General features: G+C 43.1%; 10 protein-coding genes across 15 annotated transcripts in view; 7 read left to right on the top strand and 3 right to left on the bottom strand.

Moving 5' to 3' along the window:
• LOC306938357 (sodium bicarbonate cotransporter 3-like) overlaps window positions 1–74,779 on the top strand; it is an 84,524-nt gene extending 9,745 nt beyond the window's left edge. Inside the window, exons 2-26 of one of the 2 annotated variants that reach the window (XM_079522489.1) lie at window positions 18,323–18,404; window positions 29,032–29,181; window positions 32,353–32,491; window positions 34,861–35,021; window positions 36,912–37,100; window positions 38,415–38,798; window positions 43,899–44,017; window positions 45,342–45,499; window positions 46,036–46,123; window positions 46,784–46,930; window positions 47,849–47,955; window positions 51,455–51,629; window positions 56,179–56,312; window positions 57,279–57,524; window positions 58,010–58,115; window positions 58,989–59,150; window positions 60,924–61,037; window positions 61,620–61,781; window positions 62,220–62,471; window positions 63,381–63,449; window positions 65,842–66,015; window positions 66,743–66,886; window positions 68,678–68,781; window positions 69,837–69,894; window positions 71,063–74,779. In XM_079522489.1, the coding sequence (XP_079378615.1) occupies window positions 18,323–18,404; window positions 29,032–29,181; window positions 32,353–32,491; window positions 34,861–35,021; window positions 36,912–37,100; window positions 38,415–38,798; window positions 43,899–44,017; window positions 45,342–45,499; window positions 46,036–46,123; window positions 46,784–46,930; window positions 47,849–47,955; window positions 51,455–51,629; window positions 56,179–56,312; window positions 57,279–57,524; window positions 58,010–58,115; window positions 58,989–59,150; window positions 60,924–61,037; window positions 61,620–61,781; window positions 62,220–62,471; window positions 63,381–63,449; window positions 65,842–66,015; window positions 66,743–66,886; window positions 68,678–68,781; window positions 69,837–69,894; window positions 71,063–71,086 (3,648 nt within the window). In that variant the 3' untranslated portion in view covers window positions 71,087–74,779. The remainder of the gene's footprint in view (window positions 1–18,322; window positions 18,405–29,031; window positions 29,182–32,352; window positions 32,492–34,860; window positions 35,022–36,911; window positions 37,101–38,414; window positions 38,799–43,898; window positions 44,018–45,341; window positions 45,500–46,035; window positions 46,124–46,783; window positions 46,931–47,848; window positions 47,956–51,454; window positions 51,630–56,178; window positions 56,313–57,278; window positions 57,525–58,009; window positions 58,116–58,988; window positions 59,151–60,923; window positions 61,038–61,619; window positions 61,782–62,219; window positions 62,472–63,380; window positions 63,450–65,841; window positions 66,016–66,742; window positions 66,887–68,677; window positions 68,782–69,836; window positions 69,895–71,062) is intronic. The other variant, XM_079522488.1, reaches the window with a different exon arrangement.
• A 2,773-nt stretch (window positions 74,780–77,552) lies between these two features.
• On the bottom strand, window positions 77,553–78,248 carry LOC306938031 (bone morphogenetic protein 1 homolog; the record flags this gene model as incomplete). Its single annotated transcript, XM_079522054.1, has 1 exon — window positions 77,553–78,248. One exon carries the CDS (start codon window positions 78,246–78,248, stop codon window positions 77,553–77,555), a length of 696 nt encoding a protein of 231 aa, XP_079378180.1.
• A 3,445-nt stretch (window positions 78,249–81,693) lies between these two features.
• Window positions 81,694–91,277, bottom strand: LOC306939007 (homocysteine-responsive endoplasmic reticulum-resident ubiquitin-like domain member 2 protein). Of its 2 annotated transcripts, XM_079523443.1 has the most exons (9): window positions 91,142–91,277; window positions 89,598–89,962; window positions 86,807–86,884; window positions 86,108–86,224; window positions 85,809–85,942; window positions 85,199–85,324; window positions 84,716–85,009; window positions 83,931–84,018; window positions 81,694–83,380 (listed from the first exon to the last, which is right to left on the bottom strand). In XM_079523443.1, exons 2-9 carry the CDS (start codon window positions 89,742–89,744, stop codon window positions 83,213–83,215), a joined length of 1,152 nt encoding a protein of 383 aa, XP_079379569.1. In that variant the 5' UTR covers window positions 89,745–89,962; window positions 91,142–91,277; the 3' UTR covers window positions 81,694–83,212. The 2 variants fall into 2 exon arrangements, with proteins under 2 accessions (XP_079379569.1, XP_079379570.1); XM_079523444.1 differs by lacking the exons at window positions 89,598–89,962; window positions 91,142–91,277 and adding an exon at window positions 86,639–86,690.
• A 47,647-nt stretch (window positions 91,278–138,924) lies between these two features.
• On the top strand, window positions 138,925–221,919 carry LOC306938285 (adhesion G protein-coupled receptor B1-like). The gene is made up of 31 exons (XM_079522388.1): window positions 138,925–139,041; window positions 199,776–200,562; window positions 201,636–201,785; window positions 202,320–202,412; window positions 202,517–202,681; window positions 203,089–203,253; window positions 204,199–204,363; window positions 204,501–204,665; window positions 204,816–204,917; window positions 205,127–205,233; window positions 205,372–205,566; window positions 205,778–205,846; window positions 207,290–207,398; window positions 207,781–207,927; window positions 208,075–208,135; window positions 208,657–208,759; window positions 209,060–209,103; window positions 212,026–212,152; window positions 215,987–216,090; window positions 216,209–216,311; window positions 216,469–216,689; window positions 216,832–216,898; window positions 217,016–217,101; window positions 217,544–217,715; window positions 217,891–217,986; window positions 218,124–218,163; window positions 218,323–218,945; window positions 219,074–219,109; window positions 219,216–219,320; window positions 219,556–219,606; window positions 219,833–221,919. Exons 2-31 carry the CDS (start codon window positions 199,848–199,850, stop codon window positions 220,028–220,030), a joined length of 4,584 nt encoding a protein of 1,527 aa, XP_079378514.1. The 5' UTR covers window positions 138,925–139,041; window positions 199,776–199,847; the 3' UTR covers window positions 220,031–221,919.
• Window positions 221,920–231,783: 9,864 nt separating this feature from the next.
• atp5if1a (ATP synthase inhibitory factor subunit 1a) lies at window positions 231,784–234,758 on the top strand. The gene is made up of 3 exons (XM_079522493.1): window positions 231,784–231,917; window positions 232,251–232,363; window positions 234,408–234,758. Exons 1-3 carry the CDS (start codon window positions 231,846–231,848, stop codon window positions 234,547–234,549), a joined length of 327 nt encoding a protein of 108 aa, XP_079378619.1. The 5' UTR covers window positions 231,784–231,845; the 3' UTR covers window positions 234,550–234,758.
• A 699-nt stretch (window positions 234,759–235,457) lies between these two features.
• LOC306938358 (heterogeneous nuclear ribonucleoprotein R-like) lies at window positions 235,458–246,211 on the top strand. 3 transcript variants are annotated; one of them, XM_079522491.1, is made up of 15 exons: window positions 235,458–236,076; window positions 237,685–237,845; window positions 238,134–238,252; window positions 238,344–238,451; window positions 238,734–238,847; window positions 239,595–239,771; window positions 240,177–240,312; window positions 240,658–240,863; window positions 241,373–241,522; window positions 241,802–241,923; window positions 242,018–242,565; window positions 244,196–244,251; window positions 245,355–245,425; window positions 245,614–245,828; window positions 246,039–246,211. In XM_079522491.1, exons 2-12 carry the CDS (start codon window positions 237,689–237,691, stop codon window positions 244,222–244,224), a joined length of 1,866 nt encoding a protein of 621 aa, XP_079378617.1. In that variant the 5' UTR covers window positions 235,458–236,076; window positions 237,685–237,688; the 3' UTR covers window positions 244,225–244,251; window positions 245,355–245,425; window positions 245,614–245,828; window positions 246,039–246,211. The 3 variants fall into 3 exon arrangements, with proteins under 3 accessions (XP_079378617.1, XP_079378618.1, XP_079378616.1); XM_079522492.1 differs by having other exon boundaries at window positions 245,352–245,425; XM_079522490.1 differs by lacking the exons at window positions 244,196–244,251; window positions 245,355–245,425; window positions 245,614–245,828; window positions 246,039–246,211 and having other exon boundaries at window positions 235,463–236,076; window positions 242,018–243,474.
• A 1,445-nt stretch (window positions 246,212–247,656) lies between these two features.
• On the top strand, window positions 247,657–254,984 carry dnajc8 (DnaJ (Hsp40) homolog, subfamily C, member 8). Its single transcript, XM_079522437.1, has 9 exons — window positions 247,657–247,812; window positions 248,882–248,983; window positions 249,160–249,216; window positions 249,474–249,540; window positions 250,209–250,303; window positions 251,399–251,470; window positions 253,636–253,727; window positions 254,357–254,432; window positions 254,522–254,984. The coding sequence occupies exons 1-9, from the start codon at window positions 247,744–247,746 to the stop codon at window positions 254,639–254,641; spliced, it is 750 nt and encodes a 249-aa protein (XP_079378563.1). The 5' UTR covers window positions 247,657–247,743; the 3' UTR covers window positions 254,642–254,984.
• A 7,017-nt stretch (window positions 254,985–262,001) lies between these two features.
• crabp2b (cellular retinoic acid binding protein 2, b) lies at window positions 262,002–266,398 on the bottom strand. The gene is made up of 5 exons (XM_079522415.1): window positions 266,364–266,398; window positions 266,184–266,271; window positions 264,528–264,706; window positions 263,082–263,198; window positions 262,002–262,761 (listed from the first exon to the last, which is right to left on the bottom strand). The coding sequence occupies exons 2-5, from the start codon at window positions 266,263–266,265 to the stop codon at window positions 262,711–262,713; spliced, it is 429 nt and encodes a 142-aa protein (XP_079378541.1). The 5' UTR covers window positions 266,266–266,271; window positions 266,364–266,398; the 3' UTR covers window positions 262,002–262,710.
• A 1,934-nt stretch (window positions 266,399–268,332) lies between these two features.
• LOC306938816 (small ribosomal subunit protein bS21m-like) lies at window positions 268,333–271,362 on the top strand. The gene is made up of 2 exons (XM_079523134.1): window positions 268,333–268,454; window positions 270,757–271,362. The coding sequence occupies exons 1-2, from the start codon at window positions 268,372–268,374 to the stop codon at window positions 270,935–270,937; spliced, it is 264 nt and encodes an 87-aa protein (XP_079379260.1). The 5' UTR covers window positions 268,333–268,371; the 3' UTR covers window positions 270,938–271,362.
• Window positions 271,363–281,330: 9,968 nt separating this feature from the next.
• Window positions 281,331–286,781, top strand: ciarta (circadian associated repressor of transcription a). Of its 2 annotated transcripts, none has more exons than XM_079522585.1 (5): window positions 281,331–281,517; window positions 283,213–283,517; window positions 283,648–283,802; window positions 283,982–284,132; window positions 284,282–286,781. In XM_079522585.1, the coding sequence occupies exons 2-5, from the start codon at window positions 283,215–283,217 to the stop codon at window positions 284,654–284,656; spliced, it is 984 nt and encodes a 327-aa protein (XP_079378711.1). In that variant the 5' UTR covers window positions 281,331–281,517; window positions 283,213–283,214; the 3' UTR covers window positions 284,657–286,781. The 2 variants fall into 2 exon arrangements, with proteins under 2 accessions (XP_079378711.1, XP_079378712.1); XM_079522586.1 differs by having other exon boundaries at window positions 283,201–283,517.
• Window positions 286,782–288,358: the final 1,577 nt, after the last annotated feature.

Here is a 288,358-nt window from a genome sequence, read left to right as displayed (position 1 = left end):
GCTGCAATCCATTTACAGTATAAACGACCAGTATGCTCCAATCGAGTCCCGCGACATATAGGCTACATGTGCCCCGAATATATAAAGACAAGCATTACACAACAAATCGTTCTTTGACTGTAAAGAAAGCCCATCAAATCCCTAAATCAATGGTGTGAACATGGATTAGGACTATAGCCTACTTTACATGAGCCTCACTTTACTGGCTAAACAGTGCCAACTACTGCATATTTAATGAACTTATGTCATATGCGCATTTTATCAGTTTAATGGAAACACGGACAATTCGCTTTTCTTTTTTCGACTTAATGAACATACGCTTCCTTTTTTCGCAAAGGCTTAATGGAACCGCACCTACTGTCGGGTCAAAAGAATGTTTATCAAAGTTGGTTTGGTTGTCTACTCTACATCATCATCAGACAAATAGTAGGGGTTGGTAGTGACAGGAATTGGGGAGGGAAAAGGTTGATTAAAATAGTTGATAATAAAATAGTCTTTCCCATTTTCCAATAGTGTTTCTTTAGCGGCCGTAGAGTAAAAAACAAACATCGTCTTAAAACCTTCACCAGCGTTATGACATTTTCTTTGAATGGTTCATTAAATCGATTGAGCCCCTTTTGTAGAACTAATGGCATAGCATTCAACCTTTCACAATGGAGGCTTCATCGCTACAGCAGCCTATATGCTAATGACTGCACAAAGGAGAGCTTGTTTGTTAACGTACGATACAATCCAGCCTCTGTAGGGCAGAGGTTTTCCTACAAAATTAACTTAATATTATGCAGTGTGACGTGAAGTTTCAGACCATAAGCTTTTAAGTGGCCACTATTGAGAGTATGATAAATGTTAGCCATTGTGTACCACCCTGCCCTGGAGTTCCTTTGTCGGTCCTTCACAGAAACATGTATGAAAGTAGGTCTATTTTCTATTGGTAACACTGCCATCTTCGTATTATGAGAAAAGAGAACTAGTAGTCCGGCAGTCAACAGGCTCAGACTTTTGTTAAAGCCGCGGGTTCGACTCCCGAGCCCGACTGCCTTTGCCTCTCTCTCTCTCCCCCTTTCCGTGGGCAGCGGTGGCTCAGGGGTAGAGTGGCTGGATGGTAACCGCAAGGTTTCCTGTTCGAACCCGGGCTCCCCCAGAGTGTCAAAGTGTCCTTGAGCAAGACACTGAACCCCAAATTGCTCCTGATGTGCTGGTTGGTGCCTTGCATGGTTTCTCCAACGTTGAAGCACTCGGCCCTAGTGTTAAGAGGAGGGACTGCAGACGGACCCGTGGAGTTATGATGAGGAAACCCTGTGCAGCTGGGCTTTAATGTTGAGCGCGTTTGCACTTCCGCATTTTGGGCACCAAACCAAATGTTGGTGCCCAAATCGAAATAGTGCGGACGTAGACTGTTCTTCCGGGTGCTTCAAAACGCCACTGAAATTAATAGCGGGGGGGGGGTCTACTGTCACAGCGTACTGTGACAGTAGACATAAATTGTGCCATGCCATCTTATAATGAGCATCATTCGTGAGGACCTGCTATATGAAGATAAGGTTGAAAATGGAGGAAGTATCCATGGAAGTGGTATTGTTAGGGGAAGGATGTGGAGAGAGTGTACCATGCACTTATCTGACATCAGTTCAACAAAAACAAACCAAAATGTCCTTGTGAGTTATTTTTATTGACATACTGTATATAGAAGGACCAGCACAGCATTCCGCTGTGTTTCTATCATATAGTCAGTGTTTGCTCATATAGCTGTAAGCTATCTCTCACTGCTAAACTGGTTCTGGAAGAAGCTTATAGGCTGTGTCGTGCATTCTCGTTGGCTACCTGGCTAGAATTACTTTAGAAACACAAGCAAGTATTTATTGAACCTATACAGTAAGAACATGGATTCTCTTGAACTTCTTCTCAGTTTTTTGCTCCTTTGTTTGGCCAAATAAGGCTTTTTTCCCATCAACTTCCATCTCGTTTTTGGCTTGAGGCCTTGAGCTAGAGATGCATGATTATAATATGGCAGAAATTATCATCATAATGAGATTATCAAACTAACTAGGGGTGTAAACAACTCGCATCACGCATGCACACATAGTATACATGCACGTGTCCACACACACGCACACATGCGTGTGTGCACGACGTCGACACACCACACGCGTGCACGTGCACAACTGCGCACGACGATACTCACACTCACACATGAACAAATACACGCAAGACAGGTCTCCCTGTTCCTTCAGAAATAAACCTCTTCGCTACTTAAAAAATCAAATCAAATACATTGATGTATTACCATGTGTTGTTCTTGCTTAGGCCTCATTCACACGTATCAAACGCAATCAAACAAATGTTTGGTCATATTTTTGTTTTTTTTAGGCCACCACGATGCTTTTCCAATGGGAGTCACATGGTTTGACGACCAAACATTTGTGTTTGATTGCTGATTGCTGGTGGTGTTCTGCCCCTCCCCACCATCAAACAAAAATGTTTGGTCAAACCATGTGACTCCCATTGGAAAAGCATTGTGGTGGCCCATAAAAACAAAAAAACGACCAAACATTTGCTTGATTGGTGTTTGATACGTGTGAATGAGGCCTTACTGTCAGTCACTCCGGATTAAGAGTGTCTGCTAAATGCCTAAATTGTAATTGTACATTCTCGTGAGCAAGAAAAACTCACTTCAATCAGGCCACCCTGATTTCTGCCCTGACGTCGTTCACCCCTCAGATATTTATTAGTTTGCTGTGTTCTGACCCCAATCAACTTCAAACAATAGTTATGTTACCAGAGGAATTGATTAGATTTTTTGTATCAAGTGGTTCAACCACGCACTGTGATTACTGAAGGAACAGGGGGGTGTGTGTGTGTGTGTGTGTGTGTGTGTGTGTGTGTGTGTGTGTGTGTGTGTGTGTGTGTGTGTGTGTGTGTGTGTGTGTGTGTGTGTGTGTGTGTGTGTGTGTGTGTGTGTGTGTGTGTGTGTGTGTGTGTGTGTGTGTGTGTGTGTGTGTGTGTGTGTGTGTGTGTGTGTGTGTGTGTGTGTGTGTGTGTGTGTGTGTCAAACCTCTTATTCTTTGTGTTTGTGTCCGTAAGTGTTTCTTTCTTTGTACCGAGATTACTCGATGAAGACGGTACAGGAAATGCCAGGAATACACACAATTGTGTTCCATTTGACATCATTGTCCTGTCACAGCAGCTCACGAATCTTGCTGCTGTGTTGTTACATTGTTGTTGTACAGCAGATAGTTTTTTGTTGGTCATGTTTTCAAATGCTGTTTGGGTGATTGCAATCTGTCAGAAGTATGTGTCTCTGATGTCTTGGTACAGTTAGTGAGCAGGCGCTTAGGAAATGTAGCTCAGTTTCCATTTAATCTCTCTCTCTCTCTTTCTCTTTCTCTTTCTCTTTCTCTCTCTCTCTCTCTCTCTCTCTCTCTCTCTCTATTGAATAAATGTTGATTAGTCCCGTTTTAAGCCAACATAATCAGTGTTCTCATCCTGAGGCCTTTACTATGAAAGGGTCACACAAATGTGGTTATCAACTCTGTAAGGATTTCCCAATTTAGAAAGGGGTGGTGTTTGCAGCATAATAACAACAACTTATCTGTCTTTATAGGTCAGGTCCCTCCCTGTCCCTGGTCACACAAGTCAGATTTCAGAGTTTTAATGAATGTAGAATTATGTGCAGGATCAGGATGTAATTTACATACAAATGTGAGGGACTTCTCACATTTTTTTAAATAGTTTATTTTTAACCAAACATCATCCTTCTCACACTTACACCAGTGTGCCAGTGATTGTTGCCTGCTCCTAGTCTAGAGATGAGAAGAACAATCCTGTCTGTTCACCTCTTAACCCTAGCCTGGAAGCCAGACCAATCAACCCATGCAATGATCTGCAATGATCTGGAGGAGTGCTTATCTGCTAGATAAAGAAATCACACCCTGTGTGAAGTGAGGGGCGCTCTTATCATCATACATCATCATACGTCACATTCCGTGCTCTGCCAATCAGCTGAGCACATTCCGTGCCCATACACACACAAACACACATTCCGTGCTCATATACTTGAGCGCGTGTACACAAGTTGACACAATTAAATAATTCACAGTCAAATTGATGATAACCATTGCAAAAAGACGCCCTGCACGGAGGCTGACGTGTCCAGTGTGGTCGGCCCCTAAGTTTACACGACTAACCCCAAATCCTGCTTCAATAGCCCTGGGACTCGGATCTATGGTATGGTTACTTTGCCAGGTGTTTGTGCTAAATATAGCTTCATCCATTAGATGGCACCCTTCTCATTTGATTTCATCCACATAATATATCCCAGATGAGTTGTTGAGGCAATGTTTTATGGCTCAGCTTTATTACAGCAATAACAGTTTCAGTGGTGGTTAATGTAACGATGTGCGGTGGTAGGATAGTTGTTGAGATGCTGTTGACGTACATAGAGTCATAGACATAGACGGAGCGTCCTGTGCATGGTGGGTATCCAAGGCATGGATTCCACACTGCCACAGCGTGTCCTTGAGTAAACAAATGACCATCTTCTTTGGTTTCGCTGACCACTTTATTAGAATATGTTGCTCTATATTGTCTTTGTCTTTTATGTTGACTTGATGCTGAAATTTTGCCCACACCACGCCCCCACAATTGAGGAGGACACTTTGTCGTGGAGCACCTGGAAAAATACAGGTTCAAGAAAAAAAGTCATGGAGAGGAGGGGGTGATGAGTCATCACTAAGTGAGGGATTACTGGACGCCGAAAGACGTGGCTGACCTTGAGGCTGTGATACGGATCATGACATGTCAAGAGAATGAAAGACGGACATGCAGGCTCCTAATGAATACGACTTGCCGTCTGTCCTTCACAGTGCACTGCACCCGCCTGTGTAGAATGACTATCTACAAGACACGTGTTTCTATTTATCTGTATGCGTGTATTGGGGGGCCGAGCCCTTGTTGTATGTATGACCTGAATACCTCAGTGGGTGAGTATTTGTGCGTCCTCCAAGTGTGGACGTCCTCTGAGAGAGAGAGAGAGAGAGGGGAGAGAGAGAGAGAGCTCTTCACTGGTTGAATAAAATATTCATGGTAGCAGGGATTGGCTGTTGAGTAAAGAGCGGACTGGCAGGGTAGAGCTAAGCTGGTCTGTTTTAAAGCAGCTCTCTCTCTCCCCCTCTCTGTTCCCCCTTTTTATCTCTGTGCTGTCTCAGTCTTTCTCCCTCTCTCTGTATGAACAGAGGCGAGGCGACGGACAGACAGACGACCACTAGTATCTCTCTGTATGAACAGATGAGCTGAGGCAGAGGCGACGGACAGACAGACAGACAGACAGACAGACAGACAGACAGACGACCACTCTAGTATCTCTTGCTAGAACCCAGCTCAGACGCAGACGCACATTGTCTCTCACTCACACACACACACACACAGTCACACACACACACACACACACACACACACACACACACACACACACACACAGTCTCTCTCACACATACGCACACGCTCAGACACAGGCTCACATGTACCTAGGGAAGACAGCTGGTCAGTGGAAGGAACTGGCTAACGTCTGCTGCTGAGGTTCCAGTCCCAAATGGAGGGAAAGGCTGAAGGAGAACACGTGCTTACGGTATGTGCGTGTGTGGATGCATATGCACACACGTGAGATATTGTAAATGTGTCTGTAACTGTGTCTGACTCTTATCCAGTCGTAAAGAATGAGTTGTGTGTGTGTGCATTTGTGTGTCAATGTGCGTCCTTTCTTAGGCTCTTCCGCTGCTCAGCAGAGCGCTGGGTGTACTATATGGAGGAGCGCAGGTGGTTGGCAGATCTGAAGGGGTGCCTGGGGTGGTATGGAGAGAAAGAGAGAGGGTGCCTGGGGTGGTATGGAAAGAGAGAGGGATGGAAGCATAGAGGGAGAGATTTGAAAGAGTGGTAAGAAGAAGCCCCCTTGCCTTGACTACTTTGTCGCTTGAAATGGAAAACATCCTTTCTGTTTTTTGAGACGACATGGATGCTGAGAGAGAGTGTGAGTAGGAGGAGGAGGAGGAGGGAGGAGGGAAGAAAATGGGGACTGCCGTGATGATCATTTAATAACAAAACAAGCATCCTGAAGCTTCAGGGAGATGTTTTGTTGTTTTAAGGGAGAATGGATTTAGAACACTCAGGCACTCATTTTGGGCAGCAGCCCAGATTAGTCAGGGGGCAGAAACGTGAATGAATGCTTACCAGTCCTGTGAAAGTCAGCAAGAGGGAGGAAGACATCCGTGGAGCCGAGGGGTGGGTGGGTGTGTGTGTGTGTGTGTGTTCAAGGAGTGTGACTGTATCCTATAGGCTCATAAACCTCATATTCTTTGTGTTTGTGTCCGTAAATAAATCCTCATTAATTAATGGAGTCATGAAACAAGCGGAATGATAAAAACAGTTGTAAATGTCCCCTGACTACCTCATTTCTTTGTCCTACTGAATTGGAAAACAATTTTGTCCGTATAAATTGTATCTTACCACCTCTCTGTAAGTGATTTGATTGTAGATTTCATTTGTTGTCCACGGAAATCTGAAATTAACTGTTTATAACTCCCTAATTCTTGGCAAATAAAGTCAATTGATTGATAGGTATTGTTTGGATTACAGGCAGCATTGTTGTTTTTTGTCCTAGCGTGTTTGGTATTAAGTTGTTCCACTGATTAGGTATAGTATGCAGGGGCTCAAGAACTCATTATTGAATTCATCAGGTGCAATTTGGGATTGGAACAAAAACTTGCACAGCTGGGCCTGTCTGGAGGGACCTCAAGTAAACTGAGATGTGAAATAATGTGGTGCATATATTTTGCTTGTTGAAGTGAGTAATATTGCTCCGTCGGGGCACCTGAATATAAGTTCAATCATAGCATTTTGTTTACCGTTTAAAGCTTTGAACTTATCTTAACACAAACCACAGTGTTCCATTAGAACCACAGAAAACACAAGCATACATCGTTGTACTTTGAACTGATTTCCATTGACTGTACTCTATAACCCGTCTGCACCTCTAGTTTCCTAACCTTAACCATTGCCCTAACCATATCTTAGCGACAATTCAAGCCTTAACCTATCATAACCTGATAGGCCATTGAAAAGTGAGAGCCGGCAAAATACGCAAAACATACACACATACAACACTGTAGAATAAGGCCCTGTTTAGATATCAATGTTCTCTAGAGAAAACGGCAAAATATAATATCAGATATGCCTTCAGTTTAGGAAACGCTGTAACTGAGCTGGACCTGGGATTTAGGACAGCAGGGCTGCGTTCGAATTCATAGGGTTGTTCCCTACTCCCTACTCCCCATATGGGGAATCATTGGGGATCCAGACTTAGTGGACTGTAATCGTGATGATTTCGGACAGTACTCCCTATATAGAGCGTCGCAGTCCCGCCCCCTACCATGGACCAGGAAATGAAACCCAATGCATTTTTCCCATAGACATTTCTTAAAGTATTTATTTAAAGACGGTTACGCCGCGGACAAAGCCAACTCGAGTCGTGACAACTCATGACAACACAAACAATATTTTGGACCAAACAAATAATTACAAAGAAGAAAAACAACAAAAAAAGTGTTGTAACCTGCCGTTTTTTTCTTCTTTCTAATTATTTGTTCGGCCCAAAAAATTGTGTTTGTTGTCATGATTTGTCACGACTCGAGTTGGCTTTGTCCGCGGCGTAAACGTCTTTAAATAAATACTTTCTGAAATGTCTATGAGGAAAATGAACGGAGAATAATTTCCTGGTCCAGGGTAGGAGGCGGGACTGCGACGCTCTATTGGGAGCACAGAGTCTGACGTCAATATCGGTAGAGGGTGCTATAGGTCCGCGGGTTCATGTACTTTTTATTTGCATTGTAATCCCCATAGGGTTTTTTCAGATCGCCTCATATGGATATGAAGAATCAACTGACTAGAAGAAACATATTCTACAGCAACTGATTCCTCTCCTAACGTCATGCGATGGCCGAGCCAGTACTTGGTTTAAAACAATTGCAAATAAATGCACAGATCATTTGTCTCGAGATCTGTAGCTTCGAGATCCGCCAGGGAAGAAAATGGGGCATAGGGAATGAATTTGGACGCAGCCCAGGAGAATATGTAGAGGGGGAGAACACAGAAAGCAGTACATGCTCTCTTTTCTTTTAATCACTGTTGTGCCTCCGTTTTGTCTACAGACCATCGCCGTGTAAACGTGGCCTATTAAAGTCAAAGCTACTCCACTATTTTCCTTGTCAAGGCAGTTATTAGACTAATTGCTATCAATCCCCCCAGACAGTTTGTCAAGCTCCAAACACAATGCTGTTGCGGATGTATTCTTAGATGTAGTCATTAGTTATTTCTGCCAACTTGTGACTTTCCATCACCTCTTACTTCATATGCCTTGTCAGTCAATTATGAATAATTTAGTCAGGACTTCTCAGTGTTATGAATGCTCATACAATAGGGCACTTAAGCACTGTCGTCTGTCGACCCATAACGATGCCTGGTGTGCATCACTGTGCCAGACAGCCCTCTGTCACAACTGCAGCAGTGTGGTTGTTGTGGTCCTGATGAATACAGTACAGCAGCAGAGGCCCTGGGGCTGTTGAGAGGTGCTTGGAGTTTCCAATTTACCATCACAGGATTATGTGCTGTACATCAATGGTTCTCAAACTTTTCAGGCCGCAATCCCTCAAAACTGGGGACCCCCATGTTGAGGCGTCCTTCCCCAAATTATCATATTTTAACTGGGGAGCCCCCCAAAATAATCATTTGAGTTGATCAGCTATTTTCACTTGTTTTTCTTTTCTTCATATTTTCTTTCGGTTTCATTTATTTTCTTTCCTTTCTTTTAGGTAGGCTATTAAAAAATATTTGGGGACCCTGATCCACAGGTTGAGAAAATATATAAAAATATATTCTGCAGCGGCTCACACAACTCAAACACTGGCTAGCATCCCCCCCCCCTCACCCCCTGGGTAAGCCATCTGAAAAGGGACTGTCCTGCTGCATCCCTTTCCTCATAATTCTATTAAAATAGAGGCGAGTTGGGTTAAGGGTGTGTGCTTCATGTGGTTGATAACTGTTCTTTTTCACATTCACGTCTAGCAGATTCGGTTTTTATATACAATCGTTTTCTCTAATCAGCACTAGAGAAAACGTGTCATTACGCGTGAGTCACGGCTCGCATGTCGATTTATGTACGCATATATGAATATTTATAGCTCCCATTGCTCTGAATGAAGACTTGTAAGTAAATGATTATTCTCACTTCCGGCCGTGAGTTGTGGTACAGATGCTTGGTTTAAAAAAGTCCACAGTCCACACACTAGGATTAATCCCTTCAGACTGATTTATGGACAGAATACAGACAGAGAAATCGATGCCTGGCATCTATGACTCATCCCGTGTCACTCATGCTTTGTGGCAGTGAATTCGATGGAGTTTTCCCCTTCAAAAGTGCAGCCACCAATGCTTGGAATGGCTTGTCCTGAATGTAGAATCAATCCATTCCGTTGTTCTCTCACTCCAGGTGATATTCTGTTCCCTGACTTGACGGGAGAGTTTCTGTTTATAGCATTCCCATCTCCTGACCTGAGTGTTGAGCTTCTGTTTAGAATTCCCTTCATCTCTGGCTGGCTGGGAACTTCAGCCCAGGACACGTCCTCTGACCAATGTTTCCACTTGTTTGTTTCTATTTGTCTTTTTCCATGGACTGTCCTCTGCAGTGGTCTGCATGAGGGAATAATCTCTCCCAGTTCAGTCCAAGATAATGAACAACATGAAAAGTCCTGGGTGAGGAAGGGTCTGATCCTTCGAATGTTATAGTGTCTAAACCTACAGGATCGAGTGACCGCTGAGTTTATTACTGTTTTTGTCGGTTTGTGTGTTAAGACTTCTTCAGCGATCCTAGGCTGGTTTCACGCGTGCCGTTCACTTCCTTGTTTACGGGCAGACAAAAGTTGCTCATGACTCTAAATCTACGGCGCTCCATGTTTTGATCATAACAACGATGTTCTGTGGCCGTTTCTGACTTCAGCAAGCACCTCTATTCACCTCTATTAACGCTTCCAAAGAGACATAAGACGAGGTAGCGTGTGGTACTAAGCAGTGTTGTTTTTATCAGCAAATTTCTATTTTAGTTTTAGTCATAGTCTCTTGAATAGTTTGTCACCTGGAATGTTTTAGTATTAGTCTAGTTTTAGTCGACTAAATCAGCTGGTTTAGTCGACTAAAATGTATTTTGGCGGGCCTTGATGCCGTCGTAATGGCTGATTTTGCACTTCCTGAAAATAGCAGATCTACAAGCTCACAATGCGTTGCGTTGTGAGCTTGTAGATCGGCTATTTTCAGCATGCAACCAAGTCTATAATGAAGTATACTGGATCTCTTGTCCACTACTCCCTTCCTAACATTTTAGTCTAGTTTTTATTTGTTGACGAAATTGTTAGTATATTTAGTCTTAGTTTTAGTCATCATAGCTTAGTTTTCATTCAGTTTCCATTTAGTTTTCGTCAGTGAAAAAAGGTAGTCCACGAACATTTTTCGTCTTAGTTTTAGTCGACGAAATCAACACTGGTAGTCTGGTACTATGGGAAAATGATGCCTCCCGGACGGTTTTTGGGGGTAACGGAAGGCAGGGCTTTTCAGAGTAAAATCTGCCTCATCTGCGTGGCACTCTAGCGCCTTTTACTATGCAAAATTCCCCGGCAAATAAAGTGTTGAGTGATTCCCATCACAGTTGATCGCTCATTCTGGTTCATTCAACGACGTCCTGTCCTGTGTATGTGCAAAAACAAATGCATGGCTTTTTAAATAACTAGACCACAATCTAGACACCTGACCATTGAGTTGCTAGGCGAGCGAGTGTCTGTGCAAGTTGCCACTTCAATGTCTGAGTTATGAAGCTCATCGGTAGCCGTAGGGCTGTCACCATTACACATTTTAGTTGAGTAGAATTGTCAGACAAGTAATTGCGATTAACGATTTAATTGTGTTTTTTACATTGAATATTGGAACGTTACAATGTATTTCTGGTTGCCTTTTGGGCTTCGTAATCACAAATTGCACAGTGCAGAAATGACAAATAACTGACGCATTTAATATTTTTGAGTGGTGTAAACCACTCCTACAACTGGCTTTTGTGTGCAGAAAAAAATGAGCATGGTTGCTATGTTCAAAATAATTTCTGACGTAATTAAATCACACCCGGGTGAACTGGATGACCGTAGCAACCATGCTCATTTTTTCTGCACAAAAAAGGCCAGTTGTGAAATCACATCCGGGTGTGATTTCATTACGTCAGATCAGAGCTGATCAGGCTATATAATACCTTACCTTATATAATAATAATGATTTCATTACGTCAGACATTACGTCAGACCACAGCTGATCATGCTATATAAAACCTTACACCACTCAGTTCACACGGTGTGATTTTTTTAAAATAATTTGGAAATTTACAAAATAGTGGACATAGTTGATGCTTGTAGATTTGCTATTTCTGCTATTTTTGAAAATTGTTTGACAATGTATGGACATTTTTCAACATTGAAGCGATTGACGATTCCCCCTGGATAGTATATGGTGGAGTAGACCAGTCCCCCTGGATAGTATATGGTGGAGTAGACCATTCCCCTGGATAGTATATGGTGGAGTAGACCATTCCCCCTGGATAGTATATGGTGGAGTAGACCATTCCCCTGGATAGTATATGGTGGAGTAGACCATTCCCCTGGATAGTATATGGTGGAGTAGACCATTCCCCCTGGATAGTATATGGTGGAGTAGACCATTCCCCCTGGATAGTATATGGTGGAGTAGACCATTCCCCCTGGATAGTATATGGTGGAGTAGACCATTCCCCTGGATAGTATATGGTGGAGTAGACCATTCCCCCTGGATAGTATATGGTGGAGTAGACCATTCCCCCTGGATAGTATATGGTGGAGTAGACCATTCCCCCTGGATAGTATATGGTGGAGTAGACCATTCCCCTGGATAGTATATGGTGGAGTAGACCATTCCCCTGGATAGTATATGGTGGAGTAGACCAGTCCCCCTGGATAGTATATGGTGGAGTAGACCATTCCCCTGGATAGTATATGGTGGAGTAGACCATTCCCCCTGGACTGTATATGGTGGAGTAGACCATTCCCCTGGATAGTATATGGTGGAGTAGACCATTCCCCCTGGATAGTATATGGTGGAGTAGACCATTCCCCTGGATATTATATGGTGGAGTAGACCATTCCCCTGGATAGTATATGGTGGAGTAGACCATTCCCCTGGATAGTATATTGGAGTAGACCATTCCCCTGGATAGTATATGGTGGAGTAGACCATTCCCCTGGATATTATATGGTGGAGTAGACTGTGGCAGGGGGCGGGATCAAGGTGTCTGTGAGTGGGGTGACAGGGCTGGCTTTTCCAGCTCACAGGCGCACCTGCAGCAGATTGTGTCAATTAAATGAAGGACAGCTGCTGTGTATATAAGGAAGCTAATGTGCTTGTGTTCTCTGTTGCAGTGAGAGGCTGGGTCCAAACAGAGCCACACAATACTCCACATTCCTGCATGCTAGAATTGGATGTTTAATGTCACACGGTGACTGTTTAGTTGAGGTTATAGGATTCACATTGAGGACACTGTGACTTGATACATTTTAGTTTTGGGTCCTGTTAAAACACATTCTGTACATAGGACGTCTGGAAACGTCTTAGGGACTCGAACCGAGGGGTGCGTAGGACGTCTGTGGACGTCCTCGCGCATCCTCAATGATACGGGGCGAGATAAGAATATTCTGAATTATTTCCTTTTTTTATTTGTCAGTTCGCCTTTCGGCTACCGTATGCTCCCCTCTGTCCCCATGTTAGCTTACCATTGACTTAGCCGTTAGCGCGGCGGAAAGAATGACTCGTCTCTCCTAATCCAGGGCGCTCTCCGTGGTGTTGAATGGATCGATATACTGGCGCTTCATTTCTGCTCCTCATCCGTCTCTCCCGCAAAATATGAACGCTTTTTGGATCATATATCGTATAAACTAAAACGATCGCAATGTAAGCTAGCTATGTAAAGTAAACCTTTTTTAGTGGATTGTTTCCGGGTCATGGGTTTCCGAGTAAAAGCGGCCATGTTGTTCCGGCCCCCCAGAGCTCCTATTTTGAAGGACTTCCGGCACTGATTGTGTTAATGACGGAGACAGTGTTTGATGACCAATTCCCTGGCTTAAGAGGAATCTTGAGAACAACTGCCTGTGTCGTGTCCTTCCGTGCCCTGGGTTGTGACCCGCTTGGTCACATAGACCCATGGATTCCCCCGGGATATTATATGGTGGAGTAGACCATTCCCCCTGGATAGTATATGGTGGAGTAGACCATTCCCCTGGATAGTATATGGTGGAGTAGACCATTCCCCTGGATAGTATATGGTGGAGTAGACCATTCCCCTGGATAGTATATGGTGGAGTAGACCATTCCCCCTGGATAGTATATGGTGGAGTAGACCATTCCCCCTGGATAGTATATGGTGGAGTAGACCATTCCCCTGGATAGTATATGGTGGAGTAGACCATTCCCCTGGATAGTATATGGTGGAGTAGACCATTCCCCTGGATAGTATATGGTGGAGTAGACCATTCCCCTGGATAGTATATGGTGGAGTAGACCATTCCCCCTGGATAGTATATGGTGGAGTAGACCATTCCCCCTGGATAGTATATGGTGGAGTAGACCATTCCCCTGGATAGTATATGGTGGAGTAGACCATTCCCCCTGGATAGTATATGGTGGAGTAAGTGCATGGCAGACTCAGAGGTCGTTCAGAGGTGGAATAACTGAACGGTGCATCGTACATATTCTCTATTGAGGAGGAGCTTAGCCAAGCCACATTTTCCACTACTGTGACGCTATAGCTGGTAATGTTACTAACCTGTAAACCAGACGCTAGTCGCAACCACAGAAGGGTCCCCGATATAAATACACAGCGGCAGCCAATGGGTTTGTGTAATAAGACTGTGTCCGTCAGGGACGTGACGTGCACACACAGACGTCAAAGGGGGCAGTTGTTTTTATAAAACAACTGCCATCTCCAGACCACGGATGCAGCATTTACTACATGGTGAAAGAAATGCAAATGCCACTCCTTTCCATGCCATACCGGAAGGCAGCATTCAGTAGAATTGCTTTTTTCCCCCGAAGTCTCCTGAACTTGAACGCAGCATTTTGCGTTGAACTATTTTTTTTTTGGAAATCTATGTCGTACACACCACGGGCAGTATTATGCGTGTCTTAAGTACCAGGTCTTATTACTTAACATAAGACCTGGAGGCGTGGTCAATGCTGTTTGGCCACTCAGAATAGCCAAATGGCATTGATCACGCCTCCAGGTCTTAAGTTAAGTAATAAGACCTGGTACTTAAGAAACGCATAATACTGCCACTAGCTAAAGTGTGCTGGGTTGCACCCTGAAAATGGCAGCAAATTTCATCCCCTGCCCCTCTAACACTTTCTGCACGTGCCTGGTGTCCGTTTACAATGGCACGACGTCATCAAAACAAGTTGCACATGTGCACTGGCTGACGGCGCCTCCCTCACCCTCAAAAGTGCAGGCTATTTTGAGTTTATGTCACAAAGATACGTTTTCCGAGTAGTGATGCAGAGAATTTGCATTCATAATGATCGTCTTACTTTATTTACTGTGTCATCCAAGCTAGACAGATAAATAATGACCTTTTGTTCCCTGCTCCCCCACCTCCCCCACACATCTCAGTTGGCTTTGTCTGGTGCTACACTCCTTCCCATGAGCCCCCATCCTTCCACCCCTACTGGCATGGCCTCTCCAGCCCCCCGGCACAGCTGTGCTCTCTGGGTACAATGGGCAACCTGCTCCCTTGGCCCGGGGGATTAGCAGTGATTTGCAGGGTTTATTTTGGACCGAGGCTGTGTGATAGGTTGCATCATGTGTGTTGAAGTTGTTCGTGGCAGTGGGGAGGTGGGGAATGTAAACAACACCTGATGCATTGCACTTGTAAGTAGTAAGTAAGTAAGTATAAGCCTTGTCAAGCCATTCTCCTGTACACCCCCTGGACATGATGCTAGTATGTCACAGGGACTTACCCCAAACCCTTGATGCTGAGTGCTAGGCAGGGAGGCACTGGGTCCCATTTTTAGAGTCTTTGGTATGACCCGGCCGGGGACCAAACCCGGACCTCCCAGTCTCAGGGCGGACACTCTAACCACAAGGCCACTGAGCTGTGCACATGCACAGTTGCAAACACACCTCATATCATAATTTGTGAAATGGTACACACTCACTGTAATACAACAAACAGATTTATGTGTATAACTTTGTATATATATTCACTATTATAGCCTTATTCTGGGCATGATGTCATAATAAAATAGTGAAACATTTGATCAAAATAGCAAATCTACCATCAGTTGAGGAAACATACTACCTGCTGTCATGCTGCAAGAACCCTGATTATTTCTTTGTCTCAAAACCATTTCTCCTCGACCTCAACACTATTATAATGCAAATCCAACACGCGCACACACACACACACACACACACACACACACACACACACACACACACACACACACACACACACACACACACACACACACACACACACACACACACACACACACACACACACACACACACAGTCTTCATTCTTCCAAGGTGCGGAGAGCAGTTCATTATGGTAATATATGGATGGAAATCTGAATGTCATTGAAGTCAGTCACATGAATTCAGCGCTCTATACTGTGTTCTCTCCCCCCCTAGTTGGTAGGATGTGCTGTGTGTTTGTGCCTTAATGTCTCTTGTTGTCTCCACCAGGCCGAAGGCATGGGGAGAGAGTATGTTTTGCACTCCGTCCGTGTGTGTGTCCTTCCTTCCTTCCTTCCGTCCTTCCGTCCGTCTGTTATCAGCTAATCTCCGGTACCGTTGGCCCGATCCATGCCAAACTTTGCACACACACTCCATGGATGCCAACGACGAACCTCTGCCCCAAATATTCCTCAACGGCCTGTTATAGCGCCACCATGAGGCCGATTTAGGCAAAACACATTTCTGTAGATTACTCGTACACATTTTATCCATACATCACACAATTCGGTATACACTATCTCCATAGTCATGTGATCAACACAGATCTGCACAATTTCCCATCTTCCATCCTGATTGGCTAATATTGGCTTCCAAAGCTCACACGATTGGTCCGTTTCGAACAAAATGCCACAAATCACAAACAGTGTGCAATTTCCGTGAAATGATACACGCACATTTCCACTAGGCCAAGGACGACATGCCACTCATTCTTTTCCAAATCAGCCTCATGGTGGCGCTATAACAGGCCAATTCCTGTTTTTAGCTATAACTTCATCAATCTGTATACAACTTATGTATGCGCACTCCCTAGAGGCCATGGAAAAACATTGTCCCTGCATCCATCCACATCTGCCGGTTATAGCGCCACCATGAGGCCGATGTCTGCTAAACACATTGCTTATGTTAGTCGCACAGATTTCATCCAAATCTCACGCAAATCGGTACACATGATCTCTGTAGTCATGTGATCAAGACGAGTCTGTATTTATCAGATTCTACACTGATTGGCTAACATTGCCTTCTAAAGTTTTCAGGAGTGGCCCGTTTCGTTCAAAATGCTGCACATGTCCTGCTCATCCAGAATTCTATCCTCAGAGATTGTGATTGTGATCTGAGATGAGTGATCTGGCTCTGCATTTCCTCAACAAAATGAAGAAAATTGTTGCAAAAAACAAACAAACAAAAAAACATGTTTATATTACTCCTAAACATTTTGCCAAACATCTCACACACTCCTATCCACCTGTGCCCAGAAGGGCACTTTTTCTAGTTTGGATATTTTCTGTACTGGAGGGAGGCGAGCGAGTGTGTGTGTGTGTGTGTGTGCGTGCGTGCGTGTGTGTGCGTGCGTGCGTGCGGTATGTTTGTTTGTCGGTGGGTGCACCGTAATAGATTTTGTAGCCTATATGATGTGTGTGTGTGTGGCTGAGAGTGCATGTGCATGTATGACTGGTGTGTCTGTATGTGTAATGTATACTGTGTGTGTGTGTGTGTGTGTGTGTGTGTGTGTGTGTGTGTGTGTGTGTGTGTGTGTGTGTGTGTGTGTGTGTGTGTGTGTGTGTGTGTGTGTGTGTGTGTGTGTGTGTGTGTGTGTGTGTGTGTGTGTGTGTGTGTGTGTGTGTGTGAGTAATATTGTTCTGTGCATTGATGCAGAAAGGCCAGTGCAGGCGGCTACAATACGTGCTCGTCACCGGAATGAAAGGTCCAGTAGCTCAGTAGAAAGAGGTGGCCATGCATGCTTCACTGAACCAGAGACGGCTCTAATGAAAGCTCCATGTCAGCCTCACAGATCACATATCCCTCCATGTTACAGTGGACATGCTGACCTGTCATGACCATGAGCATCACCCTTGAGCCAAAATCTTTAGTCGGGCCCCCAAAAATGTCTCCAGAACCATGTCAACTGTTTGTTAGCCATAGAAATCTCAAGATCTAATGGGCAGATTGTCATTAAACAACCTGCGCGCATTCATGCTATCCCAGAGGATGATCCCTATACTCATTGTGGTGACCCTATGTCCTTTACTATGTGCCACCCTATGTGCCACCCTTGGTTTAGGGGGGGTTACATCTCGGCTCTTCCGAAGCATCACACGCACACATAAACTGTATTTAATTATATTTGTTCGGTATCTGTAGTGTTTGTTCATTTTGTGGAATAATATGTGCATGGATGTGCTCTCATGACTTTTATTCGGTCATTTAACAGAGGTCAGGCTTTATCTTTTTATATTATGAGTAACGTAGGGTGACTCTTGGCGTTGCTATGAAACCCTACCTTGCACAGATCTTTTTTTCCAGCACAGCCTAATTAGTTTGTAAGAGATGCACATATGCCAGGCTTGCCAGCTCATTAATAAAAATGAGTAGCGGATTATCTGCTAGATAAGCTCCGTCGTGATTATTACACCACTCGTCAGGTGGAGTGATTTGTAATAAAGACATTGCTGCCTGTTGTGGGTGTATTAACAAGGCCATAGGTTCACTTCATTATGTTAGGTCTGTGTTGATGCTTACTTACTTTGATCTGATGTTCATTTGCTTTCACATAATATGCTAATTATTATGCACATAATGCAGTTATTATGCACCTGCAAATTTCCAATTGTTGTGCAAATGCCAATTATTATGCACATGCTAAAACCTTTGGTTGAATGTTTATTTTTTATTTTTTTATAAAAAATATTATCTCTCTCTTCTCAGAGCCTTGACGAGGAAGCCATCTTGGATCTTGGAAAAACCAGCTCCACAACCCATACAAACTATGAGACGGAAGAACTAGAGAGTGAGTGAACCATTGTTTTAGGGTTGAGTGTTGTATACCCTGCTGTTTCTTTAGGGTTGAGTGTTGTATACCCTGCTGTTTCTTTAGGGTTGAGTGTTGTATACCCTGCTGTTTCTTTTAGGGTTGAGTGTTGTATACCCTGCTGTTTCTTTAGGGTTGAGTGTTGTATACCCTGCTGTTTCTTTAGGGTTGAGTGTTGTATACCCTGCTGTTTCTTTCAGGGTTGAGTGTTGTATACCCTGCTGTTTCTTTTACTTTGTTACTGTGTTTGTTTTTCTGGGTAAGCAAAGTGATTTCCTACAGAGACACAGAGGAGAGAGTGAGACCTCAAAACAGACGGCAATCTCAACCCATTCATCTGATTGCAATTAGTGCAGCAAGGCTTTCCACTGATCAGCTGCCCACATAGCTAGAGATTTTCAGGTTAATCGCCTGCTTAGCATTCAAGATATGTAAACAAACACACTAGCCATACCAGTGTTCAACATTCATGATACGTGACTGATTAGAACCCCAAGTTCCCTTCCCTGATCTATCCACACAACACAGATGAAGAAGAAAGACATAGAATGTAGTAGAGACCTTCTAAGGATTTCATTTCAGTTCCCTTGACGTCATTGAGGGTATTGTTTATTGGCCATTTCTATTTTAGCTCTGGCATTCATTACAAAAGCTTAAGTTGTAATATTGCCAAGAGTAGGCCTGGCGGGGTTGGAGAAGGGGGCTTTCTGTGTGCATTTTGCATGTTCTCCCTGTGTCCCCTAGGTTAGGTACCCTCACAAAAAACATGCAGTAATCCTGGTCTCTAAACTACCTCCCCCTGGCCAGCCGGGGCGCCTGATGGAGGGGAAAGGAACTGGTCGGAATAACGTGTTCCTTCCACGCCAGGGGAATTCCCCCTTCAGGTGAAAAGAAGCAGCTTGGACTCCTCATGCATAGAAGGAAGCATGAGGTCAGTCCGCTGCCCCCCCCCCCCCCCCCCCCCCGGTTGGCAGAGGAAGTGTAGCGCCCAGGATTACATTAGATAATTGTCACTGGGTGAAAAAAATGGGTTGCAAAATCGTGGGATAACAGGAGGATGATGTCATCTGTGATATGGTTTTGCGGAGTTCGTCTTCATCAATTGCAGAATGACAATAGGCTCCCCCTGGAGAGATCTACCCTGGCACCATTAGCTGCTGTTTGAGGGTTTGTGCTAGCAGCACCATTCATAATATCAGCTCTAATGTTACACATTTTGTTATCAAAAAAGCATGCAAACTCATTACACTTAGCTTTAGAAGCACGGAACGACTGCTTGTAGGACTGGGGGGGGGGGGGGGGTAAAAGTCGTTCAATGGTAGAGAATAGGACTTTTTCTTGTTTTTTAATAATGCCAGAGAAATATGCCTGCCTTGCCAGGCTTTGTTATAGGCGACTGTTGACTTTTTAAGAATCTCTAGGTGGATAATGAGTTTGGTTTTTCTCCAAACTCGCTCAGCTCTACGACATTCTTTCTTCAGTGAACGTGTATGCTCATTTATCCAGGGTGTTACTCTGGTGTTCTGTTTCTTTTTAATTTTCATAGGAGCCACTATGTCAAGAACTGACTCTAGAGCTGACTCTGTAGTAGTTATGAATGCCTGTAGTTATATGTACATATAGCCTACTTTATCAGCGGGATTCAACGTTTTAGCCAAAGCGATAATTTAAGCATAATAACAATATAATTTGAAAATGTAGCCTATAGATCTCTCTTCAACAAATGGGAGCCAGCGGCAGGCTTTTTCCAATTGCGGTCCTTTTCATAATTCAGTGTTTTAGGCAAAGCGATGCAGGCCTAATTATTATAATATGTTCATTCCATACCAAAACTGTGTCACGTGCGCACGAGTGTGTGTGTGTGATTCTGATCTGTCATCTCTGTGAATCTCTGCGTGTGTTGACACTACACACACACGCAGAAGAACTGGGAGGCGGAGGCGCGAGGGGTGCGCTGCCCGGAGCAGTGTGGTAACCAGGTCTCCGCTGTACCGTGGCGTGTCGGCGCTGCGCATGCACGTCCGGAGAAGACGTCAGCAGCAACAACAACGTTACAAACGGCAACGTCTCTCAGTCAAATCTCTCTAACTGTTCCCTCTGCCAGCAACCCCCCTCCACCCCCACCGTGCATCCTGTCTGTCTCTATGTGGGGCCATCCTGCTCTCTCATCTCTGCCTTTGAATTGCCTCTTATCTTTCTCTCCTTTCATAATCCTCAATTTCCCATTGGATCTCTCTCCCCTCCTCTCTCCCCTCTCTCCCCCCAGCCAGTTATCTCTTTGTCCTGCCTTCACCTGATTCTCCAACTCTGTCTCAACACCACCTCCACTTTCTTCCTGTTTACTCCTCCATTAGTCAGGGAATATTATCAGAATAATTCAAATCTGGGAATACATTTCTTACCAAGAATGTGTTTGTAAAGGTGTCTACTAACATATCCCACATTGGTTTCTATTCAACCACACTAGGGGAATTATTTTTGACAGCTGCTGAAAGTTGGGGTACCATCAAGGCAAAATGTTCTAAATTTCATTATGCTTTAAATAGCATGTGACGTGTCAAACTAGGGGGTTTTCATTATTCTGAATCCATTCCAAGCATTAGTTTTGCACGAAAAACACTCCTTGTGCTAAAAAACTGTGGCTATGGACAAATTTAGCCCAAGGAGTGTTTTCCGTGCAAAACTAATGCTGGAATGGGTTCAGAATGATGAAAAACCCCTAGTTTCACACGTCACATACTACTTAAAGTATTTAAATTTAAATTTAGAACATTTTGTTATATATTGGTTGTTGATGCTACCCCAACTTTCAGTAGTTGTTCCCCTAGGGTCGTTGACTAGAAACCATTGTGGGATATGTTAGCAGACACCAACACATTGGTGAAGAAGATTCTTGGTAAGAAATGTATTCAGAGATTGTATTAATATCCCCTGACCTGATGTTCGTTCTCTCTCCCCATCTCTCTCTTTCTCTAACTCTACCTCCCCGTGTGTGTGTGTGTGTGTGTGTGTGTGTGTGTGTGTGTGTGTGTGTGTGTGTGTGTGTGTGTGTGTGTGTGTGTGTGTGTGTGTGTGTGTGTGTGTGTGTGTGTGTGTGTGTGTGTGTGTGTGTGTGTGTGTGTGTGTGTGTGTGTGTGTGTGTGTGTGTGTGTGTGTGTTCTCTCTAATCCTCAGAGCGATGTTTCTTGTTTTCTTTGCTCATATGTAGAGCTAATCAATTTGAAGAATGTAGACAGACATGATTATCTATTTGAGATTTAACTTATATACAAAAATATGCCTGTTCACAGTTCAGTACGTGTTACAGTATGAGTGTATATATAATAACATTGTAGATCGAACATTTTTATTTCCTTGAAAACCTTTTAAAATGGTCTCCTATAATGTTATGCCCCAAATATCGATGCTCGTTTGCCAGATGGGGACGACGACTTACGTTAGTCTGACATACTGCCAGAAGAAGGGGGGGGGGGGGGGACATACGTTAGTCCGACATACTGCCAGAAAAAGGGGGGGGGGGGACATACGTTAGTCCGACATACTGCCAGAAAAAGGGGGGGGGGGGACATACGTTAGTCCGACATACTGCCAGAAAAAGGGGGGGGGGGGGGACATACGTTAGTCCGACATACTGCCAGACAAAAGGGGGGGGGGCATACGTTAGTCCGACATACTGCCAGACAAAAGGGGGGGGGGCATACGTTAGTCCGACATACTGCCAGACAAAAGGGGGGGGGGCATACGTTAGTCCGACATACTGCCAGAAAAAAGGGGGGGGGGCATACGTTAGTCCGACATACTGCCAGAAGAAAGGGGGGGGGGGACATACGTTAGTCCGACATACTGCCAGAAAAAAGGGGGGGGGGGACATACGTTAGTCCGACATACTGCCAGACAAAAGGGGGGGGGGGGGCATACGTTAGTCCGACATACTGCCAGAAAAAAGGGGGGGGGGGGCATACGTTAGTCCGACATACTGCCAGAAAAAAAAGGGGGGGGGGGACATACGTTAGTCCGACATACTGCCAGAAAAAAAGGGGGGGGGACATACGTTAGTCCGACATACTGCCAGACAAAAGGGGGGGGGGCATACGTTAGTCCGACATACTGCCAGAAAAAAAAGGGGGGGGGGACATACGTTAGTCCGACATACTGCCAGAAAAAAGGGGGGGGGGGGGACATACGTTAGTCCGACATACTGCCAGAAGAAAGGGGGGGGGGGGGCATACGTTAGTCCGACATACTGCCAGAAGAAAGGGGGGGGGGACATACGTTAGTCCGACATACTGCCAGAAAAAAAGGGGGGGGGGGGCATACGTTAGTCCGACATACTGCCAGAAGAAAGGGGGGGGGGGGTGGCATACGTTAGTCCGACATACTGCCAGAAAAAAAGGGGGGGGGGGCATACGTTAGTCCGACATACTGCCAGAAGAAAGGGGGGGGGGGCATACGTTAGTCCGACATACTGCCAGAAAAAAGGGGGGGGGGGGCATACGTTAGTCCGACATACTGCCAGAAGAAAGGGGGGGGGGGCATACGTTAGTCCGACATACTGCCAAAAAAAAAGGGGGGGGGGGGACATACGTTAGTCCGACATACTGCCAGAAAAAAAGGGGGGGGACATACGTTAGTCCGACATACTGCCAGACAAAAGGGGGGGGGGCATACGTTAGTCCGACATACTGCCAGAAAAAAAAGGGGGGGGGGGACATACGTTAGTCCGACATACTGCCAGAAAAAAAGGGGGGGGGGGGACATACGTTAGTCCGACATACTGCCAGAAGAAAGGGGGGGGGGGCATACGTTAGTCCGACATACTGCCAGAAGAAAGGGGGGGGGGGACATACGTTAGTCCGACATACTGCCAGAAAAAAAGGGGGGGGGGGCATACGTTAGTCCGACATACTGCCAGAAGAAAGGGGGGGGGGTGGCATACGTTAGTCCGACATACTGCCAGAAAAAAAGGGGGGGGGGGGCATACGTTAGTCCGACATACTGCCAGAAGAAAGGGGGGGGGGGGGCATACGTTAGTCCGACATACTGCCAGAAAAAAGGGGGGGGGGGGGGCATACGTTAGTCCGACATACTGCCAGAAGAAAGGGGGGGGGGGGCATACGTTAGTCCGACATACTGCCAGAAAAAAGGGGGGGGGGGGGCATACGTTAGTCCGACATACTGCCAGAAAAAAGGGGGGGGGGGACATACGTTAGTCCGACACACTGCCAGAAAAAAAGGGGGGGGGGGCATACGTTAGTCCGACATACTGCCAGAAAAAAAGGGGGGGGACATACGTTAGTCCGACATACTGCCAGACAAAAGGGGGGGGGGCATACGTTAGTCCGACATACTGCCAGAAAAAAAAGGGGGGGGGGACATACGTTAGTCCGACATACTGCCAGAAAAAAAGGGGGGGGGGGACATACGTTAGTCCGACATACTGCCAGAAGAAAGGGGGGGGGGGGGCATACGTTAGTCCGACATACTGCCAGAAGAAAGGGGGGGGGGACATACGTTAGTCCGACATACTGCCAGAAAAAAAGGGGGGGGGGGCATACGTTAGTCCGACATACTGCCAGAAGAAAGGGGGGGGGGTGGCATACGTTAGTCCGACATACTGCCAGAAAAAAAGGGGGGGGGGGCATACGTTAGTCCGACATACTGCCAGAAGAAAGGGGGGGGGGGCATACGTTAGTCCGACATACTGCCAGAAAAAAGGGGGGGGGGGCATACGTTAGTCCGACATACTGCCAGAAGAAAGGGGGGGGGGGCATACGTTAGTCCGACATACTGCCAGAAAAAAGGGGGGGGGGGCATACGTTAGTCCGACATACTGCCAGAAAAAAGGGGGGGGGGACATACGTTAGTCCGACACACTGCCAGAAAAAAAGGGGGGGGGGGGCATACGTTAGTCCGACATACTGCCAGAAAAAAGGGGGGGGGGACATACGTTAGTCCGACATACTGCCAGAAAAAAAGGGGGGGGGGGCATACGTTAGTCCGACATACTGCCAGAAGAAAGGGGGGGGGGGGACATACGTTAGTCCGACATACTGCCAGACAAAAGGGGGGGGGGGGGGGGCATACGTTAGTCCGACATACTGCCAGAAAAAAGGGGGGGGGGCATACGTTAGTCCGACATACTGCCAGACAAAAGGGGGGGGGGCATACGTTAGTCCGACATACTGCCAGAAAAAAGGGGGGGGGGACATACGTTAGTCCGACACACTGCCAGAAAAAAAGGGGGGGGGGGCATACGTTAGTCCGACATACTGCCAGAAAAAAGGGGGGGGGGACATACGTTAGTCCGACATACTGCCAGAAAAAAAGGGGGGGGGGGCATACGTTAGTCCGACATACTGCCAGAAGAAAGGGGGGGGGGACATACGTTAGTCCGACATACTGCCAGACAAAAGGGGGGGGGGGGGCATACGTTAGTCCGACATACTGCCAGAAAAAAGGGGGGGGGGGCATACGTTAGTCCGACATACTGCCAGACAAAAGGGGGGGGGGCATACGTTAGTCCGACATACTGCCAGAAAAAAAGGGGGGGGGGACATACGTTAGTCTGACATACTGCCAGAAAAAAAGGGGGGGGGACATACGTTAGTCCGACATACTGCCAGAAAAAAAGGGGGGGACGACATACGTTAGTCCGACATACGTTAGTCCGACATACTGCCAGAAAAAAGGGGGGGGGGACATACGTTAGTCTGACATACTGCCAGAAAAAAAAGGGGGGGGGGACATACGTTAGTCCGACATACTGCCAGAAAAAAAAGGGGGGGGGGACATACGTTAGTCCGACATACTGCCAGAAAACAAAAGGGGGGGGGGGGACATACGTTAGGACTCACCTGTGGCTCTGCCATGCGTTGCCGGTTAAAGGAAATTGAGACCCTATTCATTACAATGGAGGGGGTGGAACGGCGCGGAGCGCTTCCTGCTCCGTTCTGTTGTGGTCGGCACTTTGGAATACTTTTCAACACTACAACAAGCGATTACACCGTTTTTTTTAAGTGTATTTTCATGACGAGCAACTCAGCGGTCGGTGCAGTGGCTGTCCAAAGATAATTTTCAACTTAGGCAGCTTAGCCTAAAAGACGGCCGTAAATGGTCCGCAGTTAACCTATTAAGAAACATACGTGGCGGGTTAAGAGTAAGACTCACCCATGGCTTTCGCGTGCGGTTTGGGGTAGGGTGTCAGACTATTGCCTGTCGGACTGTTGGTACGTCGGACCAAAGATGTGCAGTTGTGCACCCAAAAAAAGTTAATAGAGTGCCGAAGTCCTGACGTCACTTACTCATCCCCTGGTTCTGCCTGGTTCACGGAAGTAATTTCTCTATGGAGAATAACATGGGGTCATCTTAAAATCGTTTCATATAAGCATTGTGGTCCAAAAATAAACCAGCTGTCAGGGAGGTGTCTGTATCTATATGAGTGAAATGGCCTGGATTACATGTTTATTTTTCAAACACAGTTCTTATATGAGGCGATCTAAAATCCCCCTATGGGGATTACAATGCAAATAAAAAGTACATGAACCCGTGGATTTGCGCCCTCTACCGATATTGACGTCAGACTTCGGTGCTCTATAGCCGATATATCGGTTATAGTGTGTGTGTGTGCGTGTGCGCCAGATCCTTTTATCCTTGGAGCGATGTGTGTTGTTTTCTGTGCTCATCATGAGGTCCCTTCTGAATGACTCATCTATGGAAAAGAAAAGAGAAAGTGGGCGGTCTACATCTTAGAGCTTCAATCCTGTTCAGTATGACGAGTATGCAACGAGTTGGACAAAATGCATATTGGAAGGAAATTCAGACGGTGAAAAAGTTAACCCATTCTGGGCAGGAACCCCTTGGTGTTTTAAGCATTATGTTATAAAATGGTAAATGGTGCATTTATATAGCGCCTTTATCCAAGGCGCCTTTATACTTTAGTTATTGGAAAATAGCAGATCTACAAGCTCATAGCACGGCACTGAGTGCCGCGCTACGAGCTTGTAGGTCTGGCATTTTTTTTTAATCGTGAAAATGTGGTGTTTATCTTTGAAAAAAATAGCAGATCTACAAGCTCATAGCACGGCACAGAGTGCCGCGCTACGAGCTTGTAGGTCTGGCATTTTTGAAAAATCGTGAAAAAGTGGTGGATATCTTTTGAATATATTCTTTCAGAGCGAATGTTTTGATCTCAAATCTTTGCTTCTGGGGGGGTCCCTGGAACAACACATTTTCAGATGGGGGTCGGCGGCCAAATACAGATAATTCTGGGGCTCCTTGACATATATAGTTTGAGAACCACTGACATAGAAACATGTTTTTCAGAAAACTGTCAGGATTTAGAAGGCATTTGAAATCGTCCTCAGGTCTAAATGGGTTTTAACAGTCCTCTTTCACGGTGCTTCAAATGGGTCACAGAGGTTACATCCATCCAGGAAATGGAAATGAATCCGCTTCCTGTGCTATATTCAAGCTCTTCTCTGGATTGGCTCGTGTTGTACTTCAGCTTTCCAAAGATAATGTGTTCATTGTTATGGAGGTGATTGTAGCCGTCACACGCTTAACCTCTCTGATTGTTGGTAATAGATCACATGTATGAATGCTGTACTGTACGTGTATTGTAAACGGCAGGACCCTCAAACGGCCATAAACATCTCACTGGTTGTTGGTTGAAGACATAATGAAGACAAAGTGGGGAGAATAATTGAGCGGTGCACACCGCTCCAATGACTGGCCGTGTGTGTCCCTATGTAGCCTATGTTTGGAGTATGAACAGCTGCCAAACCACTGGGTGACCTAAAGTGGCACTGTTGAGCAGCCTAAACACACACACACACACACACACACACACACACACACAGTCACACACACACACACACACACACACACACACTGCACTGCTCAGTTCACACGGGTGCATTTTATTTTCTCCTGAAAGCACCATTGTCCTTGAATGACTTCATGTCTTAGCGATACACAATGAGTAATGGAACATGCAGTTTCTCCTGTTCTCTTTCCCATTTTCTATTTTAGGTGGGAGTTTTGTGCTCTTGTCGAGTAGTTGCTCTTTGGAAACACTGAACAAGCATATTCATATATCATGTGTTTATTGTGTATGACCTCACCATACCTCTTTCTCATAATTAAATCTTCTTTTCTCAGTCTTTCCCTTGACAAAAAGCATACTCTTGTGCAACGTGTATTTGTATAATCTTAAAACCAGACAGATTTCACCCATCACTGTACACTGTATACCCAACACTGTAGGTTGTGTTATTTTATGTGACATGAAGCTTGTTCTACTTTTTTTTTTAAATCTCTGATAATAATCTGTAAATATAATGCATCCAGTGCTGGATGTTGTGGCCCTAGGCTGGGAACCTTCTGAGGGCCCCCTAGGTGGAAAATAAAATAGGCCTTTATGAAGCTGTTAATTAATTCTGACACAACAGGTAAGTGTACAAATGATATATAAATCCATATCCTATGAATTATGACTGAGTATGTAGAGTTAGTCACAGCCTGTGCCATACTTCCTACACAAGTATGGAAAAGTATGGAATTGGATTTTAGTCATTTCCAGATCTGGATACATATGGAAATAAGAAAAACAATTCTGTAGAAAAAGTATTATGTATAACTATTGACATAATAACTCCCACCAAATCAGTTCAAAGAAAATGCAACACTATCCATGAATTGCATATATACATAGCATCACAAATAACCTAATGACAAATACCTTTCTTTCTTTTCAAAATCTTTTTATTTTCGTTTTATAACAGTATGGGTGTCAAGTCACAGGTTCATAGAAAAAATAAAATCAGATTTTAGTATCAGTGACTGAGGTAAACAAACGTACTGTATGAATCACAGAGATCGTGGGCAGACATAATGAAAAGACTATGTTGTTGTGCAAAACATGCCCCTTCAAGACCCAATTTAGTAAAGCCAATTCCCAATTCCCCAGCCTCTCTACAAGTACTCCATCTCTGCTAACCCCCACAATCAGTCATTGGGAGGGTGAAGAAAGCCTCGGGTCTCCTCCGATACCCGGGCCATCAAGCCAACATCTTCTTTCCACCCGACAGTGGAAAGGTCTCACTAGGGGGGCATAACGCATGTGGAGGTACACGCTATCCCCCCCACCTCCTCACTCCCCTGAACAGGCGCCCTGACCGCTTGTGGGGATCATCTGACAAATACCTTTCTGAACAATTTCATTAGTTACGCACAGAGGTCACCAACATGTCGATCGGTGGCCGATTTAAATCGGCCGATTCTAGCTCCTAATGACTCGATCGGCCGTCGCCAAATCCACTAATATGCAAATCCGATCTTTTATTTAAAAAAAAAGCTGTGACGTTTACATCCACAATAATGTGGCACTCTAGCCTCGGCTGCACCTCCCCCGCCCCCAACAGAGTAATATGAGCTGCATAGCATGCGTTCTCCTCGGTCTTTCACACAGACAGAGAACTATGCTTCTATTCATATATCTATGCTCAACTATGCTCAATAAATATTCTAAATTAACTCTGAGTTGTCTGACTGAAATGGTTTTCAAAGTACAAATGAGAGTTTCTTTATCTCTTCCCTTCCCTCCCAGGTCACAGGGCTGTGTACGTCGGGGTCCATGTACCTCTCGGACGGGAAGGAAAACGTCGGCATCGCCACCGAGGCCACAGACATCACCGTAAGAAGAGGGAGCGAGACTCTGAGGAGGGCAAGGACGATGGCAGGGACTCTCCCACTTATGGTCAGTAACTCGTAAACAATTGTCCCCAATAGGATCCACCACCTGTTTTGACCTGCCTCAGACACGGTACTAAACGTACGTGCAGAAGTCCTATCTTCCTTCCTCAATGACATTAGCCTCATTAGTCGTTCATAAACTACATGGCCGCCCGCCCGCACCGCAGTGAAGATTGATGGAGAAGTGTGAGGGGGCTGTCACAATGTAATATGTTGGGTGAAAGGCATCGCTCCGTTCAAACTCCTCCCTCTGCCTTTGAGAAAATATGAGGTCTGAAATCCATCAGCCAGCTCTGAAAGGCCAAGCACGACACATGGGAGACAGCTCCAAATACAGATTAAACCTTTGATATTTCAGTGTTCCAACGTCCCACTGTTGGCTTAACAACACAAAGCAGAGAGACTGCAGGCAGTCGGTTAAAAAGCTTTTCCTGCAGTGAGGATGTTTACTGAACATTGGAGAGACCCATAGTCTAGCCTCTAGGGCTAGGCTGAACATATAAGAACAGACATTTAGAGGGGCAGGGGCTCAAATGAAGAAAAGTGCACCTTGTGCGGCACGTGGAACCGCCGGTTGCCTTAATTGTATGTGAGATTTATAGATTTTGGGTCATAAATAATATATTAGAAGTTTTTAATCCAGAATTGATCGATGTCACCATGGGCCACATACTGTACACTGTACAAAACAAAAATAAAATGAACAAACTGTACAAAAAAAACCCAACATCAAAACGGCATTTTGCTGTCCAGAGGGGGGGGGGGGGGGGGGGGGGGGGGTGTGTGTGTGTGTGTGTGTGTGTGTGTGTCATAAAGAGAACATTGTGTGCAGTCCCGATGCAGGAAGAACAATGAGTACAACAGCTCTTACCACTATACCTGTAAACCTGCAAATAAACCAAATATAGGTTAGTCATTATCCACCTGCACACAGGTATGTAACCACGTTATTTTACAATGTGTCATACCATGGTGTTGTGCTACAAAAATAGCGGATTCAAAACCCTGGATTGCGTTGCGATGCTCTGTGAGCTTGTAGATCTGCTACTTGTAGATCTGCTACTTGTAGATCTGCTATTTTTCACTACTTGCCCATTGCGTGTTGAAAGTGGTTCGTTCAAAAGACCAATGTCTTGAATCACAGAATAAAAAGAGGATATTTGCCTCATGAAGACCTGAGAGATCGAAACGTTTCTGGAGCTTAAAAACAAGTGTGCCGATGTTTTTTTCTTCTCCTTGAATCACATGATAGAAACCTCTCAACCATGAGAAGATTTGGTACAAAGCAATACAAACTACATAATGCAGAGGCTGGATGTGTTATTGGTTGTGTCAATTCCGTGCTTGTTGCTGTTACACAAAGATACATCGACAATAGAGCGCCGAAGTCCTGACCTCACTCGCTCATCCCCTGGTTCACGGAAGTAATTTCTCTATGGAGAATAACATGGGGTCATCTTATAATATAATATCTTATAATATAATATAAATATAAGTTTATTTTTGGACCACAATGCTTATATATTATATAAGCATTGTGGTCCAAAAATAAACAAGCTGTCTCTGCGATATTGTCAGGGAGGTGCCTCTGTATCGTTCGCGACAGTCAGTCACTTATATTTGATACAGTCAGTTTCTTGCGAAAATGTAACTAATTCAGCAGCAGTAACATTAGCGTTTTCTCTCAGTCAGTTGATTCTTCATATCCATATGAGTGAAACAGCCGGGATGACATGTTCATTTTTCAAACAGTTCTTATATGAGGCGATTTAAAATCCTCCTATGGGGATTACAATGCAAATAAAAAGTACATGAACCCGTGGATTTGCGCCCTCTACCGATATTGACGTCAGAATTGGGTGCCATAATGCTGTCCTCCTTTCCGTCTGTGACTGAGTGACCAGGATCTACAGCCCACAGCTTGCACTGGGGGGAAGAATCAGTATGCACCATCATGCCCTGATACTCCAGTTCTGGCCATCTGTTGCATGCAACAAAAGTGTGCTCTAATGGAAAAGCACCATGTTCTTGTAACAGGGAGATATGATGTGGCTAGGAGAAAATGTCTCTCTGTCTTTAGTAATACATCTCATTCGCCATTCCTAGTCTTCTAGTGGTTGTTCTGTTAGGAATCAGATGTCCTGATAACACATCTCCCTCCTAATTCAATCAGACATGAAAAGTAGATGTTTCTGTTGTTTTTCCTCAGACCTCAGAAGACCTTGCTGGGGGTTGCTTAGGGGGTTGTCCAAGTAATACAGTAGAAACAAAGGTGTTATAATGATGATTAGGGCTAGTACTATTAACAATTATTTTCAACATCTGTAATTCCTTGTGACAATAAAAATGAATTTTGTGGCTGTTGTGGTTCCTGCTGGTAAAATGCACTTTCCTCCTCCAGACACACACGCATGCACACACTTTAATTAATGGGGAGAGAAGTACACAAAAGCATACATTACATGCAATCACCCATTCTCGTGTGTACATATTGTCCTTGTGTCCAATATTGGACTATAATTTGTAATTAACACCCCGATTGGCAAGGACGTAGTTCTCCGTTCTTTCAATTAGTAACGCCCAGCGCTCAGGACGGAGATTAATAAAAGGACAGATTTATTGATATCAAAACCAATAGCATCGATCCACAGGCTGGGAGCAACATTCAATGTCATTTCCGGTTGGAACGGCATCGAAAATGTTCCCACCCCATTTTAGCCGATGAGACCGAAAATCTTAAAACGTGAATAACTCTTTATCTAAATCATTCCGTCCAATTCTAAGCAAAGATGATCTGTTAGTTGGCCCATCGCAGTCCCGTCGCTAGTCGTGTTAGAATTAATCATACCTCCCATCAAAAAATAGGAATTTAAAAAATTCCAAAAAGGTAGCACATCCAAAAATTAAACAAACGGCGGACAAAGTACTCACATTTCCATGTCTTTATTGGCACACACCAAAAAGGAACACTTACGCGTTTCGGCTATGCAGCCTTCATCAGAGCATCATACTCCCGTTGTTGTCGATCGCCTCAGGAGTGTTTTGGCTACATCAAGCTACTTCAGCTACATCCGGGATAGCGCCTGGTGTGTCTAGGTGTTAACTGGTGTAGTTAACTGGTGTAGTAAACTGGTGTAGTTTGCTCTTATGATGACCCTTTGTCCCCCTCCCCCAGACACGCCATCTCAGCGGGTTCAGTTCATCCTGGGTACGGAGGACGATGACCTTGAGCACGTGCCCCATGACCTCTTCACCGAACTGGACGAGCTGTCCTTCAGAGACGGCAGCGCCACCGAGTGGAAGGAGACTGCCAGGTCAGACGGTAGCACCACACATGTCTCGCATAGCCAGACAACTATCCCACAATCTCCGAATGCTATATAGAGTCTGGAACTACACCTCCCGAAATCAGAATTATCATTATTTTTGAGTGGCGCAACCACTCCTATAGATCGATTCAGAAACGGGTCTCATGGTCGCAGGCAACGTATTTCCTGTAGACGGAGACGACATATCTGCAGTGTAAACAGTCTGCTCTTCTACTACATTGAATGGAAAAGTGACTGATGTTAGTCTGCTCAAACGTTACTCTTTTACCTGCTTTTTACTAACACTAACTTTACAAAGATGCCCAGAACATCGGGATGAACCTGTGTAGTTCATGGCTGCTCCAACAGTGTGGTAACATTCAACTTTGGAGAGAAACGGAATGTCAAAAAATACACCGCGGTGGCTGAGACCAGAGCCATAGGGCTCAATTTTTGTCGCCGCCGTTACCCGCGTCGCGGCCCGCAAGTCAGCCGCTGCCCGAAAATTACGTGTTTGGTTATTTATGGGTGTGCGAGATTTGTACTCATAATGAGAAATTATATATTGGGTCAGATTGATTGGAGATATAAGCAGCTCCTCTAGAGTGGGAGAGCTCAGGTCCCCACATTCTATTCTACAAACAGACCGGTGGTTTTCGGGGGTTTTACGGCCTTCTCCTGTTGTAAGACAGGCCATTATTGACTCCTTTTCACAGAGGAAGTCAACTCAGCTAGAACATACAATATTGAAATAACCAATCTTTAATTCCTTTTCAATTGTGTAAATGTGTTCTAATAACCTATTATATATTGGGTTGGTAAAAAGGCTAAATGATAAATACCTGTAATAATCTAAACAGTTTAATCTAGGCAGAAGTAGTGGGCATTACAGGGATTGTAATAGGAGCCGGCTGCTGTAGCCAGAGGTGCAGGCAGGATGGTCAGTGGCATATGATTGGCTGAAAGTGTTAGCATGAAGGTGTGACTTCAGTCAGGGCCCACTGTGACTATATTCTGTATGGCACAAAGTGTAATTAGATTCACCAATACCATCGAACGTGATACATGTCTGTCTAGGCAGAGACCAGCGGTATGTATTTGCTATATATTATATGCTATAAATATATAATTGAGCAGTATTCATAATTGATGTAATATGATGTTTAGATTGTAACCAAGTGTTCTCTCTGTGTTCTTGTCTCCCGATCATTGATTAATTACCATCTGATTAATGATAAGGTAGATTTAAAACCACTTAATGTGCCACTTAATGTGTCACTGAACTAAGTCTGAAAGTCATCCATGACAAGCTAAGCTGTACCATGATCTGGGAGTTTAGAGTGTTCAAATGATAGCTAGAATTCCTACCGACAGAGCAGATAGAACCACAGACCAATAGGACCTGTAATCCAGGCCGGGATACTGTATTCATCTTGTGTTGGGGGGAAGTGTGAACAGAACGTGTGAATGTATGATTGTAAGTGTTTATGATTAACATGAATTAATAAAAACCCTATAAAATGCACGTTTGAGTTCATCAAATATAAGCTATCATTGGAGCATTTAGTTCACTGTGCGTGTTAGTCACTTTACTCTGCCTAGTGCAAGGGCTGGTCGGAGCCTCGGCACAACATCGCCAAATAACCGAACATTACGAGTATAGGAGCTTTGTCCCTTAATGGTATTTTGGTACAGCGTCACCCGCTATCTATTTTGCAGACACTATTTTGCCTGGTATTTGTGCCTAGATGTGTGGTCATGGGCGTGTTGGCACGCTTTCCCCTAAATTGCTATTTTGGTCACACACATTTGGGAAGGTGATAGTTATTATAATCAGCAGATATTTCCTATAATCAGCAGAAGTGAGTGCCTGCCACTTCCTCGTGTCCATTGTGTTTATATAGTCAAATAAGTTATTTGGCTATTTACGGTAAATATGAGCGAGATGATTATTAATTAATACTGGCACCATTTCATGAAAAACACATTGATTAAGTCTGTGGCGTTCAATGAGTTAAAGGGGGAGGGGTTAGGGGAGGGGATGATATTGTGATGTCACTAATGTGCTGGTATTTCGTTTGGGCCTTTTGACTCAAAGGCTTTCAGCTTTCACAAATACACAGGGAAGACATATTTGAATATTATAACCACCACTGGGGGTTTATTATAGTAATGTAAACTCCATAGACACATACAAAACAGAAAGACTACAATAGGCACGGTACTCTATCTTTACACATCCCGTCGGTCATTTCTTGTTTATCCACCGTATGGCTGAAGTTCGAGGAGGAGGTAGCGGGTGGAGGAGAACGCTGGAGCAAACGTTTATCGTTTATAGGTGTATTATTAACCGTTTCTTTTTGTCTCCAACCCAGGTGGTTGAAGTTCGAGGAGGACGTGGAGGACGGAGGAGAGCGCTGGAGCAAACCGTACGTGGCCACGCTGTCACTGCACAGCCTGTTTGAGCTGCGGAGCTGCATCCTCAACGGCACCGTCATGCTGGACATGAGGGCCAACTGCATTGAGGACATCGCAGGTAAACACTGGAGTTACACTGGAGTTACACTGGAGTTACACGGCTGCCATTACAGTCACCGCTGCCATTACAGTCACAGCTGCCATTACAGTCACCGCCGCCATTACAGTCACCGCTGCCATTACAGTCACAGCTGCCATTACAGTCACCGCCGCCATTACAGTCACCGCTGCCATTACAGTCACCGCTGCCATTACAGTCACCGCCGCCATTACAGTCACCGCCGCCATTACAGTCACCGCTGCCTAACAGTCACCGCTGCCTAACAGTCACCGCTGCCTAACAGTCACCGCTGCCTAACAGTCACCGCTGCCTAACAGTCACCGCCGCCATTACAGTCACCGCTGCCATTACAGTCACCGCTGCCATTACAGTCACCGCTGCCATTACAGTCACCGCTGCCATTACAGTCACCACCGCCATTACAGTCACCGCTGCCATTACAGTCACCGCCGCCATTACAGTCACCGCCGCCATTACAGTCACCGCTGCCATTACAGCCACCGCTGCCTAACAGTCACCGCCGCCATTACAGTCACCGCCGCCATTACAGTCACCGCTGCCTAACAGTCACCGCTGCCATTACAGTCACCGCTGCCATTACAGTCACCGCCGCCATTACAGTCACCGCTGCCATTACAGTCACCGCTGCCATTACAGTCACCGCCGCCATTACAGTCACCGCCGCCATTACAGTCACCGCCGCCATTACAGTCACCGCTGCCATTACAGTCACCGCCGCCATTACAGTCACCGCCGCCATTACAGTCACCGCTGCCATTACAGTCACCGCCGCCATTACAGTCACCGCTGCCTAACAGTCACCGCCTCCATTACAGTCACCGCTGTCATTACAGTCACCGCTGCCATTACAGTCACCGCTGCCATTACAGTCAGTCGTGGAAAAAGTACTTAAGTAAAAGTATCAATACTGCAATATAAAAAATGCTCTGTTACAAGTAAAAGTCACAATGTAGAAAAGTAGAAAGTACTCATTGTGTAGATTGTCTTCAAGTTTTCAGTATAAAAAAATATTTTGAAAATAACAGATCTACAAGCCGATGCAACGCATTGTGAGCTTGTATGTAGATCGGCTATTTTCAAATGACCAAAATGTATATAGGGCTGAAGTGGTTAATGTATGTTTTGTAATAATAATCAAAATCTACAAATTAACTAGTAACTAAAATAAATAAATAATTGTAGTGGAGTAAATGTACAAAATTTGCCTCTGAGATGTAGTGGAGTAGAAGTATTGGAAATTGGAAATACTCAAGTAAAGTACAAATACCTCAAAATTGTACTTAAGTAAATGTACTTAGTTACTTTCCACCACAGGAAGCGACATAGGTTTGGCTTGGGGATGGGGGACCGAATCCAAGGTGTTGAGCATATAGAAAACAAATAGTTTTCTACTTCTTTAGTGTTCTATTATACTTTTTTTGTGTTATTTCATTTGTCACCACTTTTGTCCCAAGATATCTCGCAAAACGAACTGGCTGGATTGCCATGGAATGTGCAGTGGAAATTCATGAACCCTATTCATTTATTGTTATACCCTGCCTTGCTCTAGTGTCCAGTTGCAAGTGTCCACACAAGCTATTCCAAAATCTTAACAGGCAGAATGCCAAAGACACTTGAGGATGAACCCTGACCATTTGAGTGACGCCATGACCTTTCCTCTACCATGACACTCAGGCCAAAATGACAACACACAACCTTTTGTGATCTGACAGGCAGGATGAACCTGCCTTACATATTTTATTATTGCACTGTGATAGACTACGGTCTACCTATTTTGGAAAGCACTTTGGGTCAACTGCTGTTGTTTTTAAATGTGCTATATAAATAAACTTGACTTGACTTGACTTGTGTGTGTGCGACTCTCAGACATGCTGATCGACAGCATGGTGGCGTCGGGCCAGCTGCTGGAGGAGCTGAGGAACAAGGTGCGGGAGGCCATGCTGAAACGACACCACCACCAGAACGAGAGGAAGCTCAGCAACCGCATCCCGCTGGTGCGCTCCCTCGCTGACATAGGCAAGAAACACTCTGACCCCCTGTTGCTTGACAGAAACGGTGAGACCCCCAACGCGATGCACTCGCATTTCTTTTTCTTCAACCGGCCCCCCTCTCTCCCCCCTCCTTTGACCCCTGGGGAGGGAGACCGGTGGTCATCAAAGTCCCACTGCTTGAATCTCCCACCAATGCCAGCGTAGAAGTTTTAAGGTAAAAAATAACCAAGAAGCAGAAGCAGAAGAAATCCGGGTGCTCGTTAATTGCACGAGCATGGAATATAATTATAGTGTACAGTATAGAGGGTATGCGGCATGCGCATGCATAAGTCGAGTGGCAAAGTGAGTTTAACATCGTTTCTGTTTGGATGTATGGGAAGTCAAGACCAGAAAGATTTTTTTTGCCACTCAGTAGGCGTTCCCGCAAAACTTCCGGGTATGATGATGATGCCACGCGCATACCCTCTATATCTGGCCTGGCTGACAGCTTACTGTATACTTCCAACCTTTAGAGTGGGCGAGTGTGGTGCGTAATGATTTTGCATTCTGGAAATTGTGTTTGAACACAATTTATACCAGTAGTAGCAAATCGACAAGCTCACAATGTGTTGCATGTCAAAGTGTTGTGAGCATGTAGATGTCCTGTGTGTGCGTGTGTATCTCTTCCATCGGGGGGCATGGCTACATTCTTGTCTTGTCGATATACTGTACAGTACGCTTTTTGAATTCTCTGCGTGCCCATGCCTGGGATTATGTGAATGAATGGACATGGCTTTTTGACCATTGCTGTGTCCGTGGTCTTTCTCTGTGCAGGTGCAGGGTTTGAATGTGTTGCACCGTTTTAACCGTGAAATGTAAATGTGGAAAGGTAAATCATCCAGTTTATCCATGTTGTCTTGGCTCAATGAATGATAGTACTTTTTTTTAGGCTTGACTGTGTGTCCACAGTATTACTTCTGACTCATTTGTTTGTTTGCATTCAATGAACTGAGTCTATTCTAACCCTGCATGCAAGGCTCTCTCAATTCCCAGTCACAGTGTGCGATTGGCTGGTGTGCTGGTTGAACCGGACAAGATGATTGGCCCCCGTGGGCCTTCTCAACCCCCCCACACACATCTCTCTCCCCACTGAATCGCACTAGTCTCTCGTCCTGTCAGTTTTGCACACAACCCATCACCCCCTCACTTCTCTCTCTCTCTCTCTCTCTAACTGCACTCTTCTCGTCCGCTGTCCTCTGCCCCTTCTGCTCTCTCCACCTGAAACCATCTCCCAGATATGCTTCTACCTCATTATGTTGTTCCCTTCTTCTCCATCCATTCCCCCTCTCCCCCCTCGCTCCTCCCTCTCTCTCGTCTTTGCCATTGTCTCCTCTATTAGGAGAGGGCCTGTCCTCTTCTCGTCTGTCTCTCCACAAGCCGGGGCCGGTGTCCTCCGCCTCCTCCAACCCGTCCGAGAGGCGAGAGTCCCGGGTCTCTGTCCTCCTCGGCCACCTCCTGCCCTCCTCCGCAGCGGCGGGGGCTGGCCACGGCCCTTCCCCCCTCACCACTCCCCAAAATACTCCCCCTTCCTTCCGGCGCTCTTCGAAGACCCCGCCGCGCCAGGCCATTCCGCAGGTGGTGGTGTCTCCGCCCGATGACGACGGCGATGCCGGTACGGTGGGCGAGGAGGCGGCGGCCGCTGCCGGCACATTTCGGCTGGATAGACAAGCGTCCACGGATTCCCACGGCCACCAGCTGCTGCCGTTAGAAGGCAAATATCTGTGTAGCCCGGCAGTGTGAGTCACGGCTTGACCGGAGAACACTAGCACTGTAGCATGCTGGCTGTGCCCCGCCCCCACCCTCCTCCCGCTGCTGCGCCAAGCACCACGGCCCACCCACAACCCCCACCCAGCGACCATCCAGTCATTAAAGGGTGACGTCACCTCCTGAACCCTAGTGTTCCACTGTGAGAATAGTCTCTCGGGACAGACTGTTGACCCCGTCAAATTCAAAGGAAAAGAGGGCGCTGTTTTTCCTTTATTTTTTGACGATGGGTTCTCTTAATTGCTGTGAGAAGGAAATCTAACTCATACACTTTATGATACTTCCCAACACGGTCTGCGTAAAAATCTGTCTTTTGGGGAAGTGTTTGTGTATTTGCCACAGAATCATAGGATTCAATTTGTAAATCAGCAAAGTTGCCCTTTAATGACACCGTATAGAGTCAGGTTCACTCACTGACTCTATACCAGCTCTCCTCGATCAGAGATCTCAGCCTGCCGATGAGTCTGGAGAAATCTAAATTCAATGTCGGGGCTAGAGACTCAAGTCTTCTCATTTATTCTGCATTGCACTTGATGTGTAAATGTCCAAAATGGTTTCCACCCATGCACGTTTAGCCCCCACATTGAAAGATGCCACCAGAGGAGAGACTTCTCTCTCTCTCTCTCTCTCTCTCTCTGTCTCTCTCTCTCTCTCTCTCTCTGTATCTCTCTCTCTCTGTCTCTCTCTCTCTCTCTCTGTCTCTCTCTCTCTCACACCTCATTCTTCACCTCACCTCTCTCTCTGTCTCTCTGTCCTAAATGTCCTTGTGTGGTGCCATAACTTTAATTGCCTCTGTCTGTCCTTACCTTTTTTTCTCTCTCTCTCTCTCTCTCTCTCTGTCTCTCTCTCTCTGTCACACCTCATTCTTCACCTCACCTCTCTCTCTGTCTCTCCGTCCAATCTGTCCTAAATGTCCTTGTGTGGTGCCATAACTTTAATTGCCTCTGTCTGTCCTTACCCTTTTTCTCTCTCTCTCTCTCTCTCTCTCTCTCTCTCTCTCTCTCTCTCTGTCTCTCTCTCTCTCTCTCTCTCTCTCTCTCTCTCTCTCTCTCTTGCACTCAACGTCTCTTGGGTTATCATAATCTTTCATCTTCCTGTGTCTCGCTATCCTCGGTTCTCTGCTCAACCCCTAAATGCCTTGCTTGGTTCTGTCTCTCCATATTGAGCTGTCTGTGTGGATGCATCCATCTCTCGTTCCCTCATTCTAGCATATATGTCCAACAATGTCCTGTGATTGTCCCGTACTCTCACCCGCTCCTCGTTGTGCGGAGAAGGTGTTCTCCTGTACGTTGTACCATCTAATTGTCCCTCCTCCAGTATATATGTGTAATGTGCTTCCTTTTTGTTTTTGGTTCAGCCAATTATAGAAAACAGCCGCTGTGCCAATAGCTGGAGGTCCTGTATTCTATAAAAGACTTGGCTCTGTGCACCGTGTTGAATGCATGCTGACGTAGAACACTACGCCATCCTTTTTGTTCATTTACTCTCTACTACCTTTTTGGGGTATTTTATTTTTTTGTGTCCATATTCCTTCCTCCTTCTCAATTCCTAAGTATAGTCACACACATACACAACACACACACGCACGCACGCACGCACACATACACAGTCACACACACAGTCTCTCTCTCACACACACACACACACACACACACACACACAACGGACTCCTCCTCGTTCCGTTAAGGGTCTAGCGAGGGGTAACGTGTGTGCCAGGCAGGCAGCCTGGCTAAATATAAGTCCTGTAGGACGGGATGTTGTGTTGGCATGTACTATCACCATCACATAGAGGCACTGTGTTCCTTTCCAACGCCAGGCCCCTGTTTGTTATTTATAGATATAGAGGTGTGTGTGTGTGTGTGTGTGTGTGTGTGTGTGTGTGTGTGTGTGTGTGTGTGTGTGTGTGTGTGTGTGTGTGTGTGTGTGTGTGTGTGTGTGTGTGTGTGTGCGTGTGCGTGTGCGCGCACAATTGAATGTTGGGTCATGAGAACCAGAGACTGTTGAGTTGGAGGAGAACGCTAAAGGTTGGGGTGGTCTTATAATAGATGGGAGCCTCTGTTATTCTAGAAGCATGCACGCACGCACACACACACACACACACACACACGCACACAAACAATATCCCATGACATAGTGCCTTGGCGTTAACGTGCAGCAGAGCTGGAGGGTAACTTCTTTTTTATCTGTTAGGTAATTATCAAAACATGACTGATAGAGAGTACATACTATAGGGCATAGCAGTGGGCGTGTTTTTCTGGTTCCACTGAAAAATCGGCCATTCATTTTTCCCATAGAGATTTACAAACATATTTATATTTTAAGCCTAGAATCCAAGCCATCCAGGATGCTGGTGAATCATGACCATAACACTTTTGATTCTGTGGGGAAAAAAATAAAAATAAAACCGCTAAACAAGTATTTATTAAATGTAGTCATATATAATAATATAATTAAATATTCAATAATGGTTTTTTTTCCACATAATCAAAGGTTTTATGACCATGATTCACCAGGATCCTGCTTGATTCTAGGCTTAAAATAATTGATCTCGATCGGAAAAAAAATGGCCGATTTCTCAGTGGAACCAGAAAGCCACGCCCACTGCTATGCCCTATAGTTACAAGCATTTGTCCATCTCAGAGTATCAATGTTCCACTTTAGGTTGGAGCTTTAATTAACTCCCACTGCAGGTGGCATCTACACTAACGGATCATTGCAGTTACTGTAGGCTTAATGGGTTCAGTGAACATCACTTAATTCAACCGCTACGCTGAACTGTGACTTATCCCAAACTTTATATTCATCCATTAAATGGATGCATTTAATGGATGAATATAAAGTTTAAACCTGACAGTCCCTAGTTACTCCACACACACTGGAACAGTACAACAACTGTACAATGGTGAGGGACTTTAAAGGGCAATAGATCTTAGTATAGCCTCCTTCTGCTGTCTGTCCATGACAGGAGTCGGTGGCCTTTTTCCCACATGATCCGATCATGTGGAGGACAATGGAAAAATAGGGAGTATGTTTGCGTGCATGTGTCAATTTGCACTAGAAATGTGGTGCTGACCAGTTAAGCCTAGACACCTACTAATTATCTTTTCTTTTTTTTTCACGATGACATTGAGTAAAGGGGATATTAGAATACCGAAGGTCTAAGGACACACTCCACTCCACCACCTCTCGACGCCACCTCTTTTAATAAGGCCGCTGTGGGCCAACATTCCACGGTTTAATCTCGCTGAATGATGTTCGGTGGCAGGATGCAACCTGCGATAATCCCTCCCTTATTCTCGCAGGCTTAGGGAGGAATGTGAGCAATGCTGTTGGTGATCAGCGGTCACCGCTTCCCTGCTGTCCTCAGTGGCGGTGTGGAAGGGGTTACACCAGGGCACCATGCAGTGAGCACGCTTAGATCACCAAGTGTCGGCTCTACATGTCAACTGACGACCACGACATTTTCATTGTCGTACAAATTATTGCGATTAACGATTTTATTGTGGTTTAGGCGTTGAACATCAGACCATTTTTCTTTTAGGCCATAGGACATAAGTAATGTGCTATGGCTAAAACATGCCATGCAAATTTTGTTTTAGCAAAGAAATTTCAACAGATGAATTTATTCAAATGAAGTAATAGTATTGCGATTCTGTAATAATAATTACAATTCATATTGTGACTGACCTACTGACACGCTGGTGGAGACTGGGGAAGATGGCCTGTTAGGTCTTGGAATGAGGGGAAAGGAAATGGAAGTATGAAGCTGTATTGATTGGGTTTCTGACTTTATCTAGTATTACACATGTGATGTTGATCTGTGTTAACGGCCTACTAACACGGCAGGCGGCCAGCGGTATTTGCCAGTCAGTAGTCTCGCGTATCCAGACAACTATTCCACAATCTCCAAATGCTATATAGAGTCTGGAACTACACCTCCCGAAATCCGAGTAAGGAAGCTGCCATTTCCGTTCATGAAAATACATTTCAAATTATCTTTAGAGCTTCCTTTTTAATTTCCTTTTCTGCTAAGCAATAATGAGCGCAATTGTAAAGACAAAACGGAAGTGGGGATGAGGCTTCACTTCTGCTTTATATTTTACTCATGATAGAACTTCTGTTGCTCCAGACTGTAATATGTATGATAGAAGCATTTGGAAATTGCGAGAGGCAACAGCCTGGCAAAGCGAGACTAGCCAGTCCCGTCGAACTGCAGAGTTCAGGGTTAATTGTGCTAAGGGAACGCACATGCTAGTGATGTACGCAAATGTGAACAAGGTTGACATACAGTAGGAAAGTCTCTAAAAAAAAGCTGTTTTAATAGCACTGTAGTGTCTGCAGAATGTTGTTGATGTGTTTGTCTTGAGGAGTCTGTCACACACACAGGAAGGTACATGTACGGTTACGCTGAATTAGGAAGACAACAGTTTCATTATTATTATTTCGTCATTTTTATTGCTACAAAGTTATTTGGGAAAAATAACCGTTGGAAGGAACATACTTTAGAATTGCAGAGCGGAGAAAGAGGTTGCCTCAAACATCATCTCATTTCATCTCCTTTTCCTCTGTACCTGAAGTGCTAGCGTTTCCTCTGTGTGGCCGTGTTGAAGTGGGACATCGGTAAAGCCGCTTCAATGCTCGTCTCCGCTGGAGGCTTGTATTGAAGGTGTTTGGTCGTATTTTCAACACCTTCCTTCACCTTCATCTCTGGGATGATGATGATGATACAAGCCAAGCTGCTTTGACATCAGCAGTGGAACGTTTTAATAGTATTCCCAGTTTTAAGAGATTTAGAAAACTGGAACTGATTGTTTTTCTGCATTTCTCCAAATCTAATCTCTAATCAAAGAGATATAGTTATGTTACTGCCCTATTACAACAAAATCACGTTGTAAAATCTCCTGTTGAACCTCAAAGCCATCTTCAGCAGGTGCTTGTGTCTCCATTTTCCAGAAGAAACGCGACTGACTATTTTTTTCTCTCCTCTTACTCTATCCTCCTCACAACCCCCCCCCCCCCCCCCCCCCCCCCCCCCCCCTCTCGGTCACATCAATATCAGGGCCTTTGGTGTCCCCTAACTCTCTCCCCAACAACCTGGACGGTAACAAGTCGTCGGAGAGGAGGCCTTCTGAAGCAGGCGTCCGTAGAGAAAGCAGCAGCCATGTCCACTTGAGCAAGGTAACCTAACCCTGGTACTGAGCCGTGGGCCATTAATCTGCCCCACTACCTGGACTGATGGCTAGTTATCTGTGTGTACAGATGGAATGGATCCAACGGTCAGTGGTCCAAGTTGGTAAACCAGTACCAATTACCAAAACCTCAGGACCCCAGGTGTCCTGGTCTTCACCCACTGTTTTTGTTTGTTTTAGTAATTATAATACCTTTTAATTGCTATGGTTCAGTGTGGAACCATTTAAACTAAACCATTTTAACCCTGAAGTCCCTATTCTGGCTGTGTCATAACAGACACTATTCACACAGCGGCCATTTTGCTCTTGCGTCATATTTGCAGGGTTCATTAACTTAATAGCAAAATGGCCACCATGTGATTATGGTGAATAGGCGAACAGTTTGGAGAACATTTAGCAGAAGCAAGCTCACAGAGCTTCAAAGCACGCCATGAATTTGTAGATCGTAGATCGATTGTTATACAACAAAGTATAGTGTAAGTGTAGTAAGTATAGTGTTCAAGTGATTACGTGATCACAGCATTAGTAATTGCTGCAGATGGTGGGAAGGGATTCTGTAACGCCTCCACATGGCAGAGAACCGTCCTCATCATTTCACAAACCTCCTCCCTGACATAAAAGTGCCTGTAGGCATAATGCAGCCGGTTATCAGCCTAAAAGCAGCTTCCACACGTGCCAAGAAACTCTCTGAAACGCTCCGAAATGTATGATGAGCTGGAGGATAAAAGAGAAGGATATAAGGCTGAGGGGGGTAGAGATTAGTCTCTGTCTACGGCTCTGCATTTAGCGTCACATATAGTACATTTAGTGGACCGGCTCAAACATAGATGCATATGAACAGTTGTATTTTCTTTTTGGGTTCAGTGGACCTGACAGGAAGATGTCTATTCTTTGGTCAGTACTTGGTATAGTTGTGTATGTAGCTACTAACTAACTTCCCTAGTGTTGGTTGGCCTCTCCTCCCCCAGCATCGCCCCTAGCTCTCATACATCACTCTGCAGTAGCACCGTCATTCCCTCTTTCCATGCACTCTGTCTCGCTTTCATGCTCTCTTATTGTTCCCCTCTGTAGAATTCAGTCTCAGCCCTTTATATTGTTTATCTCAGAAGTCCCTTTGCCTGTGGAATTCTCTCTCTCTCTCTCTCTCTCTCTCTCTCTCTCTCTCTCTCTCTCTCTCTCTCTCTCTCTCTCTCTCTCTCTCTCTCTCTGTCTGTTCTTTGGAATTCCCGGCCCAGTCGGAGGCTGGCGGTGGGCAGCTACGTTACCACTGCTTTATGCATTGTTTAAGTCCATCTTCTGGGCGGTGTTTTCAGGTGGATATGAACTTCATGAAGAAAATCCCGCCGGGTGCCGAGGCGTCCAACGTCCTGGTGGGTGAGGTGGACTTCCTGGAGAAGCCCATCATCGCGTTCGTACGTCTGTCCCCAGCTGTGCTCATCACCGGGCTTACCGAGGTCCCTGTACCCACCAGGTACGACACACACACACACACACACACACACACACACACCCAGGGCTCATTCAGCTCCTTACTGAGGTCCCTGTACCCACCTGGTACGACACACACACACACACACACACACACACACACACACACACACACACACACACACACACACACACACACACACACACACACACACACACACACATATATATATATATATATATATATATATATATATATATATATATATATATATATATATATCACAAGCCGTGAAAGACTGATGGCCATACATGGTGGCGTGACGTGTCACAAGGTGCGTGAGGGATGGACGGCCATATATGGTGGCATGACTGACGGAATGATGGCAGTTTTCATAGTAATCTGTGACCTACAGTCGCATTTATTTATTTATATTTTTGGGAAGGCTAGATTCAAAATTATTTGAAGCCTAGCATCTAGTCTAGTGGATGTTTTGAGTTGTCCAAACCCTCCATGTCCTGCAGTGAAAGCTCAGAGATCTTGGCCTAATGAATTCCCGTGTCCTTTGTCATGTGCAGGTTTCTATTCTTGCTGCTGGGGCCTCATGGTAAAGGCCCCCAGTACCATGAAATTGGCAGGTCTATGGCTACGCTCATGACTGATGAGGTGAGTAGAGATTTCATTCAGATAGGAGCTCCACCAACACACAAACAAACCAGTAGCCAGCGTCTTTTTGTTATTTCTAATTTGGGTGTGAAATGATCCTCACTCAGCGCATCGGTTGCTTGCTAGTGGTGGAAAGTACATTTACTTAAAGGACAACTTTAAGTAAATGTAGTTTTTTCAACCAAGGTTCATGTTTTAGGTTGTTGTTAGAGAAAGTCAAAGATGAGTGTTATTTCTTTTTCATTTGCTGCTTTCTTTCGTTTTACAGGGGGCGGGGGCATTCAAACATGGGGCTAAATAAATATGTATTGTTTTACAAATAGCGATTTATTTTTTATTATTTACTATAGTCCTACTAGACCCCACAAAATTACATCTGGCCACAAAAGATCACAGGATCGATCTACTGAATGTGAAGGGAGGTAATATAGGGGGCTGCCATACTGATACCGATACTTTTGTAGGCCTACTTTTACTCAAGTACATTTTGAATTCCAGACTTTTACTTGTAACAGAGTAGTTCTATATTCATACTTTTACTTGTAACAGAGTAGTTCTATATTCATACTTTTACTTGTAACAGAGTAGTTCTATATTCATACTTTTACTTAAGTAAAACATTCAGTACTTTTTCCACCACTTATGTTTCCTCATGTGTAGATTTTCCATGACGTGGCGTACAAGGCCAAAGACAGACAAGATCTACTGTCTGGTATAGACGAGTTTCTTGACCAGGTGACTGTGCTGCCCCCTGGAGAGTGGGACCCCACAATACGCATCGAACCCCCCAAGAATGTCCCGTCTCAGGTCAGGATCTCTCTCTCTCTCTGTCACAGATAATGTAATTATACACGCCATTTAATGTTCGTATCCCGACCTGAAAATGCATTCTCTGTTTAATAAAAGAGCTGGAGAGAAATGGAGACTCCTCTTACTGAACACTCCTCCTCTTACTGAACACAAATAGCTCTACACCGGAATGTAGAGCTATTTAACACTTGCTTCAACCAGAGAAAATCACTTACCACCGATACCACCCTTACTCGGAACCGGCCCCGATACTAGGCTGAACGAATGCAACGGGAGCAAGTCTGACCCAACACTGCAGCAAATTGCCAAAAACAAAACAAAAAAAACTACAAGACATTAAAGACAATTGACAATTAGATCGGAGATCAATTTGCATCTATGAGAAAAAGGGGGTAAAATAAGTGGTTACTCAACAAAAATAAAAAGTACTCATATCGGTACTTGGTATCGGCGAGTACTAAAAATGAAGTACTCGTACTCGGTCTGAAAAAAATGGTATCAGGACAACTCTAGTCTTAACCGGCCACAAATGTCGGACTAACGTCCGCGTTAGGGCTTTAAGCAACTAGTCGACTATTCAACTAGTAGACTAGTAAATCCACTAGTCGACCTTGTTGGTACTAGTTGAGTAGTTGATAAGAAAAAAAAGGCGGGTTTTTTTGTAGGCCTCAAGATCAGCTAGAATGCTTAAGTTTAAGAAAAAAACATAGGTAGTTAAACAACTAGTCGACTAGTAAACTAGGCAACTAGTCAACTAGTAAAAATCACTAGAAGTGAAAGCCCTAGTCCGTGTGCCCCCCCAGTTTCCTTCACACATTGCTGCTGCACAATGCTGGCCTATACAGTATACAATAGAGCAAGGCACCAAAATGGTTGATTCGCACAGTTTGAAATCCCTCCTGCTGTGTTCTTCAGATGAAGAGGAAAAGGCCGGCTCAGCCCAACGGCTCACTGTCTCCTACTGGGGACATGGACAAAGAGGAAGACCCCCATTCAGGACCTGAACTGCAGAGGACAGGAAGGTGAGGAACACTTGGACACCACAGAACATACAATGATGTGCTACTGTATGCTCACACACATATATGTAAAGACCCTACGGTTGCACCATTTGTGAAACTAGCTATAAATATCTGAAAATCCCTTATTTGGTTGTAAATAAGTTAAGAGAGACCCTTTTCAAAAACATTTTTGAGAGTAATGTTTAGCTGTAAATGCCATTGTGTGTGTGTTTACTGCACATGGCTGTCATGTTGGATACAGCAGTAAATCAAGCTCTTAGCCTTTGATTAGGCAGCAGTCTGTTATAGAGCGGAGCGGTCAGTTATCAAGAAATAACACACCACTGAACCAATCAGAATCAAGCATTCAACCAAGTCGTGTAATAACATAAAATAACATAACATGAGGTTGAGATGACAAGATACATACACGTTCCAATCCCGTGAACTAGAGTGACAGGAGCATTGGAATTGGCTAGCCTGCTTATCACATAACCTGGAAGGACGATTGTTCTACGATTAGAAATTCACAACAGTACGTTGTTGACAGAGTTGCATTGTTGACAGTTTACTAATGGCCCCTACACACTGTAAGAGTCATCAGATCGTTATGTATTTCACACTACAGGAGTCTCTTTTTTTTTTAAATCGACTTTCACACTAAACGATTGGTCGCCGACTAGGCATCACACACTGCAAGAGTTCACCAAGATGTGATCCAGACCCGATACATATATGCTACATAATTTCTTTTTTTATTCCAATTAATTTTGACATCTCACGTACCATACAAGCTTGAGAGACCCGAGACCGACACAGGACGCCTCTCTCTCTCTCTCTCTCTCTCTCTCTCAGCACACACACACAGGGCGAAATGTTTGTGATTGTGTAGCCTACATGCGCTATAGCGAGGCAGGACGTTAAATCTTGATTTTCATTAAATAATTCTGTCTCTCCGTATGTGTGTGTGTGTGCGTGCGTGCGCGTGCGCGCGCGCACACACACACACACACACACACACACACACACACATACAGAGCGCACAAGGTCCAACAGTTTGCAGCGTTGAATGATGCGGTTTATCAACATATTCAAGTGTGTAACAGCAATGTTGGGCTATATAGGCTAGCTAGTACCAATATGTATTATGTACGACACAGGGATTTACCCAAGGAATTCAGGTTATAGTATCATCTGATCATCATCGATACAGTCGACAGACAGTCAGACAGACAGACAGACAGAGGCAGTGAGCACATGCAGCTGTCTTGTTAAGTTGTGCTCTCATTGGCTGTAATATAGGATTTCTCGGGACGCGGTCGCAACCCCGTTCATACTGTATGATGTCCAGTCGGCGACAGAGTCAAATACCAAGCCTGCTAGATATTCAGGAACGGTCGGGAAGGCGTCTGCGAGCGCTTTTTTTGGCGCTATATCTTCTCGCAGAGCCTTTCACACACAGCGAGCAAAACCTCGGCGATCAAAGTCCGATCCTGCGTCAGATCGGGAGTTTTGTCGGCGAGCGCAAAAAATGCTCCCCGACAGCATAATCTGAGCAAATATCGTGTGTACGAGCCATTAGGATTTGAGAATTGAGGACCTTGGCCTGCTGTCAGCGTGCACAAGAAATGTGACGAGTAGTAGGCGGGATTAGCAGCAGGCACTGATGCGTGCGTGCGTGCGTGCGTGCGTGCGTGCGTGCGTGCGTGCGTGCGTGCGTGCGTGCGTGCGTGCGTGCGTGCGCACATGCGCACACACGCGCATACACGCACACGCACACATGGGTGGATACATGATCTCCAGGCAGAGATCATAAATATGATGAGGTGAGCTGACATAAGTTAATATGATGATGACAAGATGAGGTGAAATAAGATCATTATGATGGCAAGAACAGATGACATACTGTAATATATGGTGACAAGATTAGATGAACTAAGATAAACATGATGACAAGATTAGCAGTGTTGAAAGTGGACCGAGACGGTCCGTAGAATCCCCCCCCGGAGCAGAGGGGCGCTGTCATGGCCATTACACCTTTGAAACCACGCCCACTGCTATGCCCTATAGGCATGCCTGTTTAACAACGTACATTTCTGTTTATAATGACATTGCTATCTCCTTCCATGCTTACTGTAGCAGACTTTAGATGACTTGGTTCGTGTCGTGGGGTCTAGGGACCCCCAAGGAGTCCTTGAGACTGGATTCCAGGGGTTCCCTAGTTAGGGCACAAATTGACCCTGTTAATCCTGTTAATTGTACAATATATTGTACACTCTCAGAGTTAAACTGGCACTCAGGAGATGTCTCAAATGGGGGTCGGTCTGTGGCCTATCAAATTGGGGGTCCTTGAAATGAGCAAGGTTGGGAATCACTGCTTTAGGTAATTGTTTCTACATAATACAGAATGGTGACGTTTATTGGAAGGAATGCCTCCGGAGAGCCCTGGCCACCCTGCTGGTAGAGTTTATTAAGAGACCCCCCCCACACACACACACACACACACACACACACACACACACACACACACACACACACACACACACACACACACACACTGCATTATTTAAAGAAGCTCTCTCCCCTCCGCGGCTATAAAAAGCCACATGCTTGCAGGGAGCTGGTGGGGAACAGAGATATTGAAGGAAAGAAAGGAAGGAAGGGCAAGGAGGGAGGGAGGGAGGGAGGGAGGGAGGGAGGGAGGTGAAAGGAGTGAAAGTTTAATAGAGCCTCACTGTAGGGAAGACATCATGAGGCGAGAAGTGGATTTAGAGGGAAAAAAATAGAAACACACACTCCTTTGTGTGAGATAGGGTGATGCTGCATGCAGGGTGTGAATTGAGTTATCTGTATCATGTGTCAGTGCCAGTGGTGACTGTACAGTAATGTGAAGTACATGTAGTTGAGTACTGCACTTAAAGGGGCATTCCACTCATTTTCAACATTTTACTATGTCATTAATATACCATAGAGCTGGAAATAATAAAAAAACGTGTCCCCCCCCCATTCTGTGTTTCCTAGAACTGGAGGTCTGAAAAAAAATTCTAGTCCTGAAAAGTTGCAATGCGAAAATGGAAGCCATCGTTCTCACGATAATACAAATCTAAATAATTTTGTAAAAACATCTTGTTCAAAAAAATTTGAAAGTCTAACGATGATGTCACTGGTGGATGGGTTTCTGAACCGCCGACAGCCCTCCTTTGAGACACAGACTGAGTAGGAAAAGAAATTGTGTCATTTTATGTCATGATTATTAGAGAGGACCTATTATATTAAGATAGGTTGAAAAGTGGTGAAGTGGTCCTTTAATTTATTAGTATCATTGGTAACAGCTGTGAAGGAACTAGGGAAGCGGCCCGGAAGTTATTCTGTGTGCATAGAGCCCATTTGGTACATTTCACTTGGGATCCCTCAACATAACCAGCTGTGCTGCTCGTCCCACAAATGTATCAAGAACCCAGAGGGGTTTATTTGTCACTGACTCATGGAAGTGCAACGATGATGTTTGTGGTGTCCTCAGGATATTCGGAGGCTTGGTCCTGGACGTGAAGAGGAAGCTTCCGTTCTACTGGAGTGACATCAGAGACTCGTTCAGCCTGCAGTGTCTGGCATCCGTCCTGTTCCTCTACTGTGCCTGCATGTCACCTGTCATCACCTTCGGAGGCCTGCTGGGGGAGGCCACCAAGGGGAACATTGTGAGTCAGGACTGTGTGTGTGTGTGTGTGTGTGTGTGTGTGTGTGTGTGTGTGTGTGTGTGTGTGTGTGTGTGTGTGTGTGTGTGTGTGTGTGTGTGTGTGTGTGTGTGTGTGTGTGTGTGTGTGTGTGTGTGTGTGTGTGTGTGTGTGTGTGTGTGTGTGTGTGTGTGTGTGTGTGTGTGTGTGTGTGTGTGTGTGTGTGTGTGTGTGCGTGCATAAAGTCATGAATTATCAAAAAGTACCTGTTTGTATTTGAATCTCAGAATTTTTAGTGTTTTTGTGTGACAATGTATAGCACTTTTTATCACCGTTTTTAAAATGTATGACATTTTGTTATTATTTTATTGCCTATAATGACATGCCTAAAATAGGGAGGCTGTTAAAAGTGATGAATTAGGTATCCTGCGCAGCTGAGCTACAGTAAACCAAGCGCTACCTAACAAAAGACATGATGTCTCCTAAAATATGTGTTTATCTTATGATCATTTGCCAATAGCAGGCCAGTGTGCGCTCTCTGCAATGTTAACTGTTACGGTTACATTCTCAGACACAGCAATATCTACCTTGCTTTACTATCCGAGACTGAATTTATCCAACAGTACTACAATGTTGGAGGGGACATTTGAGGCCTTTTTGAGCGGTGCTAGCCGTGTGTGTGTGTGTGTGTGTGTGTGTGTGTGTGTGTGTGTGTGTGTGTGTGTGTGTGTGTGTGTGTGTGTGTGTGTGTGTGTGTGTGTGTGTGTGTGTGTGTGTGTGTGTGTGTGTGTGTGTGTGTGTGTGTGTGTGTGTGTGTGTGTGTGTGTGTGTGTGTGTGTGTGTGTGTGTGTGTGTGTGTGTGTGTGTGACCTAGTATTGGCCCCTAGTGAGTAGTAAGGAGGGGTCTTTACAACCCTCCTGCTTAAGTCAACAACTGTGCTCCACATTGACACACACACACACAGGCCAGGGAGGAGAGCCAATACAGTACAGTACAGCACCAGTACAGTACAGCACCACTCGGTTCAGAGTCAGACTGGTCTGATTTTTTTGTGTGACCTGACAGACGCGTTTCTATAATCCACTTTAATTTAAGTGAATTGGTTTTATTCTTCTTCTTAAGCGTTTCTATAATCCACTTTAATTTAAGTGAAATGGTTTTATTCTTCTGCTTAAGTCTATTAGACTAAATTTCAGCACCTTGTGTTATAGGAGATATTATATCTGGTGCGTCATTTTGAGGAGCTTGTAATTAAATATAACATTTGCAGAAAGATGTCTTCACATGATGAGTGGGAAGGTGCTCGCAAGGGCTCAAATACAAATGGCAAACACTGTCTTAGGGGCGATTCACACTATGGTCCCGGGTGCGCACTTGGCAGATGTTGTGGTAGTGTGAATAATGCGTATCCGTTCCCGGGAGCGGATCGCCCAACCGTCCCCGGGACCGCATGGGGGTCTCTGGACCGTTGAAGTGTATTCGGATACGGATCGTTCCAATGTGAATGCATGCGTACCTATGCGTACGGAAGTGGACTGGTTTTTTTTTAGAACGTGACATAATCTCTAGTCGACGAGCCGAGCGTCAACAAAAGAAAAACACAGAGGCGCTGCACGACGTGTAACACTAGCGCATTTCTCAACGCCTCCTGTCTCCGGTTGAATCTGCGTATACGTGCAGTACGCGCTGATCTTATTCTTCGGACTACATGTGGCTCTTGGGCTTTGCTTGGTATAGTCTCCAAAGTAAAACAAAATAATAATAATGCTAAAGTAGAATCCATAGCAAACTAATCAAACACGACACTGGAGCACAGAACTGACTGACACAGTGAATAGCAGGCAGGCTGACAGTGAAGTAGTATAACGGCAAAGAGGCAATGCAATGCAGTGTGTCTGGATTTATTGGAGACAATGTTGCAGAGTTGATGGTCAGTGTCCGTGCGCGCCAGCCATCAAGCACACCGCCACCTGGAGGATCAAAGTGTGTTATGCAAGTGTACCCGGGTGCGCTGTTGAATCTCGGACCAGGCAACCGTATTCGGAAACGGTTCGAATGAAACAGACTCAGTCCATCTCAGTGTGAATCCCCTATTAAACACATGAAGCCTTGCATCCCGAAAAATCGCCCATCTACAAGCAACGTGTTGTGAGCTTAGCTAGTGACAGTCTAGGCCAAACATACATTTAGTTTAATGGAGAGAGCTTGTGGATGGGCTAGGCCAAACATATTTAGTGTTGAGTGCAAACTGGAATGGACCTGGTTAAAAATAATATGACATACTTGCAGTGCAAACAAGGCGCAATGCCGTGCTGAAGTCTGTTTCCGCACTGCAGTTTTTACACACAACTAGCTGAACATCACTGCAAAAACCAAAGCACACGTTGTGTGTGATTTGTCATCAACTCATTCTGCCAGTAACATACTATGGACCGTTTGGAAGACGGCTAAGGCTGTCCTCTCTGGGGGACTGCAAACACAACCAGATGGCAATGACTTAATGGAGAGAAATGGCACACACTTTGTCTACTGTGTCTGTGGCCAGAAATGGAAAAATCCAATTATGTCAAAGCACATCTGTTTGTAAACAAACAGTGGTGATCCGTGGTAAAAATCACTGTTCCAGCACAGTATGCACGGTAGCCGGTAGGGATGGGAATTAATCGATTAACCGGTTAGTTGATAAGCAGTGTTTAAAAAAGTAATACTCTGAGAATCTTAATTTCCCTCAATGTCTAAAGCCTATTAAAATGTAGTCCAGGCGCTTTTAAAGCACCTAGCATAAAATAACAGTAACACACACACACACTTCACACTTCACACACACACTTCACACAAATGCACATTAAAACAAAAGCATTTCCATACTCACTCACTCACTAATTCTGATACTCACAAACTATCTATGCACACTGGCGCAAAGGCATTTTCTCTCTCTCACACACACACACATACACACACACACACACACATACATACACGCACACGCGAGCGCGCACACACACACACACACTGTACCCGAGATGTCTTTATTAGGCCCGGGGCTGTTTGTACAGCCAGCGTCGGGGCGTTGGGGTGTATGATGCGTCTGAGTAAACTCACTGATGAGCTGACGGGCAGAAAATGTCCTATACCTCACATAGAATAAACATCTTGTGATTTAAAATATATGGGGAGAAAATAGAGTTTTGAGAGAGCGTCAATATCTAACCATAATAATCTGGAAATAATATTTCCACCGTCTATAATAACTAAAATGTTTTTTACTACTACTATTTGTATGATTTGAAACATGTCTGTTCTTTTATGCTAGGTGCTTTAAAAGCACCTGGACTACATTTTCTACTGATTGATTGATTGAAATTTTTATTCACAGTCTTATTGTAGAATGGGTACATTTCAAACGAAAGCACTGCCTCTAGTAGTGACCATAGTTGACACTTTTTCATGACCGGCTGCCTCGTCTCTAGGCTGCCTCTAAGACAATGGGAGACTTACCCCTCAAACCCATAGGGCTCCATCTTCCTAAACCTATTTGCCATTTTTTACTATTTTGTGAAACATTTTGAAATAGTTCAACTAGCCGATCTATATCGAGACGTTGTGAGCTTGTAGATCGGCTATTTGAACTATTTTAAAATGTTTTTTAATATAGTAAAAATATAGCCCATAGTCTGAACGGCATAAAAGCCATACTCTGAACTCCGCAACATGAGGCAGAGGCTGTGGCACACACACCTCTGAACTCCACAACGTGAGGCAGAGGCTGTGGCACACACACCTCTGAACTCCGCAACGTGAGGCAGAGGCTGTGGCACACACACCTCTGAACTCCGCAACGTGAGGCAGAGGCTGTGGCACACACACCTCTGAACTCCGCAACGTGAGGCAGAGGCTGTGGCACACACACCTCTGAACTCCGCAACGTGAGGCAGAGGCTGTGGCACACACACCTCTGAACTCCGCAACGTGAGGCAGAGGCTGTGGCACACACACCTCTGAACTCCGCAACGTGAGGCAGAGGCTGTGGCACACACACCTCTGAACTCCGCAACGTGAGGCAGAGGCTGTGGCACACACACCTCTGAACTCCGCAACGTGAGGCAGAGGCTGTGGCACACACACTGATTTATACTGTAGGTACGAGAGCTTTCTGCACCTGGCACTTATGACTGAGTCATTCTTTCAGTTGGTTTAACCCATTTAGGCCTGACGTCGAAATTTATAAAAAGTCTTCTAAATCCTGACAGTTTTCTGTCAGGATTTGCGCCGCATTTTCACGATTTTTTCAAAAATAGCAGACCTACAAGCTCGTAGCGCGCCACTCGGTGGCGCGCTATGAGCTTGTAGATCTGCTATTTTTCAATAGCTAAATTATAACATAATGTTTAAAACACCAAAAGGGGTTCCCGCCCAAAATGGGTTAAACCCTGAATGAGCATTCTTCCTCTCCTTTCTCCCTCAGCCTCTCCTGATCTCTATTCCTCTGTTTGGGTTCTTCTCCTCCTCCTCCTCCCTCTCTCACTCCGCTGTCTCTCCCTCTCTCCCCCTCCCTCCCTCCCTGGTCTGCAGAGTGCTATAGAGTCTCTGTTCGGAGCGTCCCTGACAGGAGTGGCCTACTCGCTGTTCGCAGGTCAGCCTCTCACCATCCTGGGGAGCACAGGGCCGGTCCTGGTCTTTGAGAAGATCCTCTTCAAGTTCTGCGTGTGAGTAGTCAACTCCCCTGCCTTAACTCTGTGGCCCCCTGGTGGCAGACTTCTGCAATGACACAGTAGTACTTATACTGAATCAGAATTATTTTGGACATGTATGCTTGTACAGGAATTTGTCTTAGGTTAGGTTGGTACAACAATATAGTAGAAACATTTACATTATTAATAACTATTTACAATAAAACAATGGAATGAGGATATCATATGAATATAATGTTGGGCAGAATGATTGGAGAAAGAAAAATGAAAGAGACATGGGACAGATTAACCTTAAATGAACAAACGAACATTTGACCTTGACAGAACGAGGGTCTTAATTTGTTCTGAACCTCAGACAAATTATGAGGATTTATGTATAATCAATATTTGGTCTTTTACTGGGATTCCTAAGCTGTGCTTTTACCTTTATTTTATTTTGCAGACTGTGCTGCATTGTACTAGTAGTTATATTTTGTTGTACCAAAATAAATACCTGTAAACATTTGAATTACAATAGATAATATGCATATTCTTCTTCAGCTATTTCCCATGCATAATGAGTTTCACTGTGCAATGTGAGTACTTTTGCTACTTGAAATACATTATTTTATGCTTTTATTTTGAGTGCAGGAAGAGTCGGGGAACCCGGTTAAAATAATTTATGGGCACTTGGATAGGATAGCATAGCATAGCACTTTTATTGATCCCATGAGGAGAATTCAGCCGCCATGGAAATTACTGCCATAATTACAGTCATAAAAACACAAATTAACACACAGCAGATAAAGCCAGCCAGATAGCAAGGTGAGGTAAAGGAGAGCCTAAAATGCCAAGAATATAGGTTATGTCCATGGCCTGGTAGTGGAGCGTCCGTTAGCCGTCGCATGTAATCATGCGGATGAAGTACATTTTGAATGACATTTTGAATATTATTTTAATGACTCAATCCCCCCCTGACTCAATCCCCCCCTCCCCCTCCAGTGACTACGAGCTGTCCTACCTTTCCCTGCGGACCAGCATTGGACTGTGGACGGCCTTCATGTGTCTGGTCCTGGTGGCCACGGACGCCAGCTCTCTGGTGTGCTACATCACACGCTTCACGGAGGAGGCCTTCGCCGCCCTCATCTGCATCATCTTCATCTACGAGGCCCTGGAGAAGCTGTTCCACCTGGGCGAACACTACCCCGTCAACACGCACAACAGTCTGGACAACCTCACCTTTTACTCGTACGTCCGTAAAACATTTTCACCGTCTCAGTGGCCTTGTGGTTAGAGTGTCCGCCCTGGGACTGGGAGGTCGGGGTACGATCCCCGGTCAGGTCATACAAAAGACCAGTGCCTCTCTGCTTGGCACTCAGCATCAAGGGTTGGATTGGGGATAAATCCCTGCGACATACTAGCATGTCCAGGGGGTGTACTTGTGCATTAAGCTGCCTTATGCAACAGAAACAGGAGATATGGCTCGGCAAGGCTTACTTACTACTCATTTTCAACATTAATATATGTCTATATATTAATATATTTATAAACCTTAGAGGTGATAAAATAAGATAAGGAAAATAACAAAATGTCCCCCATCTTTTTTGGGGAGGGGGGGGGGGGGGGGGGTCATGTGATCAGCGAAGTATGGCTAGATTGTCTTTGGCAAGCAAGAGTGAATGGTTCAGTTGGTGTTGTATACTAATGTTCTTTCTGTGACCTGTGAACCTCAGGTGTCAGTGTTCGCCGCCAGCCAACATCTCAGACAAGTTAATCCAGACCTGGAACCATTCGGGTTACACGCCAGACTCCATACCCTGGGACAGCCTCAGTGTGTCGGTGAGTACAAGGGTCTTTACGGTCTTTACAAGCCAGGCAACTATTCCATCAATCTCTGAATGCTACATAGCAAGCTGCCAATTGAAGCTGTCATCGGTTTGTCATTTTTAGTTCACGATTATGTATTTCAAAATATATCTTTAAAGTATATAAGTATGTATAATTTATTTTCATTTCTAGCAGAGGTTGGGGGAGAAAGGCTCGAGAGACTTGCCAGCGTGCAACCAATTTCCTGTACGACGGGAAACACAAACATGTTCTGTCATATTGTATTTTAACCCAATCCAAGCCATCCACGAGATATCTCGAGGAAAGCTATTATTACCATCTGGGCCATCCACGAGATACACAAGAAAAATATTTCAAAATATTATTGGTACCTTTTTTTCACTTCCGTTAGCTTCTCGTTTCTAGCCTCCTCAGGCCTTCCATTGTAGAAACGGCCTACATGATAATCCGCGGTGCACGTGCACGGGGTTATTAGTGTTTTTTCTGCTCAAAATGGGACAAAGTACCATGTTTGGGACATTATAAAACATTAATCCATGCTTGTGCTGAGAAAATGTATCCACCGCGAGTTGGTACACAGCCTAGAGTGAGGCTAGACTACAGATATGGAAGCTATCACTTACGGGTCGGGCGGATGTGGCGCTTCTTCTTTGCTTATGTCGCGCATTTCACTGGCCTTAGCCTCACGATCCCGCCTCTATGGTAACCATAGACATATAAAGGTAGACGCCTCTTCCGGCTCTGAGGCGTCTCTATCTCAAGGGAAGGCATTTCCTACCACTAACTGACTCACTTCCATCACATCACAGCACCTCCTACTCGCCGTTCAGTGACTGTTCTCTCGTGTTCCCTTATCGTTGGCAGGCGTGTACGGATCTCCATGGGGAGTTTGTGGGTTCGGCTTGTGGGAACCACGGCCCTTACATTCCCGATGTTCTCTTCTGGTCCATCATCCTCTTCTTCACCACCTTCTTCTTGTCCTCCTTCCTCAAGCAGTTCAAGACAGATAGGTACTTCCCCACCAAGGTGAGAATACTGTGTGTGTGTGTGTGTGTGTGTGTGTGTGTGTGTGTGTGTGTGTGTGTGTGTGTGTGTGTGTGTGTGTGTGTGTGTGTGTGTGTGTGTGTGTGTGTGTGTGTGTGTGTGTGTGTGTGTGTGTGTGTGTGTGTGTGTGTGTGTGTGTGTGTGTGTGTGAAACCATGCATGGCACCAACCTGCACATCGGGAGCAATTAGGGGTTCAGAGTCTTGCTCAAGGACACTTCAACACTAACTCTGGGGGAGCCCGGAGTCAAACTGGAAAACTCAAAATGTCACACTGTTTAAGAACCACTGCTCCAGATGGTCTGTAATTCCACCCAGCATACATTTAGAAGTGTAATATTTCATCTTTTGGTGGAAGATGACAGCTTTCTTTCTGTAATTTGCAGACTTCAGAAAGAGTTATTTACATGACTGCGCAGACAAAATAAAAGTTGGGAAATGACTGGATGTTCAGTCTTATTTTATTACTCCAAATCTGTACTACCTTCCCTCTTTTTTGCAAACTGTTTAACCCCTTTTGGTGTTTTATTTAAAGAATTATGTTGTACTTTAGCTATTGACAAATAGCAGATCTACAAGCTCATAGCGAAGAATCGTAAAAATGTGGCACAAATCTTTGAATATATATTCTTTCAGAGTTAACGTTTTAACTCATATCTTTGCTTCTGGGGGGGCCCGGGTCCCTGGAACAACATATTTTCAGATGGGGGTCGGCGACCAAATACATATAATTCTGGGGGTCCTTGACATGAAAAAGGTTGAGCACCACTGACATAGATAGATACATTTTCTTCTAAATCATGAAAACTGTCATGATTTAGAAGACATTTTGTAGAATCGAGCTCAGGTCTAAATGGGTTAAAGTATTCAATCAATCAATCAACTTGCAAATTACAGGCGGGATGGTGGAAGCATTGTGGGAACATCCACCCTTTCGTCTCTGTTCTGGCCATGTCACTCATAATAGGCAAATAGGCGAGAATACGTCAAAACTAGCAGATCCACAAGATAACAAAACATAATATTATATCTCACTCTCCTCCTTGTCATATAAATGCATCCATCATTAGTATGCATGAGCAATCGGCTGTAAATAAATGTTCTTCACACGTAATTCCACACAATTTCAGTCTTCCTGTGTCATCAAGGCCTGCTGCCTGCAGGTGTTGTCTCATATAATGTGAGCACTGTTGGAACAAATGCACTAAAATGACTGTCTGAATCTGCTGAGAGCAGTGTCGGATTTATTATAGTTGATGCCCCTGGGATAGACTTTTAGAGGCCCCGGGGCCCTTTCAGCCCTTTGCCACACGGGCGTTTTGGGGGGAGCGTCAAAATCACCCTAATAAAATGGAATATACAATAACTAAAAACAAATCTCACTTGAATTGGATTGCAATACTTTACCAAAAAAAGCCCACCCCTAGCCCAGTGGTAAATCCGTCCCTGGCTGGGAGGCCAACACCAGCGGCTTCATTTATAAAACTGTTTGTTGAGTCCATTGTAAAGTTTTATGTGTGCACAAAGAATCTGAATCAACTTCAAGGCCCATTTTATTTATTAATATGTTTATTTGGGAGGGTCAGGGTCAGCGCATATTAATGAACACCACACATACAATGCTGTGTAAATACATGTACACCGGATTTAGCAAGAATGCTAGTTTCCATCCGTAATCCCCCAATGTTAGTTATAAGGTCCCTGACTGCAAAAAATAATAAAATAATAATATTGTTTCTTTTGCTGTGTTGTGTAGGTGCGATCTACCATCAGTGACTTTGCTGTGTTCATCACAATAATGGTCATGGTGCTGATCGACTACCTGATGGGAATACCTAGTCCAAAACTCAACGTCCCAGACCGTTTTGAGGTACGAGGACCGTTTTGCCATATGTCATGCATTAAAGAATATATGTCTGTCTCTGTATACAGTATATACCATATATAGCAACAACTAAAATGACACTGAGGCGTCAAAATGGGATAATGTGTTATGACTCGGTGTGGTGTGACCCAAATGCACAACAAGGAGAGGCAAAGCAGAGTAAAGCCCACGCGGGCGGATGTTTATTCACAAACACGGGGGGGAAAAGGAGGTGCAGGGGTCCGTAGGCTGCTCCACAGAGCTCGGGTCCCGGAAACACTGGAGAGGAGAAGAGAAGGTGAGTCAAAGGCAGGTCCACAGAGCCTAAATACTGAGGGCCTAAATGTCTGGCTGTCTAACTTTACCAACCGTAGACTGGGGAAGAACTGGCGCCGAGCTGCAGACAGGCCTGGCTTTTGTAGGCTCATCAGGTGATTGCAGACGACATCCAGGTGGGGAGATTGTAACAGGGAGAGAGGTGCTGTGGAGTGCTCTGGTGGCGCTGCAGTGCCCAGAATACCCACAGCACATGGATGTAGAGGTGATGGAGAGCGAACCGTAACATAATGTTTATATCTTTCCTTCCAGCCTACTTCTAAGAACCGAGGTTGGTTGATGGACCCACTAGGAGGAAACCCCTGGTGGACTCTGCTGGTGGCGGCGCTTCCTGCTCTGCTCTGCACTATCCTCATCTTCATGGACCAACAGATCACTGCTGTCATCATCAACCGAAAGGAGCACAAACTCAAGGTCAGGACACACTCTGCCTGGCTACCCTCACAAAAAACGTGCAGTAATCCTGGTCTCTAAACTGCCTCCCTGTGGCCTGATGGAGGGGAAAGGAACTTGTTGGAATAACGTGTTCCTTCCACGCGCTATGTCCAACCGCCGGGGAAACTACCCCCCTGTAAGTTGAAAAGTCCTGTCCTGTCAGTCTTCACTTGATACTATCAATAAAAGCAGAAAAGCCAAAAACAAAGCAAAGATTAGAAGGATGAAGAAGGATGAAACTGATGTTTAGATAGTAGAGAAACAGGAAAACGAGAGCAAAGAGAGGGAACAGGCCCCAGACAGAATCAAACTGGGGAGGACGTCAATTATCTGGTCAGCTAGCAGCACGTACGTACCACACACACACACTCTGAATTCACTGCCTTCCATTGTGTCTGTTGTCCCTTAATGTCACAGAAAGGCTGCGGTTACCACCTGGACCTGCTCATAGTGGCTGTCATGTTGGGCGTGTGCTCCATCATGGGCCTGCCCTGGTTCGTGGCCGCCACAGTCCTCTCCATCTCCCACGTCAACAGCCTGAAGGTGGAGTCGGGCTGTGCAGCCCCCGGAGAGCAGCCCAAGTTCCTGGGAATCCGGGAGCAGAGGGTGACCGGCTTCATGATCTTTGTCCTCATGGGCTGCTCTGTTTTCATGACCTCAGCGCTCAAGGTGAGACGTGTGAAAAAGGATGAGATGAGAGATGAGATTATTTATTCTGCTGTTGAAGTGCAACGACCATGGGTTGTATAGTTACGTGATAGAACGTTGGGTTGTAAGTTACCCAGTGCAACCTTGTGTTGTATTATAGAGCGTCGCAGTCCCTTTCGTGATGACGACAGGCCCGGGAAAAAAATATTTTTATTTTGTATTATTATTATTTTTCCTACATTTTTATCCCACAATTGGTGGCCCGTAGCACTTGCCCTAGCCTAGCCCCTTAGGGCCGATTCATACTCCTATTTTACCGCTGTTTCGGCGCTGTAGTGCCGAAATGATTTCGGCTCGTCAGAAATTTTCAGTAGCACCGAAGCGCCGACTTTAGGACGGTACCCGCCCCCCCGAACCTCAAATGACGTCACATTGTAGGCTCTACAGAGCCGAACCGACTTTTATTCGGCTCTAAAATAGGAGTATGAATCGCGCCTTAGATAGCACATTATGTAGACTTAGATAGTATTTTAAACAGACTTATAGCTTGTTATGTAGACAGCTCTAGAATTGCACTTTATGTAGTCATAGCACTTTATAGTACACATGTATAATATATTATATAGTATAGTATGTATAGTTTACATAGATACTCCACTGTTACGTTCTTAGTTTACGCATGATTCATGATAACTACTTTTTATACATGTGATGTATGCCATGCTTTTTGTTATTGCTTAATGTAAGTCGCTCTGGATTAAGAGCGTCTGCTAAATGCCTAAATTGTAAATTGTAAATTGTGTAACCCATCTTTTCAAATGGGGGTCCGCAGGGCTAATAAGTGTCAATTTGGGGGTCGTTGACATGAAAAAGTTTGAGAAGAAAGTACACGATGTGGTCATTGGTTCTTTCCTCTTTTTTTCTCTCCAGTTCATTCCTATGCCAGTTTTGTATGGAGTGTTTCTCTACATGGGCGTCTCATCACTCAAAGGCATTCAAGTAAGATTGTATTCTGTGGACCTTTTGAAGCTAACATCATTTACTTGGTAAGAGATAAGAGTCTATGGTTGAAAAGCACTGTTGTGTATTGGTAGTAACGATAAGCTTTCCCCTCGTAATTCAAAATCTCCTGAGGGTTTCCAACTAAGAACTATACGGGCCGTTTCCTAAAAGTGTTTCCTGACTTGAATGTGTCATTAATGTCTCTCTTCCTCCCATTCTGTAACCCTTTCCTTTCACTTCAATATTGATTCTCTTGATTGAGTTGCAGTGGGTTTATTCAGTGGTCACACAATGCACCTGTTGCCTTACACCATCTTGACATACAGCCCCTTTGACCGCCAACTACAATATACTGAGTAACTCGTTCATTTTCTCTGCACTTTTGCAGTTTGTTTGATCTTTCTGATATTCTTTTTTTGGCTAAAATTTAAGCTGAATATAGAACAAACTGGAATGCCAAAGTCATGTAGTCTAATCTGATTCGTGCAGACTTGAAAAGACTCGTCAGAAATGTAGCTTCTTTAATCCATTGAGACCTGGAACGCATCCATGTCACGTTAGCGTTTAACCACATTAACCATTAACCCATTTTGGGGCGGGAACCCCTTTTGGTGTTTTAAACATTGTTATAATTTAGCTATTGAAAAATAGCAGATCTACAAGCTCATAGCGCGCCACCGAGTGGCGCGCTATGAACTTGTAGGTCTGCTATTTTTGAAAATTCGTTAAAATGTGCCTCAAATCTTTCCGAAAATTGTCATGATTTAGAAAACTTTTTTTTTTAAATTTCGACGTCAGGCCTGAATGGGTTAATGATTATTATAAGTGCCCAGCAGTAGTCAAGAAGCCTAAAGCCATACTTGCTGATGAAGGCTAAATGTGCTTGTCCTTTCTGCTATTAGCAGTATTGCTTTGCACCAGTAATAAATCATAACAAAAGGCTGCTGAGCCTTATTCCTTCCATGTCTCAGACGGTAACACCCTGCTGCGTACTCCAAACTTTTCTTGGCCTTGGCAGGTCTTGCCGAAATGAACAAGGTGCTCTGAGGACAAAGCTGTATTTTATATTCACTGAATTGAGTTTGAGCATTAGACCCCGCCAAATTCTAGAAAGGCGGGGTTTAACACGTACTGTATCTCCGCTATTGACATCAACCTCCGACATGCTTTGACATAATTATTGTACAGGATTTAGCCATTTCTGGCAACAACACAAAATGTGTGCCATATCTCTCTCTGTTAATTTACTGCCATCAGGTTGTGTAACACCTCAGACATTTCTTCTTTCTCAGTAGTGATATTCAGCTAGTTAGAAGATTTTGGAGGTGCAAGAACTGCCAAAATGAACTTCGGCAAGGCAATGCTTTAGTTTCACCGTAATTTACGTCAATTTGTTATTATTGACCTGCTAAAGCCAAACAAAATTCAACTTCACTTGGAGTATGCTGCAGACTAACTGAGATTGGCATCAGATTTCTGATTAGCAAGAAAAGTTAGAAAACACGTTTAAAAATATCTTTGCAAGTTAGATTTGAAGTACATTCCTAGGTGGCTTGAATTGCAATTCAAATCTAAAGATGTGTCTCAGTCTGGACACTCAGTCTGACTCATACTGGTCTGAATAAAGATGTGTCTCAGTCTGGACACTCAGACGCCGCCGGTGTGGGATAGGTTCATTGAAAATAACGGAGGCGGCTGTTTTGACGCGCAGCGTTCACAGACGGTGTGTGTTGAGCTTTAGTCTGACTCATACTGGTCTGAATAAAGATGTGTCTCAGTCTGGACACTCAGTCTGACTCATACTGGTCTGAATAAAGATGTGTCTCAGTCTGGACACTCAGTCTGACTCATACTGGTCTGAATAAAGATGTGTCTCAGTCTGGACACTCAGTCTAACTCATACTGGTCTGAATAAAGATGTGTCTCAGTCTGGACACTCAGTCTGACTCATACTGGTCTGAATAAAGATGTGTCTCAGTCTGGACACTCAGTCTGACTCATACTGGTAAAGATGTGTCTCAGTCTGGACACTCAGTCTGACTCATACTGGTCTGAATAAAGATGTGTCTCAGTCTGGACACTCAGTCTGACTCATACTGATCTGAATAAAGATGTGTCTCAGTCTGGACACTCAGTCTGACTCATACTGGTCTGAATAAAGAGGTGTCTCAGTCTGGACACTCAGTCTGACTCATACTGGTCTGAATAAAGATGTGTCTCAGTCTGGACACTCAGTCTGACTCATACTGGTCTGAATAAAATAATCCAATCTGATCACTTGCACATAACACTGTGGGCAGTCAGTCAGTCATCCTATAATTCGGAATTCCTAAAGATAATATTTGAGAAACAAGAAATTAAGACTAAATCCACCTCTGTTTTTTGACAGTTCTTTGACCGTATCAAGCTGTTTGGAATGCCTGCGAAGCACCAGTCAGATCTGATCTACCTGCGCTACGTTCCTCTGTGGAAGGTCCATGTCTTCACGTTGGTCCAGCTGACCTGTCTGATTCTGCTGTGGGTCATCAAGGCCTCCGCCGGAGCCGTGGTGTTCCCTATAATGGTAAGTGAACACACAGAATAAATGCAGTGGTGTAAAGTAACATTGACTTAAGTACTGTACTTACGTACAATTTTGAGGTTTTTGTACTTTACTTGAGTATTTTCAATTTCCAGTACTTTTACTTCTATGCGGACGGTTTGGCAATACTTTCTCCCAGTAGTGCTGGCTTTCAACAGCTGTTACCTGAATATGGTGTAGCATTTGACATAAAATATAATGTAAACAAGAGCGTAGTTATGATCTTCAGGACGAGAGGGGATAAAGACCTCTCCTTTCCTTCTTTTTACTTGTCAGATCAAGTCTTATCTATTTGCAGTAAAGTATCTGGGACATGTGATAACTGACCAACTGACTGATTATCTGTATAGGCAGTGTCATATACTATATGCTCAAGCGAACATGCTGGGAAGGACATTTCACTCATCTTCACTTGATCATGTGAAGGTAAATCTCTTCAGAGCATACTGCACTCCCCTGTATACCGCCCCCTTGTGGGTGAAGTTCAGGAAAGCAAGCATGTATAAACTGCAGGTTGCTTATATTGTTGAAAAAGCCAAGGTGGAGCAATGCAAGTGATTCTGTAGTGTGGGAGTATACACTTGGCATGCATTACTGAGAAACTTGATGTATGTGTTAAGTTAAGTAAAACATTTGAGTACGTTTTCCAATCACTGAGTTTGAAAATATAATTTTGGAATCTTGTTAACAGCCGTCTCGTGTACTGTAGGTTCTAGCGTTGGTGTTCATACGGAAACTTCTGGACTTCTTCTTCACCAAGAGAGAGCTGAGCTGGCTGGACGACCTGATGCCTGAGAGCAAGAAGAAGAAGCTGGAGGACAAGAAAAAGAAGGAGCGAGAGAAGCTGGTAACTGTGAAAGACAAACATGGATTGATTGATCGAATACTTTATTATACAACAGGTCGTTTCGAGGAAGCAATCTGATTGGTTGAAACAGCCTTCTAGCCGTGCTTCAAACGAGAATGACGGAACGCCTAATCAAAACATAAAGATCAGCTGCTCTGTTCTCCCAGAGCGCAGCCAACTGGGTTGCTAGGCTAGCGATTTTCTTGGGACATTTGTGGTCGTATCTGTCATTAATTTTTTTTAGCGAATCTATTAATGAAATTCAGTGAACATATTTTTTTTAAAGCATACCCTCTCATGTAATATTGCTTAATTAACAGTTAGCAAAAGGTACAGTGGTATGATTATACAGTGGTGCTAAAAGGATAACACAATAAGCCCTGAAGGCTTTGTTTCCATTGTGGGTCCTTTGTATTCAATTCCTAGAGAAATGGCAACCTCCTTTCTGGAATTAACTTCATGTTTTCAACTTATGTCTCTGAGAGCCTGTACAGACGAGGACGATTTCTGTGTTACTCGGGCAAGTAATTAGCCGATCTGCCCTTTTTGTCACACGGAGACGGTGTTTTGGGGGACTTAAACGGCTAATTTTGAAACTACCTTCCAGAGTGGGAAAGTTTGGAGACGCGACTTTCTCGTCTCCGTGTGTATAGCAAATGCCGCCTAATTTGCTGAAACGGTGATGTCATAGTCCCCTCGCCCCCTCCAAACTAACCAGTGTTAATGGTTTATTTCACCATAACCACTTACATATAAGTATCACAGCTATTTTATATTTGCACATAATGTCTATAAATCTCTTCTCCAAAAATAGCCGATCTGCAGCCCGCATGCATGAGCTTGTAGATATTTTTGGAGAACAGAAACAACACCCCCGATCGGGAAAAATGTATACATATTTACGCAAACAGTTGCTGAGATTGAGCAGGCGTGCATGCACGAGAGAGGAGTTATGTGTGTGAGGAGCTGATCACAGATAGAGGGAAAGTGTTATATTTGGCCTATTATTTATGCTATATATTATTGACCGCGTCTGTGTCAGTCTCACAGTCACAGCAGCAGTGCGCACGAGAGAGGGGGGGGGGGGGAGAGAGAGAGAGAGAGAGAGAGAGAGAGAGAGAGAGAGAGAGAGAGAGAGAGATGCGTGTTAAAAAATAAATAGGCTACTCGTTCGCGCGTTGCATCCATTTCCAATAATGCCCGCCTGTGTGAATCACTTACTTTGTGCTTGCTGCTCGTTTTCAGAAGAATTAATCCAAGGTTTGTCATATTATGGTTTAAAGTAGGCATAAACTTTAGCTGGTCAGTCAGTGTGTGCAGACTCAGAGAGAGAAGCAGCACTGCTCTGCTGATTAAATTGATATGACCTAGATATGTCATATGCGCATCTGACTGGCAAGATAATTAGTTATTTGGCAACACCTGTGTGAAATACCAGAATAAGCTTTTTCTTTGTTTTGGTGGCCATCTACAGGCCGGCCATGTGTACTACAGCGTTTTCTTGAAAGTGGAGCAGTTTACCGGTCTCGTGTATACAGCATACATAATTAACATAACCGCAATGTAGACGCAGGAAAGTTTTATATCGTTCACAAACTTGCGCGGGGAACAGCCCGAGACGTCCTCGTGTAGAAGGCACCTGAGACTAAATTGAATGGATGGGGGTTTCATGTGACAAACTCAGGCCCTGTCATAACGTTTGCTTCATTGTTTACCTCAAGTAAATAGGCCGGTTTTAGTTTCTTTACCAACTGAGCTCATTGTGTTACTATCCCTCCTGTTGTGTCGCTGTCCCAGGAGGCAGACTGCAGACTGCTGGAGGAGGACCATTCTGCTGGGGTGAACGTTTGCTACGCTGACACAAACAAACTCAGCATCCCAGTTAAATCACTGTCGGGAAGGTGAGTGCTTGTCCTCACTGGTGTACACACAAACTCACATGGTAACACTTCCACCTGAAGTGCATTGACACATGGTAACACTTCCACCTGAAGTGCATTGACACATGGTAACACTTCCACCTGAAGTGCATTGACAATTACCAGTGATTTATTACACATTATTATTAATGAATAACACTGTATTCTGGGTTGGTCAATCACAGCATTCTGCTGTTTCTGGCCGGTAACCTTGCGTCACCAGGCTAGGATAACATGTAACCTGTTGCCCTGCTCTGTTTATGTTGTTGGAAGCATAAAGTACTGTTGTGTAATCCATATTTAGTGTAAAATCCATTTAGCGTCTAAGAAGCTGTGTAATAAGTGGGATAATATGCAGTAATATACATGTGTGTGAATCGTATTATTGGAAAATAAATCCTTACAGTGTGACAGGATGCCTGACTGTATTATATCCCTTACAGATATGTAGCCTAATCATTAGGCTACATATCTGTAAGGAATATATACCCTAATGCACCGTTTAGACTGCGTCATTGTTCTTATCATTATAATACACATATGAATCTTATATGATTAGCTCTGCAGTTGTCACAGAACGTTTTAGTGTTGTACTCTACGAGCTCAAAATGTTTGGCTCTTTCTTATTATTATTTAACAATTTGGCCGATGTTTGACCAGTTTTTATTGTATAGTTGATTACTCTTGATGCAACGGCCTTTTTCTTTTCTTTCTTAAAATGTTTCTTTGTTAAGAAACAAATACATATTTGAGACTCTTGCCGTACTGTTTGAAATTGAAACACAACATGCGTACACATCATACTTTAATAGCTATAATAAGAGTTGTTATCTGTTAGCATTACATCAGTGGACAGCTGATTGATTGATTGATTGAGTGAGTGAGTGATTGAAAATTGCACAGTTCAAGGAAAGCACACTTCAATACAAGGTCTGCTAAGAGGATTGATATACCCAGAAAAGCATGGAGACTTGTGTACATTGGGGTCCTCCATTTTCAATTCATCAGCTGTGTGTCATTATGTTTATCCTGAACAGATCATACAGCATAGGACTAGTGACTCACAACGGGCCCATGGAAGAGGAGGCGGTAGGGGTGGGTGTGTCCCACGCGTTTGAACTTTAACCCCCAATTAGTGACCTTGAACTGAGGTAGCGGTGAACGCATGGCCCAAACCCTCACCTCTCGCCTTATTAAGAACGGACCGTTTGGCTCAAAGAACCACAAGCGCTCTGTGTGTTGTGTTTGGTGCTAATTATTGTGGTATAATGGTGGCAACGCTCATTATAATGTCTGAGCCTGTTTATTGACGTGTGGTGTGTATGTGTACACAATAATGCTGTGGAAGCAGTAATCCCTTGCATACTTAGAAATACACAGAGAGAATGTTGAACTGGAATATGTCTACTGTAAAGTATTTCCATAATGGTCAGTGCAAAGCGTGAAAGCAATTTCATTTATTTTTCTTCTTAACAACCGTCTTCAAATCAAACTACCGGTACAGTAATCGTACAGTAACTAACTAACTGAGGAACAAATATACTTTGACAGAAATGGCCAATGTGAAACCCTACTTCGCTTGAGAAGTTACACTAGCAGCACTATGTGCTTGGTTCAGAATTAAATGATGAAAATCAGTGCCTCATGAGCGATAAATCTGTTGTATTATATATGTTTAGTTTCCTTAACTGTAAGCATGTCTGTGCATGCCAGTGTTCTGAACTGATCCTGTGTGTGTGTGTGTGTGTGTGTGTGTGTGTGTGTGTGTGTGTGTGTGCGTGTGCGCGCAAAGCCGTGCGCGTGTGCGCGCAAAGCCGTGCACTCGGGTCCTTTGGCTGTTGGCTCATGTAGCGTAGCTACAGTGTGTTCATGCTTGCCAGTCTTGATTGATTGATTAATTCACAGTGAATGAGTGAATACAGTCACTGTTTGCATTGTGACTACTGTATGCATGATACAGTGGACTATTAGGCAACATACATTAGACTCGTATGTATACTGCATCAGACGTACTCGTACAGTGTGAATTTTACAGTGAATTGACAGTGGACTGTGTGTGTGTGTGTGTGTGTGTGTGTGTGTGTGTGTGTGTCGTTCAGTGGTACTTAATATGTTTGTAAAGATGCACAACTAACAGAATTTCACATCTGTAAATGCCATCCAGTAATCAGTAATCCAAACACCATCTTTATTTTATTTGTCTTCTCTGTTCCCCCCTCTCTCACTCTCTCTGTGTCTCTCTGTCCTCTCTCATCTGCAACAGCCAGGAGAAGGTGGCCTGTGTTAGAGTCAACGTCAACCCAGAGTCCACCGGGGAGAGCTCCACTGCCGAGACATTCTTGTGATGAGGAAGAGGAGGTGGCCTTCGTTTCTGAAACAATGTTCCACCATACACTGATAGACCCCTCCCAATGAGAGGGGCTGTCCTGGCAGTGGGAATGGAGGGGCATGTTGTTGAGGCAGCGCAGCCTGCCTGGACTAGTTCTTTCTAGAGGCCAACGGATGAGGTTTTGTTTTATCCACTCCTGGAACTCAAGCCGTTTGTCTCCGGTACACTCCGGTATGACTGCACGCCACGTCACGCAGGAGTGGAGGGCGAATGGGTGAATGGATGCTGCCCTCTGGTGCAGAAAGAAGACCTTATGTAGTGAGTTCTCACAATCTCAACACATCCACAGATGCCAAAGGAAGGGGGGGGGGGGGGGCCTTACAGGCACAGAGCTCTGATCTCTGCCATGCTGTTGCTTGTATGCTTGAGCTGAGTTTTAATTTCCAAACCAGGGGTACTGTAGGTTTTCACTTCTGTTGTATTTCTGTTATGGTTTTTAGCTGATTCCTAGTATTGTACATCTTGGTTTTAGCTTGTTGTTTTTATGTTATGCTCAGATTGTGTGAGCTTTCTTTCACTTCTAGTGCAATGCTTCTCAAAGTGGGGCCAGGGCAAAATTGGTTAATATGCCATCAAAATCCGTTTTAAACTACTTTAACTGTATTTTATACTTCAGATATTCGAGAATAGCTGCTCTAAAAGTTCACAACGTTTCACATTGTGAGCTTCTAGATCAGCTATTTTTGATCATCTTAAAAAAAATGGGAAAGATTTGGAATAATCTGGAATATTTTTAACAACATAAATCTTTTCTCCCGGCACAAAATCCTTTCAGATGGGAGATGTGGTGGGTGTGTCCACGGCCAAATACATATCAGGTTGGGGGTCCTTGACATTACAATGTTTGAGAGCCACTGTACTAGTGCACAATATACCATCAACTAAACTACACCAGCTTCACACACTTTACACTTCAGCCATTCAGGTTGTTTTGTAATCCGTCTGCCAACTGATTTACTTAATTAGTAATGTACAACTCACAGAACTTTAAAAAAAGAAACAACAAAGAAGAATGTAAGTAAAAGCCGGTAGAACTTTGTTGTTTTCACTTGCTTTTATTTTCCTCGTTTTTTCCATTACAGTGGCCTTATGCAGTGTATTAACCTGTGGATGGCAGGTTTACTGAATTACAGTACATGGTAACACTGTACATAATTTATTAAATGTGATATAATGAAATGATACTGATTCTGTAAAAGTTGTATTAATGGATTGGTAACTACTGTAATAGTACTAATACAGTATTACAGTGTACTTTGTATTTTCCATAGATTCATAGAAAATAATTCACTCAAATAATTCCACTGTAAAATGTAAGTGTTAATGCAGATAGCACTACTCGACTATTACTCCATAGTATCACTGGCACTACAGCTGGGGGTAATATTGGTGCTCACAGGGTGGTCAGATTATTTCTAGGTTAAAGACCCAATCATGACAGCAACATAACCACATCAGTAGCCACAACAAATAATGAACATGAAACAGGATTGGAAACAGATTTTAGGATTTTGGATTGGGCTGGCTATTCAAATGTGCTGTTATATGGTAGAAATAGTTAATCCTTAAAAATATTTGTTATCAGGAAACCCCTTTCAGAGGCCATATGACGTTGTTGTACTGTACAGTAAGCACTTTATATTAATTCTGACTGTGGTTGTCTTTGTCACAAGATGGCAGTGTTAAACGGTTCCGTGTTATTTCAGTCATTGCTGGCATCACAACTCTTTTAATAGAAAATAAATTATGATAATCTTAAATGATAGGGTGCAAAAAAAAAGAAAGGAAAAAAAACGGTTCTTACACTCAGTCCGCTGCACCTGTTTTTATACTGTCTGTATCTTTGTCTGTAATACTGTATAATGGCGTAAAGATTAATGTGGAAAGTTTCAGTATTACAGATGCCATTTTATGCAAACTATTTCTACTGTTCTTGTAAAATATGTAGATGTATTCTATTGGTTTGGCTCTTGTAAGTGCGGTCCTGTCTTAGCAATAAATGAAGTACCATGCAATGTATGGATTGGCAAATGTAGGTAACGATCATCCGAGGGAGATGTCTGTCTATCTGTGTGTCTGCTTCAATGGGTGTATTCGTGTGTACAGTAGCTAACTATACAGACAATAGCTTATGTGCCTTGTGAAAGCTCCTTGTGTGTGAGTCTTGTATTGTTAATGTGTTCATTGTATGTGTGTGTATTGTATCTAAAGATGTACAGATCCACATGTGGCACACTTAAAGGCCAAAAACTGACTGCCACCCTATGAGAGTTTTAAATATGGAAACCCATTTCCACCACTGAATACAATCCCAATTTGAATTGAATCCCCCCCCCCCCCCCCCCCCCCCCACACACACACACACACATCTATCTAAAAATATATTTTTTCCCCCCACAACTGCACTTTTGTTAACTTTTTTGACTTTATACTGTCTGTTGAATACAGTGATGATTTTTAGTACAAATACTAGGCAATTGCAAGGACATTAACAAAGCATTTCATTAACAATTCCAAGACAAAGCACAGTTTATCACAATCCATTTTATTTTATCCAGTGGCAGATGGACTTCCATACTTAAATCATACAGTATGTTGCTCTAACGTGAAATGATGCATGTCCAAGTTTGGTTCCCCCTGTTTATAGAACATACTGTATAAATAATTATGTTTTTGTGTTTTTGCTGTAGCATTCGTACACTATTGGAAAACTGTAATCCATATTGAGGTTCTCATTTTTTAACTGTTTAGTAGTGTGAATCAAAATGATCTTATACCACCGATATCAATAGAAAATTCTGCTCTGAAACAATCATTTATTACGAAAGCATTTTTCATAAAAGCATTTTCAGATGGCATAATAGCTGACAATATTATGTGTTATTTCAGTGGTAATTTTCACTTGCATTGTGCATAATGTCATCTGTATTTATCATCTACACAGAGACCAGTGACGTAGTACTAGATTAAAGAGACAGAGTGATGTATTTATCTATCGGGTGATCCTCAGAAAAAAAGCCAACCCTATCGACAAAAGAAAGGCAATTCTATTTTTCAGAATAGTATTAATTTGTTTATTTTCTTGAAAATACTATTTTTGTGTATCTCCTGTCAGTCTAATGCTATTGACTGTAATGTTTACTATGAATTTATAGATGTCTATCAGTTTAGAAACGGTGGGTGAATTCTGTTTCACTGTCTGATGTGTTTACAAATACATCCCTAGTAACCTACATGACATTGTCATTGACATGTTGCTTACATCACTGGTTCTGAATGTGGGGTCCAGGGACCCACAGGAGGTCCCCAGCTAAATGATTGACAGTTAGGAACCAAATGGACATGTGCATGAGGTTAATTATACAGTGCAGATTTGAGTCTGAGATAAATATTGTATCAAATGAGGGTCCATTGCCTAATGCATATAAACCTGGGGTCCTTAAAATGACAAAGATTGTCAATGGACATTTACATTGTGATGTTTCACAGACCTGACATCAGTAACGCACAGAACATCCTCCTGCTGTTGAACTCCTGCGAAAGGATGAAAGCTATTTTTTGTAATGGATGACAAAGCAATAAAAGCATAGAATTACATAAAGGTTTGTCGTTCCTTTATTCATTCAAGCCACTCAGCATTATTTTCCACTATCAAACATGCCAAAACTACAGGTGCTTCTAAAAAAAATCGAATATCATGGAAAAGTTCATTTTCTTCCATAATTGCGAATAAAGTAATATTTAAGACATATTTAAAACCTTTTAAACAAAATCTTTGAGTATGGCATACAGCTCATGAAAATCAAACTATCCGATCTCAAAATATGAGAATATTTTATGAGACCACTAAAAAAACATTTATACTACAGAAATGTCATCCATCTGAAAAGTATGTTACTTTATGCACTCAATACGTGGTCTGGGCTACTTTTAAACAAATTATTTCATCAATGGGGCGTGGCATGGAGGTGATAAGCCTGTGGTCCTGGAAGCCCAAATTTACTTTGATAGCAGCTTTAAGCTAGCTCATTTGTATTGTTGAATCTAGTGCCTTCCTCTTGGCAATACAACCTAGATTCTCTGTGGGATTCAGGCCAGTTGGCTTGTCAGTTAAGCACAGTAATACCATGGTCAGTGCACCAATTACCAACTACTAGTAGTTTTGTTATTGTGGGCAGGTGCCAAATCGAGCTGGAAAGGAAAATCAGCATCTCCATAAAGCCTGTCAACATACAGAAGCACAAAGTGCTCTAAAGTATCCTGGCAGATGGCTGTGTTGACTCCAGTGTGAAGTGGATCAACACCATGCAGATAACATGGCCCCAAAAGAATCAGTGTTTTATCAATTTCAGATAAAACACAACCATCTACCGTATTAGGATATTTTACAGCACTGTGCTTCCGTATGGTGACAAGCTTTATGGATATACTGATTTACTTTTCCAGCAGCACTTGGCACCTGCCCAGAGCCAAAACTACTAATTGGTGTACTGACCCCTGTGCTTAAATGACCAGTCAACTGGCCTGACCTGAACCCCACAGATATTCTAGGTTGTATTGTCAAGGTGTGAGACACTATTCAACAATACAAATTAGTTTAAAGCTACAGTATCAAACTAAATCTGGGCTTCCATAACACCTCAACAGTGCCACAGGCTTATCACCTCCATTGATGTATTATAAACAAGTTTAGTGTTCTCAAAAAATATTCTAATATTTTGAGATATAATTTTCATGAACTGTATGCCATAATCAAGATTAAGAAACGTTTAAAAATGTTCACTTTATGCACAATGAATCTAGAATATATGAAAGTTTCACTTTTTGAATTATATTACTGAAAAACATGAACTTTTCCACGATATTCTAATTTCTTGAGAAGTACCTGTAGTGTAGATGAACAGCAAGAATGTTATGCTTGCCCCATAAACGAGCAGGTAAAGGTAAAAGCTGGTAAAGGCTACAAGTATATGGATTTTGCATCACTGGCCTCAGTTACATGCACAAAATGTATTCAGAATGAATGAATTCATTCCGAACAGAGATTCATACCCAACTGTTTACATGGAACCTGAAGACAAGTATTCCTATTCCTCAATTGTTTACATGACCAAACCATTCATTCGGAATATAACTTTGGACTATAGAGATGGCCAACCCATAACCGTTATCCCTTAAGAAATGAATAACCGACAAACACTAATTTACAATTACAATTTACAATTACAATTAAGGCATTTAGCAGACGCTCTTAATCCAGAGCGATTTACATTAAGCAATAACAAAAAGCATGGCATACATCACATATATAAAAAGTACACGAACAGCTGATCAAATAAAATAAAAATATATTTTGAAGGGCAGTCCCTGCAACCACTCCACCCAAAACAACCCAGAACTAAAATACACAGCATCCATACACCCATACACTGCAATTGGCAATGGCACTGTAATTCGCAGATGGGTTTGTAAATAGCGCATTTTATTATGGGTAAAATAGCCATCCCTGCTTGGACATGGGCATAAAGCACTATAAGGGCAGACATGTGTAAAATAATACATGTATTCCAAACTCCCAGTAGCATTCGGAATAAAGTGTTTATATGGTGATCTATACTGATTCAAACGGTATATACCACCCCTCCAGACCGGAATGAAAATTCATTCGGAATGGGATATTCTATTCCAATTGAGGTGTTTACATGAGCCTTTGTATTCTGATGACTGGAATTAATCCATTCATTCCGAATGAATTTCTGCATGTAAATGGGGCCACTGTGTTTTGTTGTGGAGCACTTGGTGAACTTGCTTTTGAGAAGTGCTATAGGCCTACAAATAGTTAATTTATCTCAAGCATCATTCCTGAAATAGACAAATACCAGCTATGGAAATATTAAGAGGCCACAGCCCACTATGTACATAGGCAATTTTGAGTAAAACAAAGTTATATTCTATAAAGTATTGAATTAACCTTACAAATATAGAGAAGGGAAATATTAGAGAATGTATTTGCAGAAAATTAGAAAAGTTCCATTATTCATTTTAAACCCAATACAATTAACTTCAGAGTCCCCACTCTGAGCAGCCATCAGCTGCCATAACTGTCAGCAGGCATCTCTCCGTTCTCTCGTATTCATATCTCTGCTCTAAACAGTTTGATTGTTAACCACCTCACGGTCACTGAATATAAGGAAGCATTTTGTAAAAAAAATTAATAACCGGTAATATGAATCATCATTGTAAGCCAGTATGGTAAAGTAAAGACACTATAACCATGACATTTTCAACAGAGCTTTATTGTTGTAGAAGATCAACTGAACTGGCAAACGTGCGTTGACAATGAGGAGGAAACCAGAGTCACAGATCACCCCAGATTTGTGTTCAGTCCAGTGTAGTTTCCATCACAATTATACAACCTGCGGATCTTTTCAATGTCAAGTTTCGTCAAGCTAGTTCTCTGTCCCATTTTAAACCCACAATCACCAGAAGTATGGTCTACGATGGTGGGTAAGCCATTCGCAGAGAAATAGTTACTTCCGTAGTGCATGATGGAACAAGTGTCATATTCACAATTTAACATGTCGCCGTGTATCTGGCGAAAGTTTCTCTTCATCTTCGGGATGATGTTGGCATAAACAATCTCGATGTATTTCCTGTGGTCCGGCCGTGTGTGTTCGTGGTTGAGACCCAGAGCATGCATGATCTCGTGACAAATGTTACCTGTGATGCAGTAAGGCCCGACGTACAGCGCCTGACCTCCACCGATGCAACCGACGTAGGAAGCACAGCCACGCTTGTGATATTGGAACATCAGGTAGTTGTCGTCGTCTTCGTCTCCCTCTTTCCTCTCATGGAAGGTGATACAGGTGACGTCGGATAGCATCTTCATCGCTTCAGCAATGGCAGTTCTGTGGGTCTTTTCCGTCTTTAACTTGCCCGTGATTTCATATGCTATTGGTACCGAGATGCTGATGCTTCCGCCCACTCCTCTTTCCACTCGTTGCCTCCATAGGTTGTCCACTGCGTTCCTGTATTCCTTCATCAATATATCCCCTTCCATGATGGCTGGAGAATAATTATAATAATCTTCGCTGCCCTGATGAAGCCCGAGCTCTGTCTCTGGGTTTATCGTTGGTGTTGTATCATTTTCCCACTGATGTGCGGTATCATTTTCCGGCAATGGACTGCTGTTAACGTTTCTAACAAATTCAGAGAAAGCAAGGATTTTTAAAAGCATCTGAAACATGACTGCAGGTGAATGCGGGTGTGACTCGAACCCTCAATACAATAACTGAGCAAAGTGAAGTGTTCCAAAGATTATTTTTTACAATGAGTGGCTGCTTGCTTGGATGTGTTACCAGGTGCAGACAGTGAGTCTAATTAAAACTCGCTACCAATTGGGTCACGGGGGGCGGGGCCCTGGACTGGAACACTCGTCTCGGCCTTAGCCTAGCCTCGGTCCCAGGCTCACTTAACTGCGAAAAAGAAGAGGCCTGTCTCGGCCTGTCGGCCTACAGGTGTGTTCAGTTATTCAGGCCAATTAGCCTACGTCCTGTGTGGGCGACTGGGCGTGCATGTCGATTATAAGTAGCCTAACTCTGTGACAACTCTCACACTCCTGTTAGTTTTGTTACACATTTCCTCAGGTCATTATTTTTGCCCCATAGGTGTTTGTGACATGCAGGCCGGGTATTTGTTAAAATCATTATCAAACACATGACATTTCCCAAAAGATAATGCATGCAGATCTAAAACTGGAGATTAAAAATGAATGATAGAGGGGAGATATAGCCTAGCCTTTAAGGGATAAACCCCACCCATACTCAACCTACTGAAAACATCTGGCTTACTTGGCTATGTTATTCTATAAATGTTATGGCTATATTTTAGTTATCTAGTAGGCCTAATTCAAATATAAACACACATCCTACAGCTAGGCCTACACCAAAGAGAGAAACTCCAACTCGTTTATGCTCAAGACAAGAAGTTAAACGACATTTCGACCCTTAACCCTGCAAGTCGAAAGTTCTAATCCATTCTGGAGCAGTATTCATTGTAGGCCTACAGAAGCCTTCTTTCTATTTTAATACACCTGTGCCGGTGTGTCGCTACAATGATCCGTTCGTTGGCCCTACTGTATATAAAGCAGGACATGTAGTTTGTAGTCTATGGTAAAAGATGATCCAGTACATTTCAACCAAAATGCAATCTCCTGTCAGCTGCAACAGGTGCGAGTGTGACTGATAATGTGAAGTGATCAAGACAACAATGGGCTGCAAACTCCTGGAACAATGGCTCAACATTTGGAAGCAGAAGAGCCCATAAACCCGAGAATAACGCACAGACTACTTTTGCTATTACGTTTTTTAATTTCGGAAAACCTATGGACTTATCTAGCCACGTCACGTGCCAAAAGACTGGTGAGGTTTTGAGACAAGTCATAGAATACTGTAGGCCTGGCCTACACAGCTTGTAGTCTTCAACTTGTAGGCCTACTGTAGTAGTTGAAGTTCCACCCGTGACCTCCCAATGCATGGCCTACCTGCTGACTTCATCCACCCATCATAATGTTGATTTACCTTATAAAAGTGACATCAGAGAGGCTCTGGCTGCTTTGCAGAACATGAATGATGGCAAACTATTGGGGTAAGATGGAAATCAATCACAAAAAAAAAGAAATGCCGCAATATGAATATGCATGCAGATCTGTTTGGTTTGTGCTGCAGCTGATGTACCTTTATGGATAGCTCTGGTCCATAGCTCTATCTAAATGCAACGCATTAGAGCTATGGACCAGGATATGAATAAGATGAGCAACTGGTATAAAGAAAAAAAGAGACGATCCGGGCACTGCCAACATGTTTCGACCTAACCGGTCTTGAATTCTTGCCCTGATGAAGACCGGTTAGGTCGAAACATGTTGGCAGTTGCCTTTTTAATTTAATAAAGGCTTTCCTCCTTTTTAACTGAGTGCCCGGATCATCTCTTTTTTATCTTCATGCCGTGATCCTGTTTGATCCGTGTGAGCACCTTTTTATCATCACCTGTTTATATCTCTGTCAAGCAACTGGTTAGTTTTTGTTTTTATTTCTAAGATGAGCAACTGGGTTTAACTTTCCACTAAGTTGAGCATATTGATATGATTGTTGTACCACATAGGCTTTATTTGGGAAATGGGCTGCTACAGAGAAACTAAAGGTTTGTTCTAATAGAATGGGTTTAACTTTCCACTAAGTTGAGCATATTGATATGATTGTTGTACCACATATGGCTTTATTTGGGAAATGGGCTGCTACAGAGAAACTAAAGGTTTGTTCTAATAGAATGGGAACATGAGCTTTTTTGCATGACCAACTTATACTGGTTAAGTTAATTGTGCCAAAGGAACACCTCTTTCAGTAATCAATTTGTGAACTACATTATCTTGGCAAAATGTTTTTGTTTCTAGGCCGGGTAAATGTAAAGTGTGAAACCCCCCTTCTCCCTCAGGTTAATATCTGGTGTTGGTGCTGAAAGCTGAAATGAAAAAGATATACCATCTTAAAGGTAGGCCATGCCAATACTTTTTGCACAGGCAGTTACAGTATACGTGTCTTGCAGTGTGCTCTGCTGTATGTGCGCTAAACTGGCTGTTGGATAGTTAACTTCTTTATTGTACATTGTTCAGTATGCATTTTAAAGGCTGATTTAGGCTAGTTTTGAACCCTTCCGACCTCTACTGGTTTTGTTTCAATGTATTTACTTGAATTTTGAGTACTTCCATCCAGGGTGTGCAGTGTTAGAGACTCTAGAGAGGCAGGGGCTGAAAGCTCGTAAGAGGGCACTTTTGGACAAAACTAGCATATCTACAAGCTCTCAACACGCTGCGACGTGTTGAGAGCTTGTAGATCGATTAGTTCAAAGCAAAATGCTGTGTTGAAGTTCAGGAGACTTCGGGGAGACTTCCGGTATGTACTGTATGGCATGGAAAGGAAAGGAGTGGCATTTGCATTTCTTTCACCGTGTAGTAAATGTTGCATTAGTGGTCTGGAAACGGCAGTTGTTTTACAGACGGGTAAAAGGGCAGGGGCTGAAGCCCCCGTTGATGTCTATGTGTGCATGTCCCTGCTTCCATCACTGGACGTAGGCAGCTGGTTTGTTCTTCAGATGGTTCTTTGTTGCACTGCATTGGAAATATGAAGATGCAGAGTTTGGCCTTCAGTGTTCAGTATTGGTAATTTGGTCGTTTGTTTTAGTACAATGGAAAACATTTCTCTTGTTGCGTTAAGTCCTCTAAAACGCCACTCTTGTGGTATACAATATAACATTTGATATATGGGTAGCAATCCCAAGGTCAATCCAAAAGTATGCATGTCGGCCTTCCAAACCCTTAATTACTCAAGTACAGGATACCTAAAACATATCTATATGTGTGTGTATTTCTTTCTTCCTTTCTTTCCAAACTCAAGTCGAGGGTGAATTGGTGCTGGTTTGTGCAAACCATATTGATTTGGAGACTGTTGGCTATTGAGACAAGTGTTACAGACTTTCCATTCTTGATATTGGTGGCATACTGTATGCGGCAGCAGCCACTCATTGTCTTCTGTATGATTCGTGGTGGGGTACCCTAACCGTAAGCACGACGCAAGTTCATGCAAGGCATGTCAGACCAACGCCTGTCGGGAGCATCGGGTGATTTCCCCATGTCGGACCTTTGGTGTGTCGGATAAGCGTGCGCACCCCGATTGGTGTTGGTTGGTGGTGAACGTCCAATGATGCATACTCATTGACCTAGAGTAGTATAGAGGGTATATGGACATGCATAAAGTGAGTGGGGCAAAGTGACTTTGACGTTGTTTAACGTCATTTAATGCAATGTGTAAACTGACAACCCATTTAGGACAGTGTTTAATGTGTACTTTTGGGACCAATAGCATTCAATTACGTTCTAAGAAAACTGTCAGGACATACACTTAAAACTGGTCGTATTCGATTAAACTAAAGTAGCCCTTTTAAACAGTCTTGCATACAGCCACTACAAGCTGGTGAACAATATAATATATCCAAGTTCGACAAATATTGCAACTACAGTATAAAGACAACACTTGTTCAGGTTGTGAAACAGAAGTAGTGTTTTCCTGGTACAACATTACAAAGATGCTCACCATCTACAAGTATATAACAAATTATAGTAACCAATACTACTGTATACTTGTAATATTTCTACCATAATAAAGCAGTTTATTTCACTAATCCAGGTTTCCAAGGATTCAGATGGCTGTTTGCACAGTGCACACTTGCATCCATTGTCTTTGCTTCAGAGAAAAACTGTCCTCTGATGAGCAGTGGTTCCATATTGATTCGCAACATGGTAGGGATGTGACTTTCCAGTGTAGTTTGAGTTAAAGTCAATGACACCCGCCGGTCGCATGTGGACTCCAAGAGAGAGTCGCCTTGCAATTGAAACGGTTCCTCTGGGTAGCAGGTCAGCAAAGTGACTCCTCTTACTGAGGAATGTGTTAGTATGGGTAACTGTCATTGCCCTGGACCCTGTGTGTGTTCAGTTTACACTACTGAGTGAGGGTGCCTTTTGATGTCGACTTGGAGGCTGATCAGCCTGCATGATCACCTGTTCAATTCCAGGGGGAGGGGAAAGGTGTCTTTCTGTATTAGTGACCCATACAGGCTAGAGAGTCAAATAGGAGTAGGATGGAGGTTCCATCTGGCAGGTGAGCCAGTAGGGTAAAATAGCAGTGGCAACACAGAAATGTATGGGGAGAATCAATTGGTATAACGACTAAATCGGGAGGGGGAAAAATAAAACAAAAAGAAAATCTAAAAAAAAGAAAAAAAGACAGGCCTGTAAAAAGTCATGCAATTGTGGTAGAACCACCGTATTTGAATATATAAATTAAAAACAACTCACAAGGAGCATTATCTTAGTGCACTGACTGATTGTACTCAAGGGCAGTGCTTGCACAGACTGTCAGGTTGACCCGCCTCAAACTTCCAAGTCACTCCCTAAAGGCAACTTCACCCTACAACTCAGTTTGCAGCATTAGGCGGCCCCTCTGGAATGAGAGACATGAAGAAAGTTATGATGAACGACCAGGTGGAGGACAGGAAGCCCGCCTGTGGGACACCGTTAGGATCTTCTGCCCCTTCCTCTCCGCTCTCTCCGTCATCATCCAGGCCTTCATCCATCACCCGTTCCTGAATGAGAGGACTGATTGTATCAAACAGGCCAATGTAGTACCGTCCGCAATATGTTGAGCTCTAGTATAGACTCTAGAAATATAGAGCTAAAGAGTAGAGCTGGGATGTGATTTTATTTTTCAAAAATAGCAAAAACCTAGCTGATAGATTTGTGCTATTTACCATACTATTGTCACAATATTGATCAAGGTACAGTATATATTTAAAAAATATTGATTTTGTCCATATCGACCAGATCTCGTATAGAGATATACGTTACTTAGTGCTCTAGGTCTAGACCTAGAAATAATAATAATAATGCTACAGTAACTAGTGATATGCTGTAAATATACTGTATAAAAGTTGAAATAAAACTCTAGTCTAGATATATATTGCTGTCAGTTTCAAATACTGATCCTAGGTCTATGTCTATGCAAATGTATGTGTTGTAGACTGGAATCTCTGAAAGAGACTACATCAATTCTGGGTAATCATGGTTTACTCAAATGCCTCTCAGCCTGGGGAAGTATTCTTGATAAAAGGTTACAAGGATGAATGAGATTACTACCATCTCTTGCAAATCAGGGTTATGGAGCTCTCCCTCCACGTCGTCTCCGGGAAGCCGGACTTCATTCTGAAACCAGCCTGCTTGTCCCCTAGGGAACACACACAAGACACAAGAGGATGAAGGGGAGGCGAGGGGAGGAAGGAAGGAAGGCAATTACACTTTTGTTGCCAAGTAACATGAGTACTCAAAACTTAGTTTGCTTGGTTGATGCCTGGCATCATGAGAGCTATAAAACATTTAATCAAGATCATGTTGATAATTCCTTGGGTGTGTGGGCGTCAGACTCATGACTAAAATGAAACGGTTCTGGACCCAGGAGATTCGACACTGAGGCAAACCTGCTTCAGACTAGCTGGCGGCTGGCGCTGAAACTAACAATTTCATAATCGATGAATCAGTTGATATTTTTCATTATCGGATTAATCTATCTATGCCATTAATTTAGACCATAGAATTACAGTAAAATAAAGTACAAAACCATAGTAGATACATGCTCATCATACATTTTTGGAACCCAAACAGCTTGCTGTTTACCAAGCAGCCAAAAACACAACTTCTCATTTTGTAAGATTGAACAAAGGCGAGTATTCAACATTTTGTAAAATAAAGATTATAGACCACTAAACCAATTATTTGTTTAGTCAAATGTAATTGCATTAATTTGGCTAGTTTATTCGAATAATCGCTTCACTCCAATATCAAACATGCTTCCCTGATGTGATTATTTGTAGTTGACAAGACACAAGATTGAACAAGATTTAAGAACAGAAAGGGAGGGAACTCACAGGTAGAAACCCAACAGGGCGACAAAGACCAAGAGGAACCGGCTGAAGGTGGAGTAAAAGTAGACGATGCTGAGCAGGATGGCGGCGCGCGCCACGGTGTACGCCCAGTCCAGCCAATCACCGTTTTGCTCGTCCTCGTTCAGGACCTCCCCTCCCTGGGCATTCATCTGGACCTGCTGCGCGTTGCCACGGCGTTCTTCCGCCAGAGGCTGGTTGGGCAGACTGGACGACCGATGAGACTGAGCCGAGGCCTGCTCTGGCCTGAGATGCTGAGTAGAGGCAGCCCATGCTTGACTGAGGAGAGATGGGGGGGGGGATTGTGATTTTTATAGCTTGTAGATCGGCTATTTTGCTATTCGTTGATGATCAAGTATTATTTAGGACTGCGATACAGAGGCAATCTGAAATTTAAACTTTTTCGTATTTGATTTCAGTTTGACAACTATTTCACAGTGATGTGAAATAGGACACGAGGAGACGTACTAATGCATGTAGTACTGCTGAGCATATAGCTGCTGCCACCACATTAGTGTCATGGGGGGGTACGTGGCTGCAGTGGTCACATTCGTGAGCGGGGCTGGCTGTGGGGCATGTTGGTTCCACGAGTATCTGGAAGAGAGAAAAGATCGAGTTAGTGGAAAACTGTAAACTATTGTGAGCTGTGTGAAAATGTTCAACGATTTCTTTGTGCACACTCCTTCACACACTGCAGTAGTAGGATGGCGTACACTATTCTGAAATCAGTCTTAGAATGTCTTGATACACTGCCGTCAGATTTGCTCAATATAAGTTTGGATAATTGTATTTAAACATTCACGGGTGAAGCCCGTCATATTCGGGTTGCGTCATTCCTGTCATTTTACGGCTCACGGGCAATGGCCATCGTTTGCGTAATTTCATTAACTACCATTCATCATTGACTTTGCATGCAAGCATGCCAAAGACTCTGTAGAATGGCTGGTTCAACCACCCTTGGGACATCAGCAATACAAATGTGTGGGCGATTGCTTGGATGGAGAGAGAGATGCAAATGACAGACGTATGCAGGATTTGTAGAATTTATAGATAGATGCATACAACGGTACACTCTTACCCATGCATGAAAGCATGATGCATGGGGTAGTAAGGATATGGACCCGCTCGATGTCTCAGCCCATCACCACTCTCCCCAGGAGAAGACAAATGGCTGTTCTGACTAGCTGAGGCGCTGCCAGGATTCTGACTGGTCTGAAACATGAAAAACAAAAGAGCTAGATATTGGTACTGTATGTAGTATGGTCATATTGGAACATCTATTCAGCAGGAGCTATAGATATCTACTGTAGGTGTAACTGATGATGAAACATGATGAAATTAACAGGTATAATAGGTGTGATGGTGTGGTTATGGTACCGCAGGGCCAACGGAGGGGCCTTCGGGGGACTTGTTAACGCTGCTGCCGTGGGGCTTTGGGGACCCAGGAGGTGTCCGCGACGCGCACACCAGATGAAGCATGTGGTATTCATCGTGCTGTAAGAAAGCACCATAGATCATTAGCAAACTATTGCACAGCCAACGGCGTGAAATGAAATGTCCATTAGTGAGCGCTAATTAAAGGAGAATTCCGGACCAGCACTTTTCTTACCGTAAATCTGATCTTTTGGTAGAGGCGAAAAAATAAATAAAAACAACATTCAAAGCGGACCGCAGCTCAGAGCATGCATGCTGGGTCATATGCTCGTTCACCTTTTTACAGAAGCCCCTTTGGGACAAAACGCTGTCTTTGGTCATTATGAAAGACAGATGTGTAGAAAATAATGATCAAGCGATCGAAATATGCGATTTAGCCTAAGACCCAGCGTGCACGGTCAAAGTTGCGCTGCGCTTATGTATTATGGACCATCAAGCTTTATATTTCAAAGAACCTTATAATGCCAACCTCACCATCAATTCCTTCAACCTGGCATCTCTATTTTTGGAATATCATAGGCAAAAGCTTTAAAAAAAAAAGTTTAGGGTTATATCTGCTATTTTCATATTTGTTGTATCATAATGTGTTAGAGAGAGAGAGACAACTCTCATCCTTATCCGATACAAGGCAGCAACCTTTACCTTTCTTAGCACGTCTTTCAGGGTGAAGTGGTCCAAAAGCAGCTTCCCAGAATACACCAACCTCTGGTCTTTGGAACTCTAAAAATACAACAGTGAGAAATGGGTTAGCAGAGAAGATGTGTGGATGGTCTCAAGTCTGGAATATTGTTCGCCATAAAGCTACAGTCAGAGTGTGTGTGTGTGTGTGTGTGTGTGTGTGTGTGTGTGTGTGTGTGTGTGTGTGTGTGTGTGTGTGTGTGTGTGTGTGTGTGTGTGTGTGTGTGTGTGTGTGTGTGTGTGTGTGTGTGTGTGTGTGTGTGTGTGTGTGTGTGTGTGTGTGTGTGTGTGTGTGTGTGTGTGTGTGTGTGTGTGTGTGTGTGTGTGTGTGTGTGTGTGTGTGTGTCAAAACCCAGACATGCTGACTTGTGCATTTAGACCCTCCGTCGCAGGAATTGATGACGCAAGATGGTGGGTTTGACCGCGTGAGAATAGAGCAGTGGGGTTTACAGGATAGATGAGTCTTAAGTGGATTAGACACAATGTAGGCCTACAGCAAGGTCACCGTGTTCTCCTCAGGCTATATGCTGCTGTATTCAAAAGGGACCGTGTTAGGGTCAGAAGTTCAACTTTCTCTAATTCGCCCATGTTAAAATAAAATGCATAGAAAAAGATTATGGTAAACCTGACTGGTGCCCTTTCACAGTACAATTTCCCCAACACTGGGATTAGGGGGACACAATCCCAACTGTGTTTACAATAACTGCTGACAGAGCAGAAATGTTTTAAAATCACATTGGCAGCATAAAGGAATTTCACCTGACTATTACCCTCCATTCAGCTCAAACACAAAGAGATTCGAATTTCTAAGAATATTACAAATATTCTTTTACAGTGGTCTATCACGCTTAGCCAAATGGCTACCTTTACTTAACTCAACTACAAGAATTATGTTAAGGTTACTAGTCTGAAACACATACAAGTTATTCATGAACCGATAGTGTTTTTTCAAGAAATAAGGGCAATAAGCCCTTGTTCATCTCAGCACAGTGTGAGCCGAGCACACACACACAATCATTCTATTTAGAGACATGTTAGCTGGTTTTCCCTACTTCCTTCACAGATGTTACCGCTGATACTAATGAGGTCAAACAGAGTCAGGATGCTGTTTGGGCCGATCAAATAATTAGTAAGAAGCAAAACAAAAAGGTTTTGTACCCTGCCTTTTCTTTTCTTCTTTCTAATTATTTGATCTGCCCAAAACATTGTGTTTATAGACCGTCGCAGTCCCGCCTCCTACCCTGGACCAGGAAATGATTCTCCGTTCATTTTCCTCATAGACATTTCAGAAAGTATTTATTTAAAGACGTTTACGCCGGACAAAGCCAACTCGAGTCGTGACAAATCATGACAACAAACACAATCTTTTGGGCCGAACAAATAATTAGAAAGAAGAAAAAAACGGCAGGTTACAACACTTTTTTTGTTGTTTTTCTTCTTTGTAATTATTAGTTTGGTCCAAAATATTGTTTGTGTTGTCATGAGTTGTCACGACTCGAGTTGGCTTTGTCCGCGGCGTAACCGTCTTTAAATAAATACTTTAAGAAATGTCTATGGGAAAAATGCATTGGGTTTCATTTCCTGGTCCATGGTAGGGGGCGGGACTGCGACGCTCTATTGTCATGATTTGTCACGATCCGAGTTGGCTTTGTCCACGGTGTAAACGTCTTTAAATAAATACTTGTTGAAAAGCCTATGGGGAAAATTAATGGGGAATTATTTCCAGGGCCACTGGTCGTTCTGAAAGGGGGCGGGACTGCAACGCTCTACAGTGCATGTTGGCTCACTCAGGAAACACTCTGCTACACCAGTGGGTCTCAAAGTGTCCTTGAGTGGGTTCCAAATGGCCCTGTACGGGTGTGTAACTCTGAGTGTGTACACATTTGTACACTCAAGAGTTATGGGGGTCTTTGAAATTAAAATGTTTGAGGACCACTGCACACTAAGTGGAACAGAGCCTTAATTAGTATCGGTATCACCTGTGAAGGAAGTAGGGAAGCGGCCTGGAAGTAGGAAGAGTTATTCTATAACTAAGCGCACTGTTGTGTCCTTGATCAAAGGACCCGTCTGTAAAACAACTGCCCTTTCCAGACCACGAATGCAGCATTTACTATTTTTCGAGTAGGTCTGCTATTTTTGAAAATCAGAGCAAACATTTTTAACTCAAATCTTTGAATATATATTCTTTCACAGCGAACGTTTTTTTTTTTTTTGGCTTTCGCCTTTAGGGACAGACAGTAGGCTGACAGGAAATGGGGAGAGAGCTGGGGGGAAGACATGCAGTAAAGGCCGTCGGGATCGGGAGTTGAACCCGCGGCACACTGCCAGCCTGGACCACTGAGCCATGGCCCAGGCAGGCTACAGCGAACGTTTTTAACTAAAATCTTTGCTTCTGGGGGGGCCATGGAACAACATATTTTCAAATGGGGGTCGGTGGCAAAATACATATGATTTGGGGTCCTTGACATGAAATATTGAGCACCACTGATACAGAAACAGGTATTTCAGAAAACTGTCAGGATTTAGAATGTCGATGTCAGGCCTAAATGGGTTAAATAAGGATGCCAGGTTGAAAGTGGATAAGAGCATGGACAAGGTGGAATTAATGATGGAAATATAATTAATATAATTATATTTAAAAGTTAATTTCATCCAGCAGTTTTTTTTATACAGATGAATGGTAATGATTCAAACTAATGTGAAGAAAGAAGTGATTAAAAGCCTAACGATCATACATTATGAACTGTATACTCACTGGTTTACTGGGGTACACGTCTGACAAATGGGCCTTAAGTTTCTCCACTGTCCAGTTCTGGAAGCAGTTGATGGTTTGGTCCTTGTACCTCTGGTTGGGAGCTTTGATGACCAGGATTACAGGGCTGTCCACAACACCTTGTTCCATGTTTCAAAACCATCTGTCTTCAACCCTAAAGTCAGAATCGCTCGATACTAGCGCTAAGTTGTTAGTGATGCTCTTCTATACACCGTCCGGTCCACATAATTCCTTGGAAGAACAATGTTTTCAGACCCTCAGGCTCGTCAGAGAAGAGCTGGAATGTACTGTTGGAAAACTGATTCAAGCCTCAGCTGCAAGCTGGATCAGATGGAACACACATGGCCCTGTGGGACAAATAAAGATGGAGATAATGATATAGTTGATCTTCCAAGCATGAAAATTCAATGGGGATGGATGGACAATATTGATTAAATCAAATCTCTCTCTCTCACACACACACACACACACACACACACACACACACACACACACACACACACACACACACACACACACACACACACACACACACACACACACACACACACACACACACACACACACACTTAATTTATTGGTATTTGTTTGAGAAACCATTAGTAATGTGAATTTTGATTGAAGTATTTAACAGTTTGCAGAATTACAGTACATTTCAAGCACAACTCAATACAAAAAACTTAACTGAGTGGACGACCCAATAAAGCACTACACTTGTTTACCTTGTTCAATTCATCATAATGTTAAACCCAAACATGGAAAACGTCATTTCACTCAGCTTGTCTAATCAATTTATAGAATTACACCACTTTACTGCAGCTTAAACTCATTTATCCAATGTTATAGCAAAATACGCTATATTGCTATAGCTGGTAGTTTGTTTATATGATACATTTATTTCATTGTCAATGTGGAATCAGCAAATATTTGGCACTGAAATCAATAGTGTTGACTGAAGGGAAATATTTTGTATGAGAATCAGTTTAGATTTAGCTCACATGTACATTGCATGACCGATTTGTGACAAAGATGGTGATAATGATACAAGAAGCAAATGAGTATAAATAGGCAGTGGAGAGAGGTTTTATTCTAGTGATAGACTGGAGGTGTTGATAGAAGGAAATTATACCACTAATATAGTAATGTTATAAACATTGGGGTAAAACTACAATACATACAGGAAAAGTCCATGTACAACAAATCTGTGAGAATGTATAGGCTGACATTTAACAGGGTCGCCTGGGTCGGATTGGGCCTTTGACGACAACAAAGGTCCACTAGACTAGACTAGACACGACACATTTTAGGGTAGATCAGATAAGAAGCACGGTCCAGACTCCATGTTGACAACATTAAAACAACCATGGGCTTCCAATCCAAACAGGACCACTATAGCTTCCCAGGTTAGCAGGCAGGCAGACGGCTATAAATGCAGAAGTTGTAAAGGCGAACTTATCTGGCCGAAAACACTTATTAGGGCATTTCGTCTCGAAACACACACACGACAGGGAGGGGAGTTTACATACCTTAGCAATAGCAATGAATCCCCAAATCTCTTGATATGTACAAAACAAGCTTTATCGTGGTTTACTATCGTGTTATTCGCAACAGAAGAAGATGGAGCAATCCATTGCGGACGTGACGTCACAAGGGAGACGAACAGCTGATCAGATCAGTCCATTCATGTTCATGATGCTGTGTACTGTAATTAAAGATTGTAATGTATAATGTGCAATACTTCTAGAGATTGTATAATTATTATGAATTAGATACAGTACATGGAATCCGTTTCACACCTGACATTCTTTATAACAATGCTGTGAAGCCTGTGATTTTAAAGAATACAATTTTAAACAGCTCAAATGCAACTATCTAATGATATTTGGCTCCATCTAGTGTTGGTGGTTGACGCCAACACTTCCCTTAGAATCTAAGCCAAGGGAAGTGTTGGCGTCAACCACCAACACGTCTAGATGGACATATAGGGCTCGTTCGGAAATACCGCACCGGAGCACACTGGCCTATTAGTTTGCATTGCACAGTGCTCAGTGCGCTATTTCCGAACGTGCCCCTAATATCATACATCTAAGGCTTAGATGTATGATTTTAGTTGCTTTGCTGTTGTTGGTGGATTTCGTTATTTATTTTTAGTAAATTAGTATTTTTTGTTTTAGTTTTTATAAACATAAATTGACACATCTACATGTTTTCAGGGCTACATCATGTGTAGCCTATATGGAAGATTTAACAGACTACACATAATTATACGAAAACAGGAGGGAGCGTCCTCAAGTTCCCTATATGTTCCCTCAACTCAGACTATGTTCCCTCAGCCCTATGTTCCCTCATCCCAAAATAGTCTCAGCCCTATGTTCCCTCATCCCAAAATAGACTCAGCCCTATGTTACCCTCATCCCAAAATAGACTCAGCCCTATGTTCCCTCATCCCAAAATAGACTCAGCCCTATGTTCCCTCATCCCAAAATAGACTCAGCCCTATGTTCCCTCATCCCAAAATAGACTCAGCCCTATGTTCCCTCATCCCAAAATAGACTCAGCCCTATGTTCCCTCATCCCAAAATAGACCTATGTTCCCTCAACCTCAACCCTATATGCTCCCTCTCAGGCTTATGTGGAGTCGGATCAATTCTCTCCCTCTCTCCCTCTCTCTCTCTCTCTCTCTCTCTCTCTCTCTCTCTCTCTGATGTTGAATGCATGTATAGGTTGTGCATCTGAATTTATTTGACACTATTAGCACTTGAAAGGTAGTTACTATAGTTATCTATACGTCCATAGGAGGTAATCCTAAAAGCTCAAAATACATCTGATTTCTCCCCCAATATAATAGCTACTGCAAGAATAGCTATAATTTGAATAAAATCAATATTTTACAATTAAAGCATGTGTGCTCATTATAGAGTAGGCCATTGCCTCACAATATAATCTATTGCCAACACTCCTGATTTTAGCAGGAGACCCCTGAGGTTTTGCCCTGTCTACTTCTTGTCTCCTGAATTGAGAAATATCCTCAATTTAAATGTGCGTGTGTGTTGACAGGCTGAGTGTACCAGGACAAAAACTGTCCCCCTTGTAGGTTCAAGCTTGGTCGGTCACTCCCTCTGTCAGTTGAAATTGCCTTGTCGGGTTCCCCTCTACCGTTACAGCGGAAAATTCAGGAATATGTTGTGGTGCAGTCAAATCCCAGGGCAATACCGCGGCTCGCCGATAAGGCCCAGGAAATGTACTGTTCAGTTGAGTGAGAGAGCACCACTCTCTCCCTGCTACACGGCTCGCATAGAGAGAGGAGCAGCCCCTTCTCACAGGAAAAACGGCAAGAGTTCCCAGCGACTCGCCTGAGGAGACTACTTGCTGCTACTTCCCGGGGTAGCCTGCTGATCCACTGTCCACTGATCACTTGTCCAGCATACACGTGGTGAAATAGGGTTTGCAATATGGCAGGGGAAAAAAGGGGTTATCATGTTTATACATTACATTATATACATTTACTCACCGGAATAGATGAACAGAAAGCAGAAGTTGTTGTAAATCCAAAAAAGAGTTTATTTCTCCAGAAGATCAGCAAATATACGGTTTACAGGAAAAATTATTAAAAGACAAAAAACAAAATGATAGAAAAATACAGCGGGGAAAAAAATGACTAAGATCAAGTCTAAAAAAGGGAAAAAAGGTACAATGTGATTGGGATCCTAATTCAGAGAACTGCAAGAGGACACTGTTAGAATGAAAAAAAAGATCCTCTCTGTCTCTAGCCTACCTCCTCAAATACCCCCCTATCCTCCCCTTATCTTGATTGATCATCTTTTTTGGGTCTGCCCTCAAACTTTGTTATTATAAACACTTCAACAGGTTAAACCTTCTCCAAAACTTATTACCCGCCTATTCACCCTTCAACAACAATGAGTCAGAAACCCCTAGTACACACATTGTAACATACTCCTAACGTACTGATTTAGCATTTTATACAAAAAGCACTGATTAATTACTTAAAACCACTCACTACTCTACTTTTTTTTTGGCTGGGAGGCGAAAATATCTTCCCCTTTCTTTTTTTGAAATTAAACTTTTAAGCCATTAAAATACAAACAATTAGTAAGCACCACATCCCATTCAGAGGAGATCCGTACATGAGTAACTGTTTGTGCACCTATACATCACATTGTAACACAAACTAACAAAACAACATCTTAACATGCAACACAAATAACTGAAACTAAAAAAAAAACGATCAACCAGAACGCTCTCTGCTTTGAGACATGGGAGGGGCTGGGGTGCCACCTTTCCTTAAACTTTTGACCGTCAGGGGAGGGGGTAGGGAGGGCGATCGTTAACACCTAGGTCAGTCATACACACACAACCTGTAACTTTACTATCTATCCCCTTTCTCTCCAGACTGAAACACAGTAAAACAAAAACAAAACCAAACTTAACACAAACTTCTGAACAAAAACAAAACCAAACTTCTGTTTCTCTTATTACGCTTATACAAGTTATCATAGTTAAATCCCACCCAACACTTTAATGAACAACAAAAATGATCTCATCCACTTTAATAGTTGATCACCACTAAACCGTCAATCACTCTGCTATATCAGTGGGCCTGTTTGTGGATCTTCAATAGTCCATGTTCCTGCAGTATGGTCTCACCAAGGGTCCGCCCTGGCTCCTCCCGTTACCTCCCCCAAATCTCCCTTCAGATATGGCACCTTCGACCCTTCTCCTGAGCTGTGGTTCTGGCCTTCTCTGGTCGGCCCTCAGATCTCTATCTCTCCCCCCAACTCCAGCACTGTAATCCCCCGTAGATGGAGGAGAAGATTTACGAGCCCTGTCACCCTGGCCAGATCGACCCTCCTGCCCATAATCCTTTTGAGGTGACTCACGAACCCTGGTGTACACATTGTAAGCCCCGCGACCCCAATGTTGTTGTGCACGTTCACGCCCGGTATACAATCTGGGGAAATTCCCCTCGAAGGGGGAGGGCTGTACCGTCTGCTGGTTAGGCGGCCCCTTCTTCAGCTGAGAGTTGCCCTGAGAGGTCACTGGCCCCTGACCTGTGACCAGCGGTTGCCTCTCGCTACTTCCTCCAACCCTGGCGTCTCGCTTTCCACCCCTTTTGACTTGAGCCCAGGTAACTTCACCGAGGCCTACTGCCGGCCTGTTCACAGTGTGCAAATGCTTTTAACAGGTGTGATAGGCCCGGTAACACTTTAAAATAACTATTTGTTATAAGATCAGATCATTCATAAACTGTCAACGAGTTATTAATGACTTGTTATGCGTTAAAACCAGTATCTTGTAACTTAAATCATGGTAAGTAGTGCATTCAATATAGTATAGAACCCTCAGGTTTCAAGAGCCAGCTTTTTAATTATGGCACCTTATTTTATTCTTCTAATTCTGTTTACAATATGAGTTCAGTGAATATACTGTACAACATAATACTGCCACATCCCTGACACCACGTATGGCACTAATGTCCTTTTCTCTAACGCTAGCAGGCCTTTTAGAATCTGATGTTCGCACGGGCAGATATGTAAAAGCTACAATGAAAAAAAGACGCAATGATGTACGTAGCTGCTGCAAATCAACTCACAACGTGTCTTTGCATTGTTTAATCTGCCCGTGTGAACACACCATTAATGCCATGACGCTCTGAAAGCGTCATTGATGCAAGTGCTGACACAAGTCTGCCTGTTCACATCATCTGTAAAGGAGCCAATAATAGGTTGACTGACATCGACTATAATAAACAGGTGAATCACTCACTCAGTCAATACCCATTTCAATAGTCTGACGGCAGTAACATACATTTTTCACAGAATGGGTCACAAATTTGTTTTAGTAAATTGTTGGGTGATGACGAGTGGCTATGAAAGTCTATGGAACCCCAGCGTTCTTGTGATTAATTGTTCTAATTTGTCTTTGTAATGAAGATTTTATGCACTGCAATCTTTCTATAACATCCCTCTCTACAGTATGTAGTTGTTGACCTTTCTGACAATCTGATCTCAGTCATCCTGCATTCAGTGCATTGACATTCTTAGTCACCGGAAATGGATGATGTTCTCCTTTAATGTAAAAACAATCTGGAATGGTCAACCAAGTTAACAGACATACAGTACTGCAATAAAGTGGATGGTCTGTGCTGCATGTTGACACTCCAAAATAGAACCGAGCTACAGTATGAAAGACACGCCAACAATTTTTTACTCGCCCACTTGACGCCTCCAGTGTGGGTAGGGGTACAGCCATTGTAAACGAGTGAAGAGAAGAGACACACACGCACACACTTCGTGGTCGTTGACGCATCGCTAACACAAAGCGAAAATAAAAAATGATGCTTTATTATATGCTTAATTATAAATAATGCATATGTGTAGTTTGATAGTAGTCTCCTATTCTATGTTTGTATATTATTTTATAGCTCAGTCCTATTTTTGAGTGGTGCAACCACTCCAAGGAACAGCAATGTCCGTGTTCACCTATGTGTTCACCTAACTAACTATGTCACTATGAGCACGAGTACCAATGACTCATTGGTACTCGTGCTCAGGCAATGAGTACCAAAAGTGGCGCTGTTGTGCCAGAAACAGAGAGAGAGAGATAGTGCTGCACTGCTGCCTGCTAATGAGAGACAGAGAGAGAGAGAGAGAGAGAGAGAAGGGGGGGGGGGGGAGTTGCACCACTCAGTTCACACGGGTGTGATTTTTGATTGTTTGTGGATCCTCTCCACTGAACAGGCAGTCGCAAAATGAGATTACTGAAAAGGGGAGGGGCTTGTAGAAACAACAGATCTTCAAGCTACACGCGCTGTACATGGTGCTCTTTTTTCACTTGGGAGCACCTGCCCTAAATGTCTATGCACACCACAGCTGTTACTGTAAGTAAGTAGCCTTGCCGAGCCATGAGGTCCATAGGTCAGGAGCCTATCTCCTGTTTCTGTAGCGTGAGGCAGCTTGATGTTCAAGTACACCCCCTGGACATGACGCTAGTATGTCGCAGGGATCTACCCCCAATCCAACCCTTGATGCTGAGTGCCAAGCAGGGAGGCACTGGGTCCCATTTTTTAGAGTCTTTGGTATGACCCGACTGGGGATTGAACCCCAGCCTCTCAGTCCCAGGGCGGACACTCAACCACAAGGCCACTGATCTGTTACTGTATATAATGCTTATTAAGTTCAGTTTCACTTTTTACTTATTTATACAGTACACATCAGGCCCAGTTGATCTTGATTTTAGATCAGATGGCAAAAAAATAATGATCGAAGTTCATTATTAGAGAAGGAACTCCAGTCACTAAGAATACTTGAACAGCCGCTAGTGTTTCAATAGGAACAGTGACTAAAGCTGGGGGGTGAGGATCAGTAAATACTAAATAGTGTTGGAAATCGTAGTCAAAGGTGCAAAGATGATGGTGGTGCTCATGAATTACAAGGAATAGTCTTCATCCGGTGACTGAGAATGTCAATACAGGATGACTGAGATCAGATTGTCGGCAACAATGGTCAACAAATAGAGAGGGATGTTATAGAAAGGTTGCAGTGCATACAATCTTCATACAAAGACAAATGCCCATTTACCCTAATGTCCACATTGCAGCTTGTAGATCCACAATTTTTCTGTGATTATTTGGTATACATAGAGGGGGAAAGGTATAGGGCCCGGCACATAGTAATCTCTCAAGAACAGATTCAAGCTGCGGCAAACAGCAGAGGGCACAGTTTTTTCCTTTAGTTTTATCCTGGGGGACACCGGTCAAACCAGTGAAAAAAACATAGGCACTGACACAGATGTAGAAAAAAACGGATATGGTCAGATGATATAAAGTATATAATCATTTATCAAGTGTTTTTTGTTAGAATGATGTTCCAACCCTCCAGTAGCATTACATAGTAGACATAGCCACCTTACTAATTACATTTGTCACTCGTTCAGTAAAAATGTCTGTAATGCTGCATTCACATGGAATTAGGCAAGCAGTAGACGGCAAACGGCAAAACCTGCTGGACGGCACGGAACGGTAAAAAGATTAAATATTTTAACATTGATGCCGTCTGCCGTTACCGTCGCCGGTTCTGGCTGCCGTGCCATCCTGTTCAGTTTACCGCCCTGCTCCCTTCCGGTTTGCCATCTATCACTTGCCCGATTCCATGTGAATGCAGCATTATTCTTGTCAGACTATTGAAAAATGCTTATGGCTATGCAACAATTTAAGGGCTTCAAGCCACATATCAAAACTCAAAGGTGTATGACAATTTGACAAATGAGTGAGTCACCGACCGGTTTGACCGGTCGAGAGGACAGATATGCAATTAAACCCTCCTCCTTTATAGCCTGACACTCTATTCTATGAACCAGTGAGTTTTCTTTTCACACCGTAGTTAGTCATCATGTAGGTACGTATTACTGTATGAATCACAGAATAGAAAGCTGTGACTCTACTGTGACTCTCAGCTACAAGGCCAATCATAGGCTATTGATTTCCATCTGTGTGGCAGATCTCAGAGAATATAACAAGATGTAATACACATTGATGGATTTGGAATGACACAAACAATCACAATTTGTAGAGCCGTCAGAAAACAAGAATGATTATCAGTCAACTGCCAGACCACAAAATGATCTCTATAACAATGACAGATTGTTGAAATTCTGCCATGACATCTGTCAAAATGTAGCATACAAATATACAATGCATATGCTTTTATTTGGTCTAAGATTAGAAATTGATTATTCAAAATATGCTCCTCATTGACTTACATTGTACGTTGAAACAGCTCTCAAAGTCACTCTTTTAGTACGTAAATAAACACAAACAAAGTAACCAAAACCTCGTACTTTTTATTTTTATATACCTATAAATGTTAACTTCCTGTTGATTTTACAATTTGAAGATCTGGATCAACAGATCCAGTCCGGGTTTTCTTCCTAATAAAAATGGCTTAACCACTTAACCAACTCTATTATGGTTGAGCGGCAACAGAGCATTTTGCTAAGTCACTATTTAGGCCTCAGACAGTTTTCTGTTATTGTGGGGAAAACCTTCACTAAAAATTGCAGATTATCGATCTGCTATTTTCTGTAAAAGCTTCGCCACAATGTGAATGCTGGGGTTTAAGTGGTTAAAGGGGAGGGCATTTGTAACAGAAGGAAAAAACATTGTATGTTCAGAGGCTTAAGATTAGGTTCTAAATAAAACACGATGGTTTTATTTGGTTTACCGCTTTCAAACTGTTGTACCTATTTTGTGCATCATTATAGGTATATATGTCTATTCAAAAGACATTAATTATTATTTTCCTTTTTTGTCTACTTCAAAAGAATTCAGAAAGTTTTCACATTTTGCGACAAACTCATGCAATGCATTGTCAGCTACTGGCTATTTTTTTAATTAGGGCTTTTTAAGGGCCCCCCTGAATTAGAGCACAGAGAATAATCAATTGGCAAGTGAATGATTAGAAACTAAATATGTATCTGTTGTGCTCACATTTTATATGCAGAGAAGGAGAAGTCTGCACCAACAGTGTTTATTTTGTTAAAACACCATTTAATTCAGGACACAACGTTTTGGCCGTGAGTGGCCTCACCTGATGAAGGCCGCTCTATGTGCGGACTTCTCCTTCTCTGTATGTATCTATCTTTTGTCCAGCACCAGCAAGGAACTGGATGTGCGCAAGCCACCTGCTTTTTAAACACATTTTATATGCCCACAGTATGTGGTATCTTCCTTGAATCCGTTCTCAAAGTATGCTCATCCTGCCCAGTGGTCAGGCAGTTAATTAAGCATGCTACAATGTAACTTATTAGATCACTATAGTGACAATAAGACCAACCCAATACCTGTAAATACACTGGGTGGTATACACTGGCAAATCACTGTTATGGAGTGAATCAAATGACTATCTCATTATCTCTCTTTTCTCATTTCAACCTCTGCATGGGACTGCCGGAAATATCAATAAATAATAATCATCACAGACAATGTTTTTCAGGCAGTGAGAGAAATGGTTCTCTGTGACAGAGGATAAAGGATTTGGAGGCAGGACATCTTTGGACATTGGACATCTTTGATGTCTAATGATTGATCTGGCTGTATCATCAGTGGAGCCCATTGTAGGGATGTGGGTGGGTCAATTCCCCAGGTATTTCACCAACAATAACAATATACGGATTTGATGAGTTTAGATTGGATTTCTGCAAAAATGAGGCCTCATGACTTGTCTCCTGTTTGGGAACATACTGTAGGGTCTATTTGGGATGAGGGAACATTGGAACATAAGCCTGAGGTGACTTGTGCATCCACTGGGTGGCAGTGTGACTTAATTCTTCTGGTAAAATAATGTTGAAGAGACCATGTTGTCTCCACTCACACTTCTAATAAAACATGGCATCAATCAAACAACCATCAATCATCAGGCAAGGCTAAAAGTCGACACTTTTGTTATTGAAAAAAGGTAATTTCTGTGGTTTGTCAGCAGGCACTTGACGTCTAAAGTGTAGGGCTCAAGTGTTTAATAAAACAGACTTATTTATACAGCCCACATTATACAGCTTGTCCGTTTTATGTGTACATGCACGCACGAGAGTCTGACCAGACGACTTCATCAACTGCTTTGAGTTGCATTCTCTACTAGTACTGCTAGTAGTAATCAACAATGCATGTTTTTCTGTTAGTACTAAGGATTATGTCTGACTGTTGCAGTCATTGCACGTCACCGCAGGTCAGAGCATCAGGCGCATGTTGTCTAATGTCCATGTCATGTAAAATGGTTAAAATGTAAGAAATGTCTTGTGTGCACCTCGATCCTATGGTGCAGAACCCTGCCTGAAGGCACTGTGAATTGAGATATAATACCTATAATCTCACCATCCCTGTGGACGCAGGCCGCATGCTTCCAATATTTGGCCTGCGTCACTGGTCTTAGTGGTCTATATCAAAGTAATATTCTTTCTTGAGTTAGATGACCATCTACGCAGTACGCACACACGTCGAGCCCGCCTTGGAAGATCCCCATGGCAACAGGTTTCCGATCTGCAGGAGTTCCATAAACGGATTTCCTTAGGGTGGAGTGTAGTAATGAGATGGCAGGAGATTTCTGCGAGATTGTAAGAAGAGTTTTTCTGTTTAAAACATTCATGAGTTCGGCAACCCTGACATTTGTGTCGGCTGACCCGGCTCTCCTTCTGAATGTCAACCATTTATTTATTTTTATTTTTTATAATGCCTTACCAGATGAAAAGAGTTAGGATGAACGAAGGAGGCCTTGATAGAAAGTTTGACTCATCACTTCCTCTCTCAAGCTGTGCCCATATCTGGCTCGGGGGAGTCAGGGATATCACCTATATTGTCATTTCAAGCAATGTGCTTTTCTGGCGTTTGCCTGGGTGGAATCACTGCATGACTCCATGGTTGTGGCATTGAGATGTGTGCCATCTGTGTTACACTGCAGCTGGTCTCTATTACGGGTATTTTAGCTAACATTAGCCTAAATAGTGACTTAGCAAAATGCTCTGTTGCCACATCTTGGTGGGTGTGATACTGTGATTAATTAGAGACTGGCTCCCAGTGTTAAATTAGAAACTAAATATAACACAGGGAAAAGATAATCATTAGCATAAAATAAGAAGTAGAGTAGTAGGCTACCTTATTTTTAAGAGATATTTATAGCACATCTAACGTGATAGCTTTTTTAATAGCACATAGCCTTTTGAGAATTGATTGATTGAAGAATTTATAAAGTTTTGGAGAATTACAGTACATTTCAAGCACAACTCAATACAAGACTGTTAACTGTGGACGACACCATAAAAGCATTACACTTGTTTACAATAGGGTCGGCTACCTTGCGTTGCCAGTAGTGGGCATTTTGCACCCATGGGCAGGGAGCAAAATACCACATACATGGTAATAGGAGTTGGTTGGGCTTGGCGCGCTGGGGTAGCTTGTACACAACCCACAACCTGTCTGGTCTCATGTGGTGTGAGTCTGTAATCCATTGCCTGGAGGACTATAGGTTTTGGGGAGAGGACTAACAAACCAACTCCACCCACCTCCCAAAGGCCAGCAATGGCACAAGGGTTGTACGCAGGACCAGCGATCCTGCCACGTAAAAAGATCTTGCTACAGAAATCCAATATAGCCAAAAAATAGGAAATCATCATAGAGGAGGTAAAAAGGGGAAAAAACATATACAGTGAGGGGGAAAAGGGGTGGGTGGGGGATTCAGGTTTTACAGGGGCCAGTTTTGAATTACAGCCGTCCGTAGGAAGGAAACACATTTCACTAAGCAGTACTAAATTATAGGCCTACAGTAATTTGAAAAATAACTAATCAGTAGTTTTCTTGCATCCACGAGGAAATAAAACCAAGGAGCTTTCCATTTCAGACTTAATTAAAGATTACTTAAAGTTAGACAGACAATATTTTCAGGTAGACAAATCACAAATGTACACAGTATTGTGTCCCCAGTGCCCCCCAGTGCCTCCCCAGTGTCCCCCTAGTGCCTCCCCAGTGTCCCCCCAGTGCCTCCCCAGTGCCCCCTCCAGTGCCCTCCCAGTGCCCCCCCACGTTATGTTACCCAACCAATATTGAAACATATCTTACGTAATTAAGATATGTTTAAATTTTGGTGGGTAAAAGGTAACTTATGTATACATGTATGTAACTTGAAAGTAGTATACTGTGGTCGGCTGGACCGAAAGTGGTATGTATGTATGGTAGGTGTGGTTCTATAACTTATAATTGGCTGTTGATGGTGACGTTATTAAGATATGTTTCAATGTCGGGTGGGTAAAAGGTTATGTATGTATGTATACATGTACAGTATATGTAATCTGAAATCTGAAATCTTAATTACGTCACCATCAACAGCCGATTATAACCACGCCTACCATACATACATACCACTTTGGTCCAGCCGACCACAATACTTCATACGCGCTCTGCTTGCGCAAGTAACTAGGCCCCCTCAAGTAACTAGGCCCCTCCTTTCTTCCAATACATCAAATCTGTCTTGAGTAAATTAGGCAATCTGCAAACGTGTTGTAATGTGACGTGTTATGAGTTTGTAGATCTGCTATTTTTGAGGGGAGCTAGCCCCTCCAACGTCTGGCTTTCAGAAACTATGCTGTAGCAGCCAAGTCTATGGACTTTTAATGTTTGAAAAACCACACCCATGTACGTGAAGTGAGGGGCGCTAAGTAATGTTTGTGTTTGCATAAACACTCAAAAATGGCATTTCATTTTCAATGGCATTAAATGTTTGTGTTGGACATAGGAGGGGCTCAAAAATCACACTTGTGTGAAGTGATGAGCGCCTCACTTCTTTAAACAAACATCGATGTACAAATATGTTTAAAGTTACATGACGTCACATGGGGTGCTGTTTTATACGTCATTAAAAGTCCATAGACTTGGCTGCCATAACGTAATTTCTGAAAGCCAGACTTTGGAGCACCTAAAAAAACAGCACTCTTGTGACGTCATGGCAGCCAAGTCTATGGACTTTTAATGTTTTATAGGTCTTGTATTCACTTTAAATGTACCAGTTGTGGATGAAACAGTGGCAGAACAACAGCTGTTCATGTGAACACTGAATGTGAGTGTTTGAAAACGATTTTTGAATAATCAATGGCTCCCTATTCCTCTGTAAAGATGTCCTGGATTTCAGTGTTGGCATATCATGCACGTGCCGTGCACACACCACCTACAAAGAAACTGTAATGACACGTTCTGTCATCCAACAAAAAGAGACAAGTGCTGATTGCTTGTATTCTTCGTTCACATTGGCAGTTGGATGATGCGGCTTTGAAGTCCCTGGCATAAAACAGCTGCTGTGAGGTGCTCATAGTGTATTGTATTGAACAATGTATAGCAGTCAGGAAAGTGCTTCCACAGCTACAGAACGGATTCATCAGAATGCAGGACACATACTGAGTCAGATCTGCTCTGCACAGTCACACATGGCATAATCAAGCCCAATTTATAATGAATTGCATTTGTATAGTGCTTTTCCAAGTGCTCAACAATTTCAGTGCTCATTTATTCATACATTGGGAGGTGAAGCGGTGAACAGTCGACGCCAGCATCCTCACTTCCCACAGCCAACCCAGGGATCATTGGACGACCTGCTCTACCTCCTGAGCCTACAGCCACCTATACATTAGCAAGCATTCCACTGCATCGAGCAAATGCAGTATGATTCATAAATCATAATGTATGCAGTTTTCACAGAAAATAGTGGCGGTGAGAGAATTAGTCTTTAAACACCGGCCCTATAGCTGTGACATGCCCATTTTGAGCATTGACAAACTGTCATTCGTCGCAACCTTTCAAAAATAACCAATATAGAAGCTCACAGCGTTTTAAATTGGGCTCAAGTGGTTGGTACCATGTGCACTCAGTCTGTGCTCATTGCACTAAGTCCGTCCCCTACACTGTGCAGTGTACAGTCATTACTTTGTGCACTCAGTCTGAGCACTCATTCTGTGCACTGATGTGCACTCAATTATGTGAACTTTGCATGCAAGATTGTATTCACTGGAGAAGAATTATAGACTTTACAGTTGCACTTATTATTCGATTGAATGTACACGTGTGTTAACTTAGTCTATCGTCGTTATGTATGCTAGTATGCCTGTTGGTTAACCCATGTCAGTTGTCAGATTGTATGTATCCCTGTAGTGTTCTCACTTCTCACACCTTCACACACAAATGTGAAGGTGCATAAAAGTGCAAGGTGTGAGTTTTCTGGCAGAACACCACAAGGGGGCAAGCTTTCCATGGTCATGCTGAATAAATTACTATAATTGACACTTTTCATGCTGTGAAGGTAAAATGTCCTGTCGGAATGAAGTTCTAAGCCTTTCCTGTTTGGATGGTGGCTGTCTCCTCTGAAAACAGATTGATGTTTTCAAATGTGATATCCTTTTAAGTTGCAGGTTGTGGAGAGCTGTGTGTTCAGTCCAAGTAGCCTGCTAAATGTATATTTACTTATTTGTGAAAGGCTCTTCAAGGTCTGATCCATTGTATGAGCCACCAGACAGCATCCACTACAACTCGGCTCTCTGGCAATGATGAATTCAGCTCCGTCCTCCAGTCTCCCCTCGGAGGCAGCAAACTGTTGTCCTGTTGCTGGGTAACCCTTAATTGCAGCATTGGTATTCTGTAGAGAATAAACGCCGGAAGCTTGGGTTAGATCAGACATTTGATGACCCGTGCAAGTCATCAAAATCATAATGCTACAGACTGCAGAGACTCGATGTCTCCCTTAACCTGCCTTTTATTTTTTTCACACGTCTGTGAGGCTTCTGTTTAGAGAGGCTCTCTCTTGGCTTGCCGGCGCAACTATTGTGCTGACCTTTCAGATCAGGTACCATCAGCCTGTATTTCCTCTTTTCCTTTAGAAAACATGCATATAGCTGATGTCTCTTTATTATTTGGGCCTCCTGTTTATTCAGAAGTTCAATAACTGTGGTTTAACTGAATACAAACAAAATTCCACTGGAACAAATACATCTAATCAACAAAGCTGTTAAATTTGCATATTGTGCCAGGGACAAGGGGGGCAGAGCTGAAATCTAATGGATTGCACTCCAAAGTGAGATGATGTTAGAGGAGCGCTGTGCACACAGTACACTCTGCATCACATATTAATTCCCTGGAAACAGCTTTATTAGGTGACTCGGGTGAGTTCCTATGCATTTTAGTTATGCAATTTGTTGGACATTCTGATTGCCTGTACTGCTTACTAATTATTGACACATTAATAACTAATAAGTCATTACCATGGACTATGGTCCTATCTAATTATCTATACAAGAACTGAGAGTGCATTGAACAAATCAACAATTGGACGTGTCGGAGGCTTTTCCAGTTAATGGCCTTTCCAGTTATCATCCGATCTAGACCGGATCACACAGGTGATTTTGGAACACAGACCAGGCTTTCCTCCGAGGTGGAAAGTCTGGTGACGTGAGGTTATACTGTAGGTGAAAACCTTCTAAGAATGTCACAAAATGTAAAAAAAAGAAAAAGAAAAAAATACTATATAACTCAACTGAAGTTTAAGATAATGTTTTGTCTGCATTGACACATACTGAGTCAGATCTACTCTGCACAGTCACACATGGCATAATCAAGCCCAATTTATAATGAATTGCATTTTTATAGTGCTTTTCCAAGTGCTCAACAATGGTTAATTTATTCATACATTGGGAGGTGAAGCGGTGAACAGTCGACGCCAGCATCCTCACTTCCCACAGCTGACCCAGGGATCATTGGACGACCTGCTCTACCTCCTGAGCCTACAGCCACCTATACATTAGCAAGCATTCCACTGCATCGAGCAAATGCAGTATGATTCATAAATCATAATGTATGCATTTTCCACAGAAAATAGTGGTGGTGAGAGAATTAGTCTTTAAACACCGGCCCTATAGCTGTGACATGCCCATTTTGAGAAAAAAAAAAGAAAAAGAAAAAAATACTATATAACTCAACTGAAGTTTAAGAGAATGTTTTGTCTGCATTGATGCTACCAGTTGGATTGTGTGTGCAGTGCACGAGGCAATAAACGTGGCAAAGGCCGACGGGATCGGGAGTCGAACCCGCGGCACACCGGCAGGCCGGCCCAGCAGCCTTGGTGCCCAGACGGTTGAGCTAACGGTCTGGGCCAGGCCAGCAGTATTGTTCCTGGCTGCCAACCATTCAACGCACAGCCTCTCAAAAGAGAATAATGATTCACCATCCTCCCTTTTAATTGACTCTGCAACTTCCTACTTTCTCTCCACAAATGTATCTGTCGTTGACCGTCACTGACCTCTCTCTTTCAATCCGTCACAGCTGTCTAGCTCCTTTAGTTATCGGAAATATTCAGAGCAGTTTCAAAGCAGCTGAACGGAAGTTGCATAAAACTCCAATTAAAATTAGATTACCTCCAACACTTTCATTCATTCCGCTCTGCCTTATCCTCACATTTTCTACTGCTAAAGGGCTGATCACGCCGATAACTACCTATATTGTTCACCTTTTGTCTGTGTTAAAGTTGTGGTGTGGACTATGCCATTCACTTGAGTTAGAATGTTTTTTTTTTAAACTATACCTTAATAATTATCACGTTTGGTGTGATGATTGAACGACCCTCTCTTCCTACTGCACTATAATTCAGTTCTCTGCATTGAACCCAGCCCTACTTCACTTTCTCGTCCCTCCTCAACCTTTTATAAGAAGGTTGATGATATCAAAAGCTCTTTCTCCAAACCTTCTATAATCAATGAATCCACTCATCTTGTTCAACCCAGATTTGGCACAAACACGTGGTTACATTTGTTCTACTGCTATGCCACAAAATGTGGAATGCCCTACCAACAGCCATCAAAAAGTGTGACTCATTACCCTCCTTCAAAAACGCCTGTCTCATTATTTGTACCTGGTCCTAGAAAAGTCTTATATAAGCTTAACACCAGAAAATGCTTATACGTTTATTGCTAATTTTAGCATCATAGTACCCCAGGCGGAGAAAAAAATACACTTATTATACTTTTTGAAAGTATAATAAATGTACTTAATTGTACTGAATTTAAATTGTGTTATTTTGAAACCACTTAAGTTGTACTTATTATACTTAAGTTGCACTTAAGATCTGCTAAAACATATATTAAATATATTTTTCCTATACTTTTGAACCCTTTCACAACAAAAACAATAGTGTTTAATTGAAAATATACTTCCAGTATCCCAAGTATACTTTTTCCGATGAGTGAAAAGCATACTTATATATACTTATATTATATTTATAGTGTATTTTCCAATATATGCTGGGAAATGGACTTCCTCTAGCCACTCCCATTTCACCTCGTTGTATTTATAACACATTAGTACTTAATATACTTAAACTTAATATACTGAAAGCAGTTTATACTTTTATTGTATTCATAATGTATTAAATCTACAAATATATTTACTTAAGATATGCTAAGAATGCATTTTTAAAAATACAATGTAGAAATATATTTACTTAAAATATGCTAAGAATGCATTTTTAAAAATACAATGTAGAAATATATTTACTTAAAATATGCTAAGAATGCATTTGTAAAAATACAATCTACAAATATATTTTTAATTATTATAATTAAAGTACATCTTACAATAAATGCATGTTCAGGAGAACTAGCTATGAATAGATTGATAAAGTATTTAAAATCTAACAATTAAAAATATATTTGAAATTATATGTATTTAAGTTAGACAACTAAAAACATAAAATGAATGCAATTATGAAAAGCATATTTTCATACTATTAGAAATATATTTCTCATTTAGTACACAAATGTGCTAAATTACAAATTAATTTATGTTCACTTATATTATATTTAGCAAAAATATAATTACAATGCATTCTCAATGTAATAATTACTATTGTACTAAATATGAATTGGAATTTTTTTACTATTAATATGATTCGAGGCAGTACAAGTATACTTTTAGCATACTTTCTGTGCAAAAAGTGTACTTAAGTATGGAAAAAATATATTTATTTTTGGCCTGGGACCACTGACTGTACTATTTGCAATTTGTTTGTGCTGCGTTATTGTTGGCCCTACATAGCAGAGAATGACTTAGTCTTACAATAAATGCACGGTATGCACCGACTCTCTGTACGTGTATACGTCTGTAATCCACATAACTCGAGAACCGTTCGCCCCACCGACTTTAAATTTGACACACGTGTTCCACACCAGCACAGGGAGCGCAGTGCCGTTGGATACACGAACTGACAGAACTGACAGAAAAGGCTCTGGTCAGGCTCTCCCCAAGTCCCCACATCTGTCCAATTTCCAGGATACGCATGAGCCAATTAATTGCCATGGCAACCCCTACACCTGCTGAATTCAGTACACTTTTCACAGTCAGTTTGCACTCTTCTAGACATTCTCCACACATTGTCCACAGACATTTATCACTGCACAAGGACTTTCCACAACCACCGACTCACAATTGAAATAAGCTCTATACCTATTTATTAACCCACGCTATACTGTATATCAGTTATTTTTTTCCATTTACTTTAGTGTCATAATTATGCATTTACCTTGCAAACATCACCTCTGTAATTTAATTTCATGTATCCATCAACCACTGTTAACCAACTCTTTATAGAGTAGACTACTTCAAACAGAATAGGCTGTTCTGACACAGGTAGTAGTAGGCCAGGGGTGGTGGGCAACTTTGACAATGAGGGCCACTATATTTCCACACTCACTCCAGAGGGCCACATTGCATATTATTGTCATAGCAAAAATAGCCGATCTACAAGCTCAAAACGCACACTGCGACCTGTCCCCGACAGGCACAAGTCTAGTTCTAACAAAGGGCAGGTGTCCTGCTATTCGCCATGATTCATGACTCACTTCACTGGCCAACATTTTTCATCCTTCACAGAACCCTTATGTATTCTTACACCAATGTGCGTCAGCACTCGGCAGGAAATGCAACTCATACCCCCTTTGTAATAACAATCATCACGGCCCCTTAAGTTGTCTTTAATTCTTGCTCACAGTTACACACATAATTTTAATTCTTCAGCAGCTGGAAGCCATTGTCAGACCAGCAAGAGGTTGTTGGCTATTAACGTCTACACAATGGACACTGCAAAGTGCTATAATACTTCTGTCTGTAATCATATACATTTAGGGCACAGCATAACGTCTACATTGGGGAGAAAAAAAGCAGTACAAATATTTTTTCCTTGATGACATCAGGTCTGTCCATCTTCACTTCAACGATCAATAAAGGCAGAAAAGCCATTTTTTTAAAAGATATTTTTTGCCTTCATTGATATATCACAGTAGGTAGACAGGAAATGGGGAGAGAGATGGGGAGAAGAGTAAGACACACAGCAAAGTTTGTCGGGATTCAGACTCGAACCCGTGACACACTGTCATGCTGGATTACCAGCCAAGGTGCTGGACCGCTAAGCCGGCCCAGGCCAAAACAAATCTTTAAAAAATATATACATTTCAAATCAATGTTGTTTTGGTGGCACTGCTGGTCTAGTGGGACCACTCTTTCCGGGGTCTCTCTGTCTGCTGCCTGTGCTGTTTGTACCCTGCGATCCAAGTGATCGGATTTGACGCTCTCAGTGTAAGGCACCATAGAGTATAAAGAAGGATAGACCCCCCCCCCCGCTATTCATATCAGTGGAAGTTGCTCAGTGGCGTTTTGAAGCACCCGGAAGGACCGTCTCAGAACGTCTACTTCCGCATTTGACCACCAAATTTTGGTGGTCAAATGCGGAAGTGCAACCGAGCGCTCAATGTTAAAGCCCAGCTGCACGGGGTTTCCTCGTCATGAATCCACGGGTCCGCCTGCAGTCCTTCCTCTTACCACTAGGGCCCAGTGCTTCAATGTTGGAGCGCCTCACTGGCCCCTTGTAAGGCACAGGAAAGGGGGGTCCCTTCCCTCTGTTCAACCAATCAGATGCAGGTAGCGCGGGTGCACTGCTTTGCTGATTTCCTAGAATTCTAGAACCGTGCGTGAGAAATGGAAGGTGTGGCGTGATGAGTCTGTGTGAAATACGTCAAATGTGTGACTCTCACGCTCAAGGCGTGAGAGTTGGCAGCTCCAATTATAAAATATTTAGAAATTTGTAACTTACAGTTGTCAGTTCTCTGCCATTAGCTGCTGCCGTACATCAGTTGTAACCTTGCAATTTGCGGTAAGAAGGCCACATTTGAAGGAGCCTTCGAAAATTGAAATGGCACAGCCCTGGTCGTGCCGCTGTGGTGTAATAGGCCTATCTCACAGCCCGCTTTCCACGCCCACTTCCGGTAAATAGTGGTGTCTTTAACATTAGCATTTACACGTTTTTTTCTCTGGAGAATCTAAGTACATTTTCTAATGTAAAAATGTGACAGACCAATATTATTATGAAGCAAACAAGATGGTAAATCAGCTCGAACAGATAGAACAAACCTTACCTTGAGAAAACAAAAGTTGTTGACTTCTTAAATTACCTCTGTTAACATGTAGCGTCTATGGAGTGACGTCACGCTATCACCACTAACCCCGAAAGGGGGCGTATTAAGGGGGGGGGGGGAAATTCTGTGAGATAGGCTTATTGGAACAGCATTTGAAGGACACGTGCAGTACAACTATACAGGCTACCTGAATTGGGTGACACAGCTACTGGCTTTCTTTTCTTCAGGTGTAGACAATGTAGACTACTTCTACTGCATAAATGACTTCTTGAGCAAGTGTCTTTCATGAACCCAATCATCAAGTTTGTCGGTTTCGTCCACCTGTGTCTCCCTGTCTATTCAGCCTGTCAATGTGCTGTCTTTCATACTAGTGGCAACTAGTATGGGGGGGGGAGACAGTGAGAGAGAGAGGGGGGGGGGGAGAGGCGGTGAGAAAGAAAGACTGCATATGTGACTGTGCAGGGTTATAGGGTTTGTGGGAAATCATCACTTTCTCCCGCCAATGACGTCAATGAAAAAGGCGGAATTAGGTGCATTGATTAAAAGCTGCAATTATACCTTAGCTTAAGTGTGCATTTAGAATGAAGTGTTGAACCTCTTTGAACCTCTGATAATTCACAAATTTAATTCTGATCTCAACACCTTTTGGTTTATTGTGGGCTCCCTGCAGCAGCATGAGATATTTAACTTTAAGCACCAAATGCATTTCCAATGGGGTTTACTACTGGGGAGAGAGGACACAGGAGGAATGACCCATGTTTTCGTAAAGTCACTGCGGTCGCAATTTTTAAACTACGGATATCTTTTTTACATCACCAAGGTCTTCGCACAGGTCTGCTCCGATTTAATCCAAAGACCTAAGCTGTGTGATGTATACATTTTGAGTTAAGACCATTAATATCAACCTGTGTTCCTCTGCCCTCTAGCAATTATTACACATGTTGAAGTCAGTCATTGGCTGTTCAGTGGTGCTGCAAATAGTATATTTACTCAAGTAGGCCATATACAAGTTCTTACAATGCACAATACAATTTTGAGGTACTTTTAATTAACTTCACTTTTGTTACTTCTACTCCACTTCAATTACAACATTTGACAGCGTTACTTGTCATCTCAGTACATATAATACGGACGGGGGTGTGAATCATGTAGGATTGTGCTTATGATTCCATGATGATGAAAACTGTGTATAATGGATAAGCATGAACACTAGATGGTCTGTTAGGAATGAGGAGTAAAATGCATGTAATGGAATCTAATGTGTGATTAACAACCGGTGGGCTGGCGTCTGGATACACAGGATCACTGTAATGACATATAGTGGTGTGTTCCTCCACAGGATCACTGTAATGACATATAGTGGTGTGTTCCTCCACAGGATCACTGTAATGACATATAGTGGTGTGTTCCTCTTGTGGACTCAGTGCCGATAAAATGCTTCCGATTTCAATTTCCTCTCTCTATTTGGCTAGATATCATTCACATCCCCTGGATTCAAGGGAGCAGCAGGTGTCCCTCCGTAATACTGTATGTCATCATTTCATTTCATTTCTTTCTTTCTTTCTTTCTTTCTTTCTTTCTTTCTTTCTTTCTTTCTTTCTTTCTTTCTTTCTTTCTTTCTTTCTGTCTGTCTGTCTGTCTGTCTGTCTGTCTGTCTGTCTGTCTGTCTGTCTGTCTGTCTGTCTGTCTGTCTGTCTGTCTGTCTGTCTGTCTGTCTGTCTGTCTGTCTGTCTGTCTGTCTGTCTGTCTGTCTGTCTGTCTGTCTGTCTGTCTGTCTGTCTGTCTGTCTGTCTGTCTGTCTGTCTGTCTGTCTGTCTGTCTGTCTGTTAATTAAATCGGTGTCGGCAATGATGCAACCACTATCTCTTGAATTTGAACCCCTTTCAACCTGGTGTCCCTATTTTGTTATATAATTCTAGGAGAAAATTAAATTTTTAATCCTAAAGTAGCTAACTCTGTATCCATGTGCAATCTGTGCATGTCTGTGTCAAGATGACTCTGCACACTTCACACAGGCGGACTGATTAGTGATTTGCATTTCATATCCTATTTCCCTCGCTGAAAGAGGTGCTGGATTATGGTGGTAATCACCTCTAAAGCATCTAGTTGTTTGTAAGGCAGCAACAGTGAAATGTCTGCAGCAATGTGAAATTCAAGTTTTACTACTGTATAGTTACATGGTTAATCATGGACATGGTTAACAACTTGAACCCTAGCGTAAAGACATCTGGTGTAGAATAAAAAAAGGACTGGGTGGGTCAATCTAAGCTAAAAAGGGGCGTGACCCAAAATAAATTGCAATAGTAATCGTTCAAAGTTTGTAATGATCCTAAGGGTCATCCAAATGAATACTGGACAACTCACCCCGGTGAGTTGTCTTCACTTTCTGACATGGCGGGGTGAGTTGTCTGTACTTTCCGTGGCACCGATTACAGTAGGCCTAATTCAATTTCGGATCTAACTATTGGTTCCTACAGACGTGCGCAGTCATGCACTAATTATTTATTTAACAGTAAAGGCAGAGTCTCATTAGCCTGGTTAATAAACCAGACCGAATCAGCCGTTGGCAAAAAAAAGTTGCCTACCAGCGGATTACGGTCTGGCGAGGCTCAGTAGCACGCCTCTTTCCTACAGCAGAGAACAGGTCGGACCAATCGGGACACGGTATGCAATATAGGCGGGCTTTGGTACAGTGACGTTCAATGCTTGAGACCTTTGACTGACAGTAGCTCTGACCAATTGCGTCAAAGAGAAAATGTTCCCCGGGAAATGAAATCCAAGTGGAGCCAGCCCAGACTGATATACCGCGACAGTGTTGTGTGATATTAGTCTGGCTTATTAGCCAGGCTAGAGTCTCATGGCTGTACAAAGTTGCTAATTAAGACTGCACTCCCAACGCACGCATGATCAATCAATCACAGTTCTAATAGGCCTACTTATACTGACTGAATTACATCTGAATAGCAAAGCAACGATGATGATGGCTACTGCTGGTTATACATTAGCATGTGAGAAATTACACGTGACCTTATATAACCATTCAGCCATCTGGCGTAAACAAATTAGGAGGGGTTCAGGTAATAACATATTTATGGCCAATTTGCCAACACAGTTTTACACATTTCTTCAGGAGTTTAACACACACACACACACACACACACGCACACGCACACGCACACACACACACACAAACTGCTGTTTTTCGACTTCTGTTAAACTTTGTTTACAATGTTTCTATATATAAATAAGAGTCAAATTACATTTGACTCTTGTGTTATATTCTTGTGAAATATTCAGTAAAGTATTATTGTGCAATATTCAGTAAAGTATATAAAAGAGCTCAAAGGCTACATATTCAGTCAGACAACTCATCCCGAAAGTGAAGACAACTCACCCCGAAAGTGGCCGAAAGTGAAGACATCTCACCCCCGAAAGTGAAGACATCTCACCCCTGGTGAGTTGTCCGGACGTTCGGGGTGAGATGTCCGGACAACTCACTTGGAGGGGCAAAAAGGGTGAGTTGTCTTGTTACCAACCAGAATAACATATTGATTATATCAATTTTGGATCATGGTAAATTCAGGCCATAACCACCAAACTAATGCTTGGAATGGGTTCAGAATCATGAATAACCCCTAGTTTGACATGTCACATGCTACTTAAAGCATAATTAAAATGTGAAACTTTTGCCTTATAGGTTTTCAATGGTACCTCAACGTTCAACCCCCTGAATTTACCATGATCCAAAATGTATATAATCAATTTTTAATATGTTATTTGGATGACGCTAAGGATCATAAAAAACCTTGAACGATTACTATTGCAATTTATTTTGGGTCAAATCTTAGATTGACAGGAAGGAGGTGGAACTTTACTTTCACACAACCTCTTCCTAAATGTGGACAAAACCAAAGAGATGGTGCTCGATTTCAGGAGGAGAGCCAACAACTGCCATCACACACCACTGACCATCGTTGGTGCCCCTGTGGAAAGGGTTAGTAACGAATGAACCCCGAGTTCCTGGGGGTTCATTTGGCAGACGACCTGACCTCCACCATCAACACCACGGCCATCAAGAACGCTCAGCAGAGAGACTATACCCTCTCCGGAGGCTCAAAAAGGCGGGCCTTCCCACTCCTCTCCTCACCACCTTCTACAGGGGCACCATCAAGTCCATCCTCACTTACAGCTTCACCTCCTGGTCCGGCAGCCTCAAGGCACAAGAACAACATCAGTTGAATCGGGTGGTGAAGACAGCTCTGTGCCCTCCTTGTTGGTGCTCTATACAGAGCGCTGTGCCACCAGCATTATTAGGGACCTCCATCATCCCTCCCATGGCCTGTTTGCCCTCCTACCCCATGGGAAGAGGTATACAGGAGCATTAAGTTCAGGACAAGTACAATGATAAACAGCTTTTTCCTGAGTGCAGTAAGGCTCCCCCCCTCCCCCGCAAACTGACTAAAGCGATTGTACATGTAATTGCACTTTTGTAATTTCACTTTTGAAATGCACAACAGCACTTTATAAAACTGTGCTGGTAACTTTGTTTTAAGGATTGCACCATGGCACTTTATCGGCTATGTGTTGTTGGTAACCTTTTAACTTTTTATATGAACTGCACGTCATCATACATGCATATTGGAGCTCTTTTTAAAAGTTTATCTGTGCTATGTCTTTAGTTTTTAGCTTTTATGTTTATTAAATAGGCTTTATGTTTTATGTTGCACTGCAAGTGACTGAGTGGAAACGGTATTTCATGTTCTTTATGTATAGTACATGGGAAAATGACAAAGTGATTCTGATTCTGGTCACAGTTCTTATCATCTTCCCCTCAGCGATATGTTGCCATGGTGACAGTTCTTTCTTGAAATCTTACTTCTGGTGCAAGCTTCAAGTTTAATTTATTCAAAGTGCCAAATGACAATCATACAAATGTCTCCATACACTTACATACATAGGCTACAACATATTACAACAAAATATACAACTGCAAAACAATAATAAAATCAATATTTAAAAACAAGCCGAGATTGGTCATATAGTAAACTGAAAAGATGGTTTTTTTGGTCTATTTTTAAAAACATTAATGATCATTAATAATCATCTGGCATCTCTTACAGAGGTGGGCAGTTGGTTCCAAAGGCAAGGGGAGAAGTCCCCACTGCCAGTTCATTTTCTTTTATTATGGGGACAGGAAGGTATAGCTGTCATTTATTTTATTTTTTTATCCTTTATTTACCCAGGGTAGTAGCTGAGCACAAGTGCTCATTTTCAGCAACGCCCTGCACATAGAAACACACACACACAAACACACATTAAAACCTGGGAGCTGACCAGTACAACCACAGTCTTATACTGTTGGCCACTAAGCAGCTCCAGGGGGAGCAGTTGGGGGTTCAGTGCCTTGCTCAAGGGCACTTCAGCGGTGTTGGGTGAGTGATGACAATCACTTCCCCACCCAGATTTTTCCTGCCCGTCCGGGGAATCGAACCGGCAACCTTTCGGCAACAAGGGCGCTCCTCTAACCCTTAGGCCACCGCTGCCCTATCTAGTGCAGTGGTTCCCAAAAGGGGGGTCCGAGGTTGAGGGAGCTCCAGGGGACCCCAGCTAAATGATAGTTTGGAACCAAATGGACCCTTATGCGTCTGTAACTGCAGGAACCAAAAGGACCCGTTCCATTTGTACACTCTCAGAGTTAAATTAACATTGATTTTAAAATATAAATTGGGGGTCCCAGAGAGAAATGCCATTAAATAGGGGACCGTCGCCTAATTCAGTTCAAACCGGGGGAAATGAAAATGGTTGAAAATCACTAAAAATCTTCATGGGGGCATATATTGGCATATATTTCAAATGGGGGTCCTTGACATGAAATAGTTTTGGAACCACTGATCTAGTGAACAGGGGGAACGGGAGGTGATGTAACGGGTAATTAAGGGTCCAAGGAATTTGAAATCAGAGAAAGCCTGATTAGGGGAGCCAGTGGAGGGATTTGAGGACTGGAGTGACACTCAAGTCAACTGCTTTATAAAACTTGGCAGAACATGATGATCAGAGACTGCATACTTGCAGTGCTGTAACAATGCATTGCGTTTGTCATCCTCGTACGTCAGTGACCAGCACAGAACAGACAAGTACTTCAATTTAATTCTCTTTCTCCTCGCTGACTAATCTCATTTGTACAAATGAGAGAGAGAGGGAGAGAGGGAGCTTTGTAGCAACCCACGCCAGGCAGCGACTTTGTATGTGTTGCTATCGCCTATACCTGGATTCCCTGTCGCTGCAGCCAGCTTGTAGCTGTTGCTACATGTATTTTTGAGGAAGTGGAATTCTAAAGAACGATTTTCGTCGCTTGTCTGGAAGTGATTTATATTTCACTCACAATATTAACACGAGGCCTGCCGGGAACATAGGAATTTTAAAACGTAGAATCTTGTGGCCTGCCACAAACGGAAAAGCCGTTTTAACAGCGATGTATTAATTAATGCATGTTTTAATACGATCGTATCGAAATCTACCGTCCGTTAGCTTTGTTATGCTTCTGACACAATGGGCGCGGCCATTTTGAAAATGCGCGCGCATCCACTTACATTGCCGGCTCTGGTTTCAGACGGCTTTATCTCACAGAAGCGACATTGCAGAGGACGCTTTGTCCCAGACAAGCGTTTTCAACGGCCTGTAGCAGGCGCTGTGATACTCGCGGTCAGCTTTTTCCACCGCCGAGCGAGACAACAACAACCGGTCATGATACCACACACATAGATATATATAAACTCTAGATAGCTCACCCGCGCTGTTGGCCAATGGAGAGCGACGTCGTTACGTGGCGGCCATCTTACCTCGGGACACATAACATTGTGTCTATGGGGCATGTACTCTTAAATGACCATAACTTGCTCAATTTTCAACCGATTTTCAAACGGTTTGGTTTGTTATAAACGTCAGAGACGTGCGCATACGTATATGATTTTATACGACGTTCATATAAAAAACATAAATTAAGCAGATAAGCGTCCTGAATCATAGCCACGTTGACAACGTTTGTAATAAACCAACCCGTTTGTAAATCCGTCAAGATTTGAGCGAGTTATGACTGTTTCTGTTTGAGCTGCCATTGAACATACTGTACTGTAGCCCCGAAGTAAGATGGCTGCCGGGTGAACGACGTCAGAAACTCCGCCTTGAGCCATCTAGTGTTTATATATATCTATGACCACACACAGCAGCTTTTCACAGGGACAATGCGATTACGGATATTTGGATCTTCAAAGTAAGTGTTACGCGCGATAAAACCTTGGCAATACGCTATCGAGGGATTAATGAATGCTGGCGGTAAATGTATTAACTATTATTTTAGGTGGAAAAATAGCCTGTGCAATTTCGCAACATTGTTTCTTTTCACATTCACTTAGGCATCTCGCCACTGCATGTCCCTCAGTCTAACCCATTAGAAAGGAATTCCTGGTTGATTCACACTTGTCACTGCCGGTGTGAGCACATTGTGAGAGTCTGCACATAGCTCATGTACAATGCACTGATTTTGTATTTCTCTGACTGACACCTTAGGCATATCATGCATAGTATATCTGCTTCATGTCTTACCTCAGCTACTTTCTGCACTTTGGGCCTTATCTTGCTTTGTAGGCATTTGTTTTTATATATATCATTTGAAAAAACATTTTATAATAGTTCAAATAGCCAATCTACATTGACACGTTGTGAGCTTGTAGATCGGCAATTTTAACAATGTATAAATGTTTTTCAAAAGGTTTCGGCCTTTATATCTTAGGTGCCTCAGGTACCACACAGGATATAAATATGTAGTATTGTACTGTAGATACATTGACATTTATACCAATACCAATACTCTCTGTTCTCCTAGCCCCCCTTCTTCTTCTTCCCTTTTCCTTTTTGGAAATAACAAAAACGATTACACCGTGATGTGACAGCAAAGTTGATTCTGAGCTCATGCACACTGGAGGTTTCTGGGAGATGTACAAGGAGATGTATTCAATAACTTAAAATATTCTCTGGCTAGAGTAAGACTTTATATTAAGCTTGCCTCTATAATGTATTATAAGCTCATTTATAATGCATAATAATGCTCTTATAAGGCATTATAATGTGACCTTAATATAAAGTCTTACCGAGAGGAATATACATAAAACATTTGTTTGTTAAAACATTTCCCATCTGCATGTTCATGCTTGATTTATACAATAAAGGTAACGCCTCTGAGAGAGATACGTACAGTAGTAATCCTGCTATTACCTTATTAAATGTGTGGAATCTATCATTGTACCGTTTCAGCTCTTGAATGAGCAGATATTATTCACCACAGTCCTTCCTTTTGTGCAAGAGTGCATGGATCCAGCAAATACTCTCATTTTGTCTTCTGGCTTTGACATGCAATGATAGCAAACGTATCACTGGAACTGCTGCTGCTCTCCATGTTGGAATATATATATATATATATATAATTTATTTGGTGTGCATTGCGCAATGCACACCAAATCTGTTGTGTTTTAATCATGTGGCAAATGAAAAACACAACGATTAAAATTGCACCCTGCCTGCAACAGCTAGGGCCTATACACACCCGCTGCCTGGTACAAACATGAAAGCACCCGTTGCACCGCTGACATCTTTCATCACCTATGTACATTCGGTGAGAACCATGTACATCTCGCCTTTAAAAGAGAGGGACGGGTGAATGAATTCCAGACACCAATAGCTTTAGTAATAGTATCTGTTAAGGGACTCACCGGAAATGTGGGCCACTGGGATCACTCTGCAAAGCCCTGGATCTGTTTGTGCGGAAATGACTATCTAAAAAGCTCCAGGGGGATATTGACTGAGTCTGTGAGTCACTTCAGTCGTTGCGTGAAGGTGGAAGGAGCAAATCATTCAATTCTAATTAAATGGCAGCATAGTGATACAAAACCATGGGTGAAAGTGCATCCTGGACGGCTGCAAGAGATTCAAGTGAAACACCTGGTGGGCTGGAGGTTACTGATCCTTAAGCATGAATGGAGCCGCATGAGTTGCTCCGAGCAATTTCACACCCACAGAGGGGCATCCTTCAGATAACCATGTGCAAAGAATGCTTCTTTGCAGGAAATGTCATGTCTGCTAGTGACTTCCCTTCACTGAATAGTTGAAAGCATATGAGGATTGTTTTTGCTTTTTTGTAATATTCTCAATAATTTCCTGATTAAGTTTATCTTAGGACAGAATGGTATAGGCCTACAGTGCCAAGGCACTTCAAAATTGATGGAGTAGCAATTATATAAATAATGTCTGAGATAAATAATGTCTGAGAGTGGCCTCAATCAATAATTGTTTTTCTACTGGATGCAGGAAAGCATGATTTTCACAGGTCAATATTCAGTCAAGAAGTATTTTTAAACATGCAAAAACAAGACCTAGTGAACACTCCTGTCTTTATTATTAAGTATGGCTGTGGAAATTGTCTGAAAAGTCTAATGGCTTGGTAAGGGAACCACTCTATGACTCTCATGACTACTTGTGAAATCAATCTTCTTAAAAAAAATATATATATATATATATATATATATATAAGTTTCTGTTCTTTGCAAGGTGGCTTTAATAAGAAATCCAATTGCTGGTTTGGAAAATGGTCAGTATGCAATGTCTAGTAGTTATAGAGTCAATGAGCTAAACATGCCAGAGCACTGATGTGGTCTTTTAACATAGGGGAGAAAGGATGTGTGGCTATGAATATTGTTATGGGCAGCTCATAGCACAGAGCACTCTTCTGAGTGCTAATCAGAGACAGTAATTAATTAGAATGGAAGGGTTGATCAGAACATGCAGGCTCTGGAAAGTGTCTGGGAGTGTCTGAATCTTTAATACCCATCTTGCCTTGCTACACTAATTGAAAGGGGGGGGGGGGGGGGGGGGGGGGGCATTTATAAATTCCCCTTGGTTCCTTCTCCTACCAAACTGCACAAATCTCTCCATGCACAACACCTACTGCATGTCTGTCCATGTGACATAACGCACTATGTTGCATCCATGCAACTGTCATAATTACCGTACAGTTTGCATTTGCATGAAATACTATGCTATTGCGCAACATTTCACTGACGCAATTACATCACATTTTAGGCCACTCCCCTTTTGACCGCACGCACGCACGCACGCACGCACGCACGCACGCACGCGCACACACACACACACACACACAATGGTACAGTACATCATGCTACAGTACAGTACACTACAGTATGGTACGGTACAGTAATGCTACAGTATGCTACAGTACAGTACACTGGCCACCTGGATGGCGTGGCGTGGAGCTAGAGTGAGACCGGCCAAAGGCCGGTCGAATTCTAGTCCCCATAATGAACGTCGGTGCCAGTGCCAATGCAAATTATACTGAAGTGAGTGAGAGCAAAACACAGTCAATAGACCAGAAGAGGAAATTGGCATCTTGCCACAGTAAGCTCTGAAAATGTCTCCCTGGCTAATGAAGATTTCTCCCTGACTAATGAAGATATCGCCCTGAATGAATTCATGTCTCCCTAATGAATGAATATATCCCTCTGACTGAAGATGTTTCCCAACTGCAGAAATGAACGATGCAAGTCGGGAAGACTGTCCTGTTCTATGACCAAAGAAGACAAGGGAACAAATGCTCAGTGAATAACAAATGCAGGCAGTCAGGCACCTGTTACCTTTCAGTTACATGAGACTTGAGTGGAGATTGGGGGTGTCTAGTCAGAGACTATTCCTGCTAATTGTGCAAAAACAACCATGTGTACACAATTATTCAACAAAAACTATCTAGTTTTTTTCTTTTTTTTCTTTTTTTCTTAAAAAATAATGTAAAACCCTGGGTTACTATTTTGAAAGTGTTGCGTGGGCACACAATGTGTTGTATTCCTCTGAGAGGGTCTGCAAGGACATGATAATATTCTGCTTGAGCAGCATAGACAAAATGCTAATTCACATCTCTCCATGCATAGCACTGAATCATGAAGAATGATAAATAATCTCGGAGAGGGTGTCCTGGGATGACCCTGAATTATTATCTCACTGAATGTGTATCGGGGCATAACCACAGTGCTTGTAAAGCCACCTGTTCCACACCACCAGTGTTGTTTTTGGCAGCAAATTTAGATTTTAGTTTTTGTCAGTCTCTCTCTATAGTTTTCATTAGTTTTAGTCACATTTTAGTCACCTGGAATGTCTTCAGTTAAATCTACAGTTGATTTAGTCGAACAAAATGCATTTTGTTGGGCTTTGATGCCGCCGTAATGACTTTTTTTCACTTGCTGAAAATAGCCGATCTACAAGCCCACAACGCGCCGCAGCACGACACGTTGTGAGCTTGTAGATCGGCTATTTTCAGCATGCAACTAATTATAAAATGACATACTGGATCTCTTGTCCACTAGTCCCTTCCTAACATTTTAGCCTATAGTTTTCATTTGTTGACGAAATTGTCAGTATAGTCATCATAGCTAATAGTTTTCATTTAGTTTCCATTTCGTTTTTGTCAGTGGAAAAAGGTAGTCGTCGAACATTTTTCGTCTTAATTTTAGTCGACGAAATCAACACTGCACACCACATCGGTCACAGGGACACTTTCACATACACATACAGTATTCTGTTCATATGCCTCTCCATAATCGCATGCCAAAGCCAGTGGCGTGATTATTGTTTTCACAGTAATGTGAAAACAATAATCCCTTATCTTATACATTAGATCAGTCCTCTGCAGCATTTATGCAAGAACAAAATCCATGTTTTTAAAATAAACTAGGAGTACATTTATTTTTCATATGACTCATAAGTCATATGGCTCATATATTTTATATTATATTTATATATATTTTTGGAGTGCTAGCCCCTCCTATGTCCAGCTTTTAGTGTGCGTCCACAAACTTTGTCCTACACAAACTTTGTCCTACACAAACATTAAATTCCCGTTGACAATGAATGGACAATTTTACGTCATAGTGTAAACACAAACATTGATGACGAAGGTGACCACGCAAATTGTGATTGGCCAGAATGAGATGATGTATGATGATGTACAGTACGATGGTAAGAGCGCCCCTCACTTCACACAGGTGTGATGTTTGAGGGGCGCTAGCCCCTCCTATATTCAGCTATTAGTGTAGATTTTCGTCCTACACAAACATTAAATTCCCATTGACAATGAAAGGAGAATTGTATGTCATAGTGTCTGAGCAAATCGGCTTAGAGTCTATTTTTGTTTTACACAAACATTATATTCCCATTGACATACAGCTATAGAGATTTTTGTCTTAACACAAACATAAAATGCCATCGACAATGAATGGAGAATTTACGTTATCTGTGTCTGAGCAGATCGACATGTTACATCATGATGATGTACGATGATAAGAGCGAGCAAATCGGCTATTCTCGTCCTACACAAAGTTCCCATTGACAATGAATGGAGAGATTACGTAATATGTGTTGTACGATGATAAGAGCCCCACACGGGTGTGATTTTTGTGGGGTGCTAGCCCCTCCTATATACACGTTTAATGTTTGTTTTTAGTTCAATGTTTGTTTTAAAAATGCCATTGACAATGAAGGGAAAATGTATGTCATCTTGTCCCTAACACAAACATTAACAATAAAGAGAATTTCATGTTTCATGTTTTGACACCATTTGTTTTACATCACCATTACATCACCTAATCATAGCAACATGAGTTAGACTTTAATATATTAGCGGCCCTCACTTCACACGGGTGTGATTTTTACTAATCAAGAAACTTAGCCAAAGTCACAAGCTAAATTCTATGAAAAACATTCACTTTTCCAACTTTCACCAGTTCAGATCAGATCAAACAGGCTGGATACCAGTCTGTTTGGATGTAATTAATTGGCCTCATGAGGTGCTGTAACACTAAAAGCCTGCTAAATGCACTTACCTTCTTGTTTGAGCTTGGACTTTCATTTTAAATTATGTTTTAAGAGGCGTGAATAAAGATGAAGTCAAATGGGTACTGCAAATATGCATGGCAATGTTGAGTGCCATTGCTAAATTAACCTCACCACACCTGTCTATCTGCATTTCTTTTCCTATATCTGTCCATCTGTCTCTCTCTCCCCTACAGACACATCTGTCTATCTATTTTTAATGTCTCTGAAGTTGACTTTTCTGAGGAATATTCACATGTAATACGATCCATACCTGCTGGTTGTTTTTACATCATACTTGCACAGCTGGTCTAAGCAGAGCGCGCAAGTACTAGCTGCTACTAACTAATGTCTACTGTATTACAACTGCTGTTCTAAATCCTTTAGACCCGCTATTGACCTTATACCAATCTTCAAACGCACCTTAGTTGTATTATATAGAAATTTCACGAAATACCTTTCGTTTATGGGTAGGTTTCCTTCAAAACCTAGCTGCAGAACATTATTTTATGTACTCCCAGGACAGAAAATTCTAGAATTTTCGCTGTCCTGGGCTCTAAGGGTGACGTAGGAAGCCACGCCTATCCCGTATAGATACCTGCGTGGCTACGTCAGCCCTCATTCAACTTTTCTTCTGCTAAGCTGCGAGAACGAACTTTAACATTCCAGTGTGTGCAGGGTAATATATCTCGCAAACTCGGCCGAGAGATTAATTCTTTAGGACCGTGAGATCTCTGGCACACTCTCGAAGCAAACAGAAGGATACTTCTCGAGAAAAAAAAGCCGAACTTCGACACAAGTGAGTTCTAGGCAACTTGTTGCTACGCTAGCTTGTCGAAAAAACAGCTCGCGCCTCTTTTTCTCTCTCGCTAAAGCTAGCGTTTGTTAGCTTAAAGCTATCCATAGTTAGCTTAGCGCTACTAGGCAGATACGCCTGTGGTCTACTATTACACGCCACGAGGAAGATAAACCTGTGGCTGTTAAGCACTCGGACTCCTCTCTCTACAAGCAACCATGTCGCTGACGAGGGAGACCCAGCCCGGGGAAAGACGCCATCGAGGACAGCCGGTGCCCGCCGACTGTCAAGAAGGCCCCAAACAAAAGACGTGCTCCACCTGGGGATGCGGGAACACGATGTCGGGCAAAGACGGGCATGACGAGTGCATGTATTGTCTCGGCCTCACCCACACCCGTGAGTCCATGGAGGAAATCGGTCCCGTTTGCCTCCATTGTGAGAAAATGGACGACGACGTCCTAAACAACAGGCTCGGACGTGTCCAAAGGTATTATGACAACTTTGCCGCCCACGGACTCCGAGAGAGGAGCCCCACTCCTCCCCCGCGACGAGCTCGCATACAAGTCCCGCCAAAGGGGCTTTGGCCCCGCGTCACCGGAGAGGGACAACGAGCTACCCCGAGACAGAGGCTCGACTACTCGGGCAACAGAGCCCTAACCGGAGCCTCTTCTTCAAGAGCAGCACCTGCCGGCGCTAGCCGAGACAGGTACGCTACTTCAGCCTCTGCAACCAGGGCTCACGAGGCCACTGATTACGAGGCTCATGGCGCGAGGCCAAGGGATACCTTCGCACCGCGCCGCTCTTCCCCAGCTCCACGTGCTCGACAACACGTCGTGCAGGCCACCATTGAGTGCCCGCCCAGACATACAGCTAGACGCAGACAGCCTGCCGTTGCACCCAGCTATATGGTGGACCGCCTGGACCCTTCCCCAGACCGCGCAATGTCTCCCGGTGGGGAGCATTGGACTACCAGGGAGGAAGGGGAGCTTCGTGATGACGAGCTCCCTTCCTTCCAGGAGCAACTCCAGGACTACCACGTCCTGGACGAGGCCTACGCGGACGAGCGAGATGGCCATGATGACCTCTCCCCCGGGGACTACGTCAGCACCACTCGTCGCCCCTTCGACGACCTGGATGCCATGGACATACAGGAGCACCAGCAAGCCAGGGCTCCTGTCCCCCCGCCTCCTGTACCCCCCATGGATGACTCCAATATTTACGAGATATACAGGAAGGCTAGTGCACGTTGTAACCACACATGGCCTAAGTCAACTGTCAAGGTACTACCATGGGAAGGCAGGACTGATGAGTCCGCCCCCCCCCCTGCACCTAGAAGACAGAAGCTCCCTATGGCACAGGGCTTCGAGGAGGCCATGATGCACGCCTGGGACGAACCCCTCCTGAAGGTGGATTTTCCCAAGGCCAGCGCCAAGGGGCCCAACGACATACCAGATAAACAAACCCTCGCCATAGACTTCATGCCAGCTATGGACAAGGCTATAGCGGCCTACCTGGCCAACCCTGCAGCTCCTAGAGTGGATCACCACGTAAAGGAACCGCAGCTCCTGTCCAGCAGCGTGAGGGAAGCCTCAAAACTGAACAAGTGGCAGTATGCACACATGTCATTCGTGGCGAAGGCCCTCAATGCAGGAGCACTTCTCCAGGGTTCCATGAAGAGCCTCCTCATTGAGATGGGACAGAAGTCCATTAAAGTCCAGCTAGCGGAACTGCCAGAAGACCTGGCCGAGTTACGCCGCCTGAATCACGAGATGGCCACCCTCCAGAGGGACTCCACTCTCCACAACGCCAAGGCAATGGCATGTTCCATCCTCCAGGAGAGATGGCGTTGGGTCGATCAGACCAGCGCCATCTCCCTGGAGACAAAGAAAGAGTTTGTGGCTGGAAATATCCACCCAGACAGTATGTTTAAGGACGCTCTGGCCAAGATGTCAGAGACCATCCAACAGCTCGAGTCCTCCACCAAGACGATGAAGGCGCTCGAACCGCTGGCCAACCAGGCCGCCCCGGTAGGCCGCCCCAAGGCTAAGAAGGCACCCTGGAAGGCCAAGACCGATGACAAACCCAGGTCCCAGGACCGGAGCGGAGATAGACAGCGACAGCCTGCAGGCCGAGGCAGAGCAGACCGCCGCACCTCTCCGCCGCCCTACAAGGCCAGGAGCGCTCCCAGAGGCCGAGGCCAGGGGAAGCGCAAATGACCTGCCCGGGCCGGGTCATCTTCCCCACCACACTCAGAGTTCAAGGCCAGAGGTGGGGATCACAGATCTCACCTCAGAGCCTGCGCTGAAGCGCTTAAGGGGGCCTGTACACAGTGCTGTGAGCACCGTTGTACAGACCCCGAAAATTGTTATGTGCAATTCACATGTGTATGTTTTTCCACGTTGTTCAATAAAGAAAACAAAAAAACAAAAAACACAAAAAACAATAAAACCAACTCTGAAGGGCATAGGCCCAGTGGGAAAGATAACCCACACTGTGACAGCTTTAGCTGTCACAGGCCAAGAACTCCACGCCAATTTTTTCCAAACTCAATACCGAAAAAATTCACTAGAGGGAGACATTTCACACAAAGTAAGTCTTCCCCTAGGCAGGCCATGCACCACGCTGACAAGCACAGGGAACCCTTTGTCACGTCATCTGTCACAATGGCGGATATCCGGGGCTTCCCCGTGGATAATCCGTACAATTCAGACAGGATACAGGCTACAGTTCGCCTCCAAACCGCCCACTTCCAGGAAAATTATTTTCTCAGAAGCGAGCGGGCAAAAGGCCGCCATTCTGCAAGAGGAAATCAATTCATTAATGCAGAAAGGCGCCATCACAGAGGTGGCCCTCGACCAATCAATGAACGGTTTTTACTCCCGCTATTTCTTGGTAAAGAAAAAGGGGGGCGGACTCCGTCCCATTCTAGACCTGAGGGCATTGAATCGTCACTTAAAAAAGCTGCGATTCAAAATGCTTACTCCACCAGTCCTCCTACGCCTAATTCGCGAAGGGGACTGGTTTACGTCGATAGACCTGCAAGACGCATATTTCCACATTCCGATTTACCCGCCGCACAGAAAATTTCTGCGCTTCGGGTTCAGAGGAAAAGTGTACGAGTACACAGTCCTTCCCTTCGGAATGTCACTGAGTCCCAGAGTCTTCATAAAGTGCACCGCGGCAGCTATCGCTCCGCTCCGACAGCAAGGGATCCGTCTCGCTACATACGTAGACGACTGGATCCTACTTGCAGACTCTCCACGAGAAGCACTGTCGCACACACATCGTGTGCTCAGCCACCTCGACTCGCTTGGGTTTATAATAAACCACGAGAAGAGCATGCTTATGCCAACACAGTCAATAGACTTTATAGGCATAACACTGAACTCAATCTCTTACACGGCCCGCCTGAGCCAAGAGAGAATAGACGCAACACTGCAGTGCGTGGCGTCATTCAAAAGGGGACGCTCGATTCCTTTTCATGCATGCCTCCGGATGGCGGGGTTAATGGCCTCTGCGGTCTATTTAATCCGCCTAGCAAGGCTACATATGAGACCTTTCCAACGATGGATAGGCTCTCTACATGTACCAATGCACCGTCGGCACCAGAAGGTAACAGTAACATCACAATGCATACTAGCCCTTCAATGGTGGTCAGACAGGAAAACCCTCTCAGAGGGCGTCCCCATGGGAAAGCCTCTGATCAGGAAAGTCATCACTACAGACGCCAGCATGACAGGCTGGGGAGCCACGATGGAAGGACTCACAGCCAGAGGTTTATGGTTGGGGCCACTACGTGCCCTTCACATAAATTACTTAGAGCTCATGGCAGTCTTCCTCGCCCTGAAATACTTCGAGCAGCGCATCCTGGGTTGCCATGTCCTAGTCAGGACAGACAACACCACGGCCATGTGCTACATCAACAGACAAGGTGGACTCAGGTCCCCTCGTCTTCATCAACTGGCTCAGAAACTGATCCTGTGGTGCAACACACGCGTCCTCTCAATAGTAGCGTGTCACGTCCCAGGTCTTCTGAACACAGGGGCAGACCTGCTGTCCAGAGGACCTCTCCGCTACTCAGACTGGTCACTACACCCTCATGCAGTGGCCCAGGTCTGGAGCAGGTTTGGGAAATCCAAGGTGGATCTCTTTGCCACAGAGGAGAACACGAAGTGTCCCCTCTTCTTCGCAATCAGGGGACCATCAACGTTGGGGCTAGACGCTCTGTCACACCAATGGCCCAAAACCCTTCTCTACGCCTTTCCCCCGCTATCCCTCATCAGCCCCACTCTGGACAGAGTGAGGACTCAGGGTCTGAAGGTGCTCCTAATAGCCCCGTCGTGGGGGGTCTGGAGGTCGGAAATAACCCCTCTCCTCTACGACCAGCCGTGGAGAATTCCCCTTCGAGCGGATCTCCTCTCTCAAGCGAGGGGGGAGATCTTCCACCCTCACCCCCAGGACCTAGACCTATGGGTCTGGCCCGTCAAAGGGTGATGTTGACTGCCGTGGGTCTACCTCCGAACGTAATCGAAACGATTCAGAAAGGCAGAGCCCAGTCAACAAGGGACCGTTACGACACAGCCTGGCGCGTCTTCGAGCATTGGTGCTCACGAAGACCAGACCAAACAGTCCCCTACCAGGCCTCAGTGATCGACGTCCTGTCATTCCTGCAGGAGCTCCTAGACAACGGTCTAGGCCTCTCCTCAGTCAAGGTCCATTTGGCGGCAATCTCTGCCTGCCACCCAGGCTTTGATAACCAGACGGTGTGGAAGCACCCGCTGGTAAAACAATTCATGAAGGGTGTACGCAGGGAACATAGGACATGCAGATCCCTCGTTCCCTCGTGGGATTTGTCCCTGGTTCTAAAGGCGCTGGCTACAGCACCCTTTGAACCACTACAAACCGTGAGCCTCAAGCTCCTAACCCTGAAGGTGGCTCTCCTGATCGCACTCACGACAGCAAAAAGGGTCAGCGACCTACATGCGCTCTCGATCTCTCCAGACTGCATGAGGTTCGATGAGGGGTCGACCAAGGTCACCCTAAAGGCAAACCCCGCCTTCATTCCCAAAAATGCTCTCTCAGTGTGTGTGCCAGTGAACCTACAGGCTTTCCATCCCCCGCCGTTCTCCTCTGACGAAGACAGCAGGCTTAATTGCCTCTGCCCAGTCAGAGCTTTACGCATATACGCGGATAGACTGGCTCCCTTCAGACAAGGAAGCCAACTCTTTGTGTCCTGGGGTGCCAGGACCAAAGGAAAGCCCGTCACGAAGGTCACTATCTCTAACTGGATAGTGGAAGCCATCCGTCTGGCCTACACTAGCCAAGGCGTGGATTCCCCTCAAGCCCTGAGGGCCCACTCCACAAGAGGTGTGGCAGCTTCCTGGGCACTCTACAAGGGTGTCTCCATTCAGGAAGTCTGCACAGCAGCAAGCTGGTCTACACCCTCGACTTTCGCCACATACTATAACCTAGATGTGGCAGCGCCTTCGCTAGCGCACGCGGTCTTGGGGGCCGCTGCTCAGTAAGGCATCAGGGCAGCATAGCGCTGCCTCCTGCCCTCCACAAGGACTAGGTTCTGGACCCAAAAGGGTCCGAGCCCCTCCCAAAAGGTTTACCTGGGACCCACTGGAAGTTCAGGTCACGGGAGTTCATAAAGTCCCATAAACGAAAGGTATTTCGTGAAATTTCTATATAATACAACGTTAAAGGTTACTTTAGTAACCACGGTTGTATATATAAATTGAACGAAATACCTTTCGTGGAACGCCCTTCTGTTCTCTAAAGCAGAAGAAAAGTTCCGAATGAGGGCTGACGTAGCCACGCAGGTATCTATACGGGATAGGCGTGGCTTCCTACGTCACCCTTAGAGCCCAGGACAGCGAAAATTCTAGAATTTTCTGTCCTGGGAGTACATAAAATAATGTTCTGCAGCTAGGTTTTGAAGGAAACCTACCCATAAACGAAAGGTATTTCGTTCAATTTATATATACAACCGTGGTTACTAAAGTAACCTTTAACGTTACGTCACCATCAACAGCCATTCTTGTTACCCGACATACTGTACATTCATACATACATACATACATACATACATACCCAGCTGATCACCAAAGGTACCTTAGTTATTTCATCAAGAATGGTGGTCCCTAATTGGCTGGTGGGCAATTAGGGACCATTATCTCTGTAATCACATTACACATCAATGTTTAATGTTTAATGTGGCTGAGTCATACCCACTAGAAGCATCCTTTACCAAAGATTGGAGTGGTGGCTAATTCATTTTACAGCTGTGCCTGTGTGAACCACAAAATACAAAATTCTCCAATTTAGTTATTAGTGAGGATATTTACTGGGAGTGCATGACGTGTACAGTTCTTGTTCGTACTATCTCCTCCAGACACCTCCCCAGTACCCATCCCACACACACACACGCACAAACACAATGACTAGGTGTCCCTAGCAATCAGTAGGAGTGCAGTGACACATGGCTTCGAACCCTCGAACATTGACAATTTCATCATACCCAGGCCTCTGCTGTGTTTGACAGGTTTTTTACCCTCTATGCCACCCAGCTGCACCAAGACAATTAAGCAGAATCCCCAAAGCGACCAGTGTTCAATCAGAGAGTTTATAAGCTAATAGCCTTTCTGTCCCCCTAATTAAAACACAACACTTGATCATAACAAAACCTCACGTTAATGCAGGCAGGCTTTTACGGGAGCATTTTGGCATTAACAAACTCTGCAATAATTGCGGGAGAGCTTTTAACATGCCAACCTTCAGGTTGACAGTAGCAGAGAGGTACAATCTGCACACCGAGTTATACTGTAGCTCCCAACAAAATGTGGGCAACATGACATTATGGGTCTTCATCAGGCAAGTTTATGCCAAAGTCTCAAGTAGACCAACAGTCTAGAAGACAATACAAACAAAATAGTATCATTAGAAAAACATTGAACATGACACTATAGCCATATGATACGCTTTTTTGTTGAATATCTCTGGTAAAATTCAAACTAGCAATCAAGGTAACATATAGACAGCTGCTAAACCCCTAAGGTATAGAGGGTATGCACATGCATAAAGTAAATGGCAAACCGAGTGGCAAATTGAGTGGAAAAGTGAGTTTAACGTTGTTTAATGCAATCAGATAGGACTTTTCTGTGTGGATGTATGGGCTGTCAAGGCCATAAAGTAGTTTTTTGCCACTCAGTAGGCGTTCCTGCATAACTTCCAGGTATGATGATGATGTCACACGCATACCCTAGGGTATAGGGTATGCGCGTGACATCATCATACCTGTGCAACGCGCAGGCTAGTAGTTCTAGTTTGTAACTGGCGTCAGTAAGTTGACAGGTGATGTTCATGCTGCGTGCACAGGTGCACTATTGCGTGTGATTGTCAGTGGGTGGCACATAAGTAGAGTGTATTGTATGACACTACTAGGCAGTGATCTCATTCCGACAGCTGGTAATGTCAGACTTCAAAAGGCTTTCCTTGTGACTCACAAGGAAAGCAGTAAGCACAAGTTGATTGCAAGTTGTAAGTCATGTTTTAACAAGGCTTATTCATTTTATAGAGCTATTTGGACCATGAGATCATCCCAGGATTATCATGATTGTTGCTTATTTGAATATACTGTAAGGTTTATAAATGTTTTTGTACATAATAAATACATTACATGATATTACACTGATTCATCAAGCCTGAACAGCCAGTCAGCAAAGACACGGTCACTCTTTAGCCTCAACTCAGGGGTTAATAGGAGGGGGGGAATAATAATTAGACGCTAGGCCATGAAGTGCCTTGTTAAAAAACATTATATATTTTTTTAAATCATCAGTGGATGGAATTTAATACACTGGTGGTTGTGTTGTTACGCTTTCCCTAATTTCTATCTTGCCCATACACGTTTGGGAAAGGGAATTGCGGTTCCTTTTTTTAAATATATTTTTGGGGGCTTTTTTGCCTTTATTGACAGATATACAATACAGTAGCTTGACAGGAAACGAGGAGAGAGTTGGGGGGGAAGACACACAGTAAAGTTTGTCTGGATCGGGACTCGAACCCGCGACACACTGTCATGCTGGATTACCAGCCAAGGTGCCTGGATCGCTAAACCGGCCCAGGCCAGGAATCGCGTTATTCTAAAAGTTCGGTGACCATACAGGCAAAAAGGAATCGTTCAGAAGCTGTGTTCACATTCACTCTCCCATTGGAATTAAAGGGACACTTCACCCTTTTTGAAAAAAATATATTGTTGTCACGGAAACAGTCGACAGCGTGACGTCAGGCCATGACGTCACGTCACCCTATAAAGTATGCGAGCAGAGCACTAGAGCAGACTCAGCAGAGTTATTAGAAGTTCAAGAATATAATAATATTATGCCTAATATATATCCTAAATATATCATACAGTGGGTATCCTATATTTAGGATATATAGGATATATATTATGTCTACACACACAGACCCCAAGATGGACGGAGCCCTCGACAATGTAGAGGCCGTCCTTCTAGAGAACGCGACTTGAAAGAAGTTTGGATGTTATAGGTGATCACCTCAGTTTCCTTGGCATTCAGCCGAAGGCCAACCTTGGCACACTCTGACTCCACTCTGCTCAAGAGCTCCTGTGCTTGCTCCATGTGGTTGGAGAGCAGGCTGATGTCATCCGCGTAGTCTAGGTCTGTCAGGACTACTGCAGGGTGTCTTCTTGACCTCCTTGGTGTAAGAGCGAGGCCAAGATCCTGCTCTCGTCCACTGATGGCCTTCCTGAGCGCGTAGTCCAGGACGAGGACAAAGAGGAAGGGGGCTAGGGTGTCTCCTTGCATTACCCCAGTGTAATATGTGGTTTTAGATATTTTAGATTTTAGCAGTGTCCATGATGTTATGGACACTGGGCTCACTTCCTTCCTGGAATACAATTCCCATAATGCTTCGGTGCACTGCTCATCCTTGTGGATAGGGGGAGGGCTGTCTTACTGAGACAACATGAACCACATAAAGACCCCAGGAAAGTGTTCTAAATCTTCTAAACGTCATTAACATATATATTTTATTTTTTTCAAAAAGGGTGAAGTGTCCCTTTAATAGACCCCACCCCTGCTTCCATTCTCCTAAAAAGGCCTACTTCATAATGCAGATACGGGAAGTATCTTGCTAATTTTGTCAACAAAAAAGGATGGCACTTCATTGCTAAAAAAAAACTGACGGCTAATTCAGTAAAGACATTCCCTGTCATATCACTGTATTATTTATAGTGTTGGTGTCACAATGAATATCAGAAGTGAATCACAATGACGACAATGAAGTGGGTAACATACAATTCATGGACATTCTGTGAATGAAGTGTCTGTTCTTTATTGAAATCTTAAGCATCACCATCAAACTAAACTGGCTGAGAACAAACTGTTATTGTCAGCGTGGGTTTCCAATTCTCACTCTGTCATTTCAGATTAAACAAGGGAACAAAGGATTCTTGAAAAATGTGAATTTATTCAATAAACAGACTTTATTAGGTCATTTAACTTTTCTTTTTTATATATGTTTATTTATTTGGGCACATCAATTTACAGTATACACACACATGTGCTTGTATGATTACATTGTAGCGTCCCTGTGTTTAATTTTTAATTTTTAAGACGGACAAATTATAAACCACCTACAATACATCAACGATAAAGCAAGTACGAAAAAGTAATACTTGATACTGGCTTCCCACTGTCCGTTAACAGAACATTTAACCTTTCTAGTACAATAAAGTGATATTTCAGCTGCAGTAAGCATACAAGGACGGGAAATAATATATTAGTTTTTATTCTAAAATTAAATATCTATCTATAATGTTCAGTTTGGTCTTAAGCAGTACTGTAGCAGTTAGCTAATAGCTATCATAACTTCAGCCTTCAAGAAGTAGTAGGCTGGACAACATATAGCTCTGTACTTCCCACTGTTGACTTCCGATTAGACCTTTTGACAGGCTTTATGTGAAGTTGAAAGTTATGTCACTTCAAACCCTTACTGTTTGCTCTGGGGAGAGTGTAGAAAACCCCGATTGCCTCTGTTAAGTGTTGACCTGATGCCATATGTAGTCCTGAAGAAAACAAGGATGTTACAGAGACACTGGAGATGGAGTCACTTGGAGGGGGGAGGGAGGGAAGAGGGGTGAAAAAAAAATCCTTGGGAACTGCACTTGTGTCCTATGTATGCATAGAAATGCTGTTATTGTACTGCTTTTTCCAAATAAAATAAATATTATATAAAAAAAAAAAAAGAAAAAACCCCGATTGTCTCCTCTGATACTGTACATCTGACAGTGAGGATTTCCACCGGGAGGGAATCATGTGCGTAGAAACACGCTTTCCTGAACAGAAAGGACTTGCGGTGTGTGGTGTAACCTGTGTGAAATCACGGGTGTTTCTTGCAAGCATGAGCCATGCATGTGTTGCATGTCAAGCTCATGCTTGCAACAAAGCAGAGAGTTGAGCGTTCCAAGTTGTGAATAGATTTTTATTAAACTAAGTAGTCACAGAATTACGGAAAAGGTGACACTATAGCGACACAGAATGCCCTTCCCTGACTGCTTCAAAGCATACTTAATAACCCATTTTCATCAAATTCTAATAAATGAGATCCGATTCTAATAAAATGTCTTCTACATCCCGACAGTTTTCTGAAAAAGCTATGTTTCTATGTCAGTCGTTCTTCGATTTTACAAAAATAGCAGACCTACAAGCTCGTAGCGCGCCACTCGGTGGCGCGCTATGAGCTTGTAGATCTGCTATTTTTCAATAGCTAAAGCATAACATAATGCTAACACCAAAAGGGGTTCCCGCCCAGAATGGGTTAAATATGTGCAAATCAACAATCATGGGTGCTGGGCCAAAACCACTAACGTTCAAACGAACAATTAACAAAAGACGTCACAGTGCAATTATTCAGCCCTCAGATTCAGAACATTAAGGTGAAGTGTGCACTGTGCAGATACCTGCAGGCGGTGAAACAATACAGGATGTATGATTCACTCCTTCATTATTCTCCAGCTTGCTATCAGCTGATATGTTTCCCTGTTTACCATACTGTATAAACATTTGTTGTGATTGATTGAATTGGGCACAGTCGTCTGATATTGAAAAATGTACTTACTTTGTAAGCTGTTGAAATGTCTCTGCGCGACGGGAAGTCGGGAACCACTTTTGGGGATTTTACCCTTAAAGACCGGAACTCATTTTTAGATTGTTATGTACAGTATATATCAACATATATTTTTTTCCAGAAAAGTCAGGATTTCACCCTAAATGGGTTAACGCTTAAACACCCTCCCCTTATTCCTTTAAGGGTTGTTTCACTGTTCAAACAAACATCAATAGAGGGAGAATTGTACATTTTCAAATCAAATGAATGACGTCCATAGGCCACTTCAGGAATGTGAGGTGCTTGTCAAGGTATTAAAGTGGGTTCTGATTCCTCATCTATGACGTAAACGGATGCCTGGGCTCCACTGAGTGCGTTGCATCACGTTGCATGTAGACGGCGGCAAAATATTAATGCGAATGGGTGACGCCATCCAGACGCCGTCCAAACGCAACCGTTGGCAGTGGAGAACCCTTCTTTGATTGAACATTGGATCATTGGATCTCTGAGAGGACAATCGGCCTGCAGTATCTGTGGCAGATGAGGCAGCCCCTTGTCCTTGTTGAAGAGGGTCAGGCTTTGATTCAGTCTGATTTAAGTGTCATCATGTTCACACCAGTGGACATGCACGCAGGAATCCCTGCAGGTCATTTGTTTAGCCCAGAGCCATAGAGTAAGACAGAGTTACGCAAACTCCGTTCACTTCATGGGGCCAGCCAGTCCAATGGTGGCTCTCCTACATAGACTTCTATGGAATGGGGACAACCGGAAGTATTGAATGGGGACAACCGGATGTTTACGGAATGCATTGGAGTCTATGGGCTCGTGCGAGTAATATGAACCACGTGACCGTGCTGTTTTGAGTGTTTTCTGCCCCCTCAAGTCAATAGAGGGTATGCGCGTGACATCATCATCAAACCCGGATGTTATGCAGGAATGCCTACTGAGTGGCAAAAAACTACTTTCTGGCCTTGACAACCCATGCATCCAAACAGAAAAGTCCTATCTGATTGCATTAAACAACGTTAAACAACTTTGCATGTTGCTTTGCCACTCGATTTGCCACTCGATGTGCCATTCACTTTAAGCATGCGCATACCCTCTATATCGCCACTCTTCTATTAGATGGCTCTGGTTTAACTACTCCCGTTTTAACCACTCGCCCTTGAAAAGCAAAAATGTAGTTCAGCAGGCCTTGATGTAGTCGTAATAAATGCCGGATTTTTTACCTCGCTAACATTTTAGTCTAGTTTTTATTTGTTGATGGAATTGTCAATATATTTACTCTTAGTATTAGTCATCATAGCTTAGTTTTTATTTAGTTCTCATCAGTGAAAAAGGGTAGTCAACGAACATTTTTCATCATAGTTTTAGGGGGAGTTAAATAATTAGTTAGAACCTTATTTTTGGGTTTAATAATCTTGTTTTTCAGCACCATGGATAGCGCTCATTGCAAGCACAAAGAATCCTCAAACATGATTTGCAGTTTATCATTGAAATCATGAATGGAAAAGCCACGTGTATAATAACATGGCTACACTGTAAACTCCTTGGGAGCACTTCGGAGTTAAATTAACACTAGGATATGACTGTGTGTCATGATGTAAAAGCTTTAATGAGATGGTTGGCTGTTTAATGAGATGTTGGAACTTAACATCATTCTGTTATATTAGGCTTCCCTGAAATGCCACTTCACAATCGCAGTGGGAGCTTCCTTTCCTATGCTGGGAATGTATGAAATGACTTCTGCCTAATTGACACACTTCCCCTGACCTGTTATAACAGGAAAGGCGGGTTAAATCCCCAGAACCATAGTCATGGCAGGATGGCGGGTTAAATCCCTGGAGGCAGGTTAAACGCAGCTATAGTCACAGCAGGACAGCGGAACACTCGCATGACTGAAATAAAATGTGACAGAAGTGACAGAACCTTCTGAAAGCTTCATGGGCAAAGATAGGTTTTGCACTACAGTCACAAAAATCAACATTATTGTTTGTTCAAGTCATTAAACTCATTGAACGTTTTGGCAAATAAAGAGTTTAGTTGAGATGCACTTATTTAACTTTTGGTAGTCAAGGATATGATTAAACTTTAATTTAAACTTTAATTTTCAGTTATATATAACACTAATTTATGTGCTTAATTTTAACTCAACCAGCTGAATAACATATTTTTATTCTTTATATTATTTTATTTATTTATTTCATTTTGACAGCGTACAGCACATTACATCTTAATCTGGGCATCGGCTGTCCCAACGTTGGGTCAGCTTGTAATGAATAAACATGTTCAGGTATGAACGCAACCCTGTAATTGATAATGCAGTATAATGTCTCATCAACACTAGGTAGGATATTAAAGTGGCTACAAATGCTGAAAAACAAATAGTTTTTAGTAGTAGGTTGGATTACTGCAGTGCATTTTTTTTACAGCTCTTCCTGAAAAGTGAACTGAAAGCTTTCAGCTTATTAATTATACTATATTATAGTCATATAGTCATATACAGTAGTCAAAATCAGTAACATGTCTTCATTTTCTTAAGTTCCTAGTAGTGTAATGTGAGTGTGTATGTGTAATTGTCTTCCATTGTGAGTACAGTGCTGAAATTCTGTGAGTCAGCCTCTCACATCATACGCCCTTTTTTTTGTTGTGTTTATGTCCACACACAGTGCACCATCCCTGTCCTACTCTTTGTGTGATTTTGTGTAATGGTGCAGGAAAAAAGCATGGTTAGGTTAGTAGCAAGGATGGGAGGGGGAGCAAAAAAATACCTCATGACGACAGAGATGTATAAGGACCAACGGAAGTGCTGCTGTTCCCTACTTAACCCGAGGGGGGCAGGAGAGAGCTTGTTTGCCTCTTAACTATGTAACTGTGTATATCTAAACAGAACACATCTGAGGTTATGGAGTGCAGTCTGTTCACTGATCACTCACTGATAGAGTTTAGCAAATGTTCAGGGACTCGGGTGGGGATCGAGTGCATGCATTATATAAACACATACTGTACACACAGTGATATCCTGTTGTTTAGCATTTGAGAGGGACTGTAACTAATGTACATTACATTACAGATAATATGTATAGGCTAGCTGGCATAATGAATTATGTAATGTAAACATGCTGTAAATGATGGTGTCTGCACATTGTGTGCTTATCTGGAGGCGGGTGAGAAGAATCCCCAGACTTCCTTTTTTTCTGTCCACATCAGCCAGCTCTGACTGGGCAATCCTGAGGCATTCCCAGGCCAGCACAGAGATACAATTCAATAATTAAGGCTAAAAGGATAACACTAAAAGGTCCTGGGTGGGGTGACCACCCCGGCTGTTAAGAAGATTCCCCAATTCCTGCTATGTTTGATTGTTGTCTCTGATTTTCTAGTATAGTTGAGTGTTTGATTGCTTGTTTAGTTGCACCTGGTGCAGGGCTTTAAGTTGATTACTCAGTCCCTGCACCTTGTAGTAGGAAAGTTTGCCAGAGAGGCATGTTGTAGTTTGCCTGTGCAGAGGGAACAGCAGCTTTAAGTTGCAGCAACAGGATCACCGCTTTGCCAACGTGTACATCCATAAGAGTGAGTCATGTTGTTGTTTGTCATATATGTCTATGCTAAGTTCCATTATGTGTAGAGATATTATGTTTAATAAGAAGAATACGTTTATTGTAAGTGAATTTATCTTTGACATTGCTGTTTTGTGTTACATGCGATTAACATAATGTTTTATATTTTCTGTCCTGTATGCTTATAGAAGACCACACACACACACACAACAAAACTGTAACTCTGTACCCTGCACAGTGTGTGAAGTGAACAATATACATACAGAATAATTGCATTTTTATTGATGCACCACAGTGATCACACCACACTGAACCTTTTACCAGTTACAATATTACACCGGCCATAGCGATGATTTGATTGGCTGAGCAAAGTACATATTGAAGATAAAAGTGAAGGCAGAAAAGTGAAGACGCAACACAAAAGTGTTGCCGGAATGACTTTTGAGCACGGCATGAGAAGTATGATGATGTATTATGATAAGAGCGCCCCTCACTTCACACAAGTGTGATTTTTTTTAACTTATGTAAAGGTATCAATACCATCATGTAGAGATACTTTTTTACTTAGTCCACTATTAAAAATGTACTTGAATACAAGTATTGGCATTATAATATACAAGTTTACTTTACTCATTATGCATCAGTTTTGTAAATGTATGAAATTCTTTTGATAGCAGAAATACAAGTTCACAACGTGACTCATCGCAAGGCATTGTAGATAGTAGCCAAAGTATATAGGGCTGAACTGAAGTGGTTTTTGTATGTTTTGTAATAATAATCAAAATCGTCAAGGTAACTAGTATAAGTTTGCGGATCTACAAGCTCACAATGCGTCACATTGCGATGCATTGTGAGCTCCATAATTCCTTCTCTTTAAGTCACCTCGTAAATAGTCTATTAGGAGGCCTCAATATGTGCCTGTCTGTCAGTGTGCAGGCTTTCTTCTGTGAGACTGGATTATTACACCTCTCGCGTAATAATCCATTATTGGCCTCTCGCACCTGACCCACTTCTGGGAAAACCTCAAGATCTATGTTATTATAAAATAGGTCAATGTCGAAAGTGTATACACACACACACACACACACACACACACAAACACACACAAACACAAACTCACAAACAAACAAACAAATATAGTTTGTGTACCCACATGTACTGTATAAACAATTGGAAAAGGAAAAGAAAGAAAATGGGAAACATTAAACATTGATGTTTCATGCTAGTAGCTCTACTACCTGACACTTACACGACCAGGGTACATGTGGACAGGGACTTTAAAACATCTTCCCAAAGCATGACCCGTCAAATAATTAATATAATAGTGTAGTCACTACTCACTAGTCACCTTTACTGAATTTAAACGAAGCTCTTCTTTTCATTAGGGGTCAAGAACGAAGGTGTTTTCGTACGGGTTCCGCCAATTTTAGCAATTATTTCAAGCCTAGAATCCAGCCATCCAGGATCCTGGTGAATCATGACCATGAAACCATGACGATCTGTGAAAAAAAAGAAAAAGAATAAACAAAGGGTATTTATTAAATGTAGTATATCATATAATTAAATATTCAATAATTATTTTTTTATATAATTTTAGACCACACAGGCGCCATCCGTCTCTAGCGAACTTGAGCCGCGAGAGACGCCACTGAGTGCTCTAAAGAGTGCAAGTTGCCGTGTCGAACATTGCAAAGTTTGCTAGAGCCGACTCAGCCCTGTCTTGAGTTGCAACCCGATAAGCACAGAATAGTAAATTATTATTATCCCCCCCTTTTCACTGACGAAAACTAAATGGAAACTAAATGAAAACTAAGCTATGATGACTAAACTAAGACTAAATATACTGACAATTTCATCAACAAATAAAAACTAGACTAAAATGTTAGGAAGGGACAAGAGATCCAGTATAAGTCATTTTACAATAGTTGCATGCTGCATAGTTGCATGCTGCAGGCTACAGAGGTAGCCTACAGAGTCGCCAAATGTTTGTGATTTTGGGGAGGAAAAGAAATGTCGCATTTTGGACAACTTGAACATGATCCAGGGGCGTTTTGCGTATTGAAAAGGGCGTTACTAGTCAGTAGTACAGTACAGTACAGTATAAAATCATGAATTAACATTTCCATTTCTTCTTAATGGGCCTGAGCTTTGCAATGTTAATCAGCTGAGAATTTTCTTTTTTTTTTATAAATAAAAGCAAGAGTGTATCAGACTCAGAGCCTGGTCCATAGTCTGATTAAAAACGTTTAACCCCATGTCCCTATTTTGGGCATGTTATTATATTCTAGGTGAAAATTTTCAAAAGCAGATACAAGATCACAATACATTTGATTGGCTATTTTCCCACTGTGACGCCATCATAGGACAAAGTATACTATGAAATTGGGTTTAAGTGGTTTTAACCAACGAGGTAAGAGACCCAAGACCAAAATATATTTGGGACATGTCTAGGAGGGGCAAAAATAAGGATTTCTGTCTTGTCTGCATTTAGCTATAGTACATTAGCTACCATCTAATTTGATATAGCATGTCGTAATCTGCAAAGAAAAACATGACATGCGGCTTAAGACTTATTTTCTCAAATCAAATTGCCACAAATCTACACACATTATCTTTCTAGATGCGTTTTAAAATAGCGTGTCATTTATGGGCTTTAAATTGAAAGTTTCAGAATAGAATCAATTATCCTGGCAGTAGTTATATTGGATTGGATGTTATTGTTAAACGACAACAAAATACAGACCAGTGCTTCTATTACTGACTCCATCTGAGAAACCAATTTGCTTTCCATTTCTCAAAGTTGGATCTGGGACATATATCCAGCCAATTTAAGGATGGTTTATCTCTCTCTCTCACATGAAGGTTGAACAAATGAACAAAATATTTGCTCTTTTTTTGGCTGTTGAACTAAAACAGTTCTTAGTTCATGTTATTATCATTTATTATCATCGTTATTACGATGATACAATGAAAGATTAGGGATCCAATTATGAACTTTATGCTTTTGTCTGTTAGTGTTTTTTTTGTTTTTGTTTTGTTTGTTTGTTTTTTCTTGTGGTTGTTGTCTTTGTTTTTTATGTTTCGTCCAAATGTTCATTGTTTTTGTAGACCCTGTACATGTTCTACGTTCTTATGTAATAAGGATAGGCATAAATAAGCTATAAACTTCTGCCTATTCCTTTTCGATCATGTTTAAAAACGTTTTTTTTAATTGTCTAACTGAATAGATTGAAATAAACCATTCATTCATTCTTATTATTAAAAAGGCTATTATAGTTTAGTTTTTATTCAATTATAAGTTAGTAATAGAATCCCTCATCTAGTAGGATCATAAATTGACCCCAGTCACGGCCAGCCAAGGACTGTTTCAGATGCTACCGCATGGAAAGCTCGTCTGCATCTATAAGACAATGCATGGGCAATAGGCTACCAAAAATCTACTTACCCCAAGCAAACAGATTTATGAACGACTGACATTATAGGCCTGTTATGTCTTTATGCACACACACACGTACGCACGTACGCACGCACGCACACATGCACGCACGCACGCACGCACGCACGCATGCACGCACACACACACACACACAGTTCTTTATTAGAATCCAGTTGACAGTTCATCATCATGGCCATGACAGATGACAATTTGAACAAGACAGACATCTCCACTTCCATCTACAACTTCAGGATGTGGAATTGCGGAGAGGAAGTGTCTGTGAAGTGCCAATTTTTGTGTCCATAACCATGTCAATTTCCTCCTTTGCCATCAGGAGTGAGAGAGAGGGCGATTTTCTCTGAGATGTTCCATTTACAATTTACATAAATGTCTGCCAGACAGAATGTTCAGATGGAAGCTTTTAAGCACATTGCAGCCAGCATGTCCACACATGACATTAAATTAAGCATTAACAGCTTCCTTTAATGTCAATAATGATTGCATTAGGGGTGCATACGTTGGTTAGACATACTAACAGTCCGACAGGCATTAGTCTGACAACATTGTCGCTCTTGACATGTGTGGCCAGTTACAACTCACCCGTGGCTCCTGACATGCGTAGCAGGTAAAAACTAACCCGTGGGCGTGGCAGGTTAAAACTAACCCGTAACTGGCAACACCAGCAGAATGTGCAAATGCACAATTGGAAATGCAACAGTAATTGCATGCATTTGTACAGAAGGTATATGCACATGCATGCAATTGTTGCTGTTCCAAATGTGCAATATATGCATTGCTGTATGTAATGTAAATGATACACGTGTGTGTGTGTGTGTGTGTGTGTGTGTGTGTGTGTGTGTGTGTGTGTGTGTGTGTGTGTGTGTGTGTGTGTGTGTGTGTGTGTGTGTGTGTGTGTGTGTGTGTGTGTGTGTGTGTGTGTGTGTGTGTGTGTGTGTGTGTGTGTGTGTGTGTGTGTGTGTGTGTGTGTGCATACAAAACACAACAACGCGCACACACTATAGCACAAGTTGAATCGTTCAGTGCTGTGGAAACTCCACAGCCAGCGCAGGGTCATCATAGCGGTCTCGCTGTGTCACTGTGTGCAGTGATTCACCTGTTGCCTTGGAAACCTGATGGGAGTGAAAGTGACTGAAAGCATGCTGTGTTCAGAAGCATGCTGTGTTCAGATGTAGAGGGGAACAGACAGACAGACCGACCGACAGACAGACAGACAGACGGTGTGTTTGATTGTCGTCTGTTTTCCTTGCACACAAGCACAAATGCAAGAAATGCTCTGAGTCTGCAGCATGTTGACCTTCCTCTGTCTCGCCCACAACTTCCGCTTGCTCCCTCCACCCCTCTCTCCGATCTCGGCTGTAAGGTTCTTCTTCTTCTCCAGAGAAATCACAGGGCCCCACAAGCAAACATATGCCATTTGGACATATTTGTCTGGGTATCTGTTAACTCCTCCATGTGCCTCCCTCATCTGGTCTGGGTTTCTCTTGCAGCAACAGATGGAGGTGTTTGCCTGCAGCAGCAGACACAATGTGACTCAGAGTATCTAAGCTGGACTTGTGCAGAGAGTGTTAGAGAGGCAGGTGCTGAAATCCCGTAAGATTGAACAAAATATCGAAAATGGCAGATCTACAAGCTCAGCTCACAAGTTGTGACCTTGTAGATGTGATCAATGTGATGTGATCAATGTGTATCTATTTTTTTCACATTTTCATTCAGGTTGGCTAAAAGGCTTCCAAAGTTTGCTGGAGGGGCATATTTTATAAGGTTCCTGAATGTCAAACTAAGCATTTTCACACAAAAAAAGTACATTAAACTAGAAACCCTGCTTTTAAAACTAATGATAAACTATAATCACAGATTCTTCACGTCATGCATCAAAAACTAGTTCTGAGTTGTATAATGCTCCGCTGACCACAGTCGGCTTTTAAGAACTTATTTTCGGATGCCGAGGTCAGTGCTGTGTCCTTCCTGCAGCTTATTCAACAACAGCAATGGGAGATAAAAACCCAGATTGACGTGTTGGTTTTGTTACTGATGTTCTTTTTAGAGGGTCTACTCGTGACATGGGCACGAATCCAGACCCCTGTGTCATGGAACCCTGATGATCACAGCACAGCAGCATATTCAGAGACAAAGCACTCCCAGACATAACAAAGTAGACCTCCGGTGGGATACTGTGCAGAATACATTATGTTTTACTTATAAGAGCCTTCATGTGTTTGTTGCTTTGTGTCTATACAAATTTGTCAATAAAGGCAGCTGTGCTCAGAAGTGACACGGTTTTGCGGCAGTATCTGATCTCAACCTCTAATGGACCATTAGATACTGCAAAACATTCATGCAATCCATTTTCCAAGGCCTGTGTGTGTGTGTGTGTGGGGGAGAATAAGATGAGAATGAATGGGTGTAATGGAATTCATTATTTTACTCAGAGAGAGAGAGAGTCCATTTTATGAATGGACGTCGTCCGTCAGTGAATGAATGGATGATGTCATACATGATTTATTTGATCCTCTTATCCTTTTATCCTTTATGCATAGTGTAGCCGGGTTGAGAACCCCTGGTCTACTGCATGGGACTCGCCCCTGGGACCACTTCGACAGGTAGCAGTACGCCGTTTCTCTCAGGAGGAAGTCTGCATGGAGGAAAGGTCAGGTCACTTATATTCCCTGCTATTTCTGGTCACGCTGACCGGGCGGGCGTATTAATTCAACAAAGTAACAATGCTGTGAGACATCAAAATACATACTAATCGGTAATTGGTGAGAAAATGGCTACTGATAAGAACCACAATGCACAATCTCCTGCTGTGTAATTTTGTTCCCGGTCACGACAGAGTCACACTTCTACTGCTCCCCCTCTGCTGTTCACACAGGTCGCTGTGCCTCCAGGTTAATTATTATTGTTTAGAACCTTTCAGTAGCTGTTACTTTTTTGTTTTGACATTTCATGAGTAACTTTAGTTTTTGTTGCGACCGCAGGGCACATTTACTATATGAAATCGTGCATTTCCCTTCAGTCAGTCAGTCACGCCCCTATATGGTCATGCCTCGTGACTTCATGTGATGTCATCAATATTAAGCCCATATATGGAGATCCCTGATGTCATCAATATTGGCTAGCAACTCTACATCTCACCTCAAACCCATAGATCTCCATATATGGAACTGACCTGTTCTGACATTCCATATGTTGATACTTCCCCATCCATCCTTCCTCTTATTATTATTATTATTATTATGTATGCTCTATACCAAATGAACTACCCGGACACTAGAGGTTGTTAGTGTCCGGGTAGCTCATTATTATTATTGGTTTATTATAATAATTGCTTCTTAATATTATTAATAACTTATTACTTGCACGAGCGGAGCGCAAGTACTGTTTTCGGTGACTACCTCGGCCAATTTAATTTTTGGTGGTCCCCTCGGCCAATCAGGGATTGTGTATTTTTAGTGGCGTCGCTGATCGGCCAATCCAATCAGGGATTGTGTATTTTTAGTGGTGTTGCTCGGCCAATCAGAGCGCAAGTTGGCAGCATGCTGCGTATGTCAGTGGCCCCGTCGGCCAATTGGATTGGCTCCGTATGTTGGTGGTGTCCCTCCCAATCAGGGATTGGCTGATGTAACTATTTTATTTTAAACGTTTGTTTATGGGTTTCGTCTTTATTTGTTATATTTTAAATAGGGAGGGACGGTAAGTTGACAAGAGTCAGGGGTAAGTTGCGCGCTCTCCTTGCGTACATGTAGCCCATTCTTGGCCAACTTGTGTGCAAAGCGCGAGTTGGCAGCTCGACAGTGCATTTCTAGTTCATAGCAGCATTTTGGGCAGTTTTCAGTTTGAAAGGCAGACCTATATCTTTGTGTGTCCCTCAGGTTCATCTTTAAGACGTGACAGCTACAGCTTTCCTCTTCAGAAGAATGTCGTCGTCATTCAACCTCTTCCTTGGGCAGAACTGTTTCTTTGTTAGGCTGGAATCAATCAGAATATGCCATTTTCAGCTGTGGGTGAGGTTAAAGAGGCAAGGCAAGTCATTTGTGATGTGTGCAAGAAGACGTTCGAGTTTAAACAACCTTGAGACAAACGGTGGTGTTTCCTGAATGAAATATCAAACACAAGTGGATTCTTTCTTTCTTTTTTCTTTTTGCTGTCAGACTCCCACATATTAGAGCGCACGTAGAATACGCACATCGACTGGGCTAAAGAAACTTCAGCAGATAATGGATGAACAGCACTCCAGATCATCTGCCACAGAACGTCCTCCAGGATGCTCTTATTGGTCTCATATTGATGTTGAACATTAGCAATGTTAGCATGTTGTTCTCCAGAGCCAAAATAATCTCCTATAATGACATTCGCATATCTTCTATGAATGGAGCTGATATCAAAGAATCACAGAGTATAAATATCTTGGTATTTGGATTGATGAGAGACTTTTAAACACCATGTAGAGGTCCTTACTCGTAAATTGCGACAGAAAATTGGCTTTGTATAGAAATAAAGCCAGCTTTCCTGTCATTAGCAGAAAGAGGGTAGTTGAGGCAGTGTCTGTCTTGGATTATGGAGACATAATCTACAGACATGCAGCAGCATCCACTCTTAAATACTCTGTTTATCACTCATCGATTTGATTTATTACGGGTGATAGCTATGGTACTCACCATTGTATAACAAGGTTGGATGGTCCTCCCTGACAGAGAGACGAGAACTGCATTGGCACCTGTTCTTGTATAATGCCATGCTTGGAGATTGTCCTGAATACATCTCATGTTTTCTGAAATGGGACTCTACCACACCCGGTCAACCTAAGTAATTTCCCCAAATTCAAGGTACCAAAAGTTAACTCTGAACTTGGTAGATCTGCTTTTAGCTTCTGTGGCCCTAATACATGGAATGACTTGCAAACGACATTAAAATTGACCACATTGGTACCCTTGAGTCGTTTTAAAACCTTTGGTGAGCATACAGACCCCCAGAATATGTAACTGTTTTTAGATCGTTTTTAGATTTGTCTTAGTTTTTTTATTTGTAAACCTATGTAATTCACATGTATACCTTTTGTTTTTCTTTTCCGGATCTTCTGATGTATTATGATGTTTTTCTATATGATATTGTATTACTCGACTCGATGAAAATGAGTTTAACTACTAGTGTAATTTCGAGAATAAATAAAACTTGAATGAATGAATGAACAAAACTTTGACAAGACACATCTGATGCTGTCAGTGACTAATACAGTCCCAGAAATGCATTGACCTTTGCAAACAAATGTTAATAGTTTGCCCGCCAGGAACATAGGAATATTAACACGTAGAATCTTGTAGCCTGCCACAAACGGAAAAGCCGTTTTAACAGCGATGTATTCATTAATGCATGTTTTAATACGATCGTATCTAAATCTACCGTCCGTTAGCTTTGTTATGCTTCTGACCCAATGGGCGCGGCCATTTTGAAAATGCGCGCGCATCCACTTACATTGCCGGCTCTGGTTTCAGACGGCTTTATCTCACAGAAGCGACATTGCAGAGGACGCTTTGTCCCAGACAAGCGTTTTCAACGGCCTGTAGCAGGCGCTGTGATACTCGCGGTCCACTTTTTCCACCACCGACCGAGAGAACAAGCACCAGCTTCGTCAACACACACGGAATGGTTTCATAGTAAAATGAGATTACGGATATTTGGCTCTTCAAAGTAAATGTCACGCGCGATAAAACCCTGGCAGGACGCGACGGAGGGATTAAACAATGGTAGCGGTAAATTAAGGAGGAGGGGGAAGGGAGGAGCTACGGGAGGCAGTGTAGGTAAAACTCATCTTGTCCATACCTGGAATCTGCTTTGTTCCCGAGATGTTGTCAGGGTTGGACATGTCTGAGGAATCTTCTCTATTACTTCAATCATTGATATCTTTTGTTACTACTCGCTGGTCATGTTCCATCCGAGATCAGCAGAGGCAATGCCAGTGAGGAGGCGCGTTGTTTATGTTGGTGGGCTTCAAGGATCAAGCAGAAATAGCACAGGGGCAAAGCGGTAGATCTTGATGTGTGTAAAGTGGCTCCCCATTTGGAGTCAGTTTCTGGAGGTTGTTCGTGTCATGATCTGACTTTCAGTTTATGTGTTCCTAAAATGTAAAGATATACAGGTATATGGCCACGCCGGTGGCCGGGCCTTAAATATATTGTAAAATATATTTTAGTGAACTGAAATGATGAACAGATGACAGCTTCCGCTCTCTGCTTTCGGGTGTAGTTCCAGACTCTATATAGCAGAGGTTCCCAACCACTGGTACGTGTACCGGTGCTGGTACACGGGACATGTCCCACTGGTATGTGTACCGGTGCTGGTACACATGGGACATATCCCACTGGTACGTGTACCGGTGCTGGTACACGGGACATGTCCCACTGGTATGTGTACCGGTGCTGGTACACATGGGACATATCCCACTGGTACGTGTACCGGTGCTGGTACACGGGACATGTCCCACTGGTATGTGTACCGGTGCTGGTACACGGGACATGTCCCACTGGTACGTGTACCGGTGCTGGTACACGGGACATGTCCCACTGGTACGTGTACCGGTGCTGGTACACGGGACATGTCCCACTGGTATGTGTACCGGTGCTGGTACACGGGACATGTCCCACTGGTATGTGTACCGGTGCTGGTACGCGGGACATGTCCCACTGGTATGTGTACCGGTGCTGGTACGCGGGACATGTCCCACTGGTATGTGTACCGGTGCTGGTACACGGGACATGTCCCACTGGTATGTGTACCGGTGCTGGTACGCGGGACATGTCCCACTGGTATGTGTACCGGTGCTGGTACACGGGACATGTCCCACTGGTATGTGTACCGGTGCTGGTACACGGGACATGTCCCACTGGTATGTGTACCGGTGCTGGTACACACGGGACATATCCCACTGGTACGTGTACCGGTGCTGGTACACATGGGACATGTCCCACTGGTACGTGTACCGGTGCTGGTACACACGGGACATGTCCCACTGGTATGTGTACCGGTGCGGTACTGGTACACGGGACATGTCCCACTGGTACGTGTACCGGTGCTGGTACACATGGGACATGTCCCACTGGTACGTGTACCGGTGCTGGTACACATGGGACATGTCCCACTGGTACGTGTACCGGTGCTGGTACACACGGGACACATCCCACTGGTACGTGTACCGGTGCGGTACTGGTACACGGGACATGTCCCACTGGTACGTGTACCGGTGCTGGTACACACGGGACATGTCCCACTGGTACGTGAGAAGGGAATCCCAAGTTCCGTCACCAGGATCTTCAGTGGTGAATAGTTGTGGTTTATAAACAGCTTTGAGTCTATCTTGTGAATGTGATATAATAATAATATAGCAGCGGGTAGGCTACTTGAGGCCAGTCAACAGTCTTCTGTGTTTTGGTACGATGATGCACGACTGCGACGCACCCCCGCTTCCCCACCCTCCAACCATGCCGGTACATATGTGGTAATAGAAAGGTTGGGAACCACTGCTATATAGCATTCAGAGATTTAACTGCATGTAGTGAGCATTTGAGACAAAGAATCATCTAAATCCATAATTTATTCTGACCCCTCCCCGAAAAAGGCCAATCTGTCCTGACCCTTTATCCATAATTTATACATTGTGGATAATTACTATGGATTTAGATGGTTCTTTGTCTTGTCTGGCTATACATGATGAGACTTTTCCAAGGTAGACAGGGTTAGTGCACAAGTGGTATTTTCATCAGTGACTCAGTATGCAGTATATGTGAAGATGTATACCTCACTGTGTTTCTGTGTTTCTCATTATGAGCTGTTATGATTCAGCTTCAGACGACGTTCAATACTGTCTGGCACAGATGGTTGTAATCTCACCCACTAACCCCTACAAGTACTGGCATCAATACTGAGTGACCCCATTGTCTGTTGTTGACACAATTTGCAGGAATGGTGCCTTAATGAAATACATTTTATTAGGAATTAAGTCTAACCATTTCTGTGGAAGTCATACAAAGTATACATGAGCTTAAGAAGGAACAGATGATGGACACAGAAAACAAACACACCATCTGGATCTGGATCTGGAACTTGGATTTCATCCAAGTTCTTCCCAAGAAAGAACGGCTAATATTCCTTTCTCAAGTGCCCAGAGGCTTGCTGATCAATCTAGTCAAATTGCAGGAGCTTCTCAGCTAGTCGATAGAATTCACAATGGATTCAAGAATGTTGGCCATCAGCACCACCAAAAAAAGGTGGCTCAATTCAATTGTTGGCATGAGAAAACAAACGTTTACATTGCCAAAGCAAGTACAATACATTAAAAACAGTTGAAAATGGAGAACGTATATACAGTTGGAGGGGGTACAGCATTTTGTAAACGGCTATGTCACATTGCATCGTCATATACATGTTATAACAGGGTATAAAGCTTTTTTGAAACAAATAGCAATTCTTTGCAGTCACTTTGGGACAAATGGTAGCATTTTTTTCTCAGGATTATTTAAATAAGTATACAGGAAAAACTCAGATTTAAGATCTGTTTAAAGGTATATTCAGTGATTTGACTTAATCTAAATATCACTTATTTTTTCTTTTTTTCTGGATAATCCTCCCTACTATAGAGTGTGCTGACCATATAAGGAGTTCATCCCTGTCCCCAGTGAGCCCCTGGGGTCAAAAAACCCTAGTTTCAGTTTTGGTGGCGGGTGGCAAAGCCTTCATCCAATCAGGATGAGAGGGGCCTTCCTCCAATCATGATCGAGTGGGGGCGGGCCTTGGTGCGCATGCTGTTGGCCTGTTGCACTTCCCCCCACTGTAGAGCGTGCATGTGCACATTTTGTTACCAGGGTGGACTGGGTGGTTTTCCAAATCACTCAAATCACTGAATGCTCCTTTAAAGGTAGCAGCTCTGTTTACATGTACAAGGTCCAGTGGTCTACTTGGTACAGATAGTAGTCCTTAGGGTGGTTGTATTCCATTGGCTATCCTTCTTTTGTCACAACAGTTCACAAATCTTGCTGCCGTGTTTGCACATTGTTGTATTTCTCCCAATAGGTATGTTTTTGTTTGTCATTGGTCATAGTTTCAAACTTGTGTGTGTGTGTGTGTGTGTGTGTGTGTGTGTGTGTGTGTGTGTGTGTGTGTGTGTGTGTGTGTGTGTGTGTGTGTGTGTGTGTGTGTGTGTGTGTGTGTGTGTGTGTGTGTGTGTGTGTGTGTGTGTGTGTGTGTGTAATATGTGTCTCTGATGTCTTGGTATAGTGGGCAGGTGGTTAGAAAGTGTAGCTTGTTTCCACCACATTTTGTGTGCAGTGGGTGCACAGTCTGTCTTCCCTTGGGAGCGGGGTCTGTCTGTGGCAGTGTGGCGGCCTTTCTCTATTGCATGGCTGTGTTCACTGAGTCTGTACATTTTGCGTCTTTTACCGTGTTCAGGTATTCAGCCAATGTATATTCTCTTTTTAGTGATGGATAGCATTCCATTTTGCTTTGTAAAAATGGCAAAATATGACTCCTAACTTTGTTGAAGTGGGACTCATAAAATGTTGCTGGGACTCAACTAAAAGACCATCCCTGCACCCCGGGGTGCAGGGATTGAAAACCTATTTTTTTTTTAAAAGATATATTTTTTGTGGCTTTCGCCTTTATTTTCTTTTTCATAGAGGGATAGGTAAACATCTTGTGGCTGAATGCACTGAAAGGCAAGCTACAGGCTATGTAACAACATTCAAGGATGCTATAGGACACACTCATTGAATTCAATTGAACAGTTTTGTTGACAATATCTCATACACTGCAAGAACACTGCAAGGCTTTGCAAAGGAAAGGTGTGCGGGGTTACTTCATGCGGGGTTCTACGACGGAGTCTAATATCTTTAACCAGATTTGTATTGGGATGTCTAGCTTAACATTCCTTTTGATGGCATAGAAAGCCCTTCTTGCCTTTTCTCTCAGGTCGTTCGCAGCTTTGTTGAAGATTCATGTGGTACTGTGGCAATTCCATGAATTGACTGTCATCAAGCTCCTTGGATCTGTGGCTATGTGTAGCATCATATACTCTTATCTGTGTTGCCTAATTCTATTATAATTGTTTTGTGATTTATTTGATGCCTTGGAAAACACTCTTTAAGGAAATGTGTAATGGTAGTTAGTCTAACTCATGGGTCATGGTTTACCTTGTTTGAGTAGATTGTCCAATTACTAATCATTGTGGGTGGGTTTCACCTATAAGGGAGGCTGGAAATGTTGAGCATGTTGAGCAAGTCTCCCACTTGCTCAGCTGGCTTGAGACAGCAAAGAGACAACACCAAGGTAGAGCTGCCAGGGTCTTCAGGGGAGGCATAGCCTGTTTTCAGTTTCTTTAGTTCTTGGTTTGTTGTTTTTGTCTTTGTCATCAAGTGTTTATTTCTTACTTTCGGTTTTTGAAAGTGTATTTTGGCCGGTGTTATTTTTGCAGTATTATGTTTTGCCTCAGACCCGGACTGTGCAATCCAATATATGGGCTGTTCTGGAGCTACATTCTTGGACTTTGTCTATTCTTGGAGCCTTGACTGCTAACTTGACTGTTACAAGCTTCTCTTAATATACCCCACAAGTGTAATGTAGAATAATAATAACACCCCAAAGAAAAAGGACAACAAAACAAAACAAACAAACAAACCTTAAATACAGGATCAATAAGAGTTGAAAAATAAAAGGCAGACAAACAGACACAAAACAATAGTACAAGACATCCGACAAACAATTACAAGTACATGATACATCCGGCACTGTTAAACAGTTTTGCGGCATGCTTTCCATGCAGTCTGGTAGATGTCAGTGAGTTGGAAGTAACCCCGCACACCTTTCCTTTGCAAAGCCTTGCAGTGTTCTTGCAGTGTATGAGATATTGTCAACAAAACTGTTCAATTGAATTCAATGAGTGTGTCCTATAGCATCCTTGAATGTTGTTACATAGCCTGTAGCTTGCCTTTCAGTACATTCAGCCACACGATTTGTTTACTTTTCCAACAACATCACCATCTGCCTTCTCTAAGGTTTAGGAATTGCTGTCTATTCACTATCAAGGACCACACCACCAATGAGAACATTTAACAGGATAATTGATGAAAGGACGAAGGACATGATCATGAACACAACCACGATGGTGGCGGGGATTTGAGCCGAGGTGGGGAGGTTTCGGGGATCCGGCATGCTCCCGGGCACGTCGGACCCCCCATCAGGAACCTGTGTAGAGGGAGGGTGAGAGAGAGGGAGGGTGAGAGAGAGGGAGAGTAGGATGAGAAATAGGGTGGGGGGAGGGGTGACGAGAAATGAGAACAGGGGAGAGCCAAGGTTAGATGGGCTAAGGTTAGATGGCACCACCTGTGCGCTACCTAACACACACGCACATATTAACTGTATATATAATGATTTCGGGTGTGCCAGTACAGTACAGTGACAGTACAGTAGAGGGTACAGTAGAGGGACCCCCACACGGTAACTGTCATTTCTCAACCGTTTCGGACGCGGGGCGGCACGCCGGAACCGGCCCGGCCCCCTGGGCGCGTGCCTAGGGGTCTGGATGTTCCGGGGACCCCCTAGGGACCCCCAGGGACCCCCACATGGTAACTCTGTCATTTCTCTACCGTTTCGGATGCGGGGCGGCTCGCCGGAACCGGACCGGCACCCTGGGTGTGTTCCTGTGGGTCTGCACCACTCACTTCACACGGGTGTGATTTTTGATTACCTTCTCATACACCAGACTGTCTTCAATAGAGATAATTAAAAGTATCCCGAGACTTGCGTGTCAGCCGCCTTGCACCAGGTGACTTAGACATTAGACATTTTTATACTTTTAGAAGACTGAATCTAAAGATAATGTGTCCGATTTTTAGCACTGGTCCTATGAGAAGCGTTTCTGAGCCAAATTATCTACACAGAGTTTAATGCTGTGCGGACCTCCTACGGAATTTGTTTCACTTTGGTTGCACGTAGACAGTAATTTGTTGTAAGCCCAGCATTACAATGCTACACAATGAGCACAATATTTCCAACACAAAGGAGCAGAATTGCACTTAAATACACTTTAGTATGACTCAACCGCAGTTGCAATTTACACATGTCAAATGCAACTGCGGAATCCGATGATGTACCATAATCGGCCTCAATCTTATGTAACTGCAGGCTGGCAGATTTCAATAGCTGTGTCTGCCATTAACTTCTTTGAAGTTGAATTGACATGTTCCCCTGCAAATCAGCAATTTGTTTAGTCTAAAGCTAAAGACAAGCTAAACGCTGTGGATCTGAGATCCAGGAGATGACTATACAAAGAGTGGATCAACCATGGCAATGTGAACGACTTTCCATCCTCCTCACTACTCATTGCATCAGAGTGGCAGTCCACACCAAAGATTTGCAACGCAATATAGTTGCAAATTGTAATCAGTTGCAGCTGTCCGAATTGACCCATTGCAGCTTTGGGATTTTGTTGCAAATGTCCCAAATCTAGTCAGCTCACAGCTCGCGCTGGTGTTTAAAAAAACAATAATGCAATAATAATAAGATCAAATAACTTACTCGATAGAGTGTAGTGTCACTGAGATCTTGCAGTTCTCGCCTCGTGGTCCAAGTAGTCGGTAGTATGTGCATGCTCTCCTTAAAATAGGTATACTGTAAGCCTATGTGGAAAGATGACCACATTTCAATTAAGTGACAGACAGTAAGGGTGTCTCTTCGACAGTGCCATACTTGATTCAGATCTATAATCTACATATCTCCATTTGACAGAAAGGGGTTGCAGACAAAAAAAACAAAAACAGACCGAAGTTAACACGATTTGACATTCAAGCATGACATCTGGTTCATGTCTCATTGTCACTGGACTGGCAACACACCCTACATACTGTACTGTACTGAATGTGTGCCTACGCTGTTATGACACATGTATGTATAATAGACCAGCCGGGCCTCTCAGCAGGGTGCCAGGCTGTTCTTAGTGTCACATGCATAGTTATCCATTCCACTATTTCCAGGCAGACCATTCCGTCATTGTGCGTATGTGTGAAGATTTCAGTGGGATGCCGTGAAAATGTTTTGTGATAATAAGAGTGTAATATGTAATAATGAAATATGCTAAATCAGAAATCCTCCGGACTGATGGACGGACAGATTTCCACGAAGAAATGTCCTGGGAGAATAACCTCTCAGACCTTTTCAATAAATGTTTTTTATTGCATTGCATAATCTTTGTAAAAAACAGAATGCTGTCTTCTGCAGAACGGTCTGGCCCCAACCGCTGGGTGGGCGTTCTACAGAAACCATAGAGTTATATTATACTATTATATACCTGTTCATTTCCAGGAAGTTAATCACCCAGCGCATGAAACACCCGGAAGTACCCTATTCTAGACTTGACCACCGAGCAGTTTCAGACGATAGAAGCATGCGCAGTAGTGTTTTTAAATGCAGAACCTTTTTCACTGTTCGCTTCACTGTTCAACCGCGGTTATGGGGGTGTGGCAGAAACCAAAAAGTGGAAGAGCCAATCAGTGTCTCTCAATCACAGCTAGATATCGACAACCACAATATTTGACTTTTAGTCACAGGATGACGTTGAAATGTATGCTCTAATGCAGTGGTTTTTATACTTTTTCATGTCAAGGGCCCCAAATTAGACAGGGTACACAGCTGTTGCTTATACACATCCGTGGAGGATGCCAACCCCCTCCAGAAACTGTCACGGTTTGCATAAAGTTTGCGTAAAGACCAGGGCAAGGGACTAGGCACGCACGCTGTCTGGAAACATGGACCCCAGACAGATGGCCTGGATGCCGAGACGAGGCAGAAGTGGAGTCATCGGGTGGACGACCCGGGGGCCGAGACGAGGCGGAACTGGAGTCATCAGGTGGTCGGCCTGGAGGCCGAGACGAGGCAGAAGTGGAGTCACAGGGTGGACGACCGGGGGCCGAGACGAGGCAGAAGTGGAGTCATCGGGTGGACGACCCGGGGGCTGAGACGAGGCAGAACTGGAGTCATCAGGTGGTCGGCCTGGAGGCCGAGACGAGGCAGAAGTGGAGTCACCGGGTGGTCGGCCTGGAGGCCGAGACGAGGCAGAAGTGGAGTCATCGGGTGGACGACCCGGGGGCCGAGACGAGGCAGAACTGGAGTCATCAGGTGGTCGGCCTGGAGGCCGAGACGAGGCAGAAGTGGAGTCATCAGGTGGTCGGCCTGGAGGCCGAGACGAGGCAGAAGTGGAGTCACCGGGTGGTCAGCCTGGAGGCCGAGACGAGGCAGAAGTGGAGTCATCGGGTGGACGACCCGGGGGCCGAGACGAGGCAGAACTGGAGTCATCAGGTGGTCGGCCTGGAGGCCGAGACGAGGCAGAAGTGGAGTCATCAGGTGGTCGGCCTGGAGGCCGAGACGAGGCAGAAGTGGAGTCACCGGGTGGTTGGCCTGGATGCCGAGACGAGGCAGAACTGGAGTCATCAGGTGGTCGGCCCGGAGGCCGAGACGCGGCAGAGGACACCGGAGGCGAGGCTGCAGGCGGAACTGCAGGCACAGGAGGCAGGGCTGTGCTTCCCCACACCTCTGACTTCTCTTTTTGGTATGATGCAGCATACTGACAGAATCACAATTAGACAGTATATATATATATATAATAATTTAATAATAATAATAATTTAATTAATAGAATTACAGTGTGAGATAGGGCTAGCCAACTGCCCCGCATGGACAGTCGCAGTGGACACACACATGCACACGAGCATCACACAGGCACTACTCTCAAGCAGACAAAGGTGTTTTTGTAGTCCATGCAGAGTGAGTGTAGACTACATAGAACAAGAGACTGGCCTTTTGCATCCACTTGTTGCTGAAGTACTGATGGATGCACAACACAAACTTTTATTTTTCTCTAAAGAGAGAGAGACCCAGATTAACCAGACAGTGAGTGGCCTTGTGGTTCGAGTGTCCGCCCTGAAACTGGGAGGTCGGGGGTTCGATCCCCGGCCGGGTCATAGCAAAGCCTGTAAAAATGGGACCCAATGCCTCCCTGCTTGGCACATCAATGGGTTCGATTGGGAGTCAAATCAACTAATGATTCCTGAGTGCGGCGCACGCTGCGGCTCACCGCTCCAACAGATGGGTCAAATGCGGAGAACAAATTTCACTGCGGTAATGTGTGTGACTAATCGTACGACTTTGACTTTGAGGTGGTAGCTGGGGTGGTGGCGGGTGAGCAGCAGTGTTTGAGCAAGACAACAGAGGTGAGAGCAGCAGCAGCAGCATGCAGCAAAGCAAGCAGGAATGATCAGTGCAAACTTCCAGATGAAATAGAGCAGTCTGAGAATGGAATGAGTGTGTGATTGGATGAGTGGATGTGGTCGTGGCGTTGTGGCAGCCCAATGGACAGCCGGCAGCAACTGCACTGAGTTTCCTGACAGAACTTACTCTGCGCATGTCTGTGACATTACTTACAGACATTACTTTATCAGGAAACACGATGTTGGGTTGATCGGACGATTGGATTATTTGTGGTACACAAGTGCAACTGACAAAGCATTGCAGAAAAGACATGGAACATTTTATGCAAGGTAGAGCAGAGATCTAGGCTAATGGTAATCAACAAATCTTATTTGAAATAAAGTACACCCATTTTCCGCAGTGCACTGATTTGATTGCTATTATATTTCCACACTGCACTCCTTTTTAAATGATTACGTTAATGAGTAATACTGTGGTCAATCAGCTTTTCCCAGTGTTCTGACATGGCTATTTAGATGGCATAGGCCTACTGTGACAGTTTTTTCAATTTTCCCTTGTCTTTCTGTCATTAGAACCATATATATATATATATATATATATATATATATATATACACACACACACACACACCATGGTGATAAATGGTCAATTTCAGCTTCAATTTCAGCTTCAGTTCAGGATATGGCGATGTTCGGTATAGCTGGTGCTGGTCTGCGTTTCTATAGTGCCTTTATAAACTGCAATTAGTGAGTGGGATTGCATTCACCCATTCACACTTAATTCACAGTGTAGGCATCGATAAATGCAGTTATGGGTTCAGTATTTACTGAAGGACATTCCCATACCATGCCAGAAAGCTTCCGGCTAAAACAGCCATTCTCTTGCCATGTTTACAGTTAAGAGAAAACGCAGCTCAGAGTTTAACTGCTTTTATTTACATAATTGCGACCGAAGGTCGCAATTATGTAAATGAACTATGGAATCGTGCGTTTTTTTGTCCGTCAATGTATCACTCAAAATCTCCATACATGGGGAAAGCCCCCATATATTGTGGTAAATGGTAAATGCTAAATGGTGCATTTATATAGCGCCTTTATCCAAGGCGCTTTACATTCATTCAGATTGTCCATTACATTCACCCATTCACACACATTCATACACTGATGGCGGATGCAAGGCACCAACCAGCACTTCAAGAACTTCAAGAACTTTCTGAAGGCAGTCAGTCGAGTCACAGTCGAGTCACAGTCGAGTCACAGTCATGTAGACTAGACATCCCAGTCTCAAAGAAATCATTTACCGATGCTTGGTCGTTGGTGAAAGCAGTCCATTTATGGTTGTCTCCAGACAGACAGATACAGATACAGACATGTCCATATACAATATGACAGACAGACAGACAGACAGACAGACATTTCCATATACAATATGGGCATAAAAGGGACACAGAGCAGACGGGTATAACATGGGTGCTCTAACAAGGGGTACAACGTATATTGCATAACTGGGAGGGGACGGTACCCTTCTAGTAAAAGTAAACACACAGTAGAACATTCTATTGTTTTCGTATCTGTTTTGGCACTTTGTCTCCATTATAACCATGGGATATGCTCTAAAAAAACATAATATTCCTTTCAGCTGGTCCTTAAGTCGATACTGAGCTGTTACTTGAGTTTACGTCAATGTATAATAGCCAGGGTATGTGTTTTGCAATGGCATGAAACAACATGTATTTTTGAGTGGTGCAAACCACTCCAACAACTGGCTTTGTACCCGTGTTTGTTCGTACCAAAAAAACGAGCATGGTTGCTATGGTTAGCAACCAAAAAAACAAGCATGGTTGCTATGGTTAGTATGTGACGTCACTGACATAGCTGATCAGACTATATAAGACCTTGCACCACTCAGTTCACACGGGTGTGATTTTCTTTTCACTTTTGACACTTGACTTTCTCATTGATTTGTATTGATATTTTACACTCCTTTCATTTAGTTCCGGTATAGGATTAGCATGGCTTGCAAAGTGCAAATAACATAAGACCTTAAGTGTGAGTGGGCCTTCAGGGAACAAAATGAATAAGGCGTCCACTTCAGTGCCTGGGCTGCTGAGCCACTCGGAGGCATCAAAGTGTCTCTCATCCAGGCACGTAGAGCACATCTGATGACCCATTGTCACTGAACTGTACCTCATTAGAATGGGGAAAAACGCCCCCCCCTGAATGAGATGAGAGTTAGAGTGGTTGAATGGCAACTTCAAGTGCAATTTATACCCAGGTACTGCATTATACAAACAGTGTACTGTAAACCTTAATACAGATGTCACATTGGCATTGATATTAAAAATCACACCCGTGTGAAGTGAGGGGCGCAGAAGTGAGTCTAACTCATGTTGATTGGGTGATGTAATGGTGATGTAAAACAAACGGTGCCAACACAAATATTAAACGCCATTAATTAACAATAAAGAGACAATATGACGTAAACGACACATTATGACGTACTGTACATCCATTTATTGTCAATGCGTTTACTAAACAAACTTTGAACTAAAGACAACCATTAAACCTGTGTATAGGAGGGGCTAGCGCATCTCAAACTGAAAGTGGAGATGAAAAACTAGTGCTAACAGGAATTGTCTTAACATATCTATAGACATGGGGACTTTCTTGACGTCATTCCGAAGAAGTTGCAAGATGTTACCATGGCGATTAGGGGATATCCTGTCGTTCTGGAGTTGCAGCAACCCACGGTACACGTTCCACACCCACACAGGTGATCCCTGATGTGCAACTTCTTCGGAATTTCTTGACGTCATTCCGAAGAAGTTGCAAGATGTTACCATGGCGATTAGGGGATATCCTGTCGTTCTGGAGATGCAGCAACCCACGGTACACGTTCCACACCCACACAGGTGATCCCTGATGAACTGGAGCGCACACTCATCATGTGCACAATGCACAATGCTGACAGAGAGAACACACACATGGTTGCTTTGATGGAGGTGGCGTTGCTACGCGGTGAGAAAGCATTACCAAACCTCCTCCTACCTTAGAGCTCTGACTGAGTCTTTTTCAAGGAAGGACTCCCAGTTTGGTAGGCATTAGACCGGATTTTCAATCCCTGGGATTTATACTGTAACTCAGAGTTTATTTAACTCTGAGGCTCATAAGGGTCTATTTGGACCCCATGCATGTGATGATTGTGATCCCGGACTCGATGTTGAGAAACAGTGGCTTAGAGCAGGGCCGGGTCTTCAATGTTTTTCAGGCCATGACAACCTTAGCTTAGAGAGAAATGAAGCAGGGACCCCCACTATATGTTGTATAAATGATGTTGCGGATTCAACTTTTTAAAAACATTTTCATAGCGTCAGACTTTTGTAGCATTGTATTGGGTACGTGTTAATGTACAGTTGGGTGCCACCGATATTGTCCCTTATCATTTGACCCATTTAGGCCTGACCTCAACATTTAAAAAAATCCTTCTAAATCCCTTTCACGATTTTTCTAAAATAGCAGACCTACAAGCTCGTAGCGCGCCACTCGGTGGCGCGCTATGAGCTTGTAGATCTGCTATTTTTCAATAGCTAAATTATAACATAATGTTTAAAACACAAAGGGGTTCCCGCCCAAAATGGGTTAACTGTCCTTTTGCGCAGATCACGCAAACCTCAGCAAAAAGAAAAGGACAATATCGATGGCCTCCAACTGTACGTGTATTTTCAGACAGTTAAACCCTCTACAAGCTCACAACGCCTTGCAGTACGAGGTGCTGTCCAATCCAATCCACGTTATTCATAAAGCACATTTAAAACGGCGTTGAACCAAAGTGCTGTACACTCAGTAACACAAAATATATACTAATAGCAAAACAATACACAATATCCAACTAGTAAAATGACTTGAAGTCTGGCCACAAGACCGCTACAACAGAAATGAGCAAAATGTTCATGGGTAACCGTTTCAAATTTGTTGTGTGCTTTGTTGGGTCCGAAGACGAAGACTGTACGTCCAATATGGTAACTTATTAGGGCCTGTTTCATACTGCATGCATGCATTTTGATGTTTGATAGGGTAATTTCCTTTATAGTGCACAGGCTTAAATTAACAAAAGAGGAAGTATACAGTATTTCAGTGCTGTATGTTCTGTGCACCGGCGGTCATTAGCATGGAAGCGTCTTTGCGGTAAGAGTATTAGAGGCAGCTGGCATGTTTGTATGAATACAACTGGCTGATAGGAGCGTGTTTGAAGTGGTTACAAATGGATGGATGAATTGCACTCAGAACCCATCTGTTGTGCTCTTGTAAAAAGAAATTGCTGCCATACTTGAAAGCAGTGAGAAGTAGAGAAGTAGTAGAAGTAGTACATTTCTGACAGTTTCGTTTTCTTGTACTATGTCTCTTTCTTGTACTATACTTTCATTTTTCATTCTTGTACTTTTACGTTTGATGCATGAATACAATACCAGATACTTTACTTACTGAGCTGTATTTTTTTTTACGGGTGATTTACACACATTTGGGTTCTTGTAGCAGTCTTTAATCCGGGACCACATTTCTCCATTCTAAATGGTAGCCTACATTGTATTCTTATTAATGGTTTGTTTACCAGGTGCTGTTTTTATTTATATATGCTAGTTTAAAGTGGTTAAACCGATTTTTATGCTATAGTAACACATTTTGCTGGGGACACCCTGTAACCGCAAGGATCCCTGGGTGTCTCCGGACCTCACTTTGAGAACCACTGTCTTAGAGATAAGCATAGATTCATGTGTCTGTATGCATTCACCTTTGTGTCGGACAGTTGGTGAAAATCAACAAACAGATATAAACAGAGTTATCACATAAGAACAGAAAACACCTTATCTGGTGTGCCTGTCGCTCTGAAGGCAGATGCCTTGTTTTTAAATTAATTTTATTGACCTTTAATGCTAGAGATTTCTTGTTATCTCTGTCTCTCCTCTCAGTCTAGCCTCATCGAGCATATAGAACCAATGTGAATGCCCTCTCAATGGGCAGTAACTTTAATGTACTCTCAATGGGCAGTAACTTTTCGTTGTGGGTAAAGTGTAGCCTGTTGCTTTATAAATTCAAGAGTTTTATAATTTTTGAGTGGTGTAAACCACTCCTACAACTGGCTTTGTTAGTTTACGTGTCTGTCTGTCTGTCTGTTCGTACCAAAAAATGAGCATGGTTGCTATGGTCACCCAGTTCACACGGGTGTGATTTCATTACGTCAGACATTACGTCAGACCACAGCTGATCAGTCTACTGTATATAAGACCTTACACCACTCAGTTCACACGGGTGTGATTTTTTTTATTGTTGATTAGTCACCTTTACAACGACGTATAACTTGTAAGGATCGGGCATCGGATACGAAGTTCATAATTAGTACCTATTAGTACCTTTTATGAAAACCTTACTCACTCTTCCACCTCCCTCTCTTCATTCAATGAGTCGGGCAGTCCTCGTGCACAGTGGAAAATCCAAGAAATACACCCACACATAAGCACAGATATAGTTAGAACAAATCTATGACACAAACCCGGAGATGCCTCACAGAGAGAGAAAAAAAACATGAATGGAGGAGGGTGGAATAGAATCACCCTTTGTGTAAGCCGGATGTTGTTTGAATGGTTATCTCTCCTCCACTCGTTCTGCTTGTAAAAGCCCCTGTATGTTTTTTCCTAAGCATCCTTCTGAATGTGTTAATTTGATATATTTGAGACTCCTCTTGTGTTCAGACACAAGAGGAGTCTCAAGTCCTAGTAATCTCGAGAATGTCTCTCGTGAGTGACCTTGAGCAAATCAGTTGACCTTCAACTGCCCTAGTGGAACCACTGCCTGGACTGATCATAATAACGAAAAAACATCGTATGGATATACCTGGGACGTATCCTCAGTGATATATCCCAAGGTCATCAGGGTTTCGGGTCTCGCAACATCATACCCCTCACTCAGGTGACTCAGCCGGGGTGATCAAGTCCCGACTTGCGTCCCAGTAGCTACCCACGATCAGTCCCATTAGGGAAAGACCAGGGCCACACAAACCACCGCACCCGAACTACTCTGCCCGGACTGGGAGATCTGACGCGTGGAAGGACTGGCATGGAAACGTTGGTGCTGCAAGCTCCACTTGCGGCTTGAATGGCCCTTCTAAAGGCCTTACCGTGGGCTGTTGGGTCTTCTCCTCACGGAAGACACAGTCTGGGGCGCCAACCCATACTGCTCCCGGGTGCCGTCTACATTCCGGCTGTCACCCGTCTCTCCGGTGGTCACCAGATTATACCCGTTTGTCACATAGTCTATTCCTATGAGTCACTATAAATAGAACAACTAAGAACGAAAAAACATTGGTTTGGTATACTGGGCTGGGTCGAAAAATAGAATATAAGCTCAGCAAACTGTAGGGTACAGTGGAAGAGTTAATAAATATATTATCGTATGCATATTTACTCACTGTATGCCTATTTTTCAGCGGTACAGTATTTAAATTTTAAGTTCTACAGTGCACATGTACCGCACCTATAGCCTAAGATTTAGACTCTAGTAGATGTGTTTTATCGATTCTGACATTTTCAATCTAGAGTCTAAGGGTACTCGCCCCGCATGCTAGTGAGAGTGGCACCCCCTGCCTCAGAATAGCTCTGAACATGTACATTGTACAGGAGATATGAATATTAAATTGGACAGGAGTGGAGGGTTTGAGCATATGACAGTGACGAACGGAACACTGCCGCAGTGTGTGACAATATTATCACACGAAAAGATGAAATTACCTACCTAGGTTCCATCCTGGAGGCTTATCTTTCCGGTGATAAAATGGCCACCAACGTAATCAAAAAAGTCAACCAAAGAACAAGATTCCTTTACGGGATCTCCTCACTGGTCATCAAACACCTTGAAGACCTTAACAGGAGCCCTCGTACAAGGTGTCTTCGACTATGCATGCACCTCTTGGTACCAGAGCCCTTAAAACAAGGCTCCAGACTTCCCAAAACAAACTGGTCAGGCTCCTACTTGGCCTCACCCCCCGAACCCACCTCGACGACCCTAAGCCATCTTGCAGTGGGTCTGGTCCACAAGATTCGATACACCACCAAGATACCCATGTACCTGTCTAAATACTTCCTTAATGTTAACAAAGTCGACACCCACAACACCAGAGGGAGTGCAACAAACCATGTGCAACCCAGATTTGGCACAAACAAGGGACTAAATTATTTTCACTCCTATGCCACCAAAATGTGGAACGCCCTACCAACAGTCATTAAGACATGCAAATCCCTTGACTCCTTCAAAACTGCTCTCAAAGGGCACCTACGGACGGCTGCAATTCGAAACCGGCCCCCGTAAAATCGGGGGCCGATGTCAGTGTGTGAATGTGTGAAGTAAACGGGTGCTTGATCAGTCTGATGAACATTAAAGCTACAATCCGTATGTTTTATGTCTGTAGTGCCTATCCCGTAGCAAAAGAGGAAGAGAAAACTACAATAAACGGCAGCACATATGTCTGTCCAAGTGTACAGTTTGCTTCATAGAACTTTACTCACATTGTCAACCAGATATCACACACAATTGGCGACGCCTCCTTCTGTGCATCTAGTCATGTGTCACATTGCAGGACAGCCCTGCCCGGCTTTGCTCCGTGTCTGTGGTGGGAAATATTGCTCGGAGTTGGCATTGACTTGGGGGGGTAATCATTTACTATTCTGTCCATCGGGGTGCAACTCGAACGGGACTGAGTCAGCTCTAGCAACATTTGCAACGTTCGACACGGCAACTCATGTGCATTAGTGCGCTTGTCTCTCCCGGCTCAAGTTCGCTAGACGGCGCCCCTCCGTCATGGTCTAAAACTGTACTTTATCGGACAAAAAACAAAAACAGTAGGCGGTTGTTGGAAAAATTGTGGCAGCAACAGGATTTGAACCTGGAATGTGTAGACTGAGGGCTATATCTTGCGCCACCCCTTAACCCTTATCCCTAAACTAATTTGCCATTTTTACTACTTTAAAAAACCTTTAAAAATTGTTCAAATAGACGATCTACAAGCTCACAATGTCTTGATCCGCGTTTTCAGATTTTTATCTGTGTTTTTTTCCGTCGGATTTCCGAAAAACGTGTCCAGTGTGCAACCACCTTTAAAATGTGTTTATTTATTTTTCAGGCACAGGTTGGGTGTGTGGCTTCGCAGTTTGCACCATTTAGGAAGTCCTTGATTCAGAAGTCATCCATTAACCACCGACCCCTGCTACCTGAGGGGTGTGTGTGTGTGTGTGTGTGTGTGTGTGTGTGTGTGTGTGTGTGTGTGTGTGTGTGTGTGTGTGTGTGTGTGTGTGTGTGTGTGTGTGTGTGTGTGTGTGTGTGTGTGTGTGTGTGTGTGTGTGTGTGTGTGTGTGTGTGTGTGTGTGTGTGTGTGTGAGTGAGAGTCCCCTTGGTTTCTATGGAAACAGCCTTCATGTGAATCAGAGGAGATCTTGGGGTTACTATGGTAACAACACAGAGTCAATAAGCTGTTGGAAGGTGAGCCCTTCTCTGCCTGGAACCACTTCTGACATATTACAGTAAAACAGGAAATAGAAAAAAGAAGTTCCACTGTGCTTGTTAATACTTTTTTTAGCTAAATATTTATTAAACCAATTCAGACAGCCTTTAACACTTTCACTTTCAGTAAAAAAAATAAGTTAACATTTTAACAATTTCTTGCTACTTTATTGCTACCAACGTACCAACAATGTAACATTGTTATATTCTTTATTTCCATTTTTAAATTATTGCACTATAAATAAAATGTGGGCTTGCCCCCAAAAATCCACCATAAAAAAGTTTGAGAACCCTCTAGCTGTCGAGCGGATATGCCCAACAGTCAACACACATTATCTCTCTAGACTGGATTATTGTCTCATCAGGCTGCACCAACAAGTCTCTAAAACAGGGGTTCCCAAACTTTTTAATGTCATGGACCCCCAAATTGACACTAATTATCCCGCGGACCCCCATAAGAGAAGCATGCATTAGTCTACAGACCCCCATTTAATGGCATTTCTATCTCTGGGACCCCAATTTATATTGTAAAATCAATGTTAATGTAACTCTGAGAGTGTACAAATGGAACTAAATTTGTACACTCTCAGAGTTACAGACCCATAAGGGTCCATTTGGTTCTAAACTATCATTTAGCTGGGTACCCCCTGGAACTCCCTCAAGGACCCCTGGGGGTCCCCAGACCCCACTTTGGGAACCACTGCTCTAAAAGACTCTATTGAATCCAGAACGCTGCTGTGTGTGTACTGACAAATCTTTCCCATATTCACTTATATGCATTGGCCCCTTGTAAAATCCAGAATAACATTTTAAATTGGGTCTCTCTGTAAGATTAACCACTTAATACTTGATAAACTGGACTTGAAATGGGTCTGAACTTTTCCATCTACACCAGGGGTGGGCAACTTTGACGATGGAGAGGGCCACTATATTTCCACACTCACTCCAAAGGGCCACTATAGTTCCACACTCACTCCAGAGGGCCACTATGTTTCCACACTCACTCCAGAGGGCCACGTAGCAAAAATAGCCGATCTACATGCTCAAAACGTGTCGCATCGTGACGCGTTTTGAGCATGTAGATCGGCTATTTTTGCTATATTTGAAATGAAATCATGAAAAAAATGTGGCCATTTTTTTTATCGGAATCCTGAAAAAGAACCTTTTTATTTTATTTCAAATGAATTTAGTTATAGTTATGTTAACGTTATGAACTAAATCCAAACACATTGGACATAGAAAAGCGGGTCATGTTTGCATGTTTGGAATTATCACTATTCTGATATTAACCTGAGGGCCACATAAAGTGATGATGGGGGCCGCATGTGGCCCCCGGGCCGCCAGTTGCCCATGTATGATCTACACCAAACAAAAAATGCCGATCTACAATCATTGGGTGCGTTCAGGTATATGCACACCGGGAGCGCACTCACATATTGGTTTGTATTCTCACCAGTGCCCTCAGTGCCTATATCCGAACGCACCCATAGTGAGCTTGTAGATCTTTTCCTATACACAGGTTTAATGTTTGTCTTTAGTTCAAAGTTTGTGTAGTAAACGCATTGACAATGAAGGGAAAATGTACGTCATAATGTGTCGTTTACGTCATATTGTCTCTTTATTGTTAATTGTGTTTAATGTTTGTGGTGGCACCGTTTGTTTTACATCACCATTACATCACCTAATCAACATGAGTTAGACTTTAATATATTAGCGCCCCTCACTTCACACAGGTGTGATTTTTGGCTAATGTTCCCCCCAGTATATGGATGCTGGAGTTAAAGTGGTATTCAGAATCTTTATGTAAAGTGTCAAGAGACATTTGTTGTCAGTTGGTGCTTCCTGGAAATAAAAACGTCTGGGTTTCCGAGGCTAGTTGGTGCTATACTACATGAAAATAAACAGACTTGATTTGCCACCTGTGCTGCTGTACCCTGTCCCAGCTTGAGAGCTGATCTGAGAGACTGCTCGATGAGCACATCAACATGTTTCCTATTGTTGCATTTGTATCCTTCATTAGCTCCTGTTAGAATGGACTTGTTGTTCTACTTGCATGCTTGTCATCACAGACTTTTTTCATTGAAGGACATCACACATTAGATGGTGATTGGTTCGCAAATATAGCTTTTTAACAAATCAGTGAGGTCTAGGTGGCTCTGACTGTTCAAGTAATGACAAATAATTGAAATAAACCCGCTTAATTCATGTTTCTTGACCATTTTCAGTGCTCTACACCGTTGTACAACGGAGCATAATGGTATTAGAAGACATGAGTGTTGAGTCTGCAAATGCTTTATTGAGTACGGAAATCGAGGGTCAGTGATTTATTTATAAATTTACTATTTGATATTTGAGTCATACAATATTGACAGTACTTAGTTCTACGTGATGTCTTGACTCACAACAAAGAATTTCAAAATGAAGAAGCTTGCATGTTTGAGCTATTGATGAGTTATTGATAATTACTTGATATGTAGGCTACTGGGGGCGAGGTCGCACTGAAACAACAGAGCTTCTTAATACGGCACAGTTACGAAGCAACTATTAATCTGGTGTCAGTGAGGTCAGATGTAGAGTTGCTGGCCATATATGCCATATATATGCCATATATGCAGATGTAGAGTTGCGGCTCCATATATGCAGGTCTAGGTGATGATCCAGTCTTCTCCATGTATGCCTATCCAGGGTTTGATGAGGTCAGTGTCGTGATCTTCATATATGGAGATCCAGGTGATGATAGTCAGTTCCACATATGGAGATCCATGCGTTGTACCAACTTGGTTCATTGGAGATCTAAAGGTTTGATGAGGTCAGATCAACATATGGAATGAATTCTGTATTGGCCATATATGGAGCGTGCCACGACTCGGCGTGACGGACGCCTCGTGCAGGTTTAAATAGTAAACTGCGACCTACGGTCTCAATTAATTATTCAAATACTGCATAGGCCTACAGTATGCATACTGTACTGTATATAACTGCATTAGATCAATGTCTAAATTCATCGTATTATAAGGCACAGTGATGCTGCAATGAGATCCAAGGACGTTCTCTCTAAGATCAATGTATCAGCCAACTTAACTATTAAAAGTTACTTTTTAACTAGACGGAAATGTAACTTCCGCTCAAAGATTGGATTGTGATTGCAGTTTTGAAATCCACAACAATTTCTAGCACAAAATGACTGAGTGGACGAGTCGGACAGGAAGCAGGCTCCTGGATCTTGTGTCATTACGTCTTTATATCTTAACAACCTGTAATTCAGATTTAACAATGACAGTCTTATTATGTCCTATGTACTCTACTCTCAGAGCAAAGTCCGTGCAGTTAGATTATTGTTTTGTAGTCTGAGGTTTTCAGGTTTTCGCTCAGGAGACCCAGTAGAATGGAAAACTAAATAAAGTCCACTAGGTTTTAGTTGACGGTATGTAATTCAGTGAATGGAGTTTTCAAAATACACCCCCGTCCGTCCGTCCGTCTGTCTGTCTGTCTGTCCGTCCGTCCGTCCGGCCGTCCGTCCGGCCGTCCCGTCTGATTAATTACCTTGAGATTGCAGACCAGTTGGTGAAACTGACTTCATCCCTACACAAGCAGAGAGTGAAAGAGAGAGAGGCAGAACAAAGGCTCTATGGATTAAGGGGATTAGGTTTAGTTTAGCTGTCACCAACTGTTCTAAACAAAACAATGTTTTGAAAGTCTGCTTCAGTGTTCATGCTTATATAATGTTTGGATCTTTGCCTGGACCAGAAATGAATCAGCAATCATTTGGTTGTTTAGGTTCTATTGTTTATGTTTCTCTTCCCCTGGCAACTAGTCTATGTATGTTTGACAAAAATTGACATGCATACTTCAAATCCCCTTCAGGTCCACAAAAGACAGCAGCACCATATCCTTATTTTATTCCCAGTTTTTCTGAGCCGCTTGGCCGCTTGCTTCCATGATTTATTCAGCAGGTGGTTATACATGCATGTGACTATGTCCATACTAGTCATGTAACCGTATACCGTATTACGGTACCGTGGAAAAAAACACCACAGTGTTGATACTGTGAGATTTCCAAGCTCACGGTAATTATTTATTTATTTATTATGCGACGCATAAGTTTGCCTAGTTGGCCCTAGTTTCGCTTGCAGAGCTTTGTTAGCGGATTATTTCACAGCTGTTCAAGCCCCAGTATTGAATTTGTATTTCCCCAGACGATTTGGTAGACGGGAGATCTCAATCGTCTGGCTACATGAGACTACTGAGGTGGCAGAACCATGATGAAATTCTTGTGGCAAGGCAGGTTTATTTGTACTACAGCACTAGAGGTTCCGGGCACTACGTGGCCCAAACACCAATACGTCGCAATGCTGTTCCGACTGATGCCCATAGGAGATCTCTGTATCTGTTAGGCCATGTCCCTTTTATATCCATATATAGAGATCTCTGTATCTGTTAGGCCTTGTCCCTTTTATGCCCCTATATGGCCCTATATGGAGATCCCTGATATCAGTATGCCCATTTATGGGCATGCCTTTTGTGCCCATATATGGAGCTTATTGATTTGTTTGCGCCTGATACCATGACGACATTGAGTTTAGACATCACACTCTATATTTGGGCGTACCTGAATTGAGAACTCCTTATATGGTTATGGCTGAGTCATGCATTGGTGACCGTGACATGAGCGTCTTGCGGGCAGACCATCAGAGGTCCCTCAATCCCTCCCAAACCTTTTGGGCCATGCACCCCCTGTTACCGACCCCCCACATGGAAATATAAATTGCATACGCTATATAGAGACATATATTTCCTATTTGTCCACATACATATGCACATATATGAACCTGAATATGGCATATGCAGCATAGGCTATATTCTGCATATACCATATATTGGCACAATATGTTAATATATTTTAAATAAAACCATAGCAACACCATTAGCCTTTTCATGTCACTTTTTATCCTCAAGTCCTTTTATCCTCAAGTCCTCAAGGCTAATCTTCAAGGCTAATCACTTGTGGCATCCTCAATTTTCTGTCTTTTTATCCTCAATAGTACTTTGCTCAGCCAATCGAATCATCGCTATGGGGTGCTCAGTCAATCAAATCATCGCTATAGGGTACACACAAACAGACAAAGCTGGGCATAGGAGGGCCTAGCGCCTCTCAAAAATAACTTAAAACTAATAATACAATTACGGTGCATGGTAGAGGGAGGAGGAGGAGAAGGAAGCTAGTGCTTGGACCCACTGGGTGGTCAATCCTTGTGTCTTGCCAGGTCTGGGCATCATAGTCAGATGCCAAAGAAATGTGGGCGCCACATGATACGTCAAAGATGTACGATTCTCCACTGCTCTATAGAAGCGCTAGCCTGCGTAGGAAGAGGTGTTCCTGTTGATTTTCTGACACTCCACTGAGTCATCTTCGTTTTGTCGTAGTTGTCGCCTTCTTTAGTCCCACATGTCCGTCAATGGCCATCCAAACAACTCCCAGCATAGTCCTGCGTGTTATTTATGTCATTGATTGAAGGATGCTAACAAAGATGCTTTATTAGTTTTAGCTAAGAATGTGAGTTCCATAGAGGTGGGAGTAAAGCTTTGTTTAGTTGGCATACCCCGACAGCAACAACAAAAATCACTGCAATGTGTTATATCATGTCACTTCATTCCCCACACACACACACACACACACACACACACTCACACACTCACACACACTCCGCATTAATCATAGGAGAATGTACAGTAGAGAGGCAGGAAACCAAGTAGTGCCGACTATCGGATTCAAACTCGGGTCTATACGCCCATGATGCAAAGAGCATGTTAGATCTAGGACACTTCCGTTGCATAAGGCTGATATCTTGCTCAGTGTACAAGCAGGCCACCACTCTTATTTTTAGAAAGAGAATTACCAGATATATATATAATGGAAGGCTGGCCGAGCACACACTGTGACAAACGCAAAAACACCTTTTTTTTTCCCTCCACATCTCCTGTGTTCTGCAATTAGACACCTCGACAGACCCTCCTGCCACTCCTGGGCTTTCAAATCAGAGGCCAGGAGCACCTGTCTCCGATGATGGTATGAAGAAAAGAAATACTGATTACTTCCATTGTGTGCTGTGTTTTAGCAGGAGTTGTATTGCCATATAAAATGTTATAAAAAGAGTATCAATGTGTTGATTGTAGGCCTACATGTATTTATTTGGTTATTTGTTATTGTGTGTTGTTCTGTGTCTGCCCTTCGGGCTGTTGTATTGTACAAACAAGTGTACAAAATCTAATCAAATACTAATCACAAAAACAACATGGCATTGTGTGTGTGTGTGTGTGTGTGTGTGTGTGTGTGTGTGCGTGTGCGTGTGCGTGTGCGCGTGCGTGCGTGCGTGTGCGTGCGCTGTTAAGTAACAGTAATATTATTACTCAAAGCTGTGCTTTGCTTGGCACAGGCTTGATCTGAAGTTTTTATTCTGATAAACAAAACAAAAAAGAGAGGGGGGGAAAGAAATGCATAACCACCCTTTGGAGTATGACTAATAGTGAAAATAGCCGATCTACAAGCTCATAACTTAAAATTGTAGATCTGCTATCTTGGCCACTCAAGCAAACATTACTGTCCACCACTGGTCATCCAAGATCAACGCATACTCACACACTCACTCACTCACTCACTCACGCACGCTCGCGCACACACAGTACAGTACAGACTACACAGTACACACATGCACGCACTCATGCGCGGACACACACACACAGACACACACACACACACACACACACACACACACACACTCACATACTTCTTCTGTCGTGTCACGTGTGACCTTAATTCAGCTCCATTGCAGCTATCCAGTCCAGTACAGCCACTACATACTGTATACTGTACACGCACATGCTTGAAAGCATTGAAGATCCACATGTCTTTGGTAATAATAATCACAGCAGGGTGGCAACAAATCATATTCACAATGAAAGCAAAGAGCTACTGACACAAACAGGGGGGAGGCTATTGTGTTTGAACAAATAGAGCACGATCCGTTCAGTCTGTCTTAAATTGCTTTAATAGCCACAACAGAAATGCCCTTCAAAAAGTCTCTCACCATCCGTGACATGTGCTGGTTTTCATGTTTTCTAGTAATGGTTGGTGTTTTTCTTTTCTGTTGTGTTCCTCTGATTTTTGAAGTGTTCTTGGTTTCCTAGTTCCAGTTTGAGTTTTGCTTTACCTTTGTTTGCTTTTGTTTGCTTTTATTTTTGTAGTATTGTTCCTAGTGTTTCCTGCAGCCTGCCTTGTTACTGTTTGCCTGGCATGCCTGCCTTGTCTAACCTGTACTGTGATTAGCCTAGTGTTTCCACCTTGTCCTGTTAGTTCCCCAGCCTATCCCAGTGTTGATTTTCAGTTGTGTTCACCTGTGTCCTTGTGTATTTATACCCCCCTGATCCCAGTGTTTCCTTGCTAGTTCATTGTGGTATGTTATGTGTCTCTTGTCTTGACACCTTGTGTGCTTCCAGTCTTTTTGTTTGTATTTCTAGTTTTTGATTTATTAAACATTTTGAACCGACCAGCTCTGCCTCAGTGCCTCTGCCTCCTCCTGCATTTGGGTCCTACAAGCTCTCCTGACTTGAACTGTGACAATGCCTTATGTTTATTAATTTTGATCTACCGTTTAATTTGGAGGCAATCTGCGAGTGAATCAGATCAAATGGAAAACTGAAACAATACATCACTTTCAAGTAAACATACTATTATGTGAGTACACACTTAAAAACACATACTCGCCCTGGTGGATGTTTCTCTTAGATTTTGGCATTGGATAACTTGCAGATGGTGACCTGTTGACTTCAGTGGTTGGCTCAACAGCACATGGCTGCACTAGGACGCCTTGGTTACTGCAGGGTTAAACTTCAGACATTTCAGTTACCGGGTAGTTAGTTACCTTACAGCTATTACACCATAACCTGTTCAATATTGTAAAAAGAAAAGAGAAACAATGGTCGAAAAACCTGATCGTCAAATCCATTTTCATGAACTGAAATGGAAACTTACAGTAACCAAGGAAATTAACGCTGTAGCTGGTCCCTTACATCACCAGCTACTGTGTTGATTTACCAGCTCTTATAGTTTTTGCCATGTTTACCATGTTTGTTTTTTCCAGGTAATAAAACCTTAAACATATGTAACAATCCCTGACCAGTTTGTTTTCAAATCAAGTACTTGCCCAGGCTCTGAGAAACAAGTGTAGAATTAGATTGAATTGCCATCAATTTGAGCTATTACAGCAAGATGGGTTTTTGTTTTGCTTCTGAAAATAGTACACTCAGATGAGGGTGGCACATTAAGGAGAATGGTCAGCACCAGGAAAAAGAGTAGTGTTGCTATATTGATGTTCAGTAGCCATTTAGAGCGCACATCAACTGAATTGAAATAAGATTTTAGATTAATACGAACTTACTGAAGGACAAACACTGACAAATGAGGGGTGTGTGTGTGTGTGTGTGTGTGTGTGTGTGTGTGTGTGTGTGTGTGTGTGTGTGTGTGTGTGTGTGTGTGTGTGTGTGTGTGTGCGTGTGCGTGTGCGTGTGCGCGCGCGCGCGTGTGCGTGCACGCACAAGATGGTCTACTCAAAATCTAGTCTTGTGTATGTATGTATATATACTAGAATTTCGCCGCCCTTCGGGCGGCTCATCCTAGTTCCGTTGCAGCGCAATGGGAAGAAGGAAATTGCGAGATTTGACAGACTCCACTTCATGTTTAAGCTGTGTTTTTAAACCCAGTATTGTGCCCTTCACATGTATTAACGGATGGGTATTATTATTATTTGTTGTATTTTATTTTCACATCAAAGCAAATTAAATTAAATTAAAATAAGCACACATGAAACTGCTTTTTACTGTTTTGGTTTACTTACAATAAGTTAGTGTTTTTGGAAACCAAAAGATGTTGAGAATGGAGCAGAACATACTGTAGTATATTTTTGTGGGGACCTTGACTGCATTATAGTAGGCCTACAATCTTTTGGATTGCAGTGACCCCACATTGTTTCTTCGGGAACAATATTTGTAGTTACAATGAGGGCTACATGAGCCGAAGGGAGAGAAACACGTCGCCTCTCTCCAGTCCGTGCGTGGCTGAATAACAACGGATCGCATCGCTGACTGACATAAACGCACAGTTACAATTCAGAGGCACTTCAATAAGAAAACTCAACTAATAACGCTTGTGTGTGTTAATCTGCCCGATGCTGACGTTAGTATATAATGTTTAGATTGTTTTCCTCTTGTACATGCGTTTGTGGGCACAGTGGCAGGGGGTGAAAAGGCGATTTGTCCCATGGTGTGCACTGCGCAACTGTGCAGTGTAAAACATGCTGAAATCAAACCCCACACACACACACACACACACACACACACACACACAGTCACTCAGTCACAAATCCTCCACAGTGTGATTACGTGTCTGCAGTGACACTGATGCGAGGTTACAATGAGTCCGTGGTGTGGTGAGACTGGGAAAGGAATAATGCGCGGAAGACCTTGGCATCCGACTGCGCGCGTTGTGTCGATGAGATGGGCGCGTTGGGAAATATCGCACCGAAGCACACTCGCCTATTAGTTTGCATTGCATTTGCACAGTGCGCTCAGTGCGATAATTCCGAACGTGGCCGTTGTGTGTGTGTGTGTGTGGCTGGTCTGTGTTTGGCTGCGTGGGGATCGCCATGTGAGGGGGCTAGCCAATAAGGGCCCTGTGTTGCATGTGGAGAATTGTGTAGGTTAGTGTGTGTGGTGTAGCCGAACGGGGTGGTGAGAACATGAGGGGGATGTAGCACAGCAATCGGTGACCCCTACATTAAGCTGTGTTGCTCCCAAGATGCAGTGCAAATGCGTGTTGTAGCAACCGTAGCCAATGGGAAAACAGGATGCAGTGTTGCCAGGTCCGCGAATTGTAAGCGAGTTGTAAGTAGCGTGTTGAATGGCATTTTTTCTGGGGTTGTTTTCATAGACCTGGCAACAAATTAGGCGGGGGTGTCGGTGCTTGTGGTGTGTTTGTGTTTATTATTGATATTGATGTTGTTTGTGAGTGTGGACGGGAGGCGGCTCTAGTGGCAGTGCAATGACAGTTTTTACGCGGGTGTTGTTGAGTGTGGCCGTGCGGCGCGACATGAGGAGATAGCCGTGGATCGACGCGGAGGGTAAGGCTGTGTCGTGTTAGTGTGTTGTTGCAGTGTGTGTTGCAGCGTGTTGCAGCGTGTCAGTGACGTAGTAGCTGGTGACTTTATTTTCCTGGTGTGGGCATTGGGCACACCTTTTCAAATGTATAATAGATAGCCAAACGAACAGCCACCTACTGATTCGTGTAGCACATTGGTTCAAAAAGGTGTCCTTATTTAAAAACAACAGCCAATGCTGCCTGGCAGCCCCTCCCGTGACCTGGCCTTCTAGCGGTGTGTCTGTCTGCTGGCGGCCCCTCCCGTGAGCCGTGACCTGGCCTTCTAGCGGTGTCTGTCTGCTGGCGGCCCCTCCCGTGAGCCGTGACCTGGCCTTCTAGCGGTGTGTCTGTCCGCTGTCGGAACAACAGCCAATGCTGCCTGGCAGCCCCTCCCGTGACCTGGCCTTCTAGCGGTGTGTCTGTCTGCTGGCGGCCCCTCCCGTGAGCCGTGACCTGGCCTTCTAGCAGTGTGTCTGTCCGCTGGCGGCCCCTCCTGTGACCTGGCCTTCTAGCAGTGTGTCTGTCCGCTGGCGGCCCCTCCTGTGACCTGGCCTTCTAGCGGTGTGTCTGTCCGCTGGCGGCCCCTCCCGTGACCTGGCCTTCTAGCGGTGTGTCTGTCCGCTGTCGGAACAACAGTGGGTGGATTTCGGGCCGATGGGATCAGCTACACTACGGAGAGCGCTTTGACACTGGGAGACAATGCCGGAGTAGACTGGGACATGCCTGCAGCGCGGCCTGGTTGTTGGAGGGGGTTTCGCAGCTCCTTGTGCCCATGAATTGCTGGGTGACATGACATGCTTGTTGTCTCATGACTGAGGACATATGCCTTGATTTTGTGGATGTAGGTTTGGTGCACCTGAAATATGTATGGAAGTGTATACGTTGGTTAGACATACTAACAGGCATTAGTCAGACAACACTATTGCTCCCGACATGCATGGCCGGTTACAACTAACCTGTGGCAGGTTAAAACTAACCCGTGGTGGCTTCCTGTGAGGTTAGGGTTTGGGGCTGTCAGACTAATGCCTGTCGGACTGTTAGTACGTCGGACCAAACGCATGCACCCAAGCCCGCCCGTCCGCCCATGCACACGCGCACACACACACACACACACACACACACACAGTCACACACACCCCTTGTTGCAATTTCGTGTGTGTGCGTGCGTGCGTGTGTGCGTGCGTTAGGGTGCATCAAAATTTGCAAGTTTAACCTCCTGATCTGTTCCTTTGATAAAATGTGCCACTTCATGTTTTAAGAACGTGCAAAATATTTTTTCAATATATGGTGATTTACAGGTCCAACGCAGCATGTCAAATTTGGGTAAAAGTGCAATTTTCACGTCCTTTTATAACTCCCATTTTTTATTAACATAGCATGTCAATTCATCAAGTTTACAACAAATAGTTTTTGAGAAGATGTTTTTGGAAAGAGCTAAATGTGTTTACTTAAGAACAAACATTACATTTTCATTTAAATCATCACTGAAAAATGTTTGAAAATGGAGTCTTAGTCACTGTGTTCATGTTCAACTGGCGCTTGCAGCAGCGAAGATTGGGCTGCTCACAGCGATAATGCTCAACTGCTTGCAGGACCTCTGCATGTTGCTCACTCTTCACTGCTGCCACAAACTGTTGTGAGTTTGACCCCATGCTCGGCGCAGTCATTGACAACGTTGATAGCACACACATTCACCAGTCACCACACCTGCCTGGAATGATAGCCCAATCCTCTACATTGAGTGAGATAAATGCTGGATCGATCTGCAGCCGGTGTATACCGAACCAGCAGTCTGGGTTGGCAATGTCGGACAGCCTGGTGGTCGGCGAGAGGACTGGAAACTTTGGCTTGCACCATCCGGCTTGTTATCCAAGATGGCATCCGCAAGAACACGTCACTCTTCAGCTGGTACGTTGGTGTTGAAGAGTGCCAGGGGCAGCATCTCAGCAGTCAGGTACCAGAGGTGCCTCTCCAGTGCTTTTATGGCTGATATTGCAATGCCCTCGTCAACAGACTTGTAAGCAAGTGTGCAGGTTGTGGTAGAGTGTGAGGTCATTCCATGCAGCATCTACGGCCGAGTCTTATGTCACTGGCTATACGGTTGAAGATCACACCAATGCAGCAGCAGGCTGCCTTCATGTGCGCCCTGATCACAGAGTCGGGCAGTAATTGTGAAATGATTTCAGCATCATACACAACAGTAGATCGATCACAGCGCAAAGTGCTGGAGGCTGTCAATAAAGAACACCACAAGCAGTGGACACCACCTCCTATGTGCACCCTGCACTGGGACGGCAAGTTGACACCAACGCTAAGCAATGTGCGCCAGTTGGAGGAGCGTTTGACAGTGGTGGTTGGATATGCAGAGCAGCTGAAATTGCTTGGCGTGCCACAAAGGGATCTCTACACATGAGGCGTGTGTAGAGATCATTGCCAGGCTGACATGTAAACTACTGCAGGAGTGGTGCTGTGCCGACCAGGTTGTGAACATGGCATTTGACAACACTGCATTTGACAACACTGCATCAAACACAGGCCATCTCACAGCAGCCTGCATTGCCATCCAGCTCTCACTTGGTAGACCACTGCTCTGGCCCAGTGCCAGCATCACATTGGTGAGGTGATCCTCAGCCACATTTTCACTGGCCTCAAGGTGGAGTCCCCACGCTCACCAGAGGTTACCTTGTTTAGGCATCTGCAGGATTGCCGCACAAATACAGTGACCCATTGTACCGCTGCATTACTGCCAACGCCGAACAACCGTTCCTGGGCAGGTTACGTGCTGAACTCACTGCATGTGCTGCGGCAATGATAGACTACAAGTGAGGCGACTACCACAAGTTTGTGCAGCTGTGTCTTGTCTATCTGGGTGCAGATGATGCAGCACAGACTCCAGTAAACTTCCAAAGACCGGGAGCGCCGTACAAGGCATGCTGGATGGCCAAGTTACTCTACACTCTCAAGTTGGCTATGCTGGAGCCGCGGCATATCACCTTGTGTGCGGAATCTTCTGCAGCAGGTGCAGAAGATTCGGACGTTTGACAACTTCATTACGCACATCTACGCAACATGGTGGCTGACCTGTGACACGGCCGTAGATGCTGCATGGAATGACCTCACACTCTACCACAACCTGCACACTTACAAGTCTGTTGATGAGGGCATTGCAACATCAGCCATGAAAGCACTGCAGAGGCACCTCTGGTACCTGACTCCTGACATGCTGCCCCTGGCACTCTTCAGCACCAAGGTGCCAGCTGATGTGCGTGCTATCAACGTCGTCAATGACTGCGCCGAGCATGGGGTCAAACTCACAACAGACTTTGTGGCAGCAGTGAAGAGTGAGCAACATCTGCAGAATGTGCTGCAAGCAGTTGAGCATTACCGCTGTGAGCAGCCCAATCTTAGCTGCTGCAAGCGCCGGCTGAACATGAACACAGTGGAGGACTAAGACTCCATTTTCAAACATTTTTCAGTGATTATTTAAATGACAATGTAATGTTTATTGTTAAATAAACACATTTTGCTCTTTCCAATAACATCTTCTCAAAAACTATTTGTTGTATTTTTGATAAATTGATAATAGAAAATGGGAGTTATAAAAGCACCGAAAATGGCACTTTTTGGCATTTTACCTAAATTTCACATGCTGCTGAGACCTGTAAATCTGAATGAATTTTCCCCAAACTTTGCAAAGATCATTTCTATAGCCATTGGAACAAAATTCCAAAAGAACAGATTGATTTGTTGTTACATTTTTTGCATTGAATTTTGATGCACCCTAGCGTGCGTGCGTGCGTGTGCAGGGTGCACGCATGATACACAGGGACGTGTGACATCCAGAGACACATAAGTGCTACTGATGCAGAGACATAGACATCAGTGCCGCAGCACATTGCATTTCCTTGTTGTTGAAATGTGCTATACACTTGTCAAATTCAGAGTCGTCGATGCTAATGATGCAGACATGTCAAATGCAGAGAAATGCTACTACTACTGATGCAGAGATATATGCAAAATGCACTCGACATCATCACTGCTACTGATGCAGACACTGACAATGCAGAAACAAAGGTTTGTATCGCTGAACCTTGGACTGAAAATCTGCAGGAGAACAGAGAAAGAGAGAGCTTGAACGTGCGTACACTGCCCTCCGTTATTATTATTTCCGGGCAGCCCGAATATGGTCAGCCGTTGATGAGCAACATATGCGTCATCCGCTGAGCACCCGCACCGGAGCCTAACGCCTGTGCAAGAGGGAAAGAAAGGAACTGCTTGGCAATGATTAAATAAAGGACAGATACACCTCAGAGAAGAACTGCACTTATAGCTATCATTGTGTCTTTGGCACGCAGAAAGTAGAGAATGCAAATGGTGCAGAGCTGCAGCAGTTTAGCGAATATCCTTTGGAGCGTGTTCTGTTGATATCCCAGACAATTAAGACACATGAACTGCAAGTTACTGTAACCAAAGCGTGTGTGCGTGTGTGCGTGCGTGCGTGCACGGTTGGTTCACTTTGGCTGCTGGAGTGTTTGAGTGTCTCATTCTCCAGGTATCAATCAGTGTTAATAATGAGAGAACAATGACATTATTTCCACTAGATATATCAGGACTACTTATTTTATTTGAATGTATAATAATTTCACACATCACTCAAACAATTAACCACTTTCCTCCAAACAAAGATGAGAGTGAAGAGCTGGAATGAAAGGGTGATAAATATTAGTGATTACACTCAATCATTACTCTCCACTCATACACATGGCTTCCACATTTTAATCCTAATGTCAAGCAACCACCGATCCTGATACTGCTTCTCTTTCCTAAATGGATTCATGCAATTATCCTGAGTTGTACAATCAAAGTAATATGGTCTTATCATCTCCAGATCAAAGTCTTTAACACTTATGGCATATTGGCACAGAGAAGTCCCCTTTGTTTTGGCCTATAACCTCCTCTTTCTGAGGCATCTTAGCACATACACAATTTAAATTGATTCGCTGATTTCACTTTTGTTAAAGAAATGTATCAGATACCCAGAGAACACTTTTGTTCAACCAAGGTTCATGTTTTAGGTTGTTATTAGAGAAAGTAAAAGATGAGTGTTTTCATTTGCTGCTTTCTTTCATATTAGGGATTTTAGCTGTTTTTGAAAGGGCGTGGGGGCATTCGAACATGGGGATAAATATGTATTTTTTTTACAACATTTTATAGCGATTTATTGTTTTCTAATTTACTATAGTCCTACTAGACCCCAAGAAATTACATCTGGCCACAAAAGATCACGGGATCTACTGAATGTGTCAAACTGACATATTGAGCCTATGACACAAAGTATGGCTTCCCCCCAGTAGGCTACCTTCACATTCAGTAGATCCTGTGATCTTTTGTGGCTCACATGCCAGTGAGGACTGAGGAGCCCCGACTGGGGGCGCACGGCACCTCCGATATACTGCGTAGATATGAGTCTGGAATCTCTGTGTGGAACCTACATCTCCAAGGGGCGGATAAAAAAATGCCTCCGGTGATAAACCTGCCCCATATTTGCAAATGCATACTGACTCACCCATGGCTTCCGTGTGCGATTATGGGTTAGGGTTAGGGGTAGGATTAGTAATGTTGGATTATTGGGACGTTGGACTAACGCTACGCAACCCCTCCACAGAGCTATAGGGACTAGAGGTTTGAATCCTCTGTGTTGCCAAGCACTCCAACCTACAATTAGGTGTGTTTACGCCGAGGTGGGAAGCCAGGCGGGGAGGGCAATCTCTGTCCCTGCACTAGTACACTCCGTGCTCACATGCTCTTTCACCTCCCTCATGACCAACAGTAGGCTATATAGGGCTTGGGTTAGTGTGACATTTCACTGCATTTACCCACACGATTGAATAGGAAAATTGGTAATTGTAATTGAAATAAAAATCACATCCGTGTGAAGTGAGGGGTGCTTTTATCATCATCAAAAGCATCTCATACTGGCCAATTTGACCTAATTTCTCCTTTCATTGTCAATGGAAAATGTTGAGACGTGTGGGGTCAAAAGCTGTATATCAAAGATCACACCTGTGGGAAATGAGGGGTGCTCTTATCATTATACATCATCATACATAATCTCATGAACAACTGGATTTACTGTATGTGATCGGTTAGCCGATTTGCTTGTCTACATATGACCTAATTTCTCCTTTCGTTGTCAATGGCAAATATGAGACGTGTGGAGACAAAAGCTGTATGGAGTGGCTATAGCGCCCCTCAAAAATAGGAAATAGAATAGTAGATGGTTCTTCTTTTTGGGCACTGCGCTGTGGGAGTTCAGGTCAAACAACATTCAGGGATTGTTTGATCGTTTGTAGAATAAGCAGAGGAAAGCACAGTTCAATACAACCCTGTGAGACTCTGACGTCCTGAACGTTCAGAAGCCTGTAGTGAGCTTTTCAGAGCAGAGGCAGTTTTTTCATAAAGAGTCCTATGCTTTTCTGGGCCCCCCCAGAAGCAAAGATTTTAGTTAAAAACGTTGCTGTGAAAGAATATATGTTCAAAGATTTGCTCCACATTTTCACGATTTAAAAAAAATAACAGACCGCCTCCCCCCACTCCCCTCCCCAGTAGTACGCAGTGGAGAACACTGATGTCACCAAATGTGTAGTGACGCCCCTCTGTGCTGTTATTGGTTAGCGAAATACATGGTTCCCTCCCACTGCCACTTTTCACTTATTTTTTGTTTTTGTTCTTTTTTCTACAAAACGCCTGTGGTCCCCAAGGCTAAGTGGTCCCCAAGGCTAAGACAGGGGATGTCTAATAACATCCCCTGTGATTCATTGATTAATTCCACATCAGGCTTTTACCACACCACAAGGTAATTATTGACTTCCTCCAATATTGGAGGACAATGGATCACGTTGCGTCCTCAGTGTGTCAGTATTCAATCTATCCTTTGTCCCTGCTGCTATTCAGCTGCTGAACAGCAGATTATTATTATTCTTGCGGCAAGAATAATTTGCCTCTTTGCACAGATTGCTTTGCCCACTAATGCCCTCTAACGCTGCTACTATTGAATGTTATGAATTATCTGTCTCTAGTGCCCTGTTCTTAGGTCTTTTATATTATTGTTTTGAATGTCGTTTGATGTGTGTATTTGTACTATTACTTGGCTGAAAACCAATTTCCCGCAAGGGACAATAAAGCTAACTTTGAACCTTGTACCCAGGCCCTCCCGGGGAAACTAATGATTCTACCAAGAGCACTTTGAATACTACAACTAAACGTTGAAGGCCTTTCTGCAGCCAAGCGAAGCCTCATCTAAGTCCTCGCCTCCCAACACTCTATTGACGTTATCTGCCTCCAAGAGACTCACATTGACACAGAGGAAGCAGGCCGCTACACCATCAATGGCTTTGATGTCCTGTGCTACACTCCACATGCCAAACATGGATGTACCACCTATATGTGCGTTCTGAAATAGTTGAAGCAAACCACGTGACAACAACACCTTTCTCAGATACCATAACCATATGTGGCTTTCATATTGTTAATGTGTACAAACCCCCAAGTGCCAACTGGGATCTGCAGGTCTTAGCCACCCTACCCCACCCTGCCATCTATGTGGAGGACTTTAACAGCCACCACCCTGCCTGGGGATACCCAGTGGTGGACGGTGATGGTGAGGCACTTTCAGGCTGAGCATCTAGAAATGACCTTGATCTGATACACAACCCCAAACAAAGAGGAACTTTTCACTCCACCAGGTGGAAAAAGGACTGATCTCCTGACCTATCCTCATTCTTGACGATTTCCCACACAGTCAACACCGGCCCCTGCTTGTACACATTGGCCTACACCTCCCAGTCATAAACAGCCCAAGGAAGATGCGCTGGAACTTCCGCAAAGCCAACTGGAAGACATACAGTGAAATCCTGGACCGGAGTGTTGTCACCATCCCACTCCACACCATCACTGTAGATGAAGCATACCACCGCTTCTGTAGCGCCATCTACAAATGAAATGAAATCCTGCAAATTCATCTAACCAGATCTGCCTGGCATTCCATGCACCAGACTTTGATCCACTGGAACAAGTGCTCAGCACTGGCCCTGTCATACTCTGCAGCAGAGTATTGTGGCCATGTCTGGTCTAGGTCATCACACGCACACAGCAGGTGGACACCCAGCTCAACACCACCATGATAACCATAACCGGGACTATTTGCTCCACACCACTCCCCTGGCTCCCAGTCTCATCAAACATAGCCCCCCGCACATCCGGCAAGCACTTATTCAAAAATGTTCAAAAATAGCATACAAGCACTTTAAAGATACATTGGCAGCCCCTCACCCCTGTGTGTGCACATTTCTGTTGTGATTAAAAATACTCAACGGCAACGCCGATTAACGCTGCTTCGCACACGTTTCCGCGGTCTCCTATACTGCTACTCTATGCATCCTTGAAACATCTCATCAACACTCAAGCGATCTCCGTGAACAGACAATGGTACAGCTGCGTCTATAGAGCGTCGCAGTCCCGCCCCCTACCATGGGCCAGGAAATGAATCCCAATGCATTTTTCCCATAGACATTTCAAAAAGTATTTATTTAAAGACGGTTACGCCGCGGACAAAGCCAACTCGAGTCGTGACAACTCATGACAACACAAACAATATTTTGGACCAAACAAATAATTACAAAGAAGAAAAACAACAAAAAAAGCGTTGTAACCTGCCGTTTTTTTCTTCTTTCTAATTATTTGTTCGGCCCAAGAAATTGTGTTTGTTGTCATGATTTGTCACGACTCGAGTTGGCTTTGTCCGCGGCGTAAACGCCTTTAAATAAATACTTTCTGAAATGTCTATGAGGAAAATGAAAGGAGAATCATTTCCTGGGCCATGGTAGGGGGCGGGACTGCGACGCTCTATTGGAGAGTGGATTAACTTGTAAGGGACCCTAGGGTCCAAAATACAGAAAAGGTAACCGAGGGTCCCAAAAAAGGCTAGCTATGCACCTGTCAGGGGCAGACATTCGTGAATAAAAATAGTTAACTAATTGATGGTGGAAAAATATACCATAAAAGCTTATATAAAAAAATAACATTCATTTACACAGTCTGAATTTAAGTCAAGTTTATATAGTGTGTATAGCACATTTCAAAGTGATTCATGTGCCTGGACATGCTTTTTCACCTCGTACACAGGCCAGAGTTAATAGTATACACAGTAATAGTTATACTTTACCTGTCAAACAGCTGAAGAGTTCTTGCCAGCACTACTGCACTTTTAGTTGTTCCTTCCTCTCAAATTACTTTTGAGAATTACTTTAGAGAGGAAGGACCCATGGTGCATTGATCGCCCAAATGATTGCATAACCAACCAGGATGTTCTAATGACAGATAGTTTGATATTAGAGGGTGATGGTACAAAAAGCTCCCTTTTAGCCCTTTGCTCCTGCCACTTCGCACATGATGCAACACAAAAGAGCTTCTTTTTAAAGCTTCTCTTTCTCCATATGCTCTCATCTTTGTTAGAAATTGCAGGGCAGCCTAGACCCACACGTGCATGTCCCCGTGTGCATGTACATGTAATTGCTTTCTGTCAAGTTCAACCACAATTCCACTCCAAGTGGCCACCACAATGGCTGTTTAGTCCTCTGCTTGCATTTTGTTATTACGAAATGTCCCTCATGGAGCTTGCTCAACATGTCTGCTTGGAATGATTTGGGGATTACTGTCCTCTCTCCCTATAGCATATAGAGATGGGTCAAATGCGTAGAACAAATTTCACTGTAGTAACGTGTGACAAATAGTATACAGTGGCCACCCCGCCATGCATTGTTTCAGCTGGCGAAGTATGGCGTCATTATCTTAGTGAGTTTGGATCTCAGAGAGCCTCCGTTCTGTATGGGGCTTGCGATAACAGAGTTGACATACCGGTATAGGTTGATGTGAGCCTCAATTGAACGTGGTTCTGGAGGTTTGCTGCTGTGTCCACAGAGTGCTTCCCTGTAGTTGCGGTGTCACGGTGCCAAGCAGTGTCGCTCTGCCCTTAAAATGAATTTCCAATGTGGGGATGGAGGATTTCAATGTTGCATTCAGCATAAGGTGTTTTGTGTAGGAAATAGGACCCATCCACAATGTTGTGAAGGCAATTACAAGCAAATTGTATGGAGTATCAAAATGTCGTTTGATGGCTATTGTCACATGATGACACAAGACCTTTGTGCTTACTTTGGTGAAAGAAATTGTGTTTCTGCAAGTTCTGCAACAAATGGGGACATTTTGTAACATCTGTGATTCTGTGTTGCCCCCTGTGGAAGTCAAATTGCTTTTGGCTCTGTAATGTGTAGAGGCCCCTCGATGTTTGATGAAATTCTTTTGGGACTGCAATGGGCCGTCAAAAACATAATCTTTGGTTAGAATTCGACGGAATGATTTAGATCAAGAGTTATTCACGTTTTAAGACTTTCTCCACTAAAATGGGGGGGAACATTTTGGATGACGTCCCAACCGGAAATGACATTGAATGTTGCCCAACAGGCACTCCCAGCCTGTGGAGCGGTGCGCTCTTTTATGATATCAATAAAGTTCCGTCCTGTGATTAATCTCTGTCTTGAGCGTCGAGCGTTACTATTTGATAGGACGGAGACCTCCTTTTATGCCGCTCTTAACACTTTAATTGCCCGGGGTTATTTAATCCATGACATTATAGCGCCCATTCGATTTATAAACACGGACCCCTTTTCCGGACGGACCGGCGGAAGTTGTTGATGTGTGTGTAGCAGCTAACAATAGCCACGCCACTCTAGAGTCGATCGACAACAACGGGAGACAAGAATAAATCTATCGAGACTAGCGACTGGACCGCGGAGCGCCGTCTAACACAGGATCTTTTTTCATAAAAAGACGGGATGATTTAGATCGCGAGTTATGAACGTTTTAAGATTTTGTTTTCATCAGCTAAACAGGGGAGGGAGTTTTTCGATGACGTCTCACTCTTGCCGAGGATTGCCCAGCAGGCGCGCCTGGGCTATAGATCAATAAACTTCGTCTTTTGGACAATACTTCGTCCTGGGCGTCGGGCGTTACTAATAGAAAGGACAAAGTACTTCGTCCTGGCGATGGGAGTGTTAACAAAGGTTTCGCCTCACAGGGCAGTGAGGGCACAAACATAATACTTGCAATCGTCCCGGAAACACAAGGGGCAAACACGACTCTTACGATCTAACACAGTGTAAAACACACCTTAAGTAGCAATGTCACTCATTAGTCCACAGCTCACAGCTGCGCTCTCAGGTGGAACAGTCTCTCAAAGTAATAGGTAGGGGAAAACATCACAGAGCAACCAAGGGGAAAACATAAGGATGGTGACCCGGGCATGGCACACTCAGGCACAGAGTGTGACATAATGTCTACTGAATTGCTTGAGTTTTGGATGAAACCTGTAGGAGTAGTAGCAAAAAGTGTGTTTTTAAGAAAACACAAGTAATATTGTATTGATTCCGTTCTCTGATTAAAGCTTTAGTCCCTCTGCTCTTGTTCAACAGGGGTGTTTTTAGTTCCAGTATTTGTTTTTGTTTATGTAATTGTTTCAGAGAATCACTTATTAGGTGAGAAGAAAAGGGATATTATCTGACTAAAATTGAGGGATACCCAAATAATGGAAGGTGAAACAGCAGTTTCAGAATGTCTGTAAAAAATAATTGAATATGGAAAACCTTTTTTCATTATTTAGTAATTGTGAATACATTATATTGCATCTATATAATGTATTCAAGTTTTATTTCTGGATTATTGTTAATGGTCAGGGGGCAGATATTTACCAATGGTAAATATTCCATTTACGATTCTGTGTGTCATCTGTCATGCACAAGACATTTTGGTGTGGATTGGTTCTATTCAGCAACTGCTGTTTGAAAGATTTGCCCCAAGCACACACACACACACACACACACACACAGATACTTTCTTACAATATCTGACAGTAAACAATATTGATCTCACTCATTACTGCAGCTCTGGTATGATTCACTGGAGATACTAGAGGCAGAGTGTAAATTATCTGTTGACGTCACTAAAACATGTGGGCGTTGTTCAGTGTCCTCCTCATAATCCTTTTTACTATAGCTTTCAATAACAATGTCTACTATGCATGTGCCTATGCATACATGTGCTGTGTACAGAATAGAACTCGACGCAATAATGAATACTAGTTGGTTAGCCAGTTTTCTAGTACCTGGCAGCACCTCTGCCTCTACTGATGCACTTATAACCACAAAAACATACACAGTTTTAATATTAATTAATATTAATATTTAATATTAATCCAAAAGCATTGGTGTTACAATTTCCACCAGCTCAATTCGGTACTATGTCTGTCTCTGGATTGACATCTGTCTTCAGTCACCTTTGTTTTGGAAGGTATGGTTGTTGGTAGAACCGTAGTCTCGTGTGGCCAGACTGTTTGCTCCTCGCAAATTTTCAAATGCTTCCATCATACAGTCAGGAGAACGGAAGCTGTACGCAATAAAGCGGATGTGAAGCATCCCCTCACTTGGTGCAGCGACAAAAACAAGTCCTATACTCGAAGAAGCCAAACAGCGTGTCTATTTACTCCATTGATGAAGCTAAGATGGCTTGTTCGGTTTCTGCGTTATTTCTTCTTTCATTAGTTTTGTCCTCGTTAATTCCAGGATACTTTTGTGTCAAACTATATCCGCGCACAAATAACATGAATCTCCCGCTCGTATGACTCTATGCTCCCGTCTAGGTTGTGTGTCAAACAGGACTACAGGTCCGTGATCACTGCGTCTTAATTGGGCGAATATCTTTCCGGTCTGAGCAGCAGAGACAGCTTCCGTTACTCGGCTCTTGGGAGCTGTAGTTCCAGACTATATAACATTCAGAGATTGTAGAATAGTTGTCTGGCTACACAGTCTTATTGTGTATTATTGTATTATTTTCTTTACCTGTAGTTCCTTCTTTACCGTTTATTTAGACTTTATTTAACCAGTCAACCTGTCCTCATTTACTGTGAGCCGAAAAACAAATATTTAATTTGTAGAGGAGTAGTGTGACTCAGCAAAGTAACATTTCAAACAAAAAACACCCATGAAACATTAGAGAGGGCTGCCCAGCATGTGGGATGGACCGATAATGGTTTAAGTGCGTACAAGCACTGGTGATAGTCACTCCAAACCTTCTCTCTCTGACTCAGCCGATATGGGCATTTGTTTACATAAGAGTGTCGATAACAGTGTATGCGGCCTACACACACCTCTTTCACACCAGCTCTGGGACTCCAGGGACTGTAGGTTTCAAACGAGCCGTCGAGCAAAAGCTGCATTGTCAAGTATTTACCATTAGTTTATCATTTATTAATGCAGCATGTTCCTGTCGTTCATTACTCCCACACTTGAACCCCTCTTGAAGACCGTCAGAATTAAATCAGCATGCAGCCACAGAGACAATTGGCAGAACAAAGCAATGTGCTAACCAAATATCTGGGTCAGTACAACTTAAATACAGAGGTTCCAGTGAAATCCAGTGAATAATAAAACAACATGACAAATGTATTGATTGATTGAAATATTTATTAACAGTTTGCAGAAATACAGTACATTAAAGGCACAACACTACACTTGTTTACAAGAGGGTCCACCTTGTTCAAATAATGGTCCTTGTTTTCAAATGGTGGTTATAGACCACCATTGGGTATTACTTTATAGATCAAGTTAATTTGCAAATGTTTCCTTTGACAGTGGCTTGCTGTGGCTACTCGCTCAGCTGGTGCCTCGCTGGGGTCTGACTTGTTTCAAGTTGTTTTGGATGAGTTTTCAATGTGTGACAGTGTGTAACTGTTGAGTGACTCTGACTATCCTGATCTTTTTTGCTATCACTCCCTTGTCCAACCCTCACACAAACCGATACACATTATCTCTACATTATCTCTGTGATCAAGACATATCTGTCTATATTCCATTCTAACTGGATATACGGTCAGCTTCCAAAGTTTGGTGTGGCCCGTTTTGCAAAAAATGTCACAAATGAACGCAGTGTCCGTCTGTCCGATTGCCACAAAACTTTCACGCACATTCTCACTAGGCCAAGGAAGAACTGCCTACATTTTTCAAATCAACCTTGTGGTGTTGCTGTAACAAGTTGCAACACACCCATAGGTATCCTGGCCTGGCGAGGATTTTTGGTTGACCTCAAACACACCCACAGGTAGCCAGCAGTTCCCTTCATCACGTTTCTCCTCTTACCATTATACCTCCAGTTCATGGTAATCAAATGTTGAATACAAATCATCATTCTTTTTCCTGGGTTTCTGTCCTTACTCCTGTCCTGAGCAATACCATCCACAGGGGAGGTGGGCGTGGGTGTCTGAAACAGCAGGTTCTTGCACTTGGTCTGATTGCTTGTTAGTTCATGCTGGGTTTTTATTTATAGAGAAACTGTCTGTACAGTCATTGAACTCACATGTGCACTGCATTGTGCAATGTGAGTTCAGATGAACTTCACACCTGGAATGTGAGTTCTTAAGAAAAGCATCCATATGGTAGAGTATGTTAATACAGTAACTGTGGGGGTTGGATTTGGTCTCCCTGTTTTTCTATTGAGACATTTATCTTGTGGTCAGATTTGACCACTACTGGTTGACAAGAGGTATTGCATGAAACTCAATTGGAAATAACTTACCTTCTCATACTGTATATGTATAGCTCAACATGAATGTGTCAGTGCACATGCAGGGGACCAGGGTTGGATATTAAAGTTATGATTTGCAGCTTTATAACAATATTATTAAAAAGGCTGTGTGGGTACTGGGTAGGCTTGAATTGCAAATAGGTAAACCTTTGACTTTAACTATGAATTACTTTGGGATTCACGTGATACTTATCATGTGGTACTTGAGAGTTATAAAGGACTCAGACTTGTACTCGGCGTGTACTGTCAGCGTCGATACAACGCTGATGAAGGCTGTTGTTGTGCTGTCTGCTTTTCAGCATACCTTACCTGTTATGAAATAATAAAGTGCCATAAAGGACAGTATCGTGTTGTGCTGGTATTCTCTTGTTTAAAAGTTGCTTTCCTGACCTTGCACCCGGTAAAATGCTCACAGAGATTGAGATGAATTGGAGTCGTGCGTCCTTCCTTGATTCAATATCATAACCATGTGTCACACTTCTGCATGGTGTGATATGCAGGAACTTGGTAGTAGCAACATGGATCCACTCTAGAGTCGGTGAGTACATGAGTACTTGAGTATATGTACTTATGTACTTTACACTGTAAAGTACATAAGTACATATGCACTCAAGTACTGTACGATTAAGTACAATTTGGGGGATTTTTATTTTTTTACTTATTCGTATTTACAATTTTTTTACCCCACTGTACTACAATTATATGAAAATGTTACTTTGTAGATTTTTATTATTATTACAAAACACACTAACCACTTCAGCCCCGTATATATTTCGGCCATTTGAAAATATCAGATCTACAGTATATAAGCATTCTGAGCTGAGTTTATTTTCAACTTGTGAAATGGGGCATTCTTCATAATGAGTACTTTTACTTTTGGTACTTTGAGTATACTAGAGCACTTGGAACGATGCAAGTTGGAAATGACACAGATATTATGTCTGTGTCCCTTTTATTCCCATATACGGAGTTCTTTGTCAGGCATGCCTAAATATGGAGTCTATGCAGACGTCAGAATGATGTCAGAATAGGCCAGCTCCATATATGGACACTGGGCAGGGGCCCTGTCCAGAGCTCGGGGAGAGGCCTTTTGGGGCGTGTGTCAATTTTGAAGTCGGTCGGGCGAACGGTTCTCGAGTAACGTGGATTATAACACACATATACAGAGATTTGGTGCATTTATAGTTAGATTTTGATGCCGGTACTTTTGTACCTTTACTCAGGTACATTTTGAGTATATCTACATTGCAGTATTGATACTTCTACTTAAGTAAAACATGTACGTAGATACTTCTTCCATCACTGCTAATAGTGGATCCATGTGTGAAGTCACACATTATGTTGTTTGTATTATGAACATGAACGTCATTGTAAGCCTGTGAAATACACAATAATAGCCTTGCAGAATTTAGTCCACATTGCCTCCTGAAATACATACATATTTCTCCTTATGTTAACTCATATGCTGAGCATCTACCATTACTTAAAAGAATGTGCACTGTAGGCTACATGGTGAGGTCACAGAGAGTTCTATATAGTTTGTGGAAAAGTAGAGACCCGTCAGAGTTCTCTGGGGACAGACATCTGCGTTGACCTGCACTTTGAGGGGCGCGCCTACCAACAAACTGTGGAGCGAATCTTGATTGATTCACAATATAACAGGTGGTATTTTCATACTCATTTGCTGTTCATATTCATATCCATATCATGAAGGGACATGTTTCCCCTGTATTCAACCAGTAAGACGCCTGAGGGCGAGTAGGGGCGAGGTCACGTGCACACGGCACACATCCGCCTCGTTGACGGCAGGTAGACTGCTGGGCGAGCGCTGGTGCTTTGGCATGGGGGGGGTCAGATCAACATGGAATGAATTCTGTACTGGCCATATAAGGAGCATGTCTTGAGTGTACAGGGTTTGATGAGGTCAAAATTGAGATATAATCCCCCCATCTGGTCCTTGGCCTGCCTTGTGGCCCACTGGCCTCCTCCCAGCATGGACGTGCCCTGCAGACAAAGATTGACTGATAGATCATGAGCTCTCTCTCTTTGTCTCGACAGTGCAGTGCAGGGAACTTAGCACGACTCCTGCTGCCCAGATTCTCCAGCTGATAGAGAGAGATAGAGAGGTAGATTATTGAACATGTAAAACCCCCATGTGTCTGCACTCTGCATCTCAAACGAATTAACTTAAATACCTTTCTTTACTTTTATTTACCACTATCCTCATCTTTTTGTTTTACAATGTTTGATTTCTTGTATTACTTCATTTTATCAGAACTTTTTATCTGTGCACTTTGACTTTACACTTTACATATTTACATATTTACTACATAATGTACTTTTATTGAGTTCATGTAGTTTTGTATTGAGTTGTTGTATACCGGTAGTTGTGTTTTGTCCTGCATGTAAGGGATGGGATTAAAACACAATAATAATTTAAAAAAAAAAACACAATCCTCAGAATGTATTGATTCATTGTATTGCATTTATATAGAAGTGTCTATTTGTACATCTCTAAATGTTTTGATGAATTGAACATGGTGGACCCTGTTGTAAACAAGTGTAATGCTTAATTGGGTCGTCCACACAGTTAACAGCCTTTGTATTGAGTTTGTGCTTGAAATGTACTGTAATTCTGCAAACTGTTAATACAATTTTCAATCAATCAATCAATTTGAATGTCCAAAATTACCATTGTTGGCGGCAGCATTCTCACAAGTGCAGTCTATATTAAAACATTAGAATGACGTTTCTTTCACAGCGCATGTGGGAGCCTGTTAATTAAATAGGCTATGGAAACAGGGTTTTTTTTAATTCAATATACATGTCTGCCAAGGTCTGTTTCTCCCACATGGATGCCTGTACACTGGGGAGATACAAATTCCTCCACCTTCATCAGAGAGGATGACGGTCCTCTCCTACGTCCTTGTTCTCTTACATGGGAACCCCCTTCTGTCACTGGCAGGAACAGCATGTGTGGACGGAGGGGTTGACGACGACGAGCGATGATGACCATAACCGCACACACCTCTTCTCTTTAATGTTGCGTCACAGCGTTTGACTAGATTCCCAGTCCACCAGTCAGAGGTAGGAGGTAACCCAGTGAAGATTCCAACGAGCAGCACCCACAGACAGAAGAGAGTCTAGGCTCTCCCCTCAGGCACGGAGGGGGCACCACCCACACAGCTACAGTATACGCACAATCTCACCCTCCCCCCTCTCTCTCTCTCTCCCCTCTCCACACGCACGCACGCGCGCACACACACACACACACACACACACACACACACACACACACACACACACACACACACACACACACACACACACACACACACACACACACACACACACACAAATTGTCTGCCTCTCTGTTTTCTATGGCACACAGCAACAAGTGCTGTGTGCTCTCTTTCCAACCCCCAAACACACATACACACACGCGCGCTCACACACATTGTCTCCCTCTCTGTTTTCTATGGCACAGAGCACTTGTATCCCTCTTTCCAACCCCCAAACACACACACACACGCACACACACACACACACACACACACACACACACACACACACTGTCTCCCTCTCTGTTTCCTATGGTACAGAGCACTTGTATCCCTGCCCCCCCCCCCCCCCCCACACACACACACACACACACACACACACACACACACACCTCTTTCTCTCTCCTCACCCTCTCTCCTATGATATGCTTCCTCTTCCATAGACAACCCTCCGTTGTTTTAATGTATAGGCCTACTATACTGTAGTTAGTTTGACAATAACTCCATGTGGTGTTGTGCATGTGCACATCTGTAGCGTGCATGTGCACATCTGTAGTGTGCATGTGCACATCTGTAGTGTGCATGTGCACATCTGTAGTTCAAATTCAATATACAGATAGTCTCATAAGGTCTTGCATGCATGCAATTATCATATGTCTGTTTAAAAAATAATAATATTAATAATAATAATTACTAGTATTAGTATTATTATTATAAATGGTCCATCTCAAAGCATTGTCTTTGAATACGTGGTGGATTCTGCCTTAAATGTGAATTTTGTGAACGGGAAATACCGTATCATCTTGCTTCAAACAATGTGTTACCCATGTCGACGTCTTCGACTATAGTATTATGCTGCAAGTACCAATATCTAGAATGCGGTTCAAAAAGACGCACTTAGATGTCTCATACGCAGGACCTGTTGTTTACCTGCTGCAGGCATTCATTATGCCGTTTTAAAAGAACAAACGGCTCCTGCTGCTCCTGCTCCTCCTTTCCGGTGCCTTTGCTCCTGCAGCTATCTGCGTAGTCTGGCTCGCTCAGCGGCTCTTTCTCGGTTTTTCCCTGGTTCTCTTGCACAGCTAAACCTCCCTCCCTCCTCTGAAACTAACTCCCTCCTCCCCGCGGACACACACACACACACACACACACACGCACGCACGCGCGCGCGGAAAGAGAGACTCAGAGAGACACACCCCCCCCACCTTCGTGCTGTCTCACTTCAGCATTCTCACCACGCACCGACTCCAACTTGGAGCATGGTTGTTGGGGAGAGGCGGGGCTGGATGTGGATATAAGGCTACACCTGCCACATGCTTCATTGAGATTGGACCCACTTCCAAAGAAGACTCCGACATAAGCCGGGAGTAAAAGTACCAACAACCATTCCTGGAGTTTAGCGAGGAAAGGCACATTTTTCTGATCGGTCTTACACTCGCTGAAGCTCCGACACAACCGAATGGACACTGCGCTATCGCTACTGGGTAGTAGATCTTAGCAGAATAAAAAGTTGGTAGTAAACTCTTTGGAGTTTGGTCAGAGTCGCTTTATTTTCCGTTTGCTTGTGGAAGTGGACCTCATTGACAACTTGGAGAACGACCCGACCTGCATGGTCGGACTCGGGCTTAGACTCGATCGACTTAGTTTGAGACGTTTCTCCATCGCGAAAAGTTCTTCGCCCGATCACCATCAAGACTTCTGAAGCTGCTCAGTGCTGGCTGAGTGAAACCTTGAGATCTGACGACTGCGAGCGACGCTGTGAGAAACCCTCACATTTTTAAAGGTATGCTTCTAAACTTTTGCTTTGCTTTGATGTAACTGACACGGTGACACCACATGCTTTTGCAACATCTAGTCTACCGCAGCTGCTCTTAAATTTCCCGTGGTATCTGCATGGTAAATAAGCAAATAAATGTTATCAACTGAAAGTTACGTTTCACAATGAGTCCCGCATGGATTTGTCTTGTTGCCTGTGCATTATATAGATGTATCTATACAGATATAACACTGGCTGTGTACAGTATGTGGTAGCATGAAATGTTCTGAAATTCACTAAGCCGTATGTCGCTGTCCATGGTGCTGAATAACTTTCCGCTGTTGGCAACAGCGAAAAGTTATTCAGCACCAAGGGCAGCGACCGCCTGTTGCCGCAGCTCACATCGTGTTGGAATGTGTGCTGCACGTTTGAACATACCGGTTACCGGTACATCTATCAAGCTTAGATCATGATGTGCATGCAATGCAATTTCAAGGCTTAATGCTCTAATTATGTTGGAGACGCAATTTTATTTATGTTGGATCACATTCAAAGTACTGATATTGCAGTATTTTGTCGTGCATCTATGTTATCAGTTAGGCTATAAGACCGAAAGGTTGCATATAGCAGAACTTATTGAATATGGTGTTGAATTTTCAGTGATGTGACTGAAAGCTCCAGAAATCGATATGGTATAGCCATACAGTTCAGCAAATAAGTGAAGTCAATCTATAAGTTGTAGTGTTTTTAAAATTGTTTCAAGCAATAATTCGTTCACTATGAACCCTCTGTCTGAGAGTCTGGAATACATTTTGAAACTAATATTGTCAAAAGTATTCGACATGTCTTTGCAGTTATGTCAACACAAGCAGAACTGTCAGATTTGACATGTCACCTGCTATAGACCCTATACCCAAACCCTAGAAAACAGCAAAGTGTGTGCTGTTAATCTAGAGTTGGTGATGCCGCTTCTTCTGTTCGTTATTCTCAGGCAAACAAATACACTTGATTGTAAGCAAAATGAATAAGTTTGAGCAGTGGATACAAATTGAAGGCTCGTATTTGGACCAAATCATTCCACCCTCGCCTGCTTTCTTCATTGTGACAAAAAATATAAAGCAACCAACCAGAGGTATCGACAGTAAAATGCGTTTCTCCGCACATGTACTTTAGCTGCTGTCTGCAGATATAATGTACTTTAGCTGCTGTCTGCAGATATAATGTACTTTAGCTGCTGTCTGCAGATATAATGTACTTTAGCTGCTGTCTGCCGATATAATGTGTACTTTAGCTGCTGTCTGCAGATATAATGTGTACTTTAGCTGCTGTCTGCAGATATAATGTGTACTTTAGCTGCTGTCTGCAGATATAATGTGTACTTTAGCTGCTGTCTGCAGATATAATGTACTTTAGCTGCTGTCTGCAGATATAATGTACTTTAGCTGCTGTCTGCAGATATAATGTGTACTTTAGCTGCTGTCTGCAGATATAATGTGTACTTTAGCTGCTGTCTGCAGATATAATGTGTACTTTAGCTGCTGTCTGCAGATATAATGTGTACTTTAGCTGCTGTCTGCAGATATAATGTGTACTTTAGCTGCTGTCTGCAGATATAATGTGTACTTTAGCTGCTGTCTGCAGATATAATGTGCAAAATGTGGTGGAACAAATATCAGATCAGACTCGGGAATAACAGTATAATCACTGCATGTCTCTTTCTATCTCTTCTTCTAACTGTTGCAAGCACAACTCTCTCTCTCTCTCTCTCTCTCTGTCACACACACACACACACACACACACACACACACACACACACACACACACACACACACACACACACACACACACACAACTTCAGGAATTAATATATTGCATCATAAACATCATAATGTTTTGTAAGAAAGTGAAACAACACAGTATATGGAAAAGCCTGCTTGTTATTATCACATATACTGCAAGTGCTGTGCTGTTATAACAGCCCTCGTCATATTCTCTCATGAGAAGAGCCACTTCAGAAATGTGCACAGCAGCATTAACAGAATATGTTGATGATGTTAATATTTTAAAAAAAAAAACCTGCCCACTTGTATAGCCTGCCTGTTTTGCACAAATGTTGTTGACAACACCGAATGGATGAGAGAGAGTGAGAGTGAGAGCGAGAGAGAGAGAGAGAGAGGGAGGGGGAGAGAGGTGTGCAACCAGTCATCTTTCTTCCGTCTGTCTTTGTGCTTCATCAGATGCCCATTCATGGTGCTTCCGGTTGGTGGGAGGTGGGAGGTGGGAGAGACATTCACCGACACAAAGCGAGGCGAATTTACTCTCATGGAGAACAGCGAGGGAGGGAGGGAGGGATAGCAGGGAGGGAGGGAGGGAGGGAGGGATAGCAGGGAGGTAGGGAGGGATAGCAGGGAGGGAGGGATGAAAAAACAGACGTGGGCAAAGTAATTATTACTTGTGAGCCATAGCTACAGGTGCTTTTCAAAGTGTATGCAACTAGAGACGTGCACTTTCAATTACAATGTCCATATTCAGGCGCTGTCTTTCTGAACAAGCATGTTCTTTACAATCTTTATAATTGCCCACACTAATTGTCTTACCAAATACCTCAAGCTTTGTTCATGCACTGCCCTGGATTGCTTTTGACAACTTACAGTATGTACTGTATGTATTTCTATACCGTTGGCAGACCACATTGCTTTGGGTGGAGAAGAAATTAAATTAAATGACCTGTACGCATGTGAAGGCTGTTGCCGAGCAACACTGTTTTCTACTCGCCTCCACTCAAAGAGAGCCTCTGACCAAAGGCAGTTCCGTTAGAGACATACTGCAGTCTCATCACTTTATGAACTCAGACTCCACGTCAATAGATGTCACAGGTCTGAGCTCTGAGCAGTGGATGTAATGTACATCCCATCCAACCCTTGAGCCTGTCATCAGTTGCTCTTTTGTGTGCAACGGTATAACCGTCAGACATTGTGCATGCAGGTGCACTATGGTTTGTGCAGTTCAGTACTATAGTTGCTACAAAATTGCTGTCAAAATTTGACTTTATGCAGAGGTAGGCCTATATGGTGGTGTATGCATACGCAGCCAGTACGATGCCATGGGGATGATTCAGATAATTCTACATTTTGCCATGGTAACAGCCAGGTAACCCACCCTCTCCTTTGCATGCCCGTGGGAGCAGAGCATTTTATACAGTTATATAGTTCCTAGTGGCAATGTGCTGCTATGGACGTCAGTCTGACGCACATCATGTGCAACATGGACCAGTGTGTGGGAGGAAAGCACTTGAACGCAGGGGAACGCCAGTCTGCTGTGAAAATCTGTAATTGCAGTGCCACAGTAATTATATTCCTCCAACTCAGGGCAATTGAGACTTCTGAATATGAATATTAAGGTGATGAGGTAGTGTATAGTTTTTAACCATAAATCCACTGAATAGTGCCATTTCTGTTCCCACCAGTGCACTGTATGTTGGGATACATATTGCTCTTTTCTGAGTATCAGTTAAATGTGACACATTGATTATTATTTATTATTTTCTTTTCTCTTTATCTCCCCCTATCTTTCATATATAGGAAGCAAAAGCAGCATAAATTACAGCAATAACGACGACTAGAGTGATATCTTCTCGCCAGGCCAGTGTCAACATGGCTCAGTCAGCTCTCTCCAGTGCCTGGGCGCCCTTCGTCCTCTTGTTCTTCATCGGTTTGACCTCCTGTACTCCCTCTGGACCCGCCTCAGCCACCTGCGCCACCTTGGAGCAGAGTCGCTTCTTTGGCGTCTTCACCTCCGGAGTGGCTCTGCCCTCCACGCCGTGCTCCTGGACGCTGCAGAACCCCGACCCTCGCCGCTACACCGTCTACATGAAGATCACCAAGCCCACCGAGTCGTGCGTGCCCCGCCAGATCAGGACCTTCCAGTTCGACTCCTTCATCGAGGCCTCTCGCACCTACCTGGGCATGGACAGCTTCGACGAGGTGGTGCGGCTGTGCGATGCTTCGACCACCGTCACCTACCTGGAATCCACCAAGCAGTTCCTGCAGCTCCGCAAGGTGGCACCGAGTCTTATTGGCCCAGAGTCCGTTGACGCCGAGGACGAGGGTGAGGGCAGCGAGTTCAAGGCCGAGTTCCTGGTGATGGGAAAGAGGAACCCCAGCATGCCCGCCTGCCAGATGCTGTGCCAATGGCTAGAGAGCTGTCTGTCTAGCAGCACTCATGACAACCCATGTGGCATCATGAACACCCCCTGCCAGTGCTGGGAGATGCCCCAGAGAAAGACGGGCGGCTGCTACAGGGCTGGCGTGTACTTGGACAAGTGTCTCCCCGTCCCCAGAGACAACGGACGCGATGCTGAGATCACCAGTAAGTTCTGCTTACAGTAAGGTGCTTCCCAACTCAAACAACAACAAAACACGATGTCACCATCATGTTTGTTGTGTTGTTTGTTGATAATTCACCTGAATTCATTCAAATGATGATGATGTTGTTCTTTACAAGGGCCCCATGTTCGTGCGTGCGTGCGTGTGTGTGTGTGCGTGTGTGCGTGCGTGCGTGCGTGCGTGCGTGCGTGCGTGCGTGCGTGCGTGCGTGCGTGCCTGCGTCTGTTGAGGGAGCCATTGATCCTAATGACCAGAATGTCAGGGCCCTAGCATGAAGGATGTGCCCACACCGGGGGTAGAGTCATGAGACATGGCGAGTTAATCAAAGCAGTTAAGATAACCACGCTGATGCCTCCAGATCTTAAGTGGCAAGGCCTCTTCAGCAACACACATCGATGCAGTCTCTCCGTTTCTCGAAAGCCATGTGAACTAATTTAGCAAAGCCCTATAGGTGAGAAGATCAATTGGCAAGGAACACGGTGTTGGTGAGAGATAGGTGGGGGGGGGGGGGGGTGAAGCACAAAGCCTGCACAGTCTGCCAGCGGTAATCGAAGCGCAGCACTCGGTTGTCATAGCAACGTGCCAGCCAGCCATCGCTGTGCTCCTATACCGCAATTCCCACTGAGTGCTTGAAAGCAAACAATCACCATTTCAAATGGTACATCTATCAACTTCAGCTTGCGGCGTCGCTCACAAAGAGCTGTCCTGAGGTGCAGGCTGCTTCAGTACAGTTCACTGAGGGTGCTTCAATTGAATAGACCTTGTCTGTCCTTTTGAGGAGACTTCAAGATGTGATGAGAATTCAGGGGTATCTGAAACACTGCCCTCTTCTTAGTACTCTCTCACCTTTGGATTACATTATGCCGCCGAGACAGATAGAATATGAAGTTGAAGGGTAATTATTATTATTATTATTATTAATTATTATTAATTCTGAGTAACTGTAGCAGTTAACAGTGTATGTGGTCACGTTTACTGTGATGTAATTATATGTGATCCATTGTTCCCAAAATCCCAAATAACCATGCTTGCTACTTTCTGTTTGTCAACCTGCAGCGAGCTGGAATGGGTGGAGTCGTTGGTCAGAGTGTAGTCAGGAGTGCGGAGGTGGAGTCCATGTGCGCAGCCGCTCCTGTCAGCCAGAAGATGGCATCTGTTCGGGTGTGGCGGAAGAAGGAAAGGCCTGCAACCCACAGCCCTGCATCGGTGAGCCCCTCGTGAGCCCCTCGTGAGCCCCTCGTGAGCCCCTCGTGAGCCCCTCGTGCCAAACAGGGACGTGCACACATAGACATCAAAGGGGGCTTCAGCCCCTGCCCTTTTACCCGTCTGTAAAACAACTGCCCTTTCCAGACCACGAATGCAGCATTTACTATGGTGAAAGAACGTGAACGTGAACATAGTATTTTGCGCTGAACAAATTTGTTTCGAAATCCATGTCGTGACACCGCATCTCTATAGCTAAAGAGTGCTGGGTTGCGCCCCGAAAATGATCTACAAGCTCACAACACGTCGCTCTGTGACACGTTGAGAGCTTGTAGTTCAGCTATTTTCGGTTGCTATTTTCACTATTTCTGTCCAAAAAAGTGCCCTCTTAACAGGATTTCAGCCCCTGCCCCTCTAACCCTCTCTGCATGTGACGTCCCTGGTGCAAAATGTTTAGTTTGTGGCGTGTTTATTTGTTTGTCGTTTGTCACATGCACTCGCGTGGCCCATGCTCATGCGTTCTTTGAATCCATGCAGGTAAAATTCGCAATAGGAGTCAGGGTCTGCGTGCTATTGTTGGGTTGAAGAGGGACAACGCTGATGATGCCACGCGTGGAGCTGTTGCGTCAGGTGAGATGAGTCACAAGATTAGCACATTTGTCTAGCTTGTCATCTGTCTATCAAAAGAGAGAATCAGACAATTAATCTAATCCGATATGCTATGCCCGCTGCAGTGGAAGCTGTGACAGATGAATGGTCATCCTGGAGTGTGTGCACAGTCACCTGTGGTGAGGGCTTTCAGAGCCGTACGCGATCCTGTGTGTCATCCTCCTACACCACTCAGTGCACTGGACCCATCCGTGAGCATCGCCCCTGCAACAATACAGTCGTCTGCCCTGGTGAGTCCCACTCCTTGATGTGCGTGCGTGTGTGTGAGTTTACTATGCAGATATATCTTGGTCACATATATTGATTAGACACCTGCTAGGTTCATGGTTTAATCAATAGTATCCAAGTTTCTTTGAGCTACTATATTGTTCACTCTGCAACGTTATGTACTGTATGTGACTATTATAGTTAGCTTGTTTATTCACAAGAGTTAATGCTAACTCTCCGTATTCTTTTTTGCACTTGTAAGTCGCTCTGGATAAGAGCACCTGCCCAAATTGTAAATTGTGTGTCTGCTGCACATGCATAATTGATATGCAGGTCCATGTCTGAATGTTTATGTGGGACTATCACACCATCTAGTGGAGAGTGGAGAGTGGAAGCGATACATTTTGTAACTTCTTTCCTTCCTATGCAGTTAATGGGGCCTGGGATGATTGGGCCCCCTGGAGTCTGTGCTCGTCCACCTGCGGCCGTGGGTACCGGAACCGCATTCGCATGTGCAAACATCCCCAGAACGGTGGTGAGCCATGCGTCGGTCCCGCCAAGCAAACCAAGTTCTGCAACATCGCTGTCTGCCCAGGTTAGTCGGCAAACACGAGTCTTGTTAGAGCATCAACAAATGTTTCTTTACCTGTAATATCGGGTAAAATCAGGAAATTGTATCCATGCACTCACATAGGTGTGACTCACACACACACACACACACACACACACACACACACACACACACACACACACACACACACACACACACACTCAGCTCACTGACCGCCGACAGTAGCAGCAGCAGGAATAACATACAGACTTCATCATATCTGAAAGAAATGGCGCCTCTGAGCAATCAGCGCTCCTCAAAAGCCGGCTGATGATTCACTCCTTACTCATGGTCGTTCACCATGTCAGGCTTGTGATCTTTTACACACCACCACCTACTCGCTGACCGAGTGTGAAATTCTCAGCGGCTCAGCGCTGACTAAATGTGTGGGAGCAGATTTGGTAGAACAGACAACGGAGAAGAAAAGCGTGCCTGTCCTATGTTGCTGTGGTGTACTTTTGTACTTACACCAGCAGTTGGCACTCTATTATACTACATATGTTACTATATATGTAACCACATATTACTTTATTATTATTTTACTTACCGGTATGTATGTTTAATCCATTCCCACTATAACAGAAACGCTGGGGCCTAGAAGGCTCACCTAATGAGGTGGAACTCTCTGAGTCAGAGGGTGGAATCCAATGTATTTCTGAGACACTGCCTTGCTGTTTATTTTTGAGAATCATTATTAGATCATTATTAGAAGAATTATGTTGACACAGGACCGTTACTGCAAATAGTCCAAATGATTATGTTTTTAGTTGGACAGTAGAAAGGTGACACACGTACGGCCTTCCACTCATACTCAGTCACAACAATAGACCATGCTAATAACAACCAATGATGCACTATGATGACTGTCTGTAGCCTTTAAAACCTTAGAGTCACGCTTATCCCAATACTTGTGTCTTTGCTACCCTCTAGTGGACGGATCCTGGAATGACTGGTCTTTATGGACCACCTGCTCAGCCTCCTGCTCCAACGGAACCAGACAGAGAACCCGCGAGTGCAACGGTCCATCCTACGGTGGCTCTGAGTGCCGTGGGCCCTGGCAGGAGACTTTCAACTGCTTCCTTAAAGACTGTCCCGGTAAAGAAACACCCATCTAGTTATACCATGCCTAAAAACATCATCTCCGCCTCACGGCCTGGCTGATATAATAACTATAACAAAATCAATGCATATATCATATTAAAGTGTGTGCGCGCGCTACATTGTCTCTCTAGTTGATGGACGCTGGCATGCGTGGAGCACCTGGACAGCCTGCAGTAAGACGTGTGGTGGGGGCTCCCAGCTGAGACAGAGGGTGTGTGAAGGGCCCTTTTTTGGAGGGGAGCCTTGCGCTGGAGAGAAGGGAGAGCAGAGACGCTGCAGCGAGAGGAGATGCCCAGGTCAGTGTTGTTTTTGGTAGCAAATTTTGATTTTAGTTTTAGTCATAGTCTTTTGAATAGTTTTCATCACAATTCAGGTTATGCAGCACCAGGCAATGTCAGGAAAAGGTTGTCATGATGGTCACAACATGCTGTTTCTGAATCCTGCAGAACCCCATGAGATTTGTCCCGAGGAGAGCACCGGAGATGTGATTTGGAAGAAAACCCCGGCTGGAGACGTAGACGCTGTGTCCTGTCCATCTGATGCATCAGGTACCCCAGACCAATTCTTCAACTCGAGGAGGAATGTCTGCCTGTTTTAGCCGAGTTTAGTCAGAACTGGCAGCTCATTCCCCCTGTGACCAAAATAAATATTTCTTCCGAGATTTGTAGATTTGAAGTTGAACGGTTACTCATCCTCATGTGTAAAGTCTCTATCGTAGCTTGTTTGCTAATTGCAAACACTTGTTTCACGTAAACAGGCTTAATCCTCCGTCGGTGCACTCTGGACGCTGTAGGCCTTGCTTTCTGGGAGAGCCCGACTCACGTCAAGTGCATCTCAAAGAGCTATGAGAATATTAAGTTGCTGGTAAGTCAGTTGGAAAACATTATCTTGCATGCCTTGCATAAAATATATCAGCATCTGTTGTTATTGAGCTGTTAATTTCCCAGAGGCACACACTCCATTCAGGCATGGATTTGTTCACATTCCCCTATCTTCCTGCAGACTCAGGAACTCGTCTCCAAGGTGCAGATGGGGCAGGAGGCTGACAGGCTCGCCGAGGTGATTTCACGTCTGAGATCGTCATCAGACGACGGGGCCAAATACAGTGGAGACCTTATGGCCATCATGGAGATCCTGAAGAACACCACAGAGATGCATAAAGGAGCCAACCCCAAACTAAGCACTGCCGATGTACAGGTAAGCTTGACCTTCAATTTGTGCTATAAATAAGAATACAAATAAAAAAAAAGTCTGATTTATACACTGCTTTTACAGCGGTGTATAAATTAACCACTTTAGGCCTAAACATGCTGTAAGCTCATTTGAAAAACAGATTGTTTTTTGAATAGTGTAATGTTCCTCTGACCGAAAATAGCTTTTAACTGGGCTTGCATCTGGTGCTTTTCAGAACTACATTCAGACCATCAGCAACCTACTGAAGGAGGAACATCGTGACAAATGGGAGGAAGCACAACTTGTAAGTGACAGAAGCTATAAGTGGACCTGTATGAATATGAGTCATGGAGAAAATAAGTACAGTATTCTGCAGTGTGATGGTGTGTGTGGGAGGCAGAAGGTTTTCTGATGCTGGTGTTAACAGAGTGTGACTGTGAAAATGAAAGGGTGAAAGAACAGATCAACACATCACAGCTCATCTGATTACTTGGGCATCAACAGGATATACAGTACGATGTGAAGAAATAAGTACCTAGGAATAAATGTGTTGTGAGCAATTGATATAATAGAGTGACCAGATCGAGTAAACCAGGGATCAAAGTATTATTTAATTTATTTGATGGATGTAACAAATCCATCCAACCACGCCACCAAATGGTACCAACTCATATAGCCGCGGAACTGTCCTACAGAGATTTTAGAATTCCTGAGACTTGTTTTAACAACACTAGTAGTCAGATTGGTACATAGTATAAACTAAGGTCCTTGCAGACTGGACGTGTTTTTTGAGAAAAAAACCCTGCTAAAAACATTTAAAACGCAGCAGTGTGCAGACACCTTAACTGGTAATGGTGATATGACCACCTGTTGGATTCGTCATGATGATGTCTGGCTAGCGTTCTAAAGCTTGATTTATGCTTTGACACAAAAGTAACTGGTTTTCAACTGAAAGAATGTCTTTACTAAAATCAGGCTTCAGGATATCGGACTCGGAATGCTTAGTAGGGTGCCGCTATTGGGAGAGCAAACATATATTGCAGCACGAATTGTGGATAGTTTGAGTAGTGAATTACCAAGGGAACTGTGATAAGAAGAAGTGATGAACACTTCATGGCGAAATCGAGAAAACCAGAGAGTGACGGAATCGAGGAGAATCACAGCGCCCACTCACCAATCTGTGTAATTATATGCCAGCCCATGCACGAACCGATGGCGATTGTAAAGGTCCTTCGACATCGCAGCACACAGATGCATTCACGCTACGCCCACACCGCTGCAGTTCTGCGTCAGAGAGACGCAAGCTAGGGTATGAATCAACAGCATGCCCATTTATGGCCCTGAGGAAGTTCTGAGGTTGCATAGCAGCAAGAAGAGTGTTTTCTCATTCTGTTGCTGAGTGCTCTGAAGGGAGCAGTACTAGTTGTTTTACACAAGAATGCACTGTAGCATAGACAGTCGACAGTAGTGTTTCATAGCCCACCACCACTTAAAGCCTTTATACTTGATTGATTGGAGTCCCCCAGGGGTCAAGCATTAGGCCCCCTCCCTTTTTCCTGCTACACCAAATCTCTCCACCGGACAATGCCGATCAACAAGCTCACAACGTGCCACGAATTACATGCCCAGAATATGGGCATGTAATGCATGTAATGCAATTCGTTAAAATATTGTGTGGAGATTTTATATTATTATTAACCCCCTTTCTCTCTTTCTGTATCTTCTTCCTATTTGCCTTTTCTTCCAGATGGGTGCCAATGTCAAGGAGTTCCTGCGCCTTGTCGAGGACTTTGTCAATATGATTGGAATGCAAATGAGCGGGTTTCAGGACATTTATGAAGTCACCGATAATTTAGGTGAGCCCCTAATTTCCCCTGCCAGCTGCTCTCTGTCCTTATGCGTACATGAGACGATTTGTCTTCACATTTTTTATGTCTGGAGAGTGCATTAATCTTTATCACACCAGCAAATGAGAGTCCATAGCAGCAGCGGAACGCATCAGTTATCTCTTTGACACTTTAGCAGGGCTACTTGTGAGATATTACACACACAGGGCATCGGATTATGACTCTATTCAGTGTGACACTCACATGGGTTTTGCAAGCAGACACACACTGTTAAAAAACAGTAGACCGTGGAGTAAAGAACATACAGGAATGTGCTTCATATCATACCAGGGTCATGACAGCTGAGCTCATTAACAAAGCCCCTATCTCTCTTTGTCTGCATCTCTTCTAGTATTGAGCATCCATAAGAGACCCTCTACAACGACCACTAACTTCACCTTCCCTACGAAGGGCTGGAGAGGAATGTTGGACTGGGTTAGGAATGCTGAGGAGAAGATCACAGTATCCCGCGATGCTCTGTCCATCAACCAGTCTGGCGGTGAGACCCTCACACTGACATTCAAAATTGACTGACATGAAGGAAACAGGAAGAACTGCACTGATTATGAACAAGAGACTATAAATGCACTAATGCAGTCCATTGTTTTAATGAGTTGTGCTTTCGTTTTGTTTCTCCAATGCACAGATGCCTTTGTGACCGGCATTGTCTTGTACAGAAACCTGGGTGCCATCCTGTCATTTAATAGGTAATACCACTCATCTGTGGCATGGCTCCACTTTTACGGTGACACCGTGTCCTTCCTGACTGTGAACTCGTATTTCAGATCCTACAGCAGGCTTGTATAACTTGGCTTGTGATTTATAGACCCAACGCGTATTCACTGCTTGAATCCCAATAACCACATGAACTACAGTATAGCTTCACTATTCTGGTGAAAACATTTTTGGCCAAATCAGCAAATATACAAGCTCACAACACGTCACAACTAATTATAGGGAAAGAAATTGCAGACCCAAAATGGAGATTAGTTGTAGGGTTGTATATTATTTGCCATACATCATTGTAAACATCAGCGGTCGTTTAGTACCTCCTCATAAGAATCAATATTTGTTACTTACTTTACAAGCAACTTCGTGGGACCGCACAGACTGTGCTAACACAGCAATACACATACTGGATGCAATGCGTTCAAATTTAAATTGTAGATAAGATAGAAATGAAAATGATAGGGATGGTGTTTAATGGTATTCTTTCCTCTCTCTGCAGTAACACTACACTCCTCAACTCGAAGGTGGTAACAGTTACAGTCAAGCCCACACCCGGCCTACTGTCATCTCCCGTCGAGATCGAGTTTCCCCATCTCCACAACGTAAGTGCACAGTGGTTATTACCATATGTATCTAATGCAGCCCCCTAGTCCTGCAGCCACACATATATTTTCATTTAGTTTCCAGCTCGTCGGTCACATGCAGGAATGATGGCTGTCCATTGTTAGCTTTGCGTATCTGTGACGGGAGACAGTAGCGAGAAATGTGGGCGGTTGTCCGCCCTTCAAGCTCTCACATGTCACAGACTTACATATTTCCAGAATGGTGTTCCAACTTTCTCCCAACCTACGCATTTCCTTTTTGGTAGATCTACTCACACCACATCTCTCTGTCATTTACAGGATACCATAAATGAGACCTGCCTTTCCTGGGATGAGAGTGAAACGTAAGTACTGACAAATCTTTATTTTAATTCAGTGTGTGTGTGTTATACTGTATGTATGTGCGTCTGTCTGTGTATCACTGTCATTGTATCTCTTCCCACCGCCCTCTCACTCATGCATCTGTCACTGCGCGTTATTGCATTCAAGCCCCCGCAGACTCCTATAACTCGCCTCAGAGAGAGCAACCGCGTGGCGTCACTTCTTTTCACGTCAGTCATCTCTGCTGGCAAGGACAGAGCCACACCACGCCACGGCGCGGCGCCCTTGTGTCTTGCAGCAAAGTGGCACAGACAGGCCAGCTCTGCCCGGCCGGCATAGTTAGTGTCTGACAGGCCAGCTTAACGCCCTGACAACCTCACTGATTCTCAGAACAATGGCAGAGTGACAGTTCAGCAGGATGTCTTTAGAAAGGCCACAGCTAGTATGTGGGGGAGAAACACATACACACTACATGAATCAACCACTTAAACCCTATACCGGAGTCCCCCAGGGCTCTACTAGGCCCCCTCCTTTTTTCCCTCAACATCAAATGTCGTCGTCGAAATAGCCGTTTAAAGCATGCAATGCATGAGTTATACTTTACCTGCATGTAAAAATGTACATTTGTGCCCATTTTGCTGGCTAGCTCTTATCCAGCCGGACAAGTACAAAGATAAAAATTTTCACAAGCAGTCAGAGCTACAGTCACCCTGACAATAGATGTAACAACATGTTCTTCTGGCCTTAAGACAGAGACATGCCAGAATCAAACATGACAGCAAGATGTACAGGTCAAATAAATCCCACACCTGTCGGTCAGACAGCAGAACATCCATCCAAACACGATGCGGAGAAGTCTCTTCTCTGTTGCTCATCTCAATTTTCATGGTGGAGGTTAACAGCCTGCAGGAGGAGTGTGTAAAGATACTTTGATGCATTCAGATGAATTATGAAAAGTCTCTGCTTGGATCAATCAGCCTCTGGCCCATATTGCCCTCTACTAAGCAGGAGCACCATTTGCATTTAGATAGATTTGTTCACTTGTGGAATACAGAAAAACAAATAAAATGCATTCAGCACCAACCTTACATGGACCAACCCCCTCCACTACAAACACACACACACACACACACACACACACACACACACACACACACACACACGCGTGCATGCACACTTGCACAAGCACACACACACACACACACACACACACACACACACACACACACACACACACACACACACACACAGAGACATACACAGTAAGCAAAGCAAAGACAAAAGGCATTGGAGAGAGAGTAGAAGAAAAGCGAAAGAGGAGAAAATGTAATTGCATCATCTCCTTTGAGATAGGAGGCTGACGTGCCTGCAGCCACATTAGATTATTCTGGACTGTATGATTAATGTCAGGAAGGAGACAGTGGATATGGCAGAGAGAGGAAGTTCTGGCTGTCAATGTTTAGTCTGCAGAAACACATGTTTGGTCCCTATACAAAACAGTACGAGGAATACTCCAAGCAGCAGCCATTTTAGAACACATGCCATCGCCACACCTCTCCATTTGCATGATGTGATAAGGTGACCAAGGTAGCAAAACATGCATTAGTCAGTACACTGAGCACAGTGAATCCCCACCCTAAACCCAAACCTCCCTGAATGCACGCGCGTGCACACACACACACACACACACACGCACGCACACACACACACACACACACACAATACTACCTATTAGCTAAATAGGTTTGATTCAGAACAAAACCTGTTGAGAATTTACAGTTCAATAGGCTACTATCTCACATTGGCCAGCTAGCCTGGCCATTTCCAGACCTTACATTGCAGCTGCAGAAGGGGACACATTAACCCTTATTTCCAGAGCTTACATTGCAGCTGCAGAAGGGGACACATTAACCCTTATTTCCAGACCTTACATTGCAGCTGCAGAAGGGGACACATTAACCCTTATTTCCAGAGCTTACATTGCAGCTGCAGAAGGGGACACATTAACATTACATTGCAGCTGCAGAAGGGGACACATTAACTTGAATGATGGGATTATTCAGAAGTGGCATTCAGTTTACACACATTATACACTCAAAGAACCAAAATAAGCTCTCAAGCTTTTTTGTGTTCTATAACTTTTTGGACAGATATGTAGGCTACTACTACAAATATAATTATGTATGCATATTTGTCAATACAACATCAATCAACCAATCTGCCCCATTCAGGAACCAATTAACTATATACAAATCCAGCCAATAGGCTAGCTTTAGTTGACGAATTCATAATCACTGTTCATTCTCCTATCCCATTCATTGCCTCACCCTCCCTGTTACAAAACAGGGAACATATTGTACTTATCCAGTTCCTAGCCATCGAGGAAATGTTGCCAGTGCCCAGCTGACTTGTGTGTGTACTGTAGTCTTGCTGCTGTGAAATGATTGTCAATTAGTAGAGCTAATGCATAGCCCACAGTTTATGACAGCATGTCACCATTAATCATGCATGGTGTCTCCTGGGCATTATTAATCTAATAGCGCCTATCATGGCCCGAGCCATCATTAGGACTCGAATCTCCCGAGTTGCATTGTCCACCTTTTGGGTTACATGACATTTATTGTGAAATTAGTTTATTTTGGATAATTATGAAAAATATGAATGGAATTGCAATTAGGCTAATTATAATAAATGTAGAACTCGTATAGGCTACAGGTGCAATCTCATGCAATATGAATTAATCTCCATCTGTCTAGCTATAGCCTGTCATCGTTTTCAACATGAGGGTGATAATCCACGTTTTATTGGTGGTGGGAAGGCTCATCTGAAAAATGAAACATGTTTGCCTTCGAGATGAGTTCCTCCTGCTGCGAGGTATTTGTCAGATAAATCTCTCCTCCTATGCTGTTAAACCGTGTGCCTCTCTCCTCTCCTCTCCTGCACAGTTCTTCTCTGCTTGGCTCCTGGTCTGCGCGGAGCTGCAGAGTGGTCGCCGTTGATTCATTCAGAACCAAATGCGTGTGTGACAGCCTCTCTACCTTCGCCATTTTATCGCGGATAAACCCAGATTCGGTGAGTATTTTTTTGAGAGTGTTTACTTAATTGTTTTCCCCCCTCTCTCTCCCTCTCTCTGCATCTTAATTTCGTTCGTGTTGCATGCATGCCCGGTGATGTGAAACGAAAAGCGTAGGCGTTGTTATTTTTCGAGCGATCCGCTATAATAATACCTCCCCCGCTTTGTCTGTGTTTGTGCACTGTGCAGGTGCCATTGACCAGAAGAATAATTATTGATTAGCCTGTCGACTTTTTTTTTGAAAATATCGAGATGGATGCATAGATTGAATAGGAACGAATTACATATTGTGAATTCTTCATTGTCGTGTTATTTCACCGATGTGTTCTCTGTCACTCGTTTGCAATGACTTATTGTCGCAAGGTAGTGTCCTATATTATATCACATTGGCCAATACAATATTTATTTCGCATGTGATTTTGTAATAAATCAAATATCTATCTAAAGATTTATATTCAATCATTGCGCAAATTAATCCATGCAACCACCATTTAGTATTCCTGACTTATATGTTTGAAGGCATTTGGCAATAGATCATCTTGAAAGACACTGTATATGCATATATAATGGTTTGCACAGTAGAAGTTGCTGCAGGGTTGTTTGATTTTTATATTAATAATATGAAGAGTCAAATCATGTCCCTTTAGACTGTGTTCACTCTCCAGTTGCCCTGGCAACGCTTCTGCAGCAAAGGCTCTTCTGTGTGATTTTTGGTAAACTGAGATATTGAGGGAAAAACACACACTAACACATGCATGCACGCACACACACACAGACACACAGACACACGCACGCACCCCCCTTCCTCTAACTCTCATCCTCCCTCCTTAAACCCCTCCAGGTCAGAGAAAATGGTTTGCCCGTCTCTGCTATGCAACTGAGTTTGCTGCAGTGAACAAAATAACAGACAATGAATCAACAGATGGCATTGGTCTTATCAGTTCAGATAAAGACATGGTTTCTTCCCCTTAAGATGTTAAATTGCAAAATCAGATGCTCTCCAATCTTGTAACGCGATAACACTGGCCAGTAGGTACTAATAACAACAGCTTCATAAATTCCCTTTCAGACTATCCATCTCTAATCTGACCTACGTTTTTATTTTTATTTCCAAAAGCCTGTTATTTTTAAATTATTATTATAATTTTTATCCCACGATTTTGCAACCCATTTTTGCTGGCCAGGGATAGGCAGTTTAGAGATCAGGATTACTGCATGTTTTTGTGAGGGTACCTACCCTAGGGGACACGGGGAGAACATGCAAACTCCACACAGAAAGGCCCTTTTGCCAACCCCACCTCGGGTATGGGCACTGATGGAGGGAACACGCCCCCAGTGCCCACAGCGTCCCCAGTGGGAATTGTACCCAGGACCTTCTAGCTGTGAGGCGACAGCACTACCGACTGTGCCACTGTGTCCCCTAAAAGCCTGTTGTGGTTGCCGTGACTTGTATTTGTATGACTCAAGGGCCGACCCCTATATTTATTTCCGTAACACGCCTTGAGACAGCTGCACCAATCATTTTGTCTGCAAATATTTCTTATTACCCCGTCCTCCTGTCCTCCCACCCCCCCTGGCCGCAGTGGCCCAGTGTCCCTCTGGAAATGCCATGCTAGCTGACCAATGGGAGACAGGCGTTTGTTCATGCACCGATGGTTTCTCTCATTATCTTCATAAAGCCTCTCTGTCTAGCATTTGCTGTGGACATTTTCAATGCCTTGTCCAACCGCCTGCATGCTGTCGGCGAACAGAAAGCAAAAGTGAAGGCGAGACGGTGAGAGACAGAGGGAGAGAGTGGTGGATTAAACGTGGACACACTGCAGTGTTTTCACCTCTCATTTGCTTTGGTCTGACTTCTGGACCTCTGCACCAATCAGAATGTGTGTTGCGAGGCCTGGTGGGAGTTAGCCCAGCCAATGCCCTTGACCAGTAGACCCAAGATTAGTGTGGTGCTGCTGGTGCACCCTGGGTATTCAATTTTTAAAACAAATGAAAATGTGCACTGGTTAAGACCTCCTTGGTGGGATCTCTCCCCCCCAATCCCCCCCCCCCTCTCTCACTCCCTCCCTCCCTCTGCGCTCATTACTTTTACCTCTCATCTGATTTACAATTTATGGGAAACAAGAAGGAAGTATTCGGTCAAGGACAGACACAAGGCTGCTTCGTATTTAGGTCAAACTGGCTTTCTGGATTTAACTTCATGGCCCGCTGGCTCCAGTATCTACACAGATAGAGAGACTGGGAATCAGGGATGGATATAAGAGGAAACATGCCATATTGACTCTGGTTATTATTATGTATTACCTCTCCTGTGGCTCATTGAAGGTAGAGGCAAAAGGAGACCATCTGTTTTGGGTGGCTCTGATGTCGTTGGATAGATTTTGAAACAAATTTATGGTGGCACTAATTTACTACTTGGCTGTCATGGGCCGTAGCATGTTTGCCAGCTGTGCTTGGCTGTCTGTGTGGAGTGCAGAATAAGATACAAACAAGTCTCCTTGGGCGGCAGTGGCTCAGAGGTAGAGTGGCCGGTAGAACAGCCGGAAATGCACCATTTACCTTGGAGGTCTTTCCTTTCTAGAATCTATTTCTAGAAAGCCTTTCTTTGATGCCTCTCAACAAGCCATTGTCAGAAATTATAAAGGAGAAGAGGTTATTACAAAGTTCTACAACAAGGTGCCTCTTCACTCGAAGCCTCAACATTTCACGATCAGACCTTCTAACATGTTCCTCTGCAACGGGGCTAAATCAGAGAGTGTTAAATTAGCGAGTCTCCAGAGGAGGTGTGAGACGAGACGGCTGTGCAATTTGACAGTGATCCCAGCCAATTAGCTCCTGGCAGCGGGAAGGTGAGTAAGCCAGCCAGCCAACCAAGCAGGCAGACAGACAGAGAGAGGTTCTTTGTGGCAACTAGAGCCAAGTCCCTTGCACCCCACGGGTGAATTGACAGCAAGGAAATCGGTGTACAGACTTCTCCCTCCTCCCTGTCAGCCACCAGGGGCTCTGTGGCATGGCATGTTCGAGGCACAGAGATGGTCAACTGCCACAGGCAGTGGCTAGAACTAAGCTTCTGTCAGAGCACAGCAGGGTGGGGGCTGGGAGGCGGAAGATTAATGCACAGGTGATAATGGCCCACCTGTCCTTTCCTGCAGGGGTTGTGGAAGAACTGCAAGTTCAGAGACACACACACATACGCACGCACACATGCGCACACATACAGTCAATTTCACAGAGCGCATAGTGCATACACACACGCCACACGTACATACTGTACATTCAATCTCACAGATAGTGGAAAAGACTGACTGTGACGTTAATGGCATTGAAACAGACATAAGGTGAGCTTGAAATGGCTGTTTGTAATTGGGCGGTTTCTATGGAAGTTAAGACTAATGCCTGGGAAAGAAACGCACAACCACAGATGTCCAGGAGAATTGAATACATACAGTACAGGCACACACACCAGTACCCACAGACACGGATAAACACACGCTGCTCAGAGGAGAGACACATGGCCCACATCCTTCTCGCATCATTTGCCACTTCAAAAGCTCAAATGGGAGATGCTGTGACCTCAGTCACGTCTGTAGCCAACAGCTCCATCTTTCTGTGATGTTCACCTTGGGGTCACCTTGCCCGAGCTGTGGCCTAATTATGCCATTCAGCTGTCTGCCCATGGGGAGATGACTGCAGTTCCAGATAGCCCGCAGCCAAGAAACTTTCCTGCTTTGATGCCAGTGTCAATATTTGTCCCTCTCTGACTTTGTGTGTGTGTTTGTGTTAGTAAGCAGAGACTAACAGAGGCATGTATTTTGTCTTGTCTCCCTCTGTAGAACATGGACAAGGCACTGCTTCCCTCAGTGACGCTCATCGTCGGTTGTGGGGTCTCCTCTCTCACCCTGCTGCTTCTCATCATCATATACGTCTCGGTGTGGAAGTAAGTCTCCCATCTCCAGCAAGGTCCACTCTCTGGGGAAACTGTGTGTCATCATCATATGGAACTGTGTGATTGTCACTGATACTCATCCCCTACCCCCCTGTCTCTCTCTTTCCAGGTACATTCGCTCCGAGCGCTCTGTTATTCTCATCAACTTCTGCCTCTCCATTATCTGCTCCAATGCCCTAATTCTCATTGGACAGACTCAGGCTCGCAACAAGGTACGGCAACGTTTCCTAACCAATCCCATTGCTTTTTAAGCTCCCTCTCTCTTTTCGATATAGTTACTGCTGTGGGGACTTTGAGAGTAGCGATGTCGCTGACATACTTTCTCCTCTCTCTCTCTCCCCTCTATTACTCCTCCTCCACTCCTCTCAGGTGGTGTGCACTCTTGTTGCTGCTCTCCTCCACTTCTTCTTCCTGTCATCCTTCTGCTGGGTGCTGACGGAAGCGTGGCAGTCCTACATGGCTGTGACAGGCCGTCTGCGCAACCGCATCATCCGCAAACGCTTCCTCTGCTTAGGCTGGGGACTTCCTGCATTGGTGGTGGCTGTTTCTGTGGGTTTCACCAAGGCTAAAGGATATGGAACTGTCAACTAGTAAGTTAATGTTCAATACCGATCTGTTGCTTTCAACCCTATCTGTTTGTTTTTACTGTTCAAATCATTCTTTACTCTGCTGGATTAATAATGATTTTACCCTCTCTCTCTCTCTCTCTCTCTCTCTCTCTCCCTCTTCCAGCTGCTGGCTGTCTCTTGAAGATGGCCTCCTCTACTTGTTTGTTGGACCGGCAGCGGCTGTAGTCCTGGTATGTATCACGTGATAGAAATCAACACAGCTTAATATAATGTTCACGGTATGCTGTCGGTTCACTTTCAGACAGTGTACAATGAAACGCATGACCTGTGATGTTGCTCCCTTCCAGGTGAACATGGTGATTGGTATTCTGGTGTTCAACAAGCTGGTGTCCAAGGATGGCATCACTGACATCAAGCTGAAGGAGAGAGCTGGGTATGTATGCGTTATTGGTCGCCCTCATCAGTTCCATTACTAAGTATACTGATGACATTAACCCATTCAGGACGGTGTTTTAAGCATTATGTTGTACTTTAGCTATTGAAAAATAGCAAATCTACAAGCTCATCTACGAGCTTGTAGATCTGCTATTTTTGAAAAATCGTGAAAATGTGGCGCAAATCTTTGAATATATATTATTTCAGAGCGAACATTTTTAATGTCCCTGGAACAACATATTTTCAGATGGGGGTCGGTGGGCCAATTACATACACTTTAAACATAGAGGTTTTCTTTTTAGAGAAGACATTTTGTAGAATCATCCACAGGTCTAAATGGGTCAAACGAGGAGGGGGGTTATAATAACAGTGAATAATGTGCTTTGTGGTGTTGTCTGACCTGCTGTTGTCTGACCTGCTGTTCTCCTCCCGCCGTGCAGGGCGTCACTCTGGAGCTCCTGTGTTGTTCTGCCTCTGCTCGCTCTCACCTGGATGTCTGCCGTCCTGGCCATCACAGACCGCCGCTCCGCTCTGTTTCAGATCCTCTTCGCCGTCTTCGATTCGCTGGAGGGCTTCATCATTGTCATGGTCCACTGCATCCTGCGCAGAGAGGTGGGCAAAAGACAGACAGACAGACAGACAGACAGACAGACAGACAGACAGACAGACAGAAAAGTCTCTGGAAATAAAATGTTTAATACAAGATGTTTTTTTAGCTAAAGATTTTTATGGAGTGTGCTGAGCCGAGCGCAGTTGTTAATCTTTGATTTTGCCCTCGGTCCATTAGGTACAGGAGGCAGTCAAGTGCAGAGTTGTCGACCGTAAGGATGACGGCAATGGAGACTCTGGCAGCTCTCTTCAGAACGGTCACAGCCATCATACGGTGAATTTCCTGGCTTATTGCCTGTTTAATGTCCTGAGTGCCTCGTATCTTATCCCCCAAATGAATATGTGCATACATTAAGCACCAATAGCAGCATCTCATCCGTTTGTTCTCTCTCTCTCTCTTACATTTACCAGCAGTCGGATTTCGAAAAGGACGGAGAATCCAGGAGACAAGGTTAGAATTGTTTGTTTTTTTTCACATTGCTTTTGAAATTAAAATATTGCGAGGCGTGCAATTAAAAACCAAAGACCTTGCATGAGAGGGAGCCATGGTCTCTGAACCACAAACGCAGCACGTTTACCCTAACAAGTTCTTCCTCTTTGTCTTTAAAAGGCATGCAGAGTTCCTCCGAGGAGAAGATGCCACCACCACAGATGCCACTCCCCATGGGCCCCAACTTCCACACGCTGCCGTCCAACCCCAGCAAGGGCCACATGCAGGCTGTCCCTGAGTACTCCAGCCACACCCTCACCCTTAAGAGGGAGAAGAGTCGGCTGACGGGCGTCGTCGACCCATCCTGCGGAAAGCCTGTGTATGTCTGCGATGGAGATCTCTACAAGCAGCTGGACGCAGACCTCTGCTGCCAAGCGGAGACCAGCTGCCCCGATGGCAGCGGCTACATCCTCATGCCCAACACCACCTCCACCCTGAGGTCCAAGCCCAAAGACGACCCGACCAAATACAACATCGGCGTGGAGCACATTCCCCAGACTCGACTGGTCCACCTCAGCGGGCCTTTTGCAGAGCCGCAGGCTGCCTTCGGGCTCAAATCGCTTCCTGCCGATCAGATGAGCGTGACATACTCGGAGAGAGATGACTCACCAATCCAGAACATTCACAACATGTCCAGCGAGTCCCACATCACTAATTGCAGCCTAGAGAACACCTTTGAGTCCATGAACTCCATGATGTCTAAGAGTGAGACCATCTCCACACTCTCCATGAGCTCTCTGGAGGTGAGGAGCTGGTTTGAGACCTCCAAGACATACAATAATAGCTTTGGTTGATGTACAATGCCAGAAGTTGTGAAATGTGTCAACAAATGAAACTAACAGCATTTTATTTGTGCAACCTTTCATTACAGAGGCAGAAATCACGCTATGCTGAGTTAGACTTTGAGGTAAATACCCTCTTTTTACTCTTGTCCTTGATTGAAAGAATGGTACATCTTAGATACATGAAGATGTGTGTGAGCGTTCTTGACAGGTTTTCCTCATCTCCTGTAGAAAATTATGCACACAAAGAAGCGCCACCAGAACATGTTTCAGGACCTGAACAGGAAGATGCATCACGCTGAGAAGGACAGAGAATCCCCTGCTTCTGACGGCAAGGTAACACAGCACACCAATGCCCTCAATGTCATCCATCTCCATGACGATAGATGCAACAAATGAATGACAAAACAGAGCATCTAACAGATAGATGCAATCACAGCAGATACTCCAAACACAGAAATACGAAGTGTCAGAATTTATAGTTGTGGTCTTAACGGTGACCTCAAGAAAACTGTATTTTTCTTACCGATGAGGCCATTATGAATAAGGATGATTTCCTTCCTTCTTACAGTCTGTGAGATGGAGTGTGTCCTCGGGTGGAAGTGACAAAACCAACCACAGCGTGAGTTGTTCTTATACGACCTCACACTGTCAAATTTAGTTAAACGAGACACACAATGATAATGTCCAAATGACACCTTATAACTACTACTGTCATCATCACAGTCACCTCAGAAGCATCTTGGGCTAACATTAACATTAACCAAATGGTGAAATACAAAGTGATTATATATACAGGACCTGAGGGTTGACAAGCACTAAAAACCCTGCTTCTCTCTTATCAACAGGACAAGCAGCAGGCCCCTCTGGAGAGGCCGTGGGAGGGAGTCCGGGGAATGCAGCAGTCTCCCCCTGCATGGATACGCAAAGACCTGGAGCCCCTCGCAGCCTCACCTCTGGAGCTGCACTCCGTGGAGTGGGAGAAGTCAAACACCAGCATCCCTCTGGTGGGGCAGGACATTATTGACCTGCAGACGGAGGTCTGAGGAATGGGGGGCCACGAGCCACCTGATTTCACCTCAGTCACCCTTTTTGGCTTGGGAGGACCCTTTAGGGCAAGAATAACCAAGGAAACCAAGGAGGGGAGGGGAGGATAAAGAGTAGGACCCCAGAATCCATGTCTTCAAAACCTAGAGAGCCAGAGAACGGCGAGGAAAGGAAAAGACAGCTGGGAAAGTCCAGGTGTTGTAGCTTTGCTCGTTTCGGTGTAGCTTCTCAGCATGGGACTTAAGGCAACGTGTCATTAAAGTCAGCGAGTTAGCTGTGCAGTAGTCAGTTCTCGTGGCAAGGGGTTTGGGTTTGTTGGAGTTTCCTGCTCCCTTCCACTTGGGCTCAGGAGGCGTGGGCACAGCAGCCTGCGTTTCTTTTTTCCCTCGACTCGCTCAGAAAGTAAATAAATAAATGGTGTGATCCCCCCACACTCTTTGGAGGGTGATGGGGATCGGCCGGAACACTTGGCAGGTCCTGAAGAGGCCAAGTTACCTTCCAAGGGAAGATGAGGAATGGAGAGCACATGGACTAGCTTCCTGCTTGAGGTCTGCATCTTCGCTATGGCAGATGGACACATCCATGGACACATCCATCTGCTGTTGGTGTTGTGGTTTATAATAATAAGAATTATTATTACTTTTTGTGCTTTGTGCACTTTTAACTGCTCCCCAAGAGCTTTAATATGAGACTCTGCTGAGAGACTGTATACAGAATGTATACAGACAATATGTTGATGCCTATACTGGAATCAAGGCTTGACCATTCTTACATTGTGCTTGTCTTAGTTATCTTTAGTTATAGTTATCACCATTATTAGTACTACTGCTATGATTACATTTAGTAATCAGAATTATTATTATCATTTTTATTAACTGTACTTTTCTTTTTAAATTGTGTTCCCCATGACTTAAAAATGTTTTATTATGTGAACAATGTGTCATCCTCACCCACCCTATCTTTAAAAAAAAAAGAAAGGAGAAAAACATAGCAATCAATGTGAGTGTCATGAGCTAATTGGACTCATTGGGACAAATGTACATGTGGTGATGAAGGTCGTGGCGGTTCCACCACCCTGTACTTACTGGTTGTCTGCTTAACATGCCAAAACACCAGCACTGTCTGAGATGAACACAAGAGCAATGCATTCTGGGATATTGCTGGACAATGATGATACAAGATGGAGGAGGCGCAATTGACAGACTCCGTTCTCGACCGCCAGCCAGCATCATGCTAGCTCTTGCAAGTCATACGTGTGGATCTTGGGTCATACAGAGAAGAGCCTTTGTCATTGCCACTTTAGTTTCTCAGCCTTGTGGGACTATGCTATGATCTCTTGCGACTAAAGAAAGACTTCAACACATGAATTGTGTTTTTAATCCATCAGTGTTGAACTACTGCAATATGATGGCCGCTTGATGCTCAAGCAAATGACTTGGCAGATTTTTCTTTTCCTACCAACGTTTAAAAACTTTTATAACATGTTATAAAATATAGCATATAGATACTATGAGAATGATTATAGTATAATGAAATCTGTATCAGTACCTACAGGAATTCATTCAATAGATGATTGTTAGCACAAGGCTCCATATTTGGAGGTCTCTGTGACAGGTAGATCATCGTACTTCTAAAAAGCAGATGTGTAGGATGAATATTGGCCTATGAATATCTCTAAACTGCTTAAACATTTGTACCCAGCGCAATACGGTGTGGAGTAACTGAACCTCATGTCTTCTGTAACAGTGTGTTTTTTGATAACTTTGTCGGTAAAACCAACCCTTGCCCCAGGCTCGATTGGGGGAATAGGAGAGTTCCTAATCCAGTCCTAAACTTCCTTGTATCGAATGTCCGTATGTCTCCTTGTCTCTTGTTTGACTCTGTTCTTCCTCTGATAAATGTACAGTTTTTAGAGCACAAAATGAATGTGACTTATTTATAATAAAAACAAAATACAATTTACATTAAGCAATATGTCCTAATTCATTTCTAGTTTGGAAAGAAACAATCATTAATGTGATTGTGTAGAACTTGGTTTTCTGGTCAGGATTGAAAATAAGCTTCTAACCATGTGTGTTTGTCAAGAAATGAAAAAGCTTTTCCTTGTCTAAAGTTATGATGGCCACATCTAAAAAGGAAATGCTGCATTGTAGAACAAAATAACATTGATGAATTAACTATGCATTCTTTAGAAAATAAATAATCATAACCTGTCAAGTTACAGTAAAAGCCTCTAGTACCAATTTGCACCACACAAGTATAGACATAATTCTCAGGTAAAAATATGACAGTAAGATGATGAAAGCACAACACCCCTTTATTCTATTTTCACACCACGGAAGCCATGGTGGGCTTTGTTGAACACAGACGATTCTAGGGCAATGTTAACCTTTTTAAAAATATGAAATGTTCAAATTTAGTTGTCCTGGCTCTTGTTTCCAGTATACACTTCTCCTCTGCTTTTTCTTGCTTAATTTTAATTGGACCCCCATGTTCTGTAATTTTGCTCCAAGGCATAAGGAAAAGATCTCCATTATAGGTCTGTTCAGTGCTGCTCCATTTTAAGTCATTTGCCAAGCAAAATGCATGGCTTGAATGAGAACCGAGCTCCAGGGATCAATGTTTTAATAATCAGATTGAAAGGGAAGGATGTCTAGGGTCCTGTAACTCTGTTATAATAATGGGATTTGAGGTGATGAGCTCAATGTGTCAGGTAACCTCTCGGGTCAGCACTCTATAATATCACACCATTTTCACTTAAGCTTAAGAACCAATTTTCCAGCAATGGCTAACAATAATAACTTGAATTTATATAGCACCTTTCAAAACTCCAAGGATGCTTTACATTAACAAAAACAAAAAATTGCTAAAAGCCTGAGTGCTGACTTGAAAGAGTCCAATGTTGGCGCCTGGTGGCTAGGGTCTGCTTATTGGTGTGAGGGATGGAGAGGAGCCCTAAGTCAATAGACTTCACCACAGCTTTAAAGCTCAGAGAAGAATTTCAGCAGATGCTAATCCGCAGGGTGGATGAGGTAGAGAATGTCTGTAGTATAGAGCATTACAAATACACTGCTTCCATCTTCATGCATCCCATGTTTCAAGCCAGAAATCGTCCCCCACAATAATGTCATGCAATTGTTGAGTTACAACAATGATGTGTATTCTGTGATCGATAGTGTCTTTATTATAGTCCAGAAAAGTCATATTATTAATTTTCTCTAGTTTATTGCAGTACAGTAAGTACCTCATTAATCCATCTACCAGATGTAGGAGGAGAGACCATGTTTACACTTGAACAGAATATCTATAGCTGACATCCATTGAGGAATGCATCGATATTTTTCATGTCACTCAACACTCAGAATTCTGAGCCATACAGCAGAATTGTTAATACCGTATTACTGTTAGACAGTCACATCTTGGTTTTTAAAGCTGTACGTGTACTGCTTTAACTTCCAGATGGTTACAAGGTGGTGTTATGTGTGTGCTTATATGTTGCCTGTTCTCTTCTGTACTGCTGTTCCCTGCTGTGAGGTGCAGGCAGGGACTGATCGAGCTCACACTATTCAATCAACTCATCAGGGCTTAGCTGTTCAAAACCTGGGTAAGAGTTCAGCCCATGGTATGGTCATTTGGCAATGAGGAGCTGCTGTCTTGTTAGTAAACAGGTGTGTATTGTGCACTAGATCGTATATGGAGGGCAAAGTGTGTGTGTAAACTTGAATGAAATGAATACAGCCAGGGTTTTTGCTGACATTAGTGGTGGTTACAGGTAACTAACTGAGAGTATAGGAATTAGGAAAGATTAAAGAATGCAGGGAGAATAACATTCCATACGAACCCTTGAGCATTAGTGTGTATATGACCCAGTAGCATGCAACAAACCCAGTGCTGGATGAGATTTGGGAATTTCTTTTGATTAATACCTACCTTTTTGGGGAGTTGAAGGACTGTTTTCCTGTGGTGGTTTGCCATCATCACATGATAGCTATGATCGGGCGGTGGTGGCTCAGGGGTAGAGTGGCCGGATGGGAACCACAAGGTTTGCCAGTTCAAACGTGGGCTCCGTGTCGAAGTGTCCTGGAGCAAGACACTGAACCCCAAATTGCTCCCGATGTGCAGGTTGGTACCTTGCATGGTTTCCTCCGGCAAATGCACTGTTGTGTCATTTATTTACCATTTATATAAATGCACCATTTTAGCTAACCTCCCTAAAGAATACATCTAAGAATACTTACTGGCTATGAGCTCTTTTAAGGTCTCCCCTCTTGGAAGTGACTCTGTACTATGATTTTCCATTTGCACTAATGCAAATAGAAAGTGCTTTACATCAAATTAAAGAAATTGTAAAATAAAATCGGCAACTAAATAAAAACACATGATTAACATGTATAACATAAAATGCATTGAGAAGGAAAGCAATTAAAGGAGCATTCAGTGATTTGAGTGATTTGGAAAACCACCCAGTCCGCCCCGGTAACAAAATGTGCACATGCACGCTCTACAGTGGGGGGGAAGTGCCACAGGCCAACAGCATGTGCATCAAGGCCAGCCCCCACTCGATCATGATTGGAGGAAGGCCCCTCTCATCCTGATTGGATGAAGGCTTTGCCACCCGCCACCAAAACTGAAACTAGGGTTTTTTGACCCCAGGGGCTCACTGGGGACAGGGAGGAACTCCTTATATGGTCAGCACACTCTATAGTAGGGAGGATTATCCAGAAAAAAATAAAAACAAAGTGATATTTAGATTAAGTCAAATCACTGAATATACCTTTAAGGCCTTTCAATAAAAGTACATTTTAACAAGGGATTTAAAAGCCCTGTTGAAATGGTCTCTCATACCGAGTGACACATCCACTAGCCTCAAATGCCTTTTTATTAGTGATGGGAGATTAATCGGCCAACACATCAGTATTGGCCAATTCTAGTTGTTTTTAGATTAATCGCCAGCGGTTTGATTAATCAATCAGACCGATTATTGAATCGGTCCGATTAATCAGTCTGTCTTTATAAACAAGCCCAAAGTAACAGCTTGAACAGATCTACAAGCTCACAATATTAAATATAATGCCTAAGCCTGCAGTGCAGACACCCTGTTACAAGTATTCTTCAGAATGGACAACATTATTATAATTTTTTAATACAGAATGAGATCATATCGGCATCGGTAATATCGGTTATCGGCCATGACAGCAATATTAATTATATCGGATATCGGGCAAAATGTCTCATTGGCACATCCCTAAAACACATCCACAGGCCACGGCCACAGTCCACTTGTTGAGTGATGACTGCTATTTAAAGCAATCACAGAGTCAGACCTCTTTTCCTTATCAGAAAAGCAGGCACAGCGAGGGAGGAAAAGTATACGTGTGGCAGTCATTCAGTGATTCAAAAGAACAAATTAAGCACACTATACCACTTGAGCTATGGCTGTGCTTTCAGTCTCTCTCTCCATTCCCCTTGATTGGTGTTGATCCCCCCACCCCCATACCCAAGAAGACTCTTGAATGAAAAACTGTCAAACTGCCATAATAACTAAGTGCAAGCAGTAGTTTGAGAGTGGTTCCTTATGGAGGGAGTGTGCACTTGCCTCCATTTTGGTCATATGTTAGCCACAGGGGCCATATGGACCAAGAGAGGCTAATAACCGACTTGGCATAAGGAACATAGAACTTTAGAATACCTATTTATACCTTTATTTATAGCGCTATTCTCCTGTCACAACATGCGGGAGTGCACGCCCGCGCTGCACCAATGGCTGAATAAAAGCTCAGACGGACACCTTTATACGTTATTGATACAGGAATTTCATAAAATTCTCAATGTACAAAATATTTTGTGTTGGTGTGATTTAACATAGACAAAAATACATTTTGAGGGTTGAAAAAAATTTATTTAAATATAGTAATAATTATAGTAATATTGCAGATGTAGAGTTGCTGGCCGGCTCCATATATGCAGATATGGAGATCTAAGGGTGGGTGACTAGGACGGGAGATAAAATTAAATGCTTTCACAGTGCATTAGTGCAATATGTACTTTGCGATGTACTTTGGCAAGCCAGCTAGCCAGACGGCCAAGAGGTGGAGACAAATAAATGTCTTGAATCTTATGTTAGCAGGATGACATCAACAATAGCAGACAACATTTTCATAATTACTTGCAGAGCGTGCAAGTACTGTAATCGGCTGCATATGTCGGTTGTTATATGTCAGTGTTGTCCATCGGCCAATCAGGGATTGGCTGATGACGTCACGTAACTAAGGTACGTTTGGTTGGGTATGTATGGTATGTTTGGCTGGCTATGTATGTAGCCTATGTATGTCGGGGTAAGAATGGTGGTCCCTTATTGGTGACGTAACTAAGGTACCTTCAAGGTTGGTATAAGGTCAATAACGGGTTTAAAGGATTTAGAACAGCAGTTGTAAGTAATGGACATTAGTTAGTAGCAGTAGGCTACTTGTGCGCCCTGCTTGTGCGCAATTTACAATTTAGGCATTTAGCAGTCGCTCTTAATCCAGCGATTTACAATAAGCAAGAACAAAAAGCATGGCAATACATCACATACATAAAAAGTAGTTATCATGAAACATGCGTATAAGAACGTAACAGTGGAATATCTATAAATATCTATATAATGAACATACTATACTATACTATACATACTAAAGTGCTATGACTACATAAAATGCAATTTCTAGTGCCGTCTAGTGTCTACGTAACATGCTATAAGTCTGTATAAAATGCTATCTATTAGTCTACATAAAGTTCTATCTAAGGGGCTAGGCCGCTAGGGTAAGGGCTACAGGCCATGATGGAGTCTGAAAAGGTGGGTTTTCAGACTATGGCGGAAGATTGGGAGTGAGGCTGCAGTTCTGATTGTAATGGGAAGTGCATTGGAGCCAGAAGGGAGAAGAGTTTGGGACGTGTGGAGCGTTGTCCCGGCGTTTTTAGTGACGGTACTTCCAGCTTCCCCGTGTTGGCTGATCTGAGTGCGCGGGAGGGTTTGTAGGGTTCGATCATACTTGCAAAATATGGGGGAGCCATACCTTTGGTTGCTTTGAATGCCAGCATCAGAGTTTTGTATTCTGTGCGGGCAGCGACCGGGAGCCAATGGAGGGAGCGGAGAAGGGGGAGATGTGTGAGAATTTTGGCTGGTTGAAGACCAAGCGAGCTGCGGCATTTTGGATCAATTGGAGAGGCTTAAGTGCACATGCCGGTAGGCCAGTAAGGAGAGAGTTACAATAGTCAAGTTTTGACAAGACTGTTTGCTGGGCTGACTCCTGGGTGAGGAACGGTCTAATTCGTTGTATGTTATAGAGCAGGGGTGGGCAACTGGCGGCCCGGGGGCCACATGCGGCCCCCACCTTCACTTAATGTGGCCCTCAGGTTAATGTCAGAATACTGATTATAGTATTGGTTTCAGCTGTTTACAATTCCACAACATGCTAAACATGATCCGCTTGAATTACTGCAGTCTAAATTAGTAGCTCATTTGCTCAACACAAGTATAATTAAAGGCATTTGAAATTACATAAAACTGTTAATTTCCAGGATTCTAATTCAAAAATTGCAAAAGATAATTCAAGATTTCAATTCGAATATAGCAAAAATAGCCGATCTACAAGCGTTTTGAGCTTGTAGATCGGCTATTTTTGCTACGACGGTAATATATGGCCCTAGGGAGTGAGTGTGGAAATATAGTGGCCCTCTCCATCGTCAAAGTTGCCCACCCCTGTTATAGAGTGTAAACCTACAGGATCGGGTGACAGCTGTGATGTGTGTTTTGAACGAGAGCTGACTGTCCAGGACAACACCAAGGTTCCTGGCTGTTGGGACAGACGTTACCAGGGCGTTGTCTACGGAAATAGTTAGCTCCCGATTGATTTTCCATTGGATTTAAAATAAATGAATTTCAACACAGTACCTGTATTGACTTCAAACTTGATTGCCTGTGCTGTTTCCAGTCTTTGAAATATGCAGTTAGTTTGTACATCCAAAGGAAATACATTTACATCTTATAAAATACTCTTAGTCTCTTATACAATATAGGCTAAGTTAACACATAAATGATATCCTATAGCAACACAAGGCTATTATACCACTTAAATGACTCCTCCATTCCTGATTGAAATGGTCAGTCAGAGCTCTGTATATCCACAATCCTTTATGCTTCTCAGATTCAGAGGTAAGAATGCATTTAAGATGAGAGAACTTTAATGTGCAATAAATTATTGGGTAGATGGATAAACAGTTAGGGTTGGGTTTGGGAAGTGCTTCTCATTTATCGCTCTGAATCAGTTTGCTGATTGCTTGGCGAACAACAACATGGTACGACCAAGTACAAATTAGGCACTTGAAGGCACCTGAATGGATCAAGCATACAAAGTTAAAAAATGCATAGGCTATACATGCCTCATACTAATTAATGTTTATAATGTTACATAAAACAATACTGCAATGCAAGTTAATGCTGAGGAGGAGCAGCATGGCAGAGCTACTGTGAAAGCGCGGCATTCATGCAAGGACAATCACTGTGTCACATATTGTAAGCTCTGTGTCACCTTACTTTGTCTTTGCTCAGGTTGGTGCTGCTGCTGTTGCCAGGATACTATTACCTATGGCAACACTTCAGCCAGCGAGGTGAGCTGCAGTGAGCAAATCCATCAGGTATAGCTGTCTGCTTTCAGCCAGAAGTCCATTGATACTGTATATCCATACATACAGTACACATGTGCACACACGTGCCGCACACATGCATGCGCATGCACGCCCACAAGCATGTGCACGCACGCCCACAAGCGTGTGCATGCACGCACACAAGCGTGTGCACGCACGCACGCACACACGCACGCACGCACGCACGCACGCACGCACGCATGCACGCGCACACACACACACACACACAAACATACACTTTAACAATTTGTTTATGTCTGTTAGGTGCAGCAGGAACGGATTGACCCATAATAATCGGAACGCTGATCTGTTATTTCTACATTATTTATCTGTGGATCCGAGTCAAACAAAATGTCATGTAACTCCTAGGCCACACAATTTACAATTTACAATTTTACAATTTAGGCATTTAGCAGACGCTCTTAATCCAGAGCGACTTACATTAAGCAATAACAAAAGCATGGCATACATCACATATATAAAAAGTAGTTATCATGAATCATGCGTAGACTAAGAACGTAACAGTGGAGTATCTATGTAAACTATACACACACACACACACACACACACACACACACACACACACACACACACACACACACACACACACACACACACACACACACACACACACACACACACACACACACACAAACACACACAAACACACACACACAAAATAAAGGTGCATGCACATTCGAAATGTCATGTTTACTTTAAAGGGTTCCACTTCCTCCTACAAGAAATTGTTTGACATGAAAAAGAAGAAAAGAGGGGCAGGAGCCTGGGGCCACGGATTCATTGGCCAGGCAATGAAGGACTATACAACAACATCCGGAGCTTTTGTCTGTGTCAGGGAGGGCCCTACATCTGCGGCTCTCCACGATGAATCATCTGTGACACACACACCCACTAGACTTCTACCTCTGTCAGTGTGGGAATTGCTTCCCTTTGTGTTAGGGTTCCACATACAGTACTTGATGGGTGAGTGTTCTGTCCTCTCCCTTCAGTAGCAGGGCTTTTATGCCTGTATCACCGGAACTAGATTGACACACAGGTTACCATCGGTGGTTATGGTTAATACTAGGCTACTTACTACATAAGAGAAGAGTACTGCCGAGGCAGACAACCCGCAACACTCCAGGTTAGAGGAATCCTTATAGGTCTTGATGATGCATAATAGAATTAAGAAAATGCCAGCACTCAATATGACCTTTTTCACATGCTTTTATTTACCTCTGATGAGCAGACAACGTACGCGTTTTGGCCTAGTCGGCCTTCCTCAGCGTTGTCAGCGTTGGCAACGCTGAGGAAGGCAGACTAGGCATTTTCTGCTGGCATTTTCTTCATTCTATTATACTTACTACATAATAAAAAAAAACATACTTAAATGAACTATCAATTGAAATTGTAAATGCAGCATTGCCCTCTATGCCCTCTGTACCCGCATACCTGACAAACTACCTCAAAATAGTGAGCGACTCCCACAGCCACAATACAAGAGGAAGCGAGAACAACGATCTGGTACCACCCACTTTCAAAAGAAACATGGGCAAATTCTCCTTCTACAGCACTGCCACCCAAGTGTGGAATGCCCTGACTCCCTCCCTCAAAAAATGCAAATGCCTGGCGTCCTTTAAAACAGGCCTGAAAATACACCTTTCAGCATGCCAAAGGGAGAGGAAATGATTCCCCCCCCCCCCCCTTTAGTCTAGTGACTACCCCCACCTCCTTATAACCCCCTTCTTTGTTCCCCAACCTGTACATATTTTTGCTATTTTTATTTTTTATGATGATTTGAATTTTGTTATTATTTTTCATGTCATGATTATGAATTGAATACCCAGCACCTGAATGGAAACAAGACCGCAAGGACTTTTTTCGGTGATCCCATTGGACATGTGTTTGACTGTACCCTGTACTGATTACATTTCTGACAATAAAGTATTCAATCAATCAATCAATCACTGCGGCAGCAGTGGCTCAGGGGTAGAGTGGCCGGATAGTTAACCGCAAGGTTGCCAGTTCAAACCCGGGCTCCCCCAGAGTTTGGTGTCGAAGTGTCCTTGAGCAAGACACTGAACCCCTAATTGCTCCTGATGTGCTGGTTGGTGCTTTGCATGGTTTCCACTGCCATCGGTGTATGAATGTGTGGGTGAATGTAATGCACAATCTATGTAAAGGCACTATATAAATGCACCATTTACCTTGTAATACTGTTACGTTTACCACCAGATTAAAGGAGAATTCCATGCTAAAGGCTTTCTTACCTTTATTTGTAGTTGTTACGTCCCCACCAAAGAGGTCCAGGTGTTATTTTGTGCAAAAGCGCATTCTTGGCTATTTCCCCTACCATAAGCCCTCAATGAATTTAATTGAATTGCATTGAATTGAATGGGGCATTGGGGTCTCTTTCCCCTCTCTTCATAATGTAAATAGTATCCCAAGCAGCACACTGTACTACTTATTTCAATAGAAAGAAGCGAATTAGCCCAAAAACCCAACCCCCATTGAGGGCTTATATTAGGAAATAGCCAATAATGCACTTTTGCACAAAATAACACCTGGACCTCTTTGGTGGGGACGTAACAACTACAAATAAAGGTAAGAAAGCCTTCTAGCATGGAATTCTCCTTTAATGGCAAAGGTATTTAATTCCTTTTTACATCTGTACATCTGCTCTACCAGTATGTCACCTGTTGCAAATCCAGCAAGTCGACCTTTGTACTCTTACTGGGTGTAACTCATGCAGTTGGTTGAATGATAAGAAAACAAATTCTATAGTAGGCCCATATGTCACTGCTGTGACCAGCCGAGCCCAGGTGCCACACAGACACAGTTCCTTGAACTGACTGAGCCTTTAATGGTGTTGGACTGTTGGTGTTTCCACTTCAAAGGCTGGCAGCTGTGCTGCTGTCTGCTGAGGTATCTTTGCGTTTAATATTTATTTTTATTTTTTTAATAGCTTCTTTGTTTGTTTGCAGCTATCACCACCAGGCGGCAGTAGAGAATCGACCAGACGTGCCTCTGCCCATGCTCTGCCCTCTGTCTATATGACTTTGTACCACGCCCATGTTCTCAGTCAGTACAGTAGTTGGCTGACAGTCTGAACAGAACGTGACACAAACAATGGCGAAACTTCTTACTAGACCTGTCTTTAGGGGCTACGTCGCCTCCCAGATCCGAATGTCCTCTGATCAGGTAAATGTAAGGTGACTTGTGGCTCGCTGAACGATAAGTTGTATTTAATAGCTGGTGGCGGCTCACGATAGCAAGGCCATATAGCTAAGGAGCGTCGACGTAACAACTGGGCTGTTTGTCTACAAGCTTATAACGCATTGCATGCATGAACTTATTTATCACTGAAGCTTCTAATCTAAATGGATGTGTGTGCATTGCGCAATTAGTTTCACACAAATAACGATGATATTTGGACATTGAAGCTATCTCTGTTATTATTGGTGGTCTTTAGTCGTTTAAAAACATTAACGATAAAGCACCATTCTTTCTTCTTTCTTATACATTATACTTTAGCTCGGTGAGTTGGGTAAAGGAGCAGGGAAGGGAGGAGGTGGAGGAGGCTCCGTGAGAGAGGCAGGAGGAGCGTTTGGAAAAAGACAAGCTGCAGAGGAGGAGAGATACTTCAGGTACCGTGTGCCCCTCCCTCTCCCTCTCTCTTCCCCCGGTTACAACCAGCCTAATGATGTACCACTTTTCTTGCTCTTGAATCCATTTTGCAGTGGTGGAAAAAGTACATCTCTTACTTAAAAAATAGCAATACTGCAATATAGAAATACTCCGTTACAAGTAAAAGTCCGGAATTCAAAATGTACTTGAGTAAAAGTATTGGTATCAAAATGTACTTAAAGTGCAAAGTAGTACTCATTATGTAGAATGTCTCATTTCAAGTTTTCAAATGTATGAAAGTCTTTTGAAAATAGCAGATCTACAAGCTCACAATGCGTCGCAATCTATTTTCAAATGGCTGAAATGTATATAGGGCTGTAGACCTAGAATGCCTGTGATCATTTAATTAACTTCGTAAATTTTCATGTATCATAGGCATAGAACGGTCGCTACTGTCCCTGGTAGATTTCAATTGTGTGCGGCCTGAATGTGATAAATGCTCCGTTTGTACTCACCCATTAAATAATTCCAAAAACGTGGAGGGAAATATGGTCCTCTAGTTTTATATCCATGTGAAAGTTCTGGCACAAAACGTGTATTTAGTAAATTATCTCCACTTTTTCAAGAGATGCACACGGACTTCTTTCTCTCCGGCAAGGGGGGACTGGAATGATCGATGAACTGATTTTAGACGTCATCACCAATTGACAAGGGAAACACAAAAAGTTTGGGTCACACAATTGGCAGGTGCCTTGCGATAGGTGCTGGGTAATTAATCACACCACCTGCCAAGTAAAAGTACTGGAAATTTGAAATACTCAAGTACAAATACCTCAGAATTGTACTTTAGTAAATGTACTTTAATATACACCTCTGCCAATTTGACACAATCACAATTATCAGACTTGTGACTTCACAAATCGTTCTAACCAAAGTTGATGGAAGCTCCAGAGCACACAATCAGCCAGTGTAGATGTGTTATGTAAGGCAGTGGTTCCCAATCTTTTTCCTGTCAAGGACCCCCAATTTGACACTAATTAGCCCACGGACACCCATTTGAAAAAGATATGCCAGGGACCCCTCCATAGATTTGTAGGGCTCTAGCAGTGATTCTCAACCTGTTTAATTTCAAGGACCGCCAGTGTGACATGCATTAAGCTACGGATCCCCCCATTTAATGGCATTTCTATCTCCCCCAATTTATATAGTAAATTCAATGTTAATTTAACTCTGTGTACACTCTTTGTACACTCTCTGAGTTACAGACCCATGGGTCCATTTGGTTCCTAATTATCATTTAGCTGGGGACCCCCTGGAACTCCCTCAATGACCCCTAGGGGTCCCCGGACCCCACTTTGGGAACCACTGATGTAAGGGATAATGTCTGCCCTAGGTAGTCATTGTCGGGAGATAATTCACCGACAGGGCGTTTAACCACCGACGCGAAGCAGAGGTGGTTAATCACCTTGAAGGTTTAGCTGTAAATCAGAGTGTAGAGTAGGAGAGTAGCGACATGCTTTGATCTTGCCGCAAAGCGAGTGCCTATAGGCTATAGTTCCAAACATTGCTCCTATGGCTGGAACTATCCCATTGGGATAGAATGAGCACTTCCGCATTCCATTGTTACAATGGGAGTCAACGCTAGTGTCACCACTCTCTTACTATATTACTCTGCTGTAAATGACATTGTGTACTGCGTTTACATGGCTGTCATGTTGTAAACAGCAGTAAATCAAGCAGGGCGCAGCAGGTGCTCCGAGGGTTTGATTAGGTCTGTTATAGAGCGGAGCGGTCATTATCAAGAAATAACAGACCACTGAATTCAGCAATTGACCAATCAGAATCAAGCATTCAACCAAGCCATGTAATAATACTTATTATTGTGCTTTGTAGCATGACCCCACCCCCCAGTTTTACTATAATTGTGTGCTCTTGTTTTGAAACTTCATGTAGTCTTCTTTACAGTTACTCCATAACATCTCATAATTTGTTTATTCTGTATTATTTAATTTTAAAATATGTATCCCTCCTCCACGCCAAACCACTTTTCCAACCATGTTGCAGGCAAAAGGAGAAGGAGCAGATGGCAGCGTTGAGAAAACACCACGTAGAGGAGATCGATCACCACAAGAAGGAGATGGAACGTCTACAGAAGGAGATTGACCGCCATAAGGGCAAAATCAGAAAGCTGAAGCACGATGACTGATCCTGGATGATATTTTATCACTGCTGTTCATCACAACCTGGCCTTAAAAGGCAAACTCTAATATGTTTGTCAAGTCAATGTTCAGAGGATGTGTGGACGATGTGTTTACAATGCATTGTGGCAGGTTCTGTGCCATTATTATTTATAGAATTAGCTCAATTTCACTACAGTGCCTGATGGTGTTATGAATAAAGCATTATTTCTTTCCATTATAATGTTGTAGACATTTCCCCCAAACCTCTTTCGTATAAGATGTCCCGAAACTGACATTCATCTGAATTATAAATTGTTTAAGATAAACGAGCCTTATTGGGCAGAAGTTACGAGTCACGACACAGTCAAACTTTAAACAGTGGTTACTGGTTGGTTGCCTGGTGATGAGGCCTGCGCTCGAATTATGTTAAAGCACTTGCCGATCATATTCATATTACACTGAACGCCCATTCACATTTAGGGTGCGTTCGGAAATGCGCCCTGAATGCACTGGTGTGCTCTCCTGTCGTTTGTTTATTCAGTGCACTCGGTGCGTTGTCGTTCGAAAATCCAGTGCGCTGCGCACCGGGTGTGCCGAGTGCCCGCACTGCATGAGCGACCCTACCCTGAAGCTGGGGTTGTCCAGTGTGAATGCGTCACAGCTCACAGGTCACAGCTGGTCGTTTGTAAATAAGGCACACTGAACGCACTCTGTGACGTCACCGCCCACCACACTCAACAAACTGACCACATTCCCGGTGCGCATTTCCGAACGCACCCTTAGAGTCTCAGACCAGACAGACCTCTGTTTTCAGCCTCTGATAATGATACATATACATAATCATACATATATATGTAAATTTAGACTTTATTGAAAAGTAGTCTGTGTATTTGGAGTTATGTATCTCTTGATTCTCTTCCATTGAATGGGGTGGTTCAGGTCACATGACGTGATGTCCAGCGCTAACACCACCAAAACCAACAAACCCTCCACTTGGTTGTCCCCAGAGCCATAGAGTAAGACAGAGTTACGACAACTCCGTTCACTTCATGGGGCCAGCCAGTCCAATGGCGGCAATGGGGACAGCAAATAGGGACAAGTCCTGGATCAATCCCTTTATTTCAGATAGTTTTTTAGTAATAGTACAACATAAACTGTACATTACAGAGACTTTAGTTGTCACTGTACAAAACAGTTGGCATGTTGCACACATGATGTGATTTGTGACATGCCTAAAATTGCTGATATTTGCGCCGCCCTCTTTGAAAACAGAACAGCGCTCGGTTTTCAGCCCCCTCAATGTCGTAACTCTGTCTTAATCTGTGGCTCTGGTTGTCCACTTGTCCCGCCTTCCCCGGAAGTCTCGCGTTGATTGCCGAGAAGTGGTGGTATTCGGTTGGAGCGACGACGGGGCTGTCTGGAAATCTTGTCTCGTGGGTTCTAGACCCCATAACGTTCTTATTATTCATATTTTCCGTTTTTCGACAAGTCTTGCACGTTGATTGTCGCATAACACAACACTGAGCACCGTTTCCTGTCCCGAACATAGATAGGTAAGCTCTTGTTAAGCAATTTATTTCAACCTCCTTTATGGCGCCTGCGTATTTGAAATCGGAAAGGTGTTTTTCTGCACGACAAGGCCTTAGTAGCCACACCGACTAGCTAACGGCTAACAACATGGATTTTATGTAAAAGCATCAAGAAACGCAATTTGCACGACTGGGCTCTCTCTGTATGATAATACTGCAGCGTGTGTTTGATCGTGTTTATGTGTCCGTACTCTGATCTACAGTTTTTTAGTCTACAGTCAGCGGTAGACGGTATATAGTAGTATTGATGTCGGTGTAGCCTGCTAGCTGTCTGCATGTTTAAGGGGGCGGGCCGGCATCTCCTTTTTGGTGTTTAATCTCAAGGGGGCCGATGATGACTACAGGCGCGTAGCAGGGGACCTTGTAGGTCATGATCAAGCCATAATATGCTTATACATTTATGTTTAAACTTTATGCCTTAAATTCCCAGTCAGAGGTAATTTTTTCCCTATTTTGAAATCCACCAGGTGACACGCAAACTTGTGTGTTCTTGTCTCAGTTCCATGCGTGTTAATTAAATGATACCATTGACTTCAAGCGGTATTATTACAATTAAAATGTATGTCTTAAATGAAATTTACTGAAACTTGCAGGTTTAAAATCATTGTTTTTATTTTCGTGCACTGTATGTACTAACTTGACCTCGGACATAGACTACTGTGCATAGCCTATGCACACTCATAGGAACACCGCTAAATACTTTTGATAAACTGCTGCTGTTTGTCCCAAAATGTTTTACACCAAGTGACTGTACGAGCCTGATTTTTTTTAAATACAAAGTTAACCTTGCCATGTTATATTTTCTAACCGTATTATGAACATTTGTGTTTTTGTAAGCCAGTATTTCCCAAGTTGCAATCTGACATAAGACCACTCTGTTTACTTATACATTTTTCCCTCCAATTGTAGATACGTTCCCTAGGTTTAAAAAATAATATTTTTGACACCTGATTTGGCAATGTAAAATAATCATCTCATGCCAATAAAGCTCCTTTGAATTGAAATTGAATTGTTTGACGAGATTCTGTCCAATACCCTAATACACTGTTTCCCAAACAGTGTATTAACAGACTCACAAACCATTTTTATGGGCCTTTTTTGTTTGTTTCTTTCATTAAAATATATATTTTATATAAAAAAGGAACATCTCAACTTTTCAGCAATTAAAAGCAATTCCAACATTTCCCAAATGTATTTCATAAATAAAATTTCATGAATAAAAAAAATGAAATAAAAGGTTTGTTACCACTACACTAATAGATTATCTATTACCACTCACGTATATATGTAGTAAGTAGATGAGCCAGTTTCCCTTGTGGACATCAATTATTTAATGTTTCAGGGGTGGTTGGCTGCAAGCCAGGTGGGGTCGTGTTTACACTTTGAGACGCACCTGATAGTATGTCTCTAAAGAAGAGAAGTTCTGTGAAAGCTAATCAGACTGCTTCCAAGAGCAGTGCTGTTGACGTAAATACATTTTACGTGTGTTTTGAAGAGTATTTTATTGGGAGAATTGGGACGAATACAAGTGACTTTTTCTACTGCTGTTTGTGATTTCCCTTTGCCTACCAGGAGAATGGCAGACGCGGAGGTGAACGGTAGTTCAGCCCCAGTCAAAGAGGAAGAGGAACCTATGGACGTCTCCACCACACATACAGAGAACTTCCAGACCCTCATCGATGCTGGGCTGCCCAACAAAGTGGCAGAAAGCCTGGATAATATTTTCCAGACAGGTGGGCATTCATAGCTATATCATGCTTAGGCGTAGACTCAACTTTTACTCCACTGCCCTATTTTCTCCAACACACACACACACACACACACACACACACTCGTAGTACATAACATACATGTTGTTCGATCACATTGTGTTATCTGAAGGTAGAGTGACGGATGCGTCTATCCAAATGGCCTTGCGAAGAGTGTCACACACCTCTGATGTTACCCTGTGAAATTTCACATTGTCCACCTGTGCTTGAGCTGTTTGAGGTATATTCATAAACACGACTTTGTAACCAAAGGCCTGGTGGCGTACGCTGACCTGGATGAGCGGGCGATCGATGCATTGCGAGAGTTCAACGAGGAAGGTGCGCTGACGGTGCTGCAGCAGTTCAAAGAGAGTGACCTGTCCCATGTGCAGGTGAGCTCACGGACCGAAGAACCTTCGTGTTGTGCTCTTTTGAGGCACGCTTTAAAAAGTGTGGGCTTTTAATTATTTTCTTCCTCCATAGAACAAAAGTGCTTTCCTTTGTGGTGTTATGAAGACCTACAGACAGAGGGAAAAGCAAGGAAGCAAAGTACAAGAATCCACCAAGGGGCCAGATGAAACAAAAATAAAGGTAAAACACATATGTCATGGTCGAAACATGTTGGCCTTTTAATTTAATCAAGGCTATTCCTCCTTTTACCTTTTGAGTGCCTGGATCGTCTGTTTTTATATGTCTTGATCCTGTTTGATCCGTGTGAGCACCTTTTATAAATCTTTTTCTATAGTCACTTTTTTATCTCCTGTGAGCACCTTTTTACTCCTGTTTTTTTTCACATATGTAGCACATTTTACTTTTCATATATTTCTTCTAATTTGCGGCTGTAATACAAAATATGTATATCACCAATTCCAGGCTTTGCTGGATCGGACAGGATACACCCTGGATGTAACCACAGGGCAGAGGAAATACGGAGGGCCGCCACCTGAGGAAGTGTTCACTGGAACACAGCCAGGCATTGGAACAGAGGTGAATAAGGACAGTGGTGGAAAAAGTACTCAAATGTTTTACTTAAGTAAAGGTATCAATACTGCAGTGTATAAATGTACTTGAGTAAAAGTATAAAAAGTATTGGCAGCAAAATGTACTTTAAGTATTAAAAGTAAAACTGCTCATTATGCAGAATGTCCCACAAGTTTTCAAATGCATAAGAATCTTTTGAAAATATCAGATCTACAAGCTCAGAATGTGTCGCGATGCGTTATTTTACACCACTGAATGAGGATTATAACAGTCAACTTTCTAAGTCTATTACTTTGGAAGGTGCGAGTAGCTAACTTATTTTGATTTCTGTGTTGCATGTCTTTCCCCTTATCTACCGTCAGCATCCTGTCTATATATCTCAATGACACAAAACAATCTTTAGCTTTAAATGTGTGATTGGGGAATTCTGATAATTTCCCATTGTGCAATTGTTCGATGACGCATTATATGCGAGTCAATCAGTATGGCAGGTTACTTAAACTGAACGCAGAGAGTGAAAAGATGACAAAGCTTCTCTATGTTTACTGCATAAGTGTGGAGAGAGTGAGCGCTTGTTCAGTGTAATGGCAGGCTCACGATGCATTGTAAGCTTGTGTCTTGTGTCTTAAGACAGTTGTACGATAGAGTATAAAATATGGCTTAAGAAAATGCCTCATTTCACGAGGCTCTACATGGGGTCAGTGTTCCTATCCATTCATACTGCATGCTTCACTGGCTGTTCTCCTTTCTTAGGTGTTTGTGGGAAAGATCCCCAGGGACCTTTATGAAGATGAACTAGTGCCGCTTTTTGAGACCGCTGGTCCTATCTGGGACCTGAGGTTAATGATGGACCCGTTGTCAGGCCAGAACAGAGGCTATGCCTTCATTACCTACTGTTCCAAGGATGATGCCCAGGAGGCTGTGAAACTTGTAAGTAAATCATTCTCTCACCCTACCTGGGGTTCTTAAATAATTACACAATTGGTTATTTGAGATGGTGACGAAAGTGTGGCCTTAATAATACAACTGTCATAAAAGCACAAATCATGACATTTTAGACCAACTGTAATTTTACATTGTGATTTTTGTAAAGGATTATATGACCTGCTTTACTACTGGATAACCTACTTTATTACACTTTTTGTTGTTTTTTTATTCATCAACATACAGTACATCATATTAAACGGGCAACATGAAATTTGTTTCAGGGTTTGGATCTGTTCTAAAAGTATAACTGGTTAATAATAATCTGGTTTTCCCAAAAACACAGACGTTTTGGCCTTTATGGTGCAATGTTCCCTTATATATTGCCAAATTTCTTCTTTTTATTTTCAGTGTGATAACTATGAAATCCGGTCTGGGAAGTACTTAGGAGTCTGCATATCAGTTGCAAACAACCGCCTGTTTGTTGGATCAATTCCAAAGAACAAGACCAGAGAAAGCATATTGGAAGACTTTGGCAAAGTTACAGGTCAGTCTCAGCTGAAGTCTCCTTTTATTTTATACTTAACTGGTGTGACTGCAAAAGTGTTTGAAAATTGATTGTGTCCTGTAGTTCTTCCTTGTGCATTTGTTTTCCAAAAATAATCAATGTTGGTTTCCCATTCCACTAACCCCAGAAAGTCGTTTGTCATCCCCTCCTCTTTGCTCCCGCTTTCCGCTCTTTACAATACCCTGTGTAAACATGAAAATGCCAAACAAACGGGCTGAACTACAGCACTAAAACAATCCTCAGAGTTGTCGTCTCAATTGTGATCTGAGATGTGGAATCTACCTGCTGACCTGTGTTGTGTGGTGTCTCTCCTCCATCCTTCAGAGGGTCTACAGGAGGTCATCCTGTACCACCAGCCAGATGACAAGAAGAAGAACCGCGGCTTCTGTTTCTTGGAGTATGAAGACCACAAGTCTGCCGCTCAGGCCCGCCGTCGCCTCATGAGCGGCAAGGTGAAGGTCTGGGGAAACCCTGTCACCGTGGAGTGGGCTGACCCCGTCGCCGAGCCAGACGCAGAGGTCATGGCCAAGGTCAGTGAGACAAATGCGGGGGGGGGGGGGGGGGGGGGGGGGGGGGGGTTTCTATCTTTCACATCTTGCCATTACGGCTAAGTAATATTAAATTCTCCATTTGAGGTAGGTGTATTTTGACTGTTTCATAAACATTCCATACATTGAAATCGTATGTATTTACAATACATCTTTCAACAGTCGAGACAAATTAACAGAAATAATACCAGCCACCGTTTTTGTTGAACTACGGTATACACATTGTGTATACAGTGGGGCCGTTATAAAACGGGTTATTTTGAACTACATTTTAGTGCACTGTGAGTGATCAATGTGTATATTTAATTTTTATACAATAATGAGACATGTTGGATATCATTTGTTCTACGACTATGCAAATTCAAATACATTTTCATCTCCTCTTTCGCTCTTCGTCGGTGTCCTCTCACATTGTTTTTCCAACCTCTAATGTTATTTTCCACACTATAACATTGTTCTCCCTGTCCACCTGTCTTTTGTTGTTTGTGCAGGTTAAGGTCCTATTTGTAAGGAAGTTGGCCACACCAGTTACCGAGGAGCTTCTAGAGAAAACCTTCTCTCAGTTTGGAAAGCTGGAGCGAGTGAAGAAGCTTAAAGACTATGCCTTTGTCCATTTTGAGGAGAGAGATTCTGCTGTAAAGGTGGGCTGTTTGAGTTGAGCAAAAGCAGTGTTTTGTGCATCTAAACTAAGTGCTTAATGCGGTGCTTCACACAAATTCCAGTAGAAGGTGCTGTTGGGGATGACTGTTTATATGACGCTAGAACAAAACCTACAGGGGTCAGGAACAAAACATGCACACGTTGGGAACGTAAAAAACATGAAGCATTCCTGGTTTGAATAGTTCTATAATTAATGTATTCGTAATTTTTTTACTGTTTTGTATTGGTGCCAACTTTTTTTGCGTGTCTTTCTTTGTTAGGCGATGGATGAAATGAATGGGAAAGAGCTTGGAGGTGAGGAGATCGAGATCGTCCTGGCTAAACCCCCAGACAAGAAGAGGAAGGAACGCCAGGCAGCACGACAGACCACCAGGAATACAGGGTGAGACGCGTGCGTGCGCACACACAATTACCTGATCCAACAGGAACACGGAAGAGGATAACAATAGGTAATGACCTCCCCTTCCATTCTGCAGGTATGATGATTATTACTACTACCCGCCCCCTCGCATGCCCCCACCAGGCCGGGGCAGAGGGCGTGGCGGGCGAGGAGGCTACGCCTACCCACCCGATTACTACGGTTATGAAGACTACTACGACGACTACTACGGGGGGTACGACTACCATGACTACCGCAGCGGTTACGACGATCCCTACTATGGCGGGTACGAGGACATGTACAGCATGAGGGGCCGTGGGGGCAGGCCTGCCCGCGGTGGCCCGCCTCCGCCCAGGGCCCGCGGGGCACCCCCTCCACGGGGCCGGGGTGGCTACGCCCAGAGGGGGCCACCGCTCGGCGGGCCGCGGGGCGGCAGAGGAGGAGGCCGCGGTTCCCCCTTCCAGCCGCAGAGGGGCCGTGGCCCGCGTGGGGCCAGGGGCAACCGTGGGGGCAACGTCGGCGGGAAGAGGAAGGCTGACGTGTTCAACCAGCCCGACTCGAAGCGCAGGCAGACCAACAACCAGCAGAACTGGGGGTCCCAGCCCATCGCCCAGCAACCACTGCAGCAGGGGGCCGACTATTCTGGTAACTATGGTTACAGTAATGACACCCTGGAGTTTTCACAGGATTCTTATGGGCAACAGTGGAAGTAGATGCACCAAAGGGTATTTGGCAAAGTAAACGACAACACAACAAAAAGAGAAAAAGAACTATGAAAAGAGAAAAAAAAGAGAAAAAATAAGGAGATTGGCTCCAATTTTTTGATTGACTTTTTATTCTTCACCTGTCATGAAAACAAACACACAATCCTTCCTCCCTCACCCACCCTCCCAACAAAAATGGACAGACCCCAGAAATTGGCTCAAGTTGATTGGCTGGAGTGCGTTTTGGCTGAAGAAGTACGAGTAACCGTTCTGATGAATCATTTGTTACTCTGTACGGTTACTTTGGGACGTATGTCTTAAAAACATGCAAAATACTTCACTCCTATTTTTTTGCTCCTGGTTGTTTTAAAGCCAACAGTGAACATTTAAACAGAAAGCGGACATTCATTTTGACAAAGTCTGAGAGGACATTAAATCATGAAATTGCCTTGCCGGAAGTTTGTGTCCATGCCCCCATTCCCTTCCCTACTTGTATTCCTTCTATTTGTGGTTCTCATAGTAGCATAGGGACTTGCTTGTAAATAAATGCATATGGTTAGTGCTTCTCATTCATTTTTGTTTTTTTGCAGTGGTGGAGAAAAGAATCCACAGGAAGGAGGGGGGGAAACCCAAGTTTTGTAACGTTCAAGGTGTATGTCTAGCATTTCTAGCGGTAGATGACGTTGTGTTTTTTAAAAATTGATATTATCAATAACTTCCTATGTTTTCTTTGAACTTGCCCGGTAGAATTTGGTTTGGCTTACCTTAAGAGCCATAGCAGTTTGTTCTCTGATGTTTGTATTTATAACTTTTACGTTTGTTCCGTTTCAATAAAATTCAGTTGAGCATCCTTCAATTGTCAGATACCTCAAAATCACTGGTGTCATTCAATATTTTACTTTTAATTTCCACCGTAATTCTCACATTTGGATGGAGAGTTTCTTTTGCCCCCGCCCCAACAAGGAAAAAATTCCCAAGGAAATTATGAAACTACACAACGGGATAAGACAACTCCAACTGTGTTTTGGGGATTTGATAAAAAAAAAAAAAAAAGATTGGAGGATTTTAACCCTTTATTTTCCAGTGCATGCCATATACAGTAGTCTGCAGTCATTCCTTGCAACCATTATTCATGTATCGTACCAAACGGTACACCATTTTTCAGCAGCAATTAAAGAATTCTGTCTTAAAACAATATTGTGGGGAGCTATATTCAATTTTAGACCATCTGTTAAGAGCAACTATGACCGCTGAATGGATTTGTCACTAAATCATCGCCACTCAAATGGCAGAAGAACTTGTGATGTTATTTTTAATCATAGAACCTCAATTGACTGCTCAACAGCTGTTTCATCTTTCGTCAAGACACACAGGATTTGTCCAACCAAAGGGTTAAAATTATTTTAAACTCAAGTGCTTATGCCATAGCAACAGCTCATCTAATGCTGTTTCTCTTCTGTTTTTGTTTGTTTTTTCCATAGCAAAGAGCTTTCAGCATCGTGCATTTTATTTTAGTGCTGTGATCCGAGTGTATTTTGTTGATGTCTGTCCTTTTATTCCAACCTACCTAGGTGGAGCCTCATTGAGAGCAGCAGAGTGAGGAAGTCACCTGAAACGGTACTCACGGGTGAGCTAGTCTTGCAGAGTACTGTCTTCCTCACCTACAGTTCTAATCAATGGACAAACTCTTATGGCCTTCTTCGTACTCCAGTTTTAGGTGATAAGGTGATCACAGAAATGGTGGTTAGTAAAAACCGAGAGATGTTTGGGTGAGCGGTGCTTTAAGCTTACCACCGCGGCGTGACGTCATGTTGTAGTTTTCGGTGGTCACCTTATCAATATATATACACACACACACACTACATTTCGGTATTCTTAATTGTATATAGTTTGCAATATTCAGGTTGATCATCCAACAATTTGTTAAACTACAAAGAATCACTGGTTGCTTCAGAGCAACCTTGGCATTTTCAACTGGAAAATGTTATTTTTGTTGGTATGTCACATGGCACTTTGTCAATTAAGTATACATTGGACTTAAAGGCTTTCAATTGGCTTTATGTTGTTGCAGTTGACCAGCTTGTGTAGTACTTAGGGGCCAAGTGTCATTATTTCGTTGGATTAAACCAAAAGACAGACAGTCAAGGATTTGGTAAGAGCTGTAGACATTCTAAACCCTGCGAACACCTGTTCCTTATGTTGGCCCACTGCTATAATCACTCCCGCTGTCTCCATGTTGCATTCCTTTGGACAAGGGAGGACAGTTACCCTCTTTCACCACTAGATGTCATAATTTTACTCTGGCCAAGCCACATCACAACTCCATTGTTCTGTTTTGTAAGACACACTTTTAATTGGAATATTCCATGGCTGTAGACTGTTTGAGTCCATGATGTATAGTAACATTATGTTTAAAAGTACACAGTTTGCAGTGGAATTACTCTATTAGATGTTGCCAAAACCACCTCATATTGGAACAATGAAGACCCAGAAAAGTGTTACCACTCAAGGCCACAAGATGGCAGTAGAAAGTGCTTTTATTTCCAGAGGTGGGCCACTGATGCAAGGCCTCACAGCATAACCGCGTCACTGCATAAAGCTGTTTCTGTTCTGTTCAACTGATTAGATCATGATTGTTGTCTCTAAAGAATGCTTTCTCATTTAAAGAGTGAATGAGTCATTGAACAACTTCTCAACGAAAATTGTTTATATGTTGCCTCTTGTCAGCAGGCAGTAAGGGAGCTGCCCTCCACCCACATGAATGAGCTAAGAATGCTGTCCCAAGCAGACAGGACATGTTGGTGAGATTTTCATTTTTTTTTTTAAACAAATGCTTAGAAAATGTATTATGTAGCTGCCATCTCTAACATGCCTATCACAGATCTGTAGTATGACACCATGGGAGGTTTGCTTGGGCATCAGCTGCTTACTTATTAGCAGGATTCAGAGAAACAAAATGCTTAAACATGTCTGTGTATCTCTTTCCCAGTTCTCGGCATGTTCTGCCAAATGCTTGCCTGGGCCTCAGCAAGGTTTGGTATCAATCAGGAGGAGTAGCCTATAAAGTATATTAAACCTCCAATAGAGGAAACCGCCACAGGACTACAACACAGATGTCCTGGGCCTGGCTGTTCCCCACCGTAGCCATACGTGTCTATATACTTGTTTACTGCATGGCAGGGATGCAGACTAGAAGAAAAAAGGGTAAGAAAGATCAGTGATGGTGTTTATAAATATGCTAGCTAACACTGTCAATTATGCTACTAGTGAGGCTGCAGTAGAGGGATAAAATAAGTAGGCACAGGAAGAGCGATCTACTTATGCTACTACTGTTGATATTATTGTTGATATAGGCTAATATCGGTGATTGATGTTGATACAGTAGTAACCATGGTTTCTCTCATGCTGGTCCAGCTGAAGCAGATCCTGGATCAGTCAACGTGGCTCATAGAGATGCTCCACAGACTGGAGACAATGAAGGAAGTCTTCATCTTGCAGGGCCCCAACCAACTGAGACTGCAAGGTTTATACAGGCTCTGAATGGTCTCTGTTGGCATCCTGGAGAAAGGATTTGTTTCTTGTATTACAGAATAAATTCTATTTATCAAAGAGAACCACTTTTTTCTTTATTTTCTCACAAATGTTTTGATGTTTTCTCATTTTGCTTGGGAATCATTTGGAATTTCACAGGGGTCCCACCCCTGTGAACATCCAGTGTGGTCCCATGTTGGATTGCACCTGTCACAAAACTGGAAGCTGTCCATGAAAACCCAAAGGCTGCCATTAATGTACAGCTGCCTCACCACTGTTAACAAGACCAAAGTTCAGGTATTTGGAAATGGTTCAGTGGCACTTCAATTAGCCCTTCACTAAATCCCACCCCAAAAAGCGATTGTCCAATGCCAATCCAAATAGTTTAGCAACAGTTGCTATGCAGGTCAAGCTTTCTTCGCTGCTAGCGTGCCTATTGGACAAGGATGGGTTGGAGAGGGACTTAGTGAAGGGCTAATTGCAAAAATCTAACCTTTATTCATAATACCTGAAATTGTGAAAGCATCCAATGGAATGACCGTATAGTGTCCATGAGAAAGGCACCAACTGCTGCCCAGGCCAGGACGTGAGCCAATTGATTGAAATAGTTATTAACAGTTTGCAGAATTACAGTACATTTCAAGCACAAACTCAATACAAAGGCTGTTAACTGTGAGTGGACGACCCAATTAAGCATTACACTTGTTTTCAATAGGGTCCACCATGTTCAATTCATCAAAAACATTTAGAGACGTACAAATAGACACTTCTATATAGACAAAGAACAGAACAGGAATTCATCATAATAGGTGCCAATAGTGTCGAAAATCTTAATAAGGCTAGAATATCTTACTACAATTTCTATGTTGTACCATGGGCAGTTTATTTTGTGTCTGCTTGTGAGAAACAATATTTTATGATAAAAATGAATATTGGATTAGGCTATGGTGTATTTCCTCTTGACATAAGAAGATTGGCACTGGGCACGAGATTTTCCCCCCGGGACATGGGTACTACTTTGTGATATTTTTTGGGGGGAAGCTGGGCAAATCCTGTCAATCTTGTCAGAATCGATAAATACATCTACGAGAGTTAACATTTTGGGCTAGGCAGCGGGCACTTATGGTGGGCATTACATAACTGAGCACGCATTGTTTTAATGAAATAAAACCATTATACTATCATGAATCATGATCTTCATTTATAAACATACCGGTAGGCCTAAACTAAGCTTGCAGAATACATTACACGTCTGGTCTACCGTCTATTTGTTAACGGGATGTGAAATGAAATTAATTATTGGCTTTACTAGATCCTCTAATTATGCCGGTAGTGGGATTTAGTCTTGAGTTTGTAGAATCTGACGAGATTCATTATGCTAGAGGATTATAATTACACAAAAAACTAATGAAAGCCTGAAAGGCATGAAATGGATCTGAATTTGAACTGGTTATTTGCCATCATCACTACTGTTTGATGCGCGACACCGTCGTGCTACGACGTTCTATCAAAGGGCAGTGCTCACGCACAGTCACGTCACGCCGCCGACGAGAGTCCAACGTGACGTCACATGTAAACCTGGGTCAAGATGGCGGCCGCCGGAGGAGAATCCTCAACTCAGTGTTCAGATGAATTATTTCAAAGCTTTTACACGGAGGTAGGGTAACTGAACAGAGTTTTGCACTATAGGAGGATAGCGTTGTTTGTCATATGCTGTCACATGCACACTGCTTGGTCTGCCAAAGCTCGTATTTTATTATCACGTGTGGTCCTGCTGAAGATTAGCATTAGCTAGCCATGGAAAGCTAACCTGTGCAAAAGAATGAACCTACATGTGTTTATTTTCCTGTGTTATATCACCTGCATATAGTCACGACACTATAATACTTAACTGCATTACGCTTTTTGGTAATCATCATGGTTAATAAGTTATATTAAGTTATGGTTGCATGAAGCACAATAAAGACTACATGTTAATCACAGACAATTCAAAACATGAGAATGTTTGCCCCACCTGTCCATGTGTTTTACTGTTTTTAATTATTATACTGCGACATTCGTGTTCGATATTGACTGACGCAATGATTTCCGTCCACAAGTTATTTAAATGACGGTGACCGTGTCAATTAAAAAATAACAAACTTGTGTTTTGGCCAGAGTAGACCGTGCTCTGTCGTTTTTATAAATCGTGTGGCCTTATTTTAAATCCACTGTTTTCACGGACCACGATAAAAGATAGAAACAACTTGAACAACGCAGACAAAATGTGTTAAGAGACCAGAGTTCTTTATGTAACCAACAAATCCTCAGGAAAGCTGCAAGCATTTTGGCTTTTAATATATTCAAGTTTCATATGTATTAGAAAACATCATTGCATAACCGTATGAATTATGTTTCTTACACATTCAAGAGGGCTGCTCTAAGATAACGTTACAAACGGATCGACAACCAGTAAACTTTCTATTACTTATGGTAAAGCTTGTATGCTCTTGGGAGGAAGGACTTGCGGTACCTTTTTGTGTGACTCGCAGGTTGTGTGAGTCCTCCCAGATTTATTAGATTGTAGCTATTGTGTTTGTAGACAAGACAGCCTCTGGATAATTGGACTGTTCCCTTCCCTCCAGGGAACTTAGTTCTAGAAGGTGAATTGTATCTATTTCTAGTTGTGTTTTCATCAGGTTGACGATTAGGATTTTTCTCTGTGCTGTGACATTCCGTCTCAACAGGTGAAGCAAATTGAGAAGCGTGACTCAGTTTTGACCTCTAAGCAGCAGATCGACAGATTGCTCAGGCCTGGTTCATCCTACTTCAATCTGAATCCCTTTGAGGTAACTAGAATAAACATAACTTCATGAGTACATGTGGTATTGGAGGGAGAGGGCATGGTTGCTTCTGCGTTGCCACAGGTCTAACAGAAATTGGAAGTGGCTTTTGCTTTCTCATAATGGTCCACATTTGTCTTTCTTGACACGATTTTGATTCACTAATTCATTCTTAATTCTAGGTGTTGCAAATTGACCCAGAGGCAACAGATGACGAGTTGAAGAAGAGGTTTCGAGCAGTAAGCAGAACACGTTATTGTACCAAATTAAAATGTCATGAAGATGTACTCTCAAAGTTACTGTAAGAACTTTCCCAGCCTACGTAAATCTGTTTTTCAATACAATTGGTGTGGGCTGGAGGAGGTTTTCCAGAGCAAAGACATTAGGTGTTGCTGTCACATGTCCTTAAAAAGCTAAAAGCTTGAAACAGATAAACCATGTCAACGATTTTTCTCTTTCCTAGTCTAATGTCTAGTGTTTGTCTTCCTTTCATCAGTTGTCCATCTTAGTCCATCCAGACAAAAACCAGGATGACCAAGAAAGATCACAGCTTGCCTTTGAAGGTAAAATGCTGATATCTGCATGTAATTGGGAATGCGGTTCCAATGTTATTGTTTCCACCGGTTGGGAACTGGTTCAGTTCAGAACCAGTTTTTAGTCCATGAGCCAGACCTCCAAAATGGGAACGTTAATATGAATTGAGTGGGCAAAACCATACCTATATTAAATTGTTTATAGGATCAATTAAGTAAATTAATATATGATAACCCTTCCACAGTAGTAGCCTTTTCTTTTTGCATATTTTTCTATATAATGCCTAATTTGCATATTTTAATTTTTAATATTTGTAATACAATACATCATTGTCTTTGTAAGTAATCAACTGGGAAAGTTTCATGGTGATAAAAATGTAATATAGGTATGGTTTTGCACACTCAATTCTGTGCTTTGGCTCATGGTCTAAGAACCAAAAAGCACTGAACCGGTTCCCAACCGGTGGAAAAGTGGCCTGTGTGTGTTTAATTGACTGATACTGCCTAAGGTATATTCTAGAAGTTCTAGAACACAGTAGATCAGTTGTCCATGGACCACTAGTTGTCCAAACTAAAAAAGTGAGCGACACCATGTTTATGGTTCAAGTGGTTAAATTAAAGATATTTGAAAGACATCCCTGGTTGACATTTAGTTGAGACTGTGCTGGATGCCATCTAAAGATGTTGTTTCATTCTAGCTGTGGACAAGGCGTACAAGAATCTACTGGAACCTGACATGAAGAAGAGAGCTATAGATGTCATCAGTGCAGGAAAGGAGTATGTGGAACACAATGTGAGTTCTTGAGTTGAATTCCGAACCTGTGGGCCAGGACCCATTGTTGGGCCGCCAGGGTATTACAATAATCAAACATGGAAATCATCAGTTTGTAGGGGTCTAAATGGTTAAATAGACCTTCAAAATGGAGCCTGTAAATAAACTTTTTGTTACTACCGCACCCGAGTGGAATAGTAAGAGAGTGGCAACACGCTTTGATCTCGCCGCAAAGTGGGTGCCTATGGACTATAGTTCCAAACATTGGAACTATCCCATTGAGATAGAATGAGCACTTCCGCATTCCATTGTTAAATTTGGAGTCTTTTTGATTGATTGAATATTTTATTAGACAATAAGAAAAAAATGCAAACAGCACAATGTACAGTCAGGTATTTTGGTCCAAAGGGATTTCCGAAGAAAGACCTTGCGGTCCTGTTTCCATTCGGTCCCATGCACTCACACACATAGTTATGAACAAGAATCTAAAACAGTAATTTGTCACCTCCCTCTGACCTGCTGACAGGTGAAATTTTTGGTCTGTTTTAAAGAAGGCAAGTGATTTGCTTGTTTTAAGGGAAGGGGGCATCTTGGATCGCATCTTGGTGAACTCTTGTAGTGTGTTATCCCTAGTCGGCGACCAATCGTTTAGTGTGAAAGCCACAAAGATATAATGACTGCCGATTTCAAAAAAAGACTCCTGTAGTGTGAAATACATGACGATCTGATGACTCGCAGACAACTTTAAAACTCCTACAGTGTGCAGGGGCCATACATTTGCAGTGGTTGCTCCCACACTGGAACGTCCTGACCGTGGCAATAAAAAAGGTCGTCAATGGGTTTAAGAACTTTTTAACTTTATTTCGTAAGCATTTTGTCTTATGGAATTTTTACCTGACTTTTTGTGCAGGTCAATGTTTTGCTTTTCTTCATGGTTATTGTTCTTGTGTGCGTCGTTTTAATGTAATTGTTTTACCTGGTTGTCCACTGTACAGCACTTTGTAACATTGTTTTGAAAGGTGCTTTATAAATAAAATGTACTTACTCACTAAAAGAATTTAAATGTTACTTTGCCGTGGAATTTCCCTTAAGTCTTGTCAATCGGTGTTCCAACAGATGGAGAAGAAAAAGAAACAGCTAAAGAAGGAAGGAAAGCCTTTATATATCGAGGAGGATGATTCTGAATTGGTAATGTATTGTAACACCCTGAGCAGCAAGGACTGAGTTCTTCGTTCAATCAATTAGTAACGCCCAGTGCTCAGGACGGAGATTGATCAAAAGGACAGATTATTGATATCAAAACCAATCGCATCGCTCCACAGGCTGGGATGTTTTATTTTCCGGTGGGACGTCATCGAAAATGTGTTTGACGGCCCATCGCGGTCCCGTCGTTTTAGAATTAATCATACCCCCCGTTGTTGATCGCATTGAGAGTGTTTTGGCTACATCAAGCTACTTCAGCCACGTCCGGGATAGGATCCGGTCCGTCGTTAATTGAGCTCCGCTGCAATACATTTGGACATGTGGAAAACTTTAGTTAAACATTCAGAGTGAAGCATTTCTTTACCTGGGTAACATCATCTTCTGATACTTGAATGTTTTGACATGAAATAATAATCCTGTACCGTCACCGTGTCGCGGTTTGTTTCAATAGAGGGTATGCGCGTGACATCATCACCAAACCCGGAAGTTATGCAGGAATGCCTACTGAGTGGCAAAAAACTACTTTCTGGCCTTGACAGCCCATACATCCAAACAGAAAAGTCCTATCTGATTGCATTAAACAACGTTAAACAATGTTAAACTCACTTTGCATGTTGCTTTGCCACTCTATTTGCCACTCGATGGGCCATTCACTTTAAGCATGCGCATACCCTCTATAGCGCGAGCCAGCTGAGCTGGCTCGCGCAAAAGCGCAAACGCAAGCGTAAAAAAAAGCTAAACAGAATCCAGGTCTGGTGAGGCATGTCCTCGTTTCGTGCACGCGCTCAACAAATTCACGGGACTGGCGCTCACATAAATACGCTTGCGTTGTCGCTCCGTGCAAAAATGCAGTTCTCACTGAAAATGAACTATAGGTGCGTTATATCGCTTCACGTTTGAAAGGCCGTTTACCGTGTAACACGGAAGTAAAACGGACTCGAAGCCATTTATAAGGGGAGGCCAAAGCGCACGCACACACACACACACATATTTTTATGTGTAAATCAGTGTAAATATGTTTAACAGTTTTACTTTTGTCTGCCATGATGTGCCATCATAGTCTTAAAAGACAACTCCAGACTAAATAACGCATAAACTTGGATTAAGAGCGTCTGCTAAATGCCTAAATTGTAATAAGCTCATTTTACTACTTATTGATCCCAAATGACTTGCCATGGGGTCAATTTAGCAGAAATGCCGAATGTCGTCCAGTTTCCCCAGCATAGAGCGGAGCCATATCGCCTTTACAATATTTTTTTCCCCTTTTTTCTCATCAATCTATTATTAGTTGTCATTACACACACATCCATGCCAAGTCTTCTAAACAGATGTTATGTGTTTTGACAAGTCCCGGAAAAGTGATTGGCCAGTACAAAGTAATTTAGGATCAAAATAAGTAGCAAAATGAGCCTATATTGTATTTAGCACTTTTAAGGACTGAAGTCCATATTTTTGTACACGAAAATACAGACTTTTTAAATCTGTAAATCGTTACACCTACCTTACATTGACTCTGATGCGTATAATTCTATACATTATTCTATTAAACTGGCATCAAGCCGTGAAGGTGATTGTGTGGTCCTGTTGTTGAACACAAATAAAAAGGAAATATTGGGTCTATTCTGAGATCACTATAAGCAAGGAGAGTTTCGCCTGCTGATCAAGGGGCTGCAGGATGATCCCCATTTGTTTCAATTTGTTTATTTAATTGGCCCAACTTGATGCCTTGCTATACTAGAGTCACATCAAAAAAGACCCCTGTGACGGCCGTGATCCTAAACATTTTATCGTCCCATTAGAAGAGTGCATGCTATGAGCCTTTCCGCAATCCACATTCTGTAGGTTACAAAAGACGGTAAAATCATGTCCTGTCTCAATCACCCCTGTTAGTTTTTAGATTTAGCCAACCTCATCCCCTTTGTTTTAGTCAAGTTGAATCTAAAGTCTAAAAGTCAAGCATTTTGTCCAACAAAACTTTAATACAAATGGCCCCTGGTGTGTGGGTCTGCTTCATTCACTGGTAGTATAAATGTGGCCCCTGACTGTCCATATATTTATATGGGGTCTTGTGCATACCTATTGCCTGGATATGACACAAACTGCAAGTACAGAATAAACTATACTTGTCTTCTTCTCTGCTGTTCTTCCAGTTCAGACAAGCAGTGTACAAGCAGACGATGAAGCTGTTTGCAGAACTTGAGATCAAAAGGAAAGAAAGGGAAGCAAAGGATATGCATGAAAGGTAAATGTAACCTAAAACCAGTGTTCATTTGGTTGACTAAGACTAAAGACTAAGTCGACTAAGGTTTTTCAGAAGACTAGATAGGACTAAGACTAAATGGTGTGTTATTTAAAAGACAGACTAAATCAAAATATTGTGAAAAAATTAACAGTGCCTAAAACCTTATGTTACTTAGGACAAACTGGAAGGTTAAAGAACCAATAACATTCCTCTCATTCACCTAGCTAAGCTAATGAAATCTTTCTGTAAATCCTCAAATAGTGACCTATAATAGCAGTTATAAGCCGATCTGCAAATACAAGCCGCCTCCTTCCCTTTTTGTACAGATTTCAAGTGTGTGATCACAATGAACTTGATCTTAATTGTGGTAACTGGAGCACTTGCACAAAACACACTCGCCCTCAGTGGTTCTTGTATTTCTTTTACTGAGGATAATATTAGGAATTCTTTTAGGGTTATATATTGTTTTACTGAGGTTAAGGTTAGGTTTATAGGCTTTTTTTATGGTGGCGACCTTTCCAAAGTCGCCAGATTTGACCCGGGGGGAGCTTGCTATGGGTTTTGCTGATGCGTTCTTGTATTTAATCGTCATGCATCTCTTATTTTTATCTACCCCTTCCTCCTTCAAGGAAAAGAGCCAGAGAAGAAGAAATAAAGACCGCAGAGAATGCAAAACGAGAGCGGGAATGGCAGAAAAACTTTGAGGTGTGTTCCAGTGAATGCCTAACCAAACTATTAGAACGCACAATGAACTTGTCCGTCTATAATTTATCCATCGTTGCCTTGTTTATCAGGAAACGAGAGACGGGCGAGTGGACAGCTGGAGAACCTTCCAGGCCAAAGGAAAGAAAAAGGAGAAGAAAAACAGGTCATTTCTCAAGCCTCCAAAAGTTAAAATGGAGCAGCGAGAATGAGCGAGGCTCTGAGTTTCTACATGGTTCTAATGTGACATTTGGAATCTCGCTCCCCATCGTCAGTCAGGGTTCCACCTTAGTAGTTTTTACGTCATCCTGGTTCTTTTTCCCAAGACCCACTACCCCCGAGATAACTGTAGTTTTGTGCTTTGGTTTTTTGTTTCTCCCTAATGTACATATTTGTTATCCGAAATGTTTGAGAGCATGATTATGATAGCAACTCTGCTCTCCTGATGAAGAAAAAAAAATCGTTCTCTTCCAGTTCTGTAACAGAGAGTAAGAGTATCACAGTTTTTGCTTTCTTTTTTTTTTACTCGGTAATAAAGCTTGTTTATAACAAGCATATTTTGCTGTGGTCTACCATATGATCTTGTAATTGCGTGACTAAACACGTACACTATTTAAGGGCAAAGTGGAGATATGAAAATGATATACATTTTACATTAAAGAGAACAAAACCGAAATTGAAAGGATGCAAACAAGAAGTTCAACAGATTAATTCATCAATTGTTTCTCAAATCCATTTTTATCATATCCTGTGTGACAGACAAGACAGTGTTGTCTGCACTGACTTATGGGATTTCATTGATATAGTATTGTCTTGCATCCTTTAGGTTTTGGTAAGCGTTTCTATTATAATTAAAAAATGTATCTAATATTAGCTTAATATTGTTCAGCCAAGGACATATAAGGACCTGATTCATTACAGTAAATGGTTTGATCCCCGGTTCTTCCTGCCTGCGTGTCGAAGCAAAGGTGGTGGATTGAAGTGTCAATGAGCAAGCGACGGCACCATGCTCCTGATGGCCAGGTTGGTGCCTTGCATGGTTTCCTTAACCAGTCGAATGGGGTGGACCATGGACGTGCACACAGACATCAAAGGGGGCTTCAGCCCCTGCCCTTTCCAGACCACGAATGCAGCATTTACTATGGTGAAAGAAATGCAAATGCCACTCCTTTCCATGCCATGCCGGAAGGCAGCATTCATGAGAATAGCCTTTTCCCACGAAGTCTCCTGAACTTGAACGCAGCATTTTGCATTGAACAAATTTGTTTAGAAATCCATGTCGTTACACCGCATCTCCACTAGCTAAAGAGCACTGGGTTGTGCACCGAAAATAGCTGATCTACAAGCTCACATTCAGCTCAGCTCGCTCTCGTGAGCTTGTAGATCTGCTATTCTTGTCAGTTTTTCAGCCCCTGCCTCTCTAACACTGCACGTCCCTGATGCAGACAATACTTCCCTCGATTTCAAATTGGCTCCAAGCATGCCAACACAATAGGTACAATATACCATATTTTACCAATAGTTTCATGACCCTGGGTATTGCTTGAAGATAGATCTCTACAATTTTAATTAAATAGTAATAAGGATAACAGGTATGTGATTGATTAAGTGGCGCTGCATGGTGGTTATCTGTAGCTGCCTAGTTTAACTGCTTTAGTAAATCTGACACTCCTTCCAATCCACCATGGCATTCACTCATCTCGCCATCAAAGCTTATTAGTCTCAGGAGAACACACGGCCAGGTTAAAACCACTGATGTATGGATGAAAATTTCCACCAGCAGGTGTCAGTGTTGTGCCTTGGAAAAATAATGTTTTAAAAGCTGCAGTTAATTATGATATCTTTTATTCAATTAAGAGTTAAATAACTATTCTGATATTGCTATGTTTGTTCAGTAACAGGACTCCCTGTCTCTCCAGCACTTTAGAAAACAGAAAATGCATTTTCAGGTTGGTATTACCCCCCCCCCCCCCCCAATCAGAAGAGAGAACTGAGCATACCCATGGAAGTCCCTTGGTAAAATTGGAAGTGATGAAACAGGAGTGACCAGACAAAATGTGGGACTGGCTGGGACAAACTGATAAATGGGTAGCATACTCTCTCCTGATTAACTGAAATTGTCAACCAAGTGAAAACTGAAAATGAATTTTCTGTTTAGAGCTCGGGGTGGGACATGGAAACTCGAGAGATCCCTGTTATTGAACAAGTGAAGCATTGTGAGCTTATAGATTGGGTATTTCGGCAAAGTAGTGCCCCCCAAAAATGTTGCAAGTAGCAACTAGTTGAACTTGAGTTGCAAATCATTGGTGTGGAGTCGACCTATAATTTACAGTCTGATGTGGCCCTTTCACAATACACGTGACATGGTTTTGTGTGTGTGAGAGTGTGAGAATGCGTGCATGAGTGACACGAGGAATGCAGGGAAGTCCTCAGTCACATTGGCACACCCCAGGATGCTACTCTATTGACCTGGCTACTGGTCAAGTTCATCATGCATATACAGTACGAGAGTTTATTGTACACAAAGTCAAGCTTGGACATAACTCTTGCAATCCTTATGGTGAAGGTTACTATTGTACATTACTAGAGGTTCACCTGTCTTTGGCACGCTCACATCTAGCTTTAAAAATATATATATAATAATGAAATCTACAAAGATAGAGAAAAACTGCTTCCCGTCATGCAGGTCTGTAAGCCAGCATGCCTTGCACTGCGTCGACGTGCGTGTCGCGTGTTCAACCGTAGCCCAAAACACAGGAGTCCAGTTCCTGTTTCTGGTCTGTTTTAAGAAGCTGTTTTGTCGGAAACTAGGCAACAGCTACGGTGAACACAACACGGACGTTCTGGAGTCATTTCTGATCTTTATTCCTACTCTCACATATGATCATAATGATCATGAAGTGTGGGTCGAAATGTATTTTCTTCGATGGGTGGCTGGCATCTTAGCGATAGGTTGAGAAGTTCAGTCACACGAGAGAGACTCGGAGTAGAGTCACTGCTTCTTCGCCTGGAAAGGAGCCAGCTCAGGTGGTTCGGGCATCTGGTTGGGATGCCTCTCGGGCGTCTCCCTAGGGAGGTCCTCGAAGCACGTCCCACTCAGGAGTAGACGGTAGACCAAGGCACAGTTGGAGGAAACACATCGACTCACTGGCCTTGGAACGTCTTGGGATCGTCTGGGGACGTCTGGAACACTGGTGGAGCTGTTGCCCCCACGACCTGACTACGGATAAGCAGTTGAAGATGGATGGAGGTTACAATATTAATGCCAGGTCAATGACTTGGCCACTCGATTATGAACACAGGCAGATTTCCTCAAATGTAATGAATAGATTATTATTACCAGTAAGATGCCATGAGGGCGAGAAGCGACCTCGCCCTTTGCGTGCACGCATCTGCCTGGGTGACACCGTGACGGGAGACTTCTGGGTGAGCGCTGGCGTTTTGGCATGGGGGATCAAAACAGATGGAATGTCAGAACAGGTCAGCTCCATATATGGAGATCTAAGGGTGGCAGCGGGGGCAGTGTCTTGAGTGTACAGGGTTTGATGAGGTCAGATCAACATTTGGAATGTCAGAACAGGTCAGCTCCATATATGGAGATCTAAGGGTGGCAGCGGGGGCAGTGTCTTGAGTGTACAGGGTTTGATGAGGTCAGATCAACATTTGGAATGTCAGAACAGGTCAGCTCCATATATGGAGATCTAAGGGTGGCAGCGGGGGCAGGGACTCAGGTGACCCAGCCGGGGTGATCAAGTCCCGACTTAATCCCAGTAGCTACCTTCGATCAGTCCCATTAGGGAAAGACCACGGCAACACAATCCGTTGCTCCGGAACGACTGCCGGGACTGAGAGGTAGATCAATCTGGCGCATGGAAGGACTAGGCTCTGTGGGTTGACTCCTGTCCGGACCCCTCCTACGTCTCACCAGGTCCACTCCTGCTCTCACCACGACCAGGACCTGTGCGTTGCACCAGACTCCCAGCACCAGACATTTGGATTGGTGGATTCTTGAGCCGCAGTGGTTCTGCAGGCTCCACCTGGGCAACGGAGGTGCTGCAGGCTCCGCTTGCGGCTTGAATGGCCCTCCTAAATGCCTCACCGTGGGTTTGTTGGGCGTTGGGCTTCCTCCTCATGGAAGACACAGGCTGGGGTGCCAACCCATACTGCTCCCGGGTGCCGTCTACAGTCCGGCTGTCACCCATCTCTCCGGTGGTCAGAACAGGTCAGCTCCATAGATAGATATGATAGATAGATAGTTTTTATTCAAATATGCAGATCTAGGGGATGATCCAGTCTTCTCCATGTATGGCTATCCAGGGTTTATTGAGGTCAGTGTCACGAGGCGTGATGGACTGATGGCCATATATGGTGGCGTGACATGTCACGAGGCGTGATGGACTGACATACATAGTGTGACCCACACCATGTAATGGTAATCTGTGACCTACAGTCGCAGCATGTGTCAAAATAACAAATCTTTCAACCTTTTGGTCCAGGGCAAATGATAACGAGTATCACTCAAATTACCCTATCCTAGAATCATGTTGGATGAAGGATATCTTTACTTGCAGAAGTGTGTGTTTTGTACATATATGCAAACTAGAACCGGCTCTCAGACACATGCACGGACACACATGCACACATATACACACACCCGTGACCCAGGCTTGCGGTATCCAATGGATTTCCGCTTTTCAGGCTAAGGACCTCTTAGCCGAGAGAAAGATGAGTAGGGAGCCCCACCTCATTGTATAAAATTATGTTTCAGATTAAACTATGTATATATTTTTTGAGTGGTGTAAACCACTCCTACAACTGGCTTTGTTAGTCTGTGCAGAAAAAATGAGCATGGTTGCTATGTTCACCCTGTTCATCCGGGTGTGATTTCATTACGTCAGACATGATTTCATTATTGAGTGGTGTAAACCACTCCTACAACTGGCTTTGTTAGTCTGTGCAGAAAAAATGAGCATGGTTGCTATGTTCACCCTGTTCATCCGGGTGTGATTTCATTACGTCAGACATGATTTCATTACGTCAGACAGGCAATATAAGACCTTACACCACTCAGTTCACACGGGTGTGATTTTTTTATATGTAGCCTACTTAAACCCTCAATATTTAGTAACCTTTGGCTCTGTACTTGGTCTGCTCTCTACACCAAACCTCTTTGCTAAAAATATGTGATAAGTATAAGCTTACAGATCTGCTATTTTTGGCTCAGAATAGGGATGCTAGTTAGTGTTCAAGTGGTAATAATAATAATTTAAAAAAATGTTCCTATCACACAAAGATTTGGTGGACCCCCTCTAGTAACTCTGAGGACACCCTAGGGGTCTCGGACCCCCTGTTGAGCCCCTGCCCTAGTGTTCATCCTTTGCATGTCAACAGCAGTAAAGCTATGAGAGCAGGCCTGGGCTTCTATGTGGTCTGACCCCTTGTACGGCTCAATTAGGTCACTTTCAGTCTCTTGACTCTGCAGTCATGTGGGGTCACATGGGTGACTGAAGGGTGGTCATATGATGGCAAACATTGAAAAACACATGCATGCACAAACACATGTACTGTACACAATTTCTCTCTCTCTCTCTCTCTCTCTCTCTCTCTCACGCATACACAAACACATACATATAAATTAAAGAAGATATTTCTGAATAGCGTTGACTCTTACTCTTTTTATCTCATTGGATTTATTTATATGTACAGTACAGTAACAGTGTATGTGTAAAGTCTACTGTTTTGGTACACTTCAAGGTTGTGAATCGTGGCGGGGGGGGGGGGCATTATACTGTATTATTCTATCAGTTAATTGCATTGTATATCCTTTTAAAAATATCAATGAAAGAATAGCTTTGATTGTTTATGTTTGCAAAAACAGCATCAGCCCATGAGTCATCATTTCTCACAATGACGCTGTTATGATTGGTCGGTCCAGATGGCCCAGAGTTAAAAGTTGGAGTTGGGTGCCTCTAGGTCCTTAAGACCACAGCATTCCACAGCCAATCAAGCGATGTGAGGCTCTATGACATCATAGCTTGTGGAATGATTTGACAAAAGGATTGTGTGTGTGTAAAGTGACCTCGGTAATGGGGAAGTACCGGATGAATAGGCCTAAACTGTCTTTGTGAGAATAACGATCATTAATCAAACATTTAATACATTTCATCTGAATTAGTGTGTGTGTGTGTGTGTGTGTGTGTGTGTGTGTGCGTGCGTGTGTGCGTGCGTGCGTGCGTGCGTGCGTGCGTGCGCGGCGTGTGTAAAAGCTGGCATATGAACTTGCATTCTTCTTTCTTACTGACCAAAGATCATGGTACTTTCCATTCACCTCAGAACCCATCACTGTGGTTTGGTTGAGCATGCATACAATTACATGATTGCCTTACAGTAAAACAGCCTTACTCAATGTGATATACGAGCGAATGCACACAACAGTTGAGGTTGTTTAACCCACATATACTTGCTCAATTCTCAGTAACATAATTGCTTAACTCTTTCTGTCTCCTTAGCTAGCAGATGCGCATGCACACACACACATGCACACACACACACACACACACACACACATACGCGCGCGCATAAATATACACACATTTGAGAACACACTGGGGCCCAGCAGCCCTACTGCTTGCTCAGCACAGAGTGTACAGTATAAACCCAGAGAAGAACTTCAGAAGAGTTCTTGTCTTGCCCGCTGTCTGAAAACCTGGAAAAACCATCAACGCCTGTGAACCGTAGAAGTGCCCTCCTCAGGAAGTGCACTAGAGACCCCCAAGGACTGTATTTCACAGTTGGAGACTGTGTGACTGAAGCTATTAAGTGAGCTTGAAGCACTGTGTTGAAAGAATATGAGCTTTGAGGGCAGGATTTCAAAATCTGTTGAAATGTTTGTTTTTGCTCTTGTGAGTGGATGTCTGTTTTTTACCCAGTCAGGCTGAAAAGTGGGATTGACAAAGAGCAACTTGAAGCCTCCTAACAGCTTGAAGTGCAAGCCACTTTACACTTTGTGCCTGGTGCAAAGCCAAGGAAGAAGTGAGGAGAAGGTGGGGGGGAGGGGTGATTGAGCTCAAGTAGGTGCAGTTGGGAAAGGAAACGGTGGGAATTGTATTTCTCTCTGTACACCGAAATTATATAATTTTTTCTTCCCTTCACTCTTTTTTCCTCACCACTCCCTGTTTTTCCCCATGTTTTTGCCAAGCGTCCCTTTGAATGGCGTTGATAAAATATGGATCGAATTATCCTCAGGACTTTTAAAAGTTCTGTCTGGGCAAATGGAGAGTGATGAAGTCAGAGAGCACACAGAGGAAGAGGTATGCAGACGATGGAAGTGGAGAGATGAGGAGGAAAAGAGGCCTGCATGGAAAGAAGTCACGGATCCATGACAAGGGAATAGGAGGTGCAGGGTGGAGCCTGCATGTTTCTGGACTAGGGAGAATATCTTTGATTTCTCTAGAACATTTTGACACAGGGGAGAAGAAAGAAAAGGGAATCATGTGGACATTGGAACGGCGTGGCTGCAATGTGCACCCAGCCTGTGTCGTCAGTCATCTGATGTCAGCCGGCAAGTATGATAATATTATTACACATTTTATTTAGATTTCAGCCCAATCAAAGCCTGGTTGACTTGCATTATAAAATGTAAGTTCAACATTGCACGTATAAAACATGCTGAAAACAATATTAGTGGAGGTATTTCATAAGACATTTGGCACTGATTGGTCTAGTAAGATTTGCAAGATTAGCTCCAGTCACACACACACACTCTCACACACACACACACACACACACACACACACACACACACACACACACACACACACACACACACACACACACACACACACACACACACACACACACACACACACAAACACACATAGAACCTCTTATAGATGGCCAGACTCCTGGCCAGACAGAGCCATGTCATGAAAACAAATGAAACGGTTTGTAATAACAATACTTTTGTAATAACAATATGAAACGACTTTATTCAATGTTATTACGTTTTTAAAAACATGAAATATTGCTGTGACATTGCTGGCGTGGCGCACACAATAAATACAGCTTTGATGATGTAGCAAATAAGAACTGAAATATAACATGCAACTACAGAACAAACTTTAATTTACATTGACAAATGCCTTGCACTGTTTGGCAAGATTTAACCACAGTCTGGCTGGATGGCAGAAGGAGCATGAAAACAGAGAAGAAAACGTAAACAGGCTGGAAGCACCATAATGGAAGAAGGCCTACTACTATTTCCAAAAGTCTAGAACGACTTTCACTCTCTTTCATAGACTCTGGTGCACACGACATCCCCAGCACTCATTGTCTGAAAGGAAAAAAACAAAACGGCCAAAATAAAAATCTTTGTAGAACCATATACAATTCATGTGGCATCTACATTTTTTTACTTAAAGCGTTTCTTAAATTCCCTTTACACAACTGCAAATTCCCTAAATGTTAAAAAAAAAGTCCTGTATAACAACATAATTACACACTAATTTGCGTATAGTGGTCATATGACATGTCTTTGGTATGTTCTGTATGGGCGTGTCACATATATTGTGTTGTTATGTGATTTACTGTATACCCTGAAATCTTGAATAATCAAAACTGTGAGGGAAAAAAAGGGGAAAAAAACATAATTACCAATATCAGCTCTCCGTCGTTAGTCAATTCTCGAGTCCATGCTGTCTTAGGCCCCTCCCCTTTCTGTAGGGTCTGTTCACAGCTGATCTTGCTGTCTGTCTCCCATTTTGGAACGCTCTGCAGGGATGTACACAACACAGGAATAGAGATGTTGTCATTTCAGTTCATCAAGCAATGTCAAGGTTGCCAGCTTGGCACCATGCACTAATGTGACTATGCACATTATTGGACGTTCCCTTTGTGTTGATCTGATTTATTAGTTAAGTTTATTTTATGATGTTATTGATTTCTGTTAGGTGTCTGGTCTTTTTTTTGTTTTCTTTTTCTGCTTCTGTGTAAAGTATGTCTAAGGTTTGTGTAAATTATGTCTAGTCATTTCTTATAATTTTGTTTAAAAGGATGCACTATGATGTCAATTGTGTACATTTACATTGAATACACACAGCTAAATCCTGATCTTGAGTTTAATTCTGAGAGTGTAAAAAAGGTCCTCTAAAAAGTCTTAGAATAATCCTTATTTCAAGAAGATAGTGATAGTATTATCTAGTATTAGTAGATCATACAAAGTGGGTTTTAGCTGCAGCTCTTTGTACCTATCACTGCATGTTACTGTATGCTGTAGTCTGTTTTGTCCTTCAACACTCACTCAGCATCCAGAAATGAAAAACAGAGCTCTGTCTCATCACCAAGAACAGCGCTCACATTTCACACAAATGACTCCCATATGTGTCTTCTGTACAGACCTCTGGCTTAACAGGCGGTAGTGGTCTTCTTGGACAAATTTCTTTACCTGTATCTGCATGTTTGCACTTAGCTTTGCATTTTCTGCATTGTTCAAAGAACGAGCAACCGTTTCATTGAACTATGTACATTGTGCAACTACTGCATTTCACAAATAAACTTGAAATGTGCATCTGCCAGAGTCACACATGACTGTAACAAGAACCATTTTCAATCTCCTTTCAAACAAATTAACATATTTTATTGCCCAGTCGTCTGTTTTATCTGCCTGTTTTAGTCATTTGATGTATTCTTTTATCATAGTCTTGCGTAGACAGACATCTCTGCCTACTCATACTGTATGTCACTCTGGGTAAATCTAAATTCAGTGAATGGGCTTGGACGTCAGAGAAAATCAGTGGTAACAAACCTACACCTTATACGCATCCACTGCTTGGAAAACCAATCTTGATACCATCCCACCCTTAAGTCTTTGCATTGGTTCTGTGATGCTGTTATTTCTTTCATCTCCATTCACTGAATTTAAACATATCAGTAGGTGGAGATCTGTAATTATCTGTGCACTTTTTTTTTTTCTTAAGACAAAATAATTATTACAAATGTACTACATAAATAAAGTTTGATTGATTGATTGATTGATTGATTGATTGATTCATTGATTGATTCATTGATTGATTGACATGAGAGATGGTGCAGAGCATTTACAGTGCAGGGGCGTCCGTCCACTGTGTTCTCGTTGAAGGACTGTCCCACGGTGAAGGAGATGCAGGTGGTGCGGACGCTGGTGGACGTCTGGATGGACAGGCTGTCGCCTTGCTGGGTGATGTCCACCGCCGGGCTGGAGGCCGCCGCCACGGCGATCTTCCTCAGGAAAACGTTTACACCTGTCCATGAGCGACCGTACGTACATAAACAGGACAAGAAGACATCTATAATGAAAGACCGCGCCTTCTCCTGTGGTCACTGATTTATGAGAGATGGAAAGGAAAGGAAATCATGGTGGTAGACTCATGATTTCTCTCTCGTTCCTCCACCCAAGGAGGTGAAAAACACTGTTTTATGACCGCAGCTGTCTGTGTGATGAATATGTGACCTGACCCTCAGCCACTTTATTATTCTGTTGGTTTCAACTGGTTTTAGTAAGAAAAATATCCACACATCTGATTCTGTTTCTTTCAAGCCGGTTCATATTTGCTTCTGGAATGGTATAACAAGCCGACAGCGCGCACGCACGCACGCACGCGCGCACACACACACACACACACACACACACACACACACACACACACACACACACACACACACACACACACACACACACACACACACACACACAGACTCCCGGAGCGAGCTGGTGAGGCCCAAGGCAATGAGGGAATAGGACTTCAGTGCTAGCTGGCTGAGGGGGCCCATTTGGAGGCTTAGTTCCGTTTACACTGGCTCTAATTACAAACGCATGAGGTCCTTGCCTCAGATGAACGGAAATCTAACATTCTTCCACAGGCTATTTGTCTTCACATTTTTAATGGATGCCACTGGCTGGCCCAGCTATGACCCCTCTCTCCAGGCACAAAAAGACTGGCTGCTGTCTGTCTCATAAAGGCATACCAAAACTCACTGTTATTATAACAACGTTTTTTTTTTAATAAATCCTATAAGGATTCATTGTGGGTTCATTTGGGTAGCCTAAATGTACCCTCCCAGAGACAAGTTTACACTGAGGATTTTACTTTGGAAGAATATCTTTTGAGCATGCACACTATAAGATAGTGTGCATGCTCTCTATTGTGAGAGGGGTAAAACTTGAGTTATGTCTCATCCCAGATCCCACACGCACACAGCACTCCAGGTTGACATTAAAATATGAACAAAAGCCCATGCAGTTCCTAAAACGATGGAAAATGTCCTCATTTGAAGAACTGGGTTCAAGTAATTGACCGGTTGCTGTTTGAATGAATGGTAGTCTACTGCTTTTTTTTATGTAGACTGCTATACTGCTATGCATGGCATGTTGTAGACTAGAGCTGATGAACATGATGAACTGTAGCCTTTACTTTGCATATCACAAATAACATTTTTAGGCTACAGATTACGGGATTGTGGGAAAATGTTCAGGAATATTGGGCCAAAAGAAATCTTTCAAACAAAATAAACAAAATAAACAAATATATATATATATATATATATATGACCCACATATTCTTGACAGAGTATAAAACGTTACATATTTGTTTAATTATTAATATCATTATTATTAATCATTGATCTTCTTCCAGCAATTGCAGTAGAGCCTACATTTCGTGAGAACAGGGGACATATAATATATTGGCATGCAATGCAATCGCTCTTTCGCTCACCTACCTAGTGCTTTCAAAAGTTCCTCAAAATTTTTCGAGGTTTTCATTTTCCACTTGCCGGAGAAATCTGTGATCTTTCTCTCCATTGTAGCCTATTTACACGCAGTTGAGAAAACGGAGGAAAAAAAATCTTTACTGCCGAGTTTTTTTTATATCCTTGGTGGATGCTGGGTGTTTCGTTTACCCTACTCTAATGTGCGTGCGCCCTCCTTGCCTGCATGCGCGTTTTGTCGTCAGTTCGGTCATTGGCTTGGATTTTGGTCCAGCCTAACTTTTGGGCGGTGGCAGGAATTAGATCATAGGCTCATAGCTATTTGGTAAAATCTCCCAATCCCTAAAGTCAATCTACCTGTCAGCAATTATGTCACGCATGAGTTTGATGTATAATATGTTCAAACTCTGGTTTAGTATAGCTTTAGGACTTAATTTATGCAAACTTGTGATTCTGTTTTCCAAACTTGAAGTCTAATGAGACTTTTGATGTCAATTAATTAAATAACCTATAAATGAGTGCAGGCAGAAGATGTGTTGGTCCTATGCGGATCAGTAAACAAGAATGTGGACTCCACTTGTGGAGGATTAACCTTTTCATAGTTCCATGTGGAAAAAATAAGAACCAAGTGAACCAACCATAATGATAGAGATGCTTAAGCCCCTGGCCTGTGGGATGTTTGGGGTCTGTCTGTGTTGTAAACCAACACGTAAACTGATGTTTAATGGGGTTGGGTACTTGGGTTGGCAAAACTGATATGCACGCACGCACGCGCGCACGCACACACACACACACACACACACACACACACACACACACACACACACACACACACAGCAGCCAAGAACATTTCACCAGGACTGAATCAGAAGTGATACCTCTGGAAACATTATACCACATTCAACTGTCAAACAGTATGCTAGTCGGAGAAAGGAGATGGCGTCCATGCAGAGTAATGGCATTCCTAGTTTAGAGTAGACTTCCACTTCAAGCAGCAGAGTAACTAACTCAAGCCAATTAAGCTAATGTGTATTACGAGAAAATGCTCCAATAAAATACATTTGAATCTCAATTAGGCTCAGATCGCCATAAGAGCCCAGAACTCACCGCTGGCTGACCTCAGTTGGTGCCATTATCTGTATGAGATTAAGAGACACGGGGGATGAAGGAAAGAGATGAGAGCAAACAAGAGGGAGACATGGCCTGATAAGAAGATCCATGGACAACAAAAGTCTCTGTTTCTATGACAACAGGTAGAGTTTCATAAATCTGTTGGGTTATTATGCTCTCCCTGAGTGAGGGCTCAAGTTGTGCATGCATGGGAAAATAATCACTGAAGCAATCAGTGCAATTCGTCCATCTTTTGGTTTCCTGAGATTTGGGAGGGGGCTGAAACGGGTCATAGGAGCAGAAAAGATTAATTAAATACATTATCTAAATTAACACATTTCATCTAAAAAATAAAATTGACACACTCTGAGCTTGTAGGCAAAGTATGCCTAGCTATACAATATGGCTTTTCCATTTCAGTGGTTTAACGAAGACATTAATTAAAAATGTAAATTGGCAAGAGCACTCAGGCATGTACACCATGGATCTGTTGTCTTTAGATAGTGTGTGTCTATAATAGACAGCGCGCTATCATTGGATAGGCCTAAATCAAATTACAGACCTCAATAATTTGCATGATAAAAAGGAAAAGGAAAGAAAGTAAAGAACAACAGATCATCTGACCTGCATCATGTAGGGCAGAGAATTGGTTCTAGTGGGACCAATGAGAAGGTTTCATTTTATACAATTAAATCCCCTTGACATAATAATAATAATAATAATAATAATAATAATAATAATAATAATAATAATAATAATAATAATAATAATGATGATGATGATAATAATAGTAATAATAGTAATAATAGTAATAATAATAATAATAAAACATATTTGAGAGACAAATGTATCAATATCACCACTATGAATCTATGTATTTATCATAACGTTCAGCATCTGAGGTGTTGTGAAAAAACTGATCACAAAATCAGTTGAAATGGGGGTCTAATGAAAGTCAATTTGAGGGGAAACGGCGCCACCAAGTGTTGTGTTATTATACGACCATCTACCAGGCGGAATCTTTTCGTAATTTGCTGTAGCTTCGTTCTCACCCGAGCAATATTTGTAGCTACACCGGGTTTAAACAAACATGGCGAACCATCTTCGCTTCGTCGCTCGGACGGTGATGGTCAAAGAAGGCAACGTTGATGCCGCTTTGAAGTCTTTAACCAGGTCTCTTCATTTATATTTATTTCATTATTCAGGGTCTTGGTAACAAAGACAGTCAAAACAAACGAGAAGCTTGGCATCTAACGTTAAATTACGTCTCAATGTCACGTCCCTGTATCTCTGTCTTAAAGGGCCAGTGCATTAATCAATTCGTGATATAATTTTACAAAACCTTAGTGTCTCAAAGTGTCATTGTTGACCCCTGGTTATCTACAGACTCAAACAGGATTATAAGAGGAGAATCATGAGAGTTATGGGACCGTGTTTATTGTCATCACACACCCTTTTTTGTTGTTGCACCAAATATGTTCTCTTGAATTGTATTTATTAACGTACGTAGAAGAACCATTATCTATAGATTTATAGAAATATAGTAATATAGCCTACTATTAATTCTGAATTCAAACTTATCCATTTTGGAAACTGATAATTACTCCTGTAAATTAATGAATCCAGGTTGAATATGAGGTTGTCAGATGACTGTGATATTACATTTAGGCTAGCTCTGGTCCATAGCCTTAGAAGTCCTTAAGGCTATGGACCAGAGCTACATTTAGGCATTGGATTGGTGTTTGGTTAATTCATTCATTAACACAATCAGCGCCGGGATTTATTTCGAAATAACAGCTTGGGGTGTCACGCAGATATGGGTGCTTTTACTCTGTAAGGCCCCCCCCCCCCCCCCCCCCCCCCCCCCCCCCATCCATCTGGTCAAAACCATGGAGAGCTCCTAGACCCTTTCGGGATCCTCGGTTACCTTTTCTGAATTTTGGACAGCGGTACCCTAGGGTCCCTCGCTGGTTATTCCACTCTCCATAGGACACAGCTTTACCTACTGTCTGTTCACCTCGCTTGAGTGTTGGTGAGATGTTTCAAAGATGCATACAACAGCTTTAGGAGACAACGGAAACGTGTGCGAAAAACAGCGCTAATCGGCGTTGCCGTTACTTTTTTTAAAAATGTTGCTTCGCTGAACTTCTCTCTCTTCAGTGAATTCCTTGTTGACTTCCCATTGTACCGCCTCCCGCACCGAGACTTGCTAGCTGCACGTCCTAGTTACTGCCTCTGATTGGCCGACCGCGTACATGCAGGATGTTTATAATGCTGTTGTGTTGTGGGAGGCGGGACATGGGAAGTGAGGAAGAGAGAAACTAGTTCTGGGAAAATGTTTATTGTTTAGGTTGTGTCACAGCCTACTCATTAATGGGGAATAGAATGGATGGATTAGCAGCTATCCATTCTGATACCCACCATCATAAATCATAATAGGAGGATACATCACGCAATGCATGCTGATTATGGCCTTGATAACTGTACCTGGCCAGCATCAAGCCCCCAGTAAGGCTATCCACTACCACTACCTACTGGCGAAAAGTGGAACTGCAGCACTTTCATGGAGGTGGACGGACATTCATGACGTCATGTGCGTCAGCCCCGACCTCAAATTTGAGGTTGTACACAAGCTGTACAACCTCAAATTTGAGGTCCGGGCTGCTCTTCCGCTCGCTCGAGCCATTGAGTTATAATGGTACTTCCGGCAGCCTTCCAGGTGCTTCAAAACGCCACTGATCAACTTATTGAAATGAATAGCTTGGGGGCGAGGCTGTAGCTCCGGCCCTTCCTCTATCCTTTTATACCTCTATGGCCAGCATGTATTGTGTGGCGAGTGGAGCCAAGTGCAGTGCAGTCTCAGTTAATAAACGCCCTCCCCAGATCCAAACCTTAACCAAAAGCAACCCATACGTACACGGTACACACCATCTCTAAAGTCTACTCGAAACCATATACAGGTTGTTCACACAATGCATCATGGTATTGACTTTCGAACCTATGCATTCTAAGGGCTACTGCTTTGTCACTTTCTCCAGAGATCTGTACCTCATTGTTGCTTCAACACTGGTAATTTCTTAGCTAAAGGATACTAGGAACATAGTGATTAGTGAAATGTACATATTTTTATTGCTAATGTAGCTGTTAAAAAACGATACATTTATTTGTATATCAATCAAACTTCCTGACTGAGTCAGTTGTACTGGATGTTTAAATCTAAACACCAGGCAGAAATAAGCACTTGCCATTCAGCAGTACCTCGTAGAAGGTCAGGGAAGAGCTACTGTATAACAATTTGTTTTGATATTTCAGTTAAAACAGCATGCAAGAAAGTACAACCTTTTTCACTTTGTTGTCATCGTAAAAAAACACACAGGCTGTCTAGGAAGAGAACATGTATGCTGCCTGTATCAATGACATGTGAACTTCAATGTCGGACAGTATTTTCAACTCTTGAATCTTGATACATTTCCAGGGTCCTGGCCCACGATGGGGTCATCGATGCAGTGAAGCGTGGGCGTTATTACGAAAAGCCTTGCAGAGAGAGACAGCGGAAGAACTTTGAGAACTGCAAACGGATCTACCATGCTGACATGGCCAGAAAGATCTCATTTATCTCAAAGACACACAGACAAGATGCCTGGGTGGGTTGCTAATGAAATGAAGGAAATAAGATAATGATGGAGAACATTATCAATGGACCTGTCATTATAAGGCCGGCAAGATGGAACACCTAAAAACCGTTGCACCATACATCAAAGTGAAAGCTGAAAAATGGGAATGAGCCAGGAGAAAGATTCTATATCTCAGACAGAATGAGATGGCAAATTTTGCAATGCATCATACTTGTTTTTTTCTGCTGGTTATTTCTTCCAGTAATGTTTGGTCATTGTTCTTGCATTTGTATTATTGTATGAACAATACTGGTATGTGCATTATATTTGGCTATATTTGGTTATATATAATATTGTTGGTGGTCATTGCTCAACTCTTGTACTAGACATCTGGAGTCTCTCTCTACAACATGATCCTCAGATCCTGTAGAAAGAAAGTAAAAAAATAAAACTAATTTCATTCATCTTTCATATTTCTTATGTTTTCCATTTAGCAAGAAATGCCACCATTGCTTCTCAGTCCCACTGAGATAACAGTTGTCTGGTATTCTTTTCAGATCTGGAAACTAAGTGCAATACAGAATTATAATGAAAATAATTAATTTTTATATTATATACATTACTAATAAAGATTTACAAATACTTACCAGACACAGATCCGGTGTATCGAACAAGAACAAATAAAAACTAGACTAAAATGTTAGGAAGGGACTAGTGGACAAGAGATCCAGTATAAAGGTGGTTGCACACTGGACGCGTTTTTCGGAAAACCGATGGAGAAACGCAGCTTAAAATCCTGAAAAACGTTCGTTAAGTCGTTTTACAGTTTTTGGTTTAGACTAGTCATTGGTTAGACCAGTCATTAGTCCTACAACTACAACCTATCTCAAACCCTCACCCTAAACCTTACCTCCCACGGGGCAGCACACCTAAACCTAACCTTAACCCATGTCTAACCAATGACTAGTCTAAACTAAGTATGCACCCCGTTGCGTGCTGCAAATAGCCGATCTACAAGCCTGTAATGTGTCGCTGCGACACGTGGGCTTGTAGATCGGCTATTTTCAGCAAGTGAAAAAAACAGTCATTACGACGGCATCAAGGCCCGTCCAAATACATTTTGGTCGACTAAATCAACTGTAGATTTTGCTCTCGGTGGTGTTTGAGATGCATAATTAAATTGGTCAGCGCAGCTCCTTTTGGTCCGTATCAACTACGCATGAGCTGTTCAATGTTAGGCCTCATGCAGGGGCCTAAATTTGTGCACTTGACCTCTCCCCATGCAGGCTAAGTCAAACATTAATGCAAGGCTAGCTGGCTTTTGTCTGCAGGATGCCAAACATCCATCATTTTAATCATTGGGTGTCCGTGATGACAGGGAGGGGTAGATGGGGCAGTAGAGCAATACACATGACCTATATTTCAGGCTGCATGGAACTGAGCAGTGCATCAAATGTGAAATTGGATACTATACTAAACTGGGCGTTCTGAAAACAAATAGATTTTACCTGATGGCAGAGTGGTTAGGGCGTGTATTATGGGCTCAAATGAGATCGAGTCCAAGATTTGATTCCTGGCCAGTCAGACCATTCATTTACTGCATTCTACTTGTCTCTTTTAACTGTCTCTATCAAATAAAGGCTATTTTGTCAAAGCAGACATTATCTTAACCAGACCAAATCTTTTTTCTTTTTTACCTATTATGTTTTGTTTCTTTTTTGTTTTTGGCTTTAAATTCTGCCTTTATTGATAGATACAAGTCTGAAATTTCTTTATTAGGAACAATCCCTTGAGATGAACCATCTCGTTTTCAAGGGGGTCCGCGATTCACAAAATACACTTCATACATAAAGACACTTTTTTAGTGACAGTTTAACCAGACAAAACAAGACAAAACAATACAATTCATAGATAAACAAAAAACAAACAAAAAAAATAAAACTGCAACAAAACAAGATTTCACATAACATGGACATAACGTAGACATAACACATGGATCGTTGCATCATGGATCTGTTACAGTGATGATTAGTGAAAACATGAACAGGTAGTCTCGAAATGAGAGGACAGCACAGTTTTAAACAAATGAAAAGATGTTATTGAACGAATATGGGCAGGTAGATTATTCCAGTCACAAGGAGCTTTGAACATAAATTATTTTTTGCCAGCTAATGTGGGTATATTAAAGTAAATCTGTGAGCAATGTCTAAGTTGATGTTGTGTAGAAGTGTATGGTATCATCAGCTGTTTCAAATACTGTGGATAATTGAAGTGAATGCATTTAAAGATGAAATGAAGCCAGTGCTGCTGTCTTCTTGAGGTGGGAGATGGTAAATTAAGATTTTCGTACAAGGTACAGTGGTGGGTCAAATATGGGCAGTCATGGACAAATCTGCATAAACGGTTATATACTGAGTTCCAGGGAAGGAGGTTTGTTTTAGTGGCAGTCTGATAAACTACATCTGCATAATCAAGAATTGGTAGTATGAGTTGTTGAACTAGTTTCTTTCTTATTGTACTGAAGTTGATTTTACGGACTATGTTATCTATATGACATTTAAATGATAGATTTGAGTCGAGCCAGAGACCAAGATATTTGAATTGTTCAACTCTATGCAGTTGTGTACCATCAAGACAGGAGATATTGAATGATTGATTGTTAGTTTGTGCTTTAATATTTTGATTAGTCCCGAAGAGCATAGTGTTTGTTTTGGTTTAGTTGATAAGTAATTTATTAGCTACTAGCCATGATTCTAGATAATTAAAATGTAGTTGCAATGTCGACTGAGTTTGTGAAAGGTTAGCTTGTGAAGTGTATATGAGTCATCAGCATAGAGTTGAACGTTACAACCAGAGAAAATAGAGGGAAGATCATTAATAAAGATGGAGAACAGAAGTGGGCCTAGGGAAGATTGACAGGGAGAGAGACGGGGGGAGACATGCAGCAAAGGTCGTCATGAACGGGATTCGAGCGCTGTCAGACCAGAGCCTATATATGTGCCTGTGGAATGCGCCTGGACCACCCCTTGAGTTGCACATATTTTACTCCATATACAACATATCTCAAAAACTTGTGGTTGGATTGCCATGGAATTTACTGAGCACTTTCATGGTCCCTTGAAGATGGCTCCTACAGTTTGTGACCTGCCATTTCTTTTAGCACCACAATTAGCCTGAACTTACACCAGCAGTAACAGTGATTTCTATTTTTTATTCTTTAGCTGTAGCTGTAAATTATATTATATTGTTTTGGTTAAAACAATGTTTTTTTTATTAAAATGTGTGGAACAAAATGCTCATATGCACATTCAAATTGTACACAATTTTGTCAGAAATAAAAAAGGATGGAAAATAAATTCCAATTCGGCAATTCGAAAAACCCAAAACCATGGCAACTAATAATTACAAAAAAAGGAGTATCTTAACAATCATAGGCAGAAATAAAAAATTATAATTAAAAAAATGATAAGGATGGAATATGAAATATCGGACAGATCCGTCTTGAGCACATGACTATAGAGATACTGTGTAACGATTTGTGGGATTTTGGGACAAAATATGGAGGAGTAATATTTTGTAATAGCTGGTGCCATTGACTATAAATAGCGGTGTATTTGTGGCACTAGCATGACTCAGCACTAGCACGACTCAGTCGACTAAGCATTCAACACCATTGTCCAAGCAAAACACACACACACAAAGCTCAGAGAAGCCTGTGTGAATGGATAAAGACGTCCCGTCAAGCCGACATCAGGTGGTGATAATGGGCAGCATCACATCTGACCCTCAACACTGGAGCACCCCAGGGATGTATTCTGAGCACCTGAGCCCTCTCCTCTACTCCCTGTACATACACGTCTGACTGCACAGCCACACATGAGTCCAAGGGCAGTATTATGCGTGTCTTAAGTACCAGGTCTTATTACTTAACTTAAGACCTGGAGGCGTGATCAATGCCATTTGGCTATTCTGAGTGGCCAAACAGCATTGACCACGCCTCCAGGTCTTAAGTTATGTCATAAGACCTGGTACTTAAGACACGCATAATACTGCCCCAAGTCTCCAAGACCATCATAAAGTACATGGACGACATGACAGTGATAGGCTGAATTATCGACAACGACAAGTCTGACTACAGAGACGAGATCAACACACTCGCACTCTGGTGTCGGTAGAACAACCTTGTTCTCAACGTCGACAAGACCAACAAGCGGTGTGTAGCCAAAGCCCAGCGCATCATCAGATTGCTGAAGCGGTGGCCGAACGGATTGCGGAGCGGTCTTGATACCGGAAGGTCGCCAGTTCGAATCAGCGGTCCGACACGTTAAAATTACCACCGCTGAAGTGCCCTTGAACAAGGCATTGAACCACTACGATGAAATGTTCTATGAGCAGGGCCTGGCTGGAAACAAGTTCTTGAGCTTAGCCCAGATACCCTGGGTAAATATAGTAATCATTTCATTTCATTTCATTTCAAGCATGGCATGAGTCTGTCAACAGGACGCTGAGCAAGGCATGAGACTATACGCACACAATAATTTTGCACCATGAATAATGTTGCACCTTGAATAATGTCTATGTATACTGTAATGCACAGTTACACAGTACAGGGGCTGCTGATATGCTCATGGCATGCACCGTAGGCCTATATATAATCTCAGGCACTATGTGGACATTTATTTGTGGAAAAGATACCCTTTGGTTGTACAGCTGTACAGCCTGTAAATCAGATGAGAAACCCAGCTTTCTACATGATCTGAAACCCTTTACTTGTACCTTTTGTCGTAAAAGCGCTCAAACTTTCTTCTTTCCTGCCTTGATCTCCCCCCCCCCTCCTCCTCTCTCTCTCTTCTTCCCTTTCTGTACTTCTTGGAAATTTACACGATTTTTGTACTACTTCATTCTTCCATCACGTTCCGTCACTTACCAAAAACAATTAAAACACCTTAGTGTTCCATTCTCTGTGACCTTAGATTATTTCTCAATTCTAAGTATGTATACATCATTATTTTGAAAATAAATACATATTTATCTTGTAGTTGCTTAAATTATTTTTACAATATCCGCTCAAACACGTGAAGTTATTTTCTTGCCCACGCTCTAAATCCAGAATTATTTATATCTTAATATCTATTTCTGGGTGCATTTCTTTCAAAGATACAGAATTCAGCATCCTTTATCAGAGCCTATACCCCCATCGCCCTGTGCCTTTTCATACACGTGTACAGAGCCAAACAATGTCTCTGCACAGTGCACATGCACCACACAGCCTGATGTAGAACATGGGTGACAGGGGTAGTTGGCCCCCTCCCTTGATAGCATTGAGCTGAGCTTTGTTCGAGCTGTAAACACTGCAAATAAACCCTGTTTCCTCTAACAATTATTGTGTGGGTTTGGAGATTCAATCAGTATGCATGATGGTAATATGTATGCTACATATGCATTTCATTTTGGATCCATTTCTTAAATACTGTATCTCCTAAAGGTCTAAATGAAGAATTGGTGTTAAGCTATTTTCAGCCCTTTTCCCCCTCACTGTATATGTTTCTTTTCCCTTTTTACCTCCTTTATCATGATTTCCTGTTTTGACTATAGTTGTGTATATTCGTACGTCTCTAAATGTTTTGATGAATTGAAAATGGTGGACCCTATTGTAAACAAGTATGCTTTATGGTGTCGTCCACTCACAGTTAAGAGTTGTACTTGAAATGTATTGTAATTCTGCAAACTGTTAATAAATCAATCAATCAATCAATGATTATCCTTTTTGTAATGTGGATTCTGTAAGTTGAAATGAGACAATAATGATTTCTTATAATAATATGTATGTTGTTCACTATTATGTATGCCTTTTTAATAATGAGACACGGCTGTATAGTCCTTTTTAATTTAACATAAATTCTGTTTCCGTCGTCATTTCCATTGCTATGCAAATTCTGACACTGATGAAGGCCTGCGCGCCGAAACACGTTTGTCTGGTTTGACTACTGCTGTGGATCCTCAACATTATTAAACATGACTCTTACTACGACTGAGAGTGCAGATTTTATTCTCCTTCTATATGTTCTCTTTGAATCTGCACCCAGCACATGCCTGAACCTTTAAAAGACTGCCTGAGTTGAGCGAGCCTTTTCCCTTGAAGTGAAATTCTACATATGACCCCATCCCAATTTACAATTTAGTAGACACTCTTGTCCAGAGTGACTCACAAGTCACAACGTGCATTTCCAGTCTTAAAACTGATCAGGGGACAAATGAAAGATCCTGGGTCCCCCACGGTGGGACTCTGCAATGTCTTGGGTGTGCTGTCCTTTTGTTAATACCCCTACAAATGTGTGTGTGTGTGTGTGTGTGTGTGTGTGTGTGTGTGTGTGTGTGTGCGTGCGTGCGTGCGTGCGTGCGTGCTTGCGTGCGTGCGTGCGTGCGTGTGCATGTGTGTGTGTAATGAATGTTTAGCCCTCTGACAAGTTTTGTGAATAGAGATAAGGGATCAACAGTCACAGGTTTATTTCAGCAGGTTTAATATCCAATATTGTTGGATACACACAGTACGTCTGGTATGGGTGGTCCACAGTACATTGAAAAAGTATACTATTTCTAATTTGACTTCAGGACATAGAGGAAAACAGTTGATACATTGGTGATAAATAGAATTGTTGAATATTGCTTCAGATGTATGGTATTAGCTATTACTTTGACTTAATTGAAATATATAATTTTTCATGTGTGATTATTGTAATTTGTGACAAAGAATTTGATTATCACAATGTTTATTCTGATATAACTGGCTGTATATATTTACAGTACCTTTATGGACACTAAAATTACACTAAAATCACTCTTTGGAAATGTTTGTTTTTCCTAGATGGATGGATATTCAATTTAATTTAACAAGAAAACAATCATCAATCAACCAATCAACTTTATTGTCACAACTCAGTTACAGCCAGGTAAAAGTGAGGCGAAACTCTTAACAGGCTTTCACATTTTAAATTTAAAAGAATGAGAAAGAATTAGTGAAAAAGGAATATAAAGTCGGCATACAAAAGGCAAGCAGCATGCTAAAGTCTGTATCATGTGAGTTAAAAGAGGTCCTAATTGCTTGAGATGCATTCACTGCAGTGCAAGTCAGTATCATGTAGCTTAGAAAGTTCAACATGAAGTCCTAAATCACATTATTGAGTGGTGCAACCACTCCATTAAGTAGCTATGTGTGTCCGTCCCTGGCTGGCTGGCTGGCAGGCTGTATCCGTCCCTGGCTGGGTCTGTCCGAGCACGACATTTGCGTTTGGTTGGTTTTCAGCCTAACACACACACACACCCCCACATGGTAACTCTCTCATTTCTCTACCGTTTCGGACGCTGGCCGGCCTGCCGGAACCGGGCCGGCACCCTGGCCGCGTTCCTGTGGGTCTGGAACTTCCGGGGACCCCCACACGGAGTTGCACCACTCACTTCACACGGGTGTGATTTATGTATGTGCATCAGCAGTGCAAGTAAATACAGGCAACAGACTTAGGTTTTGTTCAACAGTCTGACAGTTGCTAGATAGAAACTCTGACACCGTCTCTTGTTCTGGCGCTTGATACTCCGGTATCGCTTGCCAGGCTGAGGCACAGCATTGGTTTCAACAGGCTGTGGCTGGGGTGTATGTCACTGGTGATGATACTCTCAGCCTTGGCAACACGTGTATTTCCTGGAGGGAGGGAAGCTCACATCCTACGATGCGTTGAGCTGTCCGCAACACTTCTTGCAGAGCTTTGCGGTCAAGGGCGGACGGTGCAGTTCCCATACCAAGCGGTGGAACCACCAATCAATCAATCAATCAATCAATCAATCAATAGTGTTGTTGTTTCTTCAGGTGTCTGAGGCAGTGGAGCTGTTGCTGAACTTGTTTCACCACATACAGTACGTTGTGTACTATGGACCATTTCAGATCCTCAGAGATCTGGGAAATTTGACGCTGCCAATGTGAATTGGGGTGTGCTCTGTCTCCTGAAATGAACTACGGTGTCAGCTGCTTGGTTTTGTTGACGTTGAGAGCGAGGTTATTCTCCTGAAAACATTGAGTTAGCGACCTGACCTCGTCTCTGCCTTGTCGTCACTGTTGATCAAGCCCATCACTGTTGTATCGTCAGTGACAGCGTAATTGATAACGACGTTAGAGCATGTGTGTGGCCACACAGTCATGTGTGTACAAGGAGTAGAGGGGAGGATGTATCCAGTTTGGCAGTGTATTCCTTCTTCGCCCTCCTGGTACTTTGGAGAGCAGCACGGGTGCTGCTCTCCATGAAGAGCAGCACACACCTTGCCGTTGATCCAGGATTTCTGTCTTTTTTGAAACAATGTCCTCAATGCAATTAATTAAACTTGTGACTGTGTCTGAGAACTGACATTGAATCATGGTCAGATGTGACACATTGAATCATGTTCGGATGTGAGAGTACGGTCAAAATTACATTATAGCACATTTTAACACAAGGGAATTAATTCTTTACACAAAGCATTAAAGGAGCACTTCTCCCATTTTTTATCATAATTGGTCCTCACTAATGCTCATTATTAGATGGCACAAATTCTGTCTATTCACTCTGCGTCTCATTGATGGCCTATGGTTCAGAAACCTGCCTACCAATAACATCAATGATGGGGGTTTTCAAGCTAATACAACACTTCAGATTGTCTCTTCATGAAAGGTTAACATGCTGAAATAGAAGCCGTTGTTCTGGCATCAATAAGAAGGAAAAAATCACACCTGTATGAAGTGAGTGCTGCAACTCCGTGAGTGCTGCAACTCCCCGGAACATCCAGACCCCCAGGAACTCGCCCAGGGGGCCGGGCCGTTTCTGGCGAGCCGCCCAGCGTCCGAAACGGTTGAGAAATAACAGAGTTACCGTGTGGGGGTCCCTCTACTGTACTGTCACTGTACTGTACTGTCACACCCAAAATCATCATATATACAGTTAGTGTGTGTGTGTGTGTGTGTGTGTGTGTGTGTATGTGTGCGTGCGTGCGTGCGTGCGTGCGTGCGTGCGTGCGTGCGTGCATGCGTGCGTGCGTGCGTGCGTGTGTTAGGCTGGGCAACAGTGACACTCTCGAAAACGAGATACTATATCTCAATGGTGTATAGAGGGTATGCGCATGCTTAAAGTGAATGGCACATCGAGTGGCAAATCGAGTGGCAAAGCAACATGCAAATGTGAGTTTTTATACCCTCTATTCCTAAATAAAGAATTTCAAACAAACTTGGTTGTGAAAACCAACCAAACGCTATTTTCGTGCTCGGACAGACCCAGCCAGGGACAGACTCAGGGACAGACCGAGCCAGGGAAAGACCCGGCACACAAAGCTCCGTAATGGAGTGGTTGCACTTGCATGCACCACTCAAAAAAAGGTTGAAATGACCAAATGTGCCAAATGATGATGTTGCTGATATAGGCAGGTTTCTGAACCTGTCCACAAAGTGAGAAAACAGAAATGGTGGCTTCTTATAATGATGCATGAGCATTATGAAAATACAGTTGAAAATGGGCATTAAGACAGCAAAATAAGTAATATTAATAATAAGTATATTATGAAAGGACATTTGGACCAGTCAAATAATATAAATATATTCTGAATGGATGTGGATCAATGTATAGGCCTACCTGTTAGGCTGTTTTGTTTTTGTTTTTTCTTTATGTTTGCATTTCGGTTGACATCACAAAGAAGGAAAAGACAATGAGAGGGAGATTGAACTATGCTGCAGGTAACTTTACCTAATCGAAATCAGTATTTGACAACGTGAAAGGGTTGAATACTCAATTTTTCAATTTTCTTGTATTTCTTATAAATGCCTAATATTGTAGCCTAAATATAAATATAATATAGAACCTTTATTTATTAATTGTTTATCCAGTGCATTAAGTCCGATTTTTACTTTTTATGCTCATGCCAAAACTTTGGCGGCAGTATGTGGCAGCCCCCTGCTGGTCTGTTTTGCTAGCTAGTAATAGTATCATGTTATATTGGTCTCTCTAGTGTACAGTACAACGTGTATCACAGGATGATTATGTTTATCTGGCATAGTGCTTATTGCAAGCGAGCACATGTGCGGCGGGTGACTAGTGTGCGGCGTGTAGTGTTGTGAGAGAGCAGAGGAGCAGCTTTCCATACCGACAACACGTGCGGTACTGAACGAGGAGGGGTACAGTGCGAGCGTGCCGTTAGCGACCAATCACTTGCGAGAACATCGCAGATTGGTCATGCGTTCAGCCAATAGGCGAAAAGCGGTTCCTTGTGGCGGCCAATGTCAGAGCTCAGCACAACACGTGTAGTGTCTGTGGAGTGTGTGGTGGTGCTCGGCACATGTTCTACCTCGCTGGGGCAGAGAAGAAGGGAGGGGGGGGGGCTGGCAAAGTAAATGAAATGTGAGGATGACAAGGGAAAAGGGAGGGAAAGAGAGGCTACGACCAGACACAACCGTTGAGAAGCCGTTGAGCGCGGAACGTTATTGGTTGAGCATAGCGAGAGACAGGGTCGTGGATTTCTCGCAGTAATAATCGCCATTCGTTACAGTTGGAGTTGTTGTTTTTGCGGCTGAAAACCTGCACGTTTCGGTTTCCCGTCCAGTCCAAATAAAGGTAAGAAACTCTCACATCTTGTGCCATGGCAGCGCCTTAGAAAGGGCATTTGTTCAGTGTTTATTTATTTATTTTCTATATTAGTATAGTATCATGACAATGATGCAATTTGTAGATGGGTTACACCATCTGAAATGCTTGGCATTTACACAACATAGTGGGAAATGAAATGAAATGAAATGAAATCTATATTTACCCAGGGTATCTGGGCTAAGCTCAAGAACTTGTTTCCAGCCAGGCCCTGCTCATAGAACACATTTCATCGTAGTGGTTGATGCCTTGTTCAAGGGCATTTCAGCGGTGGTAATTTTAACGTGTCGGACGGCTGATTCGAACTGGGAACCTTCCGGTATCTAGACCGCGCCGCTATCCGTTCGGCCACCGCTGGGACTGTGTTGTTAACAATTACTGTTGGTGTGCAGCCAGCACATCACAGAGTACTGAGAGTAGACTACTAATAATGACCAAAACATCTGTTGTATCTAGCTTTAGCAGCTAGTGTGACGTATGTGACGTATTTATTTGTTGTTTTGTCTAGATATGTTGCTGATGTTTGTCTCACAACATGGGACTCCATCATCACCTGTGTGCCAAATTCCGGTTTACAGTCCTTTAGATTAGAATATACAGCCATTTATTTCATGGACTTGTGGATAAATTAAAACCAGTGTGGCATAGCCAGGTTAAAAGGTATGAACATGAGCATATAAATAAGGCATTTAGCCCATTCGTTTATTAGTGTTGCTGCTGAAATAGCCAGACGTCTTCTCAAATCTTAGAACGACACGGCGGACCCACTGTTTCTCTCTGCTGTCTCACTCTCTCACTACACACACCCATCACGTGTAGACCTACACAGTATCACTGCTGTAAGAGACATTGTAAAATGTCTGGCATAAATCCTGATCCTAATTACAAGCAGCTGCAGCTTAAACGGTGACCAATACATGGCATGTAGATACATATCCTATCCACTTAATAAACCAAATAGTTTATTACTACAGTCTGTTATTGCTTGGCAAACGTAGATTGTTTGAGCTAGTCATTGTCAACTGACTGGCATACTGTCGCGTATGATGTAATTGTAAATGGTCACAACTTGTGACTCACAAGCACCACACGACACCTCTGGCCTTGGATTTCAGAGGATAATTTTACAGAATGAGCCCTTCCACAGACATTACATAAGTAGTAGGCTATTTGTGTGGCTGTGTGCCATGTTGTAATGAACTATGAATCGGTGCATCTTGCCATCTCACTAATCAATTCTACTCGTGGACTCTCAAAAAACAAGGCAGCAGCCTGTGCACTCCACTGCTGAGCAGCAAATACATACACATAATGTATCCGAGTTACAGGATGATAACAAACTAATATTGGGATTACATTTTTTCCAATGTTGAAATTGCAACATGAACTTTGATACAGCCATGTCCAAAAGCTGTTTCAATTTTAAAAGCCTTACTCAAGTTTGAATCATAAAGATTAAAACCAGAAATAAATTACCAGAAAACCTTCATTATGTGGCCACATGAAAACCTCTGGAAAAATCACTGTTGAAAGTTTCATAGCTGGTAGTAACATATTCTTCTGAAGTTCTGAAGTAAACATTTTGACCTGTGTTTCATATGGATTTGAGAATTATTATTCACAATCATGCTTACCTGTTGTTTTCTATCTCAGTTCTCCTTAGAGAAATGAATTCCCTGAGGATGTCTTCCAAATGGCCATCTTATGAGTCCCTCCCCTCTACTCCTGGCCTGATGATCAGCGAGAGTGAGCAGACCGAGGACGAGGCTGATGTGTTTTCCTCTGAAGGAGAGGGGGACAGTGGGGTCAACAAGTCAAATGAGACCCGATCCACAATACGTCTGGCCTTCCCTAGCCAACCAGACCGGTCCCTCTGTAGGTCTGAGGATGTCCAGGAGGACCACTGTCCTGACAAAATTACCCACCAAAACTCTTCAGTCTCACCAGGAGACCTGGCCTTTGCTCAGAAAGTGAGACATTTTTCGAAATTATTTGAACATTCCATGTTAATTTTTTTCTCTGTTTAATTATCTGCAGTTATACAACAACTGGTAGATGGCTCTCAATAACACTGACTCAAACCAATATGTTCTTTTCCAGTGTGCTGATTTGCAGAGATTTGTCAGACCTCTCTTTGAACTTTTGAATGGGCTGAAGACTGGCCGATTTGACAAAGGCTTGTCCTCCTTCCAGCAGAGTGTTGCTATGGATCGACTGCAAAGGATTCTGGGAATTTTGCAGAAACCTGACATGGGGTAAGTTAATGGTGATAAGTGTGATACCTGGGATTGTCTACCTGCTTGTCCCTCACCCCTGTTACATAGGTTCTCAAGATAGAAAGCAAAAAGAAGGAGTTGGCCTCCTTTACAAAAAATATATATTTATAGGAAAACTAATGTTTTTTTTCCCTTTTTCTTTTCTTTTTCTTGTACAGTGAGAAGTACTACAGAACCTTGCTACAGGTGGAGATGATGTTGAAAATGTGGTTCCCTCAGATGGCTAAAGGACGCTCGACAGCGGCACCGACCACCACTTCGTGTCTGCATAAACGCTGGTGCCAAAGCCAGCTCCACATCCCTGTTAAGGTAGGCCTCTTAATAGCTGTTTCTTTTGTTGGCACAGACAATGCTCTCTTAAAGTAAGCATTGGATCTTTTATTAGCCTTTGTGATTGTACCTGGCCGTGGTTTATATTTCATAATGATAATTTTTTTGCTTTTGTCTTCCTATTCTAGAAACGAAAGCTGAGCTGGATTGAGCCTGACACCCCTTTCATCTTACCCCAGTGTAAACGACGTCAACAAGGCCAACAGACGGAGAGCTGTCAGACAGATACGTCAAAACACGCAGAGGCCACAGGTAGATCTATGGCCTCTAATGAGCAGAACGGCCTTGAGAAAGGAAAAGTCGAAGCTGACAATGGCAGCTGGACTTCTGTATGTGATCATGGCGCCGGTACTTTAGATGGGCCTTTGTATTCATGTAGCAGGAGGGGAAATGTAAGTTTGAAACAACTTGCCAATCCCTCCCCATCCCCCAGTGGCAGCCCAGCTACACAAGACAGTTCAGTTTCATCGAGTTCCGCTGTCCCCCTGGTTGCTTCACCTTAACTTCCTATGCTTGGACTGCTGCCACGCAGCGATTGGCACAAGCGGAACTGCCAACGTGAACAGTCCAGGGACGGACCTCGGATGACATCAGACTTAATCTGGGGGAGGAGCCAACGCTTGTCTGATTTGCTGAGGCATGTACCGTAAACAAGAACGGGAAGACATTCATTAACACTTACCCAGTGCAAGATGAGATTACACTGGAAACCATTGCACTGTATCAACATCAGATATCTTTCATATTTCCAGTCCTGATGTAAAAAAAAAGAAAAAGCAATATGTATTCTGTTTTGTTTTGATTTTCATATCATGGAAATAATCGATTTGAGTTTTTCAAAAGTAAAGGAACTCACAGTGGAACATCAATAGCACATTTACAAATACATTTTTAATGACACATTAATTACAACTACTAAATGATTGTAAAGTGTGCCATGCCAGAGGCATTAACCACTGTTGAGATGTGCCAAACAAAACCATAGCTTTTAATTCCACCACAGCGATTGCATGTGCAGTGTTTTAAGACTTAATAAGCATAACATTTGTGCTCCTGTGTCATTGGGGATTAATAACTGTAGTTGCACTTTGGATGACATTGAGGAAGAAATTACCAGAAATGCTGACGTCAAAGAGTCAGGTTATTATTTATGAAAGATCTGTTTAAAAGGGTCATTACTTGAAAACCTGGATACTTATGGTAGCCTTTGAGCCTTGTGATAGTTTGTTACATCTGAATAGGCTTTAATTCTTTATGATTTATTTATTGTGTTTTATTTGTAATCTTTTGACACTGTGGATATGAAGTGTTTTGGGGGAATAATTCTCACTATTGGGTAATTGCCAGATGTATTTTTTTACACAAAGTTTTGAAATGCAAAGCTGCTAGGGCTGCCCCCTCTGTCAATTAACCGATTTGATCTTAATCGACCAAGACGTTTAGTAAATTTAGTAGTCACAAAGAAATCCCTGAACAAATAATCTGCTAAAGATTTAAGTGGACTGCCAATCTGTAAGGGTCACATCATCATAGAAGCAAAATTCAAATCTTGTGAGATTGATGTGAAACGATTGGTCTTTGGCAGCTGAGCTCCAAAGTTTCCTATGCACTATGCACATAGTTTTACAGATTCCTATTTATTTCTAGTTGACAAGAATTTATTTAGCCGAGGACAGCCCTGAACATTTTAAACAATGATGTTCCTGTTGGCTGAACATTAAACAGTCCCTTTGTCCCCTTTAACAAGTTGTGCAATTACTAAGACCTGACTATTGTTTCCATCAGTTCGACTTGCCACTGGCATGGCAAAAATAAATCATAATCTTTATTCCTCTTCAGATCTGAGTGTTTGGAATGTATTATCCAAACACTATACAGTATTTGTGTGCTGCAGTGCTTTGTAACCCTGTCAATTGAATTGACTATTTCTGGTGTTCGGCGCTGGCACGCAACAAAGTAAACATCAGGTATTAATCATGCTTATGACAACCACAAAAGGAAAGGGATATACTGTACCAGGAAAAGATGATTATGTCAAAAAGATAGTAAACCTAAAGGCAAACAATGTCCAGATCAATTCAAATTCAGGTGAACCTGAATAGTAGCAGATGACCTGAACTTTTTTAGACTATGTCAACCTAATGAAAATAGCCTGGTTACCGAGGCTAACCAAATGTGCTGCTGTGTAGATTTTCTTCTGCACTCTGTTGTTGGGTTTTCCATTTTCACTTACATTTATGTGTATTTAATAACATTGCAATCTAATAACGTGATGGGAAAAAGTATCCACAGAAACTCTTCTTTGTTGCTCTAGGGGTACAGTACAGACTGCAATAAAACTTAAATGTTTTATGAGGACATAAATTTGAGACTTTCTTTATGCTTTGGAGAAAATACTGAGCAAAGTTGCAGGACACAAGCATGAATTGGCCTTGAGAGTTATCTACCAGGTTTGGTTTGTTTGCCAGCCCACATTTCTTGTTTTGATTTCCTTATTTTGTTTTGTGGTTGAAAACCACCCAATTATTTTCTTGTATTCAAAAAGAACAGTCAAATGTTGATTGATTTGAACAATGCTTTGATAAAAATAGCTCACTTTTTATACATTCAATTGTGTGTTTGTTTATTTGTTTGATTCAGCAGTTTCTGTTAATACACTTTTGGACAAAAAACATGCCCATTTCAGGTGCGTCATATTGAAATACAATGATGAAAACCATAGCTCGTATTACATTCAAATTAAAAGATTACAATAATTTCTCACATGCTCATACATGTCTAACACATAAGGTATTATACAAGGTAATAAAAATTAAACAACTAAGGTACTAAGTAATAATAATAAAGTATAAAACAATTATAGGACAGTTCAATTGACAGTTCAATTGAACTAATTACCGTAATCAATTATACAAATAATCAATGCAAAAATATAGGCTTATAGGCTTACTTACATTCTACAGTTATAATGTTCAATTATATGCATAATATAAAATGATAAATGGTGCATTTATATAGCGCCTTTATCCAAGGCGCTTTACATAGATTGTGCATCAATTCACCCATTCACACACACACTCATACACCAATGGCAGTGGAAACCATGCAAGGCACCAACCTGCACATCAGGAGCAATTAGGGGTTCAGTCTTGCTCAAGGACACTTCGACAACTGGGGGAGCCTGGGATCGAGCTGGCAACCTTGCGGTTGCCATCTGGCCACTCTACCCCTGAGCCACTGCCGCCCACCTCCGCCATACACAATACAAACATAAATTCTATGGTTTGTAGGCCTACTGTATGTGTGTTATATCGGTAAATTATATTTATATTGCATATTTATTCGTGAGCTAATTGTTTATCCTGCAAAATCATGAATTCTGATTTGAGCATTGAGACAAAATATAAATAAGTCAATGTGTCCAAAAATTACAGCATTCATGCATTGTGTTGACTTCTAGTTAGTAGCAGTAATATTTAATATTTGTGCTGTTTCGGGGAGGAAACTCTTTTTATCAGCAGCAGAGTAAACACAACTTTTATGTGAATGACTGTTACCGAAACACTACACTTTAGATAGGTGTCTTCTTAACGTCTGTAGCAAATACATTATTTTTGTTAAAAACTATAGGCCTACATATACATTGTCCATGTACTGTAGTACGTTTTCTGTGCTGAGAGGTCTAGAACTAGCTAGTCAAGCTCATATGTCTATGGTCAAGCTGCTACAGCTACTGTAAACTGCAAAAAAATCACACCTGTGTGAACTGAGCGGTGCAACTATACATTTATTGTTATAGTTACTGTACTGTACTGTGCTCTGTAGGCTACTGTATTGTAGTGTACTGTGCTAGTCTGTACTGTACTGTGATTATATTTGGAGGAAATTACAGAGTAAAGGTGGTTGCACACCGGCCGCGTTTTTCGGAAAACCGATGGAGAAACGCCGCTAAAAATCCGAATTCGCATCCGATTCGCGCCCGGTGTGTGGAGACCTTTACCAGAACCCCAGGAACGTGCCATGGGGGCCGGCCCGGTTCCCACAAGCCTTTTTGATTGATTGATTGAAATATTTATTAACAGAATTACAGTACATTTCAAGCACAAACTCAATACAAAGCCTGTTAACTGTGAGTGGACAACCCAATTAAGCATTACACTTGTTTACAAGAGGGTCCACCTTGTTCAATTCATCAAAACATTTAG

Source organism: Electrona antarctica (assembly GCF_951216825.1).
Source record: "Electrona antarctica genome assembly, chromosome: 15".
Lineage (NCBI taxonomy): Eukaryota > Metazoa > Chordata > Actinopteri > Myctophiformes > Myctophidae > Electrona > Electrona antarctica.
This window is presented reverse-complemented; position numbering and strand designations above follow the sequence as displayed.

What these genes read in the sequence shown, in the direction of transcription:
- LOC306938358 (XM_079522490.1), top strand. Translation starts at nt 237,689, where the DNA reads ATGGCAGACGCGGAGGTGAACGGTAGTTCAGCCCCAGTCAAAGAGGAA. An exon ending in AGAGAGATTCTGCTGTAAAG is followed by an intron (nt 241,523 to 241,801) that starts GTGGGCTGTTTG and finishes TTTCTTTGTTAG; the next exon opens with GCGATGGATGAAATGAATGG. An exon ending in CAGACCACCAGGAATACAGG is followed by an intron (nt 241,924 to 242,017) that starts GTGAGACGCGTG and finishes TCCATTCTGCAG; the next exon opens with GTATGATGATTATTACTACT.
- dnajc8 (XM_079522437.1), top strand. Translation starts at nt 247,744, where the DNA reads ATGGCGGCCGCCGGAGGAGAATCCTCAACTCAGTGTTCAGATGAATTA. An exon ending in AGGAGTATGTGGAACACAAT is followed by an intron (nt 250,304 to 251,398) that starts GTGAGTTCTTGA and finishes GTGTTCCAACAG; the next exon opens with ATGGAGAAGAAAAAGAAACA. An exon ending in AGGAGGATGATTCTGAATTG is followed by an intron (nt 251,471 to 253,635) that starts GTAATGTATTGT and finishes CTGTTCTTCCAG; the next exon opens with TTCAGACAAGCAGTGTACAA.
- LOC306938816 (XM_079523134.1), top strand. Translation starts at nt 268,372, where the DNA reads ATGGCGAACCATCTTCGCTTCGTCGCTCGGACGGTGATGGTCAAAGAA. An exon ending in GCTTTGAAGTCTTTAACCAG is followed by an intron (nt 268,455 to 270,756) that starts GTCTCTTCATTT and finishes ATACATTTCCAG; the next exon opens with GGTCCTGGCCCACGATGGGG.
- LOC306938285 (XM_079522388.1), top strand. Translation starts at nt 199,848, where the DNA reads ATGGCTCAGTCAGCTCTCTCCAGTGCCTGGGCGCCCTTCGTCCTCTTG. An exon ending in AGACTCAGGCTCGCAACAAG is followed by an intron (nt 216,312 to 216,468) that starts GTACGGCAACGT and finishes CACTCCTCTCAG; the next exon opens with GTGGTGTGCACTCTTGTTGC. An exon ending in GTGACAAAACCAACCACAGC is followed by an intron (nt 219,607 to 219,832) that starts GTGAGTTGTTCT and finishes TCTTATCAACAG; the next exon opens with GACAAGCAGCAGGCCCCTCT.
- LOC306939007 (XM_079523443.1), bottom strand. Translation starts at nt 89,744, where the DNA reads ATGGAACAAGGTGTTGTGGACAGCCCTGTAATCCTGGTCATCAAAGCT. An exon ending in TGAAAGACGTGCTAAGAAAG is followed by an intron (nt 86,225 to 86,806) that starts GTAAAGGTTGCT and finishes GCTTTCTTACAG; the next exon opens with CACGATGAATACCACATGCT. An exon ending in CAGCAGTACTACATGCATTA is followed by an intron (nt 85,010 to 85,198) that starts GTACGTCTCCTC and finishes ATCTCTCCTCAG; the next exon opens with TCAAGCATGGGCTGCCTCTA.
- atp5if1a (XM_079522493.1), top strand. Translation starts at nt 231,846, where the DNA reads ATGGCGAAACTTCTTACTAGACCTGTCTTTAGGGGCTACGTCGCCTCC. An exon ending in TCCGAATGTCCTCTGATCAG is followed by an intron (nt 231,918 to 232,250) that starts GTAAATGTAAGG and finishes ATTATACTTTAG; the next exon opens with CTCGGTGAGTTGGGTAAAGG. An exon ending in GAGGAGGAGAGATACTTCAG is followed by an intron (nt 232,364 to 234,407) that starts GTACCGTGTGCC and finishes ACCATGTTGCAG; the next exon opens with GCAAAAGGAGAAGGAGCAGA.
- crabp2b (XM_079522415.1), bottom strand. Translation starts at nt 266,265, where the DNA reads ATGGAGAGAAAGATCACAGATTTCTCCGGCAAGTGGAAAATGAAAACC. An exon ending in GGAACTTTTGAAAGCACTAG is followed by an intron (nt 264,707 to 266,183) that starts GTAGGTGAGCGA and finishes GCTCATGGACAG; the next exon opens with GTGTAAACGTTTTCCTGAGG. An exon ending in ACGACGGAGAGCTGATATTG is followed by an intron (nt 262,762 to 263,081) that starts GTAATTATGTTT and finishes TTTTCCTTTCAG; the next exon opens with ACAATGAGTGCTGGGGATGT.
- ciarta (XM_079522585.1), top strand. Translation starts at nt 283,215, where the DNA reads ATGAATTCCCTGAGGATGTCTTCCAAATGGCCATCTTATGAGTCCCTC. An exon ending in TTGCAGAAACCTGACATGGG is followed by an intron (nt 283,803 to 283,981) that starts GTAAGTTAATGG and finishes TTTCTTGTACAG; the next exon opens with TGAGAAGTACTACAGAACCT. An exon ending in AGCTCCACATCCCTGTTAAG is followed by an intron (nt 284,133 to 284,281) that starts GTAGGCCTCTTA and finishes TTCCTATTCTAG; the next exon opens with AAACGAAAGCTGAGCTGGAT.